At 49.1% G+C, this 288,358-nt stretch overlaps 5 protein-coding genes across 7 annotated transcripts; 2 read left to right on the forward strand and 3 right to left on the reverse strand.

Annotated features, from left to right (window-relative positions):
* Positions 1–21,431: 21,431 nt before the first annotated feature.
* LOC133343689 (acidic leucine-rich nuclear phosphoprotein 32 family member A-like) lies at positions 21,432–53,364 on the reverse strand. Of its 2 annotated transcripts, none has more exons than XM_061553428.1 (8): positions 53,099–53,364; positions 36,247–36,396; positions 33,543–33,665; positions 29,637–29,787; positions 28,743–28,804; positions 28,593–28,641; positions 28,000–28,115; positions 21,432–26,143 (listed from the first exon to the last, which is right to left on the reverse strand). In XM_061553428.1, the coding sequence occupies exons 1-7, from the start codon at positions 53,150–53,152 to the stop codon at positions 28,036–28,038; spliced, it is 669 nt and encodes a 222-aa protein (XP_061409412.1). In that variant the 5' UTR covers positions 53,153–53,364; the 3' UTR covers positions 21,432–26,143; positions 28,000–28,035. The 2 variants fall into 2 exon arrangements, with proteins under 2 accessions (XP_061409412.1, XP_061409411.1); XM_061553427.1 differs by having other exon boundaries at positions 27,995–28,115.
* A 1,042-nt stretch (positions 53,365–54,406) lies between these two features.
* SLC30A5 (solute carrier family 30 member 5) lies at positions 54,407–78,520 on the reverse strand. 2 transcript variants are annotated; one of them, XM_061553431.1, is made up of 16 exons: positions 78,220–78,520; positions 70,061–70,183; positions 69,556–69,622; positions 69,367–69,452; positions 68,440–68,527; positions 68,205–68,292; positions 66,725–66,801; positions 66,096–66,266; positions 64,879–65,167; positions 63,351–63,559; positions 60,447–60,604; positions 59,573–59,702; positions 59,192–59,441; positions 58,379–58,605; positions 56,896–57,024; positions 54,407–55,501 (listed from the first exon to the last, which is right to left on the reverse strand). In XM_061553431.1, exons 1-16 carry the CDS (start codon positions 78,273–78,275, stop codon positions 55,331–55,333), a joined length of 2,319 nt encoding a protein of 772 aa, XP_061409415.1. In that variant the 5' UTR covers positions 78,276–78,520; the 3' UTR covers positions 54,407–55,330. The 2 variants fall into 2 exon arrangements, with proteins under 2 accessions (XP_061409415.1, XP_061409414.1); XM_061553430.1 differs by lacking the exon at positions 78,220–78,520 and adding an exon at positions 70,965–71,864.
* IPO11 (importin 11) lies at positions 72,892–166,367 on the forward strand. Its single transcript, XM_061553429.1, has 31 exons — positions 72,892–73,075; positions 74,267–74,504; positions 81,806–81,906; positions 83,735–83,807; positions 89,239–89,442; positions 93,027–93,159; positions 96,353–96,411; positions 102,304–102,352; positions 103,725–103,795; positions 108,899–109,091; positions 109,381–109,533; positions 112,618–112,661; positions 114,196–114,286; positions 115,972–116,019; positions 118,258–118,363; positions 118,846–118,972; positions 121,758–121,791; positions 123,375–123,415; positions 124,387–124,503; positions 124,921–125,034; positions 126,707–126,822; positions 133,776–133,852; positions 135,654–135,733; positions 137,608–137,688; positions 144,181–144,276; positions 145,195–145,308; positions 146,701–146,822; positions 151,240–151,335; positions 152,407–152,488; positions 162,680–162,778; positions 164,882–166,367. Exons 2-31 carry the CDS (start codon positions 74,367–74,369, stop codon positions 164,945–164,947), a joined length of 2,925 nt encoding a protein of 974 aa, XP_061409413.1. The 5' UTR covers positions 72,892–73,075; positions 74,267–74,366; the 3' UTR covers positions 164,948–166,367.
* A 44,861-nt stretch (positions 166,368–211,228) lies between these two features.
* Positions 211,229–215,562, forward strand: LRRC70 (leucine rich repeat containing 70). The gene has a single exon (XM_061553433.1). It carries the CDS (start codon positions 211,920–211,922, stop codon positions 213,837–213,839), a length of 1,920 nt encoding a protein of 639 aa, XP_061409417.1. The 5' UTR covers positions 211,229–211,919; the 3' UTR covers positions 213,840–215,562.
* Positions 215,563–257,735: 42,173 nt separating this feature from the next.
* LOC133343578 (5-hydroxytryptamine receptor 1A-like) lies at positions 257,736–259,686 on the reverse strand. The gene has a single exon (XM_061553266.1). It carries the CDS (start codon positions 259,247–259,249, stop codon positions 257,873–257,875), a length of 1,377 nt encoding a protein of 458 aa, XP_061409250.1. The 5' UTR covers positions 259,250–259,686; the 3' UTR covers positions 257,736–257,872.
* Between the last annotated feature and the right edge of the window lie 28,672 nt (positions 259,687–288,358).

A 288,358-nucleotide genomic window follows, 5' to 3' on the forward strand; every position in this document is an offset into this window, starting at 1 on the left:
TCACAAAAGCAAAGTTTTTCGGGGAATAATAGCCATTTTCTCTACTGTTTATGCATTAACAATTACGAAATAACACTTTCTACCCAGGAACAAAAATTGTGTTCCGTAGTGTAATTATTAGCGCAATGGGCTCGGAACCCGGTGGCGGGTTCACAGTCACAGCTACAAACATCAGTGGCGAGTGACATCAGAGCTGGTCCTGCCCTCTGCGACCCCACTGCAACCGCCCCCTTCCGTAGTGATACACATTGTGGTGAAGTATGGTCAATAAAACCCCAATGTGGTGAGTCCCATCATTGGCGGATTGAAAATGGTTTAGGGTGCATTATTTTTCGTACTTTAATCGGCGAATCCTGTAAACTCTTGCAGAGTAAAATAACGAAAAATCCCCATCGGGTTGTGAGATATCGCAAGAGATTGCCGAAAGAGAATCAATTCATTCGAAACCCCTTCCTGGAAATGTTTTCAAAGCAGCACGGTTTTTTTTTGTTTTCAACTGGAGCACTCCCCTCCGTCGCACACAACGGATGCCTGTGTCGCTGAGCTACAAGGCAGCGATAGCCGCTGCCGCTGCGGGGGGGGGATATCGTGGAATAAGAAATTGCGATCGTTGCCCTCCGACGCATTCTCAAGGTTGTTGGCTGCAAAATGTTGTTCGGCTTTCCGAAGAAGCCTCCCCCGACATAGGCAACGTAAGTGTCGGGCATAAACTACTCTTCTGCTTAACTTTTTCTCGTAATTGCTAATGCATAAACATCTTCTTGGTTCTTTCGGTAAAGTCACGTAGAAGGGAAATAAAAAAATAATAAAAATAAAACATAATAAAATCAAAATTCTCACGACGTTTCGGCCACAACACAAGCAGCAGTCATCAGGTGAAGAAACAGAGCAGCCGTCCTCAGGTGAAGAAACATAGCTCTATTTCTTCACCTGAGGACGGCTGCTTGTGTTGTGGCCGAAACGTCGTGAGAATTTTTATTTTATTATGTTTATTATGTTTTATTTTTATTATTGTATTATTTCCCTTCTACGTGACTTTACCGAAAAAACCAAGAAGATGAATCCCTGCAGTCACGAAAGCTTTAAATCAAAATGCATAAACCGTAAAGGAAATGGCTATTATTCCCCACAAACTTGTTTTATTTTACCAGAAGCACACCTGGCTGTCACGAATGATGGCTCGACGAAGTAGCTCATCAGGTGGACATTCGCGGCATCCTCTGAACGCGCGTTGAGTCTAAATTCGGAGGGAATAACTGGAGGACCTGGAGGGAAAAAATATCGATGTGACGACCATGGGGAGAGAGAGACGCCGCAAACTCAAAATATACAGCAGCAAGCGCCAGGGTCGGGATCGAACCCACGACCTCCTGCACACCAGGCCAGGGAGTGAACATCTCCTAGCCACCGTGATGATGGTGATGATGATGAGAAAGAGACACGCAAACTCCAAATATCCAAATATACAGCAGCAAGCGCCAGGGTCGGGATCGAACCCACGACCTCCTGCACACCAGGCGAGGTAGCTAACATCTCCTAGCCACCGTGATGATGATGAGAGAGAGACACGCAAACTCCAAATATACAGCAGCAGGTGCCACAGGGTCGGGATCGAACCCACGACCTCCTGCACACCAGGCCAGGGAGTTAACATCTCCTAGCCACCGTGATGATGATGATGAGAAAGAGACCCGCAAACTCCAAATATCCAAATATACAGCAGCAAGCGCCAGGGTCGGGATCGAACCCACGACCTCCTGCACACCAGGCCAGGTAGTTAACATCTACTAGCCACCGCGATGATGATGATGAGAGAGAGACACGCAAACTCCAAATATACAGCAGCGGGCGTCAGGGTCGGGATCGAACCCACGACCTCCTGCACACCAGGCGAGGTAGTTAACATCTCCTAGCCACCGTGATGATGATGAGAGAGAGAGACACGCAGACTCCAAATATACAGCAGCAGGTGCCAGGGTCGGGATCGAACCCACGACCTCCTGCCCACCAGGCGATCTCGCGGCGCCACTGCGTGTTGGCGCGATCTCAAACACGTGGGGGCACAACGCAGGCCACGACGCCGAGGAGATGGCTGCGAGAACCGAGGGTGGAGCGGTGTCATCGGTGCCCTCTGTGCCGGATGTTGCCGTGACGGCCGCAGCAGCAGCAGCACGATGATCATGGACGGGCTTCCTCACTGGGTCACGCAAAGTCAGCGGCAATGCAACCCAAGACATTTTAGAAATTAATTTCTTTAGAATTTTTTATTTTTGAGTTAAGTGTTGCTGCTGCCTCGCGTGCGCTGGAGATGGCTGGATTGTCGAGACGGGGGGGGGGGGGGGGGGGGGTCGACCGTGAGAGAAAGGCCCAAAGCTTTGGGTGGTCTTCATCCAGCAGTTCATAGATCGTGGCTGATGATGATGTCGCCAGCGTACGTCAAGGTCACCACCGCCACCACCACGTGTGCGTTCATCGCCCTCTCTTGGCCATCAATCCACATTGTGGTAGTAATATAAACAAAGACAAAGATCCCCCGCCCCCCCGTAGCCTTAATAGACTATTGGGGCAAGTGCTGTTTGCGAGCACCTATGGGGTCGTCCATAAATGACGTCACGCACCTAGGAAGGGGGGTGAGACATTTGTGACGATATGTGACGAGGGGGGGGGGGTGTTTAAGAAATGTGACGTCACCTCAAAATGCGCAACTTTAAATAAGTATAGACAACACGTTCTACTTAATTAAATAGACTTTTTGATAAATGTTTTCTCCTATAACATCAGAGTGCAGCGGCACATTAAATACGCACTACAATGACAATAGTTTAAAGCGATTTGAAGCATGTTTTATTTGGGGGGGGGGGGGGCAGAGCTTTGTGACGTCATATTTGAGGGGGGGGGTCTGACTTTTTGTGACGCCGTATGACGAAGGGGGGGGGGGGGTGTAAAAAATCGTCCAAACTCGCGTGACGTCATTTATGGACGGCCCCTATGAAGGCCGGCACAGCACGGGAGGGGGTGGGTTGCCAAGCACCACGCCAGGCCGCCTTTGTCTCCCCACGCGGCGACGGTTACACATCGCACAAGGTACTCATTTGAGGCCGAGTCGACCTAGGGGAGCCCCAGGACCGCTTCAGATAATCGTCAACGGTGTTTGACCGTGAGCGGGAATCGAACTCGGGTCGCCAGGTTCGGAGCGCAGCGCGCTAACTGCTACGCCACCGCTCCCCACGCACACTATTGTACACACGCACACTATTGTACACACGCACACTGTGGCATTTGAATAATTCAAACATTGAATATTAAACAAGTCCAATTAGTATTATTAAAGTGCAGTTGATGAGCCGTAATAATTCATATCAAGAGCTTAAATCCCTCGACTCATTGGAAAACTCAGCGAGTTGATCGATAGGTGGAGATATCCACTTGTTGTGATCGAGTGCTTTGGAGGCAAGGGGTGGTGGATCACTGTGGGACTTCGTGACACTGCCAAATCCGCTGGGTCACGTGCTTGGCCACCAGGAGATGGCAGCACAGCAATTAAATTATTGAATCCATCTGTGCAGAGCAGCCTTACATTTTTTCCACGCGTGAAATGACCGTCGCCATCGCCGCCTCGAACATGAAGCCACACGAACGGTTGAAAATAAACTTCCCAAATATCCCACTGCAGCAGGGCCTGCCAGCAGGCGACACATACTTTAATTAGCGTACGTTTACAAATATTTATTTGCTAATTTGTAAATAATATGTTCGCATAACCAAAGATTGTTTTGGTCACATTTCTACATTGTTATTTCTACTTGCCCGGCGTGTGATCTTTAGGATGAAGTGACACATTCGATCAGCAAGGTTGGCTACGTACAGTGCGAAAGAAGTTCAACATATTATTCATATTGTAAATGCTTACCCCGAGCTCTCAATACTCTGATGGTGCGCTGTTTTTAAGTTGTACGCCTTTCGGCGTCATCTGGTCCAACACCAGTGGAGACTGGGCTCTGAGAAAATCCGTCTCGGGTGTGGACCAATCAACTTCAAGGACAGTGCATATCATTAACAGAGTTGTCTCTTTTTGTTTGCATTTGACTGCTGTGTTGTGGTTATTGCAAACATGATCCCTCGTATAAAGGTGTCAGTTTTGGTGCCAGATAAAAGATTAAAAACCTATTACTAAGTTCAACATACATTCGGGCATTAATTCTAGATTTGAAGCTTTCGTGACTGCAAGGATTCATATTCTTAGGTTTTTTTCGGTAAAGTCACGTAGGTAAAAAATTAAAATTAATCAAAGTAAAATAAAAATAAAATAAAATCACGACGTTTAATTTAGCTGATACAGCTATCGTGCTGTGACTGTTCCACCTGAAGACGGAAGCTTGTGTTGCCTCTGAAACGTCGTGATTTTATTTTATTTTTATTTTACTTTTATTAATTTTAATTTTTTACCTACGTGACTTTACCGAAAAAAACCTAAGAATATACATTCGGGTATTTGTGTTTACGCCATATAATGAACAGCAGAAGGACGTGATCTTGTGTCATGTGCAGGTGAAAGCGAGCTGGGTAAGAATGGGACAAGGCAACTCAAGTTGTCATCGTGTTACAAGGCGGGTTACACAATCGCACCGTGGTTGTGTTACAGGGAGGGTGACACAATCACATCGCCCGCATCCCAAGGTCACCCCAGGGTTGAGTGATGAACTCTGGCTCGGCACACAGCGCCCTCTGTCGGCCGCTGCCATCAACCGACTTTTGTTGTCACCATGGTTCCAGGACGCACCGAATCCAGACTCTTTGGTGCGTTCGGTAAAGTCACGTAGATAGAAACATAAAATAAATCACAACGCACAGAATCGTCGACGGGGAATTGTGATGCAAAATTGTGCACACGCGCTTGATATTAAATAGGTCACATTTGTATTGCCCTCATAGTACCGCTGAGGTTTGTGGAATTAAAACATTTTGTTATTCATATCGAGGGGGCCTAATTCCCCTCTCTCATGAGAAGACCCACGTTGGACATATTATGCACCGTACGTAGCAAACTGCACTCGTCAGGAGGTGCGGGGGAAGGACAACACAAACGCACATACACAAAAAACAACAAGCAGTTCTTCAGAAATTAGTTCTCAATTTGGATTTAAGAGCGCATAGCACCCAGCGGCTTCCTGATATCGGAAGAGCTTTTGGGAGAACACGTCGATGTAACCCAGTGCTTTGGACGCAAGGGGCTGGTGCATCACACAGACAAGGGGCTGGTGCATCACACAGACAAGGGGCTGGTGCATCACACAGACAAGGGGTTGGTGCATCACACATACAAGGGGCTGGTGCATCACACAGACAAGGGGCTGGTGCATCACACAGACAAGGGGCTGGTGCATCACACAGACAAAGGACTGGTGCATCACACAGCCAAGGGGCTGGTGCATCACACAGACAAGGGGCTGGTGCATCACACAGACAAGGGGCTGGTGCATCACACAGACAAGGGGTTGGTGCATCACACAGACAAGGGACTGGTGCATCACACAGACAAGGGGCTGGTGCATCACACAGACAAGGGGCTGGTGCATCACACAGACAAGGGGTTGGTGCATCACACATACAAGGGGCTGGTGCATCACACAGACAAGGGGCTGGTGCATCACACAGACAAGGGGCTGGTGCATCACACAGACAAGGGACTGGTGCATCACACAGACAAGGGGCTGGTGCATCACACAGACAAGGGGCTGGTGCATCACACAGACAAGGGGCTGGTGCATCACACAGACAAGGAGCTGGTGCATCACACAGACAAGGGGCTGGTGCATCACACAGACAAGGGGCTGGTGCATCACACAGACAAGGGGTTGGTGCATCACACAGACAAGGGGCTGGTGCATCACACAGACAAGGGGCTGGTGCATCACACAGACAAGGGGCTGGTGCATCACACAGACAAGGGGCTGGTGCATCACACAGACAAGGGGCTGGTGCATCACACAGACAAGGGGTTGGTGCATCACACATACAAGGGGCTGGTGCATCACACAGACAAGGGGCTGGTGCATCACACAGACAAGGAGCTGGTGCATCACACAGACAAGGGACTGGTGCATCACACAGACAAGGGGCTGGTGCATCACACAGACAAGAGGCTGGTGCATCACACAGACAAGGGACTGGTACATCACACAGACAAGGGGCTGGTGCATCACACAGACAAGGGGCTGGTGCATCACACAGACAAGGGGCTGGTGCATCACACAGACATTCACGGGGGCTCCCAAACGCGCTTAGGCGACGAGGAGATGGCAACACGGCAAATTAATTCGTGAATCCATCGGTGTGGAGCTTTTTGGGGGTTTTGTTGTCGTTCCTTTACATGCAACACGAGGGCGACCCTCATTGCCTCTCACCTGAAGCTAAACAGACACTCATTTTCAAACACGAACTCTCCCAAATATTCAATTTTAGCAGCACCCTTAGCTAAACGGAATCTCGGACGCACGGACAAATTCACAAAGACAGCAAAATATAAATAAAAACCCCGGCTCGCCACGGCGTTACAATCCACAAGACGCAATCTTGATTTGAAGCTTTCGTGACTGCAGGAATCCATACTCTTTGGTTCTTTCGGTAAAGTCACGTAGGTAGAAAAATAAAACAAAATAAATAATAATAGATCACGACGTTTCGATCGCAACACAAGCGGTCGTCCTCGGGCAGAAAATAAACTATCCAGCAGTGGGACTGCTGAACCAGCGAGAGAGCTGTAACAACAAGAGGTTATTTATCTGGAAATGTGATCGCTGTTACCGTGACTTTACCGAAAGAATCTAACAGTAAAGACGCAATTTCACAGCGCGCCGGTTGGGTTCGCGTTCGTGTTGGACTCAATCGATGTTTCTTCTCGGCAGGCACAGATCACGGTGCGAAGTGGGGGGGGGGGGGGGTCTCATTCTGTGTAGCAACGTGGATGACGAAGACCCAAGAGGCCGCGCACATTCGAAAGAGAACGCCCGACGAGAAGAGATCTTCTTGACTCTTGGCTGACCCAGGATCCAACCAGAGGCTCTGCTGGCATGAACCCTCAAGGCTCGTGATCGCTCACGCCTCGTTCGTTCCTCTTTCTTCCCGTGTGCCAAAAACGTGTCCCGACTCGCAGCCCTCGAAGGTGCACTGCGGGTTTTTGGGCGTTCCTCGCCGATGGATCTGCTGTCAGCCGACAACCTCATTGCGAACTCATTTCTTTAGAATATCTTTTTTGTGTACTCTTTGGTTATAATAATAAGGGTTTTTCCCCCTTTTTTTCTGGCAACAAAACTGAAACCTTTTTACAAGGATTCATGTCTGCATTAACCACAATACCTGCAGTCAAATGCAAACACACTGCAGGTATTGTGGTTAATGCAGACATGAATCCTTGTAAAAAGGTTTTAGTTTTGTTGCCAGAAAAAAGGGGAAAAACCCTATTATTATGATTTGGTACTGGCAAAGGAGGTCCAATGATGTAGATACTCATTGGTTCTTTCGTTAAAGTCACGTAGGTAAAAATAATAATAGATCACGACGTTTCGATCGCAACGCAAGCAACCGTCATCAGGTGAGACAACTACAGCAAGAAAACTGCGATCGAAACGTCGTGATCTGTTATTTTTTGTTTCTACCTACGTGACTTTAATAAAAGAACCAAAGAGTATGGACTCCTGCAGTCACGAAAGCTTCAAATCAAGACACTTCTTGTGTTTTAGTTTGTTGCACCGCCTTCCTCCTCCTCCTCACCACCGCCTATTACACTACACGATACACTACACTACAATACACTGTACTGTAATACATTCCACTATACACTACACTATACACTACACGATACACTACACTACGATACACTATACTATTATACATTCCACTATACACTACACTATACACTACACTACACAACGATACACTACACGACGATGCTAAATTGAAAACGAATTTCTATGGAACTGTTGTGTTTAGTGTGTCTCCCCCTCACCACCGATTAGCACGCTCACTAACGTACGGTGCGAAAGAAGCTCACCATGCATACTATTCTACTACTATACACTACACGATACACTACACTATACACTACACCACGATATTAAATTGAAAACTCATTTCTTTAGAACTGCTTTTAGTGTTTAGTTTGTTGTCCTTCCCCCGCATCTCCCGATGAGTGCGGCTGGCTACGTACGGTGCGGAAGAAGTTCAGAATCAGAATGTTTATACTGGAGGAATCCGATGAGCTATAAAGCTCTTGTTCACAGTAAGGGCGAGTAAGAACTTTACAACAACACAAACACGACAGGAGGGCAAAGTATATGAAAGGTAAACAAATCACCTAAAAATATACAAATTAAACCACGTTTAATTAGGTTTATCTTAGGGGCCGTCCATAAACGGCGTCACAAAAAGTCAGACCCCCCCTCAAATATGACGTCACAAAGCTCTGCCCCCCCCCCCCCCAAAACCCTATTTCCATTTTGAAAATAAAACATGCTTCAAATCGCTTTAAACTATTGTCATTGTAGTGCGTATTTAATGTGGCGCTGCACTCTGATGTTGTAGGAGAAAACATTTATTAAAAAGTATATTTAATTATGTAGAACGTGTTGTCTATACTTATTTAAAGTTGCGCATTTTGACGTGACGTCATATTTCTCAAACCCCCTCCCCATCATCACACATCGTCACAAATGTCTGACCCCCCTCTCCCAGGTGCGTGACGTCATTTATGGACGGCCCCTTACCAGGTAAAGCCCACTCAGGTATTCACTTCTTTCTCAGAAGCGATCGGGCCACAAATGATAGCTCAACAAAGTGGCTTTTTCACGTGGAAGTGTAACGCAGCAAAATAATATAAACAATCTCAATGCATGTTTTTTTCCTAAATGTGGATGGAAAAACCGGAGGACCCGGAAACAAATAAAAATCCACGCGACCACAGGGAGAGAGACTTGCAAAGTTCAACATACGCACGAGTCACCATTTGCGACCATGGGACAAACTGTGGCGTGCACGCGACATCGTCACTTGTGTTCCCTTCATCTTCGTTTTTTTTAATCTCTCTCCATCAGGAGCTGATGGGTTGAACGAGCTGGATGCTTTCAAAAAGAAGCATGTACGCTTTGAATTATTTATCCAAAAGCCAGAAAGTCAAAAGTGATGTCCTGCTCTAATGAGCAATCGAGGGGTGTTGTTGCCCAACTCCCGTTTGCATCTCCTGAAGCGGTGGTGGAAATGACACGTCGCTATGGTGGAGGATAATGTATCCACAGCAACAAAGCAACTCTTACCTGTGATGGTTTAGTCAGAGGGAAGACGGGGAGAGTCATCTACAAACCAGGATTGTCTATTCCGAGCCTTCCCATTGCAATCCGCTGTCCCGCTGGTCCACCAGGCCGTTATTAATATTCGTAACAATTATGAGCAATTATTGTATTTGTATGAATGTTCTGCCAGAAATGAAGAAAACATCACATACGAGACACTACAAACAGCAAAATTGATCCTTGAAAGATAACCCAGAATTGTGAAGGAGTAAAGAAGTAACTTGTGGATAGGATGAATCATTCGTGTAAACCAAATAAATATGAAAACCACCAACTACAACAATAATAAAGCAATGCCATTGGTTATAAAACACCCCTTGATGAACGTGATGACATTTTAATAGCGGCCTCTGCTGTTAAGACTTTTCCTTTTTGAAAGGGGGCACTATGGAATCCCCCGTCCCTATGGCATCACTGTTCCTCCAAGCTGTCGTGAATCCATTGGGGGGCCATCCTCTACAAAGTTCAGGCGGAATGGTAATTAAAATCCATTGGTATTTTCCATAATCAGATGATTGCATGCATGTGGAACTTGTTTTGCACCGTATGTAGCCAACCGTGCTAATCGGAGGTGCAACGGTTGTGCATGGTGTCGATGGTAGAGAAATCTTCTCGACGTTCCATATGTCCGTCAACTAAATTATGGGAATAAAAATTAACCCGTAAAAACAAAGTTTTTCACTCTAAATCCTTTATATGCGTGGCGGCTAGAATCTTATCGTCCTCTGGCTTGAGATGGCTGCCACCTATGGGTCAGATGATTGTCTGCCACCATTAAGCAATTGTTAAATAAATATTTAATTTCTTTTCCCTAAACAGTGTAAAATTTTCACGAAAATTAATAGTCCCACACAACAAGTCTGTGTGCAAAATGTCAGCTCGATTGGATCACGGGAAGTGGGTTAAAAAACGACCGAAATATTTGCACGGTCCTAAGCAAGCAAGCACGCAAGCAAGCAAGCAAGCGAACTTAATATAAAGGATTTAAAATTGCATCTCTCGCCCCGCCCACTTACCCTTGGGTTGCACCCATCTCAAACCTATTATATAACTTCTAGATTTGAAGCTTTCGTGACTGCAAGGATTCATACTCTTAGGTTTTTTCGGAAAAGTCACGTAGGTAAAAAAGGAAAATTATAATTAATTAAAGTAATAATAGAAATAAAATCAAATAATAAATCACGACGTTGCTGAGGCAACACAAGTCTCTGTCATCAGATGGGACCGTCACAGCTAGATTTACTGTATCAAGTGAGGCAAAAAATTCCAAGATACAAGTTCTTAAATACAAGTTAAAGGGGGGAGGAGCTTATCTGAATGTGGTAGCCAATGAATGGAACGTATTGGGGGGGGGGGGGGGGGGCTAAAAGAGAACAACAGGTGCACATGCTAAAGGTGCACATGCTAGAAGAGAGCGACACTGCGCATGTTGTTTTACCCAGTGTTGGTGACAACCCAAATACCAAAAAGGAGAGTACTGTTTAACGCTGGGGATGTTAACACTCGGTGAAGTAGAATAGTACCTGTCAAATAAGATGGTCCAAAAATGTGTAGTTAAATCTTTTTTGCATGGTTAATAACATATTTCCAATGATTACTCAGTTTGTACCCATCATCACGGTTGAAATTATGTCTGTGTTTGTATATCTGGATGGCTTCGTGTACAAACCTTTGATGGTAGCCAGAGGGTTTGTAGAGCACCTTGGTCTCGGAAAAAAACAATATTATGAGAGCCCACAGCGTTGCAGCAATGATCGGCAATGGCGGAAGGCTCAATTTTGCCGTGTTTCAGATCTGACTTGTGCTCGCGGACATGATCAGAGACATGACGTTTCGTTTACCCAATGTAACAATCACCACAGCTGCAACTCAGTTTATAGACTCCAGGGTATTGCAAGTCAGGGATGACATCCTTCACAGATGGAATTAGATCACGGATTTTATGTATTGCACCGAATCGGACTTGGATCTTATGTTTGTTTAGAATTTTGGAGATCTTTTTGGTCACTCCTGCTATGTATGGCAACGTAATAGTTTTGATCGGAGTTTCAAGTGGCTCTAGATTTGAAGCTTTCGTGACTGCAAGGATTCATACTCTTAGGTTTTTTCGGTAAAGTCACGTAAGTAAAAAATAAAATTAAAATTAATAAAAGTAAAATAAAAATCACGACGTTTCGGAGGCAACACCAGCTTCTGTCTTCAGGTGGAACCGTCACAGCACGATTGCTATATCAAGTTAAGAGAAATTCCAAGATACCCGACCTTGTATATATACTGGTTGAGGGGGGAGGAGCCAAGGTAGGACCCTGGATTGGAGTTTTTTTTATTATTATGGTAAGGTTGGTGCGGCTGAGGCTGCTGCTAGGAATGAGCCTTTGTTATGTAGACTGGCTGAGCTGGGAGGTGCCAGAGTTGTTAAGGTGCGGCTGCTGCTAATGGGACTGAGCCTTTGTTATGTAGATCGTAGAAGCAGAAAAGGAGGTCAGGAAGAAACAGCCCCTTGCTATGTTGCTGGGTGGGAAAAACTTAAAGCAGGAAAACAGTGTGTTTTTTAATTTATTTTACTTTTATTAATTTTAATTTTATTTCAAGTGGCTGTTTCTGGATGGTGGGAGAAACAACTTGGCGGATAGTGCGGTCAGGGTATCCGTTCATCCTGAGGGCCCGATGTACATGTCTTAATTCACTGGCCAGGTGGTGTTGGTCAGAAATGCCATGAGCTCTGTGGTAAAGCGTTTTGATGAGATCATTATTTTGAGATGGGTGGTGGTGAGAATCAGGTTTCAAGTAGAAACCTATGTGGGTAGCTTTCCTGTAGACAGAATGTCCCAAGGATCCGTCAGGTCTCCTCTCAAACAGAATATCTAAGAATGGTAGTTTGCCATCTTTCTCCACTTCTATGGTGAATCTGATGGATGGGTGTCTGGAATTGATGTGGTCCAAAAAGTGGTTCAATGCTGGGAGGCCATGTGGCCAAATGATGAAAGTGTCATCCACATACCTCCTGATGATATCCTCGTCAGTTTTGATGTAGTATTTCTGTTTACCAAAGTCCCAGTGCCTGACACCCTAACAATAATTGAGGACTTGGTCCAACATGGATTGAATTCGGATGTACCTGCTGGTTAGGCATTGCCTCACCAACACTTATTTTACCTGGTTTGGCACCTACTACAAACACAATGAGGGTACCCCTATGGGCTCCCCCTTGTCACCAGTGATAGCCAATATGTTAATGGCAAAGTTTGAATCAGGCGCCATCCAAACATCCACCCTGCGTCCTTCCCTGTGACCATCTTATTTGACAGGTACTATTCTACTTCACCGAGTGTTAACATCCCCAGCGTTAAACAGTACTCTCCTTTTTTGTATTTGGGTTGTCACCAACACTGGGTAAAACAACATGCGCAGTGTCGCTCTCTTCTAGCATGTGCACCTTTAGCATGTGCACCTGTTGTTCTCTTTTAGCCCCGCCCCCCCCCCCCAGTACGTTCCATTCATTGGCTACCACACTCAGATAAGCTCCTCCCCCCCTTAACTTGTATTTAAGAACTTGTATCTTGGAATTTTTTGCCTCACTTGATACAGTAAATCTAGCTGTGACGGTCCCATCTGATGACAGAGACTTGTGTTGCCTCCGAAACGTCGTGATTTATTATTATATTTCTATTATTACTTTTATTAATTATAATTTTATTTTTTATCTACGTGACTTTACCGAAAAAACCTAAGACTATTATATAACCTCTTATTGCAGCAGCTCTCCCGCTATATTTCTCCTGCCTCAGCAGTTCGCCTGCTGTATTTTTGCACCTGAAGACGATTGCTTGTGTTGCGATCAAAATGTCGTGATTTTTTTTATTATTTTTCTATCTATGTGACTTTACCGAAAGACCCAAAGAGTATAAATTATTGCAGTCACGAAAGCTTTAAGTGTAATGATGGAAAATGACCCCAAACCAATGTGCAGCCTAACGGCTATTCAAAAATAAACCAAAGCCGCCGATTGGAGGAAAGAGGCCTCCACAGGGATTGGTCAGGAGGCAGGGCCTTTGAAGTGATTGGAGGGAAAGTTTTGAAGGACAATCTCAGTGGTGGAACCCAGAGGCGACGGTTTGGAGCCATTAGAAGGAAAGGACGGGGATTGGCTGAGGGGAATAGGGTGGGGGAACATTCCAGAAAGGGGGGCTGAGGGGTTCGGAGGAAGATACAAGCTGGAGGACAGTCACGAAGCCTCGGGTCCCTTATTATGTAATCCATAGCAGGGTTCCTTATGGAGTAACTAATAAAGTGGCTGTTCTTATATTCTTGTTGTCGGAGTCATTACACTTGCAAAAGGTGTTTGGACATCTTAACACCTGGTCTTATTGCCTGAAAGGATAAAACCTCTTCTTATTTTGCATACTTTGATACTGGCAAAAAAGGTCCCAACGCACTTGAACACGTTATACTGTGTATAATGTTAAATATGTAGTTTTTAGACAAAACTTGAGTCGTGCAAATGGGTCGTGGTGGGGACTGACGGAGCAACTAGCGTTATGGTATAGAGTCCACCGTTAATCTGTTGGTCAGTACAAAAAACATGCCCATACACTTCACACACGACTTTATTTATACCATTATATGCTGTTTATATATATATACATGTGCGGTACACGGCATTGTTGTTGTTTTATGTAGATTTTTAATACATTCGCGGCTAGCCGGAGTGTTCAGCTAGCCAGACCAGGGTTCCCCCATATTAGTTCGACGAGTCCAAGGTTTTTAGTGTCCCGGTAAACATTGAACGTTGGGCCAACATGGATCCAACGCTTCCAACCACGTTCCAGCACTGATTCGACATTGCACGCTTGCTTGGCCATCACATTCAATCTGCCTGGTTCAATCTGTGAGATTGAATCTATCCATCACGTTTGAATATTAACACATTTAATCACATACTCTTTGGTTCTTTCACCTACGTGACTTTACCAAAAGAACCAAAGAGTATGGATCCTTGCAGTTGTGGGGGCCGCTGGCCCCCGGGGTCCCTCCCGCCTGCATCCCCTATTCCGTTTAGGTTACCCCACCTCCCTATTACCCGCTACGGTTTCGCCGGCATTCGAACGCGACGCCCCCACTGTTACAGTCTCGCGCCGCGCTCCCACGCTGCGAGCATACACGCGCACAGCATCATCAATCAAACGCCACACTCCCCCTCTTTACACCGCTACGTACAGCTCTCGTATACTGCGAGCGTGTGCCCGCCTATAGCCCTGTGCGGCACGTTACCAATGCGCATCCGTATCCGACACGTAACGAACGTATGAGCACTCCCACACACACGCCGCTCCGCGCACTCCAACTCCACTCACGTTATGATCGCGCACCTGTATCGCACCCGGGGTGGGCGCACGCACACACACGCAGCTCCCCACGCGACACTCTGCACGACAAGATCACGCGAGACCACGCTTCGCTATTAATGATTTATTATATGCTACCTGCGAATTGATGTCAAATCAGTGAGTCGACGAGGCTGGCCTACGCTGATACCTCTATACCTATTCCCGATTTATCTGCTACGATACCCTACTTTACCTCCCCACTCACTGTTTGGTGCCCGCGGAGGTTCGCTGCTCTCTGCGCTAACAGCGTACCTCGATGCGTCGCACGGACGTCCGGGTCGCTGGCTGGAACTCCTGCTGGTCCGCTGGCCTGGAGAGAAGGGGCGATTTCCCCTCTCCGCTCTTCTATTTATCCTCCCTACCTCAAAGGGGATGCTGCGCTGAACAATGGGCTCGTGCACCCCAAGCCCGTGCACGGCGGTTCCCCGGGCGCTGTTGATATGCTAATCAGTGAGCGACGTTGGCGGCGTACATCCTAATTACTCCCTTACCCTTCCTAACAATGGGGCCTGCGCGCTCCAGCGCAATTATCCCAACCCCCCATGACTATGCGCAACAGCCCCTGTGACCCCGCTATTCATGCTGTCCCGTGCCTCCCCTGCTGGCCCCGTCGACCCGTGGGAGTGTGTGTGGGGGGGAAAATGCGCCTCAACCGCGGTGGCCGAATGCCCCACGCCGCGACCACACCATATTAGGGCCGGCCGCGGCGCCGCGGTGCCACGTAGCACGGGGGGGTCATCCAATTCCCTGATCGCCGGAAACCGTGAGAATTAATCCCGATAAGGGTCTCTCGGATAAAAACCGGTCGATCAGGTGACCTTCCCTTCCAGCTCTATGGGGGGGGGAAATGCGTGCGGGTGTGTGCTTATGTGGGGCGGGTGATGGGGGGCAGTGCGGTGGGGGAAGCCGGGCGGCTCCCTGGTTCGGCAGAGCGGCCCCGTCGTTGTGGCACCACATAGCCCCCCGGGGTGCCAGTCCCCGTCCCGGGTTGACTGGAGCACCTCGCCTGGGTTGCCCCCACGAGGTATCGCCGCGGGGTCCGCGGGATTCGCCCGGCCCTTGTGGCTGGCCTCGGGGGTGGCGGCTCCGTCTCCTGGGGCTCCGGCGGTGGTCTCCTCCTCCATTCCAACGGCTCCCCTCGGCCTCTGGCACCTGCGGGCTGGGGAACAAACTCAGAGGCGGTGGGGTTTAAGGGTCGCCGTCCTCGTCGCCCCCGGCCCCGCCCGGGGCCCCTCGGAGCCCGGGGCTCCGTGGGGCCCATGTACTGCGCGAGGCCCCCGGGCACGGGGGGTGGGGGGACCCCGGGGTTTCGGGGTACTTGGACGGCGGGGCTCCCCCCCTCGGGGGCTGCTCGCCACGGCTTCAGTCGGCGGATGTTGACCACCATCTCCCGGCCCCTCTCTCCTCCCTGAATCAGCACCGTCCATGGTGAGATCTGCCGTCTCACAATCCAGGGTCCTCGCCAGTAGGTGGTCAGCTTCCCCACCTGTCCGGCACCGACGCGGGGAGTGTACAGCCACACCTCGGAGCCCGCAGTGTAGAAGGGGGGCTCCATACGGGGTCGGGCGCCCTGCTCTTGCCGCTGGTGCGCGGCCTCTCCGTGCGGGTAGGCTCGGCCCCTGGCCCCTCGCAGGGTCTCCAGCAAGTGCTCCACGGGGTGGCTCCCTTCCTCCCGTTGCGGCGGAGGAACACCGAACAGCAGATCTGCGGGCAGGCGAGACTCGCGACCAAACATCATTAGGAACGGGGTCTGTCCTGTAGAGGTGTGAACGGCGGTGGTGTAGGCGAACAGGGCATAGGGAAGGTGTTCGTCCCAGTCCTGTTGATTCGCGGCCGCCATGCGTTTAAGCTTCCCGGCCAGAGTCTGGTTCATCCTCTCTACCATCCCGTTCGCCTGGGGGTGATACGCCGTGGTTCGGTCCTTCTGGATCCCGAACTCTCGGCACAGCGCCTGAAATAGTTCGGCCTCGAATTCACTACCCTGGTCGGTAATGACTCGTTCGGGGATCCCGCACTTAAGTACGTAGTTTTCCACGAAGGCCCGGGCCACTACGAGGGCTGTTTTATCCGGGATAGCCACCGCCACGGGGTAGCGGGTGAAGTATTCCACCGCTACGAGAATATATCGGTTGCCCCGGTGGGATCGTGGAAAGGGCCCCTGCAGATCGATTCCGACCAACTGATTCGTCCGACTGACTCGGAACGGCCTCAGGGGTACCTGGTACCTCGCCGGCTTTTGCCCACACTGCTGACAGGCCCGGCAGCCCTGCACCCAGGCGGCCACATCTTGTGCCAATTTGGGCCAGAGATACTGGCGACGCAGGGTCTCTCGAGTGCGTCGTTCCCCATCGTGGCCCCCGAGTGGGTGGTCATGCACCAGCCGTAGCAGCTGGGGTCGCACCTGGGCAGGAACACAGATGCACCCCGGCTGGCCGGCCTCGGTTAACTCCCGTACCACTCCGTTCCGCACACACAACCGGGCATACAAACCGCTCCAGGGTCCTGGTAGGGCGCTCTTTTCCTCCCGCAGTGCCGCCTCCACTGCCGCCAGATCCGGATCTCGCTGCTGGGTCTGTCTCAGCTGCTCGTCGTTTAGGCCCGGGAAGGCGCAGCCGACGTCCTCCTGGATCCGTCCGATCGGGTCCCGAGCCGCGGGTCCCGCGCTTGCCGGGCGGTCGACGGGATCCTCAGTGCCACCTGTGAGGGTTTCTGTGGCGCACACTGCACTCTCTCTCGCTGGGGGGGGGTCAGTGGCCGCGGCCTCTCGGGGGTCCGTTGCCCGCGGGCAGCGTCCCCCCGTGAAACACGGGCAGGCCTCCTCCACCCTCGTCTCGGCGTACACCGTGGGTCGCCTCGACAAGGCGTCCGCGTTTGCATGCGTCCGGCCAGCCCGATACTCGATTTGCAGGTTGTACTCCTGCAACTGCGCCAACCACCGGGCCATCTGCCCCCGCGGCTCCTTGAATGTAAGAAGAAACTGCAGAGCATAATGGTCAGTGCGTACGCGACATCTCCTGCCGTACAAATACGGCCGGAACTGTTTGCATGCGAAAATCACGGCGTACAACTCTTGGCGGGTCACGCAATAGTTCAGCTCGGCCCCACTCAAGGTCCGGCTGGCGTACGCGATGACTCGTTCCGTCCCATCCTGTACCTGTGACAACACCGCGCCCAGCCCGCTGCTGCAGGCGTCGGTGTCCAAAATAAAATCAGTGGTAAAATCGGGGAAAGCGAGGGTGGGGGCGTGGGTGAGGTGGTCTTTGAGAGTGGTGAAGGCCGTCTGGCAGGCCCCCGTCCACTGGTAGGGGTGCTTAGGGGAGGTGAGTTGGGTGAGGGGGCGTGCAATCTCGCTGAATCCCTTTACAAATCGACGATAATAGGTGGCGAGCCCCAAAAATGATCTGATCTCCGTCAGATTCCTTGGCCGTGGCCACTCCACTACGGCGCGTACCTTCTCCGGATCGGTGCGCACGCCTGCCTCGCTGACGCGATGCCCGAGGTACCCCACCTCGCGTTGTGCGATGTAACACTTACGTGGCTTGAGCTTGAGATGAGCCGCTCGCAGTCGCTGGAACACCTCTCGAAGCCTGGACCAATGCTCAGACAAAGATCTACTGAACACTATCACATCGTCCAAGTAAATCAGGCACTGTTCCCACTGCAAGCCCCGCATCACCAACTCCATCAACCGCTGGAACGTCGCGGGCGCGTTAGTGAGTCCGAACGGCAACACGCGAAACTCAAACAGGCCCATCGGGGTGGTGAATGCTGTTTTTGGCCGATCCTCCTCCGTCATCTCCACCTGCCAGTAACCGGATGCCAGATCGAGGGTGGAAAAATACCGCGCTCCTGCGAGACTGTCGAAGGTGTCGTCGATGCGAGGTATGGGGAAGGCATCGCCGAGCGTGACTGCGTTTAGTTTACGGTAATCGACGCAGAACCGGGTTGACCCATCCTTTTTCGTTACTAGTACCACCGGGGCTGACCAGGGGCTCGCCGAGGGCTGAATTATGTTATCGCGAAGCATGTCCCCAACTGCCTCTTTGATTTGGGCGCGTTCGGGTGCGCCCACTCGGTACGCAGGGAGTTTGATGGGTCGGGCTGCACCGGTGTCAATTTGATGCTTAACAAGGTCGGTCCGACCCACGTCCGAGTCGTGTTCGCTGAACACGTCGGCATACTCCCGCAGTAACTCGCGCAGCCGATCGGCCTCTCCCTTAGGTAAGTCCGCCCATGGTACATGTAACGCGTCGAGCAGGGGAACGACCTCGGCTCGGGGAGTCGGGCCGACTCGCCAGGCCAGGTCCTGCTCACCCTCAGGACGACCGGGGTCCTCAGCCCAGAGTGCGAACACCGAGTCGTTAGAGTGGCGTGCGTGCAGGGGGTGTACTGTGGCTATCGGGGTGCGCCGTCGCAGTATCGCGGGGGTATTGTGGGGGTTAAACATCCGCATAAACAATCGGTCCCCATCTGCGTTTACCAACGTGGCGGATCCCACAACCCCATACCGTTTTGCCAACTCCGGGTGAGGAGTTAGCATTACCTCCCCTGATGGTCGGAGCGCGGGGTCGGTGGGGGATGTTGCCACCGGCACCAGCATCTCGGTGAGCGGGCCGATGGTGACTGCCGTCGCCAGGATAGCGACCACAGGTGCAAAGCGGCGGCGCGTTGGTTCTCGTCCCAGGAACGGTATCCGCTCGCCGTTGCTCTCCATGGTGGCGCATCGCTGGCGGGGTTGCACGTTGAGTCCCAACCGTTCTAGGAGGTCGGTGCCTGCGATACACTCGTGACACAACGCACTCGACACGTAGAACTCCTGCGTGCACACCTGGCTGCCTATGCGGACCTCTAGGGTGGCTTTCCCCAGCAGCCCCATTCCGGCTCCGCTCGCAGTGTGCAGCGCGCGGTCCGGGGCCTGCAGGTGACGCACGTCGACCCCGATCGCGCTGCAGTGCGCTGCGCTCACGAGCGAGGCCACCGCCCCCGTGTCCAGCAGGATTCGGGTACGCACTCCGTTTACCTCCCCTTCCACCAGCGACGTGGCCCCCGTGATCCCCGCCACCAGCTCCCGTAGCCAGTCGCCAGGAGTCACCGTTTCTGTGGGCGTTGTTGCTGGAACCTGTGTGGAGATCACTCGCTCGCCATTATTCTCACAGCTTGTTTGTGTCGGGGCTACGTCGATTTCACCCCCCGGTGGTCCCCTCTCTAGGGGGGCCTTAGTGTTTGACCTTAGCTCTTGTCTAGCTCGGGCGACCTGAGGGCAGTCCCTCCTGAGATGCCCTCGCCGATCGCACACATAACACGCCCGGGGAGGGGTGGCGGCTCCGTAGTGGGCTCTCTGCCCACTCCCTCCTCCCCCAGTGCGCTGCTGCTCATATTCTGCTTCTAGAAGCGCTATCCTTCCAGTTAGCCCTCCTACCGTGGAGTCTAGTTCCCCCATCTCGGATCGGATGGTCTCAACGGAGGATTGCAGCTTGGTCATATTCTCACCTACGTGGGTTACCCTTTCACCTACTTGGGTTATCATATCTCCCATGCCGGCCTGTAACCCGGCTACCCACCCCGGGGTCGTCTCGCTGGGTCTCTGGGGCTCCCTTGCCCGTCCCCTTACTGCGATGGCGGGCTCTTCCTCCTCGTCGGAGAGTAGGCTTGCTACGGCGCACTCTCGTCCCCTCCCTCGAGGCTGCGCGCGCTCACCAGAGAGCTTCTCGCATTTGCGCGCGCGCTCGACAAGTGTGTTAAAGGAGAGGCGTGCACCGTCTATATTTGGCTGCCACCACGGGGTGCGTGCCAAATATCGCTGGACCTTCCCGGCGGCGAGGCTCTCAATTACTTTCGCCTCGTGCTCCGGGTACGCGAGCTGGGTCAACATGCGTACGTCCTCGGCGTAATCTCGCAGATCCTCGCCGGGCTGACGGCGGCGTGCCTCTAAGGCCGACTGCGCCTCCTCCTCGTCATAGGCGCCGAAGCGCCGTTCGAGTTCGCACATTAATTTTTCCCACTGAGTTTGTGCGCTTGCGGGCAAAGCTTCCACAAAGTCGGCTGCCCGTCCATCTAAATGTATCTCTAACTGCTGCAACGCCTCCTCATCCGACCACCCATTAACCTTTTTAGCCCCCCTGATGCTGCGGGCAAACGATTTCCATGATGGAATTCCTTTGCCCGTAAATGTGCATTTGATTTTAACCTGGGTTGGGGGGCCTCTTTCCCTTGGGGGTGCGGGGGATCGTCCCGTTTCTGACACCAATATGTGGGGGCCGCTGGCCCCCGGGGTCTCTCCCGCCTGCATCCCCTATTCCGTTTAGGTTACCCCACCTCCCTATTACCCGCTACGGTTTCGCCGGCATTCGAACGCGACGCCCCCACTGTTACAGTCTCGCGCCGCGCTCCCACGCTGCGAGCATACACGCGCACAGCATCATCAATCAAACGCCACACTCCCCCTCTTTACACCGCTACGTACAGCTCTCGTATACTGCGAGCGTGTGCCCGCCTATAGCCCTGTGCGGCACGTTACCAATGCGCATCCGTATCCGACACGTAACGAACGTATGAGCACTCCCACACACACGCCGCTCCGCGCACTCCAACTCCACTCACGTTATGATCGCGCACCTGTATCGCACCCGGGGTGGGCGCACGCACACACACGCAGCTCCCCACGCGACACTCTGCACGACAAGATCACGCGAGACCACGCTTCGCTATTAATGATTTATTATATGCTACCTGCGAATTGATGTCAAATCAGTGAGTCGACGAGGCTGGCCTACGCTGATACCTCTATACCTATTCCCGATTTATCTGCTACGATACCCTACTTTACCTCCCCACTCACTGTTTGGTGCCCGCGGAGGTTCGCTGCTCTCTGCGCTAACAGCGTACCTCGATGCGTCGCACGGACGTCCGGGTCGCTGGCTGGAACTCCTGCTGGTCCGCTGGCCTGGAGAGAAGGGGCGATTTCCCCTCTCCGCTCTTCTATTTATCCTCCCTACCTCAAAGGGGATGCTGCGCTGAACAATGGGCTCGTGCACCCCAAGCCCGTGCACGGCGGTTCCCCGGGCGCTGTTGATATGCTAATCAGTGAGCGACGTTGGCGGCGTACATCCTAATTACTCCCTTACCCTTCCTAACAATGGGGCCTGCGCGCTCCAGCGCAATTATCCCAACCCCCCATGACTATGCGCAACAGCCCCTGTGACCCCGCTATTCATGCTGTCCCGTGCCTCCCCTGCTTGCCCCGTCGACCCGTGGGAGTGTGTGTGGGGGGGGAAAATGCGCCTCAACCGCGGTGGCCGAATGCCCCACGCCGCGACCACACAATATTAAGGCCGGCCGCGGCGCCGCGGTGCCACGTAGCACGGGGGGGTCATCCAATTCCCTGATCGCCGGAAACCGTGAGAATTAATCCCGATAAGGGTCTCTCGGATAAAAACCGGTCGATCAGGTGACCTTCCCTTCCAGCTCTATGGGGGGGGGAAATGCGTGCGGGTGTGTGCTTATGTGGGGCGGGTGATGGGGGGCAGTGCGGTGGGGGAAGCCGGGCGGCTCCCTGGTTCGGCAGAGCGGCCCCGTCGTTGTGGCACCACACAGTCACGAAAACTTCAAATCTACATTTAATCACATTAATTTTAACCATATTCAATCAACCTTTCCATCTACCAGGTTTCCAACCCCATCGGAATGATACGAGGGGAAGATGCGGACAGTTTGGCAAGCGTGCTCACCTCTGAAAACGTCACTCAATAATTTATTTGGGCTGGCGCACTTTCTCATTCATTATCGATGTACTTTCCAACACAAAACGTATGACGCCACACCACCCGGTGTGTGGGTTTGCGTGGCTGTGTTATACGCTTCTCTCTGTTTTTTAACCGTTCTTGCCGCGTCTGCACTTCGGACATCGAACTCGACAATTTAACTAAAAACTATGAACAATTTTTTTAATATTACCAGGTAAAATGCCCGACTATGCTGTCTGGCTCTTTTTCAGAAGTGACCTGGCAATCACAAATGATTGCTCAACGAAGTGGCTTATCATGTGGACATTTATAGCAACCACATACTCTTAAACGCGTGATGTTGATTCTAAATGAGGGGAGAAACCGGAGGACCCAGAGAAGAATCCACGCGACTACGGCGACTACGGGGAGAGGGAGACACATACAAACTCCAAATATACAGCAGGCGTCAGGGTCGAGATTGAACCGACAACCTCCTGTATACCAGGCGAGGTAGTTGACATCTTGCAACCGTGGCAGGCACTACCCCAAAAAAACATACAACGGAGAACTTGTGACGCTATCGGTAACCCTCAAACACGGCCAGGTGAAAGCCCACACTGAAGCAAACGAGTTCTCGTAAATTAAAGGAAGTTCAGGAATCTTTATTTTTGTTGCTGGGTGATCACCCAGAGAGCGCGCTTCCTGCAGTTTGTATAAACATGGCCGGACAGCCACGATCTCAAGCTTTTCCCTCCTCAGTGGTAAAGAAAAATCAAATACCGGTTGAGTTTTTTTTTTTTGTAAACAAGTTTGGTGGAAAAACAGCACGGCTAAAGGCACAGTGGGATGCGGCTAGGGTGTGATGGTTGTTGCGCTGGACATGCAAAAGACAAGTCGCCCATTTGATTCGATTACATTTTTAGCCATTGAGTCAATACACTGCGAGATGACCGTTGGTCAAACTTCACCACGCTGGTCACTAGGGGTTGGTAAACCGGTGGGAGATGGGGGTAGGAAGCCTCTGCTTTGTCCGCCATTGCAATATGGCGTTGGGGTTGTTGTTTATGTGTGTTTATCTGCATTGTTTCCTCCTTTTGTCTATTTTTTTTCCTTGGAGTTTGTTTTTCCTTCGGGGTGATGAGGTTTTATACAGTATTTTCGCACCTCCGATTAGCCCGCACCTCCGATCAGCACGGTTCTGGTATTTATTTGGGAGAGTCGGACGGACCTATTGGATTGGAGCTGCCTTGATGTCACCGCAAGTCGTCCCCTTTTCCCGAAACGAACTCCATTGTGAGTGCACGATACACCAGTTAGATCAGACACAAGAACCAGAGGTCAAAGGACAACGCTTTGTAACCATGGTCACCAGCAACTGGGCTGTGCTGGCCCAAAAACGACCCAGGTTCTGGCTGAAAATCGGTGTCAGCACCCAGGTTCCACGCTTCCATGCTCCATGAAGCCTGCCCGTTAACTTGGTCGCACCCCTAAATCTCCTCTCATCCTCTCACCCTTGTCCCCTTCCCTCCCCAAACCTTTCTGAGATGGGAGTTAGGAAAGGATCGCAATACATAACGTAATCATGTTTAGGTTTATTTCGGATTCTATTAACGTAATTTTCTGCCCTACGTGAACGTTACGAGTGACCGTGTACGCATCACCTCTGTGTTGACCCCGTGGTGTCACAGATGGTTCTGGGGTTAGCCCAGCATGCAGCATGAACTGAAAAGTTGAATTCGATGCCCGTCAATGACTAACATCGGTGGCGTCTGAAATATGGTGAAGTATGGTTAAACAACCACCATGACAGGCACCACGGTGGCGAAATGTTAACAATCCTGCCTTGTATACAGGACGTGGGTTCGATCCCGACCCTGACAACTTGTTGTATATTTGGAGTTTGCATGTCTCTCTGCCCGTGGGAGCGTGGATTTTTCTCCGGGTCCTCCGGTTTTTCCCCTCCACATTTAGAATTAACATCACCACGCGTTTAGAGTTTTTTTCTGCTCTAAATTTCCAAACGATGAGCCACTTCGTTGAGCTGTGATTTCTGGCCAGGTCACTTCTATGCAGCTCAGTGGGGCTTGCCTGGTCAAATACAAATATACATAGGGAGGGCCAAACACGGCAGATTGTTAAAAGGGGTTTACACATTCTTATGGAATACTTACGTAGAGCGATGGATGCTCACGCAGGTTATGAATTATAAAATGTGTATTAAAGCAGTCTGTGGACATTCAAGACTGAAGCATACAGAGAGTGAATGGCTTAATTTTAAGGGGCAAACATACAAGAACCAATACAAACGTGAGTGCTAGGGAAATCCAACAGTTTATAACATTTTTAAGATATTCACAGTGGTCGAGCTAACACCTACGCACTAACTCGGCACACACCACATTCATGTACATGTTCCGTTTTTATGCCGGTGGAGCAATAAACATGTAACATCACAACTAAGGACAGACGGTCACACTCGCCAAACTGATTGGGGTGGCATCACAAAGCGTCCCCGTTCGCACCGCTCTCGCACCAAAACGCGACCATTTCTCCGGGAGGCTCAACCGGGACATCCCCCCTCCCTCTGTCCGCCACGTGTGCTCAGCCACCAGCCCCAACCACACGGTGAAAGGTCTCTTGGCAGTGGCCTCGCTCACCATACGGAAGCCTTCGCCTACCCCCACACCCCCACCCCCTCAACCGACTGCTGAGGTAGCGCCCTGCCCTTTGACTGTTTCAGGAGTCGTGCATTAGGATTCCGAGTTTTCACAAAAGATCCGGAGGGGACACTGGGGAACAGCCTTTTCTGAAACCATTGGGGATTGTCCCCGCCAAAACCGGTAGACGTTTAATAGCCTGACCCGTGACGCCCAATCGCAGAGCAGGGAGAGACCCATTTGAGGAGGTGGCGCCCAAGCAGTCTGGCACGGTACGTTATTGGTCAACAGACTCTGAAATCCTAAGTACTAAACGGCTTCCACAGCACACAAAGCTAAAATGAGAAACGGATAATTCCACTATCGGGTTCAGGAGGTTGTAAGACATTCACGGAACGTTGCGTACATTTTGCCGTTAACTAATCTTCCCAGCTTTACACTTAAACATAACGAGCAAAAGAAATTACCCCTACACATGCAAATCACATCTGTTTGACGTTTTTATCTTGTATAAATAAAAAGTAAATTCCTTAGATGAAAACTTTGACTTATCATTGTTTGTTTAGTGTTTTTTTTTTACCTCTGCGTTCCAACATAATTTGCAAGACGAATTGCCTTCGATCGGTTAGAATAATCGTGGGGAGGCGCTCATCATTTTTTACAACTTCGATCCAGTGATGGAAATTCCACATTCCTATGTTTGGGGTGAGTTAAGCACATTGGACAACCACTGCTGACCTCACTACCAAGTGGTAAGCATTTGATCAGCCCCCACCCAGAAGGACGATGGGCTGATCCAAATTCCCCAAACTGAGATTTGATATAATTTAACTTCTTACTATGAGCCCGCGCCCTCCGACCCGGCCAGATTTGTTGCGTCGACGCACAGGGGAGTAATTTCTCAAAAAATTACAATTCTCCGTGACATCATCAATCCAGCAATGCCCCTTTCCGACCCATGCTTGGCAGCACCCACAACGCGCCCGGGGGCTGTCGTCTCGTCTCGGGTTGCTGACTTGCTTTTTGAGGATCTGTTAACGAGCAGAACAAAAATATATATATAAGTCTTTACATTGACCGGCGGTTGTCTCAACACGACTCGCGATGCCACTGACGTCGCTGCCCTGCGTTTCACGACGGCATCTATGCAGTGACGTCGCTAGTCGTCGTCAGCTTAGATCTATCCACAAGCTGCAGTGGTGTAACAGTCGAGTGTGCAACGTGCACCGGTAGGGCCACGGGTGGTGCTAAGAAGGGGGGGGGGGAGTAGGGATAGGGGTGTGGGTCCTTTTTTTCCCTCCACCGGGGCCCCATGCAAACGACACTTTGGCGTTTGGTAAGGGGTGGACAAAAAGTTACCCATCGGCCCGGACCCCAAACGAGGTTTCTCGACGTCAGATTGAGCACCGGCCAGCCGCCGTGATTTACGTGACGTCGACCGCCCTCAAAGGGAAAACTCAGAGAGAATCCGTCGGCGTCTGCCTTTCACGGGACGGGACAGGGAGAGGCGCCAGATAGACAGGGCAGGACCTGCGTGGCCAGCGGCGTATGCACGGTTGGTACGGGGCCCTGGTGCGAGGGATGAAATGGGGGACCCTTGTCTGCTTCACTCACCCCCCTGCCCCCCATTTGTCATAGCCCGGTGCCTTGGCCCCACGTATCTGTGGGCCCTGCTGCAGATGTATGTGTGCACGTGTATGCTGAACTTCTTCCACACCGTACGTAGTGAATCATGCTAATCGGGAGGTAGGGGGGTGATGCGGGGTCCATAAACTCGATGGCTGTGTGTAGGCCTTAAAAAGGAAAACAAATCCCAAAAAAAACAAATGGTTCTTTGCATTCTTTGTAAATGCGTGCCCAGGTTTTGAATCTCTGGCTGTCTGACCTGAGTTTGAAGTTCTGTTTGTGAAAAAAAGACTTGAACGTGACGTTAAGGACCGTTGCAGTTAACGTGCTCTAGCGATGCCACCGCTGTGGTGACTGCAGTGAGAATCTACTTGATGGTGCACAATGCATGGTGGGAGCAGACAAGAGGAGTTTTGTCAAGATGCGCGGTGCATTGTGGGAGCAGAACATAAAGGGGTTTCAGAGGTGAATCGACAGTTTTATATATATAGGAATAGTTCTAAACTGCTCCAGTTTAACAGCATCTGAAATGAAAGCGCAAACTTGTTGTTTTGGTTTGCGTATTCCCTTGTCAAGCTTCTCAGAAGCTTCCCTTTTCATGTTTCTCCGATAATTTAGCGGTATACGCTTTCTGCTACGGGACATCGCGATATCGTCCGAGCCGTCCCGGACTCGCACCGATCTCTCCAAAACCCTAACCTTTGCAAATCCGTCCTCCCCAGGGGTTAATTTTCTCAGTGAATATTTTCTTTGCGTCGTTGGCGACAGCAAGAGAGAGGCCCTGACCTAAATTAGGTTGATGTGCTGGTAGACTAAATAAAGCAGACACGTGACTAGTCGTCACAGCCAAAATGAGAGGTAAACTGGATGCGGTTTGCCGGATGTGGGAATAAGTTTCCGGGCTGGCGACAGGGACGGTAACCGGACTGAAATGAAAGCCCGCGCCTCCCCGTATGCCAGCATCAGACTCCCGGCCAAACGACGTCACGGCCACAGCGCGGGGACCAAACGCCTCCACGCCTCTACCGTTGTCGCAGCCTGCGTCGCGCGTTCGTGGGAGCGGCGAGCATGGAACGTGCGCGCGTGGTACAACCCCCGAAGTTCTACAAGTACGCGGCAGCGAGCGCAAACCCCCCCCCGCCCCTTAATGCCCACCAGGTCTTCAACCACCCACCCTACCTCCCCGTTAACTGCCCCTCCCGACCACCCCCCCCCCCCGCTAACCTCTACTAGCACCCCCACCCCTGCTAGAGCACCTGACCGCTGCACCGTCGCGAGTTCACGGCGCGATGCCGCGTCACTCGTCGTCGTCGTCTTCATCGCCGTCATCGTCCGGCTCTCGTTTCCTCTTCTCTCCTTTGCTGTCGGGGTCGTCGTCTGGACAAACAGGAACCACGCACGTCATTTGGGTTGGACGTTAACGACGGCATCCCTCTTACCCATGGCTCTCACCTCTCAGCTCACTCCATTCCCTTCCACACACTTTCCTACTTCCCCTCTCTCATGTCACTCTACTCTCCTCCATGCACTCTGCTACCTCCCCCCTCTCATATGCTACACTGGGATGTTTGGCCAATTTGTTTTTAAGGAATGTCTTGATTTCAGGAGAAATACCGAGAGAAAACGCACAATGCACATGTGATGATAACAACAAAATATCTACAGGTGGGTTCATGAACCAACTTCATCTCCCAGTTGTCTCATATCCTAGGTGGTTTGGCCATTTCACAAATCTGTACGATCCTCCGACCCTTGCCTCCAAGCTGCTGCATCTCAAGCATGCGTCACTCGGCCGACAAAGGATTATTGTAAAACTCTTTTTTTTCATCACGGGGGAGAGATGAACATACGCACCCTCGTCTTCCTCCTCCTGATCCTCCTCCTCCTTTATTGCATCCTCGTCCTGCAGGGAAGACGCGGGACACGTGAGAAACCGACATAAAATCGGCCAAAAAATAAACCACAAATCCACTACCACACCTGTCAGGCACTTCCCACACTCACCTCGTCTTCCTCCTCCTCCGACGGTGGGTCTTCATCTTCATACTCTTCCTCATCTTCTTCCCCTAATGGCAAACAACATCGGAACTCCTTTCACACTCGCCGACACAATGGGAGTGTGTCACCAAACACATTGGCTCACTTGGTTCAGCCTCGTGATGAACTCTGACCTCTAACCCCACTCTAACGCATGATGGGGAAAAACCCTGACCTCTAACCTCACTTTATCCCAGCCTAGTGATGAACCCTGACATCTAACCTCACTTTAACCCAGGCTGGGGATGAACTCTGACCCTTTATCTCACTTTAATCCAGGCTGGGGATGAACCCTGATCTCTAACCTCACTTCATCCCAGCCTGGGTATGAACCCTCACCTCTAACACCACTTTAACCCAGGCTGGGGATGAACTTTGACCTTCCACCCCACCGTTACTAAGCGTGTAATGATTCACTAATTCCAGCAACTTCTAGAATTAGTAGGATTCAGAGTCACGATTTGACTCAATAATTAATTATTTTTCGGGGGAACATTTTTTTATTATCCCTTTTGTATTGTTTCTAATGTTTTTCTGCCTCGCATGTACAGTTTTATTCGCTCCATTAGAACGACTGCAACAATAGCACCATATTTGCATGTAAGTTTTATCAATTGCGAATCACTTTTCAATGTATGAGTGTCAAAATTTATCATTCACAAATAGTGACATTTTATGTAAATAAATGATGACTATACATTGGACATCGGAATAAATTTTAATAATTGAATTGACAAATTACATGCCAAACTTTAAGATAGTCTAGTGATGAACCCTGACCTCTCACCTCACTCTAACCCGGTCTAGTTAACTGTCAAACCGTTCGGCTCACGCTAACACAGTCCGGTGTCGAACACTCACCGTCCGACTCGGGGGCCTCCTGCTCCTCCTGGTCGAGGCCATCAAGGTAGGTGAGTGTGGGCAGGATCTGGAAGAGCTTCTCGCGGTAATCCTCGTGCCGTGTCACCTCGCAGTTGTACAGGTCGAGGCTCTTGAGCAGCTCCAGCTTTTTCTGCTCGCAGCCATCGAACCACAAGGGCAGCTCACTATATATTTACTATTTTTAAATCCTTTATATTAAGTTCACTTGCTTGCTTGGTTGCGCGCTTACGACCGTGCAAATCTTTCGGTCGTTTTTTAACCCACTCCCCGTGATCCAATCGAGCTGACATTTTGCACACAGACTCGTTGTGCGTGACAATTGATTTTCGTGAAAAAAACATTTCCAAAATTGTACACTTTTTAGGAATTTTTTTTTATATTTAATTACCAATTGCTTAATGGTGCCAGGCAATCATCTGACCCATAGGTGGCAGCCATCTCAAGCCAGAGGACGAGAGGACTCTAGCCGCCACGCATATAAAGGATTTATAGTGAAAAACTTAGTTTTTACGGGTTAAATTTTTCATTTATTTATCTTTACCAGGTAAGGCCCCCACTGAGCTACGCAGCTCTTTTTCAGTAGCGGCCTGGCCACAGATGATAGCTCCACTGCACCGACCCGGCCTTCGTATTTGTTTATTCTTTACATTGCTCATAATTCTAATAATTGTATCGTGAAAAATAATGACGTGGCAAACCCTAGTGTGTAGTAATGCGTGAGTGAGACGCGCGTAGACATTACCATCGCGCAAACTCCAGTTATCGTCGCAGCGGATTTTGGCTGGTCATCGAACAAAGACGGTCACCGCATCGCGCGCTTTAAGAAAGCACTTCTGCGGCCGTCTGGAACGCCCTTCCTTCCTATATTAGGAAGCCATTGGAGCGAAGAACTTACAAATTCTAGAAGTGGCTTATTGTGTGGAAATTTTGAGTAGCCAACAACTCTAAACGCATCGTTTTGATTCTAAATGTGGAGGGAAAAACCGGAGGACCCAGAGAAAAATGCATGCGACCACCAGGGAGAGAGAAACATTTAAACTCGAAATATAAAGGCGTCAGGGTCGGGATTGGGATCGAACCCACGACCTCCTTTATTCCAGGCAGGGTTGTTAACATCTCACCACTGCGGCGCCTGCCATGGGGGCTGTTTAACTGTACTTCACCATACCACGCAAGGTAGTTAACATCAAACCGGTAAACAAATCTTTGTGAAACTGCCATCGCGTGAACGAAGCGCAAACTCCGTTAAGATTTGTCCTCCACGGTCACTTTTATCCTCGTCAAGTTTACCCAGTGGATGCTATGAATACATAAATGCGTCTCTGGTTCTTTTGGTAAAGTCACGTAAATATAATAAATAATAAAAAGAACACTACGTTTCGGTCGCAACACAAGCGTCCGTCACAGGTGAGAAAGAATGATCACCTGATGACGGACGCTTGTGTTGTGAACGAAACGTCGTGTTCTTTTATAATTTTTTCTACCTACGTGACTTTACCGAAAGAACCAGAGAGTATTGATTCTTGCAGTCACGAAAGTTTCAAATCAAGATCATAAATGTGTCGTTAATGCACCACCACCCGACGCAGCCAATGAGTAAGGTTTGTCGCATAAACATGCCAATTAATTACTTTTTCAGCACACCGGTATGTTGGAGAGTAAACCAGCAATACTGACAGTTTGAGTACTGTGACGTTTCTCTGGTGATTACAACCAGCCTCATCAGGCGATTTTAGCCAGAATCGTGAAGAAGTCTTGCTGTTTCTGACAAGTGCAAAGGTATGGATCACGTTACCTGGGTTTTCTTCAATTTAGACATTTATTTTAATCTCCCAACTCTTGTCTCGTTTGGCTGAGATTCCTTAACCAGTCTAGTCCATTGATCATCATCCTTTCTTGTGCCCTGTCCATGTCCAATCCCACTGTAAGCAACGCAAAGTCTGGAATTCATGATTGTTCCCCAATCCACGTGTTACCTCTTTGCGCCTCGTGGGAGTAATTTGCAGCAGCATGCATCTCCCCACACTCCTTTGTGTACGTCCATCGGTCCGTGTTTACGATCCGTACGTTGTGGCAGTCGATAACGCACTGACTGTAAAACTGAATTCTTTAGACGCGTTGCTCTTCATTATTAAATGCGATGTTTCCATAAGCGCTCCATTCTGGTCTTGCTGTCCTCTTAATTTAATAATTTTCATCCTGTTGTCTATTATTATTTCTGCCTCGGCATCTTGCTAATTAAGTAGTTTAAGGTGATTGCACTCAGGGTGGTCTTGTCAAGATAAATATATATAACAGTAATTGAGTGGTGATTACACAATTGAAGTCTTTATTAAACTCTGAATGCAACATCAAACATTACCTTTCAGTAACAATTTCACTGTCTCTCTCTCAACTGCATATCAACCGTCTCGACTGTCTAAAAGTGCGCACTACTAAGCTTATATCCCCTGTTGACGTTACGAGAATGAGGCACATTTTCTACAATCCACTTTCAATCATTGCCCTAAGAATACAAATATATACGCGGATTGTTCTCCTACAACGCGTGTTTTCATTACGCGAATTGGATATAACGCGATGACCGTATTAGGGAACACATTTTTTTATAACACGGATGCGAATTGGATATAACGCGATTCAGTGAACAGAACTACGTCGCACGTGTAGGGATAAGCGGTTGTACGGCTGCCTCAGCGTAGCATCGCACAAGGCTATGGGATGCTGCTGGATGCTTCTAGATGCTACCACGTGCCTCAGTCTTTGTTCAGTCTGCGTACGCATCTCGCGCGTTATCACCAACTGTGCTTTACCCTATACAGTATGTTACTTTTATAACGCAAATTTTCCATAACGCGGCGTTCTAGGAGAACAGACTCTACTCCAAGTGTTTCCCTCTAACAACTATTTATATTGTTTAACAAACTTGTCGTGTACATGGGCTTGTTTTGCTCATATTTCATAATTTCCTGTAGGTAATTTCCATTGATTCGTAATTATTTTTAAGATCATAGTGTATGTTATGCCTTATTTTTACTATAACCATCCACTACCCGATAGATCAAATAAAATGAATTTGTCACTTGGGAAAATATGCCAATTGATTTGCTGTTTCAGCAGACAGGAATTTGTACAATATAACATCTCATCCTGTGTTCTTTGGAATCTGAACATTTTGCTTGGTAAACTAAAAGAAACCAATTATAATTCATAATATTGGTCGTGAAAGACTACGTGTAAAATCGTTTCCATTGGTTATTAAAGTACTACAAAATCACCTTATTTATCTTCTTATTTATATCTTGCTACTTTCTTTGTAAAATGTACAAACAAGTTTTTTTGTAATTTCTCTAAATATATATATATTTTTATTAAATACCTTCGCTTGTGAGAGCTTTGAAATGCTGTCTCAGTTTTCACTTTATCATAACCTACAAAGTCCTGGCCAAAATTAAATTACACTTATGTATACTCTTTAGTTCTTTCGGTAAAGTCACGTAGGTAGAAAAATAATATTAGTGATCTATTATAATAATAGTGATCTAACACGTTCCTTCGGAGTGGGCAGGTAGGAACTTGGTTGGACGGCGCATTCGTGCGATCCGTGTCACGCGGCGCAAGCTACGTGGGGCGGCGCGTCACGTGGTGCTGAGCCCGCCCGAAGCGCTCTTTGAAATACAAATCGAGGGCGTGGCTATGCACGACAGACAGACAAATAATCCCTGGTGGGCAGTGTGGAACTGTTGTTCCTACCTGTGTTATTTTTCTACCTACGTGACTTTACCAAAATAACCAAAGAGTATGGATTCCATCAGTCACGAAAGCTTCAAATCAAGATTGACACTTATGTAGTTGCGATGCCACACAACTGCCAGTGCTGCTCACCAGGGGTTCTAATGTGCCGAGGTCTTTGATTTTGTTGCCGCTGAGGTGCAGGCTGGTGAGCTTCGGCGCTTTCTCGGCAAGTACCTCCAAACCTCCGGAAATCCTGTTGTCGCTCAACTCCAGCTGTGTAACATGAAAGCAATCGTCATCGTAGTCGTCAACATCATCATCATCAACGCAATAAAAATTGTTCACGCCATCAATTCCGGCCAAAAGAAACCTAAATGGCCGTAAAAAAAGACCTAAGCTAAGACAGGCCCAAGATAAACATACTGAAGATAAAACAGGCCTAGACTCAAGCCTACGCTAAACAGGCTTAAGCTAAAACAGGCCTACGCTAAAACAGGTCTAAGCTAAAGAGGCCTAATATAAAACAGGCCTAAGCAAAACAGGACGAAGTTATATGTGCATCTAATGCGACGCCTATCACATCAGGCAGCCCAGCAACATTCGTTAAACAGGCCACACACCCTGTTGATGAGACACAAATAAGTTAAAACCCATTCAGGGCTTGCTGCACAAACAAATGCTAACCTTGCACTGTCTCATTTTTGGACATCGGCTGTCTGAGTTAAATCGCAACGTTCATGAATTGACCCCGTCTTATACGTGTTTTGCTAAGTGGACACCTTCAGCTCTCTTGCCGAGTCTGGCTTTGAGAGGTTGTCCCTGTATCGGCTGTGTTTGATTTGAAGCCGGTGTGCAGGTTTGAGGGTGGCTAAGCCTCTGTTAACCTCCACCAAGTCAGCGTGGCTCAGGAGACACCAGGTCTGTTCTAGATTTGAAGCTTTCGTGACTGCAAGGATTCATATTCTTAGGTTGTTTTCGGTAAAGTCACGTAGGTAAAAAATTAATAAAAGTAAAATAAAATAAAAATCACGACGTTTCGGAGGCAACACAAGCTTCCGTCTTCAGGTGGAACCGTCACAGCCACGATAGCTGTATCAAGTAAATGAGAGATTACAAGAGCTACCACTCCGTATATATAATGGTTGAAGAGGGGAAGGGCCAAGTACGACACACTTTTTATTAATATGGTAAGGTGAGGCTTAAGACTAAGAATAGACTGCATAACAAAAGACTGAGCCTTTGTTATGGAGAGGTGCGGTTGTGACTACGCCTAGCCTACATAACAAAAGTGTGAAAAAAGAAAGAAAAAACTAAACCTGGTAAAACAAAACTGGCTGTCTATCAATAACCTGTAATAGTTGTCTGTCAAATAAGATGGTCCAAATAAGTGTAGTTAAATATTTTTTGCATGGTTAATCACATCTTTCCAATGATTACTCAGTTTGTAACCATCATCACGGTTGAAATTATGTCTGTGTTTGTATATTTGTATGGCTTCGTGTACAAACCTTTGATGGTAGCCAGGAGGTTTGCAGAGCACCTTGGTCTCGGAAAAGACAATTTCATGAGAGCCCACAGAGTTGTAGCAATGATCGGTAACGGACGAAGAATCAGTTCTGCCATGTTTCAGATCTGACTTGTGCTCGCGGACATGATCAGAAACATGACGTTTCGTTTCTCCAATGTAGCAATGACCACAACTGCAACTCAGTTTGTAGACACCAGGATACTGTAAGTCAGGAACGACATCCTTCACAGATGGAATCAAATCACGGATTTTATGCACTGTACTGAATCGGACTTGGATCTTATGTTTGTTTAGAATTTTGGAGATCTTTTTGGTCACGCCTGCTATGTATGGTAACGTGATAGTTTTGGTTGGAGTTTCATGTGGCTGTTTCTGTATGGTGGGAGAAACAGCTTGGCGGATGGTGCGGTCAGAGTATCCGTTCATCCTGAGGGCCCGATGTACATGTCTTAATTCACCGGCCAGGTGGTGTTGGTCAGAAATGCCATGGGCTTTGTGGTATAGCATTTTGATGAGAGAATTCTTTTGAGATGGGTGGTGGTGGGAATCCGGTTTCAAGTAGGAATCTGTGTGGGTGGCTTTCCTGAAGACAGAATGTCCCAAGGATCCGTCAGGTCTCCTCTCAAACAGAATATCCAAGAATGGTAGTTTACCATCTTTCTCCACTTCCATGGTGAATCTGATGGATGGGTGTCTGGAATTGATGTGGTCCAAGAAGTGGTTCAATGCTGGGAGGCCATATGGCCAGATGACGAAAGTGTCATCCACATACCTCTTCCACAGGGAAGGACGCAGGGTGGATGTCTGGATGGCGTCTGATTCAAACTTTTCCATGAACATGTTGGCTATACTTGATACAGCTGTCGCGGCTTTGACGGTTCCATCTGAAGACGGAAGCTTGTGTTGCCTCCGAAACGTCGTGATTTTTATTTTATTTTACTTTTATTAATTTTAATTTTTCACCTACGTGACTTTACCGAAAAAACCTAAGAATACCAGGTCTGTTTTTTTCCCACTGCAGAAGCTGAACCATGTCACCAATTTCACGCGCAGTGAAGGAGTTTATACGCATTTCGATGACATGATTAAAGATCCGCTTGTGTTGCAACTATCTGAATCTCACACGTGATGAACGAGCTGCCCTTGCACCCCCTGCTAGGCCCGGATCCAGGTTCAGGTGTGAGGCCAGTGTAGCACGGTTTGGTTCCAGCAAGGCACAGTAAATTGCCAGTGGAAAAACCACCCGTACCACGAGGGCCCTGCACTCGCTCGGCTCGCACGTGCCAGTACGAAAAGGGGTATAAGAATAATGATAGCACTTCTCACCTTCTTCAGCTTGGGCAGCTTGGGCAGATTGGCGAGACTGGTGAGGCCGACGCTGATCATGCTCAGGTACTCCAGAGCAGAGAAGGCATCCGTCAGCCCCTCAATCTTCCCGTCGTTGGAGCGGCAGTTGTCCAAGACGAGCTCTATGACCTAATGAAACAATTCAAACAAAAATAGCACTCATTAACCACGCCTTTTGTCAATATGCTGCTGGATGAAGGTTTTCTCAGCGTGTCAGTGGTGAGGGTTGTTTTACCATACTTTACCACGCTCGTCAGCACCATTTGGTAAAGGGGTCTGGCCCAGGATGTGCTCAAATGCCACCTGTTACAATGATGTTAACCATGGCCAGGAATTACAAACTTTAATAATGGGGTTCATAGCCCAGTGTGAGATGGACAGTAAGGGATGGCGGCAGCATGGGAGGGCCTTCCCCTTGAAAATATATATTTTTTATTTTACCAGTTAAGGCCCACTGAGCTGTATAGCTCTTTTTCAGAAGCGACCTGGCCACAAATGATCGCTCAAGGAAGTGGTTTTTCACGTGAAAATGTATAGCAGCCAAATACACATTTAGAAACGCATGTTTCTAAATGTGGAGAGGAAAATCGGAGGACCCGGAGAAAAATCCACTCGACCACGGGGAGAACATGCAAACTCTAAATATACAGGCACCAGCATCGGGGTCGAACCCATGACCTATATACCAGGTGAGGTAGTTAATATCTCACCACCGTGGCGCCCGTTTCTCCCCATGGACATCCAGCAGTGGATAAACCATGGTTCACGACGACGGTACTCATTTGAGGTGGCTACAAACCACGATTTTTGTCTTACAGTATTACACCATAAATGGGTTCCCGTGGATACATGATTACAAATTACTCAGGAAGAAAATCCAGACGCCGGCACCAACGACCACAGGCATCGCGTAGGCGCAAGCGAATAACCGAACGCAGCGCTCTGTGTCCCCGGGCCAATTAAGCGATGGAGGTCATGTCTGTTCGTGGACGGTGACGGATCCAGCATGCCCCTGCCGCCCGCCGCTGCAAGACCACACGCATGCTAATCGCCCACGGGGGAGCGCAGCGGACGCAGCAGCGGCGGCGGCGGCAGCAGCAGCAGAAGTGGAAAATGTTGATCGCATCCAAGAAGACGGAAATGCCTTGGAAAGACGGCCGCGTTGCTCGGGTTGGGGCAGCAGTCAAGTCGGGAGAAAGCTGGGGCTGTTTTCGTTAGGGCAGGGTAAATCAAGTCCACTCAGTCATCATCAACATGCCATGATCTATCCACTGATGGATGAAGGCCTCCCTACCAAGTGGCCGTCTCCCGCTTGCAATGCAATGCCGTGGAATCATTGCGTTCCTGCACCTCGCTTGTTCTCGCAATCTCGCCTTTGGCTGCCACCACGCCGTGCGTCTCAACGGTAGTCTATCATCCCTGATAGCCATGGCGTGTCAAGGCGGTGTCTCATTTGCATTTGTTCCCTGAACCTGTGTGTTCCGCTGCCGAACATGGCGGTATCTCCCCACCCAGAGATATTGCTGTGTCTGTCGTTTACAGCGTGATACCAAACCATCGCAAGACAGCGAGTGAGGGAAAGTGACAGGCTGAGGCTGGGTCAATGTCCATTGAGAGAGACAGACCAACAGCACATTTCCAAAGAAGCCCTAACTTCTGTGTGTCATCTCTTGAAAGGACATCCTTGGTTTGTCCTCCGATGAGGATATAATTGTACGTTTGTGTTTGCATCTGCGTTTGCATCTATGTTTGTATGTGCATATGTATTATTAAGGGGAGTGGTGGCGCAGTTGTTAGTGTGCTCCGCTACGAGACCGGCTGCCCGTTTGAATTCCCCCTCACGGCCACAATCATCGGTCACGATTATCTGAACCGTTCCTGGGCCTCCCCAGGTCGACTCAACCTCAAATGAGTACCTGTTGCGGTGCGTAAAAACATCGCCACTGGGGAGACAAAGGCGGCCGGACGTAGTGCTGGCCACCCACCCCCCTCGTGTGCCGTGCCGGCCTTCATAGGTACTCGCTAACAGCACTTGCCCCAACAGTCTGCTACAGACTATACGGGGGATCTTTGTCTTTGACTATCTAGTGTTGTGTAAACATCGGCACTGTGGGGAGATGAAGGTGGCTGGCTGAGGTGCTGTCCACACCATCACTCGTGCCCTGTTCTGGCATGAATAGGTGCTAACTAACGGCACAACACGAGCCGACAACACCAGACATTCCCAGACAATCTCCCATCCAATTACTAACCAGGTTAAACCCGCGTGGCTTGCAAGAGTTGTTGGGGTAAGGCGCATTCACAGCGATGCACGTATAGAAGTTTTTTTAAAAATAGAATTTTAAGTACACGAAAATAGAGTTACTGCAGTATTGCTGGTCATGAACAGGATACATTGTTTGTTAAAGTGTAAAATAAAAATTTTCATTTGTGCTATGTATTGAAAAACTAAAATCGTTTCCACTCAAAGTAAACAGCACTTGGCCAAATTACAAAAAAATGTAGAAGCCAATGACTCGCAAAAGATGGGGAGTGGGTTTATTTACCAAATAAAAGTAGAAATGTAAGCGGCAGGACAGAGCGGTGACAAAATGCAATGTTTACAGAAAACGCTTAGCCTCCAAGGTTACGTAAGGATTACAAAACGCAGCGGATAAAACGGGGCATCGCACCGAATAACTTGTGAACACAAGAGCACAGAGAGCCCTTGTGTTAAGAGATCGATGTCGTGATTTTTAAAACCGCATCATTATTTTTCGTGCTCCTTTTTGGCGAATGTTTTTAAACTCACAGAACCCCCGACTGTTTCTCTCCCGTCTGATTCGTTTTTTTTGTCGTGAAATCTGCCAATGCCTCAATCACTTAGCAAATGGTGGAAAAAAAATATTCCAAAAATCACCAAGCTTCAGTGATCCAGAGGTTTTCTAGGCATGTGAATATTGGGGATAGCCAAAACACACGGCGTGATTCAGTAGTCAGTTACACTTCGCTGGTGTTGTTGTATAGCGTGGGTACGAATCCAGGTTTCAGCCACCCGTGATTAAACTGGGTCGTCAGGGGTGGCGAGTTTATGGTTTCAGGCCAGTTATCAAAATATATATTAAGTTAATTTGGTGATTTCAAGTTACTGTATGTGAATTAAAATAACTGATTTGACAATGTGTTTGGTAGTACATGTGGGTTAGTGCACAATTTCTGGTGTGCATGTGTGTATAAAAAAAAGCAGGTGACTTTAACGGATTATAGAAGTAGTTCTGCATATATCTCTTCTGCTGGCCGTTCTCTAAACAAACGGGGCAATGCGTTTGTTTAGATTCTTCATGTCGTGCCATGACGCCTATAGCACAATTGAGATAAAATTGGGGAGACAACACATGTACTGTATATGTGTAGAATCAATGTCAGTTCAAATAGAAATGTGCCAATCTACATTGGCAGCCCTGAGCCAGCAGTAGAAATTCCACATTTATTTGATGGGAGCCAGACCATCCATATTTTGCCCAATACATGAGATATAATCATAGTTGTGTAAATCATAGTAGGCAATCATAAGTGACATATCCTCAGAGGGTCAGAGATATGATGAACAAATTCTGAATATGGTCCGGCAATGGAAAATGTAAGTCGCACTCATTACACACAAAGTGCTTGCTTCAAATGATTTACAATTTCTTGCTGATCTCAAGGAATACAAACCATCACATGAACTCCGGTCATCCTCGCAGCGGGATGTGGCTCACCATCGAACAAAGACGGCCACCGCATCGCGCGGCACGTTTAGGCGCGCGATGCGGCCGTCTGGAACGCTCTTCCTTCCGATATTATAATCCACTGGCGCCACGCACTTTTAAATCGAGATTGAAAACTCATTGCTTTAGAACTTCATTGTGTTTAGTTTGTTGTCCTTGCCCCGCAACCTCCGATTAGCACGGTTGGCTACATACGGTGCAAAAGAAGTTCAATATACACATATATACAAGAGCGACGAAGCTTTGAGCGAGAGGAACGTGCGCTCGAGGGAGCTGCTTCCTCATCGGTGGGCGCTTGTTTGGGATGCACGGGGTTGTTATTTTGGGTTCGTTATTTCAGATAAAACATTTCCGGCTCATTCTCACAATGGGGCTTTTGGCTCGCCATCGAACAAATATGGTCACCGCATCGCGCGCTTTCTGATGCGCTTCTGCGGCCGGTCTGGAACACTCTTCCTTCCGATATTAGGAAGCCACCGAAGCTATGCACTTTTAAATCTAGATGGAAAAATCATTTCTTTAGAGCTGCTTTTTGTATTTAGTTTGCTGTCCTTCCCCCGCACCTCCGAAGGGCACGGCTGGCTACGTACGGCGCGAAAGAAGTTCAACGCACATACGTACGAGGAAGGAAACGCATCAGCTGGTAGGAAAATGCCGAGACAACTGGACGGGAATGAAGAGCGTTCCATCATCTGTCATGGACATGGGCCCCGAGCTCTGTGTGAATAACACTACCTACGTAGGTGGATAGAATCACAACGATGCATTGTTAATGACAGGCAGATGGGCACACGCCCGGAGTTATATCATCAGTGGGGCGGTGGGTGAGCAGAGAAGGAGGGAAGATGAAGGCAATTGAGCCAGGGATGCGGAGCGGATCAAGATCAGGCAATGGAGCGGATCAGGGTGAGATGGGGATCAGGGCAGTGGGAGGGAGGCACCTAACAAAGCCCTGCTCGGCCAAGTGCGTGAGTAGGGGTTTGTGTGCATTAATGGATGTGCGTGTGTTGTTGTCTGTGTGCATAGATTTTGTGTGTACCGTGTAAAAGCATGTGATGTGTGTGTAAGTGTGTATGGGGAGCGGTAGTGTAGCGGTTAGCGCAATTACCGCTCACGTTCAAATTCAGTGAAGATTATCTGAACCGGTCCAGGGCCTCCCCTAGGTCGACTCAGCCTCAAATGAGTACCTGGTGCGATGTGTAAACATTGTCACTGGGGAGAGAACAAAGGCGGCCGGGCGTGGTGTTGGCCACCCACCCCCTCGTGTGCCGTTAGCGAGCACCTTCATAGGTGCCCGCTAACAGCACTTGCCCCAACAGTCTGTTACAGGCTATACGGGGGATCTTTGTCAGTGTGCGTGAGCGAGTGCCTAGTGCAGGTACATAAACTATGAGCACTGGGGAGACAAAGGCGGCCGGCGGTGTGTGCTCACAGACACGACTTGCTCCAACCAGCCTGCCGAAGGCTTCTGCCGTGTCCGCGTTGTGCATCAGCACGCGCTCAGCACCCCCCCCCCCCCAGCTCCCCCCCACCCTCTCACCCTCGCGCTAACGAGGTCATTGAAAGTCACCCCTGGTGAGGGCTGCCTGGGATTTTAGCCACAGAGTGACCGGGAGAGCGACTGGCTGGGGGTGGTGGGGGGTTCCTGAAAGGGGGGGGGGGGGTGCCTGAAAGGGGGGGTGTCTGAAGGGGGGGGTGCCTGAAAGGGGGGGGGGGTGTCTGAAGGGGGGGGTGCCTGAAAGGGGGGGGGGTGTCTGAAAGGGGGGGGGTGTCTGAAGGGGGGGGGGGTGCCTGAAAGGGGGGGGGGGTGTCTGAAGGGGGGGGGGTGTCTGAAGGGGGGGTGCTGAAAGGGGGGGGGGGGTGTCTGAAAGGGGGGGGGTGCCTGAAAGGGGGGGGGTGTCTGAAGGGGGGGGGTGTGTCTGAAGGGGGGGGGTGTCTGAAGGGGGGGGGTGTCTGAAGGGGGGGTGCCTGAAGGGGGGGGGGGGTGTCTGAAGGGGGGGGGGGGTTGTCTGAAGGGGGGGGGGTGTCTGAAGGGGGGGGGTGCCTGAAGGGGGGGGGTGTCTGAAGGGGGGGGTGTCTGAAGGGGGGGGTGCCTGAAAGGGGGGGGGGTGTCTGAAGGGGGGGGGGGGTGTCTGAAAGGGGGGGGGTGCCTGAAAGGGGGGGGGTGTCTGAAGGGGGGGGTGTCTGAAGGGGGGGGGGTGTCTGAAGGGGGGGGGGTGTCTGAAGGGGGGGGGTGTCTGAAGGGGGGGGGGTGTCTGAAGGGGGGGGGGTGTCTGAAGGGGGGGGTGCCTGAAGGGGGGGGGGTGTCTGAAGGGGGGGGGGTGTCTGAAGGGGGGGGGTGTCTGAAGGAGGGGGGTGCCTGAAGGGGGGGGGGTGTCTGAAGGGGGGGGGTGTCTGAAGGGGGGGGGGTGTGTGAAGGGGGGGGGTGTCTGAAGGGGGGGGGTGCCTGAAGGGGGGGGTGTCTGAAGGGGGGGGTGTCTGAAGGGGGGGGTGCCTGAAAGGGGGGGGGGGTGTCTGAAGGGGGGGGGGGTGTCTGAAAGGGGGGGGGGGTGTCTGAAAGGGGGGGTGTCTGAAGGGGGGGGGTGTCTGAAGGGGGGGGGGTGTCTGAAGGGGGGGGTGCCTGAAGGGGGGGGGGTGTCTGAAGGGGGGGGGTGTCTGAAGGGGGGGGGGTGTCTGAAGGGGGGGGGTGTCTGAAAGGGGGGGGGGGTGCCTGAAGGGGGGCGTGCCTGAAGGGGGGGGTGTCTGAAAGGGGGGGGTGCCTGAAAGGGGGGGGGGTGCCTGAAGGGGGGCGTGCCTGAAGGGGGGGGTGTCTGAAAGGGGGGGGTGCCTGAAAGGGGGGGGTGTCTGAAGGGGGGGGGTGTCTGAAGGGGGGGGGTGCCTGAAAGGGGGGGGGTGCCTGAAGGGGGGCGTGCCTGAAGGGGGGGGTGTCTGAAAGGGGGGGGTGCCTGAAAGGGGGGGGTGTCTGAAGGGGGGGGGGTGTCTGAAGGGGGGGGGGTGCCTGGAAGGGGGGGGCCTGAAAGGGGGGGGGGTTCCTGAAAGGGGGGGGGGCAAGTCACCCCGGGCTGCTCCCTCCTCTGTAAACATCGTCGTCGTCTTTCCACGCTTTACCCATCCGCTTGTCTCTCTCTCTCATCATCATCATCGCGAAACCTCCCAACGTGCATGGCGTCCGTCATCTCGCTGTTGTTCGTCTATCTCTCCAATCTCTCCCCTTATATCGTGCCTTGTGTAGTGCCTTGTGGTGGTGCCTTGTGTAGTGCCTTGTGGTGGTGCCTTGTGTAGGATGTCCTCTGTCTCGCTACCACCCCTACCCCACCGTGCTTTGTCTCGACTGGTGGCATGATGACGATGATGGCACCATCCATTCTTGCTGTGAATTAAACAAGAATCCACCAGATACGTGGTTTTGTTTGTCACAGCGAGGGGTGGGAGTGTGTTTGTGTGTTACACTCAGCACTGGTGCACAATTACAGCACACTCCGCAAACATTTGGTAAGAGGTCTGCACACGTGTACACATTGCATGTACTGTATAGTTACACAACGGTACTGTATTAGTGTGCGTACACATACTGTACAATGACAGTACACACTGTACAATAACAGTACACACTGTACAATGACAGTACGCATACTGTACAACAATATACACTGTACAATGACAGGACACATACTGTACAATGACAGTACACACTGTACAATAACAGTATACATACTGTACAAATACAATGGCAGTACACACTGTACAATAACAGTAATACTGTACAATGACAGTACACACTGTACGACAGTACACATACTGTACAATGACAGTACACATACAATGCCACTACTATACACATATCACAGTACACATACACAATGACACACCACACAGTACACAGTGATACACTACAGTGAACACACAATGACACAACCACCATACACACACGGGTACAGCATTAGACACGGACACATTGCATACACATACACACATAGAGCACGAAACACAACAGCATTAGACACACAAACTACCAGATTTATATTTTAAATAGCACACCACCACCACCGTATACACACACACACAAGCTAACACAATACAATAACAGTGACATTAGTACTGGTACAGTATTACAAATGTATTCGTACGGCAATGGAATTGCGTTAATAGGTTTAAATGACACACGCGCAACACGTAATCCGATTACAGATACATGTTTATATACAACACACAATGACACCACGATACACATTGTGTAGAATGACACACGCACACCGACAGTACATAACACAAAGATAAAGATCCCCCGTGTAGCCTTAACAGCACCACCACACCCGACTGCCTTTGTCTCCCCAGCGGCGATGTTTACTACACGCCGCACCGGGTACTCGTTTGAGGCTGAGTCGACCTAGGGGATGATCGTCACAGGTGTTGGTGGTCGTGAGCAGGAATGGAACTCTGGTTCGTGGCGCAGCGCGCTAACCACTGCACCACCGCTCCCACTTAACAACAATAATAATAAGACATAATAATAATCGATATACACCAGTGTTCACAAAGACAAAGATCCCCCGTGTAGCCTGAGCAGACTTTTGGGGCAAGTGCTATGAAGGTCACACGCCACCCGATACAAACACAACGTGATACCACCACAATCTATACACGTTAGACATAACACCGCATGCACACAATGATACACACCACACACACAATGATACATAACACAACGCCACACACAATGTGATAACCACACACAATGACACAACACCACACACAATGTGATAACCACACATGCACAATGATACAAAACACACAATGTGATGACCACGCACAATGATACACAACACCACAGACAATTATATACACAAGGCATGAATACAATACCACCCACAACACACTGACACCACCACACACACACAATGTTGCACGGTATACTTACACAATGGCACAACCTAACATGCACAAAATAAATCACTTCATACACACGACACACACTTTGCACACGGGAAAATGTCAAAACTGGGTGGTTTTTAACTTTTGCCGACAAAACTGGATCCCAAATGTCAAAACTGGGTGGTCTTGGAAAACGACAGGCAAAACAGGGTGGTGCTTTTTGATATGACAAAACTGGGTGATGTTCAATGTGGACAAATGTCAAAACTGGGTGAAGAAGGTGTACGATTTAATGTATCATTTTGTACACGTTTAGGTCCTTGCGTTATTCATCCATATGTCGCCACAGATTTAGAGCGTTCCAAATGATGTTTCTCGTGGCTCATGTTCCATACCTTGCACCACAAACTTCCCGTTTGCATACTGGCACAGTGTGCCAGCTCGCTTACTTGCCGTTTGTATACTGGCACAGTGTGCCAGCTCGCTACTACAGTAACACTTACTTGCCATATGTATACTGGCACAGTGTGCCAGCTTGCAACTACAGTAACACTTTCAGCTCGCGAACATACACGAACTTGCCATTTGTATACTGGTACAGTGTGCCAGCTTGCATACTACACCTACTACAGTAGAACAACGGTAGATAGTGTTTGCGTCGAGAAGTATGGTGCTGCACACTTAGAACAAAACATGTTTGTTACATATATATAACTACTTCGACGGGCAAGAGCGCTTGTTGTGGCCCTTGGCGCGACAGAAGGAGCACCGCGTGAGGCCCAATGGGCCACCTTCGCCACGGTTGCGAATCCGACGCTTCTTCGGGCGGCCAGCCTTCTTCTGGCGAGGAGGTGGCATCATGGTGTTGTCGCGTTGCAGCTCCTCGGCAATGGGCAGCTCGATACCGGCAACCGAGGTCCATGTCGTGTTGATGGCAGAGACTTGGTAACACACCGCACATGCGTCGTAGAGCTCGGGCATCCGCCCAAACGCCATGAGGGCACGAATGTAGTGCCGACATGGCAAGCCCATCTGCTTCATGTACCCGCACGTGCACGACCGAGAGCTGAGATCGACTCGGCGCTTGGCAGAGGCGTAAGCGTCTGGATCCTTGACGTATGCACGCGTCGAGGTACTCTCGTAGACCTTGTACCTCGGGGCCAACGCCTACTGAGCGTCGATGAGTCCTTGAGCGTACGGCGTAATGACACGCCCTTGAGCGGCCCACTTCTCGGCGTCGCTGCGGTGGGCAAAAGCCGTCGTCATCATGTCTTCCATGTGGTGCATGAGGAAGTGGAAGGGGTCCATCTCGTGAGCCGGCAGGGCCTCGCTGTTCGTGGACTCCACAAAGTTCGTCGTGCGCCAGTCGTACAATGGCGTCGTGTGCAGGTGCGGGTAGAGCGCCCACGTGTGGGGGTTGTAGTACGTGGCCGCCGCAGGCAGAGCTACGCCCAAGCAGCCCAAGGAGCTGCGGAACGCGGCCTCGGAGGCGCACCCTTGGGCATCGTAGATGATGCCTTGGAGGTCGGGCGTGAACGCGGAGCCGATGTTGTCCACGCCGTTGCAGATCAAATGCCGCGTGCAGTGGATGAGCATGAGGTCCTTCCAGTCGGAGGCTAGGATGCCCGTGCCACGATCGCAGAAGACCGGCGTGCCGTCGAGCTCGATGTCGTTGGTCGTGCAGCAGTTGAGAAACCAGTCGTAGGCCGCTGCCGTCTCGGACGGCACCAGCGCCACGGCGAGAAGGACGTTGCGGTTGTTGCCGTCGCGCCCAACGAGGACGAGCATGGTTCCGTTGTAGGCGCGCGCCTTCATGTGCGACCCGTCGATGCCGACGACGCGTTGAAGACTTGGCTGCAACGAGCGTGCGATCGGGTTGCAGATGAACGCACCCCAGAAGATGCCCGCGTCTTCTCGCACACTGCAGGTCGTCGCGTTGAGCTTGCCGAACGTCTCCACCAGCGAGTTGATGAACTCGAAGCCTGCATGGGCCGCACTCTCGTTCGCCGCGATGCATGTGTCCTTGGCGCGGTACATCATCCGGGTCGGGACAATGACGCGAGCAACGTCGGCGACCTGGGCAATGACAGTCGGTGCGGAGGTACGGGGGTTGGTGCGAAAGGCCGAACGGGCTGTCGTGTTCGCCTCCACTTGGCGCTGCGTGATCTTGGTAGTGCCCGTGCAGCCGTGGTGATCCATGCACAGCGCCGAGACGCGGAAGCCGCGTCGTTCCCCCATGAGCTTCGTCAGCTTCACCTTGAAGGAACAAGGTGTTGAACTAGAGCAGACGATGGCAACGTGCCGTCCGCCGCTTCGCTTGAGGTCAAGGACCGCGCGCTTGCCTTGTTGCAAAGCAAAGTCTTGGATGCCGTGGATGGCCTCGCGGCGCGTGGTAAAAGTCTTCTTGGGGTGGAGGGTTGCCATTCGAATGTGAGCCGCTCCTCCACCTGTTTCGTGAAAAGTGCTTGTGAAAATTCACGTTTCTACGTCTACTTTCAATTTTTCACGAGACAATATGTCTATTTTCATTGCCAGCAATTTGATTTTTTACACAATATTTCCGCCAATCACCGTAACGGTGTGGCCAAAGGATTGACCAATCAACGAGATGCGCATTCGTTGGTTTGTTCCGCACCATTGGGACCATGGTCAGGAGCGTCAAGCAGGCTGGTCCATCTCCCAAGGACGTCGCCTTTGTCTCTGTGCTTGGTCGTTTGGCGGGCTATGGTCGAATGCATGGCAAATTTAAGGGTGTACAGTAGCGCGTAGCATCAACCAACAATCCAAAAGTTTGGTATTGACGCGAGTCACTAGTCTAGGTCATCACGCAAGGTGGCAGTGCGCCCGCCTGGTCGCAAGCCCGCCCCGAGCTCACTTCCGAGTCCGAGCCGTAGCTTGAAATGTTGGTCGTTGGGGTGCTGGCACACTGTGCCAGCGTACAAATATCAAGTGTGTGTAGTTATATGGTGCTGGCACACTGTGCCAGCATACTAATACCAAGTGTTTAGATGAATGGGGTGCTGGCACAGTGTGCCAGTATACAAATACCAAGTGTTTGGATGAATGGGGTGCTGGCACACTGTGCTAGTATACAATTATCAAGTGTATTTGACAAATGTCAAAACTGGGTGCACCCTGAGTGTCCAAAACTCAAGTTTTTGGCCACCCAGGGTGCACCCAGTTTTGACATTTGGGATCCAGTTTTGTCGGCAAAAGTTAAAAACCACCCAGTTTTGACATTTTCCCCTTTGCACACACACACACAATCACTCAATGATATCAGAAGCACACGCCTAAGCAGGCATGTACATGCCACACGTACACATATATTCACGCAAGATATATACACTAAGTTATGCAAGCAAGCACACACGAAGCAAGGTAGACACAAAGCTAAGACTCAAGCAAAAGATTGGCTATACACACAGCCCTACATAATCACTCAAGCATACACAAGCTAAGATGTGCACACAAGACGACTGATATAATTGCACACAAACAAATGACGGTAATTGATTCCGTATATCAATGTTAGGATAGAAACAATCTAAGATTTACACAAACTAGGTTATGCAAATAAGATTAGACTGCAGCAAATGCATGTGCATGAGCCAAGACGTACAAACTAAGATGAATACATACGATAAAACACAGCAACAGTATGCATACACACCAAGACATAATATACACACAACTACATTGTACAGTCAAGCATTAGGTCGGGCAGGTTCAAACAGACTCATCCGACACTGACATTCACTAAGTACACACAACTATACACGCAAAGACAGACACAAACCATTATATACATGAGATGAGCTGATACATAACACGCATACATGCACACACGTTGACATACATCTGTATCATATATACACAAACTAAGACTTTTAAATTTACATCGGACATATATGCACACAAGCAAAGGCAGACACACCATAACATGCCCAGATGAACGTGACAGGATATATGCCCATTCAGTATTGCGAGACACAAGCTGAACGCACAATCATTCAGGCGAAGACAACGACACGTGACAGCACAACGACACGTGGCGACACGACACGTGACAACACAACAACACGTGACAACACGACACGTGGCACAACGACACGTGACAGCACGACACGTGACAACACGACACGTGACAACACGACACGTGACAGCACAACGACACGTGACAACTCGACGACACGTGACAACACGACACCACGTGACAACACAACGACACGTGACAACACAACGACACGTGACAGCACAACGACACGTGACAGCACGACGACAAGCCGGGCAACACGACACGTGACAACACGACGACACGTGACAACTCGACGACACGTGACGACACAACGACACGTGACAACACGATACGTGACGACACAACGACACGTGACAACACGACGACACGTGACGACACAACAACACGTGCATACACACCAACACGTGACAACACAACGACACGTGACAACACAACGACACGTGACAGCACAACGACACGTGACAGCACGACGACAAGCCGGGCAACACGACACGTGACAACACGACGACACGTGACAACTCGACGACACGTGACGACACAACGACACGTGACAACACGATACGTGACGACACAACGACACGTGACAACACGACGACACGTGACGACACAACAACACGTGCATACACACCAACACGTGACAACACAACGACACGTGACAACACAACGACACGTGACAACACGACACGTGACGACACAACAACACGTGACAGAATGCAACAACGACAAGCCGTCAGCACAACCCGCACACCATTCATGGACACGAACCACCATCACAGCATTTACATTACACAGCCTCATTGATACTGGACACTACGTTGTGTTGTTACTTTGTGGGGCAGTACAGGAAGAGAAAGCAATATTGTTGTACTACTGTTCTATGCTCCCACGTCTATATGCAAACAACCCCTCACCCCCAGGGATCAGCAAGCACGTCGTGTGTGAGAGTTCCTCATCCAACAAGGGGGCTGTGCATGTACACAATCTAAGACGTCGACACAAGCGACGTTAGTCGACACCACGCAAGCGAGCGAGAGCAATGGACACGGGGAGACACTTAACGAGCCGAGATTTACAAACAGGCTTGGGCATGCACAGCGACAGAGATACATACACACACAGGCACATGCTGTTAATACGACTACATAACACTCATAGGAATGCACAAGGTTAACACATGATAACACAAACAAACAGGCTTGGACATGCACAGAACAGATATGTACAGAGTCACATACTTGTTAATACGACTACATAACACAGGCATGCACAAGATTGACAAATGCTAACACACACAGCAAAGACACGCATTGCACACACAATCACCCAAGACGTACACGCAGGCTGACGTGCACACAAGGTTAAGATGTATGCAGTACACTGCATAAATACACAACACACACAATGGGTTACGTGCTTGTCAACAGCACGAAAGCCAAGACACACAACGAGATGCAATAACTCGCACGCAGAAAAGCATATTGGATGTCCGGAATATGATGCACATTTTTTTTTTGCCAAGATATGCAGTGCACACAAGCTGAAGATATATGTGTACAAGTCAGGGCAACAACAACAACAACAACCCCCCGTGCTAGGCTAGGTGCACGTTGAGACTACAGTGATCACGTGGAGTGTGGAAGGAGGTCACGGAACAGATGACCCCAGGGTGCTGTGGTTTGAACCGAGATGACTGTCAGATATTATAGGACTCACCCCACACACACACATATATAAGAGCATTGGGATATGCACTCACTAAAGACATACACAGCACAAGCAGAATAAGAATACTCTTAGGTTGTTGTCGGTAAAGTCACAAAATAATAATATAAATAAAATAACAATAAATTAAATTAAAGGGCCACCCCGTGATTTAATTGATTTATTATTATTTTATTTATATTATTATTTTCGTGTATTACTATTTTATTTCAATTTTTTTTACCTACGTGACTTTACCGAAAAAACCTAAGAGTATGAATCCGTGCAGTCACGAAAGCTTCAAATCTAGAACAGAATATCTACTCCCCCCCCCCCCCCCCACAGATGTCCACACAAGCTAAGATGTTCCACACCAGCTTAAGACACGCAACTGCACACGCTAATAAAGAGATATTTAAATGTGCAGTATATACACCAATGTCAGGCTGTCTACTGCACGTAAGTTTTAGACATTCTGCAAAAAAACAATTAACATCCAGATTGTTATCAAAATTGTGAACTTGTCATCGTATGCAAGCGAGCAAAGGTAAAGTCCCCCCGTATAGCCTTTAACAGACTGGTGGGGGCAAGTGCTCTTAGGTCGGAAAGGCTCACGTCCAGCAAGCACGCCCGGCCGTCTTTGTCTCCCCCCCCCCCAATGCGTAGTAGACACTGCCCCAAGGCACAGTCCTAACCGCTGCGCCACCGCTCCCCCGGCGCCGCGCTAACCGCTGCGCCACCGCTCCCAAGCCTCGAGTGGCAACAACAACAACGAAGGTGAGCAATGGGAAGTAAACATCCGTGTAAACAAAACGTTAACAAACTAAACCCCCCCCCCCCCAACATCGTGCACACAACAAGACTCTACACATAGAACTTCAAACGCGAAGTCACTTGAAGATGGTTTGTTGTTTGTTGAACCCGATTCAAGAGCCGAATGTCTCACAGGGCTTTATACACATTCACCCAAATACATGAAACTGAACGCAGTAGAGGGGACAAAGCAACGTTAAACAAGACTACCCGATAGTCTTAGGTTGTTTCGGTAAAGTCACGTAGGTAAAAATAAATAATAAAAATAATAGAAATACATTTATTTATATTATTATTTCAATTATAATAGAAATAAATGTATTTCTATTATTATTTCAATTATAATATAAATAAATGTATTTATATTAGTATTTCAATTATAATAGAAATAAATGTATTTCTATTATTATTTCAATTATTTTTATTATTTATTTTTACCTACGTGACTTTACCGAAAAAACCTAAGAGTATGAATCCTTGCAGTCACAAAAAGCTTCAAATCTAAAAACTACCGGACGCCAATAATCACCGATCGATAGCGAGTCGATGGAGGCATTACAACACATCACGGTCACACTCGCTGGACGACTGGAGGGTGCGATGTTTCTTTATTGTTTGTGTTGTTCACACAACGCAGCAGCAGCAGAAGAAGACACTTTGCTTGTACAACAATCACCACCCCCGCGAGTAATCACGGAGCAATTTGACATCAGACGTCGACGTCCGCCCCGTACATCGCACGCAAAAAAGAAGCGAATGCATTAAGGATGCAACGTCGGACGAGGATGTTTACACACAGACACGTGTGTAAGTGTGTGTCTCTGTACACAGACACTGACATACGTAGAAGACGAAGACGACGTCTATGGGGCACCACATTACACACACGGCGTGTCCGGAGTGCGAGGCGTGCTGCTCATGGTTCGATATCCACAACAGACAAAGATCCCCCGTGTAGCCTTGACAGCCTGTCGGGGCAAGTGCTGTTAGCGAGCAGCTGTAAGGGCTGCCGGCACTGGCACACACGAGGTGGTGAGTGGGTGGCCAGCACCACACCCGGCCGCCTTTGTCTCCCCAGCGCTGGCGATGTTTACAACACACCGCACCGGGGTACTAATTTGAGGCCGAGTCGACCTAGGGGGCCGCGAGCGGGAATCGAACCAGGGCGGGCCGGGGTCGTAGCGCAGCGCGATGCGCTAACCGCTGCGCCACCGCTCCCCACTACACACACGGTCACATGCCCCTCTCTCTCACACACACACACACGGGGCTCTCTTGCGATGTAAGAACCCGGCTATTATTGTGTCATATCGTGGAACGCTCCAGTGTCTCGTGGTGACAACAAAGCTGAGACAGCTGCTATAAAAGACGGCTTAGTGTCTACACTTCACGCACATGGAGGTTAGGTGGTTAGTGGCGGTGTGCTGCCGAACGCTCTCCAACACACACACATATATATACAGTGCATCTATCTCTACGTAAGCTCCACTCGTCTTGCACATTTATAAAGGGCCACCCCGTGCACGAGTGAATTGTGCAGATGACGGAGCACCCTCCTCCCGCTGCAAGCCGCGTCGTCGACGATGGAATGATATTGGTGGTGGTTGTTGATGTGCTGTGAAGATGATGGTGGTGGTAGCGATGACGACGACCTCACCTCGGCAGGAATCCTGTTCCTCAGCTCCAACTGAACCCTCTTCTTCATGTCCATCGTTTGATTTCGGAGGTCGCAACCCACTGCTCGCAAATAGTGAAATGTTTTTTTTTGCCAGGAACCTCGGAGACCCCGCGTCACTCCAAAATAAATCGCTCTTCTCTCTCCCGTTTAGCCAGGACACGCGAGGCAACTTGGCGGTACGGAGCCAGAGCTAAAGGGGGGCTGCTCCCTCTTTCCGAGGCAGCCAGGCACACAGATCAAGGCAAGGTTTGTCCAGGGGAAAGTGCAATACCGCCACCTTACGAATACTGCCCTCAATTGGCAAAGCAACGCCACTTCAGCAGAAGCAAGCCAGCCGGCAAGCAGCCTGGTTTTTTTTACAAGTTTTCCATCAAATTTTTTTGGTTGCTGTATAGTTTCAAAGTTTTGCGCGGAGCAAGTTTTAAGTATTTATTTTCAGCTTGTCGATCACGTTCCAATGTATTTGTTAGCCTCTGCTGTGCTTTTGTGTGTTTGTGAGGTTGCAGATTCAATTTGGGGGGGAGTTGGGTTGCGTTCAGTTTTTTTGGTGAATGTGAACATGTTCATTATTGGTTAACCGATTGTGCGTCCAATTTCACAAAGCCAAAAGCATTGATCACATAAGCACTGCGATTAGTGTGGTTCGTGATCAAATATATAAAAAAATGTACAACTGATAAAATGTGTTTCTTGCATTTAAAAATAGTTCAGAAAATTCCAGTGTATTAACCGAGTTATTCAATAGCAATTCACATTTATTCCAATCTGAAACCATATACTTTGAATCCAAATTATGTTTTATATACATTCCACAGTTGGCATTTATTTCACCATTTAATTTTAAGGCAATTTTTATTAGTTAACACCGATGGCCAAATCACACCCAAATGTGCCCGATCGCATACATTCTCTCAGATGCCAAGCAGGTTTAATCCTGGATGGGTGCTTTAATGGACGATCACAACTGCATGTATCAGGTGTTGTAGGCAGGTGTGGGGTACAGCAAAATCAATTGCTGTACCATACTATTTCCGTACATGCTCCCCAGATTCAAATTTCACTGGTAAGCGTGGTGACGCACAGTCAATTTGCGCAGCGTTGGGAGTCCCTCGTCAACGCGAGAAGACTGGCAAGATCTAAAACCCAAACAGAGAAGTCAGCAGTTATGTTCACTGTTGTGGCGCATTTAATCACCTAAACTTGCCTCCAGGTTTGGCTGTGATGAATAAACTTCAATACAGTAAAAAAACTCATCACCTGTTTACAATCAGAGCAATACAATAAAAAGCCGGTGAAGTGATCCAACATTTTATTTACACCAGACGGTTCAGCATTTTGATAACCAAACATTAGATAAGAGTAGGATGGTCTATTTTGCACATTAAAATACACGCACATTGGTTAGGGGCGATACCCATATGCAGGCGAGGACAAACACAGACTCTTGTGTAACAGCAACGCTTAGCAAGGTTTGGGGGTAAAAACAATTCTTAGCGTTCCCGTGGACCATTGTGGACTTCTCGGTGAAGGCGCCATGGCATTACTGCGCGGTTAATCGTAGAAACCCTTTAGTTGCGCTTGAAGAAATTTGAGCGGAACTGTTGAGTGAGCTGCAGCTTTCTTGGCATTGCCCTTGGCTTGTTTGGTTAACACTCGAGTTCGCAATTGGGGAAGGTCGTGAATTCAAATGGCAGTCAGGGGTCACACACTGGGTTCACCGTCACCACTGGGACGATAAAATAAATATCACCTCTAGGCATGTAACGATTCGTCAAACATAGTTTCTTGCACTCACAGAACATGCATTAAATCCTGTGCGTGAGAACAAGTTATTGTCAACTTGCAACTGGTTCACGTGATTTCTGCAGCCACTAGAGGTGCTACAATCACCATGATGTAAAAAAAAAAGATCCTGAATTAAATTGTGATCTTCATAAAATTGCAAGGCAGGCAAATCGTTACATGCCTAATCACTGTGACGCGATAAATGAACAGCATTTGCCCTGTGGATAAACTTGACTCCCACCATAGGAATGTGGAATTTATAACGTTAGCTCAAGTGCTGCCAATGGAGATAAGAGCGCCCCCCAAAATGCCCGCGCTCCCCACAAACCAACGTTCGTTTGAGCCGGGAAAGCCACTTCGACGTTGTCGCTGCATCCTGCAACGAGAGACATCCCCCCCCTCCTTCCCAAGAACTTTCATCACATGTCACATGATGGTGGTTCCGTCCTTGAGTGTGCCCAGGGCATCCATCTGCTGCGTGAGCGCGATGACTTCGCGGTAGCCGGCGCCCAGGCCGGACATGTGCTGGAAGTACTCCTCCTTCTCCACCTGCACCGTCATGTTCGACACCCCGCACTCCTTGAAGACGGCCGTCACCTGCAACACAGCGCGACGTGCATCGTGCAGCACAAACATGTGTCCCCCGTTAGCCTTCCTTGGGTGGATAGAGCCTCGGTGAGGGCCACCCAAAAGCAAACCAACATCATAATTTGTATGTATGTTTGTTGAACCTTTTTCACACCGTACATAGCCAACCGTGCTAATCGGAGGTGTTAGGGGAAGGACAACAAACTTAACACAAAAATAAATTTTAAAGAAATGAGTTTTCAATGTAGATTATTTAAAAGTGCATATAGCTCCAGTGGCTTCCCAATTTCAGAAGAGCGTTCCAGGTGGCCGCAGAAGCGCATCTGAAAGTGTGCGATGCGGTGACCGTCTTTGTTCGATGGTTCGCCAAAATCCGCTGCGAGGATGACCGGAGCTTGTGTGATGAATGATGCTCTTTGTCGAGATCAGCAAGCTATTATGGCTAATTTGTAGCAAGCACTTTGTGTGTAATGAGTGCGACCTTAGAATGTATTTGTCCGGCAAAGGTTTCATTAAAATGTTGATTCGATATTTTTAAATAAAAAGGTTCTTCTTTCTTCACCTCCTTGACAGATGTTTGTAATGTTGAAAGACCCCCAAAGGCTTTGGAACATGGGCGTACAATTACGTGGAACATAACGTTCTTGGACCATAGGGCAGCCCCCCCATGGTAGAAGGGAGTGGGAAGCACAGAGAAGGATATTGACCTGGCAAGAACAAAAAAACTTAACCCCTCCCCCAATTATAAATCGCGTTTGTTATTGCTCACATGGGTGCCACCCATGTCTCAGATCTTTGACATTCCTGTACAATGATAATGGCACAATAATGGCACAATAAACTTTTTGAAGTGACAATAATTGCAAGTTTAAAGGCTGACTCACTTACCGAAGAGACTGCGATAACCTATGATTTTGGTTCATATTTGAAAAACACATCAATAATGAGTTTACGAGCAAATGGGGTGAATGTCAAAGCACTGGGCCTGCATTTGCCTATATCTTGAGCTTTCAATCCATCCAGCACGATATACACACGGTTTTCAAATGTACAAGTGGAATGAGTTTATAGTCTAAGCACATTCTCCAATGACTGTATGTAAAAAATATGTGTTTTTTATTTAGCATATTCCAGTTCTGAGCATGAATGTTGGTTTGATTGCTAAGTGAAGAACACTCTTCGGAGGGCATATAAAAGTGTCCCTCTAGCATTACGTATTGTGTGATGTCCTTTTCCTGGGTCCTCTCACACACTGCTCATAGTGAGATTCAAATTAGACACTTCTCTAATCTCATGAATGACTGCGATGGAATAAAATCAAAGTAAAATATCAAAATAAGAAAAACAGTCAAGTGTAAGCGACATGCAGAAAAAAGTTGGAACTGTAGCAGCAGGAGTTGTACCTGCTGCACGACCCGCTGCTCCACGACTCCCACCTGCACCTGCACGTGTAATGTGCCCGCCACAACTGCAGCCGAGTGCCTCCAGAAGTAGGGGTTACGGTAGGAGAGCACGCCGTCCACGTTCAGCACCTGCCGGAGACAGACATACGTGCGCACACGATATCAGCTGTACGAGACCTGACAATAATACCGATAAACCATTCGGTAGGGTTGTAAATGATTTGTCAATTAAATTGCATTGTACTGGTAGGAACCTCCTGGTTACACCAGCCCACAGGGGATTATTGTCTCCGTCGTGCAGGGAGGGGCTGGGTGGGGAGGGGAGGGTGGGGAGGGGCTGGGTGGGGAGGGTGGGGAGGGGCTGGGTGGGGAGGGTGGGGGCTGGGTGGGGGTGGGAGGGGTGGGGCTGGGTGGGGAGGGGCTGGTCACTCCGTGGTGCCCTTATAAAACTCAACGTTTAACCTACTCACGCCGGCTTGTGCCCGCCCTCACAGTCGGGCATATTTGCGGAATACACCACGCCGCCGTTGACCCTGGCCATTGACCGAGCAACCCAACGTTCTTACCAGCTCCCTCCGCAGGAATGTGTTCTATATATATTTCAAAAAGGGAAATTTGTGAATGTGTGTCTGTTCGAAATGTTTAGCATACTTCTCAAAATGCAACAAACTTCAAATTTGGCGTGTGAGTAGCTTCCAGACTGTACACAATGCAAAAAGTATAAAAATAGACTTTTGTATTTTCCGGGGGGGGGGGGGGGGGGGGGCGCAATAATGGATATATTTTGCACGGCAAGTGAGCGGTGACGTCTCATCTGTGATGTCACCCGCATGCGGAAGCGTTACGCAGTGTGCCTGCTGACGTCACGCATCCCCCCCCCACCCTCCGCGTAGGCCGTGTGTTAATCCAAGACAAGAATCCAAGTCTCGGGGGAAGCCGGGTAGTAAAGCTAGTTATTAATAAAAATTGGCGTGTGTAAGAATTGACTATTTGATTTATGTGCTATGTTACGGTGTGTAGTGGGTGATTAGCGCACTTCAATACGAACCTGATGACGACCCGAATTTAATTCCTGGAGTTGGCTGAAATCCAAAACGGTCATGGGGCCCCCTAACTTACCAACCCGCACTAGCTAGCGTGGTGAAGTATGGTCAAACAACTCCCAAAATGACACGCCATGGGGAGGCCTTAATCCAGCAGTAGACTGACGAGATAATTATAAAGAGGTTACGCCATAAACAATTCCTTTGACTCCAGCAGTCCAACTAGTTGAATTCAATTTACAGCAAAGCATAGCTTTAGTTGACTATTAAACGTGCAATTTCTCCAGGGCAAACGGGCTGGAGGGGACTAGGGGCCCAGCTAAGCAGGGGGAAATCAGACAGCTGGGAGGGGTTGGGGAGTGGATGGGGGGGGGGCATTTAAATCATTGCACCAGGGCCCACCATAACAACCGCACTCTGCTCCCACTGTCACTCCGAACCTTGTTGAGGCCGTTGGCGAGCTCGCGTTCGCACTCTGGGGGGCAACGGAGGACGAGCACACGGCACGAGTCTCGCAGCAGTGGCACCACGCTCAGGAAGATGAGCACCGAGATGAACAGCGAGCAGATGGGGTCAGCGGCCAGCCACCCGAACTGCCTGATGAGCAGCGACGAGACGATGACGCCCACGCTGCCCAGTGTGTCGGCGAGGACGTGCAGGAATACGCCTTTGACGACAGCGGCAACGTTCAGAATCAGAATGTTTATTTATACTGGAGGAATTCGATGAGCTATGAAGCTCTTTGTCACCGATGTCCAGCAAGGGACGGTCAGAACGTTCCAACAACAAAAAACACGATAGGAGTACAAAGTATAGGAAAGGTAAACAAATCACTTAAAAATATATAAATAAAACTAAACTATGTTTTATCTTACAAGATAAAGCCCACTGAGCTGTTAACTTGTTTTCCAGAAGCGACCTGGCCACAAATGACAGCTCAACAAAGTGGCTTATCACGTGGAATTTTATAGCAGCAAAATAACCTAAATAATCAGGTGGTCGGCATAACCCAAAACATAAAAAAATAACATACGTGGATTATTACGTGATGTTTTACAACACATGTTCGTCCTCCGAAGCATTAGATCAGTGATCACATTATCCACCCCCTCCCCCCCCCTCAGCCAAAGGCTGATAGGCTGCGATGAAACCACGGGGCTCAGACAGCAGCTCTGCCTCACAATGTAGGTATTAAGCAGGGCCGTTAGGACAACTATGGCAAGTGTGCACTCTTCGCCACGACGTCCACGCACCTCTCATATTGGCGTTGAGGCCACCACCAATACCACCGCCGCCGCCGCCACTCTGCCCATGCGAGTGGCCATGGCCGTGACTGTGCCCGTGCCCGTGGTCCGAGTGGGCATGGCCGTGGTGCTCCGAGTGCGAGTGACCGTGCTCCTGGTGGCCCGAGCAGCCTCCGGCGCGGCCGTGGGCGTGGCTGTGCGCGTGGCTGAAGGCGCAGATGCCCACCAGGTTGACCAGGAGCCCAGCCACCGAGACGGGCTGTGACGCGCAGGTAAAACAAACGGACGTGAGACGTGAGTTGTATGTGCGAACCTTGGTGGGGGGGGGGGGGGGGGGGGAGCGTTGACGAACAAGTGGCGCGCCACCGACTGCAGCGATCGCGCACGTACGGTGAGCATGTCTGTGTTGATGTGCGGGGGGTCGACGAGGCGCCCGATCGACTCCAGAAACACGAAGAAGGCGATGACCATGAGGAAGAGGCCGTTCACGAACCCCGACAGGATCTCCACTCGTCCATAGCTGCATGACGGCAGTGAAAGCCCATGTGAGGACACGGACGGTGCATTTTATCACGCAAAACACAAATTGGTTTTGTTAAAACATTTTGACCAGAACATTTAAAAAATGTTACACTATCTCCCCACATGGGTTATGATTTGAAACATATTGAGTATGCGTTTTTCAATTACCCACCACCCAATGATTTGAGGAATTGTCATAAATAATTTGAAAAATCTATTTTTATCCTGTCTGTACTGTCTGCCTATTTTGTCGTGACATTCGTCCCCATTGAGAGATTATTTGGGCACCGCAGTGGCGAGATTTTCACTCCTTCGCCTGGCATTCAGGGTTTGAACCCGACCCTGACACCTGCTTTTTTGGAGTTTGCATGTTCTCCCTGTCATTGCATAGATTTTTCACCAGGCGTTTAAAGTAATCGACTACTATACATTTCCACATAAGCCACTTCGTTGAGCAATCATTTGTGGCTTCTGAAAAAAGAGCTTTAAAACTCAGTGGGCCTTACCTGGTAAAATAAACGGTAAATATTTCACCCGAGCTTTTGAACAAGTAGCTTTAAGTCTATGGAACAATTTTTCCGGTATCAAGATGAAAAAAATATGCTTTAACCCTATTCTTTTTTCACATTCTGAAAGTCATGCCACCTTGGGCAGAGCTCATTTTCGCTTTGGTTTGTGGCCTATGTGCACCGGCCATGATGTTGTTGAGGTGGCGCTTGCTTGCCTGCTTGCTGTGCCTCACCCATAAGAGAAGATGCGAGTGGGCTTCCAGCGTGTCATGAGGGCTGCGAAGAGGCCCAGCACAAGTGCCGAGCAGTCAAACAGCATGTGGAAGCCGTCCGATATGAGGCCCAGGCTGTTGGTCCACACTCCGTAAAACAGCTCTACAAAGGTGAACATCTGCCAGTGGAGAATAATGAATCATGTAAAATATTAATTTCCGACAAGTTTTCGAGAGCCTTGAGACTCATTTTCAGGAGGGTCCTGCAATGGAGACAAGACAATTTGGATTCGTATAGCATCTAGACGCGAATCAAGATGCTGCACAAATGCCAATATTTTTGATAGAAGCAGTCAGTTGTAGGCAGAGGCAAAGATAAAGATCTTGAGCCTAGATTTCAATGGAGGCAGGGAGTCAACAGCACAGATGGTTTGGGGAATTGAGTTTTAAACTGCGAGGGCAGCAGAAGAATTATCCAAATGAGAATTGGATAATTCCATCTTACGGAATATTTAGCTTCACGTAGGAAGAAACCAAAGTACTTAAATAAAACCTATCAAGCACATGTGGGAATAACAGGGGAGAGTACAAACCACTGCACCATCGCTCCCCCCATACACACACTCGCAAACATTCCCCATACGGTTATACAGAATGCTGGAACAATGCTGTTGGCGAGCATCTATTAAAGCCGGAACCGCAGACAGCGGAGTGGTGTGACTGCCACCATGCGCGGCCGGCTTTGCCTCCAAAGTGATGAAATTAAAACACACCCCACACTAGATGCTCATTTAAGGCCGAGTCGACCAAGGTGTAGTCCCAGGTGACCGGTCCAGATATCCGTCACCAATGTTAGCAATGACTGGGAACCGAACTTAGATTACCAGGTTCATAGTGTGGTGCACTAATCACTGCTCCATCACTCAACCAAGCACACACACACACAAAAGCCTGCTGTAATAGTGCATCGTATGCACTCACACCATAAGCTATGCTCTTTCACTAATCCTCCATGCTCTGTAAATCCACTGGCTCTCTTTTGGCCGGAGCAGCATCGGATTAGAGGGGAGGGGGGTATTGTACTGTACTGCGGCAACATAACACTGAGTGGTAGCTCTAAGAGGAACATGAATTGAAAAATACTTACGTACAATTTATAGATTCTGTAAAGCGTCTTGGAATAAGGCGCTAGATAAATATAGATGAGATACTCAACAAGTTTGCCATCAGCATTGTTAATACTATCCTTAACAGTGCTAACACTACCAGGGTGATTGTATTGTCTCATCCGTACGGTGTTTCACCACCATACGACTGGGGGTCAAAACCCTTCCCTTTCTGCTTATTGTCACCCACTGCTCTGCTGAGGAATTCCCTCCCCTTATCTCTTTTATTTTTTCCAAGATGTTTAAAATCTTGCTCCATTCAACGAACGTGCCGTTGGTTGCTGGGCGCTTGGTGTTTTAGGCCTTTGGGCCCTGGGCTCAGTAACCGTGGGAAGTAACACATTACATACATAAAAGCACCATCATCATGATCATCAAAAGTGCTAACAGCATCATCGTATTCCATTGTGACACGATGTGTCCATCAACAGTGCCATCACCTCTATTATAATTCACAGCATTAACACCTTCAACCAGTCGTGGGTTGCTCATTGCAGATGAAACACCATTATCAGTGTCACCTACCACCTTTGCTGTGAACAATGTTACTGCCCTCATTACGAGTGTAAACATATACTTCTTTAATGGGAATAAACATCAATTGATATTGTTAACATCTTCATCAGTAAGTTTTATTAACACCTTGATCGTCAAACGGTCTTAACATCGCTAATGACAAAGAAACCGGGTTCTTTAGGTATATTTGTGCTCGAAATGCACCTTGCCAATGCAGTCCCTTGTATCAGATATCTTGGTTGAACTGATAACCCCCCCACCCCAAGAAGCCATTGGTATTTTAAACCAACCAATTGGCCTAGCCTTCCTGCCACATTCCCCTTGGAACCAAGCATGAAAATGACATCAAATCATCGATTCAAATCTTGATAGTCACGGACCATGCATCAATTAATGTGAGAAAAGATGATTTTCTATACATGCAAAATACATGCTAACATTACATGTAGGCTGTGGCTCATGAAGACGAACATGTCAACAGAAGAAACTAGAGGGTAAGACTGGAACAAGACATTACTTTCTTGCACAGAAACACGACCAAGAAATTGTAACACTTCATCAAATCGCTGGGCTGGGTGGGGGTGGGTAGGTGAGTGATGTGTAGAGAATCATGCCAAGCGGGGCTTCATTTCTGCTGGGTCTGTCCAAGGTTGACCACCCAGAAAATATGACCATGCTCGGCACACTATATCCACTATACACCTGGCTATGTATTGCCGTGGCTATTAATCACGTGCCTATTCTAGTCTGCCTCTGATAAGCACCTCCCATTAGCACGGTTTGCTATGTACGATGCGAAAGAAGTTCAACATACAAACATACAGAGCACGAGCGGTCTGGACGGAACATTTTAACACGTAGGCTTTCGCGACCAATATTATTCATACTATAGGTTTTTGGGTCAGATCGCATTATTTATGAATGTGTCGTAACCCTCCACCACCCGATACGGCCATTCTTGCCCGATGAAGCTGATTGTAATTATCAGCGACACGTCGTACTACTCAAATTTTAAAATGCTGTTGATTCTCTCTACAGCACACCGGTGGGCTAAAGAAGTAAATGATTTGGTCCTTTGAAAAACGTGACACATTTTTTACTGTTTGGCCGTGTCGGGTGGTGGAGGGTTACGACACATTTATAAATAACGCGATCTGACCAAAAAACCTATATTATGGACGGAACATATTTGGTGGGGAAATTCCAGCCCCTGCTGACCGACTCGCCGACTTGTCACACGTACCAGATTGAGGCAGAGGAAGTAGAAGATCTGGCGAGAGTCGTACTCCTCCAGGATCTGCTTGAGGCAGTCCTTGATGAAGCGTGGCAGGGAGTGCGACGTGTGCTGCAGGGCATCCCCCATGAAGTTGTAGAGCGGCGTGCCCTCGGGGGAGTAGCCCACGAAGCTGCCCTTCTGCCCCCGCTTGCTCGGCGACGACAGGATGGCGGTGGCTGCGCCAGACGGTGGCACCGCGGGCATGTCAGTCGGTGACCAAACGCAAAAGGGCAGAGGTCACAAGGCAATGGACAATTCGTGAGTGTGGACGCTTGCCTTTGGGAGATTCTCTCAATGTACATTCCACTGCTGGATGAGGGCCTCCCCACACCGCGCAGGTCATAAGGGTTATTTGGACCATACTTCACCGCACTGGTCAGCGGGGAGCATATATGTAGGAGTTTTGTACTGGTAGGAACCTCCTGGTTACACCAGCCCACAGGGGATTATTGTGTCGGTCCGTCCGTCGTGCATCCAAAAATGGGAGGGGTGGGGCTGGGTGGAGAGGGGAGGGTGGGGAAGGGCTGGGTGGGGAGGTGCTGGGTGGGGAGGGGAGGGTGGGGAGGGGCTGGGTGGGAGGGGTGGGGCTGGGTGTGGAGGGGCTGGTCACCCCGTGGTGCCCTTATAAAACTCAACGTTTAACCTACTCACGCCGGCTTGTGCCCGCCCTCAGTCAGCCATATTTGCGGAATACACCACGCCGCCGTTGACCCTGGCCATTGGCCGAGCAACCCAACGTTCCTACCAGCTCCCTCCGCAGGAATGTGTTACGTGTCATACCCAAGAATCAGCTTGCATTACTTTCAACCTGGACATCTTCTCTAATCCATGTTTCTCTGTCACTCAATGTAATTCCAAGCATGCTTCTTTGTGCACTTTTCATTTTTTGTTTCTTGTGAACGATATGCTGTAGCAGACAGGACGGGCCGATTCATTCATCATCATCAATCTAAATCTGAGCAGCCCTACTGAAGAAGGGCACCCATACCAATCAGTTACTCGGAGAGACGCCAGTCAAATTGCGTTCCCTTCAACCCGTACTAACCAGCATTGTGAGGTATGGTCAAATCCACCCCCCCAACCTGAACCCATGACCGATGCACTTAAACCAAGGCAGTATCGTGAGAGGTAGCAGTAGATTGACCATGGCTGAGGATGACGATAATGTATGTATGAATGTTGAACTTCTTTCGAACCGTACGTAGCCAACCGTGCTCGTCGGAGGTGCGGGGGAAGGACAACAAACTAAACACAAAAAGCAGCTCTAAAGAAATTAGTTTTCAATATAGATTTAAAAGTGCATAGCTCTAGTGGCTTACTAATATCGGAAAGAAGTGTTCCAGATGGCTGCAGAAGCGCATTCGAATGCATGCAATGCAGTGACTGTATTTGTTCGATGGCGAGCCAAAGCTGCCGCTGCGAGAATGACCGTAAAAATTAATCTATAATAACGAATCCAAAATAACAACCTAGTCCATCCCAAATAAGCGCCCACCTATGAGGAAGAAGGTGGCGCTGACGGCCACGCCTCCAGACAGTACGTGCTCCGTGTCGCCAGGGCCTGCGGGCCGCTCAAAGGGCCGCAGCGTGTCGGCGAGCGGGTGCCCCCAGAGCCATGCGAGTGCCAGCGCGCACGGCACCAGGAAGACGGCGCTGAGACGGGTGCAGCGCGCGTTCTCCAACTTGGCGACGCACACCGCGTCCGCGTAGTAGTCCAGCACGCACACGGTGAACACCACCACCAGCAGTGGCCACAGCAGCTGGCTCCACGAGCCGACCTTGTTCTGCGGCGGCGGGGGGTGGAGGGAAGCCCACGCGGGAATGTCCACGGTAACGTGTTAAGTGTGTGTACGGGTCTCTTTTGTTAATACACTGCCGGGCTGTCACGCTTAGCGACCAAAAGGGGAAGAAAAAGGGGGCAAAGGCGAAAATGCAACACCGTGGGTTATAATGTACAGCCATTTTGTCAGTCTGAGCCCCACTACCGATACGACATGCGGAAGCACTGATGCGGTCGTGGACCGACTTGGTTTTTAACCTATTAACAATTACAGGACTCCTCTTATCAGCCTATTAGCCGCAATTTTTTAAGAAAAGCTGGAGTCGCAAGGCAAATTCGTCACGATTATCCACGGGTTATTCGCATTTTTACCTCGCAAATTAGTGGAGTAAAATTGTGAAACAATAAGATTCGCAACTTGGGTCCCCCACATTACCGTTAATAAGAGGAGTAATCCCGTACATGCCTAATAACCCAGGTTTCCATTGCATGACATAGGACTTCTTCACAATTCTGGCTAATTACCTGATGAAGCTGGTTGTAATCACCAACAAAATGTCATACTCGAATCGTAAATGTTATGGGTTTACTTTCCAACACACCGGTGTGCTGAAGTAGTAACTATTTGGCACGTTTTGTTTACGTGACAAACCTTGCTGATTGGCTGTATCGTATAGTGGCAAGTTTAACAACACATTTATATTTACACAGTCTCACCCAAAAAAAACCTTTATTATAGATATTGGTTGCGAAAGCCTACGTGTTAAACTGCATGAGATAGTTAACCTTCCCGATCTCTCGTCTGTTTTAGTACAAGACAATTACATGTCCAAACAACTTAACAGTGGCTACAGCAAGAAACCATCACTCCAGCAAATGAGAGGGACACAATACTGACGTGAACAGCGCTGTTGACATCATCGCAGTCGTACCTCCGTGGTGGATGACAGCACGAGCGCCCAGGGCAGCAGCAGGCCGGCCGACACCAACGTGGAGAGGGCGTTGAGGCGCTTGCTGCCCCCCACCTCTATCGAGAGCTTGCGCGAGGCCACGTGGTAGCCGACCTTGAGCAGCAGCGTCAGCACCAGCAGCAGCACCCCACCCTGTGCACAACCGTGTTCACACTCAATGTTACCACCACTGCCAGGGGGTGTTACAAAAAGGGGGCAAGACAATGAGTGAGATTCATATCAACCGGATGTGCCACACTAATTACACCCACAAATATGCAGGGGATAACGCCTGTGATCCAGAAATGTGGAGGGCGTTAATTGTTGGTGGATCGTAGAGATTTGTAAAACTCCTAACCTTGCCAGGCTGAGAGGTGGCGATTACATGGCAAAATGGTAAATATGTTTGTGTACCTCTCTGTATGGGCCTTTTGAGTGGATTTTCTCTGGCCACTCCCATTTGTTAAGCAATTGGCCAAACACCAGAATGGACCAGCAGTCTTCAGAAAATACTTGAGACTGAAGTTTTTTTTTGTTATAGGTAAATGACATATTTTTATTACGTATTTTTAGCCTTCCATTATTAGACTGCAGCAAAGCAACTCAATTACCTTGTGATCTGCCAGACCCAGAAGAGAAATGGCAGTATGCAGCGCATGGGTCAAGGCACTGTCGTGATGGTCTTCAGCTGTGTACAGCTTAAGGAAAAGAAACATCTTCCAAGAAGTCACATCGTCAACAACATAACATGCTTAAGGCTTATTAATAAACGAAAAAAACACATTCCTGCGGAGGGAGCTGGTAAGAACGTTGGATTGCTCGGTCAACGGCGGCGTGGTGTATTCCGCAAATATGGCCGACTATGAGGGCGGGCACAAGCCGACGTGAGTAGGTTAAACGTTGAGTTTTATAAGGGCACCACGGGGTGACCAGCCCCTCCCCACCCAGCCCCTCCCCACCCTCCCATCCCCACCCAGCCCCTCCCCACCCTCCCCTCTCCACGCAGCCCCACCCTTCCCATTTTTGATGCACGACGGACGGACACAATAATCCCCCATGGGCTGATGGAACCAGGTGGTTCCTACCAGTATAAATTTTAAACATTATCCAAGTAAATATTTACATGGTGAAAAATGATCTCGGCCAAAGTAAACACTCATTAAAATGAAACATTAATCGGCTGAAAACATCTTCAGAGGACTGCAGAGCTTGGGCAATTGTTGGCACCAGCTCACCACCGAGATGCTGCCTTCCAGCTTGTCTTTGGATCCTCAGTGATTGCGAGATGCAATTTTAACGAACGACGCATAAAACTAAACGTTATTATCGTTGTTAAAAATGGCAACAAGTAAAGGAAGCAGTGAAGCTGGCGCAACACAATAACAGTTGGAAAGATCTTATATGGCCCCATCATCTCTAAAATACAACAGAAGGGAAATAAAGATGAGTTAATATAGCTTTACATCAGAAGGGAAGTGGGGCATTGCATTACAAACCTGCCATTGTGCATTCTATAAAACTATTTATTTTATTTTATCAGGTAAGGCCCACTCAGCTATAAAGCTCTTTTTCAGAAGCGACCTGGCCATAATTGATAGCTCAACGAAGTGGCTTATCACGTGGAAAAGTATGGCACCTATAATTAGCACGGTTGGCTACATACGGTGTAAAAGAAGTTCAATATACGTACATACACAACAGCCAAATGCTCTAAATTCATGTTTCGAAATGTGAAGGGAAACCCGGAGAACCTGGAAAAAATCCATGCGACCACAGGGAGAACATGCAAACTCCAAATATACAGGAGTCAGGGTCGGGATCGAACCCACGACCTCCTCTATACCAGGCGAGGTAGTTAACATCTCGCCACCGTGGCGCCCCAATTCAATTCCTGGTCATGGCTAACATCAGCGGGGAGCGATACCCGAACCAGTCCTGGGCCACCCCTTCACCAACAGCAACTTCTGAGCATGGCAAAGACAAAACAAACCCCATAGCCAAGACAGTATGCAAAGGCCTTCATCTAGCAGCGGATTTACAATGGGCTGCACACAATACAAAAACACACACAAAGGCTTTGCAAAAGGATACGATGCTCTGCAATTTTAGCCATGAGGTCATCGTTGTCGAACAATAACAGGCAGATGACGCCGATGATGAATAATACAGATCCTCTGGTCTGTGGAAATAAGGAAAATTACATGACTAAAATCCTCAGCTCTCTGGACCTCACGAATTACACACATTATTTGCATCTGTACTGGAAAACAATTAAATAGAAATTGCTTTTGTCAGAGACAACGACAGCAACTGCATGGCTTTTAACCTTAGCAGGGCTCCCGGTGGAGCTTGTGAAGAGAGTGGTGAGCAGCGATAGCACCAGGAGGTCACTGTGTTCAAACAGCAAAATGGTCCTGCGAAAACAACATAAATAATATTTAACAAAAACTTTTTTAAAAACACGTTTTTATGAAATGTACTAGTGATGGCAGAACTCCACGACTCCAGCAAGTGACCCCGAAGCTTGCCTTAACGTAAGGGACCGTGATGATTTACAGCCAACATCAGTTGAGCGTGGACAATTAGACCCAAGCCGAAACATAACATATAAAAAATAATTTTTAAAAATATCTATTTTTTATGATAGAATATAGTATTGTCATCAGTATGACATAAGTATACCAAGTTTGCAGTCGATACCACATTGGGAAGTGGGTTAAAATTGAGTTACAAGATTTGAGGATACAACGACAACAACAACAGACAGAGTGAGTTAAAAGAAAGCGTGTAAAAAGTACATCATTGTAAAATAAAATACTAAAAAGGGAATTGACCAAACATCTCACTTGACATACCTTTCCTTAAAATGAGTCACAAGACTTTAAAAAGGAAACAAATAATTATATTATATTATTTACAAAAAATAATGTGGTCAATTACCTATTTAATCCCACTCACCACTGTTAAGCTTTAGCAGTCTAAATGGCGGGGAGTTGATCAGCGACGTTTATATGTTCATGTCGAGGTTGGTAAGTGAGCAAGTGGATGGCTTCAGCGCATCCTGGTAAATATCTTAAAGTCTACCAGCGAATTATTGAAACGGGTAGTGGTGTTACTATGTGCTCCATGATTTTAGATTGATGACTAGTCATATGCCATGGGATGATTTTATATAACCACATAATGTTGAATAACAGATTTAAGTAGAATTGCTATCTTTGCTTTTTGTAAAGTGACATCTAAAAGCACTCACCTCAAGGGTCCACAAAGTGCAAGGCCGTAAAACCACAGCAGCGACACGACACAACCAAAGAATGCGTTTCGGACAATCTTCACCCACTGTAGAGGAAAAACATGTTAACAATTTCGCTATGGTATATCTTAAACATAACCCAGACCTTTTTAAATTAACGTGCAGGATCGAAACATGTTGTTTACACACCTGTCTCCGAGTGATCCTTTTGCCAGAAGAGAACGGCTTTTGGAAGAACAGCAAAAAAGCTGCAGACCTGAAATTACAATTCCTTATTTACTTATCAGTGGAAATCAATATTAAGGTTAATTGCACTAGCTTCTGTGTCTAATCTTAGGTGTCAACATAAAATCCAGCTGGAAGAACAGTGGCTAGAGCACACAACTCCAAAACTGAAGGCCAACAAGTTCAAATCCCAGTTCACACTTGACTCAGCGCCTATCCTGGAGCGACTAAAACCATTACCATTTTGTGAAAGGTCAAAAGTTGTACGCCCACCTGGATACAATAATTTCTGCAAAGCACATTATGTGGTTCCACCAGTGACTCAGGAATTTAATCTAAAGACGAACACCAGCCCACACTCTTCTGAGTAGAACCACTCTGACATTTGCAGCTGCAGAGCGATGTATTAATCAAATGTGACGGCAAATTCACGAACAGCGGTGAAGTACGCATGTCTGCAGACACTCACCCGAACTTGACCAAGAACACAAACTGGACAATGTTGACCACCCTCAGCAGGTCGTAGGCTTCGAAGAGGCCAATACATTTCAACAACTTCGCAATGGCCAACAACACGATGTACCTTGCCACCCTGAAGGTTCAAAAGACAATAGGAAAAATCACAGCTTGTTATTTCACCAGAAATTCGTCCATCGTAGCGCAGGGCATCCCAAAAATGTGTGCACCACACCATTGCTCGTTTGTGCTGGGAAACATTTTCACCAGTGCGTCTCTCCATTGACAACTGAGAAAAATACAATGCGTTTCCTTAGATGAGGGTGGGGGATCATTTTCATCGCTGAGAGAACATAACTTTTAAAAACCTTTGACAGACCACACATTAACAAACGCCTCATTCAAATGTCGCTACAAGAGACCCTTGCAGCAACATGTCACTGCGTACACTAAGATTATAAAAAAAACAATGTTTCCACGTTGAAGATATTCCAAGTACTGTAAGCAAATAAAGTGCGGCTATGGTGCTTACAGAGACAGATACGTTTCATGTGTGGGCCGTTTCAAAGTGGAAAGACTCGTGTAGGCACCAACAGACCGTAAAAATTTAAGTATCTGGGCCATGAGGCAAAGGGTCCTGTCCCATTCCTTAGAATTGTGCTAACGATTACAGAAATGATGGTAGCTCACGCCTGTAATGCAATGTTTTGGATGCAATGTTTGGGCTGCAAGTTGCCCAAAGTGGGCCAGATTTTCAGACACGCCAAAGGGTTCGGCTGTGTGGACAATTTCGTTTTTTGCGTGGTCAGTTTTCTACCTTCAGTTGCAACCGATACACAAAACATCCAAATGCAGCAATCTACCAAGTACCCATACCAAGATCAATATCTGATAACCATACGACAACGCGGACTTACCCAGAATTGTGGTTGCTCCCAATCGACCCCAGCTTGCCGCTGGAAATCACGTTACTGCTGTATTTTTCTTCCATGGTCGCTTCGTATTAAGATGTCGAGAATCGTAAATATGTATTATGCTTGTAAATATTGTAATATATTCTAAAATAGTTGTGCTTTCTCACGTTTGTTACGCTCCTGGTTTACGTTTCAGCGACGATCGCTCTCAGTGAACCACTTAATATTTGAGGTCTCCTCTGCAATAGACCATCTCAATTGGACCTCACTTCGTACATGTGCAGTATATACACACACACAAATATATGCACCATTTAGGTATATGTAAATATATTCTAATACATGTGCGTACGTGTATTTATGTAATTCAGTACGTATATGGATTCTAATGCAACACGGATACGCTGTCAAACTACTTCACTACGTTTATCAATCATCTTGTGGGGACACAGCACTAACAAAAATGTGAACAATTTATTAATATGGGAAAACGCGAGTTATGGTGACAATTGTCAAACATTATTTAACATTACAACATAGCGACGCTGCTATTAAGGTGCCACTTAAATGAGAAATGTACACTGAAGAAACCAACGAGATCATTTATTTTGTCGCGACACCCAATTTCTAAATCGTATTAATTCGCCTCAAATACTTTAAAGTCTTAGACGTTTAACACTGGCAGAGGCGGTGCCTCTGTGTGCTGCTAACCACATCCCGTGACTTCTTTGAAGCGCAACGGATGCGAGCCACCGACCGAGACGATATCAACAACAACAACGAGTATGCGTGAGAACTGCGACTATTTACCTTAATTGTTTTAAACTATTTAAATGTCCCTGTTTACCGGGTACAGTGCGCGGAGCCGCGCGTATAGGCCCCGCTCGGAGGAAGCAACGTAGCGCACGCCGAGTGCCTTTTTCGCACGCGCAGATTCACGACGGTCGCGACAACTTATACATTAACATCTTATACATTAAAAAAAACATAATACGGCAAACCCCCCCACCCCCCAAAAAATGTAATAACGATGCGACATTATAACTGCTATAGGTAGAAACGCGCCTGTGGAACAAAAACATAAAAACATTTTTTAATGTCATTTATTTTCAGGAGGTGGCACGAATCTGCGCGCTCGGCAACCGCCGCCGCTCATCGAGACTCGGCAGCGCCACTCGACGCGGCGTTTCCCGCCAAATCGAGCGGGTGGCGAGCGCTGCGCAGGCGCCATCTTACTGTAGTTTTTATAGCAGCCAAATATTAAAAAAATAATCACAATATGAGTGCAAAGTATATGGAAGGTAAATAAATCACTTAAATATGTAAATAAATACTCTTTGGTTATTTCGGTAAAGTCACGTAGGTATAAAATAAAAAGAATAAAGCAAATAAAACTAAACAATTTGTTGGTTATCATATCAGGTAAAGCCCACTGGAGGTTATTAACTGTTAGACGCGACCTGGCCACAAATGATAGCATCAACAAAGTGGCTTAAATTTCGATTTAAAGCTTTCGTGACTGCAGGGATTCATCTTCTTGGTTCTTTCGGTAGACTCACGTAGAAGTGAAGTAATAAAATAATAAAAATAATTGTATTTTATAATGTTTTTATTTTATTATTTCCCTTCTACGTGACTTTACCAAAAGAACCAAGAAGATGAAAGTGGCTTAAATCGTGTGGAAATTAAAATGTTATTGTAACCAAGTCGCTTCTGAAAAAAAAGAGACCTACACAGCTCAATGGGCCTTACCTGTTACAAAAATGTAAAAAAGAAAATTCAACGCAAAAAGTGTAGTTTTTAATTACAGATTAGTGGGGTTTGTTAGACAAGTTAAAAACCCCTACGTAAGATGGCCGCTGTAGCGTCTCCTGCACGTGCACAGGCAGCAATCGAGCGTGTTGTGGATTCCCATCGCTTCGTCGCAACGGGCAAGAGGCGGCGTGGTTGGTGGTGGGATCGCAAAAAAAAAACGTGAGAGCCATGCCGGGACTGGACGAGGCTACTGCTGCTGCTGCTGCTCTCGGTTAAACGCAACGAAGTGAGAAGAATCGCTCGAATTGAACGTCAGCGATAATGGAATGAACTCGCTCGGTGGACGTTGATCGTCACAGGTGAGAGAAGCTCGGACGAGGGAGTTTGAGGAGCTGCTGCTGCTGCTGCCCGGGGTGGGGGGAGCAGAGAGGAGAGGATGATGATGATGGAAGAACCCCGGGGGAGATTGTTTGGGCGGTGTCGCAGTGAGAAGAGGAACTCACGCGGCCGACGTTGATTGTAATTCCCGCTGCTCTGCCCGTCTCGGAGGCTGCTTCGTGAGCGCCGATCACACGCAGAGCTCTGGGTCTCTGTCCTTATCAATGTGCTCCCACAAAGTCCTCTTCGTTGGGCTCTGTATTCGTCTATATTAAGTGGGCCGCGTGTTGTGGCCTCGTATGTGGGGCCGGCCCCGTGTTGTCTGGCCTCAATGATGGCATCTCTTTAAACGGGGGTGGGCCCCCCATGTTTCTCTCGTCTCTCTGCAATGCGCTGTTTAAATGGGACCGATGGAATCTGGGCCACGTTAAAATTGTCCCTTTTAACAGGGTCCCGGATTTTATGTGCTCCCAAAATGTCTTTTTAAAGGAACTCATAAAAATGTGCCCAATGTCCCTCTGGTTTGCTATTAAATAGGCCCTATGTCATCTCGTATTTGCCTCTTAGTTTTTGGACATTTACCAGACAATGTCAGAACGACATCCATATTCATGATGCCTCTGGGGCCGATACTGTACTTTTTCAATTTTCCAGCTGTTGAAGATGTGGTCTTCACGTTCTCTTGATCACTTTTTCATGGGCCCCTATCTTAAATCTAACACATTGTGCCGGTGGCAATGGTACGATTTATACGATGCAACATTTCAACTTCTCCGACCTATTACATCAAGCCACAGCAGAATGAAAAAGCTACCCCTTGAAGAATTTATGGGGTTAAATGTGTTTTATTTAATTATTTTCGTTTTCTTTTGTAATCCCAGTTTTTTCTTAGGTGTCCTATCATGAGACAAAGTATCGCTTTGTATCTCTCAACCCTTTCAATCGGAGAACGGCCCATGGAAGCGGATATCACAGAGCTACCTCTGAGATCACCGCAATAAGCTCCAGTTCGCACAGTAGGGGGCAGCAACTTCCCACTGCATATGAGAGTAATGATAGTCGCATCACATTCAAACCAATATTTTCATTTCCAGCTGTAATGTAGTCAGGTGTTTTCTTTAACGTGTGGATCATTAACAATCTTGAACTCCTGTACCCCTTCCCACCCATAGCTCGTTTTGGAGCGGTTTGAAGTCTCTGGACGTTCGACTCGGCGGAGAGAGTGACACATCGCGCAGAGCGCCTGCTCGCGACGCAGAGAGAAGCAGGGCCATGGAGCTGGCGAGTGCGAGCGTCGTGGTGATCCAGACCCTGACGCGCGCCACCAACCAGGATGCCAGCGTGCTCAAACCGGCGGAGGAGCAGCTCCGCCAGTGGGAGATCCAGCCTGGCTTCTACAGCGTCCTGCTGGTGAGCACTGGCGCCAGCTGTGACGCCGACTTAAAGCCATGGATGCACGAGAGCCAGTGTGAATTCTGACTGGAATTGCGTCAGGATTGTAATTGATTAAAATTCGGAATGTAATTGTAAATTTGTAGAAGAATGCTGCATAAATTGTCATCATATTTGACCCCGGGTCTGTTGTACACAAAGCAACCGTTGCCTTCGATGGTAACCAGAAATGTATTCGCTCCAAGCAACTGTGGCAACTTGGTATAGCAATGCCGTAGAGCGTGATTCTTCAACTATGTTTTCAGGCAGGCTGAATAATAAAACTGGTATGTCCTGGCAGGCCACGTATCGACATCTGAACATCTCTGCTAATATTGATTTCTACAGCTCTGTCATCTTAATCGTTGTTTATCTCTTTCATCTCGCTTGTCTCTATGCGAGCCAATTCCCTTGGTAAGCCATAGCTTTGTGGTCCACTTCAAGGGCAGTTGGGGACCACATCTTGCTTTGCGCTGCAAGTTTTAGAGCCCTGGCATAGAGTGATGGAGTTGTCTGAAGACTGCTTGATGACCAATGAGCATTTCATAGTTGTTAACCTCTTGTGACCTGATATAAAGTTTAACACTTTCATTTATTATGAAAGTTTCCAGTAGAATTGCCCACTAGGTGGCGTAGCAATCATATTTAACTACTGTAGATTTGGGCAACTGAAATTCCTATCATAGAAAATGTTGCAGAAACCATTGCTCTCATTGTTTGCCCGAACATGTACCCCGTGTGTAGTGGGCCTTTTGGTCCTTTTTTGTGGTTCAAATAACTATTACATTTCTATTCAAATATGTTATTTAGATTTTTTTTAATTTTACATGGGATTGAATGTAGTATGCTGGTCTGGCCTGTGAGCTCAGTGATAGAGTGGCTTTCAGTCAGAAGGTTGCGAGTTCAAATTCTGGTTGGGTGTTCATTCAGTCCATCATTCCTCAGAGGTTGACAAATTGAGAACCACATTGTGGAAAAATCAATAGTGGTTGTCCAATGGAGAGACTTCCCCCCTCCATAGAAATGTGTAATTTCCACCATTCTCTCTGGACTCTAAATAGGAGATGAACGCTGAAAATATCTGACTTTTGTCAGTTGTCATCTGAACGAATTGGACCGAGTAGAAGTATAAGGATTTGGGTAAGACCTGCTCAATTCACGTGATAACGCAAGTAACTTGGAAAATTATGGAAACGCCACTTTTTTTTTAACTAGCTTGTGTTGTCCATCATCTTCAGTTCTGGAATAACTGGTGAACTTGCGTGCATTTGAGTCTACTCTACTTGGCTGTTCAACCAAATTGGAATTTCTGGTACTCAGCCTCCTGTAGCGATCACTCGCTGTTTGATGTTTTCGAGTTAAGAGGTGTTACGGACATCCATATGTCTATCTGGTGCTTTGACGGGCGACTGAAGCCTGCTCCCATTGTGTCTGATTTAAGACGATGATTGATAGTATTACGACATTTAGGTTCAAATTGAAAATGCCACGTTTTTAAATTGTGTTTTTTTTTGTATGGCCGATTTTGTGGTGATGCACGGGGGCCTTTTGCGATAAGATGTCTTATACAAAACACGAGTGGTGGGGATTAAGATGGTGTCAGAAAAATCATTGGCATTTTTTAAAAGAAGAAAGCAAGTCAGTTTGGCGACATCTCACCGCGGCTTATCTCACAAACAGCTGCTCGGGGCCACCGCAGCCCTATTGCCACCATGCTGTGTGTGTAATTATTGATCGCTGTCCATATGAAATACACGGTCTTTTGGGAGGAAATCGCTTTTATGAAGGGACCCACAATGGTCTTTTTGCAGCCCACTGCTTGCAAGTATCAGCACTGTTCTGCTACTGTGTGGATTTCCTTCATCGGTGGATGCATTGCATTGACCCCGCACTGTGCTGCCATGCTGCGCGTTTGCTGTGGAACAACATCGCTGACGGTTCGCGGCCTAATTTGTGTGGCAGTTAAGCAAGAGGGAGTGCTGCCCAGTGACTGGTATGGGGCTTTCTATCCGCCACTTATTGTTCGATTCGATAAGTGAATAAGTGTTTTGTGCCATCCGCCTTTGAGCCTTCCAGGTCTGTGTTTTCTAGATGATGGCAAAATTTTTTTTTAAATACAGTAAAACCTTGGATTGCGCGTAACTTGGTCTGCGAGTGTTTTGCAAGAAGAGCAAACATTTTCTATAAATTTTAACTTGATAAACGAGCGAGGTCTTGCAATACGAGTAGTAAGTATACGCTTTGTCTGCCGAGCGTCACGTGATCACAACTGAGCCAATAGTTCTTCTCTCTCTCTATTGCTGCGGGATTGTGGGTAATCGTCTCCCATGCTCGGTTTCAGTCGGCGTGCCTCACTCGTATAGTCAACATCCGTGCGAGCGTATACTGTTTACTATAGTGTTGTGACCACCACGTGTGTGTGTGCGAAAAGCATTTTTTTATTCTGTGTCCAAGTGTAGTGACTGTTCTTTAGTAACTGTACTGCAACAATGCTTTTTGCCTCCTCAAAAGGAGGCAAAAGCAAGTGTCATTGGACAGGTTCCTTGTTAAAGTCGCACAAAAAGATTCCAGTGAGCCAACAGATTGCAGTGATTCCGTTAGTGACAGTGAAAGTCGTCCTACACATTAACCCTCCTCCTCCTCTCCTCTCTCTCGCCTCCCTCACACCAGCCACGATTAAATGTAATTAATACATTTGATTCCTTTATGTTAAATAGAAATAATAAAAATATTAAAAGGTATTTTTTATTAATCATTTTTACATGAATATTTTTGGGTTGTGGAACGAATCATCTGAGTTTCCGTGATTTCTTATGGGGAAATTCGCTTTGATATACGAGTGCTTTGGATTACAAACACGTTTCCGGAACGAATTATGCTCGCAATCCAAGGTTTTACTGTATATAAAACCGGGAGAGAAACTGCTGTCTAGCGCAATAATTTAATTATTTCTTACGATCACAATCCATGAGGGCCCTATTAGATTTTTCACAATTTTTTTTAAGCAAATCATGTTTGGCAGTGATAAAAAAAAATGCAAACCACATGCATTATCAACATTGACTCACATCAAATAATATAATAGGATAACATTTTGACATGCAGTATCTTTTATAATTGGTTCTGCTCCAAAGAAAAATCATTGCTCATAACATAAGCTTTGTGATGTCTTTTTTTAAATCGTATCAAGGCAGTGCTCACATCAGCTTATGATGTACTGTATATATTTTTAGTATAGAGCCAGTATCTTTAAAATGTCAGTTATTGACAAATTTTGTGTTTTTGGTCACTGTAGTTTTGTGATCAAACATACACACGATTCATATGTGGAATTGATGCCAATTTTTCTATCGTGTTTCCACTCATGGGGAGATGACAAAAATATAAATGAATGAAAGTGGATTGTAAGTGTTACGGTGAAGCTTACATGGGTTTTTTCCCCCTATAAAACCCCTCAAATATGCTTTCTCATTGAAATACTTTCCATGTGAGGATGAAGATGAAATCACTCCCTTTCTGTCAGGACAGACAGTGAGTCCAACCGGTCAGTCTCCAAATTGTAGTGCAACTCTGCACTTGAGGCTGAAACTCGAATTTAAACACCCATGGTCTCAGTTGTGCTAGCTCTGTGTCGCTGACCTCCGAGCCCACCCGGTCACAGAAAAACAGTAATACGTCTTCAACGACTACTCACCCTGCTCTCGTCGTGACAATGAATGAATGTCGGCAGGTGATAGTCTCAAGTTCCATCTTGAGTGTCTCAGCATAGCTTTTGATGCACGGCAGGTATCAGGAGATACTTTACATTTCCCGTGTCTTTCTTGGAATTTCAACTCAAACTAATAAATCATTGCTCACCAGCCTCCCCATCAGCAACTCGGGAACGGTAATGCACTCGTGTTTAAATTTTAGCCGGCTGCGTGCTACGTTTACTTTGTTTAGATTGACACGTTTGATTCAGATGTAACGCCTCGCTCGGGTTGATAATACCACACGTTGCCCCCTGTTGTGCCTTCGGACTACCACGTCATGGGTCCAAAAGTTCAGTTTGTTTTTCTAACGGGGAACTGCAGGTGTTCCGACGGCTCTTGCACAAACCATTTCACGCGTGTTCACCCCAGTGGTGTCCCGTATTTGGCACTGGTCCCGGGACCCATTCACCCCCTCCCCCCGGCCTTTTGTAACCCTGTGTTTGGGCCCCTCCAGCCCATGGGCCTCAGCATTCCGGGTGGATTCAATTAGCCGTTTAAAGTTTCGGCTCCATCACGCTTGCATGAAGCGTTCAATCAATAGTCTAGTCGATTTTTTTTTAATTGTTGTGAATGTAGTGGCCTCTAGTGGCTGGAGGTGGGGGGGGGTCACACAAACAAATGACAGAAATTACATATTCCTATGGCAGGTATCTCCATATGACAAGCACTGTTGACATATGTACAGAGTGGTACTCATTTTAATTGACCCCGTTCGGTGTGATGGGCTGAGTCAACCCCCGAACATGGTTTTACCTCGAAACATTCTGATTGTGAGCCTGGTAACTCTACCGCTGATCCATGTGGCCGGATTCTATGTAATTACCGCATACGTTGGCTTATTAATAATGTAGACAGCTGCCACGTGTTACGTGCGAGTGCTGTCTGAACGTTTCAGCATTTGAAATCAACGTTGGTTTTACTCCAGGTGGCAGCACCGTTCCACCTGCGAGCGTGTTCGCTCCCTACACGTTTATATGACCATAGGATGGCGCTCGCGAACCGATGCAATGACTCCTCACCCTAAAGGAAGATGTCATAAACTCGCACAGATAGCCATAGATTTGCACAGCTAACCATAGACTCGCACAGAAACTCACAGACTCACAACAGAGACATATCTTTCATTGTCTGGCTTGGAACGTAACACTATTGTCAGGAATGAAATGCTTATCAGCATTGAAGAAAATTGCATGTTGCAAAGTATTGTTTAATTGATGCGTATGCGTGGTTTTTCTTCCTTGTTTTCATCATAGTTGTGACGATCAATAGACTGTAGGTGGAACGTGTGCAATTGACCGATGGGCTGACTGCCATTTGAGATCTCTGCCTCATTATCGTTAACGCAATTTAGCAATTCATTACACAGACTGCTTAATATTCATTGATGTAGAATGCAATTTACTGTGCGCTACATTATGAAAACACAAATTGCATCTGGCTTATTTTTTAAAGTACGTAAACTCATTCCCTGTTTTTTTTTATTCTCGCGTGTGGCTGAGTGTAAAACAGTCAAAGTAATTTAGCTTTCAAGGTCCAGTTTATTGAGCCAATTAATGGCGTTTGTGGAGGCCACGTGCAGCTCCTCCATTCCTCCTTTGAATGATCTTTGGGGCAGCGGTTTAGGACATATTACACGGCTTGCGGTGTGGATCCGCAGTCGCAGCTGGGGGCATTTCCTTATTTACCTTTTGCGCGTGAGATAGACGCAACACCCGTTGCGATCTCCTCGTATGGTTGAATGCGGTGCAGTGTTTTCTGGTCACATTGAAGCCGGGGGGACGGTGGGGGTGGTGGGGGGTTTCTGTGTGGGGTCGGAAATGATTTGTCAGTTGTAGGCGCCCGTTTTTGTCCGCTCTGCTTGCCAGCATTCGTTACACGGGGTCAAACCCTGGTGGTTTCGAGAGCTTTTGCTCAGGACTTAATTGGTTTTCGGGATGTTTGGCAGGCTCTTGGTGGGTTTTGCAGCTCCTCTTGTGTTGTCTGCAGCTCGGGCTTTACAACATCATCCCAGGGTACTCGGTGAGAGTTCAAGCCTCTCTACGGACATTGGTGAATGTGCGCTAGCTAATTCATGAACCCCATTTCCAAACCCAAGTAACCTAAGACATCCATCTAATTGACTTGTAACTACCCCAAGAACAAGTAATAGGAATAGGTGACAAAACCATTGCCGTTGCAGCACCATCGTTTTGGAACAACCTTGTTTCCTCTCAACCCTTTCCGAGACGTCTGCAAGTTGCAGGGTGGGTCCCGTTCACCGCAGAATCTCGGAACACGCAAGCGTTTGGCGTTAATTTGACTCAGAGAGACCTAGCGCTGCTATTTGTAATGACATTGAACTATACTCACTGCAGAGAACTGTAGCGATTGGACCGCACTTTATGATAGCTGGTGCCAAACTGTGTCACACGCCCTCCCGCATGGCCTTTTACTTCCGATTTCGTTCAGAATCGATTCGATTCCCTTGGGAATACATTCCGTTCCGATGACGTAAATGTACGTAATCAGAACGGAATCAGAAGAACTGATGACGTACACGTATGTCATCGCAATGGGAAAGGGTAACATCGTAAATCTTCATTCAAAAAATATTCTGAAGTAGAAGATCAGTGCTGGATACAACTGCATTTGCAGTTGTGATTCGTAACTTTCATCCTGACCCATGTATCGGTAGTTCAATTTTAATGTGCAATTTTATTGAGGGACTGTGTGTTGTCTTGGTGTGGTCTGGGATTGTTTTTCCTGTTGTTTTGCTTCATTGCCCAAGTTAGGAATTGGTGTACTTATGCAATTTGAACTTATATACTTCATCTATTTTATGTTTTTTTGTGATTTGCTTACCTTTCCTATACTCTGCATTCCTATCGTTTTTTTGTAGTATTTATTTTTGTAACTTTCTGACCCACCCCTACTGAATATGTTGCAAAAAGTGCTTCATAGCTCATTGGATCTCTCCAGGATAAATAAAGATTCTGATTCTGAAATGCGGAGGTGTGATGCGAGCCAGGCCGAGAATCCGCTGGGTCGTCGTTGAGTTGAAGGCACCGGTTCCTGTTAGCCTTGCAATGCAGAAAAGGTTAAGATGCTGCATTGGGCTAAATATTTGTGGTTGGAGACTGATGCAGATATCTCCATCGCAATGGGCCGTGATCTCTCTGCTGCAGGATGAAGGCCTCCTCGTGTTTTCAAAGTTATCGCGCCATCCCTCACTGTTGTAATTTCCACAGTCAATCTCGCCGTACGTGAGCTGATCTGATTATGGTGGTCATCCTCTTGGGCTGTATTCTCGAGTTTGCCTACTATTCTGTCACCAGTCTCAATCGTTGACTGTCATCCTTTTCCAGTCATGATACATCCTGCCCAGGCAAATAAAATAACATGTTAAACTCAATGCGACTGTCTAAAACTTGTATTTTTTCTCTTATACGTTGCCATCCTCTTTCCATCTCCCGTTGAATGGTGCGCAAACACTGCATTTATTAAACTAATTCCTTAACCGTTTGCCCTGTGACCCCATGAACCCTGCAGAACATCTTCATGGACCACAGTCTGGACGTGCACGTGCGGTGGCTCGCTGCCCTCTACTTCAAGAATGGAATTGACCGATACTGGCGGCGCCTGGCTCCCAAGTATGCACCTGTCACCCTCAGCATTCAGATAGTCTGGCGGTGGTGGCGCATTCCTGTAATTCATCACTGCGGAGGCGGTGAGGGTTAGGTGGGTCAGACGAAGCTTGCGAGCCTCCTTTCCCGTGAGCGTCGACGGAGGAGGCCCATACCCTGGTTTGTCAACAGAAGGTGGTACACCAAAATGTGAACTCTTATCTGTTCCGTCTGTATGGGGTAGTGTTGCCCCCTTGCATGTGTGGGATTTCCCCGGTTGCTCTGGTTACCCGCCCGCATGTGTAAATACTCATTGATTGGCCGGCATCATCTTAATATATAGAGGACTGCAGAGCTTGGGCAATTGTTGGCGCTGGCTCACCATGTGGCTGCTGCCTGTCTGCTTTAATGTTTCCCACTCGTGCCTCTGAATTGTTCTCTCTCTTCGAGTGTGAGCGAATACTCTGCGACGGCGGCCGCGCGTTACAAGCTGAAATATATTATCATTGTTGTCATCTGCAACTCCTCCGAATAGGAATTTGTCATCATTATCGTCGTAATTGGAATTCATTATTAGGAGCACATTGTAAAGAATCATCCACAGGAGTTTTGGTATCAACCACCACCACCATCATCGTTATAATCATAATCATTACCATAGGGATTTGTCATTGAATTTCATCATTATGAGTGCATTGTCAATAATCATCCTCAACAGGAGCTTATCCTTAGCCATCGCCATCATCCGGTGCATGTCCAAAGTTGGCGTAATGGGAATTCATCATCATCATGATCATCAGGAGAAAATCATCATCACCCATATCTTTATGTCAATTATAATTTTCAGGAGCACAATACGGCATTATCACCATCACCATCGGATAAAATTGTCAGGAACAGCATCGTCATAATTACTCATATCATAAATAAAAATCATAATCTTCATTATTGGAATTCATCATGAATGGAGTGCAACATGGGTAGCAAATAATGATCATCACCATCATACTTAGAGTAGTCAGAATAGTCATCATCAGTCCGTGTAATTGCCGGCTCAAGGCTTGGGTGTCCATTGTGCTCATCATCACCAAGCTGCATTTAACCGCACCGCCGGGCGCTCTGAGCCAATGAGAACGTGCGATGGGCGGTGCGTGGCCTCCTGCTAATGAGAACTCGGGGGGACGAATGACGGCACACCACGTCAAATGTATATATTCAGAGTAAATCCCCGTTTACCGTGCGGTCACACTACGCGTTTTCGCATTAACGCGGTTTTAAAATATGGAAAGTTTTTCATTTAACTCGCACTTAGCCTGCTATATCATGAGTCTGGTGTGTGATGGACTACTTTTCTGAGCGGCGTGGGTGTTGTCATCTTTGTTCGATGATGCTCGGAGCTGGTACCTTACGATGCGTACTGTGGTACACGGTGTGCCTTCAATTCCTCAGTCTTTGTTCCGGCAGCATCTTTGTGTGCGTAGCGTTAGCTCCCTTATCTTTTTCATTTACCATATCTCTGTATCACACACTTTATATATTTGAATAAATGACTGTCACACAGCATATTTATAGTATTACTATATAAACAGGACACATTTTAAAATAAACATCTAAAACAAATAAAAAAAATTAAATAAAATTAAGGGCTGGAACGGCACCCCCACCTTTACCGTTATTCCTTACGGGAAAACTCCTCCTGCTTAACGCGAATTCTCTTTATGCGGCAATTTTCAGGAATGCAACCCCCCCTCCCCCCCCGCGTTAAGTGGGGACTTGCCATATGTAATTTTTTCAAAGAATTAAATGTGAATAGAAGATAAAGATGATGCGTTTCCTACTTGTGCTTGCCCTTCAGCTCGCTGTCGGAGGAGGAGAAGTCGTCGCTCCGTGCCGGTCTCATCGCTAACTTCAACGAGCCGGTCAATCAGGTGCGTCTTCCACCCTGAGAGAAATGGGAATCCTGCCCGCTAATTGGTCGCACGGGAGCATCTATTATTAAAATCCCATTTGTTCTTGTCGGCCGTTGCTGCCTTTTTACATTGGCGGCAGGAGGAGGAGAGGGGGAGGCGTGGTTGTCCTTTTTTTTTTTCCCATCACCAGAAACGAACATGCGTTTTCTGAAACTACTTTTACGTGCCCAAGGATTGTTCAATTTACGGTTTAATTATATTGGAACGTATCCTCGAGGATGGACGCTGAGAAGATGGAGCGATGCGATGGGCGTGTGTGCAGGTGCTGGGTGGATTGTTGCATTGTAGGGATTGTGATGGAGGATGGTGGCTCAGGGAGGTATTCCTCCAGCAGTGGATTAACCATGGCTCATGTTGATAATATTTCTCTGTCGTACTATTGGCGGATATTGTTATCCATGCCTGTCTGGAAAAATAACTTGGACACCTGCAGATAAATACGGATAATACGGATAATAGGATGATAATAGGATAATAGGATGCATTTGCTGCCACGTCCTTGTGACTCCAATTGTCCGCATTTCCTGGTAACTCATTTGTGAATAAAACGGGAATAATTTTACAATATCATTATCTACGGGCTTTTGTCAAGCCACCGCTGACTGAGCGCCACCCCATGCAGTATCGAGATTGTGTCACCAAAATTCACCATAACACATAGGCTTTCCTGACCAATATTATTAATAATAAAGGTTTTTAGGTTAGATCGCGTAAGTATAAATGTGTCATAACCCTCCACCACTCGACACAGCCAGTAAGGTTTGTCATGTAAACAATGCGCCAATTAGTTATTACTACAGCCCATCGGTGTATTGGAGAATAAAGCCACAACATTTACAATTTGAATATGGCATTTCGCTCGTAATTACATCCAGTATCATCGGGCGAGTTGCCAAAATAGTGAAGCCATCCACCTGCTTCCGGTCTTAAATAGAGCAAGACGGCATCAGCACTGAACCCATCAGGTGCAGAAATCAGAGGCGGAGGGGGGGGTATTGTAATTAAATAATAGTTTAGTAATCATTTCATTAGTATGTTTCCTCTATAAGGAATTGTAATTGTAAGATGTCTTCTTTTTCCATGCGTTTGTCCCACTCGTGTAGGGTCCCGCTATCCTTGCCAACCTTCTCCACATGGCCCTGTCCTGCGCCATCTCTCTTTCCGCTCCTCAGGCCACCATGTCCGATCATTGTAATTGTAAGATGAGGAGATCAAGAGGAAGGCAGAAGAAGAGGTGGGGCAGGTGGATGACTTAACTTTTCTGGCAAATCGACCGATGATGCTGGATGTAATTACCAGCGAAACGTCGTATTCAAATTGTAAATGTTTTGGATTTGCTCTCCAACAAACCGGTGGACTGAAGTAGTAACTAATTGGCGCGTTGTTTACGTGATAAACCTTACTGGCTGTGTCGGGTGGTGGAGGGTTACGACACATTTATACCTACGCGATCTAACCCAAAAACCTTTATTATGAAACTTCACCATGCTGATCAGTGCGAGTTGGTGAAGAGGGGGTCCTGGGATGGTTGAGACTTCACTTGCTACTGACGTTAGCCACGGCAGGGAACCGAACTCCAATGCCATGGTCTATAGCTCATAGCCCTAATCACTGGGCCAGCACGTGGATAGCAGGAAGAATCTACGCGCAGTTCCACGTCACAAAATGCCACAGTCTTGCTCAACAGCGTAACGTTAAGATAACGACTTCCTTTGGGAATGTCGGATGGTATTTTATTAATTGGCGCTAACCGCGTGTCGTCGGAATTGCCGGTTAGCGTGACGTGTGCGCTCATCTGTCGAGGTCATCGCTTATTTCTGCTGGCGGAGAAGGAGGTACGGACACATTCGTTTTCTCAGACACGTGCACGGAGCGAGTTGCAGATAAGGCCATGAGCGCACTGCGGGTACTGCGCCATACGGACTTTTAAGGCCAGAGCCTTAGAGGTGTGGCTCAGTGGGAGTTGATAATGGCCATCCCAGAGCGCTGAGCCGGTACGACGGAGATCAGTTGGCTTCTCAAGTGTAGTAAGTTGATAGTCTCGGGCCAAGTTACTTTTCATTCGTCAATTAATATTGGCACAATTCCAGATCTGAGAATTACAAAATTTGAATCGACTGCCATATGACTTACCTTTTTCAAGGATATAAGTGGATGCACTATCTAGTATGGATTAGAGGCTTTTTAAGGGGATTCAGAAGTAGTCTAATACATTCTTCCAGGGGCTGTGTTCCGATACAAAGGTAATTCACTGCTCGATGTGAGAATTCTGAATGGGACTTGTTTTTTTCTCCATAATAAATCTGCAGCCTTCAAAAATAATCCCAAAATAATGTGCCCTGGAATTTATCCTCATGAAGTAACAAACCAAATTTATTCATGGCATTTTTTGTGCTGGCGTGATTTAACAGGTTGAGACCATCAATTCGCTACGCCTAAGAACCAGGCTTTTATTATAAAGCCAGTTTATGTGTGTCTCTGGGTCTCTGTGCAAGTCTCTGAGTCTCTGTGTATGTGTCTGTACACGAGTCTCTATTTATCAAGTTATTTTGGACTGAGCTCAACCCCAGATTCGAACCCGTGGATCTCAGCAGTACCAGCTCTGCGTCCCTGAACCCCGAAACATACGGCCACCTCGCTGAGAGATCAGTGCAATTCGTGTGATGACGGCGCAGTGTCAAATATGGGCGTGCCGGCTGGTACGATAAGATGAACCGTGGGTGGTGGCGCTCCATGTGGGAGGGAAGGTCATGCGTGGGTGCTACGTTCGGACGGATGAACTGCCGCCCCGCCCCCCCCCCCCCCCGTTTCCCCGTTAGGCGACGAGCAGGCGGTCCCTTTTGGCGTCGATAAATGAAGTTGTCTTATCAATTAAACATTTCTCCAGTGGAACACGTTTCTAACCTACATCTAAGATTCATGGATCGGTGGAAGAGCATAACACGCTGACACGAGGGGGTCGCTCCCAGGTATTTTCCGCTGTGCCGCGGCAAAGATTTCTTGAAAAACAAAACGATATCGCCTGCGTTTGAATTGAGCGATGCATTATGAATGTGCATTTTTCTTTCATGATTCACGATATTTGTTGTCGGCTCGTCCTCGTTGGCTCGTCCTCGTTGGCTCGTACATGACGCCATGTTTATCTTTGCGCTTGAATAGTAAAAGAAAAGTAATAATGATCGTCACGACTTGTCACGACAACCACCCCTTTGGCCTGCAGATGCTTTAGCATTTCGTAGGCTGTTCATCGCACATCCCTTATGCTCGTGTTGCCTACCAGTAAATGGATTGTGCTTTGTACATGTTTAAAATAAATATATAAATCCAACCAGATAGTGCCATTGTTAAAGCGTACAGCTTCATGATTGTAAGGCCACGAATTTAAATCTTAGCCATGGTCGACTGAGCGCTTCATCTATCCTGGGCTGATAAAATGTGGTTCCATTTTGTAGAAGGTAAACATTGGTTCTCAGGATAGACTCATCCCAACTACCACTGGTTGTAAACACGAGATGAAAACTGCCCCCCACCTTGCTCCTGCACACGCCATCTAACCTTTTTATCCGAAAAAGAAAGCTGCAAATGAGGCCACATTTGGGAATCCTCTATCAATCGGGGCTTCAGTCAGCTGATTTTTTGTAAAGGCAACCAACCCTCTGTGCACGAATGCCCAGGTGGAGGATTTGTGGTTTAGGCTGTGCGAGTACAGAGCGCATTTCACACAGGACCATTCCATTAAGTTCAAGCAAGAGATAAATGAGAGAGCGGTGTAGATTGAAATTTCGTTAAACCGCACATGCTCATGTTATTCGCACCCTTGTTACCACCGAACACGAAGTGTTCCGGTTGTTTGTAACGTGTGCTCGCCACTCTGCCGACAGCATCTGGCTAAACACGCTCGGCGTGTCGGAGAGCAGCCTCACCACATTCTAATGGTAATTGGCCGCATCCCCTGATACATTTCTGCAATTTCAATACGGTCTCGTCTCCCCAGTAACTCCCGGGGGTTGATTAGCATTGGGGGGAGTCCTCCTAGGAGACCGATAGCTATTCACGCGTTTTACGAATTGCTTATGTCCTCCGTGACCCGACTATCGCGGGCACACGCTGCATTCTGCGCCCATGTTGGTTACCGCGGTGAAAAGATGGGTGTGATGAAAGTATAATCCCCTGTTATTTCACAAACGTTCATATTTCCAATTGTTAGGATATATAATGGTGTTCATATTCTTAGGTTTTTTCGGTAAAGTCACGTAGGTAAAAATAAATAATAAAAATAAAAATAATAGGAATAATAATAGAAATAAAATTATAAATCACGACGTTTCGGAGGCAACACAAGTCTCCGTCATCAGGTAAGTGAGGCAATGCATCGCTCAATTCAAAACGAAACGTGATTTATAATTTTATTTCTATTATTATTTTTATTATTTATTTTTACCTACGTGACTTTACCGAAAAAACCTAAGAGTATGAATCCTTGCAGTCACGAAAGCTTCAAATCTAGAATTATAATGGTGTTATTGGCACATTGATTAACATTGATTCTTGAGCTCGCCATACATGCGTTGAATCATATGTTTAATAAGCATGGTTTTTTTTTGTATACGTTGTATGTAATGGGTTCAATTCTGAAATTATGTGTTGACCCCAAATCGTGACAATTCAATTTAGAATTTCCAGAGAGGAGCAGTGGGGGGTGTTGGGGGCAGGGTGGATAATTGGTGAACTACAGCTGCGCATTAGTTCATTATATGGTGCTCTATTAGCTGCTGCTTCAAATAATTTACAATTAAACAGAAATATCTATTTCAAGCCTTTTTTTCCATCGAGCAAGTCTGTTGCCCGTGGCCCGTGTTTGGCGCCCGTGATGGCAGCAGGCTTGGTGGTGGGGGTGAGAGTGGTGGCAGTAGCAGCTGATGCTGCTCGTGACGGCTATGGCTGCGGTGCGGTGGTGGTGGTTGTTGCTGTGATGATCATCGTTGTGGCTTGTTTGTATAATTGGTACTTACATTGGTGCTGGTGTTTATTATTATTTTTTAATATTACATTTGTTTACCCAGGAAATACGGCCAGGTGGCTCGGCGGTAGCGCAAGGGGCCTGCAATGGGAAAGTTTCTGATTTCAAATCGTCCATCCGGAGTCAATAAACAGGGTACTGCTTTGTGGGGAAGTCAACAGTGGTTGTCCTCCTTAATCAAGACTCACCCCCACCATCGCAATGTGGAATTCCCACCGCTGCGCCCGGGTTATAAATAATAAATGAGCACCAAGGCCTCAATGCAAATTTTAGCGAGAAATCGCGTTGACTTTGAACGCGGGAAATGCATTAGTCATCGAATATTTCCGTAGCTAAATATGCAAAACGGATCGATACCCCGGCGCTCAGGTGGCGACGCAGATCGCGGTGCTGATTGCAAAGGTGGCACGGCTGGACTGCCCACGCCAGTGGCCCGAGCTCATCCCCGTGCTGCTGGAGGGTGTGCGCACGCAGGCCATGCTGCCCCAGCACCGTGCGCTGCTCACTTTCTACCACGTCACCAAGGTGCTCGCCTCCAAGCGCCTGGCAGTCGATCGCCGTCTCTTCCAGGAGGTGAGCCGCCCCCCCTCGCCCGCCCTACGTCCCCCTCCTTCTTTCCTCACCCATCGTCATCGTGGCGAACCTCGTATCGAGACGTCATTCGTTCATCACGCATAGTCAGCGAAGGGCTGTTGTGCCATACGTGTGACCTCTTGCGAGAGCATTCGCGTGATCTGAACTTGCTGCCGTTCGAGTGTCTAAAGACGTGGACGCACTCGTATTCCACAGACCTGTTCGATTTCCAATAGGCTGTCACCAGATTAATGAAATAATTTATAAAGAGGGACGATACAAAATAGATTGTTCAACAGTTTGTAAACAATTTATACCCTTTAATCCACCACCCAAGGAGGGGGTAGTTTGACCATATTTCACCACGCTGGGTTGGTGAAGGATTAGTGAAGGCTACAGGGGGGGGCGGGGCGAGGAAGGGTGAGGGTGGGGGGAGCACAAGACTGGGTCGTACGTGAAATGCATTTTTATTTATTTTTTTATTTTTTTCAGCAGGAAGGGCCCAGTGAGCAATGCTCTATCTCATGGCCGGGAATCAAACTGAGGTGGCCCGGTTCCTCATGCATCGCGCTAACCCGCTGCGCCACCGCTCCAGCACTAACGAGTTAATAAATAATAGGTTCTTAACGCGAGTCGTGACCCTCCCATAATTGGACGATTCATAAATTCATTGGGACGGGCAACGGTGAATCAATGTCATTCCTGCTGATTGCAATTGTATTATCTTTTTTTTAACCCTTTGTTTCATCGCAAGGTCCTGTAGTCTTTTTGTGGTTCGCTTACATCGCCGTTATAGATCAGACACACGCACACTTTTATCCTTGGGCACTCCACGCTGCCCTTTGCGTGAAGCCTGCGGCTCAAAGCCGGGTCCTGCTCTCGTAAGCGCTTCTTCCCCTTGAGAGAGCTCCCGCTGCCACTCTTATTGCTGATCTTTGCATGATTAATGTCGCCGGTTCAATGTAGCGATTGTTGTGTGTGTGTCAGTGTGGTCGTGTGTGTGTCTTTGTTACGTGGAGACATTCTGCGGTGGTTGGCGTACTGCACTACAAACCTGGCGATTCTCTCTCAAGGCCAATAACAGTGGCAAATATGAATCGGTTGAGGGTCTACCCCTAGGTTGGCTCGGCCTTATATAAATACTGTACCTGCTGCAATATGTAAACATCAGTGCTTGGGGAGACGAAGGTGGCAGTCCATTGGTGCCTGCCACACCCCAGCCTAGGTGCTCGCTAACAGCACTTGCCCCAATAGTCTGTTAAGGCTATATGGGGACCTTTGTCGTTGTATGTCTGTCCTTGTGTTATAAACATGGCCTGAAAATGTTTTGGTACTGTCATGTTCAGCTACTGCCGTTACAGTACCTTGGACTCCACTTATGTCAATGGATGCTCCTTGTTTACACTATACATTGAAACTGTTAATGTTCCATGTAGAGGTAATATTATAAATGCTGCTGTATTGCATAGTACGGGAGTTGCCACGTTACTTTCAGACCGGGGGGCCCTTTTATGATAGCGTTGGCCTTGTGTTTGTATAAATCCATCCACGTTTTAGTATACACGTGTCATGGTGTTCTGCGTGGTGCCAATAGTGGGCAATTTATTTATAAATTTTAATTTTGCTAAGTGGCTGCCCACACACACACACGTACACATGCCTTAGAAGAGAGTGCGTGGGCTGAGCTAATTAAATGGCAAAAACTAAAAAGGCGGTCGTTTTTTTTCCCCCGACACTGCGACCCCTGCGTGCCAAGTGCACGTGGGGCATTGACGTGGCACACTAGCAACCTTTGTGCGTGCGTGCATGTTCGTGCGTGTGCGCGCGTGCGTGCGCGAGCCACTCATTATGGTTAATCACCACGCCTAAGCACGGCTCGTCAACTCGTGCCGCAGCCTATGTTGGTGCGGGCCAACGCGTCTCTTACCTTCATCACCGTTGTCGTCGTCATACCAAAATAATCACCGCCTCTGTTTTTTTTCTCATTCATTTGTTAAAAAAAGTGAGCCATCTGGCCAGGGATTGGGCAAAACTGAGCCCACTTTTCACCCCGAAAACTGGAGAGCATAGAATAAGTGTTACTAACCTCATATTAAAACTAACAATAACATGCCGAACAATCACAATTAAGCGACAAACAATATATATACAGTAAAACCTTGGATTGCGAGTAACTTGGTCTGCGAGTGTTTTGCAAGACGAGCAAATTTTTTTACTAAATATTAATTTGATAAACGAGCGAGGGGTCTTGCAATACGAGTAGTACATGCATACGCTTTGTCTGCCGAGCGTCACGTGATCACAACTGATATACGAGTGCTTTGATATACGAGTGCTTTGGATTACAAACACGTTTCCGAAACGAATTATGCTCGCAACACAAGGATTTACTGTACTCTTAAACATAAGAATGAAAGTAAAAACAAAAGTCAACCTAGAGTCTCATTTATGACTTTGCCGCTTCCTTGTGAAACGTAAGTGGTGCAACTAAGCATTCGATTAATCGTAGTCAATTTGTTAAGTGAGCTCGTGATGTGCGCCTCAAGATTTGCGCGTGTGCGAATCACGTAAGGATCAGTTTGTACGTCGTTTGTCAAGGTGGCAAGATGTTAACTACCCTGCCTTGTATGCAGGATCGGGTGGGTTCAATCTAGACCCTGAGGCGTGTATATTTGGAGTTTGCATGTTCTCCGTGGTCGCGTGGTTTTTTTTCCAGGTCCTCCAGTTTTTCCCTCCACACTTATAAACATGTATTTAGACTATTTGGCTGCTCTACATTTTCACACGATAAGCCGCTTTGCTGAGCAATAATTAGTAGCTCGGTTGCTACTGTTAAAGAGCTATATAGTTCAGTGGGCCTTACCTGGTAAAAAAAAATGGCTGGTAATGGTATTGCAGCAAAAGGAGTGAACACATCCAAGATGACCACCACCGTGGAGATGTATCTTGAAATACAGCATTGGCTATCTTAAAAATAACAATAAAAGACAAAATTACATTCTTCATATTATAGGTGCTACTCCTATCACTGTAAGAGCTGCTGTCACTTCTGCTGTTGTATGTATGTACGTTGAACTTCTTTTGCACCGTACGTAGCCAACCGTGCGAATCGGAGGTGTTGCTGCTACCCTATCTAACAGCTGCTGCTGAAATAGCTGCTGTTGACGTATTAAAACTGGAGAAAGTCGCCCTCCAAAAACAGTAGAGGGCACAGGAGCAACACTCGCAACAACGAGCAGAGCGCCGGGCGGCTAAAATGCAGCAATTTGGCACAGTCGGGGGCACAGGTGGTTCATCTGCTAGTCATCTCAATCAGTGAACCCATGGCACCTGGGTCTGTCCTGTGACCTGTCAGCGAGCCTTCGACACTTCACGCGGTCTCGAAATGCACCCGGCCTGGCACAAGCGCCGTGGTGACACCACCGCCACTTAGTTGTGAATTTCGACTATTGTTGCTGCTGCTCTATTGAAGCTGGTGCTGCTGGTCTATTAAAGCTGGTGCTACTGCTGTAATGACTCTTACTGCTGCTGCAATCGCTGCTGTTTCTAACATCGCTCCCTCGGTTCCTCTCCGCTGGGCGTAGTTGGCGTCCGGCATCTACGGCTTCTGCTGCTCGCTGTGGACTCACCACACCGAGTCCTTCCTGCAGCAGGTGGTAGCCAGCGACCACGACGCCACCGCTCACTCCCTCGAGCGCACGCTCCTCTCGCTCAAAGGTTTGTCGCTCTTGTGTATATGTATGTTGAATTTATTTTTTGCACCTTATGTAGCCAACTGTGCTAATCGGAGGTGCGGGGGAAGGACAACAAACTAGACACAAAAAGCAGTTCTACAGAAATAAGTTTTCAATTTAGATGATTTAAAAACGCATTGCTCCAGCGGCTTCCTAATATCTGAAGGAAGAGTGTTGCAGACGGCCCCAGAAGCACATCTGAAAACGCGTGATCTGACCGTCTTTGTTCGATGGTTACCCAACAGCCGCTGCAACGATGACCAGAGTTCACGTGATGTTTGTGTTCCTTGACGAAATTAGCAAGGTATTGTGGTTCATTTGTGGAAATTACTTCCACAAATGAAAGCCAAAGCATCTCAGAGAGCACTGGATGGACATGGTTGGATCTTGCAGATCCCCTCATGACATGTGCCAAATAATTTTGTATACGCTGCAGTGGACGGCGGTGATGATGATGATGATGACGACGATGACGACGATGATATAGCCTGTGTACGTCGATACAAGCCTGCGGCTTGTCCGTGTTTACACACCAGCAGTTGTTGATTTTGCCATTAGTTTTGTGGTTGACAATGCAGGTGCTTCTGTAGTTTGCGTGATTTCTGGCTCACGATCGCTTGGTCCTTTCTGCGTACGAATGTTGAGCCGTGGAAGGCTGAGTTGTGATCGTTGGGTTGTGGTTCAAACGTTTCAAGTAGATTTTTTTCGTTGAACTCGGTGAGGACTCAAGAGACCCTGAGATGAGTCTCGTTTGCAAGTGTTGACCTGGTTTACCGATATGACAAAGGCAAAACAAATAAAAATAGGACCACAAAAGAACTGTTGTCACATGAGAAATTGGAAATATCACACAAGTAATTCTCTGCAGCACAAATCGACTCGTGCAGTTTAACCTCCAGATTGAACACAGCAAATTACAAAACTAGGCCACAGAATCATGAAATGAAGACAGATATAGGGCGGTTATTGTAGTACTAATATGTCAACAAACCAAGGGTATGTATAGGTTGTTGACTCTTGTGGTGTACGTGAATGAATTATTCCAGTGGCATGTAATATCACACACACACTGACTCAGCCATCTTCATAATTTACAAGCCACAGTATCATCGTCATCATGAAGATCATCATAGTGAACACCAGAGGTGGGACAAAGTCATTGTTATGCAAGTCCAAGTCGAGTCTGAAGTCATCAAATTCATGACTCGAGTCTGACTCGAGTCCAAGTCACATGACTCGAGTCCACACCTCAGAGGTGGGACAAAGTCATTGTTATGCAAGTCCAAGTCGAGTCTGAAGTCATCAAATTCATGACTCGAGTCTGACTCGAGTCCAAGTCACATGACTCGAGTCCACACCTCAGGTGAACACACATGCTCACAGCGGCATCAGAGTTGTATTCATCATCATTGGAATTAATACTAATTTCCCCTTTGAACGCACCACACAGTCTTCACTTTCTTTTGGGAAACGAGGAACCACAGACGAGCAGGAAGGCACCCACGCAATGGGTCGGCGCCAACAATTTCCCAAGCTCTACAGTCCTCCATTTATATATACAGGTAGTCCTCTACTTACGATGGAGATGCGTTACGACGACCCCATCATAAGTCAAAAATATCGTAAGTTGAAGATGGCATAGCCTACCCAGAAGTCTTAAAGAATGGTGATGATTTAGCAAAACAGAGCAATTTACAGTACCGTACAAACTATATACTGTATGTATTTATTAATTACAATAATGTATTGCATGGTAAAATGTAAAATAAAATAAGGTAAATTCTTAGCCTACCTATATGAACTGTAATTTAATAGAAAGTTTTTTCAGGAAACAATCCTATCTGCTATAAAAACTTTTAACATGCCTTGAAACACAAAAAACACAGAAAAAAATACACGCGCTAACTCCGTCGACCGCTGGTGAGAGTGAGGCATCACTACACAAGGCGGGAGATGCGTACATCGCGGCATCGTACGCTGCTGCATTTGCCTGCCGCGCGAAATGTAAAATATTTTACAATTTTGTCGTATCGCCAACGTAAGATCTAAATATCGTAAGTCGGACCGTCGTACCTCAGGGACTATCTGTATTAAGGTGTTATGAGCCAATACATGAGCACTTATATGTGGGAGAAAACTGGAGCCCCCCCCCTCCCCAAGAAAACCCACACGTGCAAGGAGGAAACACTCGATCCCGATTTTTATTACTCCATTTCCACGGGTGGTTTCTCCTCTGTGGGTGCATTTTATCCTTTGGTTGCGGTTCCTTCACGTAGTCAACATTTCACTTATCTGTTTACATTGCAACATTTGGATTTCATTCACCGTTATCACCTTGGCCTGTATTTCTTTTTTAGCCGTCCTAGTTTAGCAGCTTCCCTGGACCCTCGTGGTCTAATTGAGGCCACCCCCTTGGTTTGAATGCAAAGTAAATAAATTGACACCTTGTTGTGACAGCTCCTTCGGTGACTTAATCAATCTCATCTCGAGTCTCCGCCACCACCAAAGATAAAGATCCCCCGTATAGCCTTCACAGACTCTTGGGGCAAATGCTGTTAATGAGCACCTATGAAGGCTGGCACAGCACAAGAGATGGTGGCCAGCACAACGCCTGGCCGCATTTATCCCCCCAGTGGTGATGTTTACACACTGGAACGGGTACTCGTTTATGGCTGAGTATATCTAGGGGATAATTCTCACTGGCATTGGCCATGAGTTGGAACCGAACTTGGGGTGCCAAGTTTGTCGCACAGCCTGTTAATCACTGCACTACCGCCGCACTACTGCTTCCCACCAATAGCAATATCCGCCATTCGCCACTAATTGACGGGAATGTCACCACGGGGGCTGTACCAGGCCAGGTGCACTTTGAGGCCACGTGAAGTGGCGAAGGCTCGCTGACAGGAGGTCTCGGGACAGACCCCCAGGTGCCATGGCTTGGCTGACTGAGGTAACCGGTAGATGTACCAGCTGTACCCCCTACTGTGTCACCATCTCAACCAACACCACCGCCTTGCACCACCCCTACAAAACACGCCCCCACATGGACCCCCAAGCCTCCACTCCTGTGTCAACTGTCGAAGCCTCCGTGAGTTCCCGTGGCCTCCCAGCCATCGCACGAGTTGACATTTCATTTCATTATCCCCCCTCCACCCCCACCCCCGACCCTCCCACAGTGTTGAGGAAGCTGACGGTGCACGGCTTTGCGGAGCCACATGGGCACGCAGAGGTCATGGTAAGATGCAAATATTTCTGTCTCTCTTCTCTTTCCCCCCGTTCCCTCTCTCCTCTGCCGCCCCATGCCCCTTGTGTTGCCCCCGTCACACACAAGCACACACAACACTAACTGCACCCCACGACAGCTCTTGTGCCAGGCTAGGTGTGCTTTGAGGCTTCGTGAAGTGTCAAAGGATTCCTGGGAAGAGCATGGCAGATGACAGACCGAGGTGTTGATGGATTAACTGGCTGAGATGACTGTCAGGCGAAAAAAATATTGGATTCCCTGGGGAGCCTACACAGGCTCCTTAACACCGCAAAGACCAAGGAGCTCATAATAGACTACAGGAGAAAGAAAACGGACACTCCACCACTAATCATCAGCGGGGACTGTGTGGAGAGGGTGGCAGACTTCTGCTTCCTGGGAGTCCACATTGGGGAGGGCCTGACCTGGAGCGCCAACAGCACTGAGCTTCTGAAAAAGGCCCAGCAGAGACTTTACTTCCTGAGAATTCTCAGGAATAATAACATCACACAGAAACTGCTGGTGTCCTTCTACCGAGCCTCCATCGAGAGCATTCTTACATACTGCATCTGTGTATGGTACACCAGCTGTACAGTGGCTCAGAGGAAAGCGCTCCAGAGGGTCATCAACACAGCCCAAAAGATCGCCGGCTGCCATCTCCCCACACTGGAAGAACTACACAGTTCACGTTGCATCAAAAAAGCACAGAACATTATAAAGGACTCTTCTCACCCTGGACACTCACTGTTTGAGCTGTTGCCATCAGGCAGACGATTCAGATCAGTCAAAACAAGGACAAACAGATTCAAACAGAGCTTTTATCCTACAGCGATCACCACACTCAATAATGCTAATTAATTAAGTAATAGTGTTTACAATTGATTGTGAAATAGAGATGTGCAATGACCAAATGTAACCTTATGTGGGTATGTGGGTATACTTGGGCTGTTTTTATATATAGTATAAATTGATTATCTTTCATTTAATTTTATTTTTATTTTCTTGTTTTATTTAATTTAAATTTATGAATGATGCCCTGACTGGTGAGCATTTTAAATTTCGTTGTACTGGTGACAATGACAATAAACGATCTATCTATCTAAGTGCCATTAGCAAACACCGATTAGGGCTGAAACAGCACATGAGCAGGTAGATGGCCAGCACCTCACCCGGCCGCCTTTGTTTCCCTCATGGTGATGTTTATACATGGCACCAGGTACTCAATTGAGCACTCATTTGAGTGTCTGGTAATCGCCAGGACTGATTCAGGTAATCGCCACTGGTGTTGGTGGCCGTGAGCGGAAATCGAACTCAGGTCTCTGGGTTCGTAGTGTATCGTGCCAAGCGTTACACTACCGCTCCAACCACTGCATATACATGCGCAAGGATGTACATTGGTACAGGCGGCCCATTTGCAATACTACCAATCACCACCACCTGAGTCTAGCCAATTAGAGAATCGTTTTCTTCGTACGCCGTGAGTGCAAATCAGAATGCGGCCAATTAGCGGCAGTAGCTGTGCAATTTGGCCGGCGAAGAAGTTTGAGTCGAGCCCGTAATTGCTGCTTCTACTACGAATGCAGAGCGGGGACAGGACACGGATGGGAATTAGGCCAATTAGCTGCCGTTGATAAGACAAGCAGCGCAAAGAGGGAGGAATCTTGGCAAATTTGTAATGATGTTTTGTGTCGCCTGCGCAAATTGGACTCTGACTAGTTAGCGCCCGTTTATAGTTCAGCAAAAGTTTTAGGAGAATAATCAGTATATGTTCTTGCTATATTTTTTATAGGTTACGTAATGTATTGATATATCCATTAAATAGTTTTTTTATTACCTTAGTTTTTCATCTTTCAGAAACCACAAAATATTGGTAAACTATATAAATATTTTTTTTATTTTACCAGGTAAGGCCCACTCAGCTGTATAGCTCTTTTCAGAAGTGACCTGGCCACAAATAATAGCTGAACAAAGTGGCTGATCACATGGAAATTTATATCAGTCAATACTCGAAACGCATGTGTCTAAATGTGGAGGGAAAAACCGGAGGACCCGAAGAAAAATCTACACGACCACGGGCAGAACATGCAAACTACAAAAATACAGGCATCAGGATCGGGGTTGAACCCACAACCTCCTGTTTACCTGGTGAGGTAGTTAACATCTTGCCACCGTGTCACCCTGTAACAAGTCGTAACAAGCCGCTTGTGCGTCATAGTTGTGCACTTTTACAAGTCTCTTTGGCATCGCGTGACCTGATGGTGGGGACAAATATCTTCTCCAAACGCTCCAAAGTGGACTGTAACGCGGATTGGAAACCCAACGAACCGTGAGCTCGCTGTATTTGATGTTAAAGTAGACCCCCTCTCCCCCCCCCAGCGGCCTGACTGCCTCTTAAACCGCGAAAGAATTAACGTGTACCTACCCTGCACGTGCTGCTGCTACTGGTGTCATTGTCACAGCTTTTATCTGAGCATTTTGAGTCGGGTCGTGATAATTTAAATAAGTGGCCGATGTGTATAATCACAGGATTAGCTCCCATACGGTTGAGTGTGCAAGAGATGCATTACAGCCAATTTGGTGTTGCCGTGTTTTTTTTCTATCCAATGCACTCTTTTCAATTACAACCGCAATAACAAAAAGTGATGTGGAGTTTTAAAAAAATGTTTGCACCCTCTCCCCCAAAACATTGTTAATGTTCTATGCGTGGAACATCATCGTGAGCCGTGGACGTAGAATGCATTCTCTCCTGCTGGCTGGAGTCAACAACTTTGGAGTTTTCCTTTTTTTTTTGCAAAAATTTGGGCCACGATTGTGGTACTCATAGCACCTGCAGGTACAACGCTATGTTTTTTTCCCCTCGAATTAATGTTTTTTCCCCCTCGAATTAATGTTTTTTTCCCCTGAATTAATGTTTTTAGCGGTAAAGGGGATGTCTAATAACTTAAAAACACATGTATCCTATGGCAATTATGGAGTATGACTGAGTGAATTCTGTTCAAAGAGACAAAGGGGCAGCACGTGTTTTCCCAGTGCTTCCCCCCCACCCCAACTCCCACCCTAACCCCCCACCGTCCTCCACCATCCTCCACCCCCTCCCCTCAGTTCCCCCCCACCTCCCTCCCCTAACCTCTGCGTGAAGCCATCGAAGCGCGAATGGCTTGGCTGCCAGCAGGCTCGTGACCTCCGACCCTAGGCCACGTCTCGGACCTTCGGTTGACGACTTGTCAAACCGTGTTAGCGTCTCGTGCGCCGCTGGCGGGCGGGCGTGCGTGTGTCCCACCAACACGGCCGCTGCGCCAATCTCTGCGGCAGCTTGTTATAATGTGCACGCGCAATCCTACACTCAGTCTACTGCCAAACGAGGGCCTGACCACGCGGTGTGGGCCGTAGGGGATTTGTTTAAGCATGCTTCACCCAGAGCTGGTGAGTGTGGGATGGTGAAGGTGAGCATAGACGTGGGAGCGTAGAATTGTATTGCACTCCAAGGGAATTTGCCACTCTTACCCTCTGCTATGACGCCTATGATGATCTCTCCTGCCTGGGTGGTCAACGGTCCCCAACACTATCCAGGCTCAACCCTGCTTAACTCCTGAGGTGTGACGAAATAATTGGGTGCATTCTGGGTGATTGGTACCAAGTGGTGTAATTTCTTAATGCCCTTCGTTTATCCAGGAGAGTCTCAGGGATGTTTTGGCCATTGATGAGCATTTGGCTTCATGTGCCAAATAATGATTTGTTTATTTATAGAAAGCAAAGTGGTACAGCACTGTGTAAATACAAGATAAACGTTGCTGCTTCTTGGAATTTATATAATAAATAATAGATTAATACAAAATGATGACTTTGTAAATATGGTCTCACTTACTTTCCTGAATAGGGCCACTTACCCAAAATATTTAGACTTTTAATTTTCTATACGCATAATGTCAACACTTATAAGTAATTAACATGTTATTAAAATTTGTATTTGCGATCTTTAAATCAATAAGGTTTTTCCGATTTGGGTTAAACGACGAGGATGAAGAAGACCTCCCATATGCCACATCAGCTATTGTAGTTGTCTGACCTCACTTCACCACACTGGCAAGTGCAGGTTCAGTGAAGTTTGGCGGGGGTGCCCAGGTCGAGTTCGGTTTTTATTCGCACACCGATGTGAGTTGTGGTCGGGAATCAAATGGAGGTCACGGGGTTTTTTAAGCGTTCCAGTGCACTTAAACATTTTCTTTTTATCTTACCAGGTAAGGCCCGACTGAGCTATATACAGTCCCTCCAGAAAAACGCGATTATGCGATCGCATGATTCCATGCAAAATCAGCCAAAGTCCGCATATTTATGCGGGGGGCGCGTTTTTTCAAATACGCCGCACTTTCGCCGCATAAATTGCAGATTTCCGCGCGCAAAATATGCGAGCTTGCATGATTTCATAATCCCCGCATTTTCGTTGCAAAAAGTCACATATAGCTTAGCAGAAAGTTGAAAAATGTTGCGTTTACTTCACACAAGCGCAGCCATTTCCCCTGTTGCCATGGGAACGTTATGAAGTGTTAGAGGCTACGTAGTTAGTTTTATTCAGGAGTTTATGCAACTTTACAGTTGTAAGATTGCACTTTTTTGTTAGTAGTATGTACATTTACATTACTGTAAGACTGTACTGTTACTGTATTGCTTACGTTACTGTGCACTGAAAACACTTATTTTAACAGATGTCTGTTTTGTATAGCTACCTCTGTAAAACAGGAAGCACACATTTAATTTTTTAATATTTTATTTATTCATTTTTACAGAAGTTGTAGCATATTCATTTTGTAAAGCTACAGAACTTGTTCGACTCAATGTTTTGTAAGTTTGAGCCATCTGTTTGTTAAGGTCTGAAATCAAACAAGATGAGAACTTAAATATTCCCAGCACTTTCTGTGATGTAGTATGCTTGCTTATCATAGGAAGTAATAAGAAATGACTCTTTACATTAAAGTAGTAGCCTAGTGAATAGGGTGTTGGGGGAATCACTTTTTTTTCTCTTTTTCATCAAACCGCAGTTTTTGCAAGTTCCCGCAATTTTTGCAAGTTCCCGCAATTTAATCGCATAAAATTGCATAAATATCCCGCATATTCCATCGCATTTTTTAAGAAAACGTGCCGCATAATCAACGATTTTGCCCGCAACAATCACCAAAAAACTCCGCGTTTTTCTGGAGGGACTGTATATAGATCTTTTTCAGAAGCGACCTGGCCACAAATGATCGCTAAACGAAGTGAACGCATGTTGCTTCTAAATGTGGAGGGAAAAACCGGAGGACCTGGAGAAAAAGCGACAAGACCACGGGGGGAACATGCAAACTCCAAATATACAGGCGTAAGAGTCGGGATTGAACCCACGACCCCCTGTATACCAGGCGATGGAGATAACATCTCGCCACTGTGGTGCCCACCAATGTGCCACCGCTGAACCCTGTGCTATGTTCATCATCAACCATGATCAATCCATTGCTGCACAAACAGCATTCCTATCTTATACCGCACAAATCGACAGATATATCGCAATAATTACACTTAATGTTATTTGACGGAGTAATTCATTGATTGATACTTGGCTTGTGAATAAATAAGTTGAATCTGTATTTTTTTTACCCCGTAGAATTTCTTCTTCTGCCACATTGCACAAAAGCACTAAACGTGTGATCCCTGCCGTTGGCAAGAGGAAAGCTGCTTTAATTGATACCAGGCTGTGCCGGTCACTGCCCGTCTTTGCCTTCACTCTGGTAGCAGTCAGGCAGATTTTCACTGGCAGAGCCCTGAGTGTCACGCTGGTCGGTGTGTCCTACAGCACGCGCTCGTGGTCACTGTGACAAACGCGCCGCTGTCTGTCCGTTTCTCTCATTTCGCCAGGCCTTTCTGAACGCCGTGTTTGAGAGAATGCAGCAGTACCTCAACTGCCGTGAGTATGCGTTACAAGTGTTGATTACGCGCTCTCGCCGAATGTCGTCCGGGTTCGCGAGTAGACTTATGAGCAGAGGTGGCACGCAACTGCATCGTCTGCCACCATAACGAATGGAGGTATACCGGATGTGGTGTGCCAGGTGCCGAAATATTTTACAGGTTGTCGATTTGGACATATCCGGCTGAAGGGGATCAATAAATTACCGGTTGACATGTGCCACACTTGCAGCATTGCCGAAACAATAAAAATAATTACGCTTATGCCACCAGACTCGTTTTCGAGCCGTTGTCACAATCCTGGTGGGCAATTTCCCCCACAGGGTGAGACATGGTCAACAGCATTTTGGGAAAGTGCTCACCTTTTTTATTTATTTTGCGAATCTAGGGTGTTCTCAGAGCAACCCCCCCCCCCCCCCCCCACCTGTGCTTGAACCTATGATGCATTGTGCCGAATCAAGAGGACAAAATAAAAAGAGGCATTTGGTCCAATTGGTGGGAAATGCTCGCAATTGCGGGCAGTGCATTTTCCGTTTGAAGTGCACGGATAAGTGGTCTTGTCCTTCGCGCTGCGCTATGGGCAGCCGAGAGTTTGTCCGTGATGGTTACATATTGTAGCTTGGGTTGCCCCCCGGCCTGGTCTCGGGGTACGGTGCTCTTGGTTAAAGCTCAACAAGTTAAAATGAGGGTGCTTAAAAAAAAATTGCATTCCCGGTGACCACGCGACAAAATAAAGGTAAAAACCGGTTTGCACTGGTTTTTCATACATATAGAAATATATGGAGAAAACAACGATCTCACATTTTTAACTGTCAAACAAGGGAGTTGCCACGTTGCCATGTTTAGGCACTGTCACCCCGCTGACCTCTATCCAGAAGTGTGTATGGGTAACACCACAGTTAGTCGGTTGTTAGGTCGTCACATTTGGTGTGGAATAGTGTGGGTATGCCCACTTCTTCTACCACGTCTGGTCAGCGTGGAAGAGCAGACCAGATAAACCTCTAGAGCAAGTTCTAGTGGAGGCCCGGTTACATCATAGACACCTGGTTACAGCAAACAAAATAAATCGTGAATAAAACAATCCGAAAAGAACTGTACGTGGTCAGGTTTCCGAATGGCAAGGTCGTGCATCAACAGCTAGCACAACAAATATAAGGCTAACAGAACACGCATAACATATGGCTATTACACCGACGTTAATCAGAGCGGCCACTGGATTTGAACCGTGAACCTCTGCAACCAATTGCCAAACTTGCTGCCGGTGGGCCGTGCCACCCACCCCTACTCACTGACCACGCTTGCCGTGTCATGTACCCTAACTCTTTTTTTCTGTCACCATCACCCCCCCACCTCCCTGTGTTCCCCTCCTGAAGTAAGAACCATCACAGCAGGCCACCCGTGCAGAGAGAAGCTGGAAAAAGCAGTCATCCTGTGCACCAAAGTGGTAGGTTTGCATACGGAAGCCCAAACAGCGGCCCTTTGTTGTTGATGGTCAGCCGTGATCAATCCACTGCTGGATGAGGGCCTCCGTGAGCCTTCCCTACCTGTAACGGTCCTGCGCTGTAACGATCCACCTTGCACCTGCGCACGAGCCGATTTCAATGCTCTCTTGTCGGCCATCCCATCAGTTTGCCAGACGCACTCTTCCTGGGGCCATGCATAGCATCTATAATGTCTGCATGCACAGCGATGATCTAGGGTGTTGTGGGACGGGATGGCCCGGATAAAACAAAAACGCGCGTAATGCAAAGCGTTTGTAAATGGTGGTGAAGACATCATTAGACCTCCTTTGCAGGTACCAAAATATAATAATAGGGGTTTTCCCCTTTTTTTCTGGCAACAATGCACTATCATTGTCTTCGAGCTGTGTACGTTTTTGCGTCATCTGGTCGAGCACCAATTGGGTCGAGGCTCAAAATAAAGCCGTCTCTGGTGTGGACCAATCAGTTTCAAGGACAATGCATATATTATCGTATGTTTTTTGTTTGAATTTTGACTGTAAGTATTGTGGTTAATGCAGACATGAATCCTTGTAAAAAGGTTTCAGTTTTGTTGCCAAAAAAAGGGGAAAAACCCTATTATTATGGTGGTGAAGACGTAGAATTGTCTGGGGTTTTGTTGCCTCTTAAAGTCATCGGTTTACTTGCCAACGTGGCGGTAGTCACATGGTGCAACTGAGTCACTGATCCTCGACGAGTGTGGAGCAGCTCACAAATAAGCGACTTAAAGTAAAATACCAATATATTTTCACATATTTGATCAAGCATTTTTTCTGCCAATTCGAGGGAGGCAAACCGTTACAAGCCTTGTGTGTACACTTTGTTTTTGTAATAATGGAGCAAAAATGTAAAATTATTCATTATTTTAGCAAGACATAATTACTGTTGTCATTAATTTGAACTCTGCAGTCATAAAATTAACCATCCTGCATGTCCACAATGGCTGGGTGATTTATGATTTGTCGTTCATTCGGAAGTTTTTTTATACCATTTAGGCAAACCAAAATAAAAAGGCGTGCCGTGCGTAAATTAACGTTCATTGTACGCAGCGGTACAATACGGAGTGTCCTCTGCATGCCACCTGGGAATTGCAATCATCTCTCCAGTGAAAATACAATGAAGAACAGCGGAGCGTAAAGCCGTACACAGCCACAAACGGTAAAAACAAAACGTTTACCGAGCGCCCGTTCCACAGGCAATTCATCATCGAGAGCGCGATATGACATTTTTACGCTCCGCGCATCCCACGCGGATTAATTGTCATCGGTAGAGTCTTGTTACTGGCATTATTAACTCCGTGGGTGTATTTATACGATGCTTGAAATCCCGTCTGCGGAGGAATGACTGCGATTGGGTGGGTGGCGGTGCAGGTGTGCGCGCACTGATAAGCAAGTTCCGCCTCTCGGCTTTGCGCGTGTCCTCAAACGGCTGCTGCTTGCCGTCACGGCCGCACCCGTTAACCGGGCGACATGCTCGCTCACCGCGCCATCGCCTGCGCTTAGCGGTTCCCCCGCCGAGCCTCTCGCCACGCGAGTGTAGAAACTGCGCTCCGCCGCCGTCGACGCCACTAATTGATTCCATCGCTCGGTCGCGCCAAAGTGCGCCGAGAAGTGTCGCTCACAAAAGTGGAGTGTGCCGACATGAAAGGTCAGCGGCTTTGTTCCCAATTAAGGTTGACGCCACGTTGTGGGAGATTGTGCCATTAGCGAAATACGTGTGGGAGATGGTGCGAACGACTTTGGGGCCACCTTTGAGGAGCCGTTGACTCGCAGTTCCGATTGGCGCGGCAAGAAAATGCGCCCGTAGCGTGGAGTGGGGTCTGGGCTCGGAGTGGCGGTGACAGCTTACAAATTTTGCATGTCTGAGTGGGCGACCGCGGCCCATTAATTTGCCTCAAGATGCGTGCCTTTCCTTCGAAGGTCAAACTCTTTCCGAGGCGTCATGCACTTCGTCGCTCTGTATTTTTAATTCGGATCCGGAGTGTGGTGGGTTTTTTTCTCTGGCCATGTCCTTGTGAGAAGGAAATGAATGGCCTTGGCTGTCGAGCATGTTTTGGCATAGAGACACGGATAAGTAAGTACATCATGTCTCATTTGGCAGCCATGACGTGATTAAATAACCCACCGCCCGTATAATTGATGTCTTTTTGAATGCCGTATTTATTTTGTCGTTTTTATTTAAATATTTCTGTACGCGGCACATACGTCCGCGCGGAGCGCTGTAATTCTGCGCCGCACGGGAATAAATCAACGGGGGTTCCGCTCGGATTGTGAGAGAGCGTGATTTACGACAGCGAATCGCTCATTCTAGCCTCGGACCTCCGCCCGATGGCCTGACTTTCACAGAGGTCACATCGTCGTCTCTAGCGCAGCCAGGTGACGGAGGAACCGGTCCTGCTGGAGACGTGGCATTTTGTGGTTACGGCCGCCTGGTGCCCGTTGTCCGTTCGTGGTGTTCGCGCCTCTCTCGCCGTTCAGGCGAATTGTCGCTCTGTTGCGTCCAATTACCTTTGTGATTGGTGCTCTTTTAAAGTTTTTCGTTATTCCATCCGCGCGTTCACTGTCCCGTCACCCCGTTTGTGTCGCCCGCCTCTTTATCTCATTCTGCGGATCGCGGTTCTTGATGTGATCCCAACAAACAAAGTGCTTTATTTTCGACCTCTGGGGCGCGCCGCGCTTGCCAGATGTGATATTCCTCGCCTGGCACGCAGGAGGTCATGGGGTTCGATCTTGGATCGTGGCAATGCTTGTTGTATATTTGTAGTCTGTGATCTCTCTCTCTCTCCTCGTTTTTGTGGCATGTCTTTTTCTCCGGGTTCCACCGGTTTTACCCTCCTGCTTTTAGAAACATGCGTTTAGGTTATTTGGTTGTTGCTATGAATTCTCACGTGATATAAATCACTTGGATGAGCAATCGCCATGTGTGGGCAGGTCACCTCTGAAAGAGCGCGTAGAGCTCAGTGGGCTTTAGTATCCACGTGTTGTCCTGAGAGTAGTTTTGCAGTTTTTACGGATCTAATTAAGTCAGCTGCTTACCACTCAGAACTGCGTTGGTGACATTGCTTGTTGTGGAGATGTCTACACCACTGGTTCTCAACCGAGGTCACGAGTACCCTTGGGGGTACGTGACAATATCTCAGGGGGTACGTGAGGTGATTTATAAATGTGTGAAATGATATCATACATGAGAGTCATTGGTGAATAATCATGTATGAATCTGCAAATATAAAATAACTTCGATAAAAATGTTATCCTTATGGTAATGTAGAACAATATTAAAGACCAGTTGATCGTGAACAATGTGCTTTCCAAGAGTAACCAGCAAGCGTGAACAAATGACGTCACACATGCAGAGCGTCCGTAAAATGTTTTTTATTCACTTGCAGTTACCAGCTAGTTAGGGTACGTCATAAATTGGACAATTTGTTACAATGATAATAGGTTTTTCCCTTTTTTTCTCGTAACAAAACAGGTGTTAAGATGTTAAACACCAAACTGAAACCTTTTACAATGATTCATGTCTGCATTAACCACAATGCTTGTGGTTAGAATGCAAAAAAAAACATACTCTGATAATATATGCATTGTCTATGAAACTGATTGGTCCACACCAGAGACAGCTTTCTTTCGAGCCTCGTCTCAAACAGTGTTAGACCAGAGGACGCCAAAAGGCGTCCTCTGTATTTTTGTATTTTAAGATTGTTTAATACGGCTAATTAACATTTTACATTCGCATTTTATAAGGTCTACTTATTCATAATTTTAAAGATTTTAGCCCTTTGGTATTACTTATACTTTGTAACGTTAGTATAGTTAGAGTGTATACCTTTTATATAAGTTAAGATTCCTACTTGTTCAATGTATGCACCGTCCCGCCATAGTGAATTCCTTGTTTGTGCAAACTTACATGGCGATTAAAACCGTTTCTGATTCTGATTCTTTCTGATTATCAGAGTAATGAGAGCTCTGGTGAGCATCTACATCATGGGACCTCCTATTATTATACCTAAATATGATCATAGGTTTTTCCCCTTTTTTCTGGCAACAAAACAGGTTACAATATGATGTTCATTATTCATACATTTATTTCTCAGAACCATGTTGGGTCATCTTCTTGGTTCTTTGGGTAAAGTCACGTAGAAGGGAAATAATAAAATAATAAAAATAGAACATAATAAAATACAATTCTCACGACGTTTCGGCCACAATGCAAGCAGCCATCCTCAGGTGAAGAACAGGGCTGTCGGAAAGACAGCGTCTGAATGTCTTTCCGACAGCCCTGTTCTTCACCTGAGGACGGCTGCTTGCGTTGTGGCCGAAAACGTTGTGAGAATTGTATTTTATTATGTTTTATTTGTATTATTTTATTATTTCCCTTCTACGTGACTTTACCGAAAGAACCAAGAAGATAAATCCCTGCAGTCACGAAAGCTTTAAATCGAAACATGTTGGGTCATTCAAGGAGGTACTCTATTGAAACAAAATTTAACAAGTGGGGTACAGTAGCCAAAAAAGGTTGGGCAACCACTACAAGTGTTAAGCAATCCTTTGAAACTTTAAATTCGAATAAAACGATTGCAACGAAGCCATGTGGCTCCTCGATCCCCGCGTTTCCTCTCCCCGTGTGCGTGCGTGTTTTTGCATGCGTGTGTGTGCATGGCACAAGCGCCATGGTGACGTCACCGCCACATAGTGGCGAACGACGATTGTTGTTTTTGTGGAGCAGTGGCAAAGTGTTTAGCCCACTGTGCTCCATACCTGGTGACCCAAGTTCAATTAACCACTCACTGCCAACGTCAGTGATGAATATCTAAACCGGGCCTCCGTTTATGTCAACTCACCCTTAAATACCTGGTGTGGTGTGTAACCATTACCACTGTGGATACAAAGGCAGCCGGGCACGGTGTTGGCCACCCACCCTCCCGTGTCCCGTGCCGCCGTGCCGGCCATCGTAGGTGCTCGCTAACAAGCATTTACCCCAACAGTCTATTAAAGGCTATATGGGGGGGTTCTTGATGCGTGTGTGCATGCGTGCGTTGTGGTGTGCAGCTACTGGACTTCCTGGAGCAGCACCCGTTCTCGTTCGTGCCGTTTGTGAGCCGCTCGCTCGAGCTAGCCGTGGGCTCCGTGTTCGCACAAGCCGAGGGCCGGCCCGCGTTTGAGCGCTTCACCGTGCAGTGCATGAGCCTCATCAAGATGATCGTCAAGAACGACTCGTACCGCCCATCCAAGAACCCCGAGGGTACTGACTTCTCACCCTCCCACTTGCATGTTTCTTCCACCCCCCATTCCCCCCACTCCCCCCCCCCCCCCCCACCGTGCATCTCTTCCACCCCGGCCTTCCTTCGTCAACAAAGACAGGGAACACCACAGCTGCCCTTGGCTTGCGCTGCGACCTGGGCCAGCGGATGCCATTGCTGTTATAAATTTTTAACATCGGCGTTATCTCCGTTGGAATGTCAAGAGGCGTACACAAGTACACAACATGGTACGGGTCGCCCAGCTCTGACGTAGCACTGTGTGACCGACAGACAGCAAGCCGCAGACTATGGAGGCGTACCGTGTGAAGAGCGCCTTCTTCAACTACCAGACGCTCACGGAGATCTGCCGCCGTCTCGTGTCGCACTACTTCCTGCTCACGCCCGAGGACCTGGCCATGTGGGACGAGGACCCGGAGGGGTTTGGTGAGAGCCCACGCTCCTGCACAAATGTGGTGGTGGTTGCGTACGCCTTGAGTCCAGACCATGTGCGGTATACCCTCGTTATTCACGAACTTCTTTTCCGCGATTTTGGAGATCTGAGAATCGCATCTGGAAGTCTTCGCACTGCATCGAGAGAGAAGAAAGTGATGAGATAAAGTGAGAGAGAATGTGATGTGAGAAAGTGATGTGGGGTAGAGTGATGAGAGATAAAGTGATGAAATAAAGAGATGAGAGAGAGAACTTCTCGATGCTTTAGAAGCGTCTGCAGTCTTTGTGTTTACGAGATAGAACTTCAAAAAGCTTTAGAAGCATTTTTTTGTTTAATGATCATTTTCATGTATTTAATAGCTTATTTACGTATTTATTTAAGGTAATTCATTGAAAAGATAGGTTTCCATAGGGCAATATCATTATCTCTGAAATTTGCTATTCACAAGCATCTCCAGAACGTATCCCTCGTGATTAACGAGGGAAAACTTGATTTCACTCGTCGGTACAATTTTTTTGTGTGGCCAATAACAGTGAATTTACTTGATAACCACTTAAAGTGAGTGGGTTGATCATGTAACTCACTCATATTGGGCATGTAAATAAATCTTAAATGTGGCACGTCTGATTCACGTTATACTTATTCTTTGGCTGTGTTGGGTTGAGGAGGATTTACCACGAACAGTTTTGCACGACCTGACCCAAAATGAAACAATCATGAATCGGGTCAAGACCGCATTGCTGACAAAAATGAATGTCAGATTCAATGATTCGATATTCCCGCTGCATCTGATGCTATCGATTGCCTCGTTAGATGATGTATTTCCATTCAACTCGGAATGCGAAGTCGGCCAAAAAATATCAGCTGATCTGAGTTGAATAAAAGCATATAAATGTGGTGTCGGGTTGGGGGGAGGGGGCGCGGCAGGGGGTGCAACTTGACAACGTACTGTGTTAATAAACAGGCCATAGAAGTAGATATCATGGAACTACTTCTGAAATCCTGATGTTTTTTTCATATTCACAAGAGGGGATGCTGCACTTTACAATGTTGTTCTTAACTCTCAGAGCTAGAGTTCAGCCAAATTAAGTGCAAAAACATCTCTCATGATCTTGCGGTGTAACATTCCATCTGGCTCCTACTTACGAGCTAATTTCGTCATTCCATCTATGTGCTGAACGTCCATCCAACAGTGGATGATTCTTGGCTAATTGATGTTGATAATGAAGTGAAAAAAAACAAGATTCATGATATGGGTTTTTTGGTGCCGTCATTGGTGACCACGCTGGAAGCATCAACTCACTGCTACGCCTGAGAACCCAGATTCCAAGCTGGAATCTCAGAATTACTGGTACCAGTGTACTGGACCCGGAGCCACTGGGCCCACCTTTACTGCTGGCGTGTTTTATAACGTTACTAAATTTCACGACGTCGATTTGGAAAGTCAGTAAATGAGTTGCTCATCATTAGAAATCTTCAACGTTCGAACCCAGTACCCATTCGCGGTGCTAGCTCTGACCTTTGAACTCCCCCCCCCACCCAACTTCAGGATGCAGCTTCCATTTGATTCGCTTCATCGTTATTACAAACAATGCTTAGCCACAGTCAATGCCTCTGCCTCGGATAAACCCCACGGGTGTGACACTCTAATTTGCTGAAAGCTTCTCTAATAATCACCTGACCTGTTCCGCGTGAGAATGTGTGGTTAATTAAACCGTCCGCAGTGCACGATAGTAGTTTATAATAATCGTGCCTCCCTTGCGGTGATTGATTAAATGCTCGCTTTTTTAAATTATTTTATTCCTTGCCATAACCTATTGTGCCGTTAATAAAGCATAATGTTTATTGGAGTTGGCAGTGCGCGGATTACAGCGACACATTTAAGACTTTTTTGTGGGAGACAAACACTCGCGCAAGCAACGGTCATGATGCCCTCTTGCCGTCCAGTGTGGTTATATCATGGTAACTCCCTTGCCTGGTATGCAGGAGGTCGTCGATTTGATACCGACCCTGGCGCCTCTATATTTGGAATTTGCATGTTCTCTCTCTCCGTGCTTTCGTGGATTTTTCTCGGTGTCCTCCGGTGTTTCCCCTCCACATTCAGAAACTTGCATTTAGAGTATTGTGCTGTGATAATATTTCCATGTGATAAGCCACTTTGTTGAGCTATCATTTGTAGCCTGTTCGCTTCTGAAAAAGAGCTATATAGCTCTGGGCCTTACGTGGTAGAATAAAAATAGTTCATAGTTTATATCATTGGGCTTTTTGCTGACAGCGGACCACAGTTGGGCACTACTGGTGCAGAGAAAAAAATCACGGTAATTTAGGACTGGTAGTTTCCAGGAAACAAGTGTGAAGTGGCATTACTGTTATTGATGCTGATGATGTAAACCAGCCAAAGAGGGCGCAATCTTGATTTTAAAATGTCAAATATAATTTCTTGCTTATTATGGGCATTTAGGCAGTGCACATCTTCCATTTAAAAACCCTGAGCCAGTGGTGAAAATTCTACATTCCTATGCCGGGGAGGGGAGGTAAAGTTATCCAGAGGAACAACCACTGTGAACTTCCTCACAAAGTGGTGCTCATTATCTTCCCCGAAGGTATGGAGGGCCTACTCTAACCCGAAAACGGGATACGAACTCGTGACTTCTCTGTTTGCGAGCTACTCGCTTTAGCCCCGAGCCAACTGGCTGGGGTTTTTGTAATGCACGTAAATGATTGTGCATTAATAAATAAATTAAACATGCCCTGTTAACAAATGAAATAATAAAGCCCGTGTGATTTCCACGTCCATACAGGCATTAAAACCATAGGGATCTGGCTGCACTCCCAACATTTTCACCGTTCATATGCTTCCCCCCCCCTCCACTGAATATCCTTAATAAAGCCCCCCCCCCCCCGCCTTGTGACTCAACATGTAACTCAACCCCCATGGCTACATGACCCACTCCCAACTCCCCGCCCAACATTAAAACTCTTCCTACTCGGCAGCTGTTAATTCGCACGACGCGCGTTAAGTGCAGCGATTGAGCCACGTGTAATTGCGTGCTTGCCCCGCGCTTTTTTCCTTCCAGCCATTGAAGAGAGCGGAGGCGATTCCTGGAAGTACAGCCTTCGGGTACGGAGAAGCGCTCGCTCGGCTACCTGGCTGCGGTTGCCCTCGTATTTTCTCATTCATTTTAATTTTCTCTTTCAATATTAGGAAGCCACTGGAGCTTTGCACTTTTAAATCTCGATTGAAAACCCATTTCTTTAGCACTGCTTGTGTGTTTAGTTTGACTGTTCCACCCCCACCCCCCTCTCCGAATCTCCAGTTAGCACAGTTGGCTACGTACAGTGTAAAAGAAGTTCAATATACATACGTACATGTATACAATATCCATACACAAAAGACAAAGATCCCCCCCCCCCGGATAGCCTTTAACAGATGGTTGGGGCAAGTGCTGTTTGCATGTATCTATGAAGGCCGGTATAGCATATGAGGGGGTGGGTCTCCCCAGTGCTGATATTTACACACCACAACAGGTACTAATTTAAGGTTGAGTCGACTTCGGGGAGGCCCAGGACATATTCAAATATTGGCCACTGTTATTGGTCGTGAGCGGAAATCGAACTCGGGTCACTGGGTTCGTTCGCGCAGGATGCTAACTAACCACTGCACCACCGCTCCCCACACATCCATACAGCCACCCACACGCATAGACGTGCACATTGTCGGGCGGCAGGATGGCAGCGCTGCGGAAGCACTCGCAGCGAGAATGACCTGGGATTGATTCCTGACTGGCACCTTTCTAGCAGAATTTGTATCATCTCCCCTTATTCTGCATGGTCTCCACCGGATTTATCTTGTTTTCTCCCACATACATTGTAAATGGTGTTTAAACATCCCATTGTAGCAGGACCCTCCTGGACAAAGAGTCATGAGACTCAGTCTGGCTTTCCTGGGTTAATCAGTGGGGGTGGAATAAATTCACCCTCGCTCCCTGTCAACGATTATATTGAGTTGTAACGATTCAGCTATTGGCATTCCGGCCGGGGTTCGATCTTTTTTTCTTTCAACTTCTTCGTGAGTCACTGATTTTTTGCGTGCTGGTGAGCGTTGGTTAAACCCATTGCACACAACAGAAGCAACGTCGCGTTTTCTTTCCTATGCAGTCATTGGTGGCATGGTAAGAGATCATCAAAATTGCAGTTCGCTCTTGAGAAAATAAAATTTAGTTTTTATATAGTAGCGTCATTCATGTGACTGCACCGCGCAAACACTACGCGATCCACTACGGAAGCAGCGCATACATTAAGATGTTTTCAGCCAATTAATGAGCGTGTTTATAATCCTCGTCTCTTGAGAGGTCTCGCCTGTTTAAACAGAACTCAGATTGAGAACCCGGTTTAATTGCTGATTGGAACCCAGATTCCATCCCAGGATCAGTGGCGACCCAGTGCTTTGACCTCTGAGCCATCCACTCATGCGTAGGATTGTTGGTCAGAGAACTGCTCTATAATTGGGGGGGGGGGGGGGGGGGTCTTCTGAGAGCACTCAGAATTGTTTGGAGCGGGTGACGATGCAGATAGCGATAACAATTGTGGTGATGGTGACGATAATGACGACAACGATGATCCAAATGTCTCACTTGTCTGTGCTTTCCCACCAGCCCTGCACGGAGGTCCTCTTCCTTGACATTTTCCACGAGTACAGTGAGACGCTGACCCCCGTTCTCCTGGAAATGCTGCACGCGCTCCAAGGTGAAGGACCACGACGTGACGATTTAAATAGATTCTCACGGTCGCGATACGTGCTTCGAGTTGTGGCTGTAAGCAATGTGGTCTCTGTTGTATGCAATGGCTTCAGGTGACCTCTTACAAGTGACTAGAGGCAGCTTGTTACATTAAAAAAATAATTGATTCTTGAATCACGAAGTTTCGTCCACTTAGCGAGAAGTTGGGGGAGGTGAATTGTTTACCTGCCCAGGAAGAACCAACAAGGGGAGATAGACTTGCTTCCCACAGCAATTGCTTGTGAATTACAATTTAAATCCCAGCATCAATTAATTAAGCTCTACATTTAATTTGGCCGACTTAATTCCTGGTTTGCTTAAAAATATGATTTTTATTTTTTGAAATGCAAGCTGAGCAGATGAAAGCTGAGGCATGCATAAGCTTCCGTGTTTGTGTGCGTGTGGTGAGCTGTAGTGTCGCGGTTAGCACGCTGCGCTATGAATCTGGCGACCCAGTGACGATTATCTAAATTGGTCCTGGGCCTACCCTCGGTCGACTCAGCCTCAATTTAGAACCTTGTGCGGTGTGTAAACATCGCCACTGGGAAGACAAAGGCGGTTGGGCGTGGTGCTGGCCACCCACCCACTCGTGTACCGTTTAGACTTCCATAGGTGCTCACTGACAGCACTTGCGCCAACAGTCTGTTAAAGCTATACGGGGGAATTTTGTATTTGTGTTGATCGTTGACCCAGCTGTATGTTAGCATAAGCATTGGGGAGACAGAGGCTGGCTGGGCGTGGTGCTGGCTACCCACATCTATGCCTTGCTGGCCTTCATAGGTGCTGCTTACCAGCAGCACTTTCCCCCAAACAGTCTGTTAAAGGCTATACACGGAATCTTTATCGGGATTTGTTTTTGGTGTCCCAGTACGCTAACGCACTGCGCCATGATCCCATCGGACCTGCGTTCAATTCCCGGCCACGGCTAACACCGGCAGGGAGCCGTATCTAAACCAGTTGCGCGCCTCACCAAAGACGACCACTCGACCTTACATGAGAAATCTGGTGGTGTGGGTGTACATCGGCACCGACGGCTGGCCTTGGTGCTGGCTACACCCACCACCCCCCGGTTGTTTGTGCGCTGTTGTGGTCCAGTAAGTCCAAAAGGGTGCACGTTTGTGGGATTATCGTCTTTTGTGTTTCTGCTCGGGTTTCAGCAACACCGAGGACTGAATTTAAACACTGCTGGCTCAGTAGAACTGTGGTCTGATCATGCGGCGTAGGGAAATACAAGTCACATTATAATTGTGATCCTCCCTTTGCCAATAAAACACTGCTATTTGCATATAAATTGGGTGTTAGCTCGGGTTTATAAAGAACTTTTTTCCCTCCAGCATATATATATATTTTAGCTATTGAATAGAAAAATAAATGTTATTTTTACAACAAAATGCATTACTGGCAAATCATGTCATGGACACTTCAATTCGCAATTGTTTTAATCCCAGTGCTATCTTGCTCGTGTGCTTGCATGTGTGTGCTTGCATGTGTGTGCTTGTGTGTGTGTGTGTACGTGTGTGTGTGCGTGTCTGTGCGTTGTTTGTCGGCGAGAATTAAAAAGGAGGATATTGAATGGAGGGCTCGGAGCGGCTTTGTTTTGACTCCGGGAGGCCTTGTTTATTAATTTATGTCTCTGCCTTCTTCTCTTTGCAGTCCCCACCAGCCACGAGGATTCCGTGGGGTTATTTATTAAAGATGCAGGTGGGTACTAAATAACGCATCGCCAATTCATCGCCGTGGCTCCGCGCTATATTTAGCGGGGAGGGGATGGGGAGGTCTGTATTAGTTTTGGGGGGGCAGGGGGGGTTTGTCATCCGTTGGGATGGCTCCATTGTCATCCCCCACACTATATTCCAGTGGGAAAGTATGGCCAGGGGTCATCTGCTCTTGACCATTAAAAGTAAAGGCGCAGCGCTGCTATGACCTCTCTCGCGCCACGGCCCGGCGGAAGGGCGTCGAGTGGAGGGAGGGAGGAGGAGGCCCTCGGACAGGAGGGGACCTTGGACTCATTTTCCTTGGTGGCCAGACGTTTCTGAGAGCGCCGGAGTTTATCGACACAACTCCATCACGCACGGCTTGCCGATCAAACTGAACTGCGGCGGTTCTTCCCCCGGCACCTCCCGATTAACGCGGATGGCTACATACGGTGCGAAATAAGTTCAACATAAATACACACATATGCGTCTCTGCGAGTCTATACACTCCACTACTATACACGACATTATACATTACACAACACACCACTACAAAACACTAAACTTTTATGTCACACACTACACTACACCACAATATTAAAATGAAAACGAATTTCTTTGGAACTGCTTTTTTTGTTTAGTTTGTTGTCCTTCACCCACACCTCCGATCAGCAGTTCAACATACATACGAACTTAAGAAACTTCCTCCGTTGTTTCAACCGCAGCAAATCTAGCGTGCTAGCCGCCACACCACGGTAGCATCTGATTGCTGGTGGCGTGCCTTCTTTTGTCAGCATGCAGCGCGGCATTGCGCGTTTTGATTTTAGCATATAGAATACAAATTTCCCTGTATCTGGCCGCTTTACACGGCACCAACGTAGCAATAAGTGAACGCGAAATGTATCGCCGTTCGGTGGGCGCTTTTAGATTGGAAATTAGCGGCAGCTTTAAAGTAAGATTTAGCCCCTGAAGAAACAAACATCTCTTATCTTGTAGGTACAAATGCACGTAGGTTGTGTCCTCCCGCGCTGTATGCGACGTGAGTTTGGGGGCTCGTTAACGGGGAGCAAATTACTCCGCTGTATTGCTCAAGAAAAGTCTCCGCAACGATGGATTAAAAAGTTTTGCACACATAAAGATTCAGACTTTGTATGGGACACAGTCTAGGCATGAATTTGCGCACGTACGTATAAAGAGCTCTTTGTTTTTTGAGGTTGTATAGTCCTTTAAAGTACGGCTGTTCCCTTCGTAAGGCACAGTCGGGAGCGTTTAGGGCAGTGGTTTGTGCGCTGCACAACGAACCCAGTGACCCGAGTTCTATTCCCAATCACAGCCACCACCAGTGACACTTATCTAAAATGCACTCGGATATGGAGCTGGCCACCCACCCAATCACGTGCCGTGCTAACCTTAATATGTCGTCGCTAACAGCACTCGCCATAAAAAGTCTGTTCAGGCTATATAGGGCATCTTTGTATATGACCTATAGGTGAATAGGGATGCATCATTACAGTTGATTTATAGGATAACGACAAATGTGTGTATCGAATTGTGTAGTCATTCATGCTGTCGACTGCCCCTGTTCAAGTTCAGTCTCCAGACTTTCCTTGTAATCTTCTGCCTACCACTTACTGCCTTTGCCTCTCTACAAGATCTGCTTAAAAAAAGATGCAGTGACATTTAGATGACACGTAAATCTACATTGCCTTATGTAGGTTATATGTAATTGGGAAGCAAGCTGTGTGGCCGTTTAAAGGCTCAAACATTCCCCAAATTGGTATAAAGAGGATTGGGACTCCTGAATTGAACTGTGACCCAGGATTCTAACAGTTGTTATTGCTAGCTTGCGTTTTTCTTTGAGGTGTGGTTGCGTCTCCACTGACGCCCTGTCCTGTTGTGTGAGGGGTGCCACTGTGGCTAGGAGATGTTAACTACCTCGCCTGGTATGCAGGAGGTCGTGGGTTCGATCCCGACCCTGACGCCTGCTGCTGTATATTTGGAGATTGCATGTTTCTCCCGGTGGATTTTTCTCCGGGTCCTCCGGTTTTTTCCTCCACATTAAGAAACATGCTTTTTAGAGTATTTGGCTGCGATAAATTTCCACATGGTAAGCCACTTCCTTGAGCTATCGGTTGTGGCCAGGTCGCTTCTGAAAAAGGGCTATATAGCTCAATGAGCCTTACCTGGTAAAAGAATGAAAATGGTATGCTGCATCAATCCCTGGTTGTCCACGCACTGTCTCCAGTTTACAACGCAGTTGGCCTGGCTGCGTACGAGCTCTTTGACACCGTGGACTTTGATGAATGGTTCAGAAACCAGCTCGTCGTTGAGCTGCAGGTGAAGGACTCGAGGTGAGTTATAAGACCTGCCAATTCTGTCCTCCCGTTGAATTAAAATATTCACAAGAGAAGAATAAATGCCTTAAATCGCCTTGCATCTTGGCTACTGCCGCTCCCTCTGTGCTGCGGCCTCTTCAAATCCCTCCCCACCAAACTCTGCCGCAATACAGTTTGTTCCTCATTGATAAATTGGTTTGCGAGGATTGTCCATCGACTTACCCAGTAAGCGAGGTGAATACCAAATAATTGGTGCTTTCTATGCGTGCACACGTGACGATTTAATTTGTTTGACTATGTTGGGTGGTGGATAGTCTTAGGACACAAATTGACCCGATTGTTGCACGGCCCACACTCAAAACAAAATCGATCACGAATCGTAATTAGTGGCCCACGAAAAATGACGTGTGAAGTAAGTAAACAAAAACACAAAAAAATAGTCCACGGATTGTGCTTTGTGTGGCTTTCACCTCGCCGCGTGGCCGTTGCTGGTGCAGGTACCGGCTGATCCGCAGGCGGGTCATCTGGCTGGTGGGCCAGTGGGTCGCGGTGAAGTTCAAGCAGGAGCTGAGGCCAGTCCTCTACCAGGCGCTGCTTTCCCTGCTGCAGGATGCCGACCTAGTGGTGCGTCACCGCCCCCCCCCCCCCCCCCCCCCCCGCTTTCCCTACCGTGGCCTGTTGCACCATCTGCCACTTACCGCCAAGCTAAGTTTACTGATCGATTTGTCAATTAAAAATGTTGTGCTCGTGATAACCTGCATCGGATTATCTATGTAGGAATCAATTATTTTCAGCATTTTTTTTATATGCTGCTGTGTGTTATTTGGTTCACGTAACCCCCCCCCCACATGTGGTCACTCGAATTGCAGACCCATCAAGTGAAAAAGCCTTGAATCGTGGAGCAGATGGCGAGTTGCTACACCCATTTAAATTACCCAGGAAAGCCTCGACCGGGTCTCCAGACTGCTGTTATTTATTCAAGAGGGTCCTTGATTATGGGTATGCCTCTGCTTTACCGAGTTGGTCACAGTACTTAATTGAGGGTAATTTTCATTGCACTCAGGAAGGACTCATTGTGACCCCCAGGAACTAGGGATTTATGGTATTTAAGAAGAGAACCCTCTATGTGCAATGTATAATCTTGGACCAAGGTCAAACCAATACATTTTCTGAAATGTTTGACTGTGACCTTTTATCATGATTCATAATCACTTGTGCCATCTGACCCAAAAATCAGCTATTAATCATAATATCGGTGGCGAAAGTCTGCTACGTGTGAAATGAGCGTTCGTTATCGTTCGTGGTGGTGAAACCTCGCGGATTGCCCGGTACTCCGCGTAATGTAAGGAGCGACCGGGGCAGTGGAGGATGAACCCTTGTGAGTCTTCGCTTCAATCACGCTGTGCGGTTTTATATCGCTGGATTATATTTCCAAGAAAAAAATATATGTTCTTGCCCATACGTAGGCTGGCTTGTTCCTGTCGGCTTGGGTGCGAGGTGCCCGGGCAGCCGCAGCAGCCGCAGCACTGCTACGGCAGGGGCGTTGTGCGGCTGCTCTCCTCCGCTGCTATGGCTGCGTTCGATTGGGGCCGGAAACTACGACGATGCGATCAACGCTCTCACGCATTTAATCCGCTTCGTTACCTCTTAACGCGATCTCACACCCCCCCCCCCCCCCCCGCCGCTTCCAAGGTGGCCGACCTGGTAGATAATGAACTCCCGGATGGCGCGTTCCGCCGCCCCCGTCAGACGTGATTGCTTTTCCCGGTTCCCTGCTGTGCTGCGTGTCGCCGGTTGTCTTAATGAGGGCTGTTTGCCCGCGCCCCCTTGCAAGCCGCGCTATTCAATCGGGGCACCCGGCGTGCTCTATCGCTGTCGGTTCTTGGCACACGGTGTTGACTTGTAATTATCTTGGGGGGCATTTCAGCGTCTGGTTGCGTGAGATGCCGATGAAGGTCGACTTGTTGTTGATGTTTAGCTTTGCTCTGGTGCGGCTAAGCAATGCTTGGGTAAGTAAATGCGGAAGAGACTTTCACTTGCAGCGACGTGAGTGGGAATTGTGTTCTCTTGCCACCGAGTTGGCGCACGATATAAAGTGTCGGAGCAGTGAGCCGGCACACTGCTGAGATCCTGGGATCGATTCTAAGCTTCAGCCACCCCTGATGAAAGCGTGTTTTCAAGCATAGCAATTTGCTGGTCTCAGCCCGATCGCCAATTACTGCACCAAAAAAAGGAGACCTATCGCATTGTATTGGATATTTAACAAAATTTCTGCATATTTCAGTTGTTTGGATTTATCATTTTGATTAATATTTGTATTGCTGGCTTTCCTGGGTAAATAACTAATTATTTCAATCAGCCCAACTTTATCACGGGTGAGCAGCTCTGTGCTGTTGGTTTCAAGTACAGCGTGCGGCGTGAGTTAATGCACCCATCTCACCTATCTGGAACCGGCCTGGTCCTGGTCTCGGTCACTGCCAGCCATGATTTTGTCCCGTGCGTGAAAACCTGACTTATTGGTGAAGACACCTTGAACGCAACATTGACCCCCGTGCAGCCAGCGTATACGTATTTTTGCTTCACTAGTAAAGTTGACATTAAAATATTTTCTTGGCCTCTGTTCCTTGGGGTGTTTTCACACACACACTTTTCCGTGGGAACTTTTCCATCGTGGCGGATAAGTAGCGCTGCTGAAGTTAATGCAGATCAGATAAGCTTCATTGGAGTTGGGAGAGTGCAGCAGGGAATAAAAATTCGGAGTATATAGATTGATAGATTTTATTTATTTCATTGGCGTTCTGTGATGATACAGATCTTAGTTTACACAATCATGGTTACATAGGTCATGATACAAACGACGAGGTTCGGTACGTGTGCTTCACATGTCCACAGGAATATGGAACAAAGTAAAGGAAGGAAAAGATGCAATTCAACAAAGCAAATGCAGTTTGCTAAGTATGATCCACACAGACTCATGCTTCTCTGCCGATTAAGTATTACAACTACGTCAGACCATCAGAATCTTGATTTGTTTCTCACGGAGAAATACGATGAACTATGAAGCTCTTTTTCACAGATGTCTAATAGGGCTGGATCAGAAAGTTGCAACAAACAATACAAAAACGGTAGGAGGCAAAGTATATCACTAAAAATGTATAAAACAGATTGAGTATATATTATATAACGCATCATCGATTCGCAGGCAACATCACTGGCATCCACCAAGCCTCTACAGAGGCTATTGAAAAGTTTAATTACCTCCATACACACACGCACGTATATAACTTTAACTCATTTCACCTTGCCACATGAAAGAACGAGAAGATTTGGCTCTCATTGGTTTTAGGAACATGCTGTCCGGCAAATCGAAGCGCGGCCCTGACCGTAACGGTGTTTATCTCTTTTGCAGGTCCGGCTGGCAGCGGCGACCACCCTCAAACTTTATATCCTTCTTAAAGCGATTACACCCATTATATTTTTACTGCTAAACTAAAAAACTATTAACGCTATTTTTATTCTACCGAGTAAGGTTCACTGAGCTCGTAAAGCTCTTTTTTCTGAAGCGACCTGGCTAAGACAAATGATAGCTCCACAAAGTGGCTCATGATGTGGAATTATATTGCAGCCAAATGCTCTAAATGCATGTGTCTAAATGTGGAGGGAATAACCGGAGGGCCTGGAGAAAAATCCATGCGACCACGGGGAGAACGCGTCGACTCCAAATATACAGAAGGCGTCGAGGTCAGGATCGACCTCCTGCATACCAGGCGAGGTATTTAACATCTCGCCACCACGGCGAGATGTTACTGGGGGGAGGCCTTTATCCAGCAGTGGATTGACAAAGCTGCAGTTTTTTTTACTTAATTAAAAGATTGTTATCCTTTACACAAGAGAGCCAAATATTAAAAACGCCTGTGGGCAAACAAAAACACGAGTGACATTTTTTTTAATTAAGAGTTGGATGCTCTCATCTGTGTTTTTCCTACACAATTGACCCCTGTGTTATCTATGTGGTACAGCTCCAATAAACCATGCATAATAAGGTTAATTTAGCCACCACTTCTGAGTGAACTTATCTCCCTAAAGGTTCTAAAGGTACAAGGTTTTGTCGCGTGGATAATGGGGGGTGATTTTGCACATTGATACAGGAGTGCCGCGGCTATGGGAAATATTTTAGACCTGGCAACTCTTGATTCGTAATTTACTTTTGGGGTCAGATCGCCGTGTGAGTAATATGTTGCGTCAGAAAAAAGAACCCTCCACCCGACACAGCCAATCGATAACGTCACGTGTTGACCAAACCTGACCAAATAATTACTGCTTCAGCAGCACCACCGGTGTGTTTGAAGAGCGATCTGCACAACGCTTAACTGGGCACGATGTGTCACAGGTAGTTGCTCTCCCAGCAACACCGGTGGTGCTGAAGCAGTCATAAATGAACGTGTTTGTTCATCACGTCGTGACTTTATTAATTGGCCGCATCATGTAGAGGAGGGTGCTCGACACGCATGTTAATAACGCGACCGATCTGACCGCAAAAATGAGCTGCGAATCATAACATTGTTCGCGAAAGCCCTCCTACACGTGTTAAATTCTGACAACGCTTCCAAATGTCCGTGCGCCCCGTGATAGACGTGATCGGGCTGTGCGTTAACGAGCGGCCTGCCCAACGGTGTTTTGAAGGTCGCATTCGGCCCTTAGTGATGTGTTAGGTTTCCCACCCCTGGTTTGCAGCGTCGCCAGAAGCCTGCACTGGATGGGGAGTCCGACTCACAGTTAGAAGGTCGCGAGTTTAAATCCCAGGGTTGGTTTTGCAGTCAGGCCTTTATTCAAGCCGAGTTCGCCAAATCGGCACCCCTTTGTGGGAAGTCGCCACTTGTCACGTGGATCGACTCGTCCCTCTGCCATAGGAATGTGGAATCTTCACACCGCTGGTTCGTGGCAGGAAAGCACGTCGACTTGTTTTCGCTTGCGAGAAGCATCGCATGTACAGTGTCTCCGGTTTTTTTCTTGACGCGCCTCATACCTGTGGATGATTTTGACTTCAAGACCGAACAGTTCACGCCTGTAAGTAAGAGCCCATGAGAACTCTCACCACTCGGGGTCTCAGCTCAAACCCCCCCCCCCACTCTCGCGGCGCACCACTTACCGGCAGTGAATCACCAGCAATCTCAATGAGCCCCACACACACACACACATGGACATTCTTAATTAAGCCCCTGTAATTATCTCGGTTGTATAAAACCGGCCGAACCTTCACCGTCATTCGTGCTTTCTCAAGCCCTTCTCAAGGGTTGTACACTAAAACCTTGGATTGCGAGCATAATTCGTTCCGAAAACGTGTTTGTAATCCAAAGCACTCGTATATCACAACCCTCGTATATCAGTTGTGATCACGTGACACTCGGTAGACAAAGCGTACACGTACTACTCGTATTGCAAGACCTTGCTCGTTTATCAAATTAATATTTATTAAAAAATTTAGCTGGTCTTGCAAAACACTCGCAGACCAAGTTACTCGCAATCCAAGGTTTTACTGTATTGGGAAATCTTTATAATACTTGTGCACACTCAGCATCGAGCTGGTCTGAGATGACCGGGTATTTAACTGTTTGTTTATCGATTAAAATCGATGTGTTAAGCTTCTGACATGCATTGAATTGCAAGTCAGAAATAATTGAGCATTTAAAAAGTATGGTAATCATGCGGTCGTGTTGCATTTTAGGCTGTTGTAAAAACTGTGGAACGTTGCAAACAAGTCGGCAAACAAACGAGTCGAAACGATTGATTGTCGAAACGAATCACGATCCTGAATCGTGACAATTTATCGACGCACCCAGCGGGGAAATTAATTGTAGCACGTCTTCTCATGACCCGACTGCTCCACTGATACCCGAGCATCGCCGGGCTCAACATCGTGGCTGTTCTTCGGCGGACGATTTGCGATCGGCTCGTCGTTTTCCGCGGTGCGCGCGGTGCAGTGTATCGACGTGACTGCTCTCTTCGCGCTAACCCCTCCGCACTTGTCTCCCGGTCAGTACCTCGAGTCCATCTTCAGCCTGCTCTTCCAGCTGCTGCAGAGCGTCTCCGACTGCGACTCAAAGATGCACGTCCTGAATGTCACGTCCTGCGTCATCGAGCGGGTCGGCTCCCAGGTGCTCCCTCCTCTCCTTTCGAATAAACTGATGTCTTACGTTGTTAAATCCAGCTGCTCGCTTCAGAGCACAGTGATTGTCTGTGGTTGCGTTAGGCAGATGCGGGCAGTAGTCAGTGTTGTGTTTAACGCACTGGGCTACAAATCCAGCGACCCAAGTTCGTTTCTCGCTCGCGACCAATAACAGTGGCGAATATTTAAATGGTCCTGGACATCCCCTAAGTTGACTCAGCCTCAAAGAAATACCTGGTGCGGTGTGTAAACATCAGCACCGGGGAGACAAAGGGGGCCAGGCATGGTCTTGGCCACTACACCTCTTCGTGTGCCGTGCCGGCCATCATAGGTGCTCGCTTAACAGAACTTACCCCAATAGTGTGTTAAGAGGCTACACAGGGGGATCTTTGTCTTTGTTACACAGATAAGGCCGCATTCGGGCTCGCTTGTGCAGTACCTGCCGGTGCTGTGGAAGCAGTCGGAGGAGCACAACATGCTTCGCTGCGCCATCCTCACCACCCTCATCAACTTGGTGCAGGTGAGCATTACGCTCGCTCGCCCGCCCTATCGCTCGCCCTCCCTCCCTCTCAGCCTTTCTCTTCTCTCATGTGAGACCATCTGGTCCAACCCATGTGAGACTAGGCTCTAAGGAAAGCTGTCTCGGGTGTGGACCAATCAACTTCAAGGACAGTGCACATTATCAGAGTTATGTCTTTTGTTTGTATAATGACTGCAGGTATTGCGGTCTATGCAAACATGACTCCTTGTAAAAAGGTGTCAGTTTTGTTGCCAGATGGAAGGGTAAAAAAACAATTATCATATTTTTACTGGCAAATGAGGTTCCCATAGTGTAGATACTTACCACCTTGTTCGGTTCCAGAAACATATTCACCCTTATCTATTACAGCATGAGCTGTGCTGTTTGTTGCTGGCCTGTTGGCGTTTTTGGGCCTTTGGGTCTGTGCTCAACAACCTTTGGGAAAAGGGGGGGGGGGCGACGACTTCAGCCCTCATTTCGTCCCTCCAGGGACAATACCGTGGTATCGAGATGTTTACTACCTCGTCTAGTATACACAAGGTCGTGGGTTTGATGCCGACCCTGACGGTGCCTGTATATTTGGAGTGTGTATTTTTGTCGAGGTCCTCTTGTTTTTTTTTCTTTCTCCACATTTGGAGTATTTGGCTGGTATACATTTTGACAAGATAAGCCACTTCGTTGAGCTATAATTTGTGGGCAGGTCGCTTCTGAAAAAGAGCTGTATGTCTTCGTGGGCCTTATCTGGCAAAATGTAAGTAGTTTTTAGTTTTTAAGTAAATCTTTATTCGTTGCTTGAGTTCCGGCAAAACAAAGAACAAAGTCAAAATACAACAAGAATGCAAAATAAAATTACAGATTCACGTGAAGCTGATAATATCATCGGCGTCATATTGTAATATTGTTGGTATCGTGTAGGTTAAAATCACGGCAGCCCTCATTGGCAAGTGCCAACGAGTACGTAAAGCACAATGTATTATTTTTTTAAATAGTCCATTGGGCAGCAGAAGTCTGGCAAGGGTGCAATAATTACTCAGAGTAAAGAGAAGATGGCACATTCGTTTTTGCAATTGCGATGGAATCCAGCGGAACGAAGAAAGTGATGATGAGGTCATGTCGACTGTGATGACCTATTAACCTTGACCTTGATATGTACATCACGGAAGAAATTAAATAACTTCTGCACAATAGAGAACATAAATAATCTTCCGGATCTGGGTAGGTTAAGCTGCCCCGCCTGCGTAATTCATCTCGCTAACATCTCAACACGCCCCTAAGTCATTTTCACTTAATACTTCGCCGTAAAAAAATAAATACTTCCATTCTGTGACCTTTTGCTTGGGACGGCAATTAATTTTTCTCATTCTCAGTAGCTTTCGGTGGGACCTCGTAAATTGAGTTTATGAACTGCAGTTTTTTTTTTAGGAACCAATAGATGGTGAGCACAGCCCTATCAAAGTTTGTGACAGTTAAGCGTTGAACACGTTTTTTGACTTGAGCGAAGGCAACATTAGAAGAGCTCGGGGGGGGGGGGGGGGGGGGAAGAGACGACGGCACGGAATTTTATTGGCCGCGGGAGAACAAGCAAAACATGCGCTTTCCTCTCGCTTCCCACTTCCCACCGTCCATTACGGACCTCGCTTCGGGTTTCGTCTGCGTTGTCTCGTCTCGCAAGGGCCTGGGTGCTGACAGCGTGGGCCTCTACCCGTTCCTGCTGCCCGTCATTCAGCTCAGCACGGACATCTCGAAGCCCCCCCACGTCTATCTGCTCGAGGACGGGCTCGAGCTTTGGTAAGAGCACCATCTCCGTACGTCTGTTTTGTCAGTGACCAACCCTGCACGCACCCTCCCCCCCCCGCCTCCCATTTGTCGGTTTTATCCCGGCAAGGCTGCCCGTTTGTTGTCATTCAAATAATTTGCTTGATCGTTCTCCTTCGTGCTTTCGAGTTGGTGCCTCGCACCGATCGGCGCGATGTCAAATGATTCGCCGCGCGAGCTGTGAAAGATGGCCGGCACGTTCGACTGAAACGTCTGAAGTCCTGCTGTGAACAACGCGCGTGGCACGATCCGAAAACACATCGGCGAGCAAAACCGCGAAAAACCTACGCAGCGGTAGTGGTGGTGGTCATGTGATTTATCGGCATGTGCCGGATCAGTACGGGGGGAGGTCAGAAGTGGCATGTGTTGTACTTGGTCGGGGTGTAGCTTCGCTCTTGATTAACCGCGTGATTGCTGCCCGCCCCTCTACCATACAACATCAATCAGGTTATGCCTCGCTAGCAAAAATAAAATAAATAACTCCTGGTACATTTGAGGTGACGCAGCCCGGCGTGTTGCGTTAATTGAAGCCGCGTTTCCCGGCCGCATGCCGTGGCTGCCCGCAGCGGCGGTGGCTGCCGCAATCTGCCGCGTGTTGTTGTGCGCGCTCACCGTGACGCAGAGCGATGTACGTGGAACATCTTTGGCAGTTCGTTTTTTTTACTTTTTTATTTATTTCCCTCACTACCAGAAGGGACAGAATATTGGCCAATGGAGTTTAAAAAAATGTTTGTGTACAATTATTAGCGCAGATTCCCATCCGGACAAAACGGCCCAAGAAAACACACATCGCCTTGGCGGTTTGCCTTGTTTTGTCGGTGATTGAGACGTTGGTTTTGCTTCATAAAAACAAAGATTACCACGAACATTGTTCATTAGGGAGAATTTTTTTCTCACGTAATTTTAAGCTTTTTGCTTTCAATTGTGGTTTACGTTTCAAAATTGCGCACCTATGTTTGTTTTAGAATATATACGTGGATACGTTTGGTTATTTTCTTGAATAATTTCTGAACTCTAATATTCGAGTCTTTCCAGATTACACTATGAGATCTCTTTTACCAAACAAAAAGAAGCAACTCTGGTAATGATTATCAGAGTTGCTTCTTTTTGTTTGCAATTTTGACTACTTGTGTTGTGGTTATTGCAAACATGATGCCTTGTATAAAGGTGTCAGTTTTGTACCAGTTTAAAAGGGTAAAAACCTACTACTATATCTTTCCGGATTGTTTACACAAAAGTAATGGTTTTCCTTGTTCACCGACTTTTTTTTGTTCATGAGGATTCTGCTACATTGGGATGTTCACAAAATTATTTTCATGATCGTTGGCTTTGCGTGGGAAGAGAACGGGACAAATCCCACCACACATACGAGGGCGATGAGACTCAAGAGCTCCGCACAGATGGGTTTCATCGATTCGTTTTGTCAAAAAACTGACCAACTCGCAGTGCAAGCCTTCAACACCTGGTTTTACCAGGCAGTCTCCCACATAAGTCCTAACCAGGCTCCACTATTGCTGATTTGGTCACGGACAAATCTCTTGTAATAATAGAGTTAATGGAATTGTTCCTTGCGATGAAATAAAATAAAAAAAAATAAAACATTGATATGCCATCTCTCACCCATGGGTCAACTAATCCGGTCGTTTGGAACATAATGGAGCAAACGTCAGATTTTTACGATTCATAAAATCTCCTTGCAGCACCTGTGGTTTTTGGTTGCCCACCGTTGCGTGAAGGTCAGCGCATGATTAATTGTGGAGGAGTCCTGATGACATTCACGAACGGGACATCTGGGGACGAAGTCATCCTGAAGGTTGCGTCCTTTCTATTTTTTTTTAATGACTGAAAACGCTCGTTTACGAGAGCTCCTTTGGTTTTTAATGGGATGGCATCGCACGCGCGGGGATCCGTGGATGGCGGGCACAGGAGAGAGCATGCATTGCAAATCATCTCATAAATATTTACCAAATTAAATAGTAAAGCTGTAATCTCGCGCCTATTAGTGCGGTGGGCTTAGGCGGCAAGCTGTCGTTTGCTCGCCTTTTGGCCCGTGTATTATTAAAATCTTAAGTAAGTGGGTTCATTATTTTATTTGTTCTGCGCGTTGCATTTTATTTTTTTGTGCTCGCTTTCCCACTGCAAGTGCGTCAACCGTGCACCAATCGTGGGATCTGGTAGAGGGTCGCAGAAAGTGTTGGCGAGATGTGGTGCTGGAATCACCGATTTTGGCAACCGTAAAATCTCGGCCTATCCAGGAGTTCTGAAGACAATTTTTATTTTCAGCAGGATTCCGCTATTATTGAGATATTTACATATATGTTTTATGTTATGGGTTAACATCACCGCTGCAGCCAGTAACTAGGAGGCACTGCCATTCGCCACATTGTCCAAAAATAAATGGGAATAAATTGCCTGAATCAAATCACGGACGTGAATTGTTCCACACTTTATTATAAATCAGTTTAATTTGACTTGTAACGGAGATTCAAATTAGCCAGTTTATTAACTCTTAACACTTATTATAATCTGGATTGCCGTAGCCATTTAAATTGATGGTCGCGGTGTCGAAGGATTTTTTACGCGTGAAAATACAGTGTCGTTTTTAATAAGTGTGGTTGTAATTGCTTTATTATTGCTCATAATACGTACACATTTACAGTAAGCGTAGGTCATAGTTTATTGTGTACGCACCATGACCTTCATTTGGCAAGCGATTTTTCCCTATTCATTAAGCCTAACCTGATGGACCCTGTCGATAACAATTTAATATTAAGACACTGGCCAAATTATAACCGCTTTTAATTAAGTTGCTATTTTGGTCTTTTTTAAATTATTACACATGTGTACACACACACACGGGCTGCGCACGCCGCGTTAAAATAAAATTGTACGTGTTTGTTCGGAAGAATATTATCGGCACGTTAAATACGCATAGGTCACGCAGCGCAGATGTTCCAATGCTTTTTACTCGCTTGTGGTGGTGGTGGTGGTGGTATTGGCGTTCTCGCCTGCGCGCGTGCGAGCATGTGATATTTAAGAGAGAAACAGGAGCCCCGGTTTGTAGACACAGTATTAGGCCGGCATTTGGTTAAATATCCCGCGCGTGTACGCTCTTGCCTTCTCTTCTAAGCAAACAGTCGGGTCAATTATGCTCGCGGCGCAGAGAAAGGGGGCCCAGTGCTGACGCTGGATCTACCTGGGACACGATAACAATTACCGGGCTTTCATTGAGAAGCAGGAGAAATAACTCCGATTGGTCTAATCCATAGTACATTTGTGTTGAGTCATTTTAGGTGCGTTGGTTGTGGATGGAGGGGAGGGGGGGTGGGGGGGAGGTGTGTATGTTTGTTTGACCATACTTCACCACGCTGATCATTGCGGGTTGGTGAAGAGGAGCACGTTTTCTCTCGCCTCGCAGGTTGTATGTCTGTTGAACTTCTTTCGCACCATACGTAGTCAGCCAACCGTAGTAATATGAGGTGAGTATCGAGGCTGGTACATGTGTGTCCCTATCCAGCACTTGAGCTACTCAGATGTATGAGGCACTCGAGTCTCTTCGCCTTGTCGCCCACACACGAGTCGGTTTGGTCTCACGACCCCACAATCCGCCTGGCTCCCAGCACACGTGCCAATTGTTCTGGCCTCCATCTCCGCGGTGGCGGCGGACGTCGTGGCGACGGACGTCCGCTCGGGCGCGTCCACAACTTCGGCCGCCGCCGCTCCCGTCGTTCAGTCTCCACGGCCCGCCTGGGCCACCATTATCCTCTCAAGCAACTCTCGTCCTGCCCGAACCCCCCCCCCCCCCCCAAAATGACGCGTAAAAAAAATAACCCTCGGCTGAAAATCGCTGCTTGCTAGCAGGTAATTGCTCAACTTTTTTTTATTAAGTTGCGCTAATTTAATTGGAGCGGAACATGTAAGTCACACCTGAAGGGAGGGTTGGGGGGGGGGCGAGAGGGCTTTGTATGGAACGGGGGGGGGGGGCGCTCGCCGGACGGATTGCTAATGGCGTAATTAACATGGGGAGGCAAGCTTCGCCGGGCGACCTTGCTCCCGCGGGGGCGGTGAGCTGCAGCTGATGATATAACGCTGATTGACACTTGTGAAATTAGGCGCGGCCGTGTGCTATGGGGGGTGGGGTAGGGGGTGGGGAGGAGGGGGGAGGGGTCGGGGGGCACCTGTCTCGACCGTCGGCGCCTGGGCCCAGCGGTCACCCGCACGCTGACGCCGCTAGCGCATCACTTCTGTCAATCTGGCCGCGTATCGGCATGCTAGGGGCGGCTGGGCTGAGCGGGTGTGATTGCACGTACGGCTTGGGTGAGTGTGCGTGATGTGTGTGGTCGGGTAGGTGGGTGGGTTAGTGCGTGATGTGTGTGGATGGATAGGTCGGTGGGTGAGCGAGTGTGGCTAGGGTGAATGTGTGTGGCTGAGTAGGTGGGTAGGTGAGTGTGCTACGAACCTGACGATCTCAGTTCGATTCCCGCTCACGGCCAACACCAGTGACGATCATCTGAACCGGTCCTGGGCCTCTCCTACGTCGACCCAGCCTCAAATTAGTACCTGGTTCGGTGTGGAAACATTGCTACTAGGGAGACAAAGGCGGCCGGGCGTGGGGTTGGCTACCCGCCTCCTCGTGTGCCGTGCCAGTCTTCATAGGTGTTCGCTGACAGCACTTGCCCCAACAGTCTGTTAAGGCTATGCGGGCATCTTTGTCTATGTGGCTGGGTAGTAAATAGGTGGGTGAGTGAGTGTGGCTGGGTAGGTGAGTGAGTGTGGCTGGGTGGGTGAGTGAGTGTGGCTGGGTGGGTGAGTGAGTGTGGCTGGGTAGGTGAGTGAGTGTGGCTGGGTGGGTGAGTGAGTTTGGCTGGGTAGGTGAGTGAGTGTGGCTGGGTGGGTGAGTGAGTGTGGCTGGGTAGGTGAGTGAGTGTGGCTGGGTGGTTGAGTGAGTTTGGCTGGGTAGGTGAGTGAGTGTGGCTGGGTGGGTGAGTGAGTGTGGCTGGGTAGGTGATAGAGTGTGGCTGGGTGGGTGAGTGAGTGTGGCTGGGTGGGTGAGTGAGTGTGGCTGGGTAGGTGAGTGAGTGTGGCTGGGTGGGTGAGTGAGTGTGGCTGGGTAGGTGAGTGAGTGTGGCTGGGTGGTTGAGTGAGTTTGGCTGGGTAGGTGAGTGAGTGTGGCTGGGTGGGTGAGTGAGTGTGGCTGGGTAGGTGAGTGAGTGTGGCTGGGTGGGTGAGTGAGTGTGGCTGGGTGGGTGAGTGAGTGTGGCTGGGTAGGTGAGTGAGTGTGGCTGGGTAGGTGAGTGAGTGTGGCTGGGTGGGTGAGTGAGTGTGGCTGGGTAGGTGAGTGAGTGTGGCTGGGTGGGTGAGTGAGTGTGGCTGGGTAGGTGAGTGAGTGTGGCTGGGTGGGTGAGTGAGTGTGGCTGGGTGGGTGAGTGAGTGTGGCTGGGTAGGTGAGTGAGTGTGGCTGGGTGGGTGAGTGAGTGTGGCTGGGTAGGTGAGTGAGTGTGGCTGGGTGGGTGAGTGAGTTTGGCTGGGTAGGTGAGTGAGTGTGGCTGGGTGGGTGAGTGAGTGTGTGTTGCTGGGATCGAAAGACCACAAGAGCCGCAAGGCTTGTGGCGCGGGTTTCTTGGGGGGGGGGGGGTGGTGGGGACCGCGGGGGGGGGGGTCTGATTATTTAGGGTGTCGGCACTCCTCGCGATATTAACCGTTCACTTGGCCTTCCTTCCGCAAATTAATTAGCCGCGCTTACAACCACGGCATTAAAGTGACATTGTAGGTAATGCGGGCGTAATTTAATTAGCGCCGTGCTCCTCTTTTTGCCCCGTTATTACTCTTCCGCTCCTGAAGCGCGCTCCCAAACATTAGCCGCATTTCGGTTATGTTTCCCCGCCGCATGGCCGCATTGCAAATCTTCCAGATTGATCGTCGCCCGAGCTGGCCTTGACTGCAAATTTATTTTTACCTTTTTTTGTTGCTTTGCGCCGCACAATTCCTATTGGTTGTCTGCGGAGGTTCGTGAATTTGTTTCGCAGGGTGTTGGTTTTCGCGGATGCATGCGTTTGTTTTATGGTCTGTTTGCGAAGTCGTCCTGTTTTACAATTAGCTGCAAAGATAAATAACGTCGGGACTGAGATGTGCGTGTGGCCATCCATTTCCCGCTTTTCGTTAGTCGTCGCAAGAATTGTCTCCTTTCTTTTTTGGTTTCCCACTAACAGAATCTTAATAACACAACTAGAATTATGTCTTATATCTAAATTTTTAGCTGAGAAAATAAATAGACACCGTGGTCTAATCCGCTGGAAATTATTCTTTGAGAGCAAATGTTGAATGCTCGGTTTTTGTTTTCTTAAGACTCTGCACATCTCCCGAGCGTGCGGATTAAAATAGAGATTAAGGAAAGGTCTGCCCTGGCGCACAAACACAGACCTTGCAAAAACCTTTTCACCCCCCCCCCCCCCCCTCGTGATTAATGCTGCCTTATAGCCGTAGAGTATGCAGCTGGGTGACATTCTGGGCGTCTGCCCTATAAAGAAGGCTTATTTCCCAAAACATCAGCCTCGCTGATATCAAAATGTAAAATCAGTTTTTCGATCAAATGAGGGTAACACTCTGCTCCTCAACTACCATTTACCTCTTTAATGCCAGTCATGACATTTCTACATTGGCGTGGCAGGTGTCAGTCGTTTCATAAGGAGCACTGTATGTCAGCGCTCACTCAAAAGTGGCGTGAGGGTTTTCTGCATAGGTCCTGATGAAGAGCCATTGCTGAAAATGTGAGCCGACTGAATATGAACGATGTGAAGTCCTTTATTTGATTCTCGTCAGAGTCTCAACACTGAACCTACCCTGTCACTCGGGGTTTGGCTGCTGTGGCGTGGCCGGCGCGTGTGGCTTGTTGACGTGCGGCATGGCATCTGCTGTCGCGCTGCCAGGTTGATGACACTGGAGAACTGTCCTGCCGTCACGGCTGAGCTGCTGCACATCTTCCACAACATGCCGGCCATCCTTGGTACGCCACACTCTCCACAGGGACCCGGCGTTCGGCGGATGCGACTAATCGTACGACGCGTTCTCACCCGTCTCGACCTAGTCCTCAGCACGATGGATCGAGCTTCGCACCACACCCACCCTCGCTCGGACTGAGAAACCTGAAGATCAAGACATAAAAAAAATCTAAAACTGACCGACGAACTCTCAGATCAAATGTCCGAATTTTAATGAATTCTCCGCATTCAGGGTCGTGATTCGACTCAAGAATTTGTTCGTTTTCTCTTTGTTGCATTTTCAGTTGGCCGGATATGAGCCGTATCCCTAGGCAGGCCGTAGCTCGTTTGGCCCCTACGAGAGCATTTGTGGGCCGTGTTTGACCTGTGGGACCAGTTTGAAGAGTGGAGGCTCCTTTCAGCAGTGGTGTGAGCGAGCAGTCGCAAGGTTGCACCTTTACCCTTTTGTAGTGTTCTAGTAAGTAAACCTGTAAGGGGTGAAGCTCATCCTGGCCTCTATAAAATCCCCCACGTGAACCGGCGATTAAACCGCAAGGATCCATATAACAACAACAAAACTTGGAACAATTTTTATTGCTGCATGCGGGTGATTCCAGATGCTGCATAAGTAATGTGCTCGGTTCGCCACATCTCTGCTGACAGAGTATTCCCAGGCAGCAGCTTCTCTTTATTAATGCTCACCTGCCGGTGTTTAACTGCTCATTAGACAGCTATTGTTCGCGATAATTGAGAGAGAACTTACAATAGGCACAATCAAGTACGCGTTGCCAATGTCGTGCTCCGGTCTGTGTACGCAGAGGCAATGCGCGCAGTACTTGAATGACATTCTGCATTATGTTATAGGTGGGACGGTGTGTGTGCACACATATGAGTGTGTGCTAGCGTTCATTGTTTAATTTCTCATAAATTGTCAGTATTGCATGGAAACTTATCAGCACCTCGACATTCATCATCATCATTACTTTTGCAATTTCGTAGCAAGCGTGCCCATTAATTTCATTTAACCCAATTGTGTTCCTCTTGGGCAGTGTAATGAAGCCGGTGCAATGCAAACGGCAGGCCCATGAATATAAATTGGGCCAAAAAAAAGTGTAAAGTTTACGCTGTCCCGAGCCTTCACAAATTTGAAATTTTATATTGAGGCCATGAAACTCCCATACTTAGTCCGCCCTGTGTCACCGGCGCATTTGGGAAAAACTCTAATCCTTTTCCACTTCTCACGGTCTTGTGCCGTGAGCGATGCAACCCAGCGTCACATGGCGCCACCAGCTCAGGCCATGCCGCGTGATTGACCGATGCCCTTAAATGACGCGGTATTATTATAGACGGACCTTCCCCCGCGAATTACATTGTCCTCGCAGGATATGTCGCGTTCGTCTCGACAGCTTCTCTAACCCTCTTTGCCTATTACGACAGAACAATCTGAAGTGACTAACTCATCCTAATTATTTGCGCTTTACACTTACTTTCATATATTTAAAGGGTTCTGCCAAGTTTTGCCACAGAAGTGGGCGACATCCCTCCGTGTAATTACAATTGGGTCATTTGCAGGTGATTTCTTTAGCATTGGGATGTTTGGCCAATGCTAGTTACGGTGTATGCTTTTTGTTTTTAATTAATGGGAGGAAACCAAAGAACCCGGAGGAAGGCCATGCAGCACAGCAAGAGAGCACACAAACTCCACATAGACAGGCACACCCGAGTCTGGAATTGAACCCAGGTTCCTCTTGCCGTGAGGCACACGCGTTACCACGGCGCCACGAAAACTGAATGGATGGATGCGCTGCTCCTGCCTGCTGTTTGCAGAACTGGGCTCGGAGAACATGCAGATGTGTTTACAGATCGTGCGGGCCTACGCTTACTTGGCTCCTGTCGAATTTCTGGAGGTGAGAGCTATGTTTTATTTACTGTTTACCGCCACACCCCTCCCCCCCTCCTTGTCAATCCCCTGCTGCCTGGTATCCCCACCCCGCCCCATGCAGTGTCAGTCACAGGCGTTGTTTGACCGTTTTTCACCACGCTGGTCTGTGCGGGTTGGTGGAGGAAAAGGGGATGGGACCAGATCAGAGCGCCACTGTGGCGAGATGTTGACTACCTCGCCTAGTGTACATGAGGTTGTGGGTTCGATCCCGACCCCGAAGCCTGTACATTTGGAGTCTGCATGTTCTCTCCGTGGTTGCATGGATTTTTCTCCGGGTCCTCTTGATTTTCCCTCCACGTTTAGAAACATGCGTTAAGAGTATTTGGCTGCTATAAAATTGGACGTGATAAGCCACTTCGTTGAGCTATCATTTGTGGCCGGGTACTTCTGAAAAAAAGCTTGAAAACTCAATGGGCCTTGTCTGGTCAAATATATATTTTTTTATAATTCTAGATCACTTGTCACTTGCCGCTACTGTTTACACGGCCTGTGAATTAAACTCGGGTCGCCCGATTTACAGCTCGTTCGGTGCGCTAACTACTGTGCCACCTCTCCTCCCGTGCAGGATGTGAGATGAGTGTCCTTTCCAACAGCGTTTCTCCACTCCAGACCTCGCGAACCACCCGCGGTCCGCATTTTCCTGATTTACCAATCCCTTCTACCCATGTGCAGAATGAGCCACTGCACGCGCTGCGTGGCTGCTATCGGGTCCCTCTCCAGGACTGGAGTTGAGAAACATTACCTTAATGCCTTCCCATTAGCTTATATGTAGTTCGCACAATGCTGTATTCCGGGGGCACTTTACACGCGGCTTGTATTGCAGTGAAGGCAAAGACAAAATCTCTCATTGTATAACTGGGTGCATGGATTTGTGTACGTCTGGGTATATGCCTGGGTCGGTGTGCGGCTGATGCATGGATTAACATTGAGGTTTAAGACGATAATATGCAGCATGTTGCGTGCGTAAGAATGCATATCCTCGGATGTATGCATGTAATGTGCTTACATTACAGCAATGCCAATGATATACACACTTTAGAAATGAGACGTTATAAGCTGAAAAAGCAACTCTACAAACGAGACTGTACAAACGCAACAAGAAAGAATCAATCCTTGAATTGGTTCACGGCCCTGATTCGTGACAAATCGTGCGAGGGGGGAAGTTAGTCGAGTGACCTCATTGTGAACTCGAATCCCTTACGGTTTAACACAACCTCAGTGCAGTGACTGATTTTATTGGAGCAGTGTGGCAGAACATCTGGTCGTGAATTTTTTTTTTTATCAAACTCGTGTTGGACATCCTGGGAGACAAAAAACAAAGACCAAAGATCCCCCGTATAGCCTTAACAGATTGTTGGGACAAGTGCCGTTAGCGAGCACCTATCGGGACCGGCACGGCACACGATGGGTGGCCAGCACCATGCCCAGCTGCCTTTGTCTTTCTAGTGGCAATGTTTACACACTGTACCAGGTACTAATTTTAGGCTGAGTCGACATATGGGTGTTGGCCGTGAGCGGGAATCGAACTCGGGATGCTGGGTTCGTCGCACAGCGTGCTAACCGCTACACTACTGCTCCCACGCGCACCCGCACGCACGCGCACTCACCGTGTCCATATACAAAATCGAAACGTGATCGTGTCGTCGCGTCTTTGCGATGGAGGCAAGAATGCTGCCAGGATGGAACCGACGGCTCTTCGCGATTTGCAAGCCCAAGTGGTTGGCTTGTTCTTGGAACCTTGAGCTGTCATCTGCCTTTGTGCCGTATGGTAATGGTAACCTCGGGGGCCTTCTGCTGGATGATGAATGCTCGCATGTAAATGTTACCGCGTCCCCGCAGAGCTACGGGGCCACGCTGTGCAAGGCATTCTGCGACCTGCAGGCCGACATCACCACCGAGGGGCAGGTGCACATCCTTAAGGTGAGTGTGGTGTGTCCGTCACTCCACGTGTATGTGCTTGTCCCGTTCCCTTAATTGCAATCGTTCGCTCTGCTCTGTTCTGCCCACCTGCTCACCAGTTTTGTCGTTTGTTTAGTAGCACGCGCGCACGCGCTCACGCGCACACTCTGTGTCACTCATTCACCCAATTGCTCGCTCGCTCATTTGCTCACCAGCTCGCCTGCTCTCTCACTCATTCTTCCTTTCAGTTACCCGCTCGTTCGCTCATCTCTCTAACCTACTTGCTCACTCATCCACTCATCAGCTCGCTCTGCCACCATCCCGTGCAACTCGCTCATTGTGGAGACTTAACATGCAGAAAATGTTATTTGCGATGTGTGCAATATTGTGGAAATGTTAAGTTTAGGCTAATGATGGCTGGAACGAAAACAAGACAGGCGAGACATTCGGAGACACAAGAATGAGGCAAAAAATAATAATTTCAATTCGTTGTGACCCTGGCTCGTGACATTCCATCAAATGTCGGGAGGATTGAAAAATAATTAAAATTCCTAACAATATCAAAGTGACTTACAAAACAGACAGCTACAAAGGAGATGGAAAATGAATGCATTCTCGAATCAAAATCGTGACCTCGAATCGTGACAATCAATTTAATTCTTGCACGCCTCGCGACCAGTTGTGCTCCTTATCCGAGACAAGGGCGAGCAGGGAGAGGGGGAGACAGAACCCCCCTCCCCCCGCCCACCCACCCCCCCACTCGCCACTCCAGAGACGATGGATGGAGAAAGGGGGGCCGTGTCCCCACTATAATTAGACTGGTCCCTGTAGCCGTCCCGACACGCAGAACCTCTTGAGTGTGTGCGTCTCTCTGCGAGCTACAGCGACGGGGTGAGAGGGGGGGGGAGAGAACCCTTGACTTTTGCCGCACTGCAGTGGCCTGGTCGACGGACGGATGGATGGAGGGACGCACGAGCGAGTGAGCGAGTCACTCCGCCGCCGTCAGTCCCGCTTGACAAATGCATTGCTGGCCATGGAGAAATGGCATTCCGAGCTGGCAGTGATCGACGGGCGAGGGGAGGGTGGAGGGGAGGGGGTAAGGGAGGGGGTGTTGTCGCCCGGGCCCTTGCTCACGCCGACACTCGGGTCATGGTGCAAGAGCCCCCATTAAGCAAACGGAATCCGGCCAAGCGTGACCCAAACTGTTTGCATTAAAGTTATGGAGCCCGTCACTTGGCGCAGAATTAATGGGGGGAACGTAAGGTGGTGCACACAGTGTTATAGCTAGGGATGTTAAGTCAGGATTTTTGCGCTCGGTGAAGGTGGCGTTACTATTGATTTTTTTATTATTATGTTTGGACTGTTTCACTGTGGCCTCGTTTCCCAGGTTCGTCCTTGTCAGCACTGCCGCCTGCACGCGTGTGGAGCTTACACTTGCGCACAGAGCCCCCCGTCTCCTTAGAGGCCTTCACACTTCTCTGTGCCTGTCGCTTTTTATCGCACTGTCTCCCTGGGTTGCTCCATGTCTGACTTGGTGTCACTTTCCATGTCTTTATCAGTCTCTGTCTATATCTCCATGTCTCTGTGTCTCTGTCTATTTGTGTCGTGTGTGTGTCTCTTCCTGTGTTTCCCTGCCGCATCTGGCTCGAGCGTCTCTCTCTACGTCTTTGTCTCTCTCTGTTTCTCTGTCACCTCTCTATCTCCGTGTGTCTGTTGTGTCTATTAACTGTCGGAGAAAAGTAAGCAGACCTGGGCAGAACGCGTCGCTGGCTGGGATGAGCGCTGGGGGTCGAGACTAACCATGGCAGGCAAAGAGAGAACTCGTGGGGACTGAGTGATGAAGCCGGCCCATGAGCAGGATCTAGATGAGGTGTTGCATGGCAGGACCGTAAAGAGACTGTGATGGCACATTGAGGCTTTCATCCACCACTGGATCACTCGTGGCTGCAGGTGAAGATTGTGTGAACGAAGATGGGGAAGGGTTACATATACAATATGCATATATATAATGATCTGACCCAAGCTAAAGACAGGTACATACAGTTATGTTGTGAGAAATAAAAAAAAACATCAGCGTGCAAACAAGCCTGCCTGCGATGCTTGCAAGGCGCCGCGTTTTGTAAATAACGGAAATAAGGCAGAGCGCTGTTTGTCCGCAAGCTCGGCGGGGCGCTTCAAAGCCGTCGCGTGCAGCGCCCTCCGTGTGCAGCGCCCTCCGCGCGGGTTTCACGAGACGGAGGCGCTGTTTGCCGACGGCCGCCGCTGCGCCCGGCAGAACTGCGAAGTCTTATTAGGTACGTAGCCAACTGTGCGGCGGGGAAGTACAACAAACTAAACACAAGAAAGCTCTTCTAAAGAAGCGTATATCTGTGTCCCTTCAAGCCACGTTTAAACTTTCAATTGAGTTTGAGTGTGTTTAATGTGTTATCCCATTAGGCTAGTTTCTCGAATGTTTTACACGGGAGATCCGTGTTACTGCGTCAGTACAGCAACAATAACAAAAATACGCGCGACAAAAGCATCAATATCAAAGACGAATTACACCACGTGTACAGCATTCATCATCCAGAAAAAGCAGTTCTCAAGAAATAAGTTTTAACGAGCGTAACGTTAAACAGGTTGCTTGATCGTAATTCATTCTGATCGTGTTAGGAGACCACGAAGAAAAAATTCCACACGTTATCAATGCGGCGTGGGGGGGGGGGGGATTTAAATTTGATTGCCCAGGGGGTTAATAAAAAGGCGGTGTGATCTCATCGGTGCGGATGAGATTCCGGTGCGCTGGTTGAAGCTGTTCTTATTGGTTGTCCGAGCGCATTCATATATGCTAGGTAGGGAAGAACATGAATCAGCCACTCCTTTGATCAGTCTGGGTTTTTTTTAATCCTTTGAACTTGTGCCAGCTGCGAGCGCTACGATTGTATCCTTGAGCCTACCGGAGGTGAAGATTTGACGTGAAGTTCCATTTTTGAATGTGGAGCGGTGCACGAGAGAGCGCGAGGGGCAGGTCGCGTGCGGGGTCCGCAAGCCCCCCTCCCTCTGCTAAAATCGTAGCCGTTATCGCTGGGCTCTGTAAGAGGTGTGGGGGAAGCCTTTACTTACAGAGGGTCAAATAGGACTTTCAAATAGAAAAAATATATTCCATTTGGCAGGTTTCACCTCGGCACCATCCTATTTTTTTTCTTTCACTGAACTTTATATGAATTTTTAAAGATTTTTTTTATTTTCCTAGGTAAGGCGCCCACTGAGCGATATTGCAGCGGCTTTTGGCTCGTCATGGAACAAAGACGGTCACTGCATTGCGCGCTTTCAGATGTGCTTCTTCGGCCATCTGGAACGCTCTTCCGATATTAGGAAGCCACTGAAGCTTTGCACTTTTAAATCTAGATTGAAAACTAATTTCTTAAAACTGATTTTTGTGTTTAGTTTGTTGTCCTTCCCCCACACCTTCGATTAGCACGGTTGGCTACGTGCGGTGCGAAAGCAGTTCAACATACATACATACATAGCTTTTTTTCAGAAGCGAGCAGGCCACAAATGATAGCTCAAGAAGGCGGCTTATCATGTGGAAATACATAGCCAAATAATCTAAACGCACGTTTCTGAAACCTGGAGAAAAATCCACGTGACCACGTGGAGAGAGACATGCAAACTCCAAATATATAGGCGTCAGGGTCCGGATCGAACACACGACCGCCTGCATACCGGGAGAGGGAGATAACATCTCGCCACCGCGGTATTCCAATAGTAATGCAAACAAAGATTATGTGAGTGTCGACCGAGTATAAAGAGTCCTTTGCGGTGACAGAAGGGGCTGAGCTCGCGTTAAAGTTAGAGGCATGGTGTTGCTAGTTCTGAAAAAACGATCCTCCTCTCGTACCCGAGGAATGCAGGTCACGTGTTTGCTTGGCACATACGTGTCCTTTACGGGACGTTTGGAAACGTTAGTCTCGTGTGATCACAGGCCTTGATAAATACACATATCCTGAGCATAGAATCAGTTGTAATTCATTAATTTCTGTGTTTAATCAGTGATAAAGAACTTTATAGCTCATCGGATTTCTCGAGTATAAATAAATATTACGAGTGAATCTATTCATCAATACACGCATGGATGTGATACTGCATTACGGGAGGCTCATTGAACTGTGCGAGTGATGTTATTGCTCCTCTGTTGCAGTGCATTTCGCATACAGTGCGGATTTATATAGCATCCAAATGTGACCGCATCTCAAGATATTGGTCGGAACAGTGAGCATATTTATTTGATCTATGGAGAGAGAGAGAGAGGCAGTGAGTCATAGGTAGAGAAGAGGATTGTCTGTAGCCTGGACTTGGACACAGAGACAGGGAGCTGACAGTACGGACGGCTGGGGATAAGGGACACTGGAGGAGAATGAGTGGCATCCCACTCAGCAAAGGTTGACTTAATCTGGATTGTTTGGTCTGTTGGAAATTCTGAATTATTACATATATAATAATTCCATTTATATAGCGCTTTTCATCAAGGATCTCAAAGCGCTGTAGAGGACACATCAGCAGCAGACACTCAGCATAAAACTTCTTATATTATAAATACATTTCACAATTCCATTTAGTAAATGAACTTCAAGTTTAATCAGTGGAAGCGTATACATAGCTTTTAAGACACATTTTTAAAAAATGTCCACAGATTCAGAGATCCTGATATCTCGTGGAAGACCGTTCCATATCCTGGGGGCAACACGGGAACAATCTCGGTCACCCATCGACCGAAGCCTTGACCTGGGAATGCAGAGAAGATCTGCATCCACATATATATGATAACCATGACATCGATGACCGTGGTTAAGTGTAATTGGGTACATTTAATATTAAATGTATTCATTATTGTACTCGCGGATCATCGCGCTCCATATGGACATGAAGTCTTGTCCAGGAGGCTTGGCCAGAGGCAATGGGACTCCTAGAGGGACATTATAAACGGCCCACTGCTTTTCTGCCCTTCGTGAAAGTTGATTTAACTGTCCGAAGTGAATGGTTGAGGAATGGATTTAAGTCTTTGAGGGAGTGCACCTGCAAATCTGACGGTGCTTAAGTTGTATTGGCAATGTTTGTTGGCAAGGCTGCGTGCACCTGTTTTCACAACCTCGGAAACAAAAGAAATTCCTTTCAGAAGAATGCAAAACAAAGCGAAGAGGCACTGTCGCTTATTTCTTAGAACTCCAGCTGCTTTGATAACATCAATTATGAATTTTGGTCTGTCACCAAGGAAATCTTTGGCAGTGTGTTGTCTTCAGGAAATGCATCAAAACTAGTGCATTTGTCAGCAAAGCGCACGCTGCATACCGGAGTGGATTTTTGTGCCAACCCGAATAAAACTGTAAACAATATTGATCCATCCCCCGTAATCATAAAACGTGACGGGTCCATTTTTTAAAAGTTGTCATTCTGCCAGCACACAGAATGACTGCGACGTGGTTCAAAACCAGGCGCCCATGGCGAGATGTTAATATCCTTGTCTGGTATACAGGAGGTCGTGGGTTCAATCCCGACCCTTACACTGCCTGTATATTTGGAGTTTACATGTTCTCTCCCTGGTCACGTGGATTTTTCTCTAGGTCCTTGCGTTTTTGCCTCATTTGGAGTATTTGGCTGCTATACATTTGTACACGATCAGCCACTTAGTTGAACGGTCATTTGTGGCCAGGTCTCTTCTGCAAAAGAGCTATGTAGCTCAGTGGGCCTAACCTGGTAAAATGAAAAAATTGTTGAGTTCAAGTTTAAGCTCTTTCCATGATTCAAATCTGCATATCGCCATTCGCACTTGAGGGTTGGACCGCGGTCAGTCTGCCGGTCTATTCAAAATATCCGATTATTGGATCAAATGCAAGTGCCCGTGAATAGAAACAAAATAAGGGAGTCAATTAAGCCTTGTGCATCTGCTTATTTTTTGTTGCTCCAAATGTCAAGGGCAGGAAGTATGGGGGGTTGGGGGGGAAGGGCTACTGATGTTTGTACTGAAAAAAAAGGGAGACATCAAAAGAATTCAAGATACGGTTAGAAATTATTTGCTCCGTTGCTTTTAACCGCTCCAGCCATTTGTCTTCCTAAAAAAAAACACCTTTGGTCTTGCGGTGTGCACATCATTTGCACGCATGTGCGGCACGCGTGCATGTGTGTATGTTGGTGTGTGTGCGCGATGAGCAGTTGTGCAACGATTTTTGTGCTATGAACCCGGCGACCCGGGTTCGATTCCCGCTCACGGCCAACACCGGTGACGATTTTCTGAACCCGTCCTGAGCTTCTCCTAGGTAAACTCGGCCTCACATATTCAAGTACCCAGTGCAATGTGTAAATATCAACACGAAGGGAGAGTTAAGGCGGCCGGGCGTGGTGCCAGAGACCCACCCCCCCCTCGTGTGCCGTCCTGGCCTTAACAGGTGCTACTCGCTAACAGCACTTGCCCCAAACAGTCTGTTCAGACTATATGGAGGATCTTTGTTTTTGTGTTGTTGTGTTTGTCATTTGCAGATCATTGAAAACATTCTCAAAGTGCACCCAGTAGCAGGGCCACAGATTTTCCACCCACTCCTTCCCAGCATCTTCAAAGGGATCCTGGATGGGGAGGTAAGGGACTCGAAGCTTTAATCTTCATATACAACATACGTACACAAATATATGCCAGCATTTGTATGTAGTCGTTTTTTTTGCTCTACCTGTATGTATGTTGAACTTCTGTCACACCGTACGTAGCAAACCATGCGAATCGGAGGTGCGGGGGAAGGACAACAAACTAAACACAGAAAGCAGTTCAAAATAAATTAATTTTAAATATATAGATTTGAAAGTGCATCGCTCCAGTGGCTTCCTAATATCAGAAGGAACTGCGTTCCAGACGGCTGCAGAAGCACATCTGAAAGCGCGCGATGCAGTGACCGCCTTTGTTGGCTGGAATCGGTGCCCAGACTGAACCTTTTGATTCATCCTCTCCAGCGCATGGTTTTCTCTTTTGTCGTTGATAATTGTCAAGCGCAAATTTGCAAGCCGCAAGCGCTGTCTCCTGTACATCCAACCCCCACTGCCCATCCCATCTCCCCCTCCTAATTTGAAATTCACCGTGGTGAGAGAACATCCGAAGATCACCAAATGCATTAACATGTTTGACGTACCGGCGTATACACACCCTGTTCGAATGTTATTACAAAAGCCCCGCAATTAGCGTTCTCCACGTAAACCAGATCATCGCAGAATTACGTGGGCGTTGTTGTTAACCAACCCACTTTAATTGGCGCTTAATTGTTATATCGAAGACTGTGAATAATTCCGAACAATGGACTTGATAAAGCCCTCTTTCTCGTGCATAAAAAGCGCTCTGATTGCTTGTGATACCACAGACGAGCACACATGGGAGGGGGGGGACGTTGTGATACGTTCTAGCAGCAGCGGCGACAGGTTGTCGTCGCAGCAGCGTGTGTTGTCGAGCGCAGGGAAGGTGACCTCCCCTTGTGTCCCCCCACCTCCCCCCGTGCTTCTCGCCCCAATCAGAGGTATCCGGTTGTGATGGCCACGTACCTCGGCATCTTTGGTAGAATCATCCTCCAGAACCCTGCGTACTTTTCGGGCCTGCTCGGGCAGATCGGCATGGAGCTGGGCCAAGAGGTGAGGAGCCTTGTCTCTTGGTGTTTCCGGTTTCACGATGGTTTTAGTTTCAAAGGAGACCGGGTGGCTCCGAGGTGAGCGCGCCAAGCCAACATGGCTGAAAATCCTAGACTCGATTCCAGTTTTCAGACGTGCTAAAATGATAACAACTGTGCGTTATTGTTATCAAACAACTGCATCTCCCCGAGGAGTCATCCTCAATTCCTCACCATCTCCACCATCTCCATCGACGTCAAATCATCATTATCAAAGGTAATAAAAAATGCATTGTTTTAATAATTTATTATGTATTCATTGAAGTCATTGTTATTAAACACTTACCATTGCCCCACAATGTATCCAAATTTTTCTCATTGGAACAAGGTTTCTGCATTCATGAGCGTTTTCAAGAACGTAACCCTCGCGGATAGAGAGGGTTTACTGCATGTTGAACTTCTTTCGCACCATTCATAGCCAACCGCGTTAACACTAAAAGCAGGGTTATTTGAGTGTAGCGTGCTAATATGGTCTTGGCATGGTTATCAATACATTTGGTTTTTCATTTGAAATTTCAGAAGAAAAAAATCCAGATTTGAGAATAAAACTAAACACTAGTTGGACTACTATGCAAAGAACACATCAACAGCAACGTGTATTTTAATATGCAGTGTCCTCCCAGTGTGGGTAAGAGGTCACTTGAAAGCATCCCAGAAGTAATTTTGTGAAGTCGCATTCCAGGGGCTGATCTCTAACACCCGGGGGGCAATGCACTCATCTGCGAGTGTTCCCAAAAGAGGCGGCAACCGGCTTCGTGTCACCAAAATGGAGCTTGGTCTAGAGGTGAAGGCAGTGCCTTGTTAATCATCTCTGTCGAGTTGTTTGATTTAGAGGTCGCGCAGAGGTCAGAGCATCAAGCCAGCTCCGCCGAGTTCCTAGGCTCGAATCCAGTTTTCAGGCTCGCGCGATCAAAATGGATTTTTACGACGAAAAAAAATTGTTTCATTTTGTATAAACCAGAGAGTTCAGGGTGCCTTGCCCCTCGCCTTTTGACTGCTTCCATCATAAAAGAACGAACAGGCGAGCAAGTTAGCGATACAAAAGACTCCCAGTTGGCTTTGCTCTCCCACGTATAATTCGTCCTGTTGAGTCACGCAGACAATTTGAGTTGTCGCTCTTCTGACACGCTGTTGTTGTTGTACCGCACGTTGTTCGGCACGACATCCGACGTTTTTCTTTCATGAAACGAGGAAACTGCAAGCACGTGAGAGCAGAACGTCAGGATGTGATATCCGAATAAGACGCGGCACAACAACGCAAAAACAACATCGCGAAAGCTTACGCAGCAAGCGGGCGAGCGATTCCGCATTTGTTTTGCGCTACGCTTAAGCGCTCGCCTCCCTAATCGCTTCACAGCCGGACCAGCTGCTGGGCTCCCTCGTGGACATGTGGGTGGACCGCATGGACAACATCACGCAGCCAGGGAGGCGCAAGCTGTCTGCGCTCGCGCTCGCCTCCCTGCTCCCCACGGACAACAGGTACGGGGCGCTTGCGCGTGCGGCGCCGTGAAGCGCCACACAGCGCAGCAGCAGCAGCAGCAGCAGCCGTGGGCTTGCGGAGGCGGCAGCAGTGGTGCTGGTGGTGGTGGTGGCAGTGGTGGTGGTTGCGACTCCCTCGTCTCATTTACATTTCTGAATGTCGAGCGCCGTGGCGCCGGGCTGATTAATGCCTGCCGCCCGTATCGGACCGAAGCTAAAAAGGCAATTAAATGATCGTGCTCATTGCTAGTCCGCCCAAGGTTTATGCGCATGTAATATGCGTTATTTTCAAAGGGGATTAATTGATTGTCCACCAGACTGATTTATTCAGGTTTTGTGTAAACAAAACTTGTGTTTTGTACATATGCGCAGGGTTTCTGCTTTAGGTGTGGCTCATTTTCTTCGATGTGAATTAAGTTAGAGAGTGGCACGCACGCTGGTCGTAGACTAATTAAAAGTGTGAAGTAAAACTAAATGGCCTTGGGCAGGGACGATGACCGATGGTCAAGATTAATAACCGAGTGGCAGTAACCAAGGGAGAAAATGCCTTCCGAGAGGATGCCTAACCGAGGAGATGGGGTATGAGATCAGCTCGCATGTGCAGCAGCTGCTGGGTGGCTCATTTATCGCTCGAGCGTGAGAAATGGTGGTGGCTAGGGGAGGTCTTCATCCAGCAGTAGATTGACCATGGCAGACTACGATGATGATAATGATGATGGATGCCACTCCATCGTTCGCTTCGACTACCGACCATCATCCCTTCTGGCAACGTGTGCTCTGCCCATGTCCATTAATTTTTCTTAACAGTCAATAAGATGTCTCTAACTTGCGTTGATATATTAAACCGATTTCTCTTGGAGTTGTGTCACGTAAAAAACAATTGAGAGTTCACACATGAACCTTTTTTCCACGATGAAGAAGTACCCAAAACAATAATCCACTTCTGGATGAAGGCCTGTCCAAGCTGCCGCCACTTGCCCAAAACATGCGCCTGTCCTATTGTTCCTATTGTAGCTCTTGAATTGTTATTTTAATACGAGCTTGTTTGCCCGTCCTAGGACGGAAGCTGTAATATTTACGAAAAAATTCAGCAGAGTAATGGCAGTGAATCTTGCACGAAAGTATGTCATCAAACACTTCACTGCATTTCACGGTAGCACTGTATTAATAGCAGTGATTCGTGCACAAAACGAAGTCATAAAACATCTCACTTCATGTCACTGTAGCACTGTATTTGACTCGCCTTCAATTTGTTCAGATTCACTGCTCTGATACTTTATTCTCTTCTGCTTTCGGTCGCTGGGGTTAAAATAAATTGGAATTGGATACAATATCTGGAAAATCGCCGACATGTCTATTTTACCATAATATAGAAGCATCAATTAGACTTACCTTTTGTCTCAAGTGCTGAAGAAATAAATTAAGGCACCAAATCCACTTTGTTGCTGCGCATAATTATTTATTAGATTCTCTTTCGATAAAGAAACATCAAACCTAAAGCGAATTTGCGGAAAAACATTAATTCCACTCGACCTTCTGCGTGAGTGTAAAAATCCACCCGCTCATGAATATTAATGACGGGGGGGGGGGGGGTGCGGCATGTGGAGTGACGTCACGTGCATTACACACAAACAGACATTCTTGGCTCATCATAGTAGCAATGTTTATTCGCCTTCTTCCCTCGGAACTACTCCTCTTTGGAACTGCCTCCTCCCACCATCGTCACTTTTATCAACAATAATAACGATAACAATCTTGCTCAATTGCAAGATAGTGCTGCTTTTCCGCTGCTCACTTGACCCTGTGGGCCTTGTGCTCAGCAACTATATAGAAATAAATAAATGGTGCAAGCTGCGTGGATTATGTGTACACACAAAGACAAAGATCCCCCACGTAGCCTTAACAGACTTGGCAGGTGCTGTGAGCGAGCATCTTTGATGGCCAACACGGCACACGAGGAGTTGGGTGGCCAGCGCCACGCCCGGCCGCCTGTTTCCCCAGTGCAAATGTTTACGCATCGCTTTACCGACTAATTTAAGGCCGTGTCAACCTAGGGGAGGCCCAGGACCGGTTAAAATATTCACCACTGCTATCGGTCATGAGCAGGAATCGAACTCGGATCACCGAGTTTGTAGCTCAGCGCGCTAACCTCTACGCTACCGCTCCCCCACTGCGCTACATACACAAACACGCGCGGAGACACTGGAGGCTCAATTACTCACATTATTCACACCCAGGTGATGCATGCAATCAGATTATCCGTGTCTTCTTTCAGCCAGGAGAGGAAGGGAGAGGGAGAGAAATGCTGATACCGCCGCAGGGTATATTTCACATTGCTTTAGGGTGAAATTAAAAGACATCGGCCACAGTTCATTTTGGCTTGCGAACGAGATAGCTGTTAAGCGTCGCTCCCACTGCGGTTAGGATGCGGCTTTACCGCATCTTAAATGCACCAGCGTGCATAAAATAGTTACCATTTTGTGGGGCGTTTTGTAGTTATTATGTATGAATACAATTGTTTATACCCAGGAAAGCCTCCCAGAGTTAATTGAGACTTGTTTTTATGGAGGGTCCTGCCCAAGTGTGTTGCAGTAGAGGGCGCTGATTGCTATGTAAATTCCAACTGAGTGAAATTGGCAGCTAATTTTTTTTCTTTTTTCAAATTTGCACCACGATGATACTGGCGCACAGTGGCGCCCACCCTTGCGAACGGCGTCATGGGATATTTTAACTTCCGCTGTGCAGAAGCGGACGGTGGTCTTTTGCACTATGAGGTCTCCTTTACCAGTGGCAAAATATAGTAATAGGTTTTTACCCTTTAAACTGGTACAAAACTGACACCTTTATACAAGGCATCATGTTTGCAATAACCGCAACACAAGCAGTCAAAATGCAAACAAAAAGAAACAACTCTGATGATGATAATGTATGCACTGTCCTTGAAGTTGATTGGTCCACACCCGAGACAGCTTTCCTTAGAGCCTAGTCTCCATTGGTGTTGGACCAGATGACGCCAAAAGGCGTACAACTCAAAAACAGTGCACTATCAGAGTATTGAGAGCTCGGGGTAAGCATTTACACTAAATGCATTTACACTAAATGCTTACCCCGAGCTCTCAATACTCTGATAGTGCACTGTTTTTGAGTTGTACGCCTTTTGGCGTCATCTGGTCCAACACCAATGGAGACTAGGCTCTAAGGAAAGCTGTCTCGGGTGTGGACCAATCAACTTCAAGGACAGTGCATACATTATCATCATCAGAGTTGTTTCTTTTTGTTTGCATTTTGACTGCTTGTGTTGCGGTTATTGCAAACATGATGCCTTGTATAAAGGTGTCAGTTTTGTACCAGTTTAAAGGGTAAAAACCTATTACTACGGTGTTCTTTTGGTTTATGCACTGCACCACTGCAGTAACGACAAAGGCGGCCACTGGATTTGAATCTTGAACCTCCGCAGCGAGTAGCAAACGCTTTCTGCTCGGCCATATAAAATCAATGGTTTGTTCAATGGAAATGCTTGCCTCTGCCATGGGAATGTATAATTTCCTCTACCAGCTCAACAAATACAAAAATTATTATTAAAATACAAAATTGCCAAGTTCAGTCCTCATTTGACATTGCAACAATTTGACTTGCACATTTACACATTTAGTTTTTGGTCCGTCCATGCCTCAGTGAAATTCTTCCCTTCCTGTAAAAGGACAATTCAACACCAAGAATCTTAATAGCTCTCATCTTGTAGCTACACGTCTGGTAATGACAACAAAAATAGTTTAAATTGATTTTCGGCATTTTATTATTTCCCTTCTACGTGACTTTACCGAAAGAACCAAGAATTCATTGCTGACTTGTCACCGCAATGGTATTGGAGAAATCAGGATGATGCTGTAGTGGTATTCCTAAAGTCACCTTAAATATATTTTTTTCAATAACTATAAAACTGGATGTCTGTGAATGCTAGGCTTGTAAAAAAAATATTTGAGTGTTGTGTTTTTTTGCAATCGTTTGTATTTTTTTTTTTTATCTCTCCCGGCATTTTTTTCTTTTTGGCCATTAGCCTTACAAACACAAAATATAACATTAGCATCTCATTCGAATATAATTTGTATGCACAGTGGCATAAATGACGCTTTATGAAATGAAATTATTATCATGATTCGACGGGTGTTATCATGAGCATCAAAAACAAGTTTAAATCTATAATTGTGTGCATCATTGCATATATAATCTGTAATCATTCGCGTGACTCTCCGTACGTATGTACGTGTATATCGCATGTGTGCGACTCTGAGTTTGTGGAACGACGGGTGGTTTCGTGTGGAACGCACGCATGTGTGCGACTTTGAGTTGGTGGAACGACGTGTGGTTTCGTGGGGAACGCACGCGTGTGTGCGACTGAGCCGATGCTGTTGTGCAGCATTGTCCAGGACCGCTTCTGTGGCCTCGTCAACGTCTGCGCCGAGGCCTTGCACGACATCATGATGGAAGACCCGGACGGAGGCGCCTACAGAGAGTGAGTAAGGTGGGGGTGGGACCAAGTGGCGGGGGGCGGCGTGGGGATTTAAATGACTATTAAACTATTAAACGAGTTATATTTGACCAGGTAAGGCCCATGAAGCTGTATAGTTCTTTTTTTCAGAAACGACCTGGACACGAATGATCGCCCAGTGAAGTGGCTTCGGTGGAAATTTATTGCAGCCAAATACTGTGAGCGCATTTTTATTCTAAATGTGGAGGGAAAAACCGGAGGACCTAGAGAAAAATCTCCACGACCACAGAGAGAGACAAGTGCAAACTTCAAATACACAGCAGGCGTCAGGGTCGGGATCAAACTCACGACCTCCTGCATACCAGGCAAGGTAGTTAATATCCCGCCACCACGAGGATAGTGCGGCCACACCCTGCATTTGCATAGCAGCCGTCGTGAAGAGAGCCCTATGCCTGCAAAAAAAACACGATAGTTCATCCGTCCATCTCCAATGGGGATGAGCCACCACCTAAATTCTCATTCATGCATAGCGACACTTTGACTAAGACTTATTTAAAAGAAAATTGCTATTTTGGCCACCATATCAATTGTGTTATCAAAGTCATGTCATAAGTTAAAGAATACATTAATAACTTGAAACCTTGCAGAGCAATGCATAGCCTCATGTCACAGAAATGCATGTGGAATGTGATATCAGAGAACTACTTCTGACATACCTTCAAGTGACGTCATATCGACAACCGAGGATTGATGAGACTTTCTCACGTACCCAGCTATCGGGATGTTTATTGCATTGTCGCCAAGACAAATTTTTTTTTTCTCAGTCAAATCAAGTAAAACATAACTTCACACGATGTTTTTTGTTGTTGTGCAATCATTGGTGGAATTGGCTGAGACCATCAACTCAGGCAGTAGAAGCCTGGATTTGAACCCAGAATCTCAGCAATGACAGCTCAGTTGTCCAAACCCCTGAGCTGCCCGACTGCCTCTTATAAATTCTTAACACGTATTGTCTTTGGACATCATCGTCGTCTTCGCTTTAGACGCTAATGTTTTGTTCCCGACGGTGATAATTGCGTGTCGTTCCCCCGGAAGCCGACTGATCATGGCCGTGGAAGAGGTTCACTTCGGAGAGGAGCTGGAGCAGCCAACGGAACAAGACAAGCGAAAGAAGCTGGTGAGCGCCCCTCTTGATTCTGTGCCGCCTCGCCCCCCCCCCCCCGTCCCTTTCATGGCCATCCACCTCTGATGGTGGCTGTGCAGCTCCTGCGTATCAGCCTCACACCGGCAAGATCTTGAGTTGGCTAGTTTGTGTGTGTATGTAGAACTTGTTATGCACAAACCATGCTAATTGTAGATGTGGAATCTGGGTTTCACAAGCGCCCTCTGATTAAACCGGCTTCCGAGGGGTGGCAAGTTGATGGTCTCGGCCCGGCCACCGATGCCTGTACATTGAATGGTTTTTTGAAACCAGACCTGTACCGCTTGCACCAAGGCTAATGTAAAGTGGTCGAGCTGATAAGCAACATCCCAGGTCCATAAGTACGAATTAGCCAAATTGCATAGGGTGAAAGTATCTAGTGTTTTCTCTCGAAATTGCAACACCTCGTCTATCAAATCTGGTGGTCTAGGAGGAATTCTCTGGTAAAAACAAAACGTACATACAACCGTACCCAAATACGAATTCGCTGCTTATTATGCAAATGAGACCGATGAGTTAAAACCCAACGAGGGATCCTTTGAACACGAGGTTAAGAAATCGTGTGGAGGCTGCCACGCGCGGCAATTAGCGCCAGGAATCTGTGCTGGCACAATAAATCGCCTTCGACGTGGAAAAATCACGTGCGTCACGCGTCCCTGTTTTATTTTTTACAAATTGTTAATTGTCATTTTAAAGGCTGATTTTTCCACTAAAATTATGAAATGATTATCTGCAAAGGGAATATAGGAATAGGCGTACCTTTAACTTTGTATTTTTATTTTATTCTGCCAGTCTGAAAGATGGTTTTGATGATAATTACAGTCTTTGCAAACTCCCGTTTAAATAGAAAGCGTAATTATGTTCATAACGGCCCAGGAATTGATCACTCTTTGCAGGACACTGTACTTCTCCCGTCAGTTATTATTCCGCAGAAGGTAATTTCCGTAGCTGAGCTTTGCAAATTGTCGTAATAAGGTACAGAAAACGTCGGCCAGCATTCGCTGTCTCCTACAACTTCCGCTCCTATCTAGCGTCCCAAGTGCAGGCCAACTATCACTCGCCTTAAGGTCGTTCCGCTTAGTTTCGCGTGTAACGACTGGATGATTAATTCGACGACGTGTCGACTGACGTGACGTCGTCATTATCGTTTAAGGCAAATCAGAGGTTTTAACATGCGCTTTTATCTTTTGCATGTTTCACGCCCATTCCCAGCCGAATTTAATACGTTAGCTGAAAATGAATCCACGTTATAAAACATGTTATGAAATCCGTCCTTTTCACTGCCAAAAATAACACCTTTATCCATGGACCTCTATGATGTGAGGAACTTGGAAGTACCGCGTGTACGTGCGCATGCGTGCACGTGCCTGTGTGTGTATGTGGGCTTTGACTTTGTATGCAAGTGTGTTTGCGTACGTGTATGCCCGTGTTTGTAAGTGGGCGCATGCGTTTGTATGTATGTGTGCGCGTGTTTCTACATGTGCGGGGACCCGAGTTCAATTCCCGCTTAAGGCCGGCACCAGTGACGATTATCTAAACCGGTCTTGAGCCTTCCGTAGGTCAACTCAAATGAGTACCTAGTGCAGAGTGTAAACATCGCCACTAGGGAGACGAAGGCGTCCACGCGTCGTGCTGACACTCACCCCCTCGTGTGCCATGCCGACATTTGTAGGCACTCGCTTAACAGCACTTGCCCCAACAGTCTCTTATGGCTATACGAGGGATCTTTGTTGTACACGTGTCTGTGTGCGCGTGTGTGCGCGTGTGTGCGCACGTATACACATGCCACTTAGTGGCAACATCCAAACATTGTTGGATGTTCTATTGATCAGACGGCAAAAGTTCTTAAGTGCATCCACTGGGGGTTTGTTTTCATTTTCAAAAGTAATATGTTGTTCTTTTTTAATTTACATGCAAACATATTGTATATATATGAAACACGATTCATCCATGATTTATTCACTTCCCTTGACAATTTGCCATCACAGCTGTGCAATTGATCTCAATCGCACAAACGCACCTTTTGAAAGGTTACATGTGAAGATATGCTTGCAAGTTTTTAACAATAGTGGCATGGGTTATTATTTATACGGTCGTATACAGTGCAACGTCGTCATCATCATCATCAAACATCTCATGAAAAACCCAACGCAGAAGATCCCTGGTTTTGATCTTGCGCGAAACTCATGGTCCACCCTAAACTGCATTCACTGCACAAACCATGGCAGATGCGGATTCATTCTGCACAGATGGAAAATTAAGGAAGTCTCCAGTGTGTGACTTTGGTCATCCAGAACGGACCATACAACATACAACCATGCAATGCCCGATCCACAAATATGAAGTTGACATCATAGCGATACACTCCGCTGCTCCTGATGCCGCTATTTGGCTTGACCAACTGAATGTGGAATTGTAGTTGTTGCTATGCATCTCCATTCAGCCGTACGAAAGAAGAAGATCATCATCTTGTCATGCTGAGTCTGCCACTTTCTGGATGAAAGTATCTCCAAGCCATCGACATCCCTCAAGGGTCTCAGCGATGTCACGATCCACTTCACTCCCACACATGAGCTGATCGCGTTGCCCCATCTTGGACGCGGGTTCCCTCCTTTAACCTGCTGTTCCATAACCCGCCTCGACCACTGGACGTCATCGCTTCTAGTGACCTGTGTGCTGCTCAATCGGCTGACCTCTCTTGAACACTCGGTGTCACGTCACGAGTTTGCGCGCCTTCTGTGATCTGCGTGTTCATTCCTCTTCCGGTCTCGCGGTGTCATTTCACACGTGCACCCGTCCCGTGCTTCCTTGCGCACTTTTCAGTGTTTGTTTTTTTCCCAATGTGTGCGTTGTAGCAGCTCACAAACACTGATAATTATAAAAACTTCTCGAAGCACATCGCGATGTACCTCTACATTCGCAAGTTCAGTCTTTGAAAATAACTCCCAGCCTCTTTGTTTGTATTATTTTCATCCTGGTGCTCCGTTGTACTCCTTCATTAATTTCCCAGGTCTACTTGTACTCCGGGTTTGCAGTTGCATCTAAACAATCATTATGTATGGTTTTACAAACTTGCCGTATGCAACTTTTGTTTTTTGCTCATATTTATACTGAGCACAACTTGACATCTTCATTATTTTCTATTGATTGTTATAAAGACCATCATAGAAGACCTATAAGAAACCGCATCTCATTGCTGTGTAGAAAATAGTGGGATTTGTGCATAATGGGGAATGGACTTGTAAACTGTGATTTTTATTTAATTTAAAGAGGAGACGGTTGGAACTAACTAACTTTTTATTTCATCACGTAAGGCCCACTGTTATAAAGCTCTATATAGCTGTTTCAGAAGCGACCTGGCCACAAATGATAGCCCAACGAAGTGGCTTATCATGTGGGCATTCATAGCAGCCAAATACTCGCCTTTTGATTCTAAATATGGAGGTAAAAACGGGAGGACTCGGAGAAAAATCCACGCAACCACAGGGAGAGGGAGAGAGAGAGAGAGGCACTTAAACTCCAAATATACAGCAGGCATCAGGGTCAGGATCGAACCCACGACCTCCTGTGTACCAGGTGAGGAAGTTAACATCTCTGCTGCCCACTGTCTGCCTACCAAGCAAAGATTTCCTGGGGCCTTTGAAAGAGTAATTTACGATTGGTAACTTACGAAGCCTCATTTTTCCAGCAGAAAAATTAATGGGGGAAATGTTGGCAGCACATTTACTTCGCCACAAACCGAAAATGTTGTACAGTTTTATCTGTAACACCGCTCTTGTGTTTTACACAATGCGCTACCCACAATGAAATCCACAGGTGCTTTTGAGTCGTGTTTGCCGAGCGGTATTCCGTGTGGCACGTCTTCGAACAGCGAGCGTTTACCTTCGCATCGCCAATTCCCAAACAAATTTGAACCCGAAACGAAAAAATTAACGACGTGTGGGCGTGAAGGTTGAGCAACATGAATGAGCAGCTGTTTTTTGTGCCGGTTAGCGAGAGAAGAGAGTGCCGAATGTGCACGTCACATTTTTCCCCACGTGTTTTCGGGTCGTGGTCCGTGCTCGTTCGGCAAGACGTTTCGCTCCATTGTGATGGGAGCTGCTTCAGGACCTGAATTCACCGAAAGTGCCTCCCCAGCATGTAAAGCGAAAGATCTGGACATTGTGGCGAAACAGCACCGTGGTACGGCCCAAAACACTCGAGGAGAGAGAGCCGTACAGCACAATCGCAAAAAGCCACTTAGCAATATGTCACGTTGCTTTGTTTTTATGTATTTTTGTTCGTAAATAGATCCTCATTTGCCTTTTGACATCTGCCGCGCCTTCACATGTTTACAATAACAAGAACAACGCTGGCAGAAGCACGGAAAAGAGTGCGTGTGCGCAAGATGTTTATTCCTACAAAGGAGACACACCGTGATATACGAGTGTGTGTGTTCTTGCATGTGTGTCCAAGGATGTGTTTTCATGCATGTTGATGTGTTTAGATCGCGTTATTTATAAATGTGTCGTAACCCTCCACCACCCGACACGGCCAATCAGTAAAAAAGTGTCACGTTGACAAAAGACAATTAGTTCACTGCTTTAGCCCACCGGTGTGTTGAAGCGTGAAACCACAACAATTTACAATTTGAGTACGACATTTCGCTGGTAATTGCATCCAGCATCATCGGGCAATTCGCCAACGTGACACTTTTTTACTGATTGGCCGTGTCGGGTGGTGGAGGGTTACGACACATTTATAAATAACACGATCTAAACCCAAAAACGTTGATTATGAATAATATTGGTCGCGAAAGCCTACGTGTTAAATTGATGTGTTTGTATGGGGGAATCAGTCGTGTTGCGGCTAGCGTGCTGAGCTACGATTCTGGCAACCCGAGTTCGATTCTTGCTCACGACCAAACACCATTGATGATTATATGAACCGGTAATTGGCCTCCCCGAGGTCGATTCGATCTCAAATGAGTACCTCGTTCGATGTGTAAACTAGGGGACAAAGACAGCCGGGCATGGTGCTGGCCACCCAACCCTGGCCTTCATAGGGGCTCGCTAACAGTACTTGCCCCGGTGGCTTTTCAAGGCTATACAGAGAGCTTTGTTTTTTGTGCATCGGAGTGGAGTGACTGTGCCACTTCAACGGCACAGACCTCACAGACCTGCAGGCCCATTCGTGAGCAGCCCCCGTTCCTTCTGCTAGCTGTCTCATTTCAATATGTGAAAAGGGAACACAATGTGACACGCGCTCATACGCTCCCCGTTGTAAATACTGTCCTGTGCGTGCGTCAGTGAATACTTGTAAATAAATATTTAAATATACTGGAGGGGTGATGTCGTGGCAGCGTGCTCTCGCTGCACTACGCCGACTGTATTTCTGGGCCCTGCCAATCAACCTGTGGGTTTTAGCTGCGCACCAGCATCTTCAACTCCCTAATCTGCTCCAGATTAATGCCGGAAGATTTTCTCTTAATTACAAATCTGGCACACCCCGCCGCCCCCCCCCCCCCCCCCCTCGTTTGTGCACCTTGATTAACGATGGCCGCGTATCCCTCGTGGTGGGTTTTTGGTGGTAGAACTTGAGTTGCCTTTCTTTGAAGAAACGTCAAAAGCGATTTTCCTGCTCAAATGAGCATTGAGGCATCGGTGCCCATCTATCTTACAGCTCTGGAACCAGTGGTGGACATTCCACGTTTCTATGGTAGGGAGCGAATCTTGCCATAGGACCACCTCGGTTGACGTAGCTGCCAGCGGTACTTATTTAATCGACCCAGGAGGGATGATGGGCCGAGCCAACTTCCAATCAGGTTTTTTTTCCGATTGCAAGCCTGCTCCCTTTGCCGACTTCAAACTGCTCTTGAAATTCCCGTTTGCCACGTCTTGCGAGTTGTATAATGATTGTAATAACTTTTCAGCCCGTCGTGTAATCAGCGCTGCATAAAGGCTTCTCCATGTCGATCATACTTAACCACACTGGTCAGTGCATGTGATGAAGATGCACTTGGGGGGTGGGCACGGAGGGAGGGGGGAACAGGTTGGGGTGGGCACGGAGGGAGGGGGGAACAGGTTGGGGTGGCAGATAATCCCAGCACCAGGTCAGAAATCACTCGCCACTGACGCTAGCCGTGGCTGGGAATCACTCGCCACTGACGCTAGCCGTGGCAGGGAATCGAGCTCGGGTTGCCCTGGGTCCACAGCACGATGCACTATCTGCGCCGCCGCCACCGATCCACCGCCATCCCCCACTCCACCTCCCCTCCTCCCCCAGCAGGTTGATATAACGGGTTAAATTCTCAGGTGACTCGTCGCTTCCACATTGACCCACTCTGGTGCGCTTCACTAGATAATGGAGGAACGTGCAGCCGGGTCGACGTTAATGCAATGTCTCTCTTTCTCGCGGTTAACAGTTTAATCTGTGCTCAGTCAATAGTTGAGTAACGTCGCGCTTACAAATGTCTACGGTAAGCGATACATATATTAAGGGGGGAAGCCGCACTGTGGCCCGAGGGGGATGGTGAGTGTTAAAGAAATGTTTTGAGAATGTAAGTGTTTATTTATCAGAGCCTAGTTATTAGCCACTGGAGCATCTGGTCTCTCGTCTGTCGAGATGAAACATTTTTAAATTGTGACAGTGACCATCTGGTGGGTGGCTGGAATAAAAGAAATCGTATCATGCGAATGCTCTTCATCACAGAATGTGCAGTTTGTCGCTATCAATGGCAATTCTACAATTACACCAGGCCTCTGAAATATTATATATTATTTGCCCAGGAAAGCCAGAGTGAGTCCAAATATATTGTTAACAATAAGCTAAACTATATTTTTCATAATTGGTTTTTTACCCTTTTATCTGGCAACAAAACTGACACCTTTTTTACAAGGAGTCATGTTTGCATAGACCACAATACCTGCAGTCATAATGCAAACAAAAAAACATAACTCTGATAATATATGCACTGTCCTTGAAGTTGATTGGTCCACACCCGAGACAGCTTTCCTTAGAGCCTAGTCCTGGCCACAAATGATGGCTTATCGAAGTGGCTCATCACGTGGACATTTAGCAGCCAAATACTCTAAATGCATGTTTTATAAATGTGGAGGGATAAACCGGAGGACCCGAAAAAAAACAACACGACCACGGGTAGAGAGACACGCAAACTCAAAATATTCAGCAGCTGTCAGGGTCTGGATCGAATCCATGACCTCCTGTATACCAGGCGAAGTAGTTAACATCTCGCCACGGTGGATCCTGCTACATTGGGATATGTTTGACCAATGGCATTGATGGTTTTTAGCTATGGGAGCCAACCCAAGAACCTGGAAGGAAACTCGTACAACAATAAAAAGTGGAGGACATTTAAACTGCACTCCCAGAAAGGTGACTGGGTCAGGAATCTTACATGGGTCTTTCTTGCGACGAGGCACAAGTATTACTACTGCGCCATTCCGTTTCCCGTTTTAATAGAGTTGACGTTTTTGGCATTGGTCCATTCTTCACAGCACCTTTTAAAGGCAGTGTTATTTAATGATGTGTTGATGGTTTTTTTTGCCATGGTATGCAACGCCCATGGTATGCAACGGCCGTTGTGAAACATTCACATACGTGTATTTCATCTTGCAAAATGGGATTAGATTAATGTCGTTTGCTCGGGAATCAACGTTCATCTATTTATTCGGTGAATCGTTACGCCCAGAGCAACGTCGCACAAAAAAATAAACAACACGAAAAGAAAATAGGTTCAAGTCAGGCCATGCCATTTCTTTTTCTTCCCCATTTGCTTTCGTTAACCAAAAGCCGATTAAGCTGTAAACAAATTAATCAAGAAACTTACACATTACAGCTGATTAATCGCCGTTAATGGTGTACAACGTCTTGGTGGAATCCCGCGATGAAATATTACGGGAGGCACGTTAAATTAGCTCGTCGACACGCGTAAGCGTAGCGCTTCATCAAAATCTTGCGTTCATTTAATAAAAAGCCGTCGGCACTCGAGCTCGGCATCTCTCTCTCGTGTGTTTTCTGTGAAGCGGCCGCGGGACCGCGACTCCGCTTCTTTATCTAACCGGGAAAGCCTCCACGGGCCGCAGAATTCCCCTTTTCTCTTGTTGTGCTGCTTTAAAGGAGGATCCTGCATCGGGCCATTTGGCCAATTCCGTGAATGAGTGGCTTGGCATTCGTGACGAAACCAGAGGAGCCATGTAATAAACCCCACGACGTGTACATTGAGACGGGGAGCAGTGGATGTGCAGCGATCAGTGCGCCGGACTTGCAATCAAGAGGTCGCCGGCTGGATTCCCATCGCTAACGTGTGGTGGGGGGAAATGTGGGTAACCACTTGTTTGAAACACGTCCCGTTAACGTGGAGCAGTAGACCAAAATATCATCCAGAGGCCTCAATAGTGGAGGCCTTTCTACCAGGAGTTGCATGAGCCAAGCAATTGCAGTGTATACATATTGGTTGATTTCTGTACTTTATATATATTACGTTTGTTATGTTGGTGATCCAGGTCACTCTTGCAAATGAGAATCATCCTGGTCTCTTGAGTTATTCCCATCTGGTTAAACTAAATGAACTTGAAAATTGAATAGCAAACGCAATTCATAGTTCACTGAACCCCTGTTGCCAAACGACTTGCCTGTGGTTGTATCATACCAATCAAGTGCCAAGGTTTACCATGCCAAGATTTGGCAACACAAGTGACATCCAAGAGGCATTGTACGATACAGATTGGTCTTTATTTCAGTTATGATGTCTAGACGCAGACGCATAGTGAAATGGAACGGCTGTAGTGCAGCTTTGTGTCTGACAATTCTTTCTGAAAAAAAGTGATACGCTTGAAAACGTTATAAAATGCAGGCGCAATTTTACAATAACTATCCGATAGACTACCCTCCTATCTAGTATAATCTCTATTATCCTGGGTAAAGGTTTTGTTTCTAAATGGAAACTCAATTTTGAAATACCACCGAGTCACTGACGGTGGAAGCGCAATGTCAAAATTGACATGGATCTCAGCCAAATGTGTTAGTGGTTTTGTTCTCCTGTGTGCTTTCATTCTCGAGTCTAATTCTTATTGAAATTATTTCTTATTTAATGAAAGGCATTTCATCCACAGCCTACTGACAATGTTTAAAACATAATAATGAAATAACGTTTGTAAAAAAAAATGTGGTTAATTTGTTCGTCTCTCATCTTGGCCAATAGGGCTTCGTATGTGTGGGTGTTTGTGCGTGCGTGTGGGTGTGTGTGTGTGGGAGTGTGCGTATGTGTGGGTGTGTGTGTGTGTGGGTGTGTGGGTATGTGTGGGTGTGTGTGCGTATGGGTGTGTGTGCGTATGTGTGTGTGTGTGCGTATGTGTGTGCGTGCGTATGTGTGGGTGTGTGTGCGTGCGTGTGTGCGTGTGTGTGGGTGTGTATGGGTGTGTGCGTATGTGTGGGAGCGTATGTGTGGGTGTGTGTGCGTATGTGTGTGCGTGCGTATGTGTGGGTGTGTGCGTATGTGTGGGTGTGTGCGTATATGGGGAACGGTAGTGTAGAGGTTAGCGCGCTGCGCTACAAACCTGGCGACCCGGGTTCGATTCCCGCTCACGGCCAACATCAGTGACGAATTTTTGAACCGGTCCTGGGCCTCCCCTAGGTCAACTCAGCCTCAAATGAGTACCTGGTGCGATGTGTAAACATCGCCACTGGGGAGACAAAGGCGGCCGGGCGTGGTGCTGGCCACCCACCCCCTCGTGTGCCGTGCCGGCCTTCATAGGTGCTCGCTAACAGCACTTGCCCCTACAGTCAGTTAAGGCTATACGGGGGATCTTTGTTTGTGTGTGCGTGTGTGGCACAGCGGTATGCGTTCATTTCCCACAGGCTATGGGATTTTCAAGTCGGACCATCGCCTCCGGGGGTCAATAAAATGGCTACCACATTGCAGGAGAAGTCGACAGTGGTTGTCCTCGGGAAAATTACCGCCTCTGTCATAGGAATGTGGAATTATCCATCCTTAACTGGGACATGTGCACCAGTGTGTCCACTCAATTCAGTAGGATTCCACTTACACTTTGTTTTGTGTGCGTGGGGGATTTATTTTCTGTCCGCCTTCCAGCTAACGTCGTTTCTCTCCCCATCCCGCCCCCCCCCCCCTCCTCTGGCCGGGCCCCTGCTGCGTTTGCGATGCAGCTGGCGATGAAGGACCCCGTGCACAGTACGTCGCTGCAGCAGTACGTGTACGACAAGCTGAAGGCCCAGCAGGACTTCATGGGCCCCCAGGCCTTCCAGGTCTCATACCCCCTTCCCGGCGTGAAGCTCCCACCAGCCCGGAGCAGGTGTCGCCCGTTGTCCAGTGGTTTAGCGGTGGTTGGCATTGTGCCCTGGTGCAATGAGTGACTTTAAATGGGGCTCCCAGTGTCTTAAATTAACCCCACCCACCACCTCTGTGTCCGTACCCTTGCGACTGGGCTTCTCTGGCCCATGGATGCTGATTGCTGCTGCACAAACCTACGCACTCGATAGCTATGCCGCTGTAGAGAGACCCGTGCACAGACTCTCTTAGAGGCCCACAGATTTACGTAGATGCTGCTTCGCACAGAGACTCGTAGACTTACATGGAGAACACATGCATCGGGGGAGTCGCAGGCTCAGTGGAGAGCCAGTGGCGTAGCGTTGCTGGCAGGGGCCCTGGTGCAAGTGACGAAATGGGTCCCACCTCGTCGCCCAGTGCCTGGGCCTCGGCACAGTTACACTGCCTGCACACGTCATTGCCATCACTTTGAGCCCTGATGCTTAGCCTCTGTGCTGCCAAGGAAAGGCTGATGGCTCAATTGTCAGTGTTTATTTGTATGGCTTCAAATAGTATTTATTTATTTACCCCCCCTACTTACTACTTGGCCCTTCTTGAGCTTTGAATTTTAAGACTGTCCATGTATTTTTATTAGTATAATGATTCAATTATGAGGCTGTACTGTATAATTACATTATGTATTGTACAATGCTGTTCAGGCTGACTCCGTAATGTGCACAGGAATATAGTTTTGTTTATTTAATGTGATGTCAGTGTGACATACCAATGCACCGTTGTTATCAGCCACGATCTCGCCACTACCGGCTCGTCGCTATTTCTCCTCACATAATAATATCATGGTATCATAATATTATTATATGAGTGTTAAAATAGCATAATAATAGCGAAATAATAAACTATATAACCGTATAATTATATATTATATTAACGTTCAGGATGGCTTCCAAAATGTATCATGTTTTAGTTTGATTTAATGTGAAGAAAGAAAAAAAACCTAGCACTGCTTTGTGCTATTGAGACATTGAGGTAATTTTTCTGTGTCCGATGTAAAGATAGTGTTGGGAGCGTAGCTGGCTTCAGGGGAGAGATACCCACGTCACACGGCTGTCTTCACGTCTCTGCGAAGTCCCTGAGGGCAGATGCATCACCCAGGCATCGAGACGTGGGTCTCAAAATCTCCACTCTCAGGAAAATGACTTGCATATACAGGAGTGTCGATTATTGTATTCATGTCTGGTTTAAAATAAAAGAAATGTGTTTGTGTGAAATAATTAGTAAAATATTAAATGTAAAAAATTAATTATGTGGATGTAATCAAGGCGGAGGTTGTGATGCGAGACGCTTGGGTGGAGGAGGAAGGCAACTTCCTACGTCGGGAATTGTAGCCGCAACCCAGCAGAGTTCTAGATTTGAAACTTTCGTGACTGCAAGGATTCATAATCTTAGGTTTTTTCGGTAAAGTCACTTAGATAAAAAATAAAAATAAAATTAATAAAAGTAAAATAAAAAATCACGACGTTTCGGAGGCAACACAAGCTTCCGTCTTCAGGTGGAACCGTCACAGCACGATTTCTGTATCAAGTAAAAAATAAAATCGTGCTGTGACGGTTCCATCTGAAGACAGAAGCTTGTGTTGCCTCCGAAACGTCGTGATTTATTATTTTACTTTTATAAATTTTATTTTTACCTACATGACTTTACCGAAAAAATCTACGAGTATGAACCCAGCAGAGGTCGCTCACCAAGGGGAAAGACCTAAAGCCAGACGACGGCGGTGGTGATGATGACTAGGAGGAGAGTGCTCCTTGAAGGACGTCTTGACCGGGCAACAACCTCCGGCCAGATGGCCGGTGGTGACGATGAGACTAAGAGCAGAGAAGACCTTGCTTCTCTTTTGTTATTGACGGTGCAACATCAGCACCTCGAGATCGAACAGAAAGAAAGCGATAACGATGTCGTGCGGTGGCAATGAGCTGATGACCTCTTGACCTTGAGCTCTCGTGAATGGAGCACCAACACCAGCGACATCCGCGTGGCAATTTTGTCCGGTTGACCGATGGCCGTGTCCTCTTCCCCCGCAGGTGCTGATGGAGACTGTGGACCCGGAATTGACCACGCAGCTGCAGGAGTTCATGTCGTCCCTGTGACGCTGCGAGCCCAGTTTTTAAATTACGGGGGTCGCCTTTATTGCGCTGCGGCTGTTCGCCTTGCAGCGGGTTCGCGCCCTCCCCAGACTAAGGTCGGGAGTCCAGGATGGATGACGGCAGAGTGGGTGGGTGGGGGGCGGGGGACGGGGGACGGTGGGGTGTTGCGGAAACCAGGTCTTACCACGCTTCCCGCTTGTGAACGCGCTGCGCTGCGGCGGCGGCAGCGGCGGCCTCTTCCCATTCGACGCTCTGCCCCGTCGCCGCTCGTGACGCAGACGCCCACCCCGCTTGCTGCGGGTAAGGGGGGGGCAACTGCATCTACGCTCGCGCGTCCCCGGGGTAGATGCTTTCAAGCCGGTGTCGACGCACGCGTCCGGCGGTGCCTCCGTCGGCGGTTCCTCCGTGTTAATTGTAGAAATTTTGGGGGGATTTTATAACCCGCAAGGAGATAAGATTTAACAGTGAAATACGGCGGTGGCGGCATAGAATCATGTCAGGAACGCGGTCACGGGAAAGGGCGCGGAACTCGGCATGAACCGAAACCACCTCCGGCATCATCTCATTCGGTCTCGGACCACAAGACCAGCGGGCGCTTCTTCGTCCAGAAATAGTGCCTGGCTTGTCATAGGTCCCACAACCGATTAATATTCAGTATCTCAGTGTAATCATCAAGAGCTGGTATTAGCTGACTTTAGCGACAAACCAAACTGAGAATTACCTATTATTATTCATAAAAATGTTGCAGTCATCAGTTGACTGAACTGAGCTCATCAAACTTGTAATACTTAGGATGACCGGTGACATCTCGGGGTGGGAGCCCACGATTGCAGCCCAAAATGCATCAGTTTTCACGGCTACGTTGACAATGCAGTTTTCTTTTTAAGTGGCATTTTTCTTTTTAAGTGGCATTTAATGAGGCACGGATTCATGGTAGCCTACTAACACTCGCGACAGTTTGACATTCAATTTAAAATTCCCTTAATTAGTTTGAATGCCATTCCGACGATAATAGTAAAATAAATAAATCCATCTTAATTTGGATGGCTGTTTGCTTTTTTAAATAGTATCAATTCGGCCCTTTTATGTACAAAAACAATTCCGGAAGTTGTTACAAGGAAGGGAAATTACCAAATATTGCGTGATAATTTTTGCCGTATTTTTTATTTTGGACAGAATGTGTTAGCTGTGTCAGGATACCGTCTGTAAATAACCGCAACTGTCTTATTCGCAGGAGAACAGATAATGAATGTTTCTATACCACTTCCAAAACATTTTCGGAATCGCAGTCACCATCGTCGTCGTCATCAGAAACCCATCTCCATGTATCAGTATTGACGCCGTTTGGTCCGGGTTCCCTCCCATGCGCTCTTGTACTTCGAGCTTCCGTTCAACTAAAAATAAACACCCTTGGTTTTCTCTGCGCGCTTTCAAAGGCCTCTTTTTGTACCCGCTGCGCCGCTGTATGGAACGGAGGGTACAGCACGTCCACCCTTTTCAGCGTGGCAGCGCACGCCACCGCCGCCCTTTCCACATTCTGACTGCCGCCTGCCACTTCCACGCTCGTGTATTTTAACCGGCGGCGAAGCGACACGTCAATTCGTGGACTCGTATCGACTATTAAGCTCTCAAATACGACGACGTTACGTGCGTCATATGGTGGGGAGCTGCTCTCTGAAACCGGTGACCAGAGTTGCATTCCCGCTCGCGGTCAGTGGCGATTATCTGAACCGGTCCTGGGCCTCTTCTAGGTCGACTCGGCCTAAAATGAGTACCTGGTGCAATGTGTACATGTCGCCACTAGGATAGACGAGGGCGGCCGGGCGTGGTGCTGTCCACCTACCCTCTCGTTTTGCCATGCTGGCCTTCATTAGTGCTCGTTAACAGCACTTGCCCCAACACTTTTGTAGGCTATAAGAGGGATTTTTGTCCTTGTAAAAAATCTATATTTTTCGATTCGTGGTCTTTTCAATGGGTTCACGTGACCCCTCATGGTCACAAGTGGTCTGCTACTTTGACTACAATGATAAACCAAAAACAAATCTTGTACACCAATTTTGAATGGCGACAATTCATCGAATCGTTGGAGGGGGGGGGGTGGCTAGCCCGAGATTTTAATGCCGCGTGATTCACACGGCGTCAACAATGAGCGGCGTTCAAGGGAAATGTCCTCACTCTGTCAACTAACGGGAGCCAAGAGGATGGTGGCGCAATCCACCATGTGACCTGTGTGTGCCCCGGACCGGCTCCATGGTTCAACGCTGCAAGGCGTCTGAAGTCGACGGACATCACAAAATGCAGTCAATGTCGGTATTGACAAGTGAATGAACATTGAAAAGGCCACGCGAGGTAATGGGAGAAGCACACAATCCAATCAATCGGCGCCTAAACCTAACCACACTCGCCAAACAGACATGAGCCCCAACCACACTCGCCAACCTGACCTTAACCACACGAGCGAATCAGACCCTAGCCATAGCCACACTAGTCAACCCAGACCCTAACCACACTAGCCAACTAGACCCAGACCCTAACCACACTAGACAACCAGACCCTAACCCTAACCACACTAGACAACCAGACCCTAACTCTAACCACACTAGACAACCAGACCCTAACCACACTAGACAACCAGACCCTAACCCTAACCACACTAGACAACCAGACCCTAACTCTAACCACACTAGACAACCAGACCCTAGCCCTAACCACAATTGACAACCAGACCCTAACCACACTAGACAACCAGACCCTAACCCTAACCACACTAGTCAACCAGACCCTAACCACACTAGACAACCAGACCCTAACCCTAACCACACTAGTCAACCAGACCCTAACCACACTAGACAACCAGACCCTAACCCTAACCACACTAGCAAACCAGACCCAAGGCCCTAACCACACTAGTCAACCAGACCCTAACCACACTAGCAAACCAGACCCTAACCACACTAGCAAACCAGACCCTAACCACACTAGCCAACCTGACCCTAAACCTAACCACACTAGCAAACCAGACCCTAACCACACTAGCCAACCTGACCCTAAACCTAACCACACTAGCAAACCAGACCCAAGCCCTAACCACACTAGCCAACTAGACCCTAACCACACTAGCAAACCAGACCCTAAACCTAACCACACTAGCAAACCAGACCCTAAACCTAACCACACTAGCAAACCAGACCCTAACTCTAACCATACTAGTCATCCAGACCCTAACCCAACCAGAAGCTTGGCACTACCCAGAATCCAACACGCCCAACCTCCGCAAGTCTGCTGAGCCCACTTTTTGTCCCTTTTGTTCGCAAACTTTTGGTGCGGACAGCGCTTGGTTCGTTCACTCGCAATCATTTGACCATTCAAATGTGAGATGTGTTATTTTTTCAAGGTGATATAATATTTATACTCCGAATAAATTAAACCTCCGCTTGCCTCCGCTGTTACTCAGGGGGGCCCTCCCTCGGCATTATCGAATGGCTGACATTGTGAAATGTAGGCCAAATTTTGCAATAAATTGCCAAGCGCTCATTAAGGGCAAAAAATGATCATACCAAGTTATTATTGTGTGCACATGAAAAATGCTCTTTCCTTTCAAATATGCGAACGAATTAGGAAAAAGAAGAAAGTAATGAAACGGAACCTCCAACCGGCGTGGAGGACGGGGCTACATTCTGGGGCATAATGTTGAATTATCATTAAACGCACTCCTTTGATGATGGCAATATCGAGAGTTGAAACAAACAATTGCTGTATTATTCTGAGAATGAATTAAGCAGGCAATCAGCGGACTGTGAAGCTTTTGAACAAGCTCGTGCGCTGAAAACACCTGAGCCCAGTGCGATGGCTGTTGGTGTGTGAACACAATGATACGATTTTCAAATTGCGTGTTCCTTACTTTCAAGCTTACGCTGCTGGTAATACAGATTTGCATTTATGTGTGGGGGGGGAGCGGTGGTGCAGTGGTTAACGCGCCGCGCAACGAACCCGGCAACCAAAGTTCGAGTCCCCGCTCGCAGCCAACATCGGTGGTGGAATATTTAAATCGGGTTTGGACCTCTCGTATGTTGACTCAGCCTTAAATGAGTACCTGTTGTGATGTGCGAACATTAACACGGGAGGCGGGGGGGAGACTGAGGCAAGTCACGTGTTGTGTTGTCCCCACTGCTCTCTCACGTTCCGTGCCAGCCTTAATTGGTGCTCGCTAACACCACTTGCTCCGGTCTCCCTGGCTATGCAGGGGATATTTCTGCGTGTGTGGAGCGGGTGGTGCAATGGTTAATCCACTTCAATGTGACCCTCTTGGCCTGGGTTCAATCCCAGCCATGGATAGCATAACGTGGTTAAGCGGATATTGAAACTTGTTTGGGCCTCCACTAGGTCAACTCGGCCGTAAGTGGATTTACTACCTGGGTGCAGTGATTGAACAACACCACTGGGGGAGAAAATGTGCAGCCGGGACACGATTCTGGAAACACCACAATGCTCATGCACCATGCGGGACCTTAAGATGTCCAGGCATTAAGATGTTATATGTATTTCCAAATCTTATTTAAAATTGTAATAAACGGTGCCAGTAGCGCCTAGTGCTAACCCCTACGGCTTGTAAAGACAAAATGGGAATAAAATATATTTTCGTGTGAGCATGCGCGCACAGCTCATCATTCCTCCAGTCTAAATATAGATTGTGATTCTGAAGAGGCGGGTGGATCATTGCATCGTGAGGCTGTCACGGTTGGTGACATGCTTCGGGGGGGGGCCTTAATCCAACAGTGGATAGATCACGGTTAACGATGAATTTGTATGCCACCATGACTGTGCTCATCTCCTGCTTACAGCTGTGAGCCTATGGTGGAAATTCCACATTCGTATGGCAGCGTTAACGCAAATCATAGGGGGATCACCGCGATTGATTTATACAAAAAATCCCACAGATTTTGAAAACCCTGGCAGCCAAAGGCTTCTCAACAATACATATGTATGTGTTTTTTTTTATTACAAAGGAACAGCTATTACGTGTGAGTGGTGCAGTAGCAGCTGGTGCTGAATTTAAAGAGCGGAGAAAATGGTTAACAGGTAGGTTTGCGCGACCAACATCGAATATTAAGGGGGGGGGGGGTTGGAGTGCGTAAATATAAATGTGTCGATAACCCACCACCAAACAGGATTAATGTTTCAGAATTCTGGCAAATCGCCTGATGAAGCTGGTTGTAGTCACCAGTGAAACGTCGCAGTACTCGCATCGTAAATGCTGTGGCTTTACTCTCCAACACACCGGTTATTGCTGAAGTAGTAACGAATTGGCACGTTTTGTTTGCTTGGCAAAGCTTAACTAATTGGCTGTGTCGAGTGGTGGAGGGTTTACGACATTTATACTGGTAGGAACCTCCTGGTTACACCAGCCCACAGGGGATTATTGTGTCCGTCCGTCCGTCGTGCAGGGAGGGGCTGGGTGGGGAGGGAGGGGCTGGGTGGGGAGGGGAGGGTGGGGCTGGGTGGGGAGGGGCTGGGTGGGGAGAGTGGGGCTGGGTGGGGGGGGGTGGGAGGGGTGGGGTTGGATGGGGCTGGGTGGGGAGAGTGGGGCTGGGTGGGGGGGGGTTGGATGGGGCTGGGTGGGGAGAGGCTGGTCACCCCGTGGTGTCCTTATAAAACTCAACGTTTAACCTACTCACGCCGGCTTGTGCCCGCCCTCACAGTCGGGCAAATTTGCGGAATACACCACGCTGCCGTTGACCCTGGCCATTGGCCGAGCAACCCAACGTTCCTACCAGCTCCCTCCGCAGGAATGTGTTCTTTACGCGATCTAACTAAAAAAAAATTGCGGAGAAATCATAACTATCCCTCGGCCAGTGATCTTTTGTGTGGGATCGTGAGTAAAATGTGTTGTCGTACTCTGTCCACCACCCGACGCACCCCTTACCTCTTCCCCTTACCTCTTCCCCTTGGTGGTGACCTCACCTTGAAGTGTGTGTCGTGAAAATCGGGTCCGAGAGCGAACCACGCTTCCAAAGCGACTCCGTCACGTGCTGCGGTTGCAATCCCGACGTGACCACCCTACCGCTCGCCCACGCGCTGAGCTACTACACACGGATCCACTGTAACCGGTAGTCAGTGCATCTCGCGTTAACAGATGCGCTTCTGCGGCCGTCTGGAACGCTCTTCTTTTCGATATTCGGAAGCCACCGGAGCTGCGCGCTTTAAAGTCAACTGGATTTAAAACGAATTACTTTAGAGCTACTTTTTGTGTTGAGTTTGATGTCCCCCCCCCAACACTTCCGATTAGCGCGGTTGACTATGTACGGTGCCAAAGAAGTCTAGCATACATACATAGGGTGCGGTAAGAGGCCGTTAGGGGCCGTCCATAAATGACGTCACGCGATTTTGGACGATTTTTGACCCCCCCCCCCCCCCATCGTCACACGGCGTCACAAAAAGTCAGACCCCCCTTAAATATGACGTCACAAAGCTCTGCCCCCCCTCCCCCCAAAAAAACATGCTTTAAATCGCTTTAAACGATTGTCATTGTAGTGCGTATTTAATGTGGCGCTGCACTCTGATGCTGTAGGAGAAAACATGTATTAAAAAGTATATTTAATTAAGTAGAACGTGTTGTCTATATTTTTTTTAATTTGCGCATTTTGATGTGACGTCACATTTCTCAACCCCCCCCCCCCCCTTCGTCACACATCGTCACAAATGTCTGACCTCCACCCCCCCCTAGGTGCGTGACGTCATTTATGGACGTCCCCTTAGTTTATCCTGGCGCTCACCACACGTGGTGTGTTGCGCTGCAGTGACCAGCAGCATCAGCCTCTCTCTTTCTCGAGAGAGAGGATTGTGTCAATCGCTACCTCCACGCCGTGATGGTGGTGGCTGATGGCATCGCTTCTGTTAGCACCAGGACACAGAAGGCATTTGTTTAAATCCCACGTAGGCCCCTTACTCCACCACCTACCATCATTTTTTTAAAGAACAACATTTCCTTCCAAATAGTATTTTCTACATCCTGTTTGTTTTTTTTACAAGTTACATCCGTGACCTTAAAAAAGACAGTTATTTAACCTTGACGGCTCATGGTTAAATAATTGTCGTTTTTTTTTAAAGGAAAAATATTAGATTTTTCATCTAAATGACAAAATGTGAAGGTGTAAGAGCTGTACCAGCCCCAGCCCGTGCCTCAACACTGACGCTCTATCAATAACACACTACTGCCGTAATTACACACTACTGCCGTAAATGCACCTTTAAGACTAAATACATCTTTAAGATTTATTTTTAAAAATCTATTTTTTTACTTTCATTAAACAAAGTCCCAGCTGACAGCAGAGCCGATAAACGATCACATGCATTGTCAAAACTCTCTCTCTGCCTCGAGAGAGAGAGAGGCAGAGAGAGAGAGACTCCATGTAATTTTGCCCCCAGTCTCCAGGATGGGCTGGGCGAGTTCTGTCTGCTCGATAAACGCGGTTTAAAAGCCTTGTTAGGGCAGGTGATGAATCATTATAATTCGCTCTGCTAAAGGTCACCGGCGGCGTTGGGCTTCGCGTCGTCTGCGCTGGGCTATCGGCCCCCACCGCCGGATCTCGAGGGAGAAGGACACTTGCCAAGCAAGTGTTCCCCTCGAAATATTCAACTCGCCACTTGTGTGTCTGTGTATGTGTGTCTGTGTGTGTCTGTATGTCTGTGTGTCTGTTTGTATGTATGTCTGTCTCTCTGTGTGTCTGTCTGTGTGTCTGTCTCTGTGTGTGTCTATCTGTGTGTCTGTCTCTGTGTGTCTGTCTCTGTGTGTCTGTCTCTATGTGTGTCTGTCTCTATGTGTGTCTGTCTCTATGTGTGTCTGTCTCTTGTGTGTCTGTCTGTGTAGCGGTTAGCGCGCTGTACTACGAACCTGGCGACCCGGGTTCGATTCCCGCTCACGGCAAACACCAGTGACGATTATCTGAACCGGTGCTGGGCCTCCCCTAGGTCGACTCAGCCTCAAATGAGTACCTGGTGCGGTGTGTAAACATCGCCGCTAGGGAGACAAAGGCGGTCGGGCGTGGTGCTGGCCACCCACCCCCTCGTGTACCGTTCTGGCCTTCATAGGTGCTCGCTAACAGCACTTGCCCCTACAGTCTGTGAAGGCTATACGGGGGATCTTTGTCTGTTTGTGTGTCTGTGTGTGTCGACACGTAGTACCTGGGTCTCCCCCGTGACTTCCTGCCAGGGGGCGATCGACACCGCACGTGACCTCAACGTGCGCATCGCCTGGCACAAGCGCCGTGGTGAAGTCACCGCCACTTAGTGGCGAATGTTGGTTGTTGTTGTGTGTGTCTTTGTGCAAATAGTGGGGAGCGGTAGTTGTAGCGGTTAGCGCGCTGCGCTGCACTACGAACCCGGCGACCCGAGTTCGATTCCCGCTCACGTTCCTGGACCTGCCGGAGGTCGACTAAACCTCAGCCGAGTAGCTGGTGCGGTGTATAAACATCGCCACTAGGGAGACAAATGCGGTCGGGCGTGGTGCTGGCCAACCACCCTCTCGTGTGCCGTGCTGGCCTTCATATGTGCTGTTCGTTAACAGCACTTGCCCCAATATTCTGTTGCAGGCTATACGGGGCATCTTTGCCTTTGAAGCTCTGGTATTGTGAATGGCAGAGGAAGTTATTCTGGATTTTTGAAAACAATTCGTTCGTTGGCGTGTTTCTGTGCCAGCAATCGGAGGCCCCATCGAGGAACACGGCCACACGACTCGCGGTTCGTTGCTTTGGAAATTAAAAGTCACCCCCCCCCCCCCCGCGGCTCCATCAAATCATATTGAGACAACACCAATGTAAATGTTCAAATAAGGAATTGTAAAAAGCTGCTTGCTCTATGTAGCCATTTATGGATGATTGCATTCTCTTTGGTTCTTTCGGTAAAGTCACGTAGGTAAAGAAAAAATAAAAAGAATAATAAAATAAAAAAGTGAAAATAATTTTTCGTGTGATTTTATGTATTTTCACTTTTTTGTTTGTTTTTCTTTACCTACGTGACTTTACCGAAAGAACCAAAGAGTCTGGATCCTTGCAGTCACGACAACTTCAAATCTAGGATGATTGCATTGTTTTTTTTTATTACATTCACTGAGTCCCACTTGTTGTGTGGGGCGCTGTGGTGGTTATGAGATGTTAACTACCTCGCCTGGTATGCAGGAGGTCGTGGGTTCGATCCCGATCCCGACCCTGACACTTGCTGCTGTATATTTGGAGTTTGCGTGTCTCTCATCATCACGGTGGTTAGGAGATGTTAACTACCTGGCCTGATCTACAGGAGGTCGTGGGTTCGATCCCGACCCTGACACTTGCTGCTGTATATTTGGAGTTTGCGTGTCTTTCTCTCCGTGGTCTCGTGGAATTTTCTCCGAGTTTTCCGATTTTTTCCTCCACATTTAGAATCAACATCACCACGCGTTTAGAGTGTTTGGCTGCTGTGCATTTCCACGTGATGAGCCAACTTCGTCGAGCTATATCATTTGTGGCCAGGTCGCTTCTGAATAAGAGCTCCACAGCTCAGTGAGCCTCGCCTGGCAAAATAAAACGTTTTAGTTAAAAACTGAGGCTCCATTAAATCAGATTGAGAACACATCCATGGAAATGTTCATATAAGGAAGTTTGGAAAGCTTGATTGCTGTATTTAGGCGTTTTATGGCTGATTGCATTAATTATGGATTTTATAAATAAATATATAATCTCCATTCACCGAGTCCCGCTCGGTGTCTGTGTCCAACAACAACAACGACAACAACCACAACAACGACAACAACCACAACAACGATAATTGTTTTTTTACCCTTCTATCTGGCAACAAAACTGACACCTTTTTTTACAAGGAGTCATGTTTGCATAGACCACAATACCTGCAGCCATAATGCAAACAAAAAACATAACTCTGATAGGTACGTAGAACCTATCTACGTGACTTTACCGAAAGAACCAAGAAGATGAATCCCTGCAGTCACGACAGCTTTAAATCGAAATATAACTCTGATAATATATGCACTGTCCTTGAAGTTGATTGGTCCACACCCGAGACAGCTTTCCTTAGAGCCTAGTCTCACATGGGTTGGACCAGATGATGCCAAAAGGCGCACAATCAACTACAAAGACAGTGCATATATTTTCAGAGATATGTTTTTTGTTTGCATTATGGCTGCAGGTATTGTGGTCTATGCAAACATAACTCCTTGTAAAAAAGGTGTCAGTTTTGTTGCCAGATAGAAGGATAAAAAACCAATTATCATATTTTTTACTGGCAAATGAGGTTCCAATGGTGTAAACCACAACAACAACGACGACAACAATAACAACGACGACAACAACAATAACAACGACAACAACGACAACAACAATAACAACGACGACAACAACAATAACAACGACGACAACAACGACAACAACAACGACAACAACAATGACAACGACAACAACAACCACAACCACAACAACAATAACAACGACGACAACGACACCAACTACGGAGCTCTTTCCACCCGGCCCGGTGGCACAACGGGGGGGGGGGGGGGCGAGCTTCAAAGGTCGCGAGTTCAACTCCCGCTTGACGCCGAGGGGTTGACATCTTAGCCCAGCCCGTCAACCCTCCCTCCTGGGTGGGAGGTCCGGCGGGGGGTGGAGGGGGGTGGAGGAGGGGGGGGTCAATAATTTGAGTACCGCGTTTCATAAGCTCGGTCTTGGGGAAGCCTCCCTTCCCTCCCTCTCCTCCCTCCCTCCCCTCCCTCCCCCCCTCAAGCTGTCGCCAACTCTCACCATCACGGGACGCTCATCGGCACGCGGGAAGCCCCTCGAACGGCGGCGACTCGAAGCAGCCGCGGGGGGCAGCGCGCAGCGCGTGTGCTGCGAGTGCCGCGTATAATAGGGCAGCGCGTGCCGCGCGTGCCGTGTGTGCCGCTTGCCGTGTGTGCAGCGCGTGCCGCGTGTAATAGGGAAGCGCGTGCTGCGCTTGCCGCGTGTGCAGGGCAGCGGTCGCGTCGCGGTTTAGCGCAACGCCGCCCTACCGCCCCGCCCCGACCAGCCGAGTTGCACTCCGCGCTCACGGCCACCGACGCCGGTGTCGAATACCTCGACCCCCCACATCCCCCTAGGTCGACTCAGCCTCGTGAATGAGTGCCCGGCGCGTCGTGTACACGTCGCCACTAGGGAGACAAAGGCAGCAGGGCGCCGTGTTGGACCCCCCCCTCCTCCCACCCTCGTGTGCCGTTCCGGACGTAATCGGTCTCCGCTAACTTGTGAAGTCCTGGGAGGCGCGCCTTGCGCTTCGTCTTAACGACGTGAAAAATGACCTCGCGACAACGACGAAACAAAGGGTGTGTGTATGTAGAGATGTGTATTTATGTAGAGGTGTGTGTATCTATGTATAGATGTGTGTGTATCTATGTATAGATGTGTGTGTATCTATGTAGAGATGTGTGTGTATGTAGAGATGTGTGTGTATGTAGAGATGTGTGTATCTATGTAGAGGTGTGTGTATCTATGTATAGATGTGTGTGTATCTATGTAGAGATGTGTGTATGTAGAGATGTGTGTATCTATGTAGAGATGTTTCCATGTCGCTCGGTGGACGTGTGGTAGAGCGCCCGTGCCTCGATATGGAATTGCCAGAAGCATCTCCTTTGTCATACAGTTACATTATATTATTATTACATATCTAAACTACACACGTAACCCCCCCCCCCCCCACCACTAATTTAATATAATTGCGAGATATTTATATATTTTGTGGTCTGGCTGAAGAGCTGGAATGTTTTTCATCCCGTGGAGACGGAGAGAGAGAGAGCGCGTTACCTGTCGCCATGGAATAACCCACGGATGTTGACAACAACTGCAATCATCCTCCTTTGGCTCGGTGCGGCGCGGAATTCCACTGCCGTACGCGTGCCACGCCACGAGCGCCTCGTCGCCGCATACAGCGCGGCAGCCTCGCCCCGTTAGTTCGGTATTTTTTTTGGATAATTCGTGATCGGGGATAATTCGGCACGTTCGCCGATCCGCGATCGAGTCATGGGATGTTCCGTCGCAAATTGGCCGCGTTCCGATCTTTGGCTGCCGCTCCGTTATTATTCTTGACCATCGGCTATAAAGTGTAACACCATCAACTTATTTTTTTTTTACAATCAGATTAAGGCCCCGCTGAACTATAGAGCTTTTTTTTACAGACGCAACCTGGCCATGACAAATGATAGCTCGACAAATATGGACTTTTGTAGCAAACAAATACTTGGTACACGTGTTTCTAAATGTGGAGGCAAACACCAGAGGACCCGTAGAAAAATCGAAGCGACCACGTGGAGAGAGACACCGCAAACTCTAAATATACAGGCATTCATATTCATGGTTCTTTCGGTAATGTCACGTAGAAGGGAAAGAATATGAATCCCTGCAGTCACGAAAACTTTAAATCGAAATATACAGGCATTGTCAGTGTCGGGATCGAACCTACGACATTCTGTATACCAGGCGAGGCAGTTCACATCTCCACTGGGCGAGAGAGAGAGACACGCAAACTCCAAATATACAGCAGGCATCGTCAGTGTCGGGATCGAACCCACGGCCTCCTGTATACCAGGCGAGGTAGTTAACATCTCGCCACCTTACCGCCCATCTTGCGATGTGCCCTCGACTTGGTCCACTTTCTGCAAATGTTGAATGATGCCACGCAGAGACACAGCGACGATTGCGTGGATTAGAGAAGAATCCCAGATGCATGTGCGTAGCGTATGTACGTTGACCTCCTTTCGCATCGTAGGTAGCCGACCGTGCTAGTCGGTGGGGGGGTGTGTAACGAACTAAACTCAAAAAGTACTTCTCAAAAGGCGTTTTTCTTCTTGAGAAGCTTCTTGAGAAGCATACGCCTTTTGGCGTCCTCTGGTCTAACACCGTTTGAGACGAGGCTCAAAAGAAAGCTGTCTCTGGTGTGGACCAATCAGTTTCAAAGGCAATGCATCATATTATCTGAGTGTGTTTTTTGTTTGCACTCTGACCACAAGCATTGTGGTCAATGCAGACATGATGCCTTGTAAAAGGTTTCAGTTTGCTGTTTTAACATCTTAACACCTGTTTTGTTGCCAGAAAAAAGGGGAATAAACCTATTATCAAGCGTGTGCTCGCCTGATAGGTTGTATCTGATTCGTTCAAGCCGTTTGTATCGAATTGAGTTTGAGTGCATTTGATGTATTACACGGACGATCCCGTTTAGCCAGATATTTTACACGGAGATCCGTGGCACTGCGTCAGCACAACAACAACAACACCAACACACAGAGACAAAAGCGTCAATATTGAAGCCGCATTCAGCACGTGTCAAGTACAGCCGCCTCTGTCAATGCACTGCTGTTGTTTGACCATACTTCACCCTGCTGGTCAGTGCGTCATGGCGCAACAAGGGACCGTCTCAGTGCCCATCACGGAGCAGCCCCGTAACCAACAAGACAGCCTGGAGCCAGCGGTTCGTAGTCGCACATCCTGCGCAGCTCCGAATACCACGGTGGGCCAGGTGCGGTGCGAAAGAAGTTCAACTACCTCCAGCACTAGAATCACCATCATCGCCACCATCATCACCACCACCATCATCCTCATCATCATCATACACATGCGAGGTCTGTCCAGGCTCAACGCCTCTGCTTCGCTTCCGCGAGACGCGACGGCGGTCGGGAATAAGTCGCGGTGATTGCGAGCAGAGGGATTGTTAACATAGCCCACGTGGGTCGTCTGCAGCTGGTGCGCACGCTTTCGCCGCCGCCGCCGCAGGGATTGTTCACGACAATCACGACGATGGCCATCGCTCTCGGCGGGTTCGCAAATCCAGAAAGGTCCCGCCCGGTCGATTTCCCAGCAAATGCCGCGGGCGGTGCGCGTCTCTGCCCAACCCGTCTACGGGGTAACTCCACGGGGTAACTCCACGGGGTAACGCCACGGGGTAACGCCACGGGGTCAAACGCGGGAGCTCCCCAACTCTGTGATTCATTTTTATGCGATACATTTCCACGTGAAGAAACAAAGCCACTTTGTTGAGCTACCATTTGTGGCCAGGTTGCTTCTGATAAATAAGTGAATACCTCGTTGGGCTTTACCTGGTGAGATTTAACTAAAAAAATGACTTTCATTGCTAAATATTTTGTAAGTGATTTGTTTACTTTTGCTCACACGAGCGTGTGTTTGTGTTGTTTGTTGTTGTAACGTTCTGACCCGCCCCTACTGGACATAAGATAACATATCTTCACACCTCATCGGATTCCTCCTGCCGTATCAATACAGATCCTGATTATTGCAAGACGCAAATGGCCTCTTAGAGGCGCTCTCTACAGTCTCGAGCCCTCCCTCTTGTCAGAATTAAAACCAGAATCTGTATTTGTCCCAGAGAAATCCGATGAGCTGTGAAGCTCTTTCACAGATGCCCAGTAGGGGCACGGGCTCAGGAAGTTACCCATTTCTTAGCACTGCTTTTGTGTTTAGTTTGTTGGCCTTCCCCCGCTCTACCGATTAGCACGGTTGACTACGTAGGGTGTGAAAGAAGTTCAACATACTTAGATACAAAAACAACGAAAGTAGGGCAAGGTGTATTAAAGGTAAGAAAATCACTATGAATAAAATGAAATGTAACTTTTTTTGTATCTTACCATGTAAAGTCCACTGAGCTGTTAGTTCAGAATCAGAATATTTATTCGAGCTATGAAGTTCTCTGTTTTTGCCCACAGATGTCCAGTTATTTTTCAGAATGACGGCAGCTCAACGAAGTTTCCCATCGTCACGTAGAACAAACAACAACAACAACAACGACGACGTATAAGCAGTGGCGTGAGCGGTGAGCGAGCACTTGCAGGGCTGCCCCTTTACCCGCCGTTCCCTTTTACTCCTCGGCGCGAATTAAAAAAAAAACCTCGCGTTGTCCTTTTTCACTCAACAAGGGGGGTAACTTTACACCCCCGCCCCCCCCCCCCCCCGATTGTGTGACCGCTCTGATTAGCTTGGCTGGCGGCTGGTAAGGCACTCTGTAACACGGTTTTTGTTCCTGGGTAGTAAGTGTTATTTTATAATTGCTTAAGCCTCAAAAGAATAGAAAATGGATATTGGGCCCCAAAAACTTTGCTTTTGTGACCAGGACTTTACGTGAAGGAATGACACAAATGCACACCACGTTTTCTCATTGAACATAGGTACATTTCAAAATGTCACTGTCCTGGTCACAAAAGCAAAGTTTGCGGGGACTAAATAGCCATTTTCTATACTTTTGAGGCATAAGCAATTAGAAAATAACACTTACTACAAAGGAACAAAAAATAATAAATTTTTTACACCCTGTTATTAATGGAGTGGATTATTAACTTTGCTTTTGTGTCCTGGTTACAAAAGCAAAGTGTGTGGGGAATAAATAGCTATTTTCTGTACATTTGAGCCATAAGCAATTTGAAAATAACACTACACAGAAAAAAACAATTGTTTGTGACACAGTGATAAATATAATGACTCAACGCCCGCCACACCACCCGCCCCCACCCCCACCCCCGCCCCGCCAGTCCACACGGACGCACAGGTGTGAGCCCCAGGTGAGAGGCGGTGCAGCACTCCACGCGGGAGATAACGAGAGGAAAACAAAGGTGGCCCGCAGACTGCTGAGAGCAAGTTGAAATGCGGTGTTTTGTCTGGAAGACTTTGCTCTTGTTTCCTGGATTTTTCTGTTGCGTGTAGTCACTTTAAGATGTTTTCTCAATTCATATTCTTAGGTTTTTTTCGGTAAAGTCACCTAGGTAAAACATCAAAATTAATAAAAAATAAAATAAAATAAAGATCACAATTAAAATAAAATAAAGATCACGACGTTTATTTTATTTTTTTATTAATTTTGATGTTTTACCTACGTGACTTTACCGAAAAAACCTAAGAATATGAATCCTTGCAGTCACGAAAGCTTCAAATCTAGAATTTCTTGTTCATGTGTTTTTTATTTGAAACTGAAACTGAAGTGGCTGTTAGCGAAGACCGATTAAGGCCGGCAAGGCACACGATGGGTGGCGAGGTGGCCAGCATCGCTCCCGACCGCCTTTGTCTCCCCCAGTTTTCGGTATTCACACGTCCTAGCAGGCACTCAATTGAGGCTGAGTCGACCTAGGGGAGTCCCAGGATCGGTTCAGATAATCGTCACTTGGGAACCGACCTCGGATGTGGAACCGCTGTGCCACCGCTCCCCACTTGGAGCTCAGCAAAGACAAAGATCCCCCGTATAGCCTGGACAGACTGTTGAGGCAAGTGCTGTTAGCGAGCACCTATTAAGGCCGGCACCATGCCCGGCCGCCTTTGTCTGCCCAGATGTTTACACACCGCACCAGGTAACTCATTCGAGGCTGAGTCGACCGGTTCAGATAATCGCGAGCGGGAATCGAACTCGGGTGGTCGGGTTCGTAGCGCAGCGCGCTAACCGCTACACCACCGCTCCTCTACTTGGAGCTCGGAGAGCACGCACGGAGGGGGGGGCACCATTAATCTGTGTCTCGAGTCACGACAGGAGGAACCACGAGTCAGCGCGTCCTCGAGCTCCCACGAGCCCCCGGGAAGTCGCCGATCTGCTGGGTCCGGGGGCCACCGCCGCTGGGACGCTGGGACGCTACCAAACATCTCGGCTCGCGTCTTGGGTGAGGGCAGCAACAACGATTAGCCAAGCGGTTAGCGAGCGGTGATTGATTAAGCCATTTTTTTTTATATGCTCCAAGCTCGTGTGCTGTTTCATTCAGACGCTGTCGCCTCGACAGACCTGGTTTTCACCTGAGGACGGCTGCTTGCGTTGTGGCCGAAACGTCGTGAGAATTATTTATTATGTTTTATTTGTATTATTTTATTACTTTCCTTCTACGTGACTTTACCGAAAGAACCAAGAAGACGATTAAGCCATCTTTGTCTCACGGAGGGGACAATTCGATTGCATTCTTCCGCACGATGGCGGCAGACATGGGTCAGGGGCTACAGCAGCGCTGGTTCTTCACTACACTTCAGAGGTTCTTCACTACATTTTCGAGGTTCTTCACTAAATTTCAGAGGGGTAAGGGGGTCGGGGGGGGTGGTGCAGTTTCGCCGAGAAGACATCATCAGTGTGAGGGGCCGACACACATTCGAAACCATCGTTGGGTTTGTGACAGCAGCACGATGATGAAGATCGGGGGTGTTTACACCATTTCTGTCTTGTCGGGAGAGGGGGGGGGGGTGCGCACGTCAGGGCCACCAGGGGCCCCCAGTGGCCCGCAATGAAGAACTCTGAGCGAGGGGTTCGTGAGCCACGACGAGACGAAGGAGCTTCGGCAGAGGGGTTCATGCCGATGTTGCGTCGGTGCGCTTGGAGATCTCGCCAAGGTCGGTTTCTGGCCCTTCGCGTGGCCTCCTTTGGCATTTTAGCTCCGCTGATCATATCTGGATTCGAATTTTACGGCTGAATCGACTGAGGGGAGGCCCAAAACTAGTGCAGATAATCGTCACTGGTGTTCATGGCCGTGAGCGGGAATCGGAACCCGGGTCGCCGGGTTCGTAGCGCAGTGCGCTAACCACTACACCAACGCTTCCCACTTACATACACACACATAGACAAAAAGACAAAGATCCCCCGTATAGCCTTCTCAGACTGTAGGGACAAGTGCTGTTAGCGAGCACCTATGAAGGCCGGCGTGGCACACGAGGGGGTGGGTGGCCAGCACCACGCCCGGTCGCCTTTGTCTCCCCAGTGGCGATGTTTTACACACCGTACCAGATACTAATTTGAGGCTGAGTCGGCCTAGGGGAGGCCCAGGAACGGTTCAGATAATCGTCACTGGTGTTGACCGTGAGCGGGATTCGAACCCGGGTCGCCAGGTTTGTAACGCAGCGCGCTAACTGCTACACTACCGCTCCCCACATGGACACACACATAGACACACACGCGCGCAAGAGTCTGAGCGATGCGTGGTGTTCCATCGGTAACAACGCTCAATTACCCCTGGCTCAGGGAGGTTTCACCGCGCGAGTCAGCGAGGGGCTTTCTCACTGACACCGCCATTAGCCGGAGGCGATATTAATCATCCGCCCGGATGCTCGGATGGAGTTACACGTGGCTGCCCGGAGAGAGGGCCCGCTTTACACGGACCACGTGTGCGGTGGTGGTGGCGGCGGCAGTGGTGGTGGAGGTGGTGGTGGTGGCAGCGGTGGCTGCTGGGCCTTCAACAAACATCACCACGGGTGACTATGGGATGGTGCATGGCATCACCGGGTGTGTGGTGCCGTCTAATTGGGTGCAGTGAGTTCGCCGCAACTAGAGGCCCACCTGTGGTTTCTCAGCGATTGTGAGTTGGAGAGATGTTAACTCCCTCACCTGGTATACAGGAGGTCGTGGGTTCGACCCCGACCCTGAAACCTGCTGCGTATTTGGAGTTTTCGTGTCTCTCTCTCTCTCTCCCCCGGTGGTTACGTAGATTTTTCACCGTGTTCTCTGTTTTTTTCCCTCCACATTTATAAACACGCCGCGTTTAGAGTATTTGGCTGCTATCAATTTCCAAGTGATAAGGTATTTTGTTGAACTATAATTTGTGGCCAGGTCGATTCTGAAAAATAGCTATATAGCTCAACGGGCCTTACCTCATACACTCATCACCACCCTTGCCGCCACCCCCTTCTGAAGTCTATAAATGCACACACCACTTTGTTAGAAGTCGCCAGTGGCTGTCATATGGATGCACCGGCACACGCCATGGCAATGTGTCATTTCCACAACTGGGGTTCTGGGCCGATAGCAAGAAGTGAAGGCACTTTGACCCCTTGATCTTGTGCAAGTCACACGAAGTAGAAGAGTGTGCAAGGCAGACCCGGCGATCAATGCCAGCAGCAGCAGCATAGTCGTTAATTGACATAGGGGTTGTAGAAACGTGGGAGCAGGAGTCAGGGGGAGGAGGGGGGGTGACTGGGCCGCTCCTCCGCGTCTCTAAATCACGTGGTGCCCAACGGCGGCTGAGAGCTTTGACCTCTGCAGACATTTGTGGTTACATTTTTTTTGGGAGCAAATTGCTGGGCTACGCCGGTGCGGTTACGCGACAGAAGACGCAGTACCGGTGTTAGCATACCGAGAGGGTCAGGGCAGTGGGGGGTAAGAAAGAAAATTTACTTCCAGACAGGAAAAGTTGAGACTTACAGAAATGTTTGCCCCGCAATTATTTTGTCAAATACAAAAATGGCAAAAACTAAAATCGTTTGGTGCAATTTCACGCTGGTATCGTTGTGCTTGGGACAATATCAGCATTCCTGCCACAATATTCTGCTGAAATTGCAACCACTGCTTTGTCGTTTGACACATAAAAGTGTTGTGTTTATTGAATTAAAGCGTAGGTTGCTACACACGTGGCCTGCTATGCAGCACTGTGTGGTGGCAGTGAGGGTGGGTGGCTGACCACACAGGTAGATCAAGCAAGCTGACGGATTAACAGAGAACAGACGAGGTTGTTTTCGGTGATGATGCTCCTGCATCGGCAGTGGTGCATACGCACAAAGAACGAACGAAACACTCAACAAATGTGCCAATAACACAGTGGCTTTAAAATGGCAATAATAAATAATAGGCGACGTTTCGGGCAATGGCCCTTCTTCAGGGCACGTAAACAGAGAGGCGAGACAAGAGACACAGCGGATGAGAAGGATGGAAGACTCTTGATTGTTTACATCACAGGGGGGGGGGGGGGGTCTGATAAGAATAACAGATGTCCGACCTCGCGGAATTGATGGAGATCGTCACAACGATAGCAGCCAAATAAATAAAGAAATGTACTCTTGGGATGCGCTCCCGAGCGAAGTTCGTTAGATGATCAAGGCAGGCCATGTGCATGCGCACGGCGACATGGCAGGACGATGATGCCACGGATCGTGGCTCCATGCACAGAGGGCGAGCTCATTGTGCTTGTCCAAGCTCTCCCCGTACATTCATCCCACCCTCCCCCCCGTGCCATTAAAACAGTGTTAAAAAAAATTACACCAATTTCTCTGAGTCGATAGATCACCCGTTGGCCGACCGTAAAATGGACCTGTAATACACTCGTAATCGTCCTGCTATCCCTCTTATCCGGCGAATCGGCTCTCCGGCACGCGCTCTTCATTCAATGGGCCATCGGGGATCGGTTAACAATAATAACAATAATAATAAGGCCAGAAGCCTAAATCGTAAATGTTAGCACTTTTGCCGGGCAGTTTGTCCATCGGCTCTGTCACCGCCGCCGTCACCGCGGGCCGTATCCCTTCGCTCGTTTGGATGGTGCCGGGTAAGAACCCACAATCGTGATACATCGATTAGTAAGAGATTATTAAGAGATTATTAAGAGAGACCATTTTCATACCTCTGGTTCAAGGGTCGGCGAACAAAAGCAGAGCCATTTTTGTTGTTGAGTTCTTTAAAAAAAATATTTAAAAAAACCCCTCCTCAATATTTCCATGCCGCGTGAATACGAGATGGTGGTGCCTGAATGAAGAAAGCCACGAAGAGGTCCTTAAAGGGCCGAATGCGGTTTCGGTGCCCCAGCTTGTCGACCCCTGCTCTGGTTATAAATAACCACAATAATAACGGCTTATATTGCGCCATTCGTCATTAGAATCTCAAGGCGCTTAACATCAGTGAAAATGGTGGTGAGGTTGCGTTTTAAGTGGCCGAGTTAAAATAGGAAATTCCTTCTGAAAGAAAAACGTTTGCCGGAGGGACTTGAAGATCCCAACCGAACCGGACTCCCTGACGTCCTTTGGCAGTTCCACAGTCCAGGGACCACGGAAGGCCCAGAGAGTCCCACAGTCGGGTGGAGTAAGGGTCCAAAGACACACATTTACCGCTTACGCGATCTAACCCAATGATAATTATTTATGAATCGTTCATCAAACTTGTCCGATTGAAACGCGCAGCGTCACTCGCGACGTCCTCCGCGGCTGATGCACCGTGTCATTCCTCACACGGACGGCGACGGCGAGTCAGCGTTGATGAACTGTGGGCAGCTGACTCGCCAGTCGCGAGGCCAAACTGCTTTAATTTACGAGGGCCCAGAAACGACCGCGCTGGTGCTGTCGTCCCGGTCTCTCTCTCTCTCTCTGTGTGCGTGCGCGCGCGACCGAGCCTCAAATGCCTTGGCCGCGCGTGCACGGACTGCGTGACATGTGGTCGACCTCTGAACTCAATTTTACACTCGTTACCAAAAGCCCGAGCAATTCCAGCGGTGAGTGGGTGAGTCAGAGAGCGACTGAGCCGAGCTACGGCGATTTGGGAGGGGAGGGGGAGGGGGGGTGGCGAGCAGAGCCACTGGCGTTTGAAACGAGCTGCTGCCACTGTTTGGGCGCGGAAGTGTCGCGGACGGTAGCGATGTTTTGCGTGAGGCTCGCGCGCGCCTTCACCAGCGCAACGAATCACTCCGTGCCGCCGAACCTCGCCCACCTCGCTGCTCCACTGGCCGCATGATGGACAGGGACGCAATTCGTCGATGGCATGTGCCCTTACCTTTGGAATCGCCCCGATAATCTCCGCCGTGAAAGACCTTAACGCGTGTTTAATGTGTTTATAGCATCCAACAGTGGATAGTGGATGACGATGATAATGATGCTATTTTAATTTGTGGGTGAAATTGTCATTGATGAATAATAACAAAAATAAGCGCACAAATGCACGCGTCACGCAATTCGGAGTTGGCACGAGCAGGGAAATGGGGCACCACCCCGGGACCCCCGGTGATGCTTCACACCGATGAGGCCGGTGGCCCTGCTGAGTGGTCACCGGCCGTGGACTTTCTCAGGCTCAAGGTGGGTGGGGGGCAAGGTGGGTGGGTGGGGGAGGTGAAGACGGAGTGACGTCACTGTCTCCCCCACTGGAGCTAACTCGCAGACTTCCGTGCACTCGTCAGTTTTGGTATTTTTGCGGCAGAGCCGATGACGAGGGGTTGACAGCGCGATGCGACTGGCATATGCATGAGTTTCAGTGTTCAGTTTGTTGTCCTTCCCTTGCACACCGCCGCTTAGCGCGGTTGGCTACGTACGGTGCAAAAGAAGTTCAACATGCGGGTAACCCTCTCTATTCGCGAGGGTTACGTTCTTGAAAGCGCTCATGAATGCAGGAACCTTGTTCCAATGGGAAAAATCGGGATACGTTCGTGGTACGAGTGAACACTGGGGGGAAATTGTAAATGTGTAATAACAATGACTACAATAAATACATAATTAAGAACAATGTTGATGATGTTGATGATTTGACGTCCATGGAGGTGGTGGAGATGGTGAGGAATGCAGCAGGGAGAAGCAGGTGTTTGATAACAACGCCGCACAGCTGTTGTCATTCAAGCATTGTGGGCAGCGCTGCCCGCAACACTTTCACCGATTGCATTCGCATTCCTTTTAATGGACCTCGCAGTCGACTCGTCTGTACCAACATCCATAACAGAGGGGTTTTGGGTTAGATTGCGTAAATATGAATGTGTCGTTAAACCCGCCACCACTCGACACAGCCAATTAGTAAGGGTTGTCACTTAAACAGAACGTGCCAATTCGTTACTTGTGTAGCGACACAGCGCTGACTGTTGTACAGCAGCTGCAACTGCAGGTGGACACTTAGCGCACACGCCGTCGAGCATATACACGGTGTGTGTGCCGGCAGGGCAGAGGAACTGGGGCAAGGGTCATGGTAGACCTCATAGGGAGGCCCCTGGAACCCTCTGGTGGGTTCGAGACGGGAGGCGCGGCTAGGGCAGCGTCAAGCCGCGCGGAGGGGAATAAAAGCAGCGGAGAGCGAGAGCTGCGGGCTGCCGGTGCTGGGATTGGACTCGTCTCGTCGTCGCTGTCGTTGTCGCCACCCTCGTCGCTGCCGCCTTCGCCCGGTCATTGCGCGGCCGGACAATGGTTGGCTGTCCCGGTCGACGCCGTCGGTGCAACGCGGGCAGGGTCGTGTCTAGGCCGGGCTGTACGGCAGCGTGGTCGTGAGAGAGAGGGGGGGCCCGTGTGTGTGCGACGCACGCCACCCACACGCACACACAAGCCTCGAGCGAGAACGAAGAAGAGACGCACGATACTACATTTGTACAGCACATCGGTGTGTTGGAGAGTAAACCCACAACATTTACAATTCGAGTACGACGTTTCGCCAGCAATTACAACAACCAGCATCATCAGGCGACAGCGTAGAGAAATCCTCCTCCTGTTTTGGTCTTAAATAGAGCGCGGTATACATGTGATGTTGTCACTTGTGAGCCAATCAGGCCGTGGGACGTGGGGATGTTAATGTGAGCATTTACATCGCAATGGATATTCAATACCGGTCGTCTTACCGCAGACGCACTCTCACCGGTATCTAGCCTATCAACCCTTTTACCTTTTCGCTGAAACTCATCACGTCTGCGTTTATTTCGAGCAGACGCACTTTCCTCTCTCATTGGATGCTTGGGATCCACGATTAAGGGCAATTGACGAGCGAGTATGCACCGCATGAAGTAATAAGTAATATTTAAAAATACTTTCTTAAAAAACACGCTTTAATGAAATGTACCGAACTCGTAATGGCAGAACTCCACGACTCCAGGAAGTGGCCCCGAGGCTTGCCATAACGTTAGGGACCGTGGTGATTTGCAGCCAACGTCAGTTGAGCGTGGACAATTAGACCCAAGCCGAGACTTAACATATAAAAATGAATGTTTAAAAGTACTTAAAAAAAAGAATTGATAGAATATAGTATTGTCATCAGTATGACATAAGTATACCAAGTTTGCAGTCCATACCACATTAGGAAGTGGGTTAAAATTGAGTTACAAGATTTGAGGATACGACAACAACAACAGAGTGAGCTAAATAAAAGCGTGTAAAAACGCACAACGGCGAGTTCAGAGCGGGGTTACTGCGAGACTGAGGACAAAGCGGGCGGCCGAGCGGGCGTGCCTAATCTTCGTAGCAGTTTCAAATGTCGTAAACATTCTGTGGGTGCTTCTGGCACTGTGTACTCTCGCGAATACTGGAATCTGGCGGTTGGTGTCGCGGATAGGGAATGAGTAGACTTTTCGAAACTCGCGCGAATGTGAAACTCGCGAAACCAGAGCTCGCGCCTAGCGAAGGTTTACGGTACGTACATACATGCGCGGCGTTTTCACCATCATCATGGGATATTTTGTTGAATCGGAATATTTATTCCGGAGGAATCCGATGAGCTCAGTGACACGAAAACTCCAAATATACAGCAGCAGGCGTCAGGGGCGGGATTGAACCCACGACCTCCTGTATACCAGGCGAGGTGGTTCACATCTCCTAGCCACCGTGATGATGAGAGACACGCAAACAACAAATATACAGCAGCAGGCGTCAGGGTAGCCGACTTCAGCAGTTTTTTCTTTGCCGTAGTTGTCCCACCTGATGACGATTGCGTGTATTGCGATCGTAACGTCGTGATCTATTATTTTTCTACCTACGTGACTTTACCGAAATAACCAAAGAGTATGGTTCTACTTAACTTGACTCCTCTGTTTGTCGTGGTCAAATCTTGCAATCAAAAGTTAGTCGACTTCCTGTTGTCCAATCAATTCCACATTTTGCACACGTACTCAGATCCGGTGACAATGCATGCCTGTATCAAAATCGGCATCACTTAATCAATTAATTGGCTCTTTTAAAGCAATTACATTTTGCATGGACGCCTTATTAATTAAATATTTATTTGGGCAGGTCAAAAACGCCGTGGTCCCTAAACTCTGGAATCTCCTCGCCCAAGAAGCAGGCGCCACGTGTCTTTGTAATCAAGATGTCGTCCACTTCCCCTTGTCCAATCGAGTTATTTACTTTTTAGTGCACTTTAAAATTAAACCGTTGTTTAAAAAAATGATTTAAGGAGTTTGTTTGTCGGCGAATGGGCCCGCCGATCAAAACTCGCGATTTGAAGTGTCCCCTTCAATCGCGGGTGCCGAGTAAATGGGATAAGAAGGAGGCGAGGGGAGGGGAGGGATGGGGAGGGGGGAATCCCCTCCCGCCCCTATCCGCCGCCCCACAAAATGTACCTTTTTGAAACTGCGGAAACTGATTGCCAACTATTAAATCGCATTTAATTAATTGGAAACACATTTTGCTTTTAAATTGCCTCTGCTTAATTGCAGTGGGGGTGGGGGGTTGATTTTAAATGAGAAATTAAGTGAAACATTGCCGCAAGGAATCAAATGTTTCGACCTTCTCAATTATGTACTGCACACGTTCTAATATGTGATGTGAATGTGATAATGAAGATAATCAAGTAATATGTCAAACTTCCTCCCTGTTCCAATAATCATTACTAATACATTACATACTCGTTGGTTCTTTCGGTAAAGTCACGTAGGTAGAAAAATAATATGAAACAAAAAATATAATTTTTTGTTTATTTTTTGTTTTATTTTTCTACCTACGTGACTTTACCTTAAAGAACCAAAGAGTATGGATTCCTGCAGTCACGAAAGCTTCAATACATGACACTTTGAAAGAACCATGTTTGTTTGTTGTAGTACGGAGTTAGAATGATGGCTTTAATCTAAGTTGTCTTGTGGTTGTTGTTGTTGTTTGACTTGCATCCCGCTGGGATTTTTGCACAGCGTTGGTGTACGGTGCTTTTTTTTCTGGAAGACTTTGCAGTTTTTTCCTGGATTTTTCTGTTTGCGCATAGTCACTTTAAGATGTTTTCTTGGCAATGTTTTTGTTTTTTGTTTGTTGCAGTTGCACCCGATTCAAGAGCCAAATGGCTCACAGGGCTATACCAAATAAATGAAACTGAAACGCGGAGGTCGCAAGGTCGCTGGTCTTTCGCCACCAGCAGAGGCGACATTGACCCTCGTGAGGCCAGTTGACGGCGTTCCACGTTACCGTGGCGGGAGCCAGTCCCTTCGTAGGACAAGACACTGCCGACTCACCCACATCCTGAGAACTCAGTCACTTCATTAGCCTGGGCCCATGGTGGTGGTAACGATAATAATGATGGATGATTGATGATGATCATGATGATGACGAGGGTAATGGAAGCGGTGGTGATAATGGATGATTGATGATGATGGTGATGAGGATCATGATGATGAGGGTAATGGTAGTGGTGGAGGTGGTGGTACTGTTGAACTTCTTTCGCACCATACGTAGCCAACCGTACCAATCGGAGATGCGGGGAAAGCACAACGGTGATCGTGATGGAAGATGATGAATGTCTGATGGCGTATCTTAGGTGTTATGGAGGAAGGGGATGAGGGCTGCGTGGTGATTGACTCGTTCTGTCATGGTTAGGGGTCGTGCTGCCGCTGGGCTGGGCGAGTGTGGGTCACTTAGAATTCGAGGCATGGCTGAGTCGGGCTATATTTTGACTAAGGTCTGTATTAGTACGTGTGTGTGTGTGTGCTCGCTTAGCTAGTGCGGCTATTTGCGAGGCTCTAGTGAGAGTGAGGATGGTGATTATTATTCACGAGCCCAGTTTACACGAAAATAGAATTTAAAAATCGTAACCTTCCGACTGTGGCTCAAGCACTCTAACCACTGCTTCACTCATCTTCGTTTAAATCAGGGGTGGGGAACGTCTGGCCCGCGGGCCGTACAAGGCCCACGAAATCATTTGGTGTGGCCCTGCCAAGGCAACCGCAGGCGGGACTCGAAATTCAATAAATCTAGGAGCAAACCTGGAAAAGCAGTTGCGAGTAGCAGCAACATCATCAATACCAGCTAACATCACACGCCTCACCAAAGAGAAGCAATTCCAGCCATCACATTAGGGGCGAGTTAATTAAATGTTTGACCAAATATAGCGGGCTACTTTTTAAGTTGATAATTTTGCATGGCCCGTGAAAGATGTTATAAATATCCAAATGGCCTTTGGCAGAAAAAAAGGTTCCCCACCCCTGTTTTAAGGGATAATAAAACTCAAACAATAAAACAGAAGAGTACTAAATTTCGATTGAAAGCTTTCGTGACTGCAGGGATTCATCTTCTTGGTTCTTTCGGTAAAGTCACGTAGAAGGGAAGTAATAAATCGACGGACCTGGTTTACACCTGAGGACGGCTGCTTGCGTTGTGGCCGAAACGTCGTGAGAATTATTTTATTGTGTTTCATTTTTATTATTTTATTACTTCCCTTCTACGTGACCTAAACGAAAGAACCAAGAAGACAGAAGAGTACTCTTAGGTTTTTTCGGTAAAGTCACGTAGGTAAAAAATTAAAATAAAAGTTAATAATGGAAATAAAAGAAAATAATAAATCACGACGTTTCGGAGGCAACACAAGTCTCCGTCATCAGGTGGGACCGTCACAGCTAAAATTACTGCATCAAGTGAGGAAAATTAGAAAAGACCAGCCCTTAAATACAAGTTAAGGGGGGAGGGGCTTATCTGAATGTGGTAACCAGGGAATGGAACGTGGGGGTGGTGGGCGGGGCTACAAGAGAAATTGTTCAACGTCGACCTGTGCAAGTAAACGGAAAACAGAAGAGGTAAATTACCCCTTGAGGCCAAAGGCTCGATGTGTCACGCTGAGACGTTCTCCTGTAGGGCCTCCCACCTCCAGGAGCGTTGTCGGTTTCGCTTTCTCAGCGTCGTCGATTAATCGCATTCCAAAAAGTACAACAAATACTGAATATAATCACAGCGTTGCTTTGGCGCACATATCTAAATAACTACATGTGTAGTGACATAAGAAGGGAGGGGCTGCTGGGGGCTCTAGGACCCTGGGCGGCCCAGGCGCTTGGGCACCTTGGCGCCAGGGGCTGGGTTCCCAGGGGGCCCAGACGCTTAAGCCTCTTGGCGTCAGGCGTTGGGTTCCCGGGCGGCCCAGGCGCTTAATCCCCTTGGCGCCAGGCGTGGGTTCTCAGGCGGGTCAGACGCTTAAGCCTCTTGGCGTCAGGCGTTGAGTTCCCAGGCGCTTAATCCCCTTGGCGCCGCCAAAGGGGGGGGCTGTGTGTGCTCTGTGGGATATCTGGGGGCGCACACGGCCCCACCCCTCGTTGGGGACTGGGCATATAAGCGGAGCTTCCTGGACGATCAGGGCCAGTTGTAACTCAAGACCCAAGACCCACGACCAGCCATCTGAAGACCCTGGGATGTTGTGAGAACGAGTGGTGGGACTCTGGAACTCCCGACTCTAAGACCTGGTGAGGGCGAGTTCCAGAGCGTAGCCAGAGTAGAGTATCTAGGCTGTGTACCTAGGCTGTAACAGAGTATCAGGACTGTTGAAGTGTTGTGTTGTAATAAAGAAGTTACCTCTACAAGTGTCTCCGGAATCCGTTACATTTGGCGTCAGAAGTGGCAATGGAGACAAGAGGTGAGCCATGTACCTTCAGTCCTGACGGCGATGTTGAAGCGCAAGCGGCGACGGGGCAGCCAACTCGGGCTGACAACGACGCCGCACCGCCGGCTGAGCAGTCGTCCACCACACCTGCCGATCCTCCTCCAGCGTCGGGAGCAGCAATGGAGGAAACGCTGCTTCGCCTCACCGAGCTGCTCCACGCCACCGTCTCCATCCTGGACGACATGCGTCGCTCACAGGCGGAGGCAGGAGGGAGAGAGGTGGCGCAGCGGCCGCGCCATCCCGCCGGCTCCCACACAAAGATGGCAGCCGTTCCTGCCGCAAATACATCCGGGTGTGTCGTCACTTCTGCCGGGGGAGCAATGACTGCTGGGAGCGACGTCACTTCCGGGCCCAGCGTGGGCCAACCCAACGACGCCGCGTCATCAGCGCTGCGTCCCTCACCGACGGGTGACAGCTGTTTGCAACCTAGCAACGCCGCGTCATCAGCGCTGCGACCTTCACTGCCGGACGACAGCTGGCTTCAACCTAGCATAGCGCGTCATCAGCGCTGCGACCGGACAGTGAGAGCGCCATTCTTACTGTAACCAGCGCCGGGGCCGGCACATGGACCGACATGCTGGTCACCGTCTTTGCTGCTCTGGCCAAATGTTGGAGGTCGGGAGACCAGGCCCCTGACATTTCGTACATTTACGCGCTCTGGATTAATGATTTTTTTGTTGACATTTTCTTCGTTGTCGTCGGGGAGTCGTGACTGTTGTTGGGTAAACTGTGTGGAGCTTCGCTCGTGAGTGTTGTCAATGTATGTGCGAAACTTTGCTTGTGATTGTTAACAATGTATGGTTTGTATTGAGCTTTGTTTGTGATTGTTAATGTATAGCTTGTGCTGTCATTGTTAACGATGTATATACTGTATGGGGCATTTATCTTGAGATGGTGACATGCTGCCAAGGATTTGGAATTGTCATGCTGGCTCTCAAATATCTTGGGGTGCAGATCCTGACCAGGATGGCCCAGCGGGTGTTGCGTGTCTAACACGAGAGTTGTGGTCCCGTCATGCTATGGCTGACGGCTTGACCTGACAGCCTGGAGATAGAGACACTCCGTGGCATGTCTAGCCTAGGGGGCTGGGTGCTCACATGGCTCGGAGAGTGTGGTCCCGTCATGCTATGGCTGACGGCTTGACCTGACAGCCCGGAGATTGAAACACTCCGTGGCATGTCTAGCCTAGTGGGCTGTGCGCTCACAGGGCTCGGAGAGTGTGGTCCCGTCATGGAATAGCTGACGGCTTGACCTGACAGCCCGGAGGTTGAGACCCTCCGTGGTGCGTCTGGAGCAGTAGGCTCGCCCTGTCGGCCCGGAGATTGAAACACTCCGAGGCGCGTTGAAACAGTGGGCTGGAGATTCGTGGTGTTCAGGTGTAGTTGTCCCCTTTACGTTGGGACTGTATCCCTCAGTTGTTAGGGTGCATGTTGTGCAGGGAGTGAACGATGGGTCGTCTCAGATCGGTCGGTACAGCTATATGCTGCGATGCGAGTCTTGGAGAGAGATTGGGTCTCAGCTCGGTCGGTACAGCTATATGCTGCGATGCGAGTCTTGGAGAGAGATTGGGTCTCAGCTCGGTCGGTACAGCTATATGCTGCGATGCGAGTCTTGGAGAGAGATTGGGTCTCGGCTCGGTCGGTACAGTTATATGCTGCGATGCGAGTCTTGGAGAGAGACTGGGTCGTCTCAGCTCGGTTGGTACAGCTATATGCTGCGATGCGAGTCTTGGAGAGAGACTGGGTTGAAGCCCCCCGATATGGCCGACGTGCCCAGTTTTAGGATGGAGGCGCCACGTTGGAAAGGCGGGGGGTGCTAACGGTTGACATGTAATGTCGGTGGTGGTCCTTATTGAGGGCTGCTGGGACGCAAGCACGGGATGCCTTTTGGAGATGCAGTTCGTGCGTGCGGCCACCATTTATGGACAGGAGCAGGCAGATTTATTTTGTTTGTGTCATGTAAATTTTATATATATATATTAAAAAATGTAGATACTGGAGCAGCCCTGAAGTGCGACTTCTTTGCCCAGTACATGGGTCGGCCCTGAAGTACGACTTCTCGACCCGGGACGTAGACAGACGTCCGGATAAGTGTGTGTAGAGGGATGCTCGACATGTTGGTCTTCGCCTTCTCTCCACCTGACGGATGTGAGGCTGGCAGGGTTGTGTGGAACCCTGCCATCCATGCGGTGGTTGTGCATCCAACGCGTCGGAATCTGTATATTTGTTGTTGTTAATTCCCCGTTTTCTATGCGGATCCCGAGGAGGGCTAGGTGTGCCGCGGGTCGTTTGTTCACGTGTTATTGCTTCACCTTTTTGTTGATTGATGCTTGTATATAGTGTAGAGTTGTACAGGTTGGTTATGGTATTTATGGTTGCTTTCTTGTTCTCTTTTCTTTTCCTGTTGAGGCTCGCGTATTTTTTTTTCTCTCTCTCCCTTTCGTTAATTTAAACTTTCTAATTATTGACAGCCGGGACGGCTGGAGGCTACATAGAGGGGGGTAATGTAGTGACATAAGAAGGTAGGGGCTGCTGGGGGCTCTGGGTCCCTGGGAGGGCCAGGCGCTTAATCCCCTTGGCGCCAGGCGTGGGTTCTCAGGCGGGTCAGACGCTTAAGCCTCTTGGTGTCAGGCGTTGAGTTCCCAGGCGCTTAATCCCCTTGGCGCCGCCAAAGGGGGGGGCTGTGTGTGCTCTGTGGGATATCTGGGGGCGCACACGGCCCCACCCCTCGTTGGGGACTGGGCATATAAGCGGAGCTTCCTGGACGATCAGGGCCAGTTGTAACTCAAGACCCAAGACCCACGACCAGCCATCTGAAGACCCTGGGATGTTGTGAGAGCGAGTGGTGGGACTCTGGAACTCCCGACTCTACGACCTGGTGAGGGCGAGTTCCAGAGCGTAGCCAGAGTAGAGTATCTAGGCTGTGTACCTAGGCTGTGTACCTAGGCTGTAACAGAGTATCAGGACTGTTGGAGTGTTGTGTTGTAATAAAGAAGTTACCTCTACAAGTGTCTCCGGAACCCGTTACACCTGTGATGATTTTCTGAACCGGTCCTGGGCCTCCCCTAAGTCGACTCAGCCTCAAAACGAGTACCTGGTGTGGTGTGTAAACATCGGCTCTGGATAGGCAAAGGCGGCCGGGCGTGGTGCTGGCCACTCACCCCCTCGGCCTTCATAGGTGCGACTTGCTAATAGCACTTGCCCCAACAGTCTGTTAAGCCTACACGGGGGATCTTTGTCTTTGTTGGTACAATCCACGACGTTGACCTCGGAGCCGGTTGGAATGTTCGTGCACCGATCGGGTTTATGTTGTTCAGAACGAACCGAATTTTGTTGTGGATACCATAACTTTTGGAATCAATAATCGATTCCGAAAAATATTTATTTACAGTGCTATAAACAACAACAACCCCTATTAAAAAACACAATCACCCCCCACTCATCCATGCAATTATCTAAAAAAATAAAAATACGTTTGAATTATCTAATCCTTACAACCAATCTTGCTCCTGTGCATGAATACATGAATCAAGGCGTTGTCTTTATTTTACCAGGTAAGGCCCACTGAGCTGTATGTAGATTTTTTGGCCACAAACGATAGCTCAAAGAAGTGGCTTATCACGTGGACATGTATCGCAACCTAATGCTCTAAACGCGTGGATGTTGATTCTAAATGTGGAGGGGAAAACGAGAGGACCCAGAGAAAAAACCACGCGACCACGGGGAGAGAGAGAGACACGCAAACACCAAATATAGAGCACCCCCTCCCTCACACACCTCCACCCACACACCCCCTTCCCACACACCCCTCCCACACCTCCTATCGTCATATTTTACCACAAAACCAAATGTTCATCACATCCACCATTGCGCTGTTTTCAATGCCAGGGGTTTTTTTTTTGCTCCCAAAAAAATTGTTCTATTCACAAGTTGGACTATTTCATCGATTTGCTTCTTTAAATGCGGCCTTTAAAAATGTTTGGCCGAGCAGGCCGCGTCAACTGTGGACCCACACAAACATTTAACTTTTCTTTCGGTCCTGAAAATATGATCGTTTCTCTGTTATTTTTTTTTTCATTTAATAAAAAAAACAACCTGATGCATTAATGTTCACTGGTATATTTTTTATTTATCAGAATCAGAAAATGTATTTATACTGCAGGAGGAATCCGATGAGCTATAAAGCTCTTTTTCACAGATGCCCAGTCGGGGCACCGGGCAAGAACGCTACGACAACAAACAGTACAAGAACAAGATAGGAGTGCAAAGTTCAAGAGAAGTAAACAAATCACAAAAACAAATACAACACACAACCATTCCCATCCTACGAGACAAAAGCCCACTGAGGTTTTCACTTATTTTTTTTTTCAAAAGCGACTTGGCCACAAATGCTACGTCGACAAAGTGGCTTATCATTTAGACATTTATGGCAGCAAAATAATCTAAACAGTCTAAACGCGTGCTTGTCAACAACAACAACACTGACCCGCTGGTGAAATTGCCGCATTTATATTTACGTCGATATTTAGTTGAAAATGCATTACTTATTAATTACCCACGTGAAATATGTCACGGGTTTGAATAGCTTTTAGGAAGTCGGCAAAGGTGCCAAGAGGAATTAACCGTCTTGTTCAATGTGCCGATTGGAGGCAGCCAAAACCACTAGAAGAGAGAGAGAGAGAATGCGAACACAATCACAATCGGATTTAGACTCGAGGAGGAATCCGATGCGCTGCGTCGCTCCTTCTTCACAGATGTGCAGCACGGGCGAGGGTGAGCGGGTCAGCAGCAACGCTTTGTCCATCGCGAGACGGACCTCGGAATAGTGGAGTGGCGCGGGAGGTCACTTTTAAATAACAACAACAACAACAATGTCCGCACATGCCGACGCGTTTTGCACCACCAGATGCAAATCAAAGTAAGTGCTTCAGAGAGAACGCCACAACCTGCGAACATCATCCCTCCCAGGTGACCCACGAACAAGAAACGAAAGCACATTTCCAGCGCCGCCGCTCCAACCGCACCCAAACTGAGACACCGTTGGAAATTCCACATTTCTAGAGCAGGGATTTAGATTCATTTATCGAATGCTTTCTTTTGTTTGTTGAACAGTTCAGAGTACCAGAGAAAACAAATGAATGAATACATGTGTAGCACGTCAATGCTTTACGTGTGAGTCGCGACGTAAGCCCGACATCGCCACAGAGCCACGTGACAGCCTCCTCCTCCTGCACGTGCTGAACCACGAGGCTGTCACGTGTCTCTGTGGGTCTCTGCGGGTTTACTCTGCGGCTCCATCGCATGGACGAGTCTCTTCGAAGACGGTTTCATGAGTTGAACAGCAGTCCCTTTTGGCAATCCACTTCTGGATACTGAAGGCCTCCCCAGCGCTGTGCAGGTTATGCGGTGGGTGGGGGTTGGTTATTTGACCATACTTCACTACGCTGGTCGGTGTGGGCTGTGAAGGCGGATGGAGCGTAGGGCATGGCGGGAGCAATCGCCGTTGCTGACTTGTGGCGACGCTGAAAACCCATTTTTGCCTTTGTTGTCGTCGCCGAGATGAATCGGCCGTTTTGGGATTTATTTAATTGGTCGGAATAGAAACTCTCATTCGAGACTCAAAACAGTCGCACACCTCCTGGCGTTCACGTCTCCTCCTCCTCGGGGACACCGGCCGTGTGACGGTGGCCCGCATCAGCGCATCGACACCGGCAGGCCGATACTGCGCCGCGTCTCGTTCGTGAATGGGAAAATTCAAGACGCGAGCCCACAGTGGTGGGACCTGGGGCCATGCAACCCAAACGATGGCCCGCACAGTAACCCCGCTGTGGTCTGCGCCCCTTCAACTGAGGAGGAGGAGGAACAGCGACACGACACGAACTTTCTCTCTCTCTGATGAAGCCCTCTCGTGGCCAGCAGCAGCAGCAAGACCTCGACATTTGGCGTCGAGCTCCTGAATATATTTCCACAATGCGCGAGACTAGGAGAGAATTTCAATATCGCGTCTCATGTCCGTTCAACGGAGGAGGAGGAACAGCAAAACGACACGAACTCTCTCTCTATTTCTCCTGAAGCCGGTGGGGGGAGAAGGAGGGTTGGGGGGGGAGAAGGGGGGGGTGCTCTCTAGGCCGGAGTGGTCGTCTCGCCTCGCTGAGCCGGGCTACCAGGCCGAGTCGTAATTAGCGAGCGCCTCGGCGCCGCATGGCACGGCGCCAGCACCCCCCCCCCCACCCCGTAATAACGCACCGGACCGGGAGCCAATTTACCCAGTTCACGACCCCTTTGATTGCACCTCGTTTATTCCAGAGGCTGCCTACGCAGCGAGCCAAGGGGTGGTGGGGGGGATCGATTCAAGCAGCGGCAGTAGCTGCAGCAGTCCCAGCAGAAGCGTCAGCTGTAGCGACTCTTGCGATGTGCACTCAAGCCCACGTCGCTGCCTCCCCCCCCCACTCCCTCGCCTCTAACCAGACCGCATTGTGATTGGCACGCACTTTCTCCCGAGGCTAATGCGCTTTCACTTTGCTGCCCTTGGAGGCCAAATAAAAACGTTGAAGGTTGGGAGAATATCATCATCATCGCCTCCTTCTCTTCCTCCACCGCCGCCACTGCGATGATGAAATCCACGAGCGCTGATATACCGCGCGCTCCGCGGTGGAGAGTGGGATTTTTGACCCGGCAATTCTTTTGCATCCCAGGTAGGGCTGAAAGTCATTGGTCGACTTGCATTGTGTTGCGCCGGAGACCGCTTTGGTTGGGCGAGCGTTGACAGCGCTGCGGGTGGATTTATTTGATCGGCCATACCCAGAATCCGAACGAGACGCGTGTCTCGGGGTGATCGTGAACGTTGTAATTAAGGATTTCTGAGGACGCCTACGTTCACAATCATATCCCTGTAGTCCGCGCTCCTTCAACGGAGGAATATCACACGACGCGAACTGTCTCCCGAAGCCCTCCCGTCGTGGCGAGCAGACTCCGACGTTGGCCCTTCTCGTCTCCTGGACATCTCGCGGTCGAAATGAGAGCGATCTGAGACGGAGGCTGTGGCCCTTGGGTGGCCCAGGAGGCGAATTGGAGCCACAGCCCCGCGAAGACCTGGGTTTGAATCGGGGTTGTTCGTGGTTGACCCCAACCCACCCGGCCGGCCACGTCGCTAACCGTTGATTTACCACAACTCGTGATGCAACAGTTGCAATGAATTTCGCGTGACAAGAAACAAACTTCTGATGTGGTTAATGCAACTGCGCCGTGATTTGGGAGCTTAATGTCCAAGCTACGTGGTGATAACTTGGACAAATGTGCTTCGATTTGGAGAGGAGCGCGTCTGATGGAGCCGGGTGTGGCCACTACCACCACCACCACCACCCAGCCACCACCAATGCCACCCTGCCACTACCACCACCACCAATGCCACCCTGCCACCACCATCTCGCCACCACCACCAATGCCACCACCACTCAGCCACCACCACCATCCCGCCACCACCACCAATGCCACCATCACACAGCCACCACAACCACACCACCATCACCCCGCCACCACCATCACCACCCCGCCACTACCACCCCGCAACCAGAACCATCATCACAACAACCACCCCGCCACCACCACCACCACCACTCCACTACTTTGTGCCTGGAGCGTTCCTCCGTGGCGCGTGAGAGGCATTGAGGATTCTTCCTTCCTGGCCTCTGGCGGCCTCGTGATGCCACTCACGTCATTGAATGGAGGTAATCGTACAAATAAAAATGTTCAACTTGTAACGCGCCGCACAGCGCTCGCTCGCTCTCGACGGGAGAGGACGAGTGAGAGACGTGCGGGGGAACCACACACACGAGCGGAGCGGCAGCAGCCACACGGCGAGCCGGTGCCAACAATTGCCCAAGCTACATCATGGGCCCTCTCTTGCCAGTATCAAAACCAACTCTTGTAATTGGCCAAGCTCTGCGGTCCTCTATATACGAAGGTGCTATTGGCCAATTAATGACTCATTCCGAATGAAATCATTCATTAGTGTTGTGTTTTTATGTTTTCCTGTGTGTGTGGGTTTTCGGTGTTGTTTGGGTTATAATACATCCGGGGGAGGGTGACGACTGTGCAGATGGAGCGATGAAATCAGCTCATCAGGCCACCGCCTTGGCGCGATGTTAACTCCCTCGCCTGGTGTGCTGGAGGTTGTGGGTTCGATCCCAACCTTGACGTCTGTTGTATATTTGGAGTCTCCTCTCTGGTAGCTACACTCATCGGCGTCTCGAGCTGTCCCACGCGTGACTAAAGAATAATAAAATACGTAATTATGGCTTATAATTTAATAGCAGCAATAATAATCCGCTGCTCTTTGTCAACCCACTGCTTTGTTGGTCATGGTGGGAGGTGTTTGACCACTGTGTGGGGAGCGGCGGTGTAGCGGTTAGCGCGGCGCGCTACAGACCCAGCGACCCGAGCTCGATTCCAGCTCACGGCCAACATCAGTGGCGATTATCTGAAGCGGTCCCGGAGAACTAAATGACTCGGATGCCTGTAGATTCAGAGTTTGCGTCTTTCTCTCTGCCCGTGGTCGCGTGGATTTTTCTCCGCGTCCTCCGGTTTTCCCCTCCACGTTTAGAATCAACATCACCACGCGTTTACAGTATTTGGCTGCTATACATTTCCACGTGATAAGACACTTCGTTGAGCTGTCATTTGTGGCCAGGTCGCTTCTGAATAAGAGCTACACAGCTCAGTGGGCCTCACCTGGTAAAATAAAGATAACGCCTTTATATGTGTATTCATGCACAGGGGGAAGATTGATTGTAAGAATTGGACAATTGCAGGGTTGAGTGGGGGGATGATTGTGATGGTCTGTGGGATGATTGCTATTGGAATTCAATTGCAATTGCAGACTGCATTCATAATTGTGAATTACATGATTATTATTATTCCGTGTGTTTACCCAGGAAAGCCTCACCGAGTCTCAAGACTCTTATTTCAAGAGGGGCCCTGCCAATTTTTCGCAGTCGAGAGGTGCGATGCTGCTGCTGCTACTACCTGTGTAATCCCCTTTGAGTCATTTGCAGGACACTTCTCAGCATTGGGATGTCTGGTTCATGTCTGTCTAATGTATTTGTTTTGCGATAGAAGGAAAACAGCTCTGGACAAAAAACCATGGAGCATGGGAGAACATGCAAAGGCCTACACAGAAAGGAGCCCTAGTCGGGATTCGAACCTATGATATTACTGTCTTTGTTGCAGGAGCGAATGTAGGCGCATGGACACACGCACGCGCGTACCAAAGGAATAGCATTCAGGCCATCTATGTTTCTCTATATTGAAAGACGTATACTGTATCGCGCGCTTTTAGATGCACTTGCGGCCGTCTGGAAAGCTCTTCATTCCCATATTAGGAAGCTACTGGAGTGATGCACTTTTAAATCTCAATTAAAAACCAATTTCTTTAGAAAACAACTTTTTGTGCTTAGTTTGCTTTCCTTCCTCCGCACCTCCGATTACCACAGTTGGGCTACATACGGTGCGAAAGAAGTACAACACACAGACACACCCACATACAACCAACAACAACCGCTATTCGTCACTAAGTGGCGGTGACGTCACCACGACGCTTGTGTCAGGCCATGTGCACGTTGAGGCCACGTGAAGTGTCGAACGCCCGCTGGCAGGAGGTCACGGGGCAGACCCAGGTGCCACGGGTCGACTGATTGAGATGACTGGCTGATGCACCACCTGTGCCCCCTACTGTGCCAACTTGCTGTGCTTTAGCCACCCGGCAGCCGCTCGTTGTTGTGAGCGTCAGCTCCTCCCCCCCCCCCCCCCATTGTTGTTGGAGGGCGACTGCCTCCAACTGTCCAGTAGCGTCCTTCACGAGCCTCCTCCACAGAGGCGATCTTGACACAGCTGGTATCGGTCATCGGCAAGTCCACTCAGCTCCACGTCCTCCTGTACCACATCACTCCATCTCTTCTCTAGCCCGTGTCGTGCCCGTTTAGCCCCCTTGATTTGGCCGAACAAAAACTGTTCAGGCATGCAGTGGCTGGGCATGCGGGCTACATTACCCAGCCAACACAGCCTTGCCTGCTGGAGGAGCTCACTGATGGGACTTTGTGCACATCTTTCATGGATATGTGAGCTCATCACACAATCCAGCCTGGTTAAACCCAAGATGGATCGTAGGCAGGCCAGCCTATATGTTTCTAACCGGCGAAGATGTTCCATTAGGGGGGGGGGGGGTCCACGTTTCACAAGCGTAGAGAAGGGAGGGAATGACTGTGGCCGCGAAGATCTGAAGCTTCGTGCGGAGTGACAGACCAGGTAGCTTCCACACAGCGTTACACAACTGATGAAAAGATAATGCCGCTCGACTGATTCGGAGTGAGACCTCTGCTGTCTAACCGGAGCCGGTCGTGAGCACACTGCCCAGGTATGGGGAATTCTCCACTCTCTCCAAAACTGCCCTATCACCTATTGGGAGTTGTGGGTGTGGAGTGTCAGATGATACAACATACCCAGGCAGGTGCCTAGTTTTGGTGGGGCTGATGGTAATTCCCCACCTTTTAGTGGCAAGCTCCATGTTCCGCAGCAGCGCCTCTGACTCCTCCTCTGAGTTAGCAGCAATTACCAGATCATCGGCATACATAACATGGTTGAGCAATAGGGAGCCATCCCTTTACCACACCCGGGCATCGACCAGCCTCCCATTGTATCGGTACCAGATGGAAATTCCTCTAGTATAGCTATTGAAGGCATCACGAACTACGTGGTCGAAATAGATGTTAAATAATGTGCGAGCCAGAGGACATTCCTATCGCACCCCAAGGTGAACAGGGAATGGCTCCGACTCCCAGCCAAGTAGTTTTACCCGGGCCCGCTCACCATCATGAAGGTCCTTAATGATCGTGAAGCACGTAGAACACCCCAGAGCCCAGGCCTACTGATGGTATCATAGGCCTTAACTAGTTAAATAAAGCAGAGATGTAGGTCTGGTTGGAATTCCCTATACCTCTGCTGTAGCAGACGGACATAAAATATGGCATCTGTGCAGGATCGCCCTTTCCTGAAACCACATTGGGGCTCCGCAAGCTTCTCCTCAGCGTGCTTGACAAGGCGATGATGAATAATCCTCGCCAGGATCTTTCCCGGCACACTGAGGAGTGAGATGCCCCGGCAGTTGTTACAGTCTGTGCGGTCCCCCTTCTTAAAGAGGGGAACTACCAGGGCATCCTTCCAATCCTGCGGATCATCTCTGCCCGGTGCCTTTCCTGGTCTCAGGCTCTGGATCACCTTGAGTACTTCCTCAACAGATGGCACCTCAGCCAGCCACTCACAGGGGGTGACTTCTTCTTCCAATATTTGAGACACCCCATCTTCAGCAGGGTCATCCTCACTTTGTCCCACGATGTTTTCTAAGCCGAGGGATTTCCCTTCCCCCAGGACTTCGCATAAATGCTCAGCAAATCTGCAAACCTGTTCCTGGGGGTCAGAGATTGGGTCACTTTTTTGCCTAATAATGGCAATAGGTGTGGCGCTGCAGGTTACTTTTTTTGATGTAGTTAAATATCGTTTTGTGATCGCGGGCCATTGAGGCAGACTCCGTCTCCTCAGCAACCCGCGACTACCACCCATCCTTGCAGCGCCTCACTGCTCTCCAAACCTCCGAGTGAAGGCCGCGATAAGCCTCCTCACTCTCTGACGTGGGATGCTGTAGACGATGAGAGTGGGCCTGTCGCTTTTTCTCAGCCAGCCTGAACACCTCCTCTATCAGCCAGGGTATCTGGGGAGGTCTGGACCATGTACCCAAAGCAGCCATTGCAGCTGCATGAGCCACAGTCCTAAACCTTGCCCATTTCCCCTCGACATCTGGAGGAATGGGGGGCGATGCCAACCCTAGCCGATTAAATTCTCGATTGCAACTTTCAGCAGCTATCTGAGACCAGGCCACCTTGGGTTTGAATTGGGTCCTGGGTGTACACCCACCACTGGAGTGGAAGAATGGCAGTTGCATCTTACAGATGACAAGTCGATGGTCAGTGGGCAGATCAGCTCCACGGTAGGTCCTGGTGTCAAGGACATGGGCCCACATCTGCTGTTCCGTAGTCCAGCAGATGTTCTTGCTTGGACCTGGCATGCATCCATGATGTTGTGTGGATGCGCCGATGCTGGAACAGCGTATTGGTAATTACAAGCCCATGGGCTGCACACAAATCTAGCAGCCTCCTACCGTTGTTATTGAGCTGATCTGGCCCATGCCTTCCAATCACTCCAGACCAGGTGCCAGCATCATGACCAACTCGGGCATTGAAGTCGCCCAACAGGATGACTCTATCCCGAGAGGCCACTTTAGCTAGCACCTGTGACAGGAGGTCATAGAAGCCATCTGACTCATCGGCCTTGCCTGCATCCCTCCACGGATGTTCGTCTTCGGTAGGGGCACAAGTAACCACAACCACCACTCCTCGCCTCTGGTTGATGGGAAGACGTGCCCAAAGTAGTCTGGGGCTTACTGCTTCCCACACCACACTGCCACGCTCCCACGCCCCCTTCATTATTTTGTTCAGAAGAAGAGCCACTCCCCGTTGTTTGGCAGTCTCCTGCCCCGAGTAGAGGACTGTCCACCCTTCATGGTGGCAGGAGCCAGAACCGGTTCACCAGACCTCTTGAATACCACAGAGATCCAGGTGGTACTAGTCCAGCTCCCAACAGATGAGTGGCAGCCTCTGCTCCACAGTGAGTGTTCGAACATTCCACGTGGCCACCCTCAGTGGTTTTTTCTTGTTTCTGGAGGAGCCCCGAGGGTAAAGATTCAATCTCCTGGCTCCGTCAAATGGAGTTTGGCCAGGAGACATCATAGACGCCTGTCCCCCCGGGGCTTCCGGCACAAGCTTTTTAATTAGATATGTTAGATGTGGTTTTGTGGTAATTAATTGAAGGTGGAGGGGTTACCAGCCCCTCACACCCGTCCAGAGCCCCCATTTGGCCGCTTTGGTGGTTACAAACGCCATGAAGGGAGAGGCCAAACATCTAAATTGGCCCTCCCCCATGACACTGCCCACCACAGCGTTGGCGTCCGGCACCACGAGGAGGTAGGGGGTTGTTTTTGCACGCACATTCACACACACACATTCACACACACATTCACACACACACATTCACACACACACATTCACACACACACATTGACACACACATTCACACACACACACATTCACACACACACATTCACACACACACATTCACACACACACATTCACACACATATTGACACACACATTCACACACACACACATTCACACACACACACATTCACACACACACACATTCACACACACATTGACACACACACATTCACACACACACATTCACACACACACACATTCACACACACACATTCACACACACATTCACACACACACATTCACACACACACATTCACACACACACATTCACACACACATTCAGAAACACATTCACACACACATCGGGGGAGAGGCAGGGGAGGGCCCAGGACCGTCACCATCGTCGGTCGTGAGCGGGAGTTGAACTCGGGTCGCTGCTGGCTGGTTTCATAGCGAGATGCGCTCACCGCAGCGCCACCACTCCACGAACACACACGTGCACGCGCGCTCGCTCGGGCGCGCGCGTGCGTGCGTGCACGTGCCGACTCTCCACCTACCCACCCCGCCACGCCACCGCCATTCAAACCCCCTTCGCGTTCCTTCGCGAGGAATTCGCTTTGCCCTGATTGTCGCGGACGAAGCGTCATTGGCGGTAATGGGCGCGTCTCGTTTGCGATGTGTCTCAAGTCGCCTGAATGGAAGATGGATCCGGGGGGGAGAGAAGGGTGGGGGGTGGGTGGAGATAAGAAGGGAGGGGGCGAGATTGGTCCCCGCACTCGTTGAGGTTGTTATCACAAAGCGCGTCATCGTCTCCATCCTCTCTCGAGAAGAGAGTTACGTAAAACTCATTTCTTGAGAACTGCCTTTTGTGTTCGGTTTCTTGTCCTTCGCCGGCACCTTCCGATTAGCACCGCGGTTGGCTACGTACGGTGCGAAAAAATTCAACATACATACACACAAAGGCAAAGATAGACGGTTGAGGCAAGTGCTGTTAGCGAGCATCTATGAATGCCGGCACGGTACAGGATGCCCAGAACTACGCCCGACCGCCTTTGTCTCCTCAGTGACGATGATTTTTACACGCCGCACCAGTTGCTCATTTGTGGCTGAGTCGACCTAGGGGAGGCCCTGGATTGATTAATATAATCCTCACCGGTGTTGTCCGTGAGCGGGAACCGAACTCGGATGGTATTGAATGTTGATCCCTTGACGATGTCAACATCGGTTTGTCTTGTAGTGTTTTGTTGTTGTTGTTGTCTTATATTCCCAGTTATATTCCAGATGTGCACTCAAGAGAGGAATCGTGGTCGTGTTGTCAGATGAGGACATTTCTACCTTGGAATTGTTGCAGCTAGCGAGCGCGCATTTCCACTGTGTCCGAGAATGGCCCCAGCAAGTTGATGTCAACACCCTGGATTCGGATTTTACCCGGTAAGGCCCACTGAGCTATGTAGCTCTTTTTTTTTTAAGCGACCAGGTTATCACAAATGATAGCTCAACGAAGCGGCTTACCATGTGGATGTTTAAAGCAACCAAATACTCTAAACGCGTGATCTTGATCCTAAACGTGGAGGGAAACAGCGAAGGACCTGGAGAAAAAATTCAAGCGACCACGGGGAGAAAGCGATACCGCATACTCTAAATATACAGCAGGCGTCGTGGTCGTGATGGAACCCACGACCTCCTGCACACCAGGCGAGGTAGGTAACATCTCGCTACCGTGATGCTCCAGGTATAAATATCGACACAGGCGAGACAAAGGTGGCATGAAACCGGTCCCGGTTGTCTCTTCATCGACCCGCAATCGAGCGTTGTGGTGAAGTCTGCTCAAGTTGACCCGATAAAAGCCACACGGCACGGCGGCAATTGCATTCATCCAGCAGTGGGTTGACAAAGAACCTGCATTCGTAGTTTTTTTTAAACCTAACGTTCGTCACACGGCACAGCAACCAAACGAAATGCACGTGGGTGTCATTGTGTCAAGCAGCCAAGCCTCGCCGCAGGAAGGCAGACTTCCTTCCCTTCGATTTGAACAGAAATTTCAAGGTCCTTTGTATTTATTAACTAAACCACCCCATAACCAGCCTCTCTCACTCCCCAGCCACCACCACTTTTCCTTCCCCTTCAGCGAAGAAAAAACCCATTGTGATTTCACATACTGTGTGTGTGCGCTTGATAACAGCACTTGCCCCAACAGTATGCTGAAGGCTATACGGTGGATCTTTGTATGACGCACAGTTAACCCACAACACATGGGCCTGTAGATATCCTGCCAATAGCTCTTTGATATTTCAAAAACCTGTTGGCACCTCCGATGAGCACGGTTGGCTACGTACGGTGCGAAAGAAGTTCAACCACGCATCAACATATATTTCACGTGGCCTCAAAGTGCACCTAACCCAAGCGTTTGAACCTTCGATGAAGTTATGGCCTTCTTCTCCCAGGTACAACACACAGAAAAACGACCGCCCATGTTCAAGTTCAGACTCCAGGCCGTCCTTTTGTTATCCTCTGGCTATGACTGACCGCCTCCGTCCCTCTGCAGCGTGAACACTCCCACTGGTTCTGGACAGCTTCGGGAGCAGGGAGGTCGGCAAGCTGCAGCACGGGAGGCGCACGCGGCTCTTTAAGGAATGGAGTGCGGCTCTTGAAATTCGAAACAAAACAAAAACAAATGGCTCTTCTTGTTAATTTCGGTTGCCGACCCCTGGCCATATAAGTTCTGTTCAACATGGTAGTCCAGTTTACCATGGAAGTCCAGTTTACCATGGAAGTCCAGTTCACCATGGAAGTTCAGTTCACCATGGAAGTCCAGTTTACCATGGAAGTCCAGTTTACCATGGAAGTCCAGTTCACCATGGAAGTCCAGTTCATAATTCCAGTTCACCATGGAAGTCCAGTTTACCATGGAAGTCCAGTTTACCATGGAAGTCCAGTTCACCATGGAAGTTCAGTTCACCATGGAAGTCCAGTTTACCATGGAAGTCCAGTTTACCATGGAAGTCCAGTTCACCATGGAAGTCCAGTTCAAAATTCCAGTTCACCATGGAAGTCCAGTTTACCATGGAAGTCCAGTTTACCATGGAAGTCAAGTTCACAAGTCCAGTTTACCATGGAAGTTCAGTTTACCATGGAAGTCCAGTTTACCATGAAAGTCCAGTTCACCATGGAAGTCCAGTTCACAAGTCCAGTTTACCATGGAAGTTCAGTTCACCATGGAAGTCCAGTTTACCATGGAAGTCCAGTTTACCATGGAAGTCCAGTTCACCATGGAAGTCCAGTTCAAAATTCCAGTTCACCATGGAAGTCCAGTTTACCATGGAAGTCCAGTTTACCATGGAAGTCCAGTTTACCATGGAAGTCAAGTTCACAAGTCCAGTTTACCATGGAAGTTCAGTTTACCATGGAAGTCCAGTTTACCATGAAAGTCCAGTTCACAAGTCCAGTTTACCATGGAAGTTCAGTTCACCATGGAAGTCCAGTTTACCATGGAAGTCAAGTTCACAAGTCCAGTTTACCATGGAAGTCCAGTTTACCATGGTAGTCCAGTTTACCATGGAAGTCAAGTTCACAAGTCCAGTTTACCATGGAAGTTCAGTTTACCATGAAAGTCCAGTTCACCATGGAAGTCAAGTTCACAAGTCCAGTTTACCATGGAAGTCCAGTTCACAAGTCCAGTTTACCATGGAAGTCCAGTTCACCATGGAAGTCCAGTTTACCATGGAAGTCAAGTTCACAAGTCCAGTTTACCATGGAAGTTCAGTTTACCATGAAAGTCCAGTTCACCATGGAAGTCCAGTTCACAAGTCCAGTTTACCATGGAAGTCCAGTTTACCATGGAAGTCCAGTTTATTATGGAAGTCCAGTTCACAAGTCCAGTTTAACATGGAAGTCCAGTTCACCATGGAAGTTCAGTTTACCATGGAAGTCCAGTTTATTATGGAAGTCCAGTTCACAAGTCCAGTTCACCATGGAAGTCCAGTTCACAAGTCCAGTTTAACATGGAAGTCCAGTTCACCATGGAAGTCCAGTTTACCATGGAAGTCCAGTTTATTATGGAAGTCCAGTTCACAAGTCCAGATCACCATGGAAGTCCAGTTCACAAGTCCAGTTTAACATGGAAGTCCAGTTCACCATGGAAGTTCAGTTTACCATGGAAGTCCAGTTTATTATGGAAGTCCAGTTCACAAGTCCAGTTCACCATGGAAGTCCAGTTCACAAGTCCAGTTTAACATGGAAGTCCAGTTCACCATGGAAGTCCAGTTTACCATGGAAGTCCAGTTTATTATGGAAGTCCAGTTCACAAGTCCAGTTCACCATGGAAGTCCAGTTCACAAGTCCAGTTTAACATGGAAGTCCAGTTCACCATGGAAGTTCAGTGCACCAAGGGCAGGGGTCGTCAACCAGTGGCTGCGGAGCCGCATGCGTCTCTTCAAGGACCCTGTCTTCATGACAGTTCTTTATTAGGCACCCACCATCTCATATTCACCATACGCATTGCGGATTTTGAAATCTTGATAATCATTTTTTTCCACCGAATTCGAAACATAAATAGCTCTTCTTGTTGTTTTGTTTGCCCCCCCCCTCCGCCTGGCGTAGAGGAAGAGCGATCGCACGACGCTTGCTGTGTAAATCCAAACACAACAACGCGCCAAGTGCGAGGAGGCCGACGAGTAAAAAACGTCGTTCCCGTCGGGGTCGCACGCCCGGCGGCTTTGTGACCCCGTCCCAGGCAAGGGGGTCCGTGGCGCGGTCACTGAAGATGGAACGCGAGTGGGGGGGGGGGGGGGCAGGGGGGTCTGGGGGATGATGTTCTACCCAGAATGCAAGAGGACCTCGACATTTCACTTCGGATGAGCGTCAGAGCTTCCCTTTAGCAGAGGAAATCCCGGCAGGATGCTGCTCGTGAAACTTTATTATTATTTTCTCTTCACCCAAGGTTTTTCCCACAATAAGCGCGCCTCGCTGCAGCTCATGGACGCGCGTACCTTGTCGCTTGGGTTCTGCATTTCCTAGAACACGCAATGCGTTTGTGAATATCATCATCATCATCACCTTTATTGACTGGTCGCGTGCGTTCCGTTGGAGGAAGAGGAGTGAAGAAGGCTCCCGATGTAGTGAGCGAACTGGACACCACTCGACGCATCGCTTGCCGACAGACGACGAAGAGGCACCCACAGGCTCAACGCGACGGTGAGAAGAACACCATTCACCTCGCGCCTCCGATTAGCGCGCTTGGCTACGTACGGTGCGAAAGAAGTTGAACGTATATACCTATGCACAGTAACGTTTTTCTTTTGTGTTCGGTTAGAACGCGTAAATAGAAATGTGTCGTTAACCCGCCACCACACGACGCAGCCAGTTAGCAAAGGTCTGTCTCGTCAACAAGACGCCAATTAGTTACTCGTTCGTCACGCCGGTGTGTTGGAGAGTAAAACCCACAACATTTACAATTTCGGTACCGTCACGTGTTGCTGGCGACACGTCCGTTCAAGATGCATTCCACTCTCGCGTGATTGCCACACAAATCCGATCGTGAATATTTACCCGGAGCGCACCATGAGCGCGTCGAGCTCCTTCCTCTGGGGCAGAGTCGCTTCGGCGCCGTCGGCCCCTCTAGCCGCGACGCGCCTCCTCCTCCTCCTCGTCATCCTCCCGGTCCTCTGCGCCATCCTCCGGGGCGCCACCGCCCAGCCGTGCCCCGCGCCGTGCCACCACTGCCGCGGAGGCCTCGTCTCCTGCCAGGACGTGGGCCTCGTCTCCTTCCCCAGGCACTTGCCCCGCTCGACCACCGCGCTGCGGCTGAGCGGCAACCGCCTGCTGCGGCGCGTGCTGCCGTCCGACGTGCGCGCGCTGCCCCGGCTCACCGCGCTGCTGCTGGACAACTGCGGCCTCTCGCGCCTCCGGCCCAAGGCGTTCTCCAGCCTCGGTGTCCTGCGCCGTCTCTCGCTCGGCGGCAACGGCCTGCGCAGGCTGGACGTTGGCACGTTCGGCGGGCTGGCCAAGCTCCAGGACCTGCGGCTGCACGATAACCTCATCGACGTCTTGCCCAGGGATGTGTTTCTGGAGTTGACTTCGCTGCGTCACCTGCAGCTGCAGAACAACCTGCTGGCGGGCGTGAGGGATGGGCTCTTTGCGGGCGTGGGAAGGCTGTCGACGCTAACCCTCGACGACAATTCCATCGCGAGCATCTCAGACGCGGCCTTCGCCACACGATCGGATCTCCGCAGTCTCTCCCTGGCCAATAACAACCTGACCCAGATTCCGTCGAGCGCCCTCGCGAGGCTCAAGAACCTCAACCGGCTGGTCGTTTCTGGCAACCGCATCACACGGATACATCCCTTCGCTTTCAAGGGACTTTCCAAGCTGGTGCACCTCATCCTCGACGACATGCAGTTGCTGGCGATAGCTGAGAACGGCTTTGCCGGACTGGGCAGCACCGAGCGCCTTTACCTGAGAAGGAACCACCTGAAGGCCCTCAGCGCCGACGTCCTCAGGCCCCTCGTGAAACTCGAGGAGCTCCACCTCGATGGGAACTCGCTGACGGCGCTGACCGACGACTTGCTCGCCGGCCCATCCGCCTCCTTGCGCGTGCTCGCGCTCGCATCGAATCAGCTGTCCCGCGTCTCCCCCGAGCCGTTCGTCTCCTCCGCGTCGCTCGCCCGACTCCAGCTCAGCGACAACCCCTTGCTTTGCGACTGCGGCGCGCTGCCCCTCCGGCTCTGGGTGGCGACAGCGGCGGTCGCCCACGTCGACGTCCGCTGCCGGTTTCCCGAGCGGCTGCGGGGCCAGCGCCTGGACAGAGTCCCGCGCGAGTCGCTGGGCCACTGCCACGTCCGGGGATCACAAAAGTCCGAGGGCAAAGAGGAGGAGGTGGAAGAGGTGGAGGCACGTTCGCAGTCGCCCACCTCGCCCCTTCTCCACGCCAGCGCGGCACCGCGGCTTCGCTCGAGAAACGTCAGCGCGCTCGCACGGAAACTTCCACGCGGCCGCGTCGAGGGGCGACGCGTCCCGACGTCGTACGCCTCGAAGCGCAGCCCTGACGGCGCGTCCGGGTCGTCGGTGGCGACGGGATCCCAGGTGGAGTCGGAGGGGCGCTCGCCTCGTCCGGGGCCTCCCTGCGACGGCCGCGCCGCCGAGGTCGACACGGCCTTCAACGCGGTGCTCGGTCTGCTCATCGTGTCGCTCTGCGTCAGCGCCGCGTCCGGCGTGGCCGCCTCGCGGCTCTGGAGGCGGCTGAGGATGCGCGACGGGGACGGCGGCGGCGGCATCGTGGAGTCGTCGCGCTGCTCGATGAGGTCGCTGCCTCCGCGATACCGACCCTCGTGCGGCACCTCCGAGCCTCCGCCGTGGCCTCGTTCGCCGACGGCGCCCCCCGCGATGCCCATCAGCACCGTGGAGCTGGACCGCGCGCTGCTCCTGAGGTTGTTCGAGGAGGACGGGCCCCAAGTGGTGCTCTTTGAGCACACGGTGCTGTAGGGGTGACGGCTCGGCCAGATTCATGATCGCTGTAATAAACTGTTGCACTACTTTTTTTAAATTTCATTTTGCCAGGTAAGGCCCACTGAGCTGTATAGCTCTTTTTCAGAAGCGACGTGGCTCGCACAAATGAGAGCGTGGCTTATCATGTGGATTGTTTTGATTGATTTCCACCTCCCTCCCCTGGGGGCGGGACGATGGATGGGCCGAGATGGGATGAAGTCAACCCCTCGACTCAAGCGGGAGTTAAACTCGCAACCCTTGCCATTGCGAGCCTCTTGCTCGCTCGCTCGCTGTTCCGCTGTTCCAACGGAGCTGTGTTAACGAAAACAAACTTTTTATTTAACCAGCTAATGCCCACTGAGCTACATAGCTCCGTTTCAAAAGCGACCTAGCCACAAATGATAGCTCAACGAAGTAGCTTATCACGTTGACATTTATAGCAGACAAATACTCTAAACGCGTGTTGTCGATTCTAAATGTGGATGGAAAAACAAGAAGACCCGGAGAAAAATCTACGCGACCACGGGGAGAGAAAGACACGCAAACTCCAAATATGCAGGTGCCATGGTTGGGATCGAACCCATGCTCTCCTAGATATCAGGCGAGGGTGTTAGCCATCTCGCCACCACGGCACCCCATGATCACGATGATGATGATAAGGGGCTTAATGTCAGCTGGAGCTGTTGGGGAATAAGCTCTGGAAATTATATGTTCAGGGGTCTCTGGAAACAAATGATCCCATCAGAAACTAAGTCCTGATTTTGTCGATGTCATGATTGATTTGAATTACTCGCTTCCGAACTCGCCGTCGTGCTGGGCGCAATGCAAAAAAAGTACGTCTCGATTGTTCACGGGACATATTTGTGTTTGTTTCGCCGTGTCTCGTGCAGAGGTGGACAACATATACACATATTCTTTGGGTCTTTCGGTAAAGCCACGAAGATATAAAAAAATAATCAAAATAATAACGATATCACGACCTTTCGATCGCAACACAAGCAATCGCAACTCTTTTTTCACCTGATGACGATTGCTTGTGTTGCGATCGAAACGTCGTGATATTGTTATTATTTTGATTACTTTTTTCTATCTACGTGGCTTTACCAAAAGACCCAAAGAATATGAATTCCTGCAGTCACCAAAGCTTTTTGTCAAGATTTAACATACGCACACTAAAAATATATTACACGTGTAAATACAAAGAACTGCATTAATCTGGGAAATCATCACGAACACTCAAGTCTCCTTTTCACGAGGATCGTGGATTGCCATTATTTTGTGGCCACTGTTTGGGCTGTGGGAGGAAAGGGGAATTCTCCGGGGGGCGACCGACCCCGGCGTGGCGAGTGAGGAATCACCCACTGGACTCCCCACGCGCGTTCTGGTGAACCAGGCGGGAGCTCGCGAGACGAGGACAGGGAGAGACGCGTTCGCAAGCGTGACCTTGACCTGGGCAAAAGTCGGCGCGGATGGGTAAGGGGCCGTCCATAAATGACGTCACGCACCTAGGGGGTGGGGGGGGGGGGTCAGACATTTGTTACGATGTGTGACGAGGGGGAGAGGGGTTTGAGAAATGTGACGTTACATCAAAATGCGCAACTTTAAATGAATATAGACAACACGTTTGACTTAATTAAATAGACTTTTTAATAAATGTTTTATCCTACAACATCAGAGTGCAGCGGCACATTAAATACGCACTACAATGACAATAGTTTAAAGCGATTTGAAGCATGTCTTATTTGGGGAGGGGGGGGGGGCAGAGCTTTGTGACGTCATATTTGAAGGGGGGGTCTGACTTTTTGTGACGCCGTGCGACGAGGGGGGGGGGGGGGGTAAAAAATCTTCCAAAATCGCGTGACGTCATTTATGGACGGCCCCTATCACAAAAACCTGCTGAGACCTACAGCACAAATCCTGGCCCGACTCGCATCAGCAAAGAGTGCTGCTGTTGGGAGGGAGTCCACTTTGTAGAGCGACAATCGTAATTTTTTTTCCTTCTTTTTAAATCCTAAAAAGCCTCGTGGATTCCCAAGACACGTGTTTTTATTTATTTATCACAAGCGGAGACGGGGTCGCTGAACTATGGGTTCCATTCGCTTTCCTCCTTACCCACCCACCTCCAACCACCGTGCCCACCCCACCCACCGACCCCCACCACCCCACCCACCCCAACCACCCAATCCACCCCAACCACCCCAACCACCCTCAACCACCACAACCACCCCAACCACCCCACCCACCCCGCCCACCCTACCCACCCCAACCACCCCAACCACCCCATCCACCCCACCCACCCCAACCACCCAATCCACCCCAACCACCCCAACCACCCTCAACCACCACAACCACCCCAACCACCCCACCCACCCCGCCCACCCTACCCACCCCAACCACCCCAACCACCCCATCCACCCCACCCACCCCACCCACCCCAACCACCCCACCCACCCCAACCACCCCACCCTCTCCTCCCAGCGTCACATTCCAAAATCGTGGTCGCGGGTGTAAGGGAGGGGGGGGGGGTTGCGCGAGCGCGTGCGAAATGACCGCAGCTTGAATTCATTAGTTCCATTAATCTGTTGGCGCGCGCCGCGCTCAGCGCGTTATTAACTCGCGGGGAATTAGCGCAGTGGCCTCGTCTCGCGTCGACAAAGATTCAGCGCTCGCCGTTACCTCGGCTGCTGTGGTCTCCGCGGGGGGGGGGGGGGGGGGGTATGGTTGGTGGGGGGAGGGGAGGGGGGTCGAGACGAGGGTGGGCGGCGGGGGTTGTGATGGACGCTCGCGTTGACGCATCCTGACCCGGGCAATAGTCTCGAGTCTGGGTGTCCGCGGTGTTGACGATGGCGGTGGAGTCACAAGTCTCGGTGTCTGCGGTGTTGACGATGGATATTCTTGGTTCTTTCGGTAAAATCACGTAGAAGGGAAAACAATAAAAAGAATAAAAATAAAACCATAGCAAGAATTTTTTTTCTGTGGTTTTCACACCTGATGATGATTGCTTGTGTTGCAATCGAAACGTCGTGAGAATTTCATTGCATTATTTTTATTATTTTATTGTTTTCCCTTCTACGTGACTTTACTGAAAGAACCAAGAATTTGAATCCCTGCAGTCACGAAAGCTTTAAATCGAAATTTGATGGCGGTGTAGTCACGAGTCTCGGTGTCCGCGTTTGTTTTTTTACCATTCCGGAATTTGTGATTCGTATCACGGCTGTAAATGTCGTCGTTTGACCATTGCAACAATGTCGTGATTTCCATTGTCAACGTTCATTTTTTATTTCTCTCTCACTGCCTCCCACCGGCATCTTGCTAATAATCAGGTAGTCTCAGGTGATTAACCTCCGGCTGGTCTCGTAAGGATGAACGAGTAAATAGCGGTCAACGATTCCGGTGTTAATCAACCTCTGTAGCAACAGCATTACCTGTTAGTAACCATAGCATCCATCCATCTTTCTCTCTTTCTCTCTGTTGTCATCGCCACGCTGGGGTTGTTTGGGCAACCCGGTCACAGACTTCACGGCACGCGCACACTCAGCAACTACCGCCTCATTCGCCCCCCCCCCACTCCCGAGCGGGGCTCCGCGCTTAATACAACACCTGGCAAGCCCCAGCGGTGGTCACTCATCGGCACAAATCTTGTGAGATGTGACCAGATCGGACACCTTCACGACGACTTGATGTGAGGCATAGCGGTGTCTGCACGGTAGTTCTTTCACCATAAATCATATTACCTTAAATTCAACAGATACGTACCGTGTATATCATTTTTTTGGGGGCGGGGTAAATTGTACATAATTGGTGCTTCGATGAACGATTGGATTGCCCGTTTGACAAGAGTCATCATTCAAATCGATGGCGGGTTCATCGATGGTCGATAACTGCGCGGCTGTTTGCAAAACGTTGGTGAGGATGATTGTTGACGCAAAAAAAATCTTTACGTTTCGTAGGATTTGTATTTCTCCGGGACGATTAAAGATTCTGATTCTGACCCATGAGGGTCCTCTGGGAGTCTCCTTTCAGACGGGCCGGTGTGTGGATGGAGAGCAACGGCCGTTGTGTTTACACCGAAGCTGGTTGGTCACGAAGAGCGGGCGGAAGCAGCCAAATGGGGGGCGGATGCCTCTCAGAAAAGGTGGAGTGATCAAATGAGCTGAGCTGGTGTGCAATTCGCTTCGAGTGGATTGTTGCGTCCCAGCGAGCGCATCGCGTCGGCAGCAGCGGGAGTGGCGCGAATCGGGCGTTGAAGTCACTGGAGTAGTCACCGGGTCCGACATCACAGAGACACTACCGGCAGTCGATAGAAATGCAAGGTGATCCATGTGTAGTGAGCGATTTCCCAGAGAAGGCTTCTTATTTATTCTCACACTTGAAGCACAACACTGGGCGATACATCGATGTGGTGTTCTACGTAGCTACACAGAGCCGACCCTTCTACACAACCCCAGCGTCGGCGTCCAACTATGCAGCTGTGTGACTCACGCAGCGACGGCGGCGATGACAGCCTTGCAGAAGATCGACCACGTGGCCGGACGACAAAGAGAGATAACGACGAGCAGCGATGCAGCCAGGAGCCAGGACCCCGCAACAGCACCAATCTTCTGATTCGGTCCCCCTTATATACACCCTGGCGCGGCCAAGCCCCGCCTCCGGACACGCCCCCTTCTAGAACCTTCTAGCAGGTTCCCGGAGCTTCCTGACTGACTCCGCCTTTCACCTTTACCCCAACCACGCCCCCCCCCCTCATAATTAGACATTACGTAACTTCTTCTTGGTTCTTTTGGTGAAGTCACGTTGAATGGAAATAATAAAATAATAAAAATAAAACATAATAAAATAATTCTCACGACGTTTCGGCCACAACGCAAGTCAGACTCTTCTCGACAGACCTGCTCTCTACCTGAGGACGGCTACTTGCGTTGTGGCCGAAACGTCGTGAGAATTATTTTATTATGTTTATTTTTATTCTTTTATTATTTTCTTTCTACGTGACTTCGCCGAAAGAACCAAGAAGATGAATCCCTGCAGTCACGAAAGCTTTAAATTGAAATTTATTGCGTAACTTGTCCATGACCGCGATTACCCCTTCAGACCGACAGGTGGCACCCTGTCATTACACATGTATCCATCGCCACGGTCAATCCGCTGTTGGATTGAGTGGCTCATCGTCGTGTTTGCGAATCGGGCATTGAGTCGCTGGAGTAGTCACCGGGTCGTACATCACAGGGACACTACCGGCAGTCTCTGACATACATTTACAGGTGACGCACGCACTTGATGGCAAATGTCCCTCTTTACTTTACAACAGGTGATTGAATATTGTCTACAGCGGTGACTCCGTTTTTAACAGAGGAGGACGGGTGGCAGTGAAGGGTTTAACGAGTTGATTGAGATTGGCGGGAGATGTGTGGGAGAGGGCTTTGAAGTCAAATATTGTATAATCTTTCACTTATCCTGATTATTTCAGTGGGGTGTCTATGAATGGCGCGTCCTGCATGTTACATTTTATTCTATCTAATTATATGACACGCCTGTCATGAAAGGGCATCAAAGTGATGATAGTGCAAACGTCGAAAACCTGGCAGAGGATTTGTTTGAACAGAATCTGACTCTCAAGTTTAAAAACCCCGGTCCAGAGGTTTTTGCCCACACAAACGCTGCCGGGTCTCTGCATGACTTTAAAGTCTGCTTCGTTTGCACTCGTTTTTTTCTGTGCCCAGAAGACATTTGGAGCCCAGGCTGAGACCACCGTTTTGCGAAATAGCGATTCGTTCTCTCGATTGATTTATTTCGATTAAATTATTTCGATTAATTTTCGATTAAATTATTTCGATTACATTATTTCGATTACATTATTTCTATTAATTCGTCACGCTTCCGTCCGAGAAACGATTCTCTTCTTTTTTTATGCATTTTTATTTTCATTGCTCTAGTGGCTGCCGGGGGGGGGGGGGGGTCGCGTGAGCCCCGTCACACACGGCGCGCACGACTCAAATAGCGCCGATTCTGGCACGGAATTCATGTATTGTGAGATTAATCCGTAAATGCATGAAGTAATCACGTAGGGTTATGCATAATTACACCACTAATCGCTTGAGAACTTTTGGCTTAAGCATTACACGTCTGTCTGGATTTAAGCCCAAAATATCAGCGTTGGGGGGTCTGTGGTGAAATCAGCAGCCGAGCTCAATCCACTGCTGGAGTGAAAGCCGCCCCCAGCCCCGTACCCCACCCCTCACATCCATCACTCTCCCTCGCCACCCCGTGATATGCAACAATCCGACCTACGCAGTTGCACACGAGCTGATTCCCATCGCTCAATCTCGTCTGGGGGGCATCCCCTTGTCCGCCTCCACCAGCGCCCTTCGTGACGATCGGTCTTTAACCCTTCGAGTGCCCTGTCCTGCCCCGAAAGCACCAATTTACTTACTTTGCTTAACTGCCCAGGGAGATGTGCGCGCTTCTGGGTATGCCCACGCAGTAGTCCACGACAGATGCTGCAAATTGAAAGCTCCACGCGTTACCCGACCACCAGGTTTTTTTTAACGATTTAAACTATATTTGTATTTTGTTGTTGTTTTACCAGAGAAGGCCTACTGAGCTACTGTATGTAACTCTTTTTCAAAAGCGACCTGGTCTCAAACGATAGCTTAACGAAGTGGCTTGTCGTGTTGAAACGTAAAGCAGCCAAATACTCTAAACGCGAGTTGTTGATTCTGAATGTGGAGGGAAAAACTGTAGGAGCCGGAGAAAAATCGACGCGACTACAGGGAGAGAGAGACAATGCAAATTGCACAATGCAGCAGGCGTCAGGGTCAGGGATCGAACCCAGCTTTTTGAGCTTTAACCAAATCGCGTTGCCACGGTGAATGTGCAACAGCGGATCCACGGGCTAAACTCACGGTCCCGCGTGCGTCCGTGGATGTGGAGTCCATCTGATGCCGACTCGGACACAACGAGACACATGGGCGGTGGGAGGGGGGGGGCGGTGGGAGGGGGGTGGCGGTGGATGGGGGGGCGGTGAATGGGGGGGCGGTGGATGGGGGGGCGGTGGGAGGGGGAGCGGTGGGAGGGGGGCGGTGGGAGGGGGTTGGCGGTGAGAGGGGGGGGCGGTGGGAGGGGGCGGTGGGAGGGGGGGGGGGCGGTGGGAGGGGGCGATGGGGGGGGCAGTGTGAGGGGGGGCACTGCGTGAAGGCTGCAAGCAGAAGACGACGCGACGAGTCGCTGTGCGTGTCACGCCGGGCAGAATGTTTGTGGGGCTTTTTGGGGGGACGTATTATTATAAATAACGCATCTATGTATACGCCTGTTGAACTTCTTTTGCACCGTACGTAGCTAACCGTGCTAATTGGAGGTGCGGGGGAAGGACAAACAACTAAACGCAAACAGCAGTTCTAAAGAAATGCGTTTTCAATCTAAATGATTTAAAAGTGCATTAGCTCCAGTGGCTTCCAAATATCGGACGGAAGAGCGTTCCAGACGGCCGCAGAAGCGCGTGATACAGTGGCCGTCTTTGTTCGATGGCTTGACTAAACCTGCTGCGAGGATGAGCGGAGTTCGCGAGATAGTTTATGCTCCGTGACGAGATCAGCGAGCTATTGTGGTTCATTTGTGGCGAGCACTTTGTGTGTGTAAGGAGTGCGACCTGACAATGAAGTCGTTTGGCAACCGGAAGCCAATGCAGGTAAATCATGGAAATGATTTACCGTTCCAGGGAGCCGATTGTCAGAATTCTTTGATTTCAAATGATTTCGTGAATATGCAGCAATAAAAAAAAGACGCGTTCTAATCTGTGGTGTGATGCACAACGTATCGTCTTGATTGGCAGTGGCCAATCCACCTCAGTCTCACCACGGCCCTGCGCAGCGCGACACGGATAACGCGACGGTGGTGAAAATTTACAAATTTAACCAGAATCCCCCCCCCCCCCGAACCTCTAAATCAGGGGTCCTCAAACTTTTTAAACAGGGGGCCAGTTCACTGTCCCTCAGACCGTTGGAGGGCCGGACTATAGTAAAAAAAAAACTATGAACAAATTCCTATGCACACTGCATATATCTTATTTTGAAGTGAAGAAACAAAACGGGAACAAATACAATATTTAAAATGAAGAACAAGTAAAGTTAAATCAACAAACTTGCCAGTATTTCAATGGGAACTATGGGCCTGCTTTTGGCTAATGAGATCGCCAATGTCCGGTTCCATATTTGTCACTGCTAGTCGTAAAAAGTGATGCAAGTGTGCATCCGTTAGTCTAGATCTGGTTGGAGATTTCAAATGTTTCATTCTGGAAAAAGTCTGTTCACAGACATAAGTGCTGCCAAAGATGGTTGCCATTTTGAGTGCATGGTTCCTGAGATGAGGATATGTCTCAGAGGGGAGAGATGCATAGAAATTATGAAGGCTGCTTGACTTGAATGCGTCTTTCAGAGAGTCACAATTCTGCAGTTCAGCCAGTTCCATTTGGTAAATTGTATCCACATTTTCAATGTCAATAGAAAATGGGTTACGGAAAAGCTGTATGTCCTGTTCATGGAGATGAAGCTCTTTAAATCCAAATTGGAACTCCTTTTCCAATTTTTCCAGTGAATCCACACATGTTTTGTTTGGGAATGCAACCAATGGTTTTTCCGCTAACAGATTTTGAGTTGTGGGGAGATGGCAGACGTTTTCCTCCTTCACTTGTTTGATGAGGAGGCCTAATTTTACTTCAAATGCTTTGACATGTGATTGCATATCACAGATGAGCTTCCCCTTTCCTTGAAGTTGCACATTTAAACTGTTGAGTAGCTCTGTTACATCTGTCAGAAAGGCAAGGTGCCATTTCCATTCTGCATCATTGAGCTCTGGTACTTTTTTGTTTTTTTAAAGCAGAAAAGCTGTAATCTGTGGAAGTAAGTCATAGAAACGTTTCAAAACTCTCCCTCGACTCAGCACGGGCATATGTAGTACTAATCACATTCCTGCATTTCCCATAAATATGCTAAATTCCTCTTGATATGCAAATTATTTTGTCAAGGCGCTCTTTCCCCCGTTTCCAACCCAGCTTATATATGCTCCAAGCTCGTGTGCTGTTTCATTCAGACGCTGTCTCCCCAACAGACCTGGTTTTCACCTGAGGACGGCTGCTTGCGTTGTGGCCGAAACGTCGTGAGAATTATTTTATTATGTTTTACTTTTATTATTTTGTTACTTCCCTTCTATGTGACTTTACCGAAAGAACCAAGAAGATGAATCCCTGCAGTCACGAAAGCTTTAAATCGAAAGATATCCTCTCCTGTAGTTGTTCGTTTGATGCTTTGCAGTGCAGCAAGCTCTTCTGTGACTTCGAAATAGTCATTCGTCCCACAAATAAAAATTAGAAGTTGTGCAGAATCACGAACATCATTGCTTTCGTCGAGTGTCAAGGAAAAATAGGAAAGTTTTTTTGTGGAGTTTTGCAAATGCTGATGCAAATTGTCTCCCATTTCTTCAATCCTCCGTGTAATTGTAGGTCCTGAAAGACTCACTGTACTAAATAAATCGGCCTTCTCTGGACACATCTCTTTGGCAACAGAAAGAAGGCATTCTTTAACAAATTCTCCCTCCACGAATGGTCTGCCAGTGCACGCTATTAGCTTGGCAACTTGAAAACTTGCTCGCAGTGATGAAATATTTAGCTGCTTCTGCTTCACAAAAGTATTTTGCTGAGTTGTTAATGTATTTTTCAGTTTTAATATTTTATCTTTTCTCACTTCTCCGACCAAACAATCATATTTATCTTTATGTTGAGTTTCATAGTGTCGACGTAAATTGTATTCTTTGAACACAGACACTATATTCTGGCATATCAGACACACAGCTCTTTCCTTGTACTGCATGAAAAAGTAATCATAAGTCCACTGTTCATTGAATATCCTACACTCCGAGTCATTTTTTCTCTTTCTTGACATCATTGTTTCCTAGGGAGTCAAAATTTCTATTAGTAAAATACCAATATATATACAGCGCTACAAAAACAATATACCAGCAATAACTTTGCCCACACAGAGACATACAGACTGCACTGCCCATCAATGCAGTCTGATTGGGGGGAACTCCGCCCCCTCTCCCTCTTCCACCAATGACCGTCCTTCTCATGTAGAAAAAAGTAACAGACAGGCAGCGGCGGCAAAAACACCCGGCGGGCCGGATAAATGTCCTCGGCGGGCCGTATGTGGCCCGCGGGCCGTAGTTTGAGGACCCTTGCTCTAAATGTACACGTAACATTCAGCAATACACGTGCTACAAAGATTCCGAAGTACTGTATGGCCTGTTCAAAGAGTTTACATTCATAATGTCCGAGCACTAATACGCCTGGTTACTACTTAAACGTGCAATCGATATGCCATCAGAATCCACGTTACGTGGGGGGCATTGTGGCTGAAGGGATCCAGCATTTACTCCTGGGACCTTGCGTATTGGCGGCTTCCGATGCCCGAGTGAATTGTGCCTATGACCTAATGACCCCTTTAATGCGTCTTGCCTCATTATATCTCGTCAGCCAAGCCGAGCTGCCCCGGACGTGTGTACGCATGCACGTGCGCTGAACTTCTTTCGCACCGTACGTAGCCAACCGTGCTAACCGGAGGTGCTCTGACTGGGGGCGACTGCCAGGCACCAACAGGTCGCCCAAGGACTGGGGGCCTGCGATGAACAATGGTGGGCGAGGCAGTAACGTGCATCTATGCTCCAATTTTTATTTTATTTTTTTACCAACCCCGCGGTGACTGACGCGGTGAGCCAGGGTCAAATGACCCTTAACGACCCGCGCGGCGTGGCGGAGGCGCTCGTGCAGCAGTGGAGCGAACACTCGCGATAGTTGAGATGTGGGGTAAAAGGCACGGAGGAAGCGCTCGAGATCAGCCCGGACTTGGCGGCGGCCTGCTACTCCTGAGCCGCGTGCGGTTCTTTACGGACTGAAATTTGCACAAAAAAACAACAACAATGGCTCTTCTTGTGTTAATTCGGTTGCTGACCCTTGACCGTGGACGTCCGTCCAGTTCACGGGTTGATTCGTGACGTAATGTACGTACGCATTTTACGTGCATTGAGGCTCTTTAAATGTTGAGATTTTTTTCTGTGTACCGAATTCTAACAGAATAAAATATTTTAAAATACTTAAAAAACACGCTTTAATGTACCGTACTGGTGATGGCAGAACTCCACGACTCCAAGAAGTGGCCCCGCAGCTTGCCACATAGCGTAAGGGGCTGTGGTGATTTACAGGCAACGTGAGTTGAGCGTGGACAATTAGACCATAAAAATATCTTTAAAAATATATTTTTTTATTTTTTATGATATAATTTAGTATTGTCATCGATATGACGTACCTATTACCAAGTTTGCAGTCGATACGACATTGGGAAGACGGTTGAAATTGAGTTACAATATTTCAGGATACGACAACAGACAGAGTTAAATAAAAGCGTGTAAAATGTTTAAAAATATATATTTTAAATATTGTATGATAGAATATAGTCTTGTCATAACAAGTTTGCCGTCGATAGCACATTGGGAAGTGGGTAAAAAATTTGTTACAAGATGTTTTTAAATCCTTTATATTAAGTTCACTTGCTTGCTTGCTTGCACGCTTACGACCGTGCAAATCTTTCGGTCATTTTTTAACCCACTTCCCGTGATCCAATCGAGCTGACGTTTTGCACACAGACTCGTTGTGCGTGACAATTTATTTTCGTGAAAAAAAATTCCAAAAATTTCCACTTTTTAGGAAAAAAAAAATGTCATATTTAATTTAAAATACCAATGTGATAAAAATGAAAGTCTTAATCAAGAAAAACAGAAATGAATAATACAATAAAACCGATGCCACGCATATAAAGGATTTATAGTGAAAAACTTTGTTTTTACGGGTTAATTTTTTATGGATACGACAACAGACGGAGTGAGTTAAATATAAAGCGTGTAATAATAACACATTCCTGCGGAGGGAGCTGGTAGGAACGTTGGGTTACTCGGTCAATGGCCAGGGTCAACGGCGGCGTGGTGTATTCCGCAAATATGGCCGACTGTGAGGGCGGGCACAAGCCGGCGTGAGTAGGTTAAACGTTGAGTTTTATAAGGGCACCACGGGGTGACCAGCCCCTCTCCACCCAGCCCCACCCTCCCCACCAGCCCCTCCCCACCCTCCCCACCCAGCCCCTCCCCACCCTCCCCACTCAGCCCCTCCCCACCCTCCCCTCCCCTCTCCACCCAGCCCCACCCCTCCCATTTTTGGATGCACGACGGACGGACGGACACAATAATCCCCTGTGGGCTGGTGGAACCAGGAGGTTCCTACCAGTAAAAATGCCTCCTCTCGGTGGTAAGTTGATGTCGCCGACCCCGTTGAGCTGAGCGAACGCGCACGAACCTCGGCGTCTTCCCTCATCCGTGGATCCGATTCCTGCCGCTCCGTGGAGGACATCGTACGACGTCATTCGAAGTCGAAGGCAGCGCGCTCAAGAGGATGTCTGCGAGGGGAGATGGAGCGATGAAATCGTGGATTATTATTGTCACATCGCAGGATGACGAGCTGCTGCAGCTGCGGCGTCTTGGAGAGAGAGAGAGAGACCTTCGTCCAGCAGTGGATTGAACGTGGCTGTCGACGCTGACCGCGACGAGGACCATGACGACGACGACGATGATGATGATGATGCACACACGCGCACCGAGAGCGCGCGTATTCCATCGCAGGCGCTTCCGTACGCGCTCAATGAGCGTGCCCTCTGAGTAGATTTAGTGACAGCAACAACAACACCACCACCAACAACAACAAGAAGCAGAAGCAGCAGCAAAGTAATGCACACACGCACGCGCACGCACGCGCACGCACGCACGCACACGCACGGAGACACGCGACACCCTGCATCAAATAAAGCGGCAGCGGTAAACGGTGGTGGGAATTACTTTGGGCAAACACGGGGGCTGCGGCGTCTGTGGGGACTCCCAGGAACGGGTCCCGATCGCGCGCGTCTGAATTTCAAATCGCGGCGCATTAAATCGTCAATTGCCCCCCAAAACCACCCACACCTCCCCTTCCTCACCCACCCGCCTTGTCCGTGAGGATTAACAGAAACAACCACACCGTGTTTTTTGTTCCAGCAGTTTTTTGAGCAGCACAGGCGGGGCGAGGCTCACAACGGGGAGACGGGCAGCAACAAACAGCGCCGTCGAGGTCGTAATGGATGAGGAGTGAACGCCTTTCTTGAGTCAAGGTCTTTACTGGGGACAGAGACGATGATGGGAGGGGGGGGGGTGCCGAAGGCGACCCAGGTTCAATTCCCGCTCACGGCCAACACCAGTGACGATTATCTGAACCGGTCCTGGGCCCCCCCTAGGTCGACTCAGCCTCAAATAAGTACCTGGTGCGGTGTGTAAACATCGCCGCTAGGGAGACAAAGGCGGTCGGGCGTGGTGCTGGCCACCCACCCCCTCGTGTACCGTTCCGGCCTTCATAGGTGCTCGCTAACAGCACTTGCCCCTACAGTCTGTTAAGGCTATATGGGGGATCTTTATCTTTATTGTTTTGACCTGCAGTGTGGTGAGTAAGTGGGTGGCTGGGTGAGTGAGTGGGTGAGTGAGTGTTGTTTTGACTTGTAGTGTGGTGAGTAAGTGAGTGGGTGAGTGAGTATTGCTTTCACTTGAAAGCGTGGTGGTTGGACGCCGTGTGTGGATGATACGAAAGAGTCAGTGTCTGGCACACCGAGTCCTTGACTTGGGTGAAGGAATTAATGAATTAAGTCACGTGAACCTTAACAATAGTATAAATGCCCGATTAAGCTAGTGCGTGGCCTGTAGCATACGTTATAAAGGGGCCCTAAATTTAAAAGAACACAAATATTAAAACACAACTCTTTAACTTGCATAGTAAAGTCATTGTATTTTTTGCATTTGCTATACAGCCGGATAATACGACAAATCGCTAACCTTAAACACCCAGTCGTTCGTAAAAGTAGAAGGCGGTATAGCACTATAGTAATAGAGCAAGTGCAGAATCACCGAACCGGAATTGACAGCTTGAAAGCGTTTAGCGCGGGGCCCTTGAAAGTGCGGGGCCCGTAGCTACTTGTGCTACCGGGATAATCCGGCACTGAGTGGTAGTAATCATAGCAGAGCGTGGCAGGAAGCGATCATCCGCTGCGCCCTGCATCGTCAACTTAACCTCACTGCCTTGCATTACATTCTATCGGGTGGCGATGTATCTGAAGTACCGGTGAGGACGCTTGACGCCGAGGTTGAGGCACACGTATGTTTATCCACAATATGACAGTGGGCATATACACACTCGAGGGGGTATCGGCCCCCTCACCCATATAACTCGGGATACACCCCTAGCTAACTCTGTCCTAGCCCCGAATCCTCCACTAATGGGCTAGGGGAGGCTAACTGGCCCGACACTGGTAAGTCGGGCCCGGTACCCGGAGTTCCAGACCAGCTCTTACAAGAGCACCGGCTCTGGCTTTCGGGACCACGCCGCTGGCTCAATCCTGTCCGGCCCTGAAAAGGACATCGAACCAGGGGAGTCCAGGGCTCTATCTAAGACGTCTTCAATCTTCTTCCCTTAGCTTAAACATAACTGCCTTGAGCCCTTTGAACATCCCCTTTTATACCCAACCCCTCCCTGAGGGGTGGGGCCCCGGGGGATCATAACGTTCGAACCAGCCCCCCCCAGGGTGTCTGGCTCGGACGTCGTAGAGGGCACTTGCTCGTGCACTTACGTAGCCCCGCCCACTGTGTTTGTTTTCCATAGGCTGCCATGCATAACGGGCCCTCTATTTAACACCCCTACATCACCCCCCCCCCCGCATAGCTTGCAGCCGTCCCGGCTGCCAACATACAAAAATGACAATAAAAGTGCATTTACACCTTGACCGCGCGTGTGCCTCACTATTTTTCAACAATAACAAGAACAGCAACAAGAACACAACAAAATGCAACAGCAAGAAGAGAAAACAACCCGACGCACCCCCCCCTTGAATAAATACGAATTCCGTAAAAAAAACAACCCATATACAATTTGCAGGGAACCCACCATACACACAACACCAGGTGAACCCAACGTATGTACATTTCAATGGGCAGGGAACACACCATCCACACAACACACAATGAACACAACCTATGTACACATCTTCCGGCCTCATAACAGTCTGCGCATTTTTGCGCGCGTCCTTGCAGCGGGCCCCTCACACGGGGTAACCCCGGGTGGCGGACCGTCAGGTGGCAATTGTCCGTCCCGGAGTGAGACCTCATCCGATGCCCCGCGACCGTCGGTATCCCCAGGAGGGGTGGTCGGGCGTGAGCCCGTCAGTCCTGATGCACCTGGAGGTGGCACGGCCGGCAAGGCATTAGGTGAGAACGACGGAGACGGACCCAGTGAGTCGGTCGACCCCCCACACGTTTGGCCACGCATGTGTGAAGTGGGTTTGTGTACCGCAACGAAGGGTTTTAACCTAGAGGGGTGCACGAACCATCGCCGCTTCCCCCATTTAATGCGCACGCACTGTGGTCGCAAAACTTCGACCACCTCCACAGGGCCCCGCCACGGCCGCGCCAGCTTAGGGGAGGTAGCCAGGGGCACTTGGGGACAGTGCAACCATGCCTTGTCCCCCGGCTTCCACTGTATCACGTGCGCCCGACCCAGCCTGAGGTGCTCATTCGCCTTTTGACGGAGGTCCGAGTTCAGCATAGCAGCATCCCGCGCCTCTGTTAATTTGGCCAGATTAAATTTGACGTGGTCAGCCAATTTAGTTTTCCCTTGCGGGTCGGGGATCTGCAGCTGGGTGCGAACAGGCGGGTCGGGTTCGCGACCGTACATGAGGTAAAAGAGGGAAAATCCCGTAGCTGCATGGGGTGCCATCCGGTATGCCGCCAAGACCCCTTGAATATGCAGGTCCCAGTCAGTCTGCGAGTCCGAGACCTGCTGTGACATCATTGACGTAATGGTGCGATGCAGGCGCTCGACCATTCCGTCAGTTTGCGGGTGATACGGGGAGGTACGAATTTTCTTTGTGCCTAAGAGGTCACAGACTTGTTTGAGTAATTTACCGGAAAAATTTCTGCCCTGGTCGGTCAGCAGCCGCTCCGGAGCACCTTTGTCCAGGACGTATCCTTGAACAAAGGCCTCCACGATGGCTGCTGCTGACTGGTTGGCAAGGGGCCAGGCCATAGGCCAGCGCGTAAAATACTCGACACCTGTCAACAAATACCTATTGCCCCTGGGGGTGGCGGGAAATGGGCCCAAAATGTCCAGCGTGACAAGCTCATTTATTCTGGATACTTTGATCGATTGCAAGGGCGGGTTAGACTCCCGCGCCGGCGGTTTCCGTTGCGCACACCGAGGGCATGATCCCAATAGATCCCCAACATCCCTCGTCATACCAGGCCAAAAAAAATCAAGTTGTAGCAGTGCAAGAGTCTTTTGGGTCCCCAGGTGTAATAGGCGCTCATGCGCGGCCCACACCACCTTGCCTCGCAACTCAGAAGGGACCACCAGCCGATGTCGCTGGGATTTGCCGTCCCAATGCATCAGCAGACCTTGCACCATTTCCCATGCATCCGAATCACCCTTCACCCGCCCAGCACCCCCGACGCGACGACGCCACCCGAGGAGGGAGGTATCCTCCATTTGGAGGCGCCCCCATTCAGTGACGGGCAACCCCAACAGGGAATCTCTTCCCTGTTGTTCGATCGAATTAGTAACAAATGGTTCGTCGTCGTCGGTGGCTGCCAAGATAGGAACCGATGCGTCCCCTGAAGGCCTGCAACGTCCCGACCCCAGGAGGCATGCACATTCGGAGGTGGTTGGCATGCGCGACAGAGCGTCCGCATTCGTATGGCGAACGCCCTTACGGTAGGTGGTTTCAAAATCAAAGTCCTGGAGAACCTCCAACCATCGAGACAACTGTCCCGATGGTTGTTGAACTCGCAGGGCATACTGTAGTGCCGCATGATCTGTGCGGACGGTGAAATGCCGACCGTACAGATATGGGCGATACTGTTGGATGAAATAGACAATTGCCAACAGTTCCCTACGGGTGACACAATATCTTTGCTCCGCAGGAGACAACACCCGACTACCGTACGCGACCACCCGTTCCACGCCATCAACCACCTGGGAAAGCACACCCCCAATACCCGTGTTGCTCGCATCAGTGTCGAGCAAAAAGGGCTTAGAAAAATCTGGGTAAATCAAGGGAGGGGCTTTTACCAGGGCGTCCCGAAGGGAGCAGAAAGCAGCCTCCTCCTCTTGACCCCAGTGGAACCGAACCCCTTTAGATGTTAAAGCGTGCAGGGGTTTTGCAATTGTCGCAAAATCAGCGACAAACCGTCGGTAATACGACGCGAACCCAATGAAACTCCTGACCTCTCCCACCGAGGTGGGAGTCGGCCAGGAGCTAACACACTGCGTTTTGGCGGGATCGGTAGCAATACCTGAGCGTCCCACGATGTGCCCCAAATAACGCACCGAATCGCGCAACAAATGGCATTTTTGGGGTTTGAATTTCAAATTAGCAGCCCGCATCTTTAGGAAAACCGCCCGCAACCTCTGGAGATGTTCATCAAAAGTTTTACTAAAGACGATAACGTCATCCAAATAAATGAGGCACGACTCCCATTGCAATCCAGCCAAAACCAATTCCATCAAACGCTGGAAAGTTGCCGGCGCTGAGTGTAAGCCCATCGGCAACCGGTTGAATTGGAACAGGCCGTGCGGTGTACGGAAAGCAGTTTTAGGCTTTGAATCATCGTCCAGAGGAAGCTGCCAGAATCCCGAAAGTAAATCGAGTGTGGAAAAGAATCGCGCTCCTGCCAAGGCGTCCAGCGATTCATCCATTCGAGGGAGCGGGTATGCATCGGCAACCGACATTTTGTTAAGGCGCCGAAAATCAACGCAAAACCGCAACGATCCATCCTGCTTTTTAACCAGGACAATCGGCGCTCCCCAAGGGCTGGTGGACGGAGAAATGATGTCGGCGGCCAACATGTCATCAATAGCCGATTTGACATGGTCCTTTTCGGCGGGACTCAACCGAAACGGATTTTGGCAAATTGGCGCGCTGTCACCCGTGTCAATATGGTGACGCAGCAAGTGAGTACAACCCAAATCGTATTTATTCCGACTAAAAACGTCGGAAAATTCCCGCAGTAGTGTTTTAAGTTGTTGACGCTCTGAATCTGACAGGTCCGTCGATCCCGCACAAAGCGCCTCGAGCCACCCTTCATCGCTGTCCGAATGCGGTCGCGACGCGGGGACAACGCTGACGTGATTTGCGACGGGTTCCTCACATGGCACCGGCGTTGCGTGAGCAAGCACGGTCCCCTGTGGGACCACCACCGTCTGCGAGCCCACATTGAGGACCGCGATGAAGGGTTCACCGTCCCCTCTTACTATGGTCTGGGCCGGAAGTAAATGAGGTCCACTAACCCCGGCCCTAGACGGCCCCAACAGAACCCCTTGGGCCCCAATACCCTTAGCGAAGGGCCGCCGAAGTTTCAAAGGAATCAACATTTGCGCCCCCGGAGGGACGCGCACCGTTCTCTCCACGAATGCCGGCACCGTCGCGAACGCCGTCCGAGTCGTAACTGGCGATGGCAGAAACGCCATGCGTCTGCCCGACGGGAGCTCAATACATCCCTGGTCGATTAATATCCTAATCGGCATTTTGGCCAGGAAGTCCGTCCCCAGCAGGCACGGAACCGCCAGCGAGGAGGAAACAAAAATCGGCCCAGACAATTAAATTTCCCCAATACAAATTTGGGCACGAATTTGTCCGATGATGCCAAGTGAGCCCCCGTTAGCCGCATAGAATGGTACGTTAACAGGCATCAAAGGACGGCTCCGGACAGGGAGAATATTGTAAATTAACTCCGAAATAATGGTCGCCGATGCTCCTGTATCGACCAGGATGCGCAATTCAACCCCGTCGATGTGCCCCACAACGGCCGACGACCCCGACGATGCGGCTATCACACGATCGGCTAGCACGGACCACTGGCCGGGTTCGATATGAGTACCCGGAGTGGTGCGTGATGGTGCGATGGTGCGCGATATCGGCCCCCCTCTCGTTGCGGTGTTTGAGTGCGTGACGGGCGTGTGTGTGGGCCAAACGTGTGGGGTGCCGCGACTCGCCGGGTTATGATGGTGGAGCTTGTGATGAGGCCCGTCGTCCCGTTGAGGTGTCGTCCCGCGCTGACGAGGAGAGCGGCACCCCGAGGCGACGTGGCCCCGGACGCCGCAGTTAAAACACCGCGGGAGCGCCGTCGGAGGAGACGGACGGTTGAAACGGCCCGGCCCGTCCCGGCCCGACCGTGCTCCCGTCGCCTGTTGCCGTCGGTGGTCGACGGCGTAGAGCTCCTCCGTCGGAAGGGTGGCTGCAGCCACCGCACGCCCCGCCGATGCCCTGCTGGCTTTCCGCCGGAGCGACAGGAGGTTTGCGTGGAGGAGCCTTGCCGCCTGGAGCGATGTCATTTCCGTGTCCTCCTGCGCGACCACAGCGATGTCAAGGTCGTCCGCCAGGAGGAGGATTTTCTCCGTGACCATAGCGTCCACGCCGTCGTCGTCCATACGAGGGAAGGCCGACTTAGCCATCGCCAGGAGGCTCGTCCGATATGCTAGGGGCGACTCCTTCTCACCCCGCTTGCGGTCGTAAAATTGCTGTCGGCATTCAGCCGATGGTCCATAGACCCCGCCCAGCAGCTGTAGTGCCATCGGTAACGTAGACCGCTTCTCTCTCGGCGCCGATGTGAGGGCGGCGAGCGCGTCGCCGTCGAGGAGCGCCGGCAGCGCGCAGAGAGCCTCCTCATCGGACCATTTCGCCATCTCCTGATGGGCGAGGAAACGTCGGCGAAAACCGGCCCAGTCCCCCTCCGCGCCGATGAACTCCTTCAGCGGGGGCAGTCTCTGATGAAGCACAGCGGTCGTTGTGGACTCCCGCAGGCTGATGTCACCACCACTCGGCTGTGCGTCGGTGCGAACGACCGATGGGATCGCCTGTCGCGCTTGTGATGACGTTGCAGCTTCAGCGACGGCGATGTCGGAGCGGATGTCTAGGCTGGCCACGCCCCGAACAGCTGTAGCGTCGATGGCGGGAATTTCAAATTCGGACTGCTCCGAAATGGCGAGAAGGCGCCCTGGTCGTTGGCTCGCCTCGCCCCGTGTTGGATCACCGGCCCCTAGTCGCGTGATGGTCTCCAGCGTGGCGGCAGCAGCATACAGCAGCTCCGCCAGCCTCCCGTGAGCCAGCCGTAACGCGTCTGGCTGCGGCCCCTCTTCATTTCGATGCCCCGGTAAGGAGGCGTCAGGCCCCGGCTGCACCTTGTCTTGTGGAGCCGTCTCGGGCTCGACGATCTCGGCAGTGTCTTCCTCCTGCGGTACTTTGGCCCGCGCTGTTTTCCGCGTGTCCATGTTCGAATTACTTCTGACACCAGTTGAAGTACCGGTGAGGACGCTTGACGCCGAGGTTGAGGCACACGTATGTTTATCCACAATATGACAGTGGGCATATACACACTCGAGGGGGTATCGGCCCCCTCACCCGTATAACTCGGGATACACCCCTAGCTAACTCTGTCCTAGCCCCGAATCCTCCACTAATGGGCTAGGGGAGGCTAACTGGCCCGACACTGGTAAGTCGGGCCCGGTACCCGGAGTTCCAGACCAGCTCTTACAAGAGCACCGGCTCTGGCTTTCGGGACCACGCCGCTGGCTCAATCCTGTCCGGCCCTGAAAAGGACATCGAACCAGGGGAGTCCAGGGCTCTTTCTAAGACGTCTTCAATCTTCTTCCCTTAGCTTAAACATAACTGCCTTGAGCCCTTTGAACATCCCCTTTTATACCCAACCCCTCCCTGAGGGGTGGGGCCCCGGGGGATCATAACGTTCGAACCAGCCCCCCCCAGGGTGTCTGGCTCGGACGTCGTAGAGGGCACTTGCTCGTGCACTTACGTAGCCCCGCCCACTGTGTTTGTTTTCCATAGGCTGCCATGCATAACGGGCCCTCTCTTTAACACCCCTACATATCCAAGAACATGCATACACAATTTACAACAATTATCAAAATGCTAACCATGTTTACATCTCCAATTACTCTTAGAGTTCCCCAGTGAGCCATATACCCACTCATTACGAGTTATTAACGATGCGTTGTGAAGTATCGCCCAGTAATCGCTATGAATAATTAACGAAGAGTGCTTCATTTACGAGAAGCTAACATAAAAAAAAACAATTACGGAGCTTTACCAATCGCATTACCTATGATGTTAGGAGAAAGAAATAAAATCAGTTTTCCTGACTGGATTCATGTTTGCCTGGCCAAGTTCGCGGCAGTGACGTCACCGCTGTGACGCTGCGACGTCATCTACATCCCACAGTGGAGAGCTCCCCTCCCACCCTCCACATCGGCCGTGTATGTTTGTTGAACTTCATTCGCACCGTACGTATCGCACACGCTCTCGTGCTTATCATGCTACTTTACTCTATATGAGACAAAGCACGTTTTGCTCGCTGGCTGGCTGTCTGTCTGGACAGCAGGAGGGGCGGTCACATCAAAACGAAGTGCGGCCTGCTATATTGGAAGAACTTTTTTTTCTGGTTGGACCAGTGACCTGGGATTGAACCCACGCATTTAGTTTGCTTGGACTGGTCTCCAGTTTGACCTCGTCCACTGCAGCAATTTCCACGCTCCAGAAGCCGCGCGGAAATCTCACCGCACGGAAATCTCACCGCGTGGAAATCTCACCACACGGAAATCTCACCGCGCGGAAACACCAATTTGAGCACGCGTCCGATTAGCACGATTGGCTACGTACTGTGCGAAAGAAGTTGTACACACACACACATACGTACCTCGCGTTTCTCTCGTGCCGGTCACGTTTCGCCTTCAGCAGAAAAAGAAGGAACTTGCTTTCTACGGGGAATGGGCATTCAATAACAAATCAGTTATATATATGAATACACAAGCGTGGAGCGACATCACGGGACAGGTGTGGAAGCTACGGACAAACTTGCGGGGCGGGCCAATTGAGGTGCTGCTGCTCCTGCGACTGCTGCTGCTGCTCTTCCCACTGGTTGCAAAAATAATTCGCGAGCATGTGAAGGCGGCAGAGCGGACCGTCGTGCAAAACCGTGGTGGGGCGAGGGGGAAAATGGAGGCTTGCCACGTGGCCGGACGAGGCCTCGTGCGCCCAGACAAACCAGCCCGCCCTCAGGGCGCCAGTGGCTGTCAATCGTAAAACAGTGACACAGGAGGTAGGTGGGTGGGATAGGAGTCAGGGTTGCCCCCGGCCAGCATCACGGAGATCCTGGGGTTCGAATCTGAGTGTCAACCGCTCCGTGGTTCAACTGAGCTCTCAGCAAGTATTATGAGTAATCGGTCGGTCTCAGCGCCCGTCACCGAATGACAGCATGAAATAAAATGAGATCCTGGGGCTCCAATGTGGATGTCAGAGATGTCAGTGATTCGACCGGGCTCTCTGGCATAGCGTTTTAATGTGGTTGAATTCCAGCTTTAACAAATGTAGTGGGTTCAATTGAGGTGCACACTCAACTCGGAGGCAACACTATTTATTAACACATAACAACCAACGTGAGCATTATATACAGGGCGGTGACCACCGTTCCTCATCTCACTAACACTCGGGGAATACTACACAGCGTGACCAAGGCAGGAGACGGGCTGCCTGGTCACGAACGACGATCAGAGATTAAATTTTGATTTAAAGCTTTCGTTACTGCAGGGATTCATCTTCTTGGTTCTTTCGGTAAAGTCACGTAGAATGTAAATAATAAAATAATAAAAATTAAACATAATAAAATAATTCTCACGACGTTTCGACCACAACGCAAGCAGCCGTCCTCAGGTGGAGACTCTGTCTTCTCGACAGACCTGTTCTCCACCTGAGGACGGCTGCTTGCGTTGTGGCCGAAACGTCGTGAGAATGATTTTATGTTTTATTTTTATTATTTATTATTTACATTTTACGTGACTTTACCGAAAGAACCAAGAAGATGACGATCGGAGACTCGAGGACCGCTGATGGCATCTTCATCCCGGGGTTGAACAGCCCAGCTCTCTATTCACACCTCGCTTGTAACTCCCGTGGCGTGGCCGGCCCCGCCCCAGGCCACGCCCCCCTTCTCGATCCTTCGAGAAGGTCCGGGCCCCCAACCACGTGACCCCCAAGCTCCCCACTGGGGCCCCTAGCCCCCCTTTGTCCGGTCACGTGTCCTGTTGGGTCCAGGCAGAGTGTCACGGCCTGACACCACCTCCGTGACACCCGCCTACAGCACCCACACCGAGCCAACACAGTAGTGACGTCATGTGTCCCTTCGCTCGTACAGTCCCGACACAGTAGTGACGTCGTATGTCACTACACAATTATCTAAATTATAATGACGTATAATATTGGTTTGACTTGTGACCACCTTTTCCGGGGCAATGACAGGGCAATGCAAGGTCTGCGTGCTGCCCGTGTGGATAACGAGGCATGTTGATGTGACCTCGCAAGCAGGGGTCAGGGTTCAGTAACGGTTGCCGTTGAATTCTGGGGGCGTTCTCAGATACGGCAGGGTGATGCACTACTCGCTCCAGAGTCCCGAACGGAAATCCCTTCACGTCTTTACGAGGTGAACGTCTGCTGCGCGACAAATGAGCCTCAAAAACATTTCTTTTCTCGTCCAGGAGCATAAGCCACCACGCGAACTCCGGTCATCCTCGCAGCGGCAGCAGCGGCTTTTGGCTGGCCATCGCGCGGCGCTTTCAGATGCGCTTCTGCGGCCGTCTGGAACGCTCTTCCTTCCGATATAAGGGAGCCACTGGAGCTATGCACTTTAAAATCATCATCTAGATTGAAAACTCATTTCGTGAGAACTGCTTTTTGTATTTCGTTTGTTGTCCTTCCCCCGCACCTCCGACAAGCACGGTAGGCTGCGTACGGTGTGAAGGAAGTTTGACACTCATACTTTGAAATTAAATTTGGAAGGAGGGTGGCAATATTAATACTCGGGGGGGGAGGGTGGGTAATGTAAGGTAGAGCTGTCCGGGGCTGAGCTCTGGAAACAATTTCCATGCCGCCCCTCCCCTACACCAGTCAGCAAGAGTTTGATTCCCGCTCACGGCCAACACTGGTGACGATTATCTGAACCGATCCTGGGCTTCCTCTAGGTCGACTCTCAAACGAGTACCCGGCGCGGTGCTCAAACAACGCCGCTGGGGAGACAAAGGCGGCTGGGCGTGGTGTTGGCCACCCACCCCCTCGTGTGCCACAGCGCCGGCCTTCGTAGGTGCTCACCAACAGCACTTGGTCAGGCTGTAAGGGGGGGCAGGGGGGGCGGTCTTTGTCTTTGTGTTTTATAAAAGGGAAGGCAGCAGAACAATACAAATACGCACACACACACACGCACGTATATATATACACACACACAAACATATACACACACAGGACTGTATTGCGGAGACATCATTCCCAGCAGGCGTCCAGGTGCAGGTGGGTAATGAGACTCCTCGGTGGTGGTAACGGGGCCCATCTCCGTCGTCACAACGATCACCCATCATCAGCTCTGCCCAGCAGCAGCAGCAACAGCAGCGTCGCGATGAGCCGCCGCCAATCATCGCACTCGTGCCGCGAGATTTGGCATCAGCAGGGAGCCCATTGGGTTCAAAGGTAACCTCGTGTGCTCGTGGTTCTGAGCGGCGTCGTTCGTCGACCCAGATAGCTACGCGAGACGGGGTGGGGGAGGGACATGCAATGGTGCTCGTCCGTAATTTATTTCTCTTTTATAATAGATTAGAATGTTCAAGGATTTTTGTTTTAATCGCCCCTGGGGTAATGTTACTTTATATTTAAACTCTATTCTGTGCGAAGTGCTGTATGGGTTTTAGTATAATTGTAGATCTACTGGAGGTTTCAGAATAATGACAAGTTTCGAGCTCATGCAAGTATGGGGCATATCAAATAGCAGATGGTAATGTTGGGTTTGTTTTGACATTTGTCAAAAGGTCAAAACGGGTTTTTTTTGCCATACGAGGCGCGAGACAAGGATGCTTACGGAGTTCAAATTTCATACCCTTTGGTTTTTTTCGGTAAAGTCACGTATAGGTATAAAATAATATTTTAATAATATTTAAAAAATCTTTTATACCTACAGTCACTTTACCGAAAGAACCAAAGAGTATGGATTCCTGGCAGTCACGAAAGCTTCAAATCTAGATTCAAATTTCATCTTTGCAAAAGCGTCTCTCTCTCGAAAGATTGTGCGTCCTTTTAATTATTCCTCTCAATGAAGGAGCAACATCGCAATTGAATTCTGCTCTTACATATGGGAGCAATATGCTCAGGAGCCGAATGCCAATCCCAGGGTCTGCACGCCACAACGAGAGGGCTTCAGAGGAGAGGGAGAGAGAGAGTTCGCTCGTGTGGTTTCGCTATTTCCCCTTCACCAAAGCATCGCAGACTGCAACTGGATTTACTCGGCGATTCATAATTTGGGTTTAATTGCCACAATCGCACTACTGTGGCTTGTCGTCAATGCATCTCTATGGGTCTTTATGCATCTCTATTAGTAACTGTGTAACTGTATGCGTCGCTACGTATCACTATGGGTCTCTATGTATCTCTACGGGGTCTCTGTGTAACTTTATGGGTTTATTACGTGGCACATAGTTCGCGTTGCATGGCCACAATCCAATTGATGTGGCTCGAGTCGTTCATTTCCCACTCAGGCTGGATATATGCGCATCGGCCTGCTGGTGATGACATTCTCATGCGGTTGATGCTCACACCACCAGGGTCTTGGAGTTAAAATTTAATCTACAACCGATATGTGATGTCTTTATAAATATCTATTTTTAAAGTGCATCAGTATTACGCATCTGAGATTCTATTTCAACACTTACAAAAATAACTAAATTGGTTGAAGATGATGCTGCTTATAATTTACAATTTCTCCCCGGGAACTGACTGGGTTTAGCATTTGTATGCTTCTGGAAGGGTTCTGATGGGTCTCATGTGGGATACAATGCTGTGTCGATCTTGGCTTTTTATTTCGTAATTACCCACTTGTGCCACGCCGAAAGGAGAAAAAAACGATTGCAAAGATGAAAACAAAGCAAATGTTTTTTTTCCCCATCACGTTTCTTTTATTCTACACAATTTCACGACCAATTATGTTCGCGATTTACACACACACTCACACGGTATCTGCGTTCGATCCCCTGAACCGGAGCCGTTGACTCGCGGTATATTTAATTAAAGGTAAACACCGCTGCAATTATATCCTGGTCAATGACTTCTCGCAGTGTTGCATATTGCACCTGGAGAGATGTACGCCTGTATCTATGTACGTACGTTTAATTTCTTTCACACCGTTATGTAGCCAACCGTGCAAATCGGAGGAGCGGGGGAGAAGGGATAACAAGAGGGAGAGAGGGAGGGAGGGAGATGGAGGGGAGAGCTGAGCGCCGCAAGATGCCCTTACCCGACACAGCTTCATTTCCCACTGAATGTTTTCTGAGTCGCTTTCATGTAGACCGCGCTAGGCAAGTGACTGGAAACTACCCACAGACATCGCGAGACGCATTCTGGATGTGGTGTGCAGGGTACGGAGAAATATGTTCTGGGTTTATTGCGCAGCTGGAGTGGGTAGGCATGTGATGAACACCAAGAGTCGATTGCGAGAGGCATACTTGATGTGGTGTGCAGGGTGCCCAACGAGAAACGTTTCCCGGGGTGCCGACCCGCACTGACCCGGCTGAAAGGAAGCCGCGAGCGAATCGCTCTCTGCTCGTTTGTCTTCTCTTCTCCCGTGTACCGGCTGCACGGCCAATGCCTCCTTCCTTTCTGGGGTAGCTCAAGAGAGCTATAGATGATGGATACATGCACGGCGGTGATTCTTGTGGCGCTCGTGCCGGTGGGTGGGATCCCAGTCAGAATCGAATTGGAATCATTGGAGATGCCTAGGCCTGGCTTGGGCGAGCGGTGGGTGTGCGGTGTGCGCGGTGTGGGGGCCCAGGATTGTGAAATTGCCCTCTTATCGCGGGAACTCTGCCGCGCGATGCAATTCCGTCCGCGCGCGTCGGGCTCCCTGTTCGGAATTCAATAAACGCGGTGTGATGGCGGGGGCGGAGCGGGGGTCCTGGAGGAGGAGGAGGGGGGGTCAGTGAATTTCCTTCTCGCGAGGCTGCGGGGATTGTTTTTGTGTGGTTGTTGGGGGTGGGTTATTTGTGCCTCCTCCCCCGCACCCCCCTCCCGACGTCTTTGGTTTCTGTTTAATCTTGAGGTGGTGGCGGTGGCGGTGGTGGCGATGCGACTGCCCTTTTTCTTGCTGGGTGTAGCCTTGTCAACCAATGCGGGTCGATGCTAATTAAATCCGCTGATTCCGCGCCTCCTGGCTTAGCAGGAGAGGAATACGAACGGCCCCGACTCGCGACACGCAATTGCCCCGCGTAGCCTCCAGCAGCAGAAGAAGGCCGCCATCACGCCCGCACGTCCGCCTTTGTCTCTCGAGTGGCGATGTTTACTGCGCCGTTGCTAGGTACTAATTTGAGGCGGAGTCGACCTAGGGGAGAAGGCCCAGGACCGGTTGCAGATCGTCGCCGCTGTTATTGGTCGTCAGCGGGAAGCGAACTCGGGTCGCTGGGTTCATGACGCAGCTTGCTGACCTCTACACACACAGACAAAGATCCCCCGTGTAGCCTTGACAGACTGTTGGGGCAAGTGCTGTTAGCGAGCACCTATGAAGGCCAGCACGGCACACGAGGCGGTGGACGGCCAACACCACGCCCGACCGCCTTTGTCTTTCGAGTGGTGATGTTTACTGCACCGACCAGGTGCTCATTTGTGGCTGAGTCTACCTAGGGGAGAGCCAAGACCAGTTCAGTATGAGGGAATAATCGTACTCGGGTCGCCGGGGGTTCGTCGCGCAGCGCGCTAACCGCTGCGCCACCGTTCCCCACGCACGCGCGCACACACACGGGCACACGCAGACACACACACGGACACACACACGCAGACACACACGGACACACGCGGACACACGCGCACACACACACGCAGACATACACACGCAGACACACACGGACACACGCGGACACACGCGCACACACACACGCAGACACACGCAGACACACACGGACACACGCGGACACACGCGCACACACACACGCAGACACACAGACGCGGACACACACGCGCACACACGCAGACACACACACGCAGACACACACACGCACGCAGACACACACACGGACACACAGACACACAGACGCGGGCACACACACGGACACACACACAGACAAACACGCGGACACACACGGGCACACACACGGACACACACACACACGCGGACACACGCGGGCACGAGAGTTCATTTCTATTCAATGAGCACCCGAGGTGGCCCAGAGGGGCCGCGGGCTCGTCGCGTGGAGAGAGAAGAAGGGGGATCACGGGGGGGGGGGGGGGGGGGTGTAATTTGGCTTCTGCCTCCGATATTCCCGATATGGCAGTGTGAGAGCTGCTTCGTTGTGCACGGCAAGAGACGGAACCTTCGTTGAATAGGGAGCCGCGTGCCGCGTCTCAATCCGCCCGCTGTCACACGCGCGCGCGCCGGGGTCCTCCGAGGCATCTCTCGTGGCCGCGAACAAAGCGGCGATCTGGCCACGGCGAGACGAAGAGATATCCACTCCCAGTTGCGGCCATCGCAGAGTGCTGGGGCGAGCGGCTCATTCAGGTGGGAACGGCACACGTAGGCTGGGGCCGGGGCGGGGGGTGAGGGCAAATACACACCGGTCACCTTTGTCTCCCCCCCCCCCCCGGTGCTGATATTTATTGGACATCTGTGAACAAAAAAGATTCGCAGCTCATCGGATTCAACCAGTCTAAACAGAGATTCCGATGCTGATTTGCACGCAGCACGGTGGGTTACTTGTTTAAGGCTGAGTCGACCTAGGGGAGGCGCATGACTTGTTTTGATTTCACTTTATCGCTCGTCACTGGTGGTATATTCTCAACCACGTAAAGGCTTGAACGGGCCGTTAGCACGCACATAAATGCACGCAATTATATAGCCCCGTTCACAATTGGAAGGCTGTACAGGTTGAAATCTTTTAATTACATCGCAGGGTCGTGAGAGGTGACGGCAGTAGTTTATGGAAGCCTTCATCCAGCAGTGGATCGACCACCGGCTGTTTTGTGATGATTGTGACCTTCAACCTGAGCATAACGCAGCTCATACTCTCGCCAGGGTCGTTAAAATACGGGACCACTCAAGGGGATGCAAATAGGAATGTGGGAATGTGCTCAAGGAGACGAACACTCATGGGAATGAGAGGACCCCCCTGGACAATATGAATATAATGTTTTAAAATTACGAGAACCCTACTCAATTATCACGCGTGACCATTGCCTACGATGGCTGCCCAGTTCAGAGGTCAGAGCAACGAAATGTACCGTGCTGACGCTTTCGCCAAAGTGTGGGGGTCAATTGAGGTGTAGATGCTGCTACTGATGCTGCTGCTGCGGCTGCCTCTGTTGCTGCAACTGCTGCTACTGCTGTTGTTTCACTCGTTCCCACGGGTTTGCGAAGCGATATGAACAAAAAAGGCGTTGGGTGTTGTTGTTGTTGTTGTTGGTGTTGTTGTTGTTGTTGTTGGTGTTGTTGTTGTTGTTGTTGGTGTTGTTGTTGTTGTTGTTGGTGTTGTTGTTGTTGTTGTTGGTTTAGTTGTTGTTGTTGTTGGTGTTGTTGTTGTTGTTGTTGTTGTTGTTGTTGTTGTTGTTGGTGTTGTGTTGTTGTTGTTGTTGTTGTTGTTGTTGTTGTTGTTGTTGGTGTTGTTGTTGTTGTTGTTGTTGTTGTTGTTGTTGTTGTTGTTGTTGTTGTTGTTGTTGTTGTTGTTGTTGTTGTTGTCAGAGTGAAACGTCGCAAGTCGTGAGGGCGCCCAGGGGAGGCTTGCCACGTGTCCCCAGTGGCGCTCGTGCACTCAGACAAAGCAGCCCTCAGGGCTCCAGTGACTGCCAATCGTAACAGTGGCATTAATTTACTGCCACACATACAGGGTTCATACTCTTAGTTTTTTCGGTAAAGTCACGTAGGTAAAAAATGAAATTTACAATATTTTTTATTAATTTTTATACATTTTAATTTCATTTTTTACCATCGTGACTTTACCGTAAAAACTAAGAGTATGTATGAATCCTTGCAGTCACGAAAGCTTCAAATCTAGAATATATACAGGGTGTTTGAAAACGGTGGACCCAATTTCAAAGCAGTATTTTTCACGATGCCAACATGTTACAATTACACGAAAAGTTACAAACGGTTTAATGAGTTATCAAGTTTTACTAACAATTTTATGAATGCTATATTTACCTTCCACCTGCTGTATGGACAACATCGAGACGTTAGTTTGAATTCGTCCCAAACGCCTCTCAAAGGGTCTTCTTCCCTGACGTCACCGCTGCCGTGATTCTGTTTTTGAGGTCATCCAGATTAGTCGCTAATAGGTGGCACAAAAACACGGTCTTTTGTGCCACCATGCTCCTTGCACATTGGCGGATCAATGCCAAAACGCCGTTGAAACGCACGCTGCACCGCAATTACGGATTCAGTCTTGCTGAACTGCGGAACGCAAAACGCCTTGTGTGTTGCGGGGTCACCATATTGCGAATGACTGAGGCTAGGGGCTGTTTGTGCGCTGGGAGAGGCATCGAGCCGGAATCATTTGAAACTCTATGCCCTGCCCTTTCAAGTGGTAAGAGTTTCATTCATGGGCGGTTCGTGGCTGCAGAGATATAGCGATTTCAAATCGGGTCCATCTTTCTCAAACACCATGTGTTTTTAATCAGGTAAGGTCCACTGAGCTTTTTAGCTTTTTTTCAGAAACGACCTGGCTATCGCAAATGATTTCTTGACGAAGTTTACTTCATCGAGTGGACATTGTGAGCAGACAAAATAGAGGAGGAACACGTGGAGTCCACACGTCTGTGCTGCACGGCATTCCCTCGTTATTCGCGGGGGGATACGTTCTGGAGATGCTCGTGAATGGTACATTTCGCGATTAATGATATTGGCCTACGAACACCGATCTTTTTCATGAATTACCTTGAATGAATACGTAAAATAAGCTATTAAATACATGAAAATTGTGTCGTCACTTTACATCATCACTTTCTCAAATTACATTCTCTTTAACACTATGAGACCTCCTTTACCAGTGGCAAAATATAGTGATAGTTTTTTTACCCTTTCAACTGGTACAAAAACTGACACCTTTATACAAGGGATCATGTTTGCAATATTCACAACACAAGCAGTCAAAATGCAAACAAAAATCAACAACTCTGGTTGTTGCAAACATGATCCCTTGTATAAAGGTGTCAGTTTTGTACCAGTTGAAAGGGTAAAAACCTATTACTATACATTCTCTGCCATCACTTTTTTTTCTCTCAATGCAGTCGCGTAAGAGAGTTCCAGATGCGATTCGCGAAAAGCAGCGGACAGCAAGTTGGCGAATAACGAGGGAATACCGCACCGCCATTTTCCTGGCGAGGTAAGTTCAGGAGCACGGCCCCCCACGGGAAGGGAGGGCATTGCAGGACATCGGTGCGGTGATCCACCAATCCTCGCTGCTGCCTCCACAGTGCTGGATTCCAGGCAAGCCACGTGCAGCAGCAGCACGGTCACCGATGTAACTCCGCTCCCGAGTCGAGTCCTCGATGGGAACGCATTCCCCGTCTCATCACGTGGCCACCAAATAGCAGCGCAATTGGAACGTAGCTTTGAAAACAAAACAAAACTGAAGGGGAAAATATAATTTAGTTTTTGTAACGCGAGTTTTGATGTCAGTTTCAATTTCGTATTTGTGCGGAGCGCTGTCCCAGCACAACTCATCGTCGTCAGCTGCCACGTGTTGCATAACCCCCAGAGCGGCGTAGACCAGTGGCTGGTGACGAGAGGTCGTTGTGTGAAAACGTTGCGAAGTTCACTAAAAACAACAACACAACTCGAACGCGTTTGGCGGGAGGAACATTCCTCGCGCTTTGAATTTCAGGGCGCTAATGATGATTGCTGTACTTATTGATGGTACCAAATAACTGGTCAGCTGCGAGGGTAATGAGGCTATCAATCAGACGTAATTGCTCATTTCACGTCGACCGCCGATGTGGCTCCGATGTTGTTTATACATCATCTAAACGGGGGAGGGGAGGGGGGCATGGTTTATCTACTGCTGGATTGAAAGCCTGCCCACACTTGTTTCGCAACCCTCTCGTGCTCACGTTTCAGCAGTTTTATTCACGAATTCACAGAGAAGAGGGGGGAGGGGGCGGGCCACTTTCGCCGGTAAGACATCATCAGTGTGAGGGGCCGCCACACATTAAAAAAAACATTGTCGGGGTTTATGACAGCAGCAGCACGATGACGACGGGGAGGTGTTTTCACTCGTTGTGCATTTTGCGGTGATCCGCGTGCCTTGCAATGAAGAACGCTGAACTACAGACGACGTCATCACTCTCCGTGTGTGCATGGATCCGAGCTCCGTGGCGCTCCAACTCCGTCGTGGTGCCTCCTCTCTCTCTCCGTGCCTCTGGCTGGACCGTCCACAAAGATCTCCCCCCCCCCCGTATAGCTTTAGCAGACTGTTGGGGAAATTGCTGTGAAGCGACCAGCGCCTTTGAAAGCCGCCACGGCAAACGAGGGAGTGGGGTGTGTCAGCACCGCGCCTGGCCGCCTTTGTCTCCCTAGTGGCAACGTTTGACACATCGCACCAGGTACTCATTTAACACGAACAAAAACTGAAGTTTTTATTGATTTTACCAGGTAAGGCTCACTGAGCTGTAGAGCTCTTTTCCAGCAGCGACCTGACCACAAATGATAGCTCAACGAAGTGGCTTATCGCGTGGAAATGTATAGCGGCCAAATAATCTAAACGCGTGACGTTGATTCTAAACGTGAAGGGAAAAAACGGGAGGACTCGGAGAAAAATCCACGCGACCACGGGCAGAGAGAAAGACACAAACTCTAAATCTACAGGCATCCGAGTCATTTACCTCTCCAGGACTGGTTCAGATAATCGCCACTAACCGCTACGCCGCTGCTCCCCACACAATGGTCAAACACCTCCCACCATGACCAACACATCATTATTATTGCTTTTAAATTCTAATCGTTGCCCTCGTATTATTATTTAGTCACGCGTGGGACAGCTTGAGACGCCACGCACGCCTATGAGTGTAGCTACGAGAGAGGAGCCGCTCGCATCAAGCAATGCCTATGTATGTGCCTATCTTGAACTTCTTTCGCACCGTACGTAGCCAACCGTGCGAATCGGAGGCTGTCGGGGGAAGGACAACAAACTAAACGCAAAAATCAGTTCTAAAGAAATGAGCTTTCAATATATACGATTTAAAAGTGCGTGGCTCCAGTGGCTTCCTAATATCGTGAAGGAAGAGTGTTCCAGACGGCCGCAGAAGCGCATCTGAAAGCGCCGCGCGATGCAGCGGCCACCGTCTTTGTTCGATGGCGAGCCACTGCGAGGATGGCCGGAGTTCGCGTGATGCTTCATGTCCCTTGACGAGAGGCTTTGTCTGTCCCTATACACGTGCCACCACCCACCCACCCACCCGTCCGCCCACCTCCATCAATCCACTGCCTAACGAGGCTTCTCCACGCCGCTCGGATCGCGGATGGGGTCGGTGGTAATTTTCTCATTTTTAACCAAGCGATTGTCAGTGGCGGTGTAAGTAGTCAGGGGGAGCCATGGGTGTTGCAGGTGGCGGTGGGGGTATAGTACAGTACAATGGATTCTGATAAATATTATTTTACTTTCCTCGGCATGTCAACGTAGCCCGCTGGCAGCCTGGTGATCGGCCGTCCAAGTCACGGTGGCTAGGAGATGTTAACTACCTCACCTGGTATGCAGGAGGTCGTGGGCTCGATGCCGACCCAGACGCCTGCTGTGTATTTGGAGTTTGCGGTGTCTTTCTCCCCGTGGTCCTGCGAGCGTTTTCCCCTCCACATTTACAAACAATGCGTTTTGAGTATTTCTCTTGCTACAAATTTCCACGTGACAAGCCATTTCGTTGGGCTATCATTTGTGGCTGGGTCGCGTCCTGAAAAAAATGTAAATAGCTCAGCGGGCATTAGCTGGTAAAAAAAAAGAATAATAAAGCAGCAGTGACCACGAGGCTTCAACTCAGCCCACGCTTATGAGATGCGATGAGATCGGGGCGCGTTTCGGGTCATATGGTCTTGGGCTTGTTTATTAAGGGTGCAAATGATAATTCATCTGCGCTCCTCCTCCGCCGTCATTGAGGTGCGACCCGCAGCAGACGGACGCGTGACCCTGTGAAATTTAGATCGAACCCTCGTTGTAAAGAATTCAGTATGAATGAATTAATCAATTTAGGGTGTTATCTACTGTTCGCTTGGTGCAACGTGGTGGCGCGCTTTATCCAACGATTGGAGAGATGTTGGTGGTGGTGGTGATGCTGAAGATGAAGATTATTGTGGTAGCAATGGTGATATTGGTGGTGATGATGGTGGTGATGAAGATGATAGTGGTGGCAATAATGACATTGGTGGTGATGGTGCAGATGATAGTGGTAGCAATGATGATATTGGTGGTGATGATGAAGATGATAGTGGTGGAAATGATGACATTGGTGGTGATGGTGAAGATGATAGTGGTGGCAATGATGACATTGGTGGTGATGATGTTGGTGATGAAGATGCTAGTGGTGGCAATGATGACATTGGTGGTGATGATGTTGGTGATGAAGATGCTAGTGATAGCAATGATGACATTGGTGGTGATGATGAAGATGATAGTGGTGGCAATGATGACATTGGTGGTGATGGTGATGATGAAGATGTTAGTAGTGGTAGCAATGATGACATTGGTTGTGATGATGGTGGTGATGGTGGTGGTGATGATGGTGGTGGTGATGATGGTGGTGATGATGGTGGTTATGATGGTTATGGTAGTGGTGATGATGGTGGTGGTGATGATGGTGATGATGATTGTGATGGTGGTGATGGTTGTCAACATGGTAAGCCCAGTTGACCCCGACCTAGAGTTGAACTCATAACTCGTAAGTGACCATCCGAGAGCAAGCATATTGATCCCGGTGGTATATCAATTCATAGATTAATATCGACAAAGCTCGCGATGCACGCGTACATCGAATCTCGTTTGGCGTGACTCCACGTTCCGATTCGTAAACCTTCTGTAGGCGATGCACGCACTGGATTCCACGCAGCCGCTAGAAGCCGCTACATTATCCGCGGTGTAGAAACGAGTCGCAGCATCATCGATTTTTTTTATCTAATCGCCAGCCTGAATGGCGTGCAACATCTCATGGACTCGCCCTTGTGGAGGTGCGGAGGGTCGGGGGTGAATTATCATCACACCCCCAACTGTTTAATTCCGCTAATTAGGTGAGTTCATTAGTTACTTCATTTGTAAGTCCCACGCCGTAATGAAACGCAGAGGTGCAGCCGTCGCGATGGCTGGCTCGTGCTCCTCTTCAACGGCGGCCGCACGTCTTGCAAGAGGTGTGAGTGCCCACACTTCATCCCACCACACGCTAACTAACCGTGGCGAACCCATTCTGCTGGACGAATGGACAGAGGGGCGGGGGCCACGGCGGGGGTGGTGGTGGCAGGCGGGGGGTGGAGTGCTACTAACAATTGCCCAAGCTCTGCGGTCCTACACATACATGTGCGAAAAGAACCCACGCGTGCGAGGGTGAAACACTCTATCCCATGCAGCGTGCTAACCTCAACTACATAACGGCAGCGTCCTTTTCTTTCTTGACGTGTGGAGCGAGCGACACGCAACACCAAACAAGCATCGTGAAGCGTGGTATTCAATGACGCGTTGATAAAAAAAATATATAACGCGTTAATTGTGTTTCCTTATAAGTTTAGTTTCATCATCACGCATGGTCAACACACAAACCATACATATTGCGCGGGCGGTCTCTGTACACACACACACACACACGGCCCTATCATCAGCACACGTGAGCGTGAAGAGACGCTTCAGTCTGTGATGGCCACCTCTCTCGTCGTGCGTGACACCACTGCCTTGTACAGAGGGGGCCCGGGTGACGTGCAGATATCCCCACTCGAACAGAGGGAGACGTCGTAGAGCAAAGGCAGCAACAGCAGCGCGTTACTACAGAACGTGTCCCTCTCTCTCTCTCTCGATACGTCTGGGGGCCATCATTCTCTGTGCGTGCAACGAATGATAACCCCCAACGCTCTTTTTTTTATCGAACAACTCTGTCCATAAATTGAACCACCCCACCACCCACCACCCCCCAATATTCCATCGCTTGTTCATTTGCAATCGGTGGGGGTATCTAGAAATGGATCGCCGTGGATTTTCCTTGGCCACCTCCCTGTACAAAGAAAGCCCTTTTATCTTCCTGCTAACACCAGCCCTTTTGGCCGCTCAACTCCGTTAAACCCATTACAGTCCTCGCCGATGCAGTCCATGACATTGATTGCTGACCTCCTGTGATTTCGAACCGAGCGGCGGCCTTCCGGTTGTTGTTGTTGTTGTTGTTTGTTGCTCTCAATGAATTTGACTTCGTCAGTCCTCGCCGCGTGCGTGGTCCTGCCGATGCGGTTTGATTCGGCTGAATTAGGCGGAAAGCGTCGCTCCAAAAAAAACAAAAATCACAGCCGTCACGACGTCGGTGGCGGTGGATGCTGCACAGGTGCGTTCTTGAAACGTATCGTATCACGCGTTTTGACTTACGATGTTAAATGGAATAAAGTCAAGGCGTGACTCGTGTTCGCTCGCTCTCGTGCAGATAGAGAAGGGGGGTGGGGGGGGACGTCGACGACTCAGAGACGCCAGGAGGAGGAACCACGGACGAGCTGGGAGGCAGCAGCAGCAGCAGCCACGCGGCGAGCGCTGCCGCTACCAACAATTGCTCCAAGCTCTGCGGTTCTCCACATATCAGGGGTCGGCGGGCTTTGGAAGGACTGCCCCTTCGTGACCGTTATTCGTTCAGTGAACCGCCGTCTCGTATTCACCACACAGTGCATTGCGGCTCTTGAGACGTGGAGGGTTTTTTTTGATCGAAATCGGAACAAAGTGTCTTTTCTTGTTATTTCGGTTGCTGATCCCTGTCATGTATTATGATGTATTAAGATAGATGACATAGACGTGTAGCCAATTCGTTGAGCGTTTACGTGTGGGCTAATACCGTAGCACCCAGAGAAAACCCGCACGTGCGTGCGTGCGAGGGGGAAACACTCGATCCCATCAAGGTGGAAAAAGGTGGCGGCCACATTGTTGCTGTACTACCTTCTCCTGGCAAGCCCAGGGTATGGCACTTGGGGAGGTCGCACCCTTCTCCGTTGCTGCCCCTGTAGCCTGGAACGAACTCCTCCTAACGACCCCCCACACCGCTAACTCTGTGATCCGCCTGCTTGAGTCCACGCTCAATTTGCTTCTCGCTGTGCTCCCCTGTCGATCATTGGCCGCGCATGGGTTTCATTCAGCGCAGAAGTAACATCCCCGTGCCCTCCTGTCACTGCTGTCTCCCTCCAATATAAAATCCATCCTCTTCCCAGCACATCACATCACGAGTGTGCCTCCTTGCTTCCATCGCTGGCGTCTTCAGATTCGGTCTTGTGTAGATGGGGAATACATTCAAATTGTGTCGCGCGATCTCGATCCAGGCCCGGGATCGGCTTCAAGACGCCGCAACTCACCAATCTTCCTCTCCCCTCTCATCTCACTCTACTCCCCTCCACGCACTCTCCTACCTCTCCCCTCTCATCTCACTCTACTCCCCTCCACGCACTCTCCTGCCTCTCCCCTCTCATCTCACTCTGTTACCCTCCACGCACTCTCCTGCCTCTCCCCTCTCATCTCACTCTACTCCCCTCCACGCACTCTCCTACCTCTCCCCTCTCATCTCACTCTACTCCCCACCACGCACTCTCCTGCCTCTCCCCTCTCATCTCACACTATTCCCCTCCACGCACTCTCCTGCCTCTCCCCTCTCATCTCACTCTATTCCCCTCCACGCACTCTCCTGCCTCTCCCCTCTCATCTCACTCTACTCCCCTCCACGCACTTTCCTACCTCTCCCCTCTCATCTCACTCTACTCCCCTCCACGCACTCTCCTGTCTCTCCCCTCTCATCTCACTCTACTCCCCTCCACGCACTCTCCTGCCTCTCCCCTCTCATCTCACTCTACTCTCCTCCATGCACTCTCTTACCTCTCCCCTCTCATCTCACTCCACTCCCCTCCACGCACTCTTCTACCTCTCCACTCTCATCTCACTCTACTCCCCTCCACGCACTCTCCTACCTCTCCCCTCTCATCTCACTCTACTCCCCTCCACGCACTCTCCTACCTCTCCCCTCTCATCTCACTCTACTCCCCTCCACGCACTCTCCTGCCTCTCCCCTCTCATCTCACTCTACTCCCCTCCACGCACTCTCCTACCTCTCCCCTATCATCTCACTCTACTCCTCTCCACGCACTATCCTACATCTCCCCTCTCATCTCACTCTACTCCCCTCCACGCCCTCTCCTACCTCTCCCATCTCATATCACTCTACTCCCCTCCACGCACTCTCCTACCTCTCCCCTCTCATCTCACTCTACTCACCTCCACCCACTCTCCTGCCTCTCCCCTCTCATCTCACTCTACTCCCCTCCATGCACTCTCCTACCTCTCCCCTCTCATCTCACTCTACTCCCCTCCACGCACTCTCCTGCCTCTCCCCTCTCATCTCACTCTACTCCCCTCCATGCACTCTCCTGCCTCTCCCCTCTCATCTCACTCTACTCCCCTCCATGCACTCTCTTACCTCTCCCATCTCATATCACTCCACTCCCATCCACGCACTCTCCCACCTCCCATCTCACTCTACTCCCCTCCACGCACTCTCCCACCTCCCATCTCATTCTACTCCCATCCACGCACTCTCCTGCCTCTCCCCTATCATCTCACTCGACTCCTCTCACTCTCCTCCAGGAACCAAGGCTTTCTGCGGAAGCCCGCAGTCAACTTTCGCTCTGCGGGAGGTCCCTTGTTCTCCTCTGCTGCTCCGCAGTTCAGAACTCTTCCCACCGCCGCCCGCGCTGTCGACTCCGAGCCCCTGTTCAAGTCGAGGCCCAATACCTCCCACCTGTGCCATCCCTATGTTGTTGTTTATTCGGGTGCCACCCAACGTGCACATAGGAAAGTGAAGTTTCGCTTGTGTTGGATCACACCCTCCTCTCAATTTGTTTTCTGTCGGTGTAAACGTGAACAGCAGAAACATCAACGTGTATGCCGTTCATATTCACAAGTTGCTCAGAACCTCATTCTCTTCCTCCTCCTGCTCTCCATCCGTGTCTGCCCTTATACTACGACTCTGTGTGCATTGGCTGTAAACGAAATGTCTCCGCTGCGTTGAGCGACCGAGTAAATATCGAGCGATTCTCGGTCAACTCCCAGTGGCTTCATTTTGAACAGGCAAACGAATAAAGACACGCAGGGAGGTGTGTGATCTTGAAAATAACAAACTTGAATTCTGAGTGCTACCCTCGACGTTAAGTCTCTTCCATATCTATCTCTCTCCCCACTCCCCTCGTGTCCCACAGCTGAGTATTACAGCGCCTTCAAGATGCATTTGCATTTAGAGGATATTTAAATCCAATTGTCACTGTATTATTAAAACCACAGCCTATTGCATTATGTACATCGTATTGTATTATTTACACTAAACCATTAATAGGATATAAACGCGTTCATTATTTTTTAACAGCCCAGTCTAGACTTTCGCGTGAACTTATTAAGAACGTTTATATATTTAAAAAAAAATTGTACATCGACATTGCGAACGTCATCGAAGGGTTGGTCTACATCGTGCAACGATGCCTCGGGTAATCGATTATGATCGATTATTACACCCACGAATTTCACGCACCGTGGTCGCGGACGGTGAGTATGTGCGCGTGACTGTGCGTGACTGTGTGTGACTGTGTGTGAGTGACTGTGTGTGACTGTGTGTGACTGTGTGCGCATGACTGTGTGTGACTGTTTGTGAGTGACTGTGTGTGACTGTGTGTGAGTGACTGTGTGTGACTGTGTGTGAGTGACTGTGTGTGACTGTGTGTGAGTGACTGTGTGTGACTGTGTGTGAGTGACTGTGTGTGACTGTGTGTGAGTGACTGTGTGTGACTGTGTGTGAGTGACTGTGTGTGACTGTGTGTGACTGTGTGCGCGTGACTGTGTGTGACTGTTTGTGAGTGACTGTGTGTGAGTGACTGTGTGTGACTGTGTGTGAGTGACTGTGTGTGAGTGACTGTGTGTGACTGTGTGTGAGTGACTGTGTGTGACTGTGTGTGAGTGACTGTATGTGACTGTGTGTGAGTGACTGTGTGTGACTGTGTGTGAGTGACTGTGTGTGACTGTGTGTGTGTGACTGTGTGTGACTGTGTGAGTGACTGTGTGTGACTATGTGTGTGAGTGACTGTGTGTGACTGTGTGTGAGTGACTGTGTGTGACTGTGTGTGACTGTGTGCGCGTGACTGTGTGTGACTGTTTGTGAGTGACTGTGTGTGAGTGACTGTGTGTGACTGTGTGTGACTGTGTGTGACTGTGTGCGAGTGACTGTGTGTGACTGTGTGTGACTGTGTGCGCGTGACTGTGTGTGACTGTGTGTGAGTGACTGTGTGTGAGTGACTGTGTGTGAGTGACTGTGTGTGACTGTGTGTGTGACTGTGTGTGACTGTGTGTGACTGTGTGAGTGACTGTGTGTGACTGTGTGTGAGTGACTGTGTGTGACTGTGTGTGAGCGACTGTGTGTGACTGTGTGTGTGTGACTGTGTGTGACTGTGTGTGAGTGACTGTGTGTGACTGTGTGTGACTGTGTGAGTGACTGTGTGTGACTGTTTGCGCGTGACTGTGTGTGAGTGACTGTGTGTGAGTGACTGTGTGTGACTGTGTGTGAGTGACTGTGTGCGCGTGACTGTGTGTGAGTGACTGTGTGCGCGTGACTGTGTGTGAGTGACTGTGTGTGACTGTGTGTGAGTGACTGTGTGTGACTGTGTGAGTGACTGTGTGTGACTGTTTGCGCGTGACTGTGTGTGAGTGACTGTGTGTGACTGTGTGTGAGTGACTGTGTGTGAGTGACTGTGTGTGAGTGACTGTGTGTGAGTGACTGTGTGTGACTGTGTGTGAGTGACTGTGTGTGACTGTGTGTGAGTGACTGTGTGTGAGTGACTGTGTGTGACTGTGTGTGACTGTGTGCGCGTGACTGTGTGTGACTGTTTGTGAGTGACTGTGTGTGACTGTGTGTGAGTGACTGTGTGTGACTGTGTGCGCGTGACTGTGTGTGAGTGACTGTGTGCGCGTGACTGTGTGTGAGTGACTGTGTGTGAGTGACTGTGTGTGACTGTGTGTGAGTGACTGTGTGTGACTGTGTGTGAGTGACTGTGTGTGACTGTGCGCGTGACTGTGTGTGACTGTGTGTGAGTGACTGTGTGTGACTGTGTGTGAGTGACTGTGTGTGACTGTGTGTGACTGTGTGCGACTGTGTGTGACTGTGTGTGACTGTGTGAGTGACTGTGTGTGACTGTGTGCGCGTGACTGTGTGTGACTGTGTGTGACTGTGTGAGTGACTGTGTGTGACTGTGTGTGAGTGACTGTGTGTGACTGTGTGTGACTGTGTGAGTGACTGTGTGTGACTGTGTGTGAGTGACTGTGTGTGAGTGACTGTGTGTGACTGTGTGTGAGTGACTGTGTGTGACTGTGTGTGACTGTGTGTGAGTGACTGTGTGCGCGTGACTGTGTGTGACTGTGTGCGCGTGACTGTGTGTGACTGTTTGTGAGTGACTGTGTGTGACTGTGTGTGAGTGACTGTGTGTGAGTGACTGTGTGTGACTGTGTGTGACTGTGTGCGCGTGACTGTGTGTGACTGTGTGTGACTGTGTGCGCGTGACTGTGTGTGACTGTGTGTGAGTGACTGTGTGTGACTGTGTGTGAGTGACTGTGTGTGACTGTGTGTGACTGCGCGTGACTGTGTGTGACTGTGTGTGACTGTGTGAGTGACTGTGTGTGACTGTGTGCGCGTGACTGTGTGTGACTGTGTGTGACTGTGTGAGTGACTGTGTGTGACTGTGTGTGAGTGACTGTGTGTGACTGTGTGTGACTGTGTGAGTGACTGTGTGTGACTGTGTGTGAGTGACTGTGTGTGAGTGACTGTGTGTGACTGTGTGTGAGTGACTGTGTGTGACTGTGTGTGACTGTGTGTGAGTGACTGTGTGCGCGTGACTGTGTGTGACTGTGTGCGCGTGACTGTGTGTGACTGTTTGTGAGTGACTGTGTGTGACTGTGTGTGAGTGACTGTGTGTGAGTGACTGTGTGTGACTGTGTGTGACTGTGTGCGCGTCGACTGTGTGTGACTGTGTGTGAGTGACTGTGTGTGACTGTGTGTGACTGTGTGCGCGTGACTGTGTGTGACTGTGTGTGTGTGACTGTGTGTGACTGTGTGTGACTGTGTGTGACTGTGTGCGCGTGACTGTGTGTGACTGTGTGCGCGTGACTGTGTGTGACTGTGTGTGAGTGACTGTGTGTGAGTGACTGTGTGTGAGTGACTGTGTGTGACTGTGTGTGACTGTGTGCGCGTGACTGTGTGTGAGTGACTGTGTGTGAGTGACTGTGTATGACTGTGTGTGACTGTGTGTGAGTGACTGTGTGTGAGTGACTGTGTGTGAGTGACTGTGTGTGACTGTGTGCGCGTGACTGTGTGTGACTGTGTGTGTGACTGTGTGTGACTGTGTGTGACTGTGTGTGACTGTGTGCGCGTGACTGTGTGTGACTGTGTGCGCGTGACTGTGTGTGACTGTGTGTGAGTGACTGTGTGTGAGTGACTGTGTGTGAGTGACTGTGTGTGACTGTGTGCGCGTGACTGTGTGTGACTGTGTGCGCGTGACTGTGTGTGAGTGACTGTGTGTGAGTGACTGTGTGTGACTGTGTGTGACTGTGTGTGAGTGACTGTGTGTGAGTGACTGTGTGTGAGTGACTGTGTGTGACTGTGTGTGACTGTGTGCGCGTGACTGTGTGTGACTGTGTGCGCGTGACTGTGTGTGACTGTGTGTGAGTGACTGTGTGTGACTGTGTGTGAGTGACTGTGTGTGACTGTGTGTGTGTGACTGTGTGTGACTGTGTGAGTGACTGTGTGTGACTGTGTGTGAGTGACTGTGTGTGACTGTGTGAGTGACTGTGTGTGACTGTGTGTGACTGTGTGCGCGTGACTGTGTGTGACTGTTTGTGACTGTTTGTGACTCTGTGTGAGTGACTGTGTGTGACTGTGTGCGCGTGACTGTGTGTGACTGTGTGTGACTGTGTGTGAGTGACTGTGTGTGACTGTGTGTGAGTGACTGTGTGTGACTATGTGTGACTGTGTGCGCGTGACTGTGTGTGACTGTGTGTGAGTGACTGTGTGTGACTGTGTGTGACTGTGTGTGAGTGACTGTGTGTGACTGTGTGTGAGTGACTGTGTGTGAGTGACTGTGTGTGACTGTGTGTGCGTGACTGTGTGTGACTGTGTGTGAGTGACTGTGAGTGACTGTGTGTGACTGTGTGTGACTGTGTGTGACATGAACACAACACCGTTGGCAAGACACGGCGAGGAAAGAGAGCGAGAGACGCCTTAATACAGCAGCGGTTTGAACTGAAAGTGTACTGTTAGCCACTCACTTGAGGCTGTTACATTCATCGCCGAATCGATTATTTAATCGATAGACAATTATTTAAGGGGAGGAGGGGGGTGTTAAGGGGGAGGGCGGGGGGATCTTTCATTGTTCGACACCGAACTGCGTTGTACACCGATTCAGCGTCACCATCACCACACGAAGTCACCCAGCGGTCAGACATTTACCGCGGGTTCATCTCACCATCATCACCATCAACCTTGCTCGTAAACAAATAAGCCCCCCCCCCCACCACCACACAACCACACACACCCCCGACCACGAAACCCACATCGAGTCTCCTACTTCCTGCAGAACCTGCACCGGACGATCTTCTTGAAGGCGTTCTGAAAGTCCTTGTTGAAGTACGCGTAGATGATTGGGTTGAGCAGCGAGTTGGAGTAGCCGAGCCAGTTGATGACGGCGAACACGCCCGGCGGCGAGTGGCGGCACCGCTCGCCGCAGAAGGGCGAGATGAGCGCCACGATGAAGAAGGGCAGCCAGCAGAAGATGAAGGTGCCCATGATGATGCCCAGCGTCTTCACCGTCTTGCGCTCCCGCGCGAGCGCCGTCTTGCGCCTCGGGTCCGTGGCTCTCTCGCCACCGCCCCCTCCTCCTCCTCGCTCGGGGCAGTCGCCGAGCCGCGTCGCCTCCTGGTTCACGTTGTTGGGCAGCAGGTGCAGCGTGCAGTGGCCCCCGCCCGGCGCCTCCATCACCTGCACGGGCGCCTCGTCCTCGTAGTTGCGCACGGCGCCGTTGCAGCAGAAGGGCGGCCTGGACTCGGAACTGTCGCGTCTGCTGGAGTGCTGCTGCTGCTGGTGCTGCTGCTGGTGCTGCTGCTGCTTGCCGTTCATCGCTGAGCAGCCGGCACCAGCACCGTCGACACCACGAGCACCACCAGCAGCAGCAGCAGCGGCAGCGCCTTTGAGTCGCCGGTGCATCATCTCCTCGTTCAAGGCCACACCGACGTCGCAGACCCTCTTCTCGCGGTTCTTGGCGTTCTTGCGAATCCGGAATCGCGCCGCTTTGAAGATGCGGCCGTAGAGGACGAGCATGAGGATGAGCGGGATGTAGAAGGCGCCGAACGTGGAGTAGATGGTGTAGCCGTGGTCCTGGCTGATCTTGCACGCGTCCGGGTCCGCCCTGTCCGCCGGAGTCCTCCAGCCCAGCATGGGCGGGATGGAGATGGAGAAGCCCACGAGCCACGTGAGGCTGATCATGATGACGGCGCGCCGCGGCGTCCTCTTGTTCACGTAGTCGATGGGGTTGGTGATCGCCCAGTAGCGGTCGAGAGCGATGGCGCACAGGTGCAGGATGGACGAGGTGCAGCAGAGGACGTCCAGCGCGATGAAGATGTCGCACACCACCTGACCCAGCGTCCACCTGCCCAGCACCTGGTACAGCGCGGCCATGGGCAGCACCAGCACGGACACCATCAAGTCGGTGACGGCCAGAGAGCCGATCAGGTAGTTGGCCACGTTCTGCAGGGAGCGCTCCAGCACGATCGCGGCGACCACGCACGAGTTGCCGACGACGGAGAAGAGTATGAGAGCCCCCAGGCACATGGACGTGATGACTTGGTAGGAGAGGGACACCTCTGCTGCTGCCGCCGTCTCCTGGCCCTCGAGGTTTACCTGCAGAGGCGCTGACAGGTTGCAAGTGGAGTGGTGATCCATCATGGCTTGGGCTCTGTTGTTGACTGCCGCGCAGGTGGTGGTGAGATGATGATGATGATGAGCACTCGCGTCACCTCTGGTTAGCTCATGATGGTTGATTGTCTTCAGTGCTTAATGATATCTATATATCTATCTTATCTTCTGTTGCTATATTACTCTCTCTCCTTTATATATATCTCAATTATCTATCAATCTCGTGTTATCATTTGCTATATCTCTTCTCGCTCGTATCTCTCTGCACGTTCTTGTCTATCCTCTCGCTCTCTCTCTCGATCCCCCGTACGTCTTCGTCCCTAAATCTAAGACGCACTCTCTCTCTCTCCCTCTGTGATCTCAAATCTCTCGCGACTCTCTGCCTCCTGCAATCCAACTCCGCTGCCTGTTCCAAGAGCCTGGCCTGTTTGGGACGCCTCATCCATTCACTCCGAGGCGCTGTCAGCCAAGCCGCCTTAGGAAGTCTTTCCACTCCTCCTCCTCCTGCTGCTGCTGCTTGCTCCTCTTCCCCCCCCCCCTCTCCTCCTGCCCCCTCCCCCCCACCACTCTTACCGTCACCACCACCACCACCCTCACCACCATTCACCACCACCGATCACCACCAGCAGCGGCAGCAGCGCACGCGTCCAGCGCGCGCGTGAGTCGGAACGGCGGCGCGCGCTCCACATTCATATTGATACTGTGCCGCGTGTGCGTCATGCGCTTCATTATTCAGCGGTAGCTTGGGACCCAGAGTGGTAGTGATGTCGTTGTCTCTCCCTTGACCCCCCCTACCACCCCCCTTGCGATGCAAAGTCAACGGTAAAAGGGTTCGGGGGGGGGGGTGCAGAGAGGAGCCCTCTCTTCGTGATTGATCTTTGTGAATGTTTTCCCCTATGCAAGTTTTTTCCTCGCTCTCTCTCTCTCCCACACACACACAGACACACACAGACACACATCATTTCATTTGTTGAATTTATTGTTGTTGGTGTTCTCTCGTTGTTGTGCGTGATGATAGCTCACGTTACATAGGCAACCGACCCTTAGTATAGAAACATTCAAGACGAACACGCACGCCGGTAACGGCCTCTCACCTACTCAGTGAGTACACGGATGCAATGGCTATTAATTAGTGCTTTCATTTCGGCGTGAGAGCCCTGCCCATTATTCACATTGTGATAGCAAGATCATTAGGACCTCGCTTGTGCCCTCATTTCTAATTGCCTGCGTTAGCGGCACGACCTAAACTTATTCAAGTCTGCAATTGATGTATCACCACCACCAGTAGCAGCAGCAGCAGCAATAGCTGCAGCATCAGTAACCAGCAGCTAAGAACGATCCACTGCTGGATGAAGGCATCTCCACCCCAAGCAGCCGACAACTCTCACGATCCTCGCGATGCCATATTCCTCTGCCTCTCTCTCACACACACACAAGCTGACTTCATCGCTCCATCTCCTCGTAGGTGGACGTCCTCTCGGACGCGTTTCGTGTTCCTGGCGGCCACTCCGTCATGATTCCTGGCCGATGGCCACGACGCGTTCTGCCCAAGCCCCACTCATTAGCCTGCGTGTGTTCGCTAATCCACGTATTCCTCTTTCTCCCGTCTCTCAGCCTAATTCCAATTAAGTATGTTGATATACTTCAGCATGATTTACCGTAGTAGCGACGTGCTGCTCGAACATTGAACACCAATGCATGTCATACCAACGCAGACTGTGCCACAAGACAAAGACCCCCACCCACCCCAATCCCCCGTATCGCCTTAACAGACCCTTGGGGCAAGTCCTGTTGGCTATTGTCTGCGAGTAGCACCTATGAAGGCCAGCATGGGACATGAGTACTGATGTTTACACACCGCACCAGGTGCAGTTCTCCTTTGAGGCTGAGTCGACCTAGGGCAGGCCCAGAACTGGTTCAGATTTGCGTGAGTGGGTATCGAACTCGGGCTCGCTGCGTTCACCGGTACCCCACACACACAAAACAACCCCCCAAGACACGCTTCAATATGACGAACACCACGTTACACTGCGGGCTAGAGCCATGACCGGATGGAATAACGATCATTAGACGCGATATTGAAATTCTCTCCTAGTCTCGCGCCTTGCGGCGATGTATTCAGGAGCTCGACGCCAATGTCGAGCTCCTGCTGCTGCTGCTGCTGCTGGCCACGACGAAAAGGCTTCATCAGAGAGAGAGAGTTCGTGTCGTGTCCGCTGTTTCGCAGACCACAATGTGTTTCCTGTGTGATCCATAGTTTGGCTTGCATGGTCACAGTCGCACTACTGTGGCTTGTCTTTAATGCATCTCGACGTGTCTCTATGGGTCTCTATGTATCTCACTGTGTCCCTATGTATCTCTACGGGTCACTGTGTATCTCATTGTGTCCCTATGTATCTCTATGGGTCTCTATGTATCTCACTGTGTCCCTATGTATCTCTATGGGTCTCTATGTATCTCAATGTGTCCCTATGTATCTCTATGGGTCTCTATGTATCTCAATGTGTCCCTATGTATCTCTATGGGTCTCTATGTATTTCACTGTGTCCCTATGTATCTCTATGGGTCTCTATGTATCTCACTGTGTCCCTATGTATCTCTATGGGTCTCTGTGTATCTCAATGTGTCCCTATGTATCTCTATGGGTCTCTATGTATCTCAATGTGTCCCTATGTATCTCTATGGGTCTCTATGTATCTCAATGTGTCCCTATGTATCTCTATGGGTCTCTATGTATCTCAATGTGTCCCTATGTATCTCTACGGGTCTCTATGTATCTCAATGTGTCCCTATGTATCTCTATGGCTCTCTACGTATCTCTATTTTTCACGAGCTGGATGCCAATGTCGAGAGAGACTGCTGGCCACAATGAGAGGGCTTCAGCAGAGAGAGAGAGTACGTGTCGTTCTGCTGATCTCCCCTACTCAGTTGAAGGAGCGCAGACTACCACAGCGGCGTTACTGTGCGCTCCATAGTTGGGTTGCATAGCTCCAATCGCACGATTGTGTCTTATCTTTAATGCATCTCTCTCGATCGACATGTGTCTCTGTGGGTCTCTGTGTGTCTCTGTGTGTCTCTGTGGGTCTCTGTGGGTCTCTGTGTGTCTCTGTGGGTCTCTGTGTGTCTCTGTGGGTCTTGTGTGTCTCTGTGTGTCTCTGTGTGTCTCTGTGGGTCTCTGTGTGTCTCTGTGTGTCTCTGTGGGTCTCTGTGTGTCTCTGTGGGTCTCTGTGTGTCTCTGTGGGTCTCTGTGTGTCTCTGTGGGTCTCTGTGTGTCTCTGTGTGTCTCTGTGTGTCTCTGTGTGTCTCTGTGGGTCTCTGTGTGTCTCTGTGGGTCTCTGTGTGTCTCTGTGTGTCTCTGTGTGTCTCTGTGGGTCTCTGTGTGTCTCTGTGGGTCTCTGTGTGTCTCTGTGTGTCTCTGTGGGTCTCTGTGTGTCTCTGTGGGTCTCGGTGTGTCTTGTGTGTCTCTGTGGGTCTCTGTGTGTCTCTGTGGGTCTCTGTGTGTCTCTGTGGGTCTCTGTGTGTCTCTGTGGGTCTCTGTGTGTCTCTGTGGGTCTCTGTGTGTCTCTGTGGGTCTCTGTGTGTCTCTGTGGGTCTCTGTGTGTCTCTGTGGGTCTCTGTGTGTCTCTGTCTCTGTGGGTCTCTGTGGGTCTCTGTGGGTCTCTGTGGTGTCTCTGTGGGTCTCTGTGGGTCTCTGTGTGTCTCTGTGTGTCTCTGTGGGTCTCTGTGTGTCTCTGTGTGTCTCTGTGGGTCTCTGTGTGTCTCTGTGGGTCTCTGTGGGTCTCTGTGTGTCTCTGTGGGTCTCTGTGTGTCTCTGTGGGTCTCTGTGTGTCTCTGTGTGTCTCTGTGGGTCTCTGTGTGTCTCTGTGGGTCTCTGTGTGTCTCTGTGTGTCTCTGTGGGTCTCTGTGTGTCTCTGTGTGTCTCTGTGTGTCTCTGTGGGTCTCTGTGTGTCTCTGTGGGTCTCTGTGTGTCTCTGTGTGTCTCTGTGGGTCTCTGTGTGTCTCTGTGGGTCTCTGTGTGTCTCTGTGGGTCTCTGTGTGTCTCTGTGGGTCTCTGTGTGTCTCTGTGTGTCTCTGTGGGTCTCTGTGTGTCTCTGTGGGTCTCTGTGTGTCTCTGTGGGTCTCTGTGTGTCTCTGTGGGTCTCTGTGTGTCTCTGTGGGTCTATGTGTGTCTCTTGGGTCTCTGTGTGTCTCTGTGGGTCTCTGTGTGTCTCTGTGGGTCTCTGTGTGTCTCTGTGTGTCTCTGTGGGTCTCTGTGTGTCTCTGTGTGTCTCTGTGGGTCTCTGTGTGTCTCTGTGGGTCTCTGTGTGTCTCTGTGGGTCTCTGTGGGTCTCTGTGTGTCTCTGTGGGTCTCTGTGTGTCTCTGTGTGTCTCTGTGTGTCTCTGTGTGTCTCTGTGGGTCTCTGTGTGTCTCTGTGGGTCTCTGTGGGTCTCTGTGTGTCTCTGTGGGTCTCTGTGTGTCTCTGTGGGTCTCTGTGTGTCTCTGTGGGTCTCTGTGTGTCTCTGTGGGTCTCTGTGTGTCTCTGTGGGTCTCTGTGTGTCTCTGTGGGTCTCTGTGGGTCTCTGTGTGTCTCTGTGGGTCTCTGTGTGTCTCTGTGTGTCTCTGTGTGTCTCTGTGTGTCTCTGTGGGTCTCTGTGTGTCTCTGTGTGTCTCTGTGTGTCTCTGTGGGTCTCTGTGTGTCTCTGTGGGTCTCTGTGTGTCTCTGTGGGTCTCTGTGGGTCTCTGTGTGTCTCTGTGGGTCTCTGTGTGTCTCTGTGGGTCTCTGTGTGTCTCTGTGGGTCTCTGTGTGTCTCTGTGTGTCTCTGTGGGTCTCTGTGTGTCTCTGTGGGTCTCTGTGTGTCTCTGTGGGTCTCTGTGTGTCTCTGTGGGTCTCTGTGTGTCTCTGTGGGTCTCTGTGTGTCTCTGTGGGTCTCTGTGTGTCTCTGTGGGTCTCTGTGTGTCTCTGTGGGTCTCTGTGTGTCTCTGTGGGTCTCTGTGTGTCTCTGTGGGTCTCTGTGTGTCTCTGTGGGTCTCTGTGTGTCTCTGTGTGTCTCTGTGGGTCTCTGTGTGTCTCTGTGGGTCTCTGTGTGTCTCTGTGGGTCTCTGTGTGTCTCTGTGGGTCTCTGTGTGTCTCTGTGGGTCTCTGTGTGTCTCTGTGGGTCTCTGTGTGTCTCTGTGGGTCTCTGTGTGTCTCTGTGTGTCTCTGTGTGTCTCTGTGGTCTCTGTGTGTCTCTGTGTGTCTCTGTGGGTCTCTGTGTGTCTCTGTGGGTCTCTGTGTGTCTCTGTGGGTCTCTGTGGGTCTCTGTGTGTCTCTGTGGGTCTCTGTGTGTCTCTGTGTGTCTCTGTGTGTCTCTGTGGGTCTCTGTGTGTCTCTGTGTGTCTCTGTGGGTCTCTGTGTGTCTCTGTGGGTCTCTGTGGGTCTCTGTGTGTCTCTGTGGGTCTCTGTGTGTCTCTGTGGGTCTCTGTGTGTCTCTGTGGGTCTCTGTGTGTCTCTGTGGGTCTCTGTGTGTCTCTGTGTGTCTCTGTGGGTCTCTGTGTGTCTCTGTGGGTCTCTGTGTGTCTCTGTGGGTCTCTGTGTGTCTCTGTGGGTCTCTGTGTGTCTCTGTGTGTCTCTGTGGGTCTCTGTGTGTCTCTGTGTGTCTCTGTGGGTCTCTGTGTGTCTCTGTGGGTCTCTGTGGGTCTCTGTGTGTCTCTGTGGGTCTCTGTGTGTCTCTGTGGGTCTCTGTGTGTCTCTGTGTGTCTCTGTGTGTCTCTGTGGGTCTCTGTGTGTCTCTGTGTGTCTCTGTGGGTCTCTGTGTGTCTCTGTGGGTCTCTGTGTGTCTCTGCGGGTCTCTGTGTGTCTCTGTGGGTCTCTGTGTGTCTCTGTGGGTCTCTGTGTGTCTCTGTGGGTCTCTGTGTGTCTCTGTGGGTCTCTGTGTGTCTCTGTGGGTCTCTGTGTGTCTCTGTGGGTCTCTGTGTGTCTCTGTGGGTCTCTGTGTGTCTCTGTGGGTCTCTGTGTGTCTCTGTGGGTCTCTGTGTGTCTCTGTGGGTCTCTGTGGGTCTACTAAGCGGACCGTAGCTCGGGCGGCATGGCCTCAATAGCACCAACGTGGAACTTGTCTTTCACGCATCTCCACGTGCCTCTATGAGTATTCATGAAATCTCCATTGATCTCAATGTGTCTCTGTTTTTCTCTTGTGTGTGACGGCAATATCGTGATGAGCTGGGTGCCAATGTCGAGAGAGGGCTTTTTGAGCAGATCGAGTTCATAATAGGGGTTTTTCCCCCTTTTTTCTGGCAACAAAACTGAAACCTTTTTACAAGGATTCATGTCTGCATTAACCACAATACTTGCAGTCAAATGCAAACAAAAACACACTATGATAATATATACATTGTTCTTGAAACTGATACCAAGGGATAGAGTTCGTTCGTGGAGTTTGGCTGTTCCCCTTCCTCCTCCGTTGAAGCAGCATCGACCACAGTGGAATAAATCTGGGGTTGTTGGGACAGCGCCCTCTATGGGCAAGAGAAACGTGGACTCCACGTTGCTGGCACGACCAGGGCTCCGAGGGCTAAACGCATTCTCCAGATTATAGAACGCTCCGGGAAGTACCGTGAAAGAAAAAAACCCACCCCAAACGTTGCGTCAATAGAAGTACACAACAACAAAAACAAACAACAACCGCCAGTCCGCTACTAAGTGGCAGTGACGTTATCACGGCGCCTGTGCCAGGCTAGGTGCACTTTTGAGACCACGCAAAGTGTGGGAAGGCTCGCTGCTGTCAGGTCAGGGTTCAAGACCCCAGGGGTGCCCGTGGGTTGACTGACTGAGATGGCTGGCCGATGTACCAACTGTGCCCTATAGTGATACAAAGATGATCATTAGATACAAATGCCTACCCGATTACTAATTCTAATACGCAGGTTCTTACACATTGTTATATATACACCAGGTACGTATACTCAGGAGGATACGGTGAAGAAAATTGCACCCTTACCATTCTTTATTGTGTATGGGCGGGGGAGGGAGGATCGGTGGTGCAGTGGTTAGCGCACCACAATCATGATCATGTATTGTTTAGACTGCGCCTCCTATGCGCTTGCATCTATCCCGAGGCGCCAGAAACAGTCGGAGACAATGGAGATAATTACTCAGCAAGAGAGCGATCGCAGGCCACAATGCGGTGTCCAAAAGCAATGCAGCAGAGGCAAAATATCTGGGCAATGACACACGGGATAACGAGATACACTGAACAGCAACACTACTGCAGGCCTAGCGCTTTCTCGCTCGCTTTCTTTGGGTCAAATTCATTTTGGGTTGTGAATGAATTCTACAGTATGGGATTGCCATATGAGTTCGATTCCAGGCCACGGCTAACATCAGTGGCATGTTCTCCCCGTGTTCGCATGGATTTCTCTCTGGGTCCTCCGGTTTCCCCCCCCCCTCCACATTTCGAATCAACATGCGTTTTAGAGTATTTGGCGGTTATACTGGTAGGAAATTCCTGGTTACACCAGCCCACAGGGGATTATTGTGTCCGTCCGTCCGTCGTGTAGGGAGGGGCTGGGTGGGGAGGGTGGGGCTGGGTGGGGAGGGGAGGGTGGGAAGGGGCTGGGTGGGGAGGGGCTGGTCACCCCGTGGTGCCCTTATAAAACTCAACGTTTAACCTACTCACACCGGCTTGTGCCCGCCCTCACAGTCGGGCATATTTGCAGAATACACCACGCCGCCGTTGTGTTAAATGTCCACGTGTTTTAAGCCACTTCGTTGGGCTATCATTTGTGGTCAGGTCGCTTCTGAACAAAAACACTGTATTGCTCAGTGGGCCTTACTTGGTAAAAAATAAAAAAAATAGTTTAGTATGGAGTGGCGAGTGGTGGAGATTCGCCTCCTGTTGCTGCTATGCAAACTCATTACGGACCTCTATAGTCTCCAACAGCGGCAGTTCCATGGCTGTGCGGATGCGTTTTTTGGGTTTCCCTCTCATTGTTGTGGTCTCTAAGATAATGACGTCACGCGATTTTGGCGTCACAAAAAGTCAGACCCCCCCTCAAATATGACGTCACAAAGCTCTCCCCCCCAAATAAAACATGCTTCAAATCGCTTTAAACTATTGTCATTGTAGTGCGTATTTAATGTGCCACTGCACTGATGTTGTAGGAGAAAACATTTGTTAAAAAGTATATTTAATTAAGTAGAACGTGTTGTCTATATTTATTTAAAGTTGCTCATTTTGATGTGACGTCACATTTCTAAATCCCCCCCCCATCGTCACACATGGTCACTAATGTCTGACCCCCCCCCCCTAGGTGCGTGACGTCATTTATGGACGGCCCCTAAGGTTTTTACATTTTCTGCCAATAAAACAGTTGTGTTAAGATGATAAAACGACAAACAGAAGAAACCTTTTGCAAGGGATCGTGTCCACAATAACCACACGCACGTGTGGTGATCATGCAAACAACAACACGTGCTGTGGTTAATAGATGCATTGTGTTTGACACGGATTGGTCCACACCAGAGACAGCCTTCTTCCATGGCCATGTCTTGGCCTTGTCTCAAAACAATGCAGACTTGGTTCCTTGCAAAAGATTTATTATTGGTGTTTAAACATCTTAACACCTATTCTTGGATCTTTCGGTAAAGTCACGTAGAAGGGAAACAATAAAATAATACAAATATAAAACAATAACATTCTCACGATGTTTCGACTGCAACACAAGCAATCATCATCGTTTGTTTGTGATGTTTGACGACCACCATTCACGATTGTTGAGCATGTGGCAAGAAAACTGGAGACCACCACCACCCCCACCCCCTGAGCAAAAAAAAAACCCACCAACACTTTGTTAGCTCTGTACAGATGGATTTAAGAATCCGTAACAATGTTGGGGCGCGTTCTACAAGGGGGTTGAGTTGTTGTTTGTTATGATCAAGGCTGTTCTGTATTATCAATGGTGATCCTATTGTCGATACATCTGCCAGATTCCCTGTGTAGTACTGCTGTTATCCAAATTAAAGCCACTTATATTGTTTATTATTTCATTGTTCGCTGTTTTTTTAACTCGTCGAAGCGTCTCAATATTTAACATTCCGTGAAATGTAATTATCCGTCACTCCCTCCACTTGATGTGAAATTCACGCAAATTATAGATTTTTTTTCTCTCTCCAAATAATTGCTTTAAGTGACATCAAAGTGCTTCCATGGAGTTGCCGTGAAAAAAAAAAACTCGAGAGAATTCAAAATTATTACGATAATAATCGCGCCGCTAATTTTCGTTACGTCGCTTTTCTCCTCCGAATTCGCCAACGCCGTCACCTCTCACTGCAACTTCGCGCGCGAATAATTACCCGACATCGCTTTTTATATTAGAAAAGGCACCCGCAGGACATTCATCCATAAATATCTATCTATATACGCTCGTCTGGAAGCGACGGACTGGTTACCACGGGCGCGTGTCTTCCCATGATTATATGCGCCCAGAATGTGGCCACTTTCTCAGGATAAGTCGCAAAATTGCTCCAATTCCCCCAGCGGCATTGTTTAAGTTATGCCCAGCAGCGCCGGGGAGTGACTGTACGGGGTGGTCCAGATGTCTTGTGACCCCAATTTAATTCTCTACAGGTTAACAGAAATATTTGTTTAAAGTAAGGTTTATTTAAAACATGAATAATGCAACGGAAAAACACATGTTAGGGGTCAATTCTTGTTCCCATTCTTCTTCCGTATGGCTGATGATGTAGATGCAGAGCAACAGCTACGATTTCACATCCAGGCGGTCAATCCAGATAACCACATCAGGAGTCGTGGAGAGTATCATCGCTGTGAGGATCGAGCATTGCGTTATTGTATGGTCAGTTCCGGATGACCAGAGTCGCACACTACTGGAGATTTTTAAACGTTCCATTTGTGCATCAGGTATCCGCATCTGCTGCTATGGTTTGTGCGGATGCGGTTTGGGGTGGACCGTGAGCCATCAGCACAGAGGGCTCAATTAATTGGGGGGTCGCAAGACATCTGGAGCATCCTGTAGCACGTGGTTGGCATGGGCTCTGCTGCATGGAGTGACACGGGCCCCGTTGCGGAATTGAATCTCCCCCCTCCCGGGCCTCTTCATAGTCCAGAATCCGATCACCTGCAGTTGCACCGCGCGCATACTCAACATCTACGGCCACTGTGGCGAGATGTTGACTACCTCGCCTGGTATACAGGAGGTCGTGGGTTCGATTCCGATCTCGACCCTGACACCTGCTGCTGTATATTTGGAGTTTGCGTGTCTCTTCTCCCCGTGGTCGCGTGGAGTTTTTCCCCTCCAAATTGAGAGTCAACATGCGTTCAGTGTATTTAGCTGCTGTAATTTTCCACGCGATAAGCCACATTGTTGAGCTATCATTTGTGGCTTACGTGGTAAATAAAAAAGTAGTTCATAGTTTTTTTTTTATTTTGATGTCACCATCAAACGCAGCCACACAACTGCTTGGTATCGCCGAAGTGATGCTTGGATTTCTCACAAATGTCTCTCTCCCAACAGTTTCAGTAGAGGGGTTCCCTGCCAGACACCTAGGGGCAGACTTAGAACTCTCCTCCAGGGCCAGATGCAAACTAAACTAAGCTACTTTTAATTTTATTTTACCAAGTAAGGTCCACTGAGCTATGTAGCTCTTTTTCAGAAGCAACTTGTCCATACAATTACAGCTCGTCGAATTGGCTGATCATGTGTAAATGCATCGCAGACAAATACGCGAAACACGTGATGTCGGTTCTAAATGTGGAAGAGGAGGACCCGGAGAAAAATCCACCCAACCACAGGGGTTGAGACGCGCAAATTCAAAATATACAGGCATCACCACGGTTGAGATCGAACCTACGAACTCCCGTATATTGGGCAAGTAGTTAACATCTCACCACCGTGGCAGGGGAAGGTGGAGGGGACGCTCCGGCTCGTGGGTAAGGCCCTTACTTTTGGGTCGTTTATTTACTGATTGATTTGCTGTTGTTGTTTAGTTTTGGAAACGTATCTTGAATAAGATTTCCCCCGAGAACTGAAGTGGCGATTGCCAACACCAATATTTATTGCGACCACCACCCGAACTACAACCACTACCAGCATGCCGGCGGCACCACCACCAAGGTTAGAACCAAGGTTACCCACCCAGATCACTGACACCAGCAAAGATGACGACAAAGATCCCTTGTGTAGGCTTAGCAGACTGTTTGGACAAGTGCTGTTAGCAAACACATATGAAGGCCGACACGGCACACGAGGGGATGGGTGGCCAGCAGCTCACCCAGCCGCCTTTGTCTCCTTAGTGGGGATATTTACATCCCGTACCAGTTACTCATTGGAAGCTGAGTCGACCTAGGGGAGGCCCAGGATCGGTTTAGATAATCGTCACTACTGTTGGCTAGTGAGCGCAACGCGCTAACCGCTACACTACCACTCCCTGGACACCACCAGCAATGTTGACACCAACAGCACGATCAATACACCTGTCATTGTTACCACCACCACCATCACCACTGTTGCGACTAATAACCACCAACACTGCCACCACCACAACCTCTAGCACCACCACCACTACCAAGGTTACCCATCACAATCACTCACACCACCACTAGCACTTCCCCCTCACCACCCTTGTCAACCACCACGACCACCACGACCATCACCACCAAAGTATTCACACAACCACCACCGCCACTGCCACCATCAACGCCGCCGCTTCCATTACCACCGTTCTCATTGACGTCACCACCACTGCCACCACCACCACCACCACCATCTCACTACCACCATCAGACCAGCTGGCTGAACGACCACAACTGTTGACACCACTAGTAGCAATTTGTTCAGCTGCAATTCACAACAAACAAGGGCCTCCGTTCGCCACTGAGTGGCACCTCTGATTAGCACGGTTGGCTACGTACAGTGCGAAAGAAGTTCTAACATTACACGTACATACGAGTGGCGGTGAGGTTACCACGGCGCTTGTACCAGGCTAGGTGCACCTTGAGGCTGTCACGTGAAGTAGCGCATTCTGGCAGGAGGTCACATGACAGGGCTAAGCGTTTTTTTTCCCACACGTTTTGCCCCAACTCACACACGCAGACACACACGGAGACTCAGCACGGTCCACATTAGCGAGACTCAGGGCTGTTCTCTGGCATTGCTCATTTATTAAGTGGCTTGTCATCAAGGACGAGACACCCATTCGCGTCGTGGCCGCTCTGAGCGGGCCGTGATGAGGGTGCGTGTGTGTGTCTGTAAGTGTGCGCGTGGGTGTCTATGGGGTGGAGCGGTAGCGTAGCGGTTAGCGTGCGGCGCTACGAACCCGGCGATCCGAGTTCTATTCCTGCCACCACCATCAGTGATGATTGTCTGAGCCGGTCCTGGGCCTTCCCTAGGTCGACCCAGCCTCGCCTGGTGTGATGCGTAAAATATTTCCACCAGGCATACAAAGGCGGCCAGGCGTAGTTCTGGCCACCCACCCTCTCGTGTACCGTGCCGGCCTGCATAGGTGCTCGCTAACAGCACTTGCCCCAAGCAGTCTGTTATAAGGCTATACGGGGGATCATTGTCGAGTGGTTATCTGAGTTATCTGTATACCCAGAGACCATATCTAACTAAACCAGGTCTGGGTCTCCCCTAGACCCATTGCATTTTATCAACGTAAGCACTGGGGGAAACAAAGGCGGACAATCGTGGTATGTTCCACACCACCCCTTTGTGTGTCGACCCTTAATAGGCGCTCGCTAACAGCACGTGCATCTGTTAGTGCAACTGATAAGTGAAAAATATGAACCAATTGTGCCTTTGATGACTAAAGCATACCATTTGTCACGCCACAAGGGCAGATCCTAATTAAGATTTGTGGCTGGAGGGCGATCGCAGATTTGTCCGATGACAGACATTTTACAACAATCGGTTCCAAGCGAAATTAATGTGTATAGAGTGTCTGGGTTGCAAACTCCATTCTTTGATAGCAGAACAGTGAACTCCTTGAATGGACAGCAGAGAATGGGCAGATCCAGCTCGTGACTGAAACTGCATGTCAGTTTGTGATGCTAGGACATTAGCGGGAACGGCACGTTCTTAATGAACGGCTTGTGGACAAAACTAATACAAATGCAGAGCCAATAAAGAGGAACGGTCTTCCTCTCTCACAGTCGGCCGCGAGTTCAAGAGGAGAGCACAGCTGCAGCTGGCTTCCAATAGTTGAAGATAAGCTGCTCTCTTTTCTTGGCTAAACACCACTTGCCAAGGTACGCAAAGGCTGGTCTGAATGAATTATGTGTGCACCAAACCAGGAAAGGTGAGACTTGGTGCAAAATCTGACCTTATAGAATTTCGTCTAAGGGGCCGTCCATAAATGACGTCACGCGAGTTTAGACGATTTTTGACCCCCCCCCCTTCGTCACACGACGTCATAAAAAGTCAGACCCCCCCCTCAAATATGACGTCACAAAGCTCTGCCCCCCTCCCCCCCCCGAAAAAAATTAAACACGCTTCAAATCGCTTTAAACTATTGTCATTGTAGTGCATATTTAATGTGGCGCTGCACTGATATTGTAGGAGAAATGATTTATTAAAACGTCTATTTAATTAAGTAGAACGTGTTGTCTATATTTATTTAAAGTTGCGCATTTGTATGTGACGTCACATTTCTCAACCCCCCCCCCCCCTCCTCATCACACATCGTCATAAATGTCTGACCCCCCCCACCCTAGGTGTGTGACGTCATTTATGGACGGCCCCTAAGCTGTGGTTTCTTCACGAGAAAAGGTCCCCACTCCCATAGCAGTCAAGTTGTCATCCTTGATGATGAAGCAGTTGTAGTAAACATGCAGAGACCTGGGCTCTGCGAAAACTTTCACTCAATATGCCAGCACAAGTGTTCATTCCTTACATCACATCTCATCAGCTGCAACATGCCAGTCGGGTGGAGATTGTCAATAGATTTACAATTAATGGACACATAAATGTGTAATTTTCAGCTTTTTGTACTAAATAGTTGACAATTAACAATCTATCTTTAAACATATAACCCATAATCTGCATGGACATTTTAATGGCATCTGAATAAAAGTTGCAATACCACAAATAATAGAAGTTTACAAAGACATGATTTGGTGACGAATTGATAGTGGCCATTTTGTAAAATAGTGGACACTTTGTAAAATAGCCACCAGTTCCAAAATAGTAACAAATCTATCATAACCAATATCTCTATCAGGGTCTGTACTGTATGCCAATAACATCCTTTAACATTTTAAGGCACAATCTTTCACGTATCTGCTGCGAGTCTGAGTGGCATTGTCTGTATATCTGTGCGAGCCCATAAAAGCTTGACTAGATTGCGTGTAAAATTTGTCAAGATTAAAAAGAAATTATCAGGCACAGAATTACACCTGGACGTCAAGGTTTTCACATGCTGGGTAGAATCCTCACAAATCTACAAGCGATTGACAAGCGTCAGCCTCGTGGCCACGCATTCCTGTAATTTGCCACGTGCGAGCCGAATCGCAGGATGAGTCACGCTGGGTCTACGGTAAAAATTCAGTAGATGCAACTCCACATATGTATATTATTACTATTGCTACTCTTGTTTGATCAGAAATGCCTTACTGAGTCACAGAAGGTTATGCCGAGGCTACATTGAGGAGGTCACGTGGAGGCTACACTGAGGAGGTCACGTGGTGGTTACATTGAGGAGGTCACGTGGTAGTTACATTGGGGAGGTCACGTGGAGGCTACGTTCCGAGAGAGGGTGTCTACTGGGGCAGAGACGGAGCGATGAAATCGGCATCTTGTTCAGCAGGTGCCAGGTTGATTGGTACGTCGCAAGATCATGAGAGATAGTGACAGCTTAGGGAAGACGACATTCAGCAGTGGATTTATTATGGCTGCTGCTGCTGATGATGATACTTTTATACCTTTAAACGTCTTAATTGTTACTAATCATTTTTGACAGGTATAGAATGAGATTAAACAGCTGCCCGGGAAAAGAACTATCCGAGTGAGTGGCTTTGAGGTGACGCACCGCGAGAATGTAGTCGTCGACCTGATATGCGAGATATATTTGACAGCCTTCGCAGACATTATCAGGATAAGTGAGGCTCGCTTAATGTGCTGGCATTTGCCTGCTTAGTATTGATGTATTCTTTTGAAGATTGCCTTGTAAATATGTGCAAAAGAGAAACGGCCTGCGATTTTAATTTTTACCAACATAATGCACTCGCTGAAATTGGTTTGCAATTTATTTATGAGCCCGACAATATATATAAAAGAGAGTAATGTTTCCACTGATGCATTGTCTTCTCACGAACCGAGGGGAGCTCTTTAAAATATAAACTATTTATTTTCATATCGCCGCGGTGAATTATCGCGATGGGGACAACATTAACAATTATTGAACGCCTCCCAGCCATGTTTCATTCGTGTGCTCTCTCTCTCTCTCTGATCGCAAAGGACATTGCAACTCCAATTTTTGTAATCATCATCATCATCGTCGTCATCAGCAGCAGTCATGATCTCTCCGCTGCTGGATGAAGTTCTCCCCACGCTTTTGAAATCTCTCCAACTGTCTTCTTCTATAGGGACGCCTTCCATCCACGGCCACTTTCAATCTCTCAGTCTTGCACGTGTTATTTTCATTCAGGGGGTCGGACAACCTTTCAAAGAAGAGTACGAAGGAGAATATACTTCTTTTGTGCTTTTATCTTTGACCAAAATAGTTCGAGAGCCGCATCACACGCGCAGAGCTGCTTGTACACAAACACAGCAGACATACATCAGATGACGACAACACACATTCTGACTGCAATAAACAAAATAGGTGATGGAATAAACTGCGTCTATTTAGACCGCCCCCCCCTCCCGGTTATTCTTGAACAATGCAGTTTGTGACCCCCCATTCCCTGCCATATTTAATCGACTATCTTGACGTTAGCGTATGTTGAAGACTTCGTTTAAAAAGAAAAGAAAACGGCATCCTGCGAGGGGGCAGCCAAAGAGCCACTGTCGGCGGCTCTGCAGCCGCAGTTCGCCGACCCCTGCCGTGATCCATGTGCTCCTCTGCCCGTCTCTCGGCGTTGTCCAAAGCTCCCTGCACCTCTCCTCCGCGCTTCGTTGTTCACTCTTCGGATTTTGTTTCATCTCCTGCCGCTCGATCCACGCCGAGGGGAGCGTCGCAACATTCGCGCGGTGATCCACCAACCCTCGCTGCTGCCTCGACAGCGCCTGGGAGACGGGCAGCCGCGTGCAGCAGCTGCAGCTGCAGCCACCACCACCACTGCCACCACCACCGCCACCACCGCCACCACCGCCACCACCATCACCACCACCACGACCACCATCACCACCATCACCACCACCACCGCCACCACCACCACCACCGCCACCGCCACCGCCACCATCACCACCGCCACCACCACCGCCACCATCACCACCGCCACCACCACCGCCACCACCACCACCATCACCACCACCACCACCACCGCCACCACCACCATCACCACAACCACCACCGCCACCACCACCGCCACCACCACCACCGCCCAACACTGCAGTGACGCGAGTCCTTGAATGTTGCGCTACTTAAACACCTCGATGATTGTGTACGCAGCTCCCTCCGCCCCAATTAGGGTAGCATATTGAGATGCCATCGCATCGGTACACTCACAGAATTCAGAATCGCAATTTGTATAATCTACTGCATCGGAGGGAAGCTTCTCGTTATCTCAGATGAGTGGGTAGAAGCGCGGGGCATGATGGGATAGACGACTGGCCCTGTGTTCGGCGCTTCGCTCGATTGATCTAATAATTATAATTAAGATCGGAAAATAATGCCGCTCGATTCGTGAGCCGCACGAAGACCCCTAGTAACGAGGAGCGAGAGAGGGAGAGAGGGAGACGCCATGCCGCCCCGCGTTTCGCCGGCTTCTCCGTCGGGTTGTTACCAGAGACGGATGGTGCCGATGGGGCGAATTGGGAGATGGTGAACAGGAATTGCTCCTCGCCAAACGCGCCGTAATAACGCTCCCCCGAGTGGAGTTATGACCTTGACACAATCATAATTAAGAAGAAGTAGAAGAAGAGTTTTTTTTTTAAGTTCAGAGTGGTGCGTTCAGGTATCAGAGAGCACGGCACTGCTGAAGTTTTCGGGTTCGAATCTGGAGTTGAGACCGCACGCTATTAAACCAGCTACTCACGTACAGCGAGTTGATGATGGGTCAGCTCGGGCCAGCGAACTACAGAGTAAAAAAAAAATCGAAATGTTATTCAAGTCATCACAACGTGATACTAAGAGCACAATTGGAATACAATTTGGCCAATTGATTTTTTTTAACCACGAAAACACATTTGTTAAAATAAAAAAAATCTATAAACAAGTGCACTAGAACTCCAAATCAGTGGAATTCCTTCCACCAATGTTGAGTTCTAACACGAGGGTCAGCCAGGGGGTTAGAAAGTGTGGGAGGAGGAGGGTGGTGGTGGTGGTTTGTTCCCAGAGCTCGTTAAGCTGCCCTGGCAAAGTGCCGATGAAAACCCTCGTTCCGCGAGCACTGACACCTCCACCCTGACAAGTGACAGAGGAGCCCTTGTGGAGATTCACGACCCGGGGGGCGGGGGGTGTGAGTGTGTGTGCCTGCGCGCGTGCGATCAGGATGTCGGATCAGGGTATAGGGTCAGGGTATAGGATCAGGGTATACAGGATCAGGGTGCAGGATCAGTGGTTCGCACGCTGAATGCGCTACGATCCCAGTAACCTGAGTTCGATTTCTGGCCATGGCCCGACTAACAACATCGGCAGTACGCAGTCCCACGAACCTGTCCTGTGCCTATCCTAGGTTCACTCAGCCTTACTTGTGAATCTGCGGCTCGCTGTAAACATGTACAGTGGGGAGACAGAGGCGGCCGAGGCGCAGGTATTAGCCACACCACCCCCCTCGTGTGCACTGCCCATCACCTGGGTTCGACTCCTAGCCATGGGTAACTGATCATTCACTCTGTAACACGATTTTTGTTCCTGGGTAGTAAGTGTTATTTTCTAATTGCTTAAGCCTCAAAAGTACAGAAAATGGCGATTATTCCCCACAAACGTTGCTTTTGTGACCGCGACTTTACGTGAAGGAATAACACAAATGCACACCACGTTTTCTAAATTGAAAATAGCTACATTTGAAAATATCACTGTCCTGGTCACAAAAAGCATAAGCAATTAGGAAATAACACTTACTACCCAGGAATAAAATAATAATACATTTGTTACACAGTGTTATTAAAGTTTGTGGGGAATAATAGCCATTTTCTGTACTTTTGAGGCATAACCAATTGGAAAATAACACTTACTACCCAGGAACAAAAAACATATATTTGTTTGCACAGTTATAACCGGTCGTGGGCTTCCCCGGGGTTGATGCAGCCATGAACCAGAACTTTCCACGAAGTGTCCAAGATGAGCACAGTAGGGGGACAAAGGCGGCCTAAGGCGTGATGGTGGCCACGCCAAAACCCCCTCGTGGACTTTCCCCTCTCTCAATAGGCGCTCGCTAACAGCACTCGCTCCAGCGGTATATGTACGGCTACGAGGGGGGGGGGGGTCTGTGCACGGACGTGTGTACAAATGTATGAAGCAAATCCTTGACAAATGCTTTACGTTCAGGCTTGAACGTGCCACAACAACGCTCGGCCATTGTCACCGCCCACATAAATATTTGAAAGGAGGATTTGCGCGTCAAAATAAACATAAAGCTAATCAAGGCCGTAATTATAATATGTATTGGGGGGACACATCCCCCACAATTTTCAACATATTGCTATAAAATAGATTTATGTGATTGTGGTCATGGTTGTACTTTATTAATCCCTAATCTCTGCCACTGCATACAATGAAATAAGAACAGGTAAAAAAGATTTAAAAAAAACAGAGCAATGTATACAATACACTATTAGACATTATTGTAAAATAAAAAAGTCTATCCTAATGTGTGGGTGAATTTTTTTATATTTTAGGCAGGAAATTCGCTTTCAAATTTAGATTTTTTTTCTGGGGTGGAGGGGGGAGGCCCAGACCCCCTGGAAGATTTGGTCCCCCCCCAATGTTGACTCCATGGCTACGGCCTTGGTCCTAATAATAATCTGTGTGGGTGTTGTCGTTAACTTTTGTCTTGCGCAGTAACCGCGACTGAAGGCGACAAGCGGCAGTCGGCACGGACACACGCGGAGAGACAAAGAGCCCCCGCGTGGCCTTCAACAAGACTGTCGAGGCGAGTGCTGTCAGCGAGCAGCACCTGCGGAGGCCGACATGGTTACACGATGCACGTGGGTAGGCCAGCAACCATGCCCGGCCGCCTTTGTCTCCCCAAGCGCGAATGTTTACACACCGCACCAGGTACGGTCCTAATTTAAGGCTGAGTCGCCGTAGGGGAGGCCCGGGACCGGTTTGGATATTCGCCACCTGTGTTGGCCGCGTAGCGCGGTGCGCTAACCGCTGTGCCAACACTCCTGACGGAGACACTTACCCTTAGGAGTCGGCACGGACACGCGCATGCACACAGACACGCGCATGCACACAGACACGCGCATGCACACAGACACGCGCATGCACACAGACACGCGCATGCACACAGACACGCGCATGCACACAGACACGCGCATGCACACAGACACGCGCATGCACACAGACACGCGCATGCACACAGACACGCGCATGCACACAGACACGCGCATGCACACAGACACGCGCATGCACACCACGGACACGCTCGCACACGCGGATTTGTCCTTTTCCGAACTCGGTGTCGGAGGTCAAATCGTGTCACTGCTCAAACGAGCATTGAGTGGGGCCCATCACCCCTGTTTGGCTCGGAGCCAGTTGTGCGAATTCCACATTTGCTATGGTCAACATAATCAGCCTCTCAGGCGTATTCTCTCCTTTTGCTATTTTCCACCACCATCATCATCATCATTATTCACGCTATCACCACCAGAATAATTATCATCATCATCGGTGCTTCATCCATCGGTCATCACCGTTGCTTGACAAAGTGAGTCGTACCATTTTGTGGGTAACCAATAACAGTGGTTGTGCTATATAAACATCGGGGCCCCCGCCATAGTAATGTGGAATATCCACTACTGGCTCAGAGCTACAACCAGCGACGAGTGCTGCGCCAGGATCACTTGATTGTGGCGACAATGTTCGAAAGCGGAAGTGGGTTAAAATGTTTTAAACAAAAAATAAAAACTCAAGGCAAACAAGGCGCAGCTCCGCAATTTCCGTAATTTCTCACTCACACCGCTGCTGGAGGAAGCGCCTCCGCTCGATAGAGCTCTGGAGTAATATTTGGCCTACTCTTTCACGCTGTCCAGATGTCCTTGGAAGAGGTCGGAGTACACCCCCCCCCCCACTCTACCCCACCGCACGTGGCCTGCCTATCGACTAACTGTTGTGCACCAATTTACACCGCTGCCGCCGGGTGGACAGAGATGGGGAGGAGGAACCGTTGACCTCTGAGCTGCAAATCCGCAGTGCATGCCATAAACACCGCAGCAGCAGCAGCAGTAGCAGCAGCAGCGGCATACAGACACAGTGCAATCGCTGCTGGCATCTCGGCCGCTAATGTGCCCGCCATACTGCAAAGGACAACCGAAAATATTTGGCTGGGAAAACGCGAAATTTAATGATCTCTGTCACATTTGAGCAACACCGAGCCAGGCGCGATCCGAGAGCTAAAATTGTTATCTCCGAACACATCGGCGGGTTGTTGAATGGTTCACGGACGTCGGTTGGACAGTACATATTTACGTGATGAATGTTGTCGGGTTGCAAGGGGTCATGATAACAACAAAACAACTGCGGTAATTATACCCTGGGACAGGCCCGCCGCGGATTTAAATGCCATCCCATGCCCCCCCCCCCCTCTCTCTCTCTCTTTGACAGGAGTCCGAGATGTGAACTCGCAATGCGGGTTTGCACGCGCGGTGAACAAATTGTTTGAAGAAATAAAATAAAAACGTTATTGGCAGACACTGCATCATTGCCAGGGAGGGTGACGAATTGGCCGGCCCGCTGATTTTAAACTACATTTTACCCATGATGTGCGGCGGTTATTGATCAAGTGCTAATGCACGAATGCATTTAAACGTGCGCGGCTATTCCACACGCGGAGCCGCGCACCGCGCTCCCCATGCATTGGTGTTGTGCGCGAGATGTAAGTGCGTTTTAAATGTAGTTGAAATTCGGGCGGACATTGTCATTTATCGCAAGTTTGTTGTTTCATTTAAACTTCCGTTGCATTGCTGTGTCGATAATAATGATTGTAAAATCATGCTCCACCTTTGCACTACTCCACTCCGTGTTTTGTTTTCTACTTAGCGCGTTTTATTTTTATTGTTGTTGTTGATACATTTTTTCTATTCACCCCAGGTCGCCTATGAAAAAGAGGATCTGAGATTCTATGGGTTTTTACCTGATTGATAATGATAATACCACCACTACTAATGGTGTAGGGATTGATTTTTTTGGGGAGTAAACTCACGAATTGAATTGGACACCTGTCACAATGGAGCGGGGTCCTCCTGTAAACACGGTCCAGAGGCTCGGTGAGACGCTCTGAAGATGAACGATGCCAGCAGCAATGCTCGCCTTTGTGAGTAAAATCTCTGCGAGAAAAGCCGCCTATCGTTTCGATGACCAGCCCAGACCTGCGAACCCTTTATTCACGATGAACAAATATACCGTGATATTTTATCTGTAGGAATGTTATGTTGAGGTTCACGGTGAATGCGGACACCCAGAATCGAACCACGGAGCGCAGAAACAACTCAGTGTCCGATTCACGGATACGGAGGAGAGGCATTGCCACAGATACGGAGGAGAGGCATCGACACGGCGACGCGGCATCGACCACCTCGATGTAGAACCACAGAGTTGCTATCCACATCAACGTCAGTCGTACGAATATAAGGCAGAATATTGCGTTAGAAATTATGTTTTCAGCAGGGTACTGTGGATTGGGACGTCGTGGTGGCGAGATGTTGACTACCTCGCCTGGTATGCAGGTGGTCGTTGGTTCAATCCCAACCCTGACGCCTGCTGTATATTTGCAGTTTGCCTGACTCTCTCTCCGTGGTCGCGTGAATTTTTCTCCGGGTCCTTCAGATTTAGAATCCAAATCACGCGCTTAGAGTATGCAGCTGCTATAAATGTCCACGTGATAAGCCACTTCGTTGAGCTATCATTTGTGGCCAGGTCGCTTCTCAAAAATAGCTACACAGCTCAGTGGGCCTTACCTGGTGAAAATGAAGAATAGTTTAGTAAATCGTTTTAGTGGGATGTTTGGGCAATGTCATTTCGTGGGCGTTTGGCTTCGAGTAGGAAGAAGACGCGAGTGCCTGGAGAATACCTAGCACGCAGGCGATTTCCTACCACGCAGACGAGGGGGACAACACGGCACTGCCGTATGCTGGCCACCTTGCAACCACCCGGTTACAGATTAACGACACATTCACACGGTGTCTGATTAAAACCCAACGCATATACATTGCGGTTTAAAAAAAAAGAAACGCTGCTAAATAATTATCAGACGGTGAACACGTATCGGTGGGCTCATTTGAATCCCCATCTATCTAGGCTTGTCTTAAAATGTCAATGCATTTTGAGCATCCATCACTACCACACACGCACACTTATTTTTTATGCGAATTTAGTGTGCGCTACCGCTGTGGGCCATGTATCGACCCCAAAAAAGTTCATATATCTCAAATGGTGATCCCATTAATCCAGACGGCTTCATCAGCAGTTTTTAATGAATTCAAAGTCAGGGTTTTTTTTTCTCCACTGAAAACCGTGGAACCACATGTGGGTTAGAAGACTTCAGAGGTGAGATTAAACAGCTTTTGTTCGGCGGGATAGATGGGGTTAAACGGGCGTGGCACGGGCTTAGACAAGAGATGGAGTGATGTGGTACATGAGGATGTGGAGCTGAGTGGACTTGCCGATGACCGGTACCAGTGGTGTCAAGATCGGCCTCTGTGGAGGAGGCTCGTGAAGGACGCTACTGGGCAGTTGGAGTCAGTCGCCCTCCAGCAACGACGGAGGGCAGAGGAGCGACACTCACAACAACGAGCGGAGCGCCGGGTGGCTAAAGCACAGAAAGTTGGCGCAGTAGGGGGCACGGGTGGGACGTTGGTCAATCATCTCAGTCAGTCAACCCATGGCACCTGGGTCTGTCCCGTGACCTCTTACCAGCGGGTGTTCGACACTTCACGTGGCCTTAACGTGCACGTAGCCTGGCACAAGCGCCGTGGTGACGTCACCGCCACTTGGTGGCGAATGGCGGATGATGTTGTTGTTGTTGGAGGTGTGCTTCGGGCACCGGGAACGTGGTTGGTGAGAATAAGTCGTTTATCCTGACGGAGACTCCGTGACATGCATATGTTGCGTGTTGGGAGACAAAGGCGGCCGGGCGTGGTGTTGGCCACCCACCCCCTCGTGTGCCGTGCCGGCCTTCATAGGTGCTACTCGCTAACGGCACTTGCCCCTACAGTATGTTACAGGCTATATGGGGGATATTTGTCTTTGCCTTTGTGTATATGTGGGGAGCGGTGGTTCAATGGTTAGCGCACTCGCTACGAACCCGACGAAGCCGAGTTCGATTCCCGCTCACGGCCTACGGCGGTGACGATTATCTGTGCCGCCTCTAGGTCAACTCGGCCTCAACATAGAACGTAGAATGCCGTGTAAAACATTTCCGCGAGGGGAGACAAAGGCGTGCAGGCGTGGATGTTGCTCTCCGCGTGATTGCATGCGGGCAGCTGTTGGAAGTAAAAACAAGACCTCGCCGAATGTTTCTCGCTTGCATCTCGTCGGAGGGTTGGGGGTGAAAGGGCAGTGACGGATTAAGCTTGTGCGGGGCCTGTAGCATATGTTGTATACAGCCAGATAATACGACAAATCGCTAACCTTCAACACCCGGTCGTTCATAAAAGTTGACGGCGGTATAGTACTATAGCAATAGAGCAAGTGCAGAATCACTGAACCGTAATTGATAGCTTGAAAACATTTAGCGCGGGGCCCTTGAAATGGCGGGACCCGTAGCAAACGTAGCTACTCTTGCTACGAGGATAATCCGGCACTGTGAAAAGGGGTCAAGGACATCTGCACGTTGACCCCGAGCGAAGCGACAGGGTTCGTTCGCGCGGGGAGAGGCCAGGAGATTACCAACAGGGGACCGCTCCACCTCCGTGTTTTCCCCCGGACAACGAGGCGCTCTCCCCCAGGCGAGGTTCGCCCGCGGAATGTAAATCATCATCTTTTGTGTGTGTGTGTCGGGATTAGCGGCCGCGATGTGTGGGAGCTGAGCGGAGGCGGCAAGTCGTGAGTGGAGGTGTGGGGACATGGAAGGAGGGAGACGCAGTGGGGGGGGGGGGGGGGGAGGAGGGGGATCGTATGCCAAGTCAGCCGTGCTCTCCGGCGGACTTAGAGCTGTCACTCTCGTGTCGCAGCTTTTAGCGAGGCAGCGGTTGCAGCTATCGAGCGTGCAGGCGGTGCAGCTGCACCTGGTGGGGCCGGCTGGGGGGGGGGGGTCAGAGGGACGTACCCAGGCACGACGCTACGAAGACAGAGCACATTGGACCACGGCGGTCCCATTTGCTTTGTTGATTTGCACCGCGGCCCATGCCCAGCCACGCGACGACACCGACGATGCTCCGTGCGTTGCTGCCCCACCGGTGTTGCGCGCGCTGCGCCACGTGTGTGCTGCTGTAAGTTGAGAACTTCTTTCGCGCCGTATGTAGCTAGCCGCGCTAATCGGAGTTGCGGTGGGGAAGGACAACAAACTATACACAGGAAGCAGTTCTAAAGAAATGGAGTACGGGATTTAAGAGTCTCGTCTTGGAATAGAATCTTCATTGCCCCCCCCCCCAGCAACTACACGCGAGATGATGTCATCGCTCCATCTCAGCAATGAGCGCTCCCTCCTTCGACTGTCACTCGATCGCTCGTCTCGACCGTCGGCCGTGGTCCCTTCTAGTAAATGTGTCCTGCCCAAGCCCACTCACCCACCCACTCACTTCTATTCACATTGTGAATCCACGCCTTCAACGGTCATATTAATTCTCATCCACGTGTTCTGTGTGTTATCTCGCCGAGCAAGTCGGCCAGTGTTCTTCACTAATCTTCAGAGGGGGGCGGAGGGGGGGGGTGCAGTTTCGCCGATAAGACATCATCAGTGTAAGGGGCCGCCACACATTTGAAAACCATCGTTGGGTTTGTGACAGCAACACGATGATGAGGATGACGATGGGAGGTGTTTTCACTCTTTGTGCATTGACGGGGGGGGGGGGGGGGGGGTGCGCACTAAAGGCCACCAGGGGCCGTCAATGGCTCGCGGTGGTTCTTGCACTGAAGAAGAACGCCGACGTAGATCCCCACGTGCTTCACTTTCAGTCTGCGTTCCCCCGATGTCTCCTCGATGTCCCGGCTCCTTGACGTGCGCAGTGTCACGATAAGCGCCAACGCTCGATCGTGCCCGTTGCTGCGCTCGGCAGCCTCATGAATTAAAAAGTTGTCTAATGAATTTCCTATCGTTAATTCATGGCGGCGCGTCACTCAAGGATGGGGGCATCATCCGTCTCAGCCGCGGGCCGCCCCTCCCCCCACCAACGCGGCCTTGCGGTTTTGCTGACGAGGGAGCGCCGACTGCCCTGACAGCTCCCCCCACCCCCGCGCTCACGAACGAGCGCCGATCCCGCCACCGCCACCACCACCCCCACCAACGCCGCCACCACCGCCACCACCGCCACCCCCACCAACGCCGCCGCTCCCGACACGAGCGGAGCTCAGCACCGGACCGATGATGAACGCCGCCACCGCGGGCAATGTCCACGGCACTGTCCTGGAGGGCGACTGGCACATTGCGCCGCGCTGCGCCCTGCGACGCTCCATCACGCGATGTCGGGATGGCTCCTACACCCGGAGTGGAGCTGTGCGCTGAGAGCGGTGGCGCCGTGGTTAGCGCACCGTCCTTGGAACCTGGCCCCCCTTTGAGTTCGATTCCCCGCCGACGGGTAAACGTGTCACTATCGAGTGCTTGACTCTCAATCGGAAAGGTTGCCACTTCAAATCGTGGTCGGGCGTCAACTCAACTCACCACTGCCCTTGGGCCAATACAAAGAAGGGCACTTATAGTTGTGCTCTGGACAAACACGAGATGGAGCGGTGGTTGAGTTGTTGTTGTGTGTTTTTGGATGATCTATTTGACAATCCTGTACCTTTTTGTAATGCGTGTTGTTGTAACGTTCTTACCCGCCCCTACCGGACATCCGTGAAAAAAAGATCTTTATCGCTCATCGGATTCCTCCAGTATGAATACATATCCAGATTCTGAAAACGAACATCAGCGGTGAGTGACATCTCAACCGGTCCATGTGCTTCCCACTTGACCCGACCCGCGGCCGTTCTTGATGTGACCACCCAGATCGCCCCCTTGCACGAGAAGCAACGCTGCTTTGTGCGCCTTGGATGCGTGGAGTTCACCTCCGGACCTGTGAAGGTGAACGGCGGTCAAACAGCCCCCCCCCAGCCCTCGTGGACCCCCACGTGGCGTTTCGACTCAAAAGGGGCCGCACATTGTGCCACCACGCGACGCATTTGTGCAGCCGGGGAGTGAACGGAAGCGCAATTTTTGCAACGTTCCATCTTCGACTGACGGCCAAGGTTGTTGTTGTTGTTGTCGCTTGTCACCACGATCGTCACTCGCTCAGCGCGCTGGTAGCTCGCAGCTCAGCCATCGCCGAGAGCAGCAGCAGCAGCGGCAGTAGCGGCCTCCTCAACATTGGCCTCAAGCGGTCGAAAGGAAACGACACGCTGCCGTCGCTAGTACGGCTCATCGCTGGCTGTGTCGGGTTGTAGGGGGTCGCCACCTGGGTTCCGTGTCTGAGCGGGCGCGGTCCAGGGATCTGGAGTCTGCGTTGGAACGTATCCCGTGCCCAGATCTGCCACCCGTCTTTGCCGAGTTGAACTGTTGCAGGAGACCACGCAGTTTTGACCCCGGGTTGACGGAGACATTTGTCCCCGTTTTGTCTGTGGAAAAGGTGGCGACCCCGAGAGTTGTTCGGCACGATGTCCGACGTTTCGCTCCACGTGCCGCCGGGAGCCTCACGAGAATTCGGTGTCTGAGGAGGCTCCCAGCGCGGGCTGCGAAACGTCGGACACCATGCCGTCTAACACGCGGAACGACCCGGAAGCAAATGGGGGAGCCGTGCGTCGCAACTTGGAGACATACGGAGAGGTTACTGGCGTTGTTGTGTGTTGTCGTGTTGTTTTTATAATGTTTGTCAACATCTGCCTCTACGCAGTGCCGAACTGTGGGGTCAGCATGACGGGCGCTTGAGCGACGGGTTTTTTTCAACGGGTCAGGTGCCGCTGTTTTTGTTGTTTACTGATGCGCCCTCTAAGCGACGCCTTTGCGAGCCCTTGGAACGGACGAAGGTGACTTTGTAAGAGCGCGTGGTTTCAGTTTTCAGTTTCGGTTGCATTTATTAGGTATATGGCCCTGTGAGCCATGCGGCTCTTGACTCGGGTCCAACCGCAACAAACAAAAACATGAACATCTTAAAGTGACGACTCGCAACAGAAACATCCAGGAAAAATCAGCAAAATATTCCAGAAAAAAAGGTACCGCCCATCAACGCTGTGTGTGCAAAAATCCCAGTGGGACGCAAGTCAAACAATAACAACCATAAGACAATTTAGATTAGCGTTATCAGGCTAACTCCGTACTTCAACAAACACACACATGGCTTCACCATACGGTTAGCGATGTGTCGGGAACAATGTAGACGTTCGTCGTTGGTCGTCGATGGGAAGTGTACAAATCGTGTAACGCGTGCCCCGCGGGAAGGTCGCTTGACCTCGGGGCGTGGGCAGGCGTCAGGAAAACCTCCGACGAGCACAGGCCGGCATCGTACGGAGCGCGTGAAGTTCACCGTGCGCACATTCATGCCGAGCGCGGACCGTCCGGAGGGGTTGCCGCTCGGAGCGTGCGCGCGGATCCCGTGTCCGTCATCTTGCATCGGAAGAACGTCGCTTTGAAAAGGAATCGTCTTCTCCTTCTGTGAGCCGCGTTTCAAGCAAAGTTTCATTGAATTGTCGAACGAGGTGTCACTCACTCCATACAAATGAACCACAATGCGTTGTTGATCTCGTCAAGGAGCATAAACCATCATCACGCGAACTCCGCTCATCCTCGCAGCAGCGGCGGATTTTGGCTCGCCGTCAAACAAAGACGGTCACTGGCATCGCGCGGCGCTTGCAGACGCGCTTCTGTGGCCGTCTGGAACGCTCTCTTCCTTCCGATATTAAGAAGCCACTAGAGCTACGCACTTTTGATTCATCAACACTGAAAACTCATTTCTCTCGAGCTGCTTTTTGTTGTCCTTCCCCCGCACCTCCGATTAACGCGGTTGGCTACTTACGGTGCGAAAGATGTTCAACATACATACAGGTCATCGTCGTCAGTATATTGTTAGATTATTAACAAGAATAGCAATGATGATACAGGCAATGGCTGCGTGTGATGCATTGTCGGAAAAAAGTCCACGTTGTGAGCCGCGTGCCAGGCGGATTCTCCGCTGTTTACGAGATTGTAACGCAACGCCCGTCGATAGCTGATTGACGTGGAGAGAGAGAGAGATAGCGAGCGAGAGAGATTACACAAAACAACATCTGGGGGAGGGAGGTTTGCGGGGTTTGGCGCTGCAAAAATAATTGAATGTACATCATCAAAACAACATGAAAAACAACGACCCGCAAACAACCTTTGCAAGTTAATTGGCGCACGCCGGTGGAAGATGTCCACGATGGCATTTGCACAGTAATTGATGTTGGTTTGCGCGCGGGGATTGATGGCAATCTGCGAGTGCCGTGATAGATTGCGGGAGACGCGACGACTCCGAGGTCCGAGTGCAAACTCCATAATTTCATAATGTCTTCTTCGTCCTCTTCTGTTTCCTCTTCTCTTTCTTCTTCTTAGTCCTCTTATTATTCTCCGAGCCGCATGTCAGAAGGATCCAGCACCGCTGCGGCATCACTCGCTCGCTCGCCGTCCGACCGACGGACGGGGTGCAGACACAAATGTCGACGCTAAATGACGCGTCCCCTTTCTTTTAAT

This window comes from Lethenteron reissneri, chromosome 18, assembly GCF_015708825.2.
Source record: "Lethenteron reissneri isolate LAM-NWPU_2019-01 chromosome 18, ASM1570882v1, whole genome shotgun sequence".
Lineage (NCBI taxonomy): Eukaryota > Metazoa > Chordata > Hyperoartia > Petromyzontiformes > Petromyzontidae > Lethenteron > Lethenteron reissneri.

Bases quoted from the DNA above. Each gene is read 5' to 3' on its own strand.
- LOC133343689 (XM_061553428.1), bottom strand. From the start codon at position 53,152: ATGGACATGAAGAAGAGGGTTCAGTTGGAGCTGAGGAACAGGATTCCT. The intron at 36,397-53,098 runs GTGAGGTCGTCG...TTGTTTCATTAG, and splicing joins GGAACAGGATTCCTGCCGAG to GTCATAGAGCTCGTCTTGGA. The intron at 28,642-28,742 runs GTGAGTGTGGGA...TCTTCCCTGCAG, and splicing joins CGGAGGAGGAGGAAGACGAG to GACGAGGATGCAATAAAGGA.
- SLC30A5 (XM_061553430.1), bottom strand. From the start codon at position 71,038: ATGGAAGAAAAATACAGCAGTAACGTGATTTCCAGCGGCAAGCTGGGG. The intron at 59,703-60,446 runs GTGAGGCACAGC...GCCGTCATGCAG, and splicing joins ACTCGCATCTTCTCTTATGG to CTATGGACGAGTGGAGATCC. The intron at 58,606-59,191 runs GTGCGTGGACGT...CTGTCGTCAAAG, and splicing joins CCTCAACGCCAATATGAGAG to GCGTATTCCTGCACGTCCTC.
- IPO11 (XM_061553429.1), top strand. From the start codon at position 74,367: ATGGAGCTGGCGAGTGCGAGCGTCGTGGTGATCCAGACCCTGACGCGC. The intron at 123,416-124,386 runs GTAAGTAAGAGC...TCTCCCGGTCAG, and splicing joins AGACCGAACAGTTCACGCCT to TACCTCGAGTCCATCTTCAG. The intron at 126,823-133,775 runs GTAAGAGCACCA...TCGCGCTGCCAG, and splicing joins GAGGACGGGCTCGAGCTTTG to GTTGATGACACTGGAGAACT.
- LRRC70 (XM_061553433.1), top strand. From the start codon at position 211,920: ATGAGCGCGTCGAGCTCCTTCCTCTGGGGCAGAGTCGCTTCGGCGCCG.
- LOC133343578 (XM_061553266.1), bottom strand. From the start codon at position 259,249: ATGATGGATCACCACTCCACTTGCAACCTGTCAGCGCCTCTGCAGGTA.